The sequence below is a fragment of the Tiliqua scincoides genome, chromosome 3 (genome assembly GCF_035046505.1).
Source record: "Tiliqua scincoides isolate rTilSci1 chromosome 3, rTilSci1.hap2, whole genome shotgun sequence".
NCBI lineage: Eukaryota > Metazoa > Chordata > Lepidosauria > Squamata > Scincidae > Tiliqua > Tiliqua scincoides.
The window spans coordinates 209,632,617-209,870,114 of NC_089823.1; the positions used below are offsets into that span (position 1 = coordinate 209,632,617).

At 43.1% G+C, this 237,498-nt stretch overlaps 4 protein-coding genes and 1 pseudogene across 9 annotated transcripts; 4 read left to right on the forward strand and 1 right to left on the reverse strand.

The window, feature by feature from the left end:
- The first annotated feature begins 18,541 nt into the window (after positions 1 to 18,541).
- RNF7 (ring finger protein 7) lies at positions 18,542 to 23,771 on the forward strand. Of its 2 annotated transcripts, none has more exons than XM_066620845.1 (3): positions 18,542 to 18,802; positions 21,330 to 21,377; positions 23,266 to 23,771. In XM_066620845.1, exons 1-3 carry the CDS (start codon positions 18,632 to 18,634, stop codon positions 23,320 to 23,322), a joined length of 276 nt encoding a protein of 91 aa, XP_066476942.1. In that variant the 5' UTR covers positions 18,542 to 18,631; the 3' UTR covers positions 23,323 to 23,771. The 2 variants fall into 2 exon arrangements, with proteins under 2 accessions (XP_066476942.1, XP_066476941.1); XM_066620844.1 differs by having other exon boundaries at positions 18,552 to 18,809.
- Positions 23,772 to 28,481: 4,710 nt separating this feature from the next.
- Positions 28,482 to 68,901, forward strand: GRK7 (G protein-coupled receptor kinase 7). Its single transcript, XM_066619747.1, has 4 exons — positions 28,482 to 29,084; positions 29,680 to 30,117; positions 57,105 to 57,376; positions 68,577 to 68,901. Exons 1-4 carry the CDS (start codon positions 28,482 to 28,484, stop codon positions 68,899 to 68,901), a joined length of 1,638 nt encoding a protein of 545 aa, XP_066475844.1.
- Positions 68,902 to 105,547: 36,646 nt separating this feature from the next.
- ATP1B3 (ATPase Na+/K+ transporting subunit beta 3) lies at positions 105,548 to 137,675 on the forward strand. The gene is made up of 7 exons (XM_066622080.1): positions 105,548 to 105,794; positions 123,093 to 123,221; positions 126,032 to 126,139; positions 130,541 to 130,728; positions 132,143 to 132,193; positions 135,311 to 135,397; positions 136,586 to 137,675. Exons 1-7 carry the CDS (start codon positions 105,686 to 105,688, stop codon positions 136,754 to 136,756), a joined length of 843 nt encoding a protein of 280 aa, XP_066478177.1. The 5' UTR covers positions 105,548 to 105,685; the 3' UTR covers positions 136,757 to 137,675.
- Positions 137,676 to 158,811: 21,136 nt separating this feature from the next.
- On the reverse strand, positions 158,812 to 234,962 carry TFDP2 (transcription factor Dp-2). 5 transcript variants are annotated; one of them, XM_066621064.1, is made up of 12 exons: positions 234,890 to 234,962; positions 231,226 to 231,374; positions 223,659 to 223,753; positions 204,990 to 205,111; positions 200,857 to 200,904; positions 196,662 to 196,824; positions 194,428 to 194,574; positions 189,867 to 189,935; positions 189,245 to 189,396; positions 183,093 to 183,259; positions 165,415 to 165,520; positions 158,812 to 164,174 (listed from the first exon to the last, which is right to left on the reverse strand). In XM_066621064.1, exons 3-12 carry the CDS (start codon positions 223,659 to 223,661, stop codon positions 163,991 to 163,993), a joined length of 1,161 nt encoding a protein of 386 aa, XP_066477161.1. In that variant the 5' UTR covers positions 223,662 to 223,753; positions 231,226 to 231,374; positions 234,890 to 234,962; the 3' UTR covers positions 158,812 to 163,990. The 5 variants fall into 5 exon arrangements, with proteins under 5 accessions (XP_066477161.1, XP_066477158.1, XP_066477159.1 ...); XM_066621061.1 differs by having other exon boundaries at positions 223,659 to 223,757; XM_066621062.1 differs by lacking the exon at positions 234,890 to 234,962 and adding an exon at positions 234,577 to 234,650 and having other exon boundaries at positions 223,659 to 223,757.
- LOC136646257 (5S ribosomal RNA) lies at positions 172,778 to 172,894 on the forward strand (annotated as a pseudogene).
- Positions 234,963 to 237,498: the final 2,536 nt, after the last annotated feature.

Genomic DNA, 237,498 nt, shown 5'->3' on the forward strand with positions numbered 1-237,498 from the left:
CCCCCTTTTAATCCTGGACCAAATTACCCCCCTCTGAGGGCCCCTGACTCAAGGTAAGAAAAGGGGGTCACAAGTACTCCTCTTCCCCTCTCCTTACTCATCAGTGGGGTGTGCGCAGGTGGGGGGGGAATTGGGAGGGATTCAGGCAACAGGGAGGCACAGGCCATACCTGAGTACCTCATGGGAGGGATGCATAAGAGGGCTTTGCCCCAGAAACCACAGCAATCTGGTACCACCAGTGATTGTAATAACTTTTTAAAATATAAGGTGTTTCTGTGTATGTTTGTTTTCAGACTGAGTATTCTGTGGCAACCAAAATCTTTGGGAAAAGAAGTTATGCCAAAGCTAAAAGGGAAACAAAAAACCAGTTCAGATGTCCATGTTCTTGAAAAGTTCCTGCAAACTTATGAAAAGCATTGTATAGGATCCCGAAGTTGTGTCAGTCCAGCTATCAAACAGAGCTTACAGAAATGCATAGTAAATGAAACGTTAATTACTAAGGTAACTGTTTTTAATCCATAATTATTTGGCATATCACTGAGGAGGGCAGGGTCATAGGAGGCACATCCTATTGTTAGTTGTTCTCAAATTGTTTTTAAACATTTTATTCCTTTAGCAGGCGGCAGTCGTTCAGTCTGATGCCTGATCATATTGCCCTTCCCCTTAATGCAGAGGTGTCCAAAGTTTTTGCAGGAGGGCCACATCGTCTCTCTGACACTGTGTTGGGAGCCGGGGGGGGGGAAGAATTAATTTACATTTAAAATTTGAATAAATTTACATAAATGAATATATTAAAGATGAACTTTTATGAATGAATGAAGGTCTTGCAATAGCTCAAGGCCTATAAAAGGCCTTGCACAAAGCAAGGCTGGTCTTTCCTTTGCTGCTGCTACTGCATCACAGACATGAAATAACAAGCATTGGAGGGAGCCCTCATCCCACAGCTCACGCAGGAGGTCAAACAGTCTCCCTAATGCTGAGAGCAGTTGCATTGGGCCAGTGTGGGCTCCAACAAATCTCCAGAGGGCCAGAGGCTCATTGGAGACTGGGGACTCCCTGAGGGCCGCATTGAGAGGCTTCAAGGGCCACAAGTGGCCCCAGGACCGGGGTTTGGGCACGCCTGCCTTAATGCAAATAAACCTGGGGTTTCCTTCTCTATCCATTTGTATCTGGGGGGAAAAGCAAATGCCATTTGAACTTTGTCTATTGATCTTTAGATGACTCTTTTTATTATGAAGGAGCAACTGTAGGATGTATATAACTGTAGAAAGTGGCCATCCTGCATGGTAGTGTAGGCAGTTTGTATTTAGGGCCAATTGACGTGATCACCTTGGGATTTGCAGAGATATCTGTCTTCACGACTCCTCCTCTCACCACTTCCTCTCCCTGGATTCAAAAAGGAAGAGGGCAATGGAACAGAAGTGTGGAGGAGAGGAGAGTCAGCTACAGCATCTCTGAGTTTATATTCACCTGTTCCTTTTCAAATCCAGGGAGGAGGAGGAAGGGCAGAACTTGGCATGCCACAGGTAACAGGGAATGGTATTTGGTATACCACTTCGGTTATCAGGAAGTTTTGGGCAGCTGTTTGCCATTACAGTACAGTACTTTCTCCCAGCCTCTGCTGAAGGACAAACTAAAACTTGACTAACTTAAAGTGATTTTGCATCATTAGCGTGATGATAGCTGTATCTTCTTCTGAACATACAAATTATTTCCTTGTTGAAGTTGGTTGAAGTTGTTGAAGAATGATTTGAAGTTGGCACATGTTGCACTTAAATACAAGGAGTGTTACTAAGTTCTTTTTTCTTTAGTTTGTGCTTACAACTGTGGAGACCTCATCAAGAAACTTGCATCCAGTTTCTCTCACTCCTTTGCTAAGGACTATACGAGATGAACGGTATCGGTTGGGAAAGGAGCTCTACATTTGGGGAGTTCAGCTAAATCCTCCAGATATTGCAAACCTTGTGAGTCTAAATAAGTTAGTGTTTAGAAGTATAAGAGGTTTTCAGAGACACTGCCAATATTGAAGCTTGCTCAGTGTTGCAAACGTACAAGGAAGGTTGTTATGGCAGTTACATATAGATATAGCACTGAAGCAACATCATTTTTTTATTAGGAGTTTACGAATTGTATTTATCGTATTGGTTCTAATTGCACCTCAACAACTAAGCTACAGATTAACACAACTACCCCACTGGAAGTAATTGTAACATGTCACTCAAAGGAAAAGTAAAATTAAGTAGGTAAAATATCTTGGGCTAAAATAACTTTTAACAGGTATTCTGGGTGGTGACACCCAGCTCAGACAGGGGTGTTTTTATCAAATTTTATGTCTTTCTCTATCCTGCCAGTACAGTATGAGACCATCTTAAATGCCAACAAAGTTGAGGCCCACCTTATAATGAGTTTACCAGTATGATTAACCAACAAAATTCCCTGTCTGTAACGATGAGGGATCAGGGTGATGGGGGGAGCAGGCAACAGGGCAACACCAGAAGTAAGGGACGTTCACTAAAATTGAGTGGCAAGAGAGTTAGAACAGATAAAAGAAAACATTTCTTAATCCAGCATGTAATCTGTCCAACTCTTTGCCACTGGATGTGGTGATGGCACCTGGCCTAGATGGCTTTAAAAGGGAATTGGAACTCGACAGATTTATGAAGGAAAAGCCCATCACATGTTACATACCATGGTGAGTATATGCAGCTTCCTGGTTTTAGAGATAGGCTATCTCTAATTGCCAGATGGTGGCAACAGGATTCAGGTCTCTTGTTGTCTTGTGTGCCCCCTGAGGCATCTGGTGGGCCACTGTGGGATACAGGAAGGTGGACTATATGGGCCTTGGGCCCGATCCAGCAGAGTTCTTCTTATGTTCTAAGTTACTACATGTGGGTTGACTGGAGTGAGAAATATTGTAGTTACATGCCTGTATGACTAATCCATTAATATGCAGGTGCATGCATATACTCACATGCTGATTTAGCATAATGCAGACCTACATCCATGTAAGCAGTCAGTCTAACCCTTCCACTCATTTGTAGAGAGTGGGCTCACCATTCACCCTACATAGTGATGGAAAGATTCCCAGATTCTTGCCTCTGACGCAATGCCAAACAGTCACAGACCCTTACACTCTTAAAGCAAGCAACAAAAATTCAAACTCTTTGATAAATCCTAATCTCCATTATTTTATCCATGTGTTTAGGCAATCTTACTTGAGCTGGATGGACGTACCATCTATCCATTTTCTAAATTAGAAATAACTCACAGTGCATTAGACTCTTGGTCGACAGAGAGGCTTGGAGTTGCTTTGCCTTACAGCAGTTTGAGTTCTCTTGTTCTGGATTATTCCAAGTAAGAAAAAATTTTTTTTTTCTTCAGTTGCATTCTAAAGAGGAGCCATGATATGCTGTAGACGCATTATAACTGGAAATCCATTTCTTAATGTATTGCCACTAATTTTAGCTAGCTTCTAGGAATACAACAAAATATTCTAAGTCCAGTATATATCTAGTTCTCCACCTACTACAATTTTGACCAGATGAATGCATAAGGAACAGTCTTTTATCCTTTACAAATCTGCCTCAAATTCTTTCCAGTGTGAACAAGCATGCAATTAATGCAATTCAGTGGCAGTGACCTCTGTTACCAGATAGAGGACCAAGTTGCTGAAATGTTGCATGTTCTCAGTCTCAACCACCAAGAGAAGATAATCATGGCCCTGGCTATCCTAGAGAAAATTCTCCTGCACTGGTAGTTCTCCTATGGCTAAACAGCAAAAGGAAAGATGTCTGAATCCACGTCCTTGGCCAGAGGACCAACTGCCATTAGGGATGCTGGCTTTCAAACAGCTGAGGGCAAACAAAAGACATAGAGGACCCAGCTGAAGGCTCAGACTAGGGCTGTGTATGATATCTGAGTAGTAGCTGGATAATCAAATGTTCTAGAATAGCAGGAGGCATCCTTCTCTAAAGCTTAAGATTACCTAATGTGTTCTCTTTACAGGTGTGGAGATAATGGTGTCTATAGACTGACTTCTGGGTTAGAAGGAAACAGAAAACTTTTAACTCTGAGCCTCTGCTACTGTGATTTGGGACCTGAGAGTGGATCAGTACTGGCAACTCTTATAATCCAAACTGCCATTTGGTGAGCTTTGGTACTAAAAATAGAACATGCCAACAACCACTCATACAAAATGCCACTGCTGTATGTGCGGGGTTGGCTCCATCCACCATTAGCTCTGTTAAACTAATGGGCATTCAAATTGCTTCTATGTCCACTGGACCAATAACTAGGTGTGAGTTAAACCCAGTGGGAATCCAGGAATGTTTTGGTTAAAGCTCTTGTTCTTTGGGGAAACCTGACACTTATGAGACTCCAAAATACATTTGAGAGGGGAATGCTGTGTGTGGTACTTGACCCAGAACCTTGGACAGACTGACTCCTAGCTCAGCCTTGGTGAACAGTGAGGGCTATCATTTCAGGGATAAAGGGAGGTTTCCTCGGGGGGGGGGTGCTTGCTCATGAGACAAGTAAACATGCTTTCCTGTTTTCATCTGTGAAATGTTGGTTGATGCGTGGGAATGAAAAGTATGCATCAACCAGAGTAATCTCATGACAGCACTGCTGGTGCTAGATTTGGTCTTGTGAGAATAGTATAGTAAATACAACTTTGAATTTAAAAAAATGCTGAACACACATTTTCCCTTCTATAGCAAAGCCCGAAAGACTCATTTACAATTAAGTTCAGGTCTGATAGATAAAAACATAGGGATGTTCTGTTAGAATGGCTGTGATTATTGGTACAAAATAATTTCCATATAAGGAAAATAGAAAAATATAGTGCTAGTTGATCTTTTAAAGTGATGTCTGTGAAATATTTTCAAAATTGTTTGTCACAGCAACCTGTTCCTTAGTGGTAACAACTTACAGTGTTTGGGTGCCACAGAACTACTGAAGCCAATAGCAAACTATGCAGAAAGGACTGGACAAGAGAAGAAAGCAATGATGAAGAGCAATGATGATGCTCATGAAATCCTTGAAGGTCAGGTTGCCTTGCATTATTCACTTATGTAAACTAACACACATGTAAGTACTTACTGTATATTAAATTTTGACATCTTTGTTTGCAAACACCTGCACTGAAATAAATTTAAGTCTTTTAAGGCGCTGGAAGACTCTTTGCTGTTTAAATTGTTAATGCTGAAATTCTGTTGCATCCCTTGATTGCTCTGGGAACAAAGGATTCTGTGGGTTGTTAGTTTAACTGGAAGTTAATTTCGCTGAACATCTCATGCTTTCACAATGGTGACAAGGAAACTAGTCTTATCCAATAGGAGTTGCTTCATCTGAGATTGTTAGAAATGCTTTTAAAAAGTTGGTTGGTCTCATAAAATACAAAATTTTATCAAGACTGCATCTGACCTCCTGTTTGCAAAGATTAACGTGCATTTGGAGCTCTGCAGAAGACAAAGCAGCTGGGCCGAAAGGTTATTCTCCACTTGTCACTTCTCCTAATAGCCCCTTCCACAAATTAGCTTTTCTGATTTTATCAAATTTAGGGTCCTTCTTTCCAATTACATTTCAACATGGTTATGCAGATGAGCTGATCAAATTTTCCCTAAGTAGAGCAACAAACCTGAGAAGCTTGTACAGCAAAACACAGAGTATCTATATCTATCTGTTGCTAGGCATCTTTCAGAACTTTAGGCAATATGTCATTCAGTTATAAATAGTCCCAAAAAAGAAAATTACTGGTGGCTTTATATCATCTTTTTATTTTCAACAGAGAACAAAAATGCAAGTATTCAAGCAAAAGCTGTTAGTCTCAAAGCCGCTTCCAAAGCAGATGGCTCTCCCACAGTGGAAAGCACAGGGAGGAAAAAGAAAAGGAAAGGTATGGTTACTCAGAATATATTCAGAATATAGAAATGACTAATTCCACCTCCACATTTGCTTGACCTAAAGATATTTACTATATCCTAGTCAACCTTTGCCATTTCTTTATCAACTCATGCCCTCTTCCTTCACTATTTTATGCAAAATCTACCTAGACAGAGCCAGCTGATCCATGAGGCCAATTGAAGCAGTCCCTTGGGCAACAGGTTGGTGGGGGATGTCCGTCTCTGGCTGCCTACTTGCCTTCCCTCCTTCTCCTCCTTCTCCTGCCACTCTCAGAATTGGAAAAGGAAGAGGGGGACAGAAAAGGAGGAAATGTAGAGGGGAGGAGAGTGAGTGCTGAATTGGAATATTGGAGAACTGAGGAGCAGAGCTTGGCGCATCATTGGGTGGGGGGGTAGCATTTGCACGCTGCCTTAGGCATCAGGAAGTGTTGAGTCGGCCCTGCACCTATTGTTGGTAAACCTGTGTTTGAACATTTCAGAACTGAATAGGAGAACTGATAGCACTGGGGGACAGTAAGGACCAAGTGCAGGCAGAGAGACAGAGAATCGTGATCTAGGAAAGGTGTTTCCTGGAGGAAAGATGTGTCAGGAGGAGAAAGAGCTTAGTTAAGAATTGAGACAGTGACTGTTCCAGGTACAGAAAACAGCATGATAGAAAACACAGAAACAAATGTGGTGTAGTATTTTTTTTAAAAAAGGAATTTGATGACACATTAACTTGTGGACAATAAGGGACAATAAGGTGGGCAATAAGGGAAAAGACTGGAGAAAAGGGTTACAGGAGTTCAGCTGGCATCTTTTTCATTTTATAGAATTTCACTGGTTCACCAAACCCAAGAAGAATTCACAAGACTGTGAAATAATCTTCCAAAAATAAAAAATAAAAATTACCTGTTCCTCCTGGCCAACGAACATCAGACTTTTGTATCTAAATAATCCTTTTACACTTTTGTTGCAGGATTCAAGAAAAGAAGTACAAACCCCGATGCTGGCCCATGGGTAGTGAAACTGCACTTGGCTGATAATGCAATAGATGGAAGATTTAACCAAAAAGAAACAAGCATGTGGGAGTTTGTTGACCTTTTGACTTGGTAAGGTAATTGATAGCAAAACAGAATTGCCACTGTAGAATGCTCTAGTATTCCTATTAGGAACAGGAATTAGGAACTCTCTCTGGATTTGGTCACCTGATAGCAGCATGACATTTATTTATTTATTTATTTAAACTGTTCTTAAGTGAGAAAGTATAGAAGTGTGGGCTGACAGAGGAACTTCCATGAACATCAGTGCAGACTACAGCTTTAAAATAAATCTCCATGCTCCCAAAGTCTTTGCTGTTTTATACAGCACTGTACCAAAAGTATTTGGGAATGGTTTTGACAACACAGATTATGAAAGTGTACACAGTGTAGCAATGTAGATTGCCGAAAATGTATAGGTATGCTCCACAGAATGATGTTCTACCAGTGGCAGAGCACATATAGAATAGCAGTCCCATACGATTGTAATAGAGTTTTGTAGCCTAGGAACAATAGGCTATAACAGATTGTCCCATTAGATGGCAATGTGCACTGAGAATGTTCACACAATGACCCATTCCTCAGAACGTATTCCAGTCGTTAAGTGATGCATACCTGTATTCAGATGTGTAACTTGGGCAGAACCTGAGGGGCAAGCGCCCCAGATGATACGCGGGGGTGTGTGTGCATGACTATCCCTGGGCTCCACCCCCTCTAGATTCTCCCTCAAGGTGTGGTGCTGCTGGCTTCGTGTGCCCCCATTCTGGCTTCTGTAAAAGCTCCCATCCTCCATTGAAGCTGGAACAGGGTGTGTGAAGTCAGCAGTGCCCCTCCCTCCGGAGAGAATGTGGGGCAGTGACGTCCTGATGTTGTGATGTCACTGCCCCGGGCCCTAGGGCAATAAGTTACACCCCTGCCTGTATTGCAACAAATGGAACACATACCTAGTAAAAACAACCATCCAGAGCTGGCCTTGCCATGAAATTGTCACATGGAGTGGCAAAGTTGGAGGGGCAACAAACTGGCAACTCTCCAGCTCATTGGTCTGCTGCTGCTCTGGTGAGGCACTGATGTTCTTGTGGCTTACTAAGAGCCAGTTGGAAGAGGATTATAGCAGCAGCAGCAGCAGCAGCCTGCTTTCCCTTCAGCGATGCTGGAAGAAGAAAGGGGAAGACAACCTGCTAGTTTCAGATCACCTCTCTCCTCCCACATGGTGCTTATGTAGCACCAAGTGGATAGGGAGAAGTAATCTGGAGCCCACCTCCCTTCCCTGAACTTAACACAAGCTTGGCACACAGTATCCTTCCTCTTTGCAGCTTCTGTTGTGAATGAACAGAAGCAATGCATTCTGGATTCTGAGAAAGCACCCTGTCTGTTCATTTGAAACTAACAGCATGGAAGAGAGAGGTTGTGCACCGACCTCATGCTACATTCAGGGTAGGAAGCTGTGCCTCTCTCTTCCCATGGAGGCGTTCTTTTTCACTTACCTGTCCTCCCCATAGATACAGAGAGGATACAAGAAAGGAGCAGGTGGGTGAATGAATGGTGCCCTCCCTGCTAATTCACCCTCTCTCCCTCCTCATTCACAAGGGGAGCATATGCTGGGGCAACAAAAATGGGGGGATCCGACAGTGGGGAGGCATTGGCCACCCCGATACTTGCCCAGATACTTGGAAATACTAAGTATTTAGATACTTGGAAACCTGAAAATAAGCATGTATTTAGAGCAATTGTGTGGGAAACACAGTTAATGTTGCTGCTGGCTTTCCAATTTAGCCTTCAAGAGATTGCAGGGTTATCTTTCTATGTAGTATGACATAAAAAGAAACTTGCTTTCCCCCTCTATTTTCTTCAGGACTAAAAATTTTTAATCCAGGGATAGTATTGGTGCAGGGCTCACTCATCCATGAGGCCAACTGAGGCAATTGCCTCAGGCCACAGATTGGTAGGGGGCACCCATCTCTATTCACACACTCACGTCCACTGCTGCTTTTCCTCTGTCTGAAAAAGGAAGAGGAGGGCAGAACAGAAGAGGAGGTGAATAGGAGTGGACAGTTAGAGCCACCCACCTAGGAGAAGCAGGAGAGGCCTGCACGTCATTAGGTTTTGGGGGGGCTATATTTGGCATGGTGCCTCGGGCACTGGAAGGTCTTGAGCCAGCCATGTATTGGAGGACAGCCAGGTGGGCACTGGCTGAGGCCCCATGATCATGAGCATCCACGTAACCAGACTGACCCCAAATCCTTAGCAGCAGTGGTCATGGTAGCACACATGTGCCACTGGCGGTTAGTATGGGAGGCTCGGTGTAGGGCTTTTCTCCAGGGCTCTCCGTGAACTGTGCCAGCAGTGTTTTCATCAATTAATTGGTTAGATTAATCAACTGAAGGTGATTAATTGACTAAAAAGACGTCTCTGATCAATGAAAACTTTAAAAAAAATGCTAATTATATTTAATGTAAGTACTTCTTAAATCAGGGGTGCCCAAACCCCAGCCCAGGGCCCACTTGCAGCTCTCGGGGGCACTCAATCTGGCCCTCAGGGAGCTTCCAATCTCCAGTGAGCCTCTGGCCCTCTGGAGACTTGCTGGAGCCCATGCTGGCAACTGCTCTCAGCCTGAGAATGACTGTTTGACCTCGCACTTGAGCTGTGGGACAAGGGCTCCCTCCACTACTTGCTGTTTCATGTCTGTGATGCAGCAGTGGCAGCGAAGGAAAGCCTGACCTTGCTTTGTGCAAGGCCTTTTATAGGCCATGAGCTATTGCAAGTCCTTCATTCACTCGTATAAGTTCCATCTCTAATAAATTCATTTATGTAAATTAATTCATTTTTTCCCTGGCCCCTGACACAGTGTCAGAGAGATGATGTGGCCCTCCTGCCAAAATGTTTAGACACCCCTGTTTTAAATGGTGACTGCCATCTTCTGTTTTTAGAAAAGCTATTTATACTTTGTGGCATCATTTCCCAACGATATGGTTGCCAAATTTCACAATACAAATCTGATTAAATCTAATAACTATTAAAATAAGAATATATCACAAAAGGGAAACATTGACAGTGTAGTATTTTGAAACTATGTAACAATGAAAGTGTTTAGATTTTTCTTTACTAATATAAACATTTTGTATGTAGTAGGTTTCAATATTAACATTTTCAATTCTAGTCTAATCAGGAACTCAGATCACCTAGTGGAAGTCGATATTAATGGCAATGCTATAGGAGAACAATGTGCAGTCAAGATACTGGAAGCTCTTAAGGATCGAAAGAAAGGTGGGGTGCTTCCAACTGATACAATCCTAAACGTATCTGATAAATACATTTAGTACCTCATTTGCTTAGGCCTAGGTATATTTAATCTAGGACAGGGGTGTCAAACATAAGGCCCAGGGGCTGGATGTAGCCTGCAGAAGCTTTTAATCTCAGGCTCTCAGCTGCTGAGCAGTGCCAAGGCGTTACTGCTGAAAGGGCAGCCCACATGAAAATTTGGCTGTGCCATATCTTAAAATATGATCAAGATTTGCATTTTTTATCTTCTGCCATTTGCAGCTAATGAGTTTCTAAATGAGGAAAAGGTTCTTATTTTTTGGTTGTGACCTGTTTAATGACATCACTTCCTGCCTAATGACATCACCTCTGGCCCTCAGCAGGCATCATGAATGCTATTCAGCCCGCTGTATGAAATGAGATTGACACCCCTGGTCTAGGACTTTCTCTCTAGGGTAAGCAGCTTATGTGACTGTCTGTGATTGTTTTAATATTTGGTTTGTAAGCTACTTTGGGCATTTAATGAATAAGGCAGAAAAGCTGGGTATAAAGAATGTTTTAAATAAAGTAAGCAAGCCACAGATTCTTGTGGTAAGGCTTAGGTAAGCTGAATTTGAAAAGAAGCAAGTTTGCATAATACTGATGTAAAATGTCCAGGTCCTTTATGGTCTCACAATCTTATCTAAACATTAAGACAATGTATAACCAATGAAAGGAGTGGGGGGGAACCATGTGTGAGGACATGAGAACATAAGAGCCCTGCTGGATCAGGCCCAAAGCCCATCTAGTCCAGCTTCCTGTATCTCACAGCAGCCCACCAGATGTCTCAGGACAAGTCTTTGCATTTAACTGGTCAAGAGGTCTGGGCAGGAGGTCTGGTCTAGAGGGTTGAGCCTCCATTTGCCTGAAGATAACATCCGAAGGTCGCCAGTTTGAGGCCACCGGCACCATGCAACCTTGAAGCAGCTGACAAGCTGAGCTGAGTTATTCCATCTGCTCTGAGTGTGGGAGGATGGAGGCCAGAATGTGTGGCCAGATCAAGAAACATCTGATTGTTGTGGTTTCTTGAAAGATAGAACCTTTCAAATTGTAAAAATCCCTACGGGAATTTAAATTGCCTGCCCATGTAAACCGCCTTGAATAAAGTCCGAGGAGAAATCTGAGGACCTAGAAAGGCAGTATAGAAATACCTGTACTATTATTATTATTATTATTATTATTATTATTATTATTATTATTATTAACTCTTGTATGTTCATCTGTACATTGCTGAATGTTGCTGGGAGGTGGCGGCTGTTTAAAGCTTATTGGCATTTTCTCTTGTATAACTAGGAACCTTTGTCTCTACAGAAGCAATGCCAAGCTTAAAAATTAAAGTAACCCCCCAAATTTCATCAGCAACCTTCACAGACATTTTCAGGAGCTACTCAAAAATCAAGTCAACTAAAAAGCTAAAGAAAAAGGTACAGGAATTTGCTTCCTTTTTTTCTCCCAGTTTGGGAATGTTACTTAAAAAAAGTGGGGTGCAGACAATCGGTATCCTCTTCATGGCTATGATGATAGCATTTCTATGCGACACATTAGCATTAACCTGTAGCATTAGTCTGTTTTCAACATAGTAACAACTGTGCAAATCATTGAACAGTCAGTGCTGGCCTCACAATGAGGCAGACTGAGATAGCTGCCTCAGGCAGTTTATCAGAACCACAAGAGGAGACAACAGCTTCTGCTGCTGTTCTCTTTCAGCTTTCACCCTTCTGCTACTTTCCTTTTAGTCCATTTGACTTGGCAATAGCATGCAAAGAGCATGTGCAGAGAGCAATGCGAGTCTCTCCACTGCACTATATCTGAAGCATGGAGGAGAGTAGTTAGCTAGAGCAACTTAGCCAACCACTCTACCGTTGGCTCAGTCCATGCAGCACACCAAGATTGGAATCCTAGTAGAATCACAGAATGTTAGTTAGAAGGGTCTTGGAAGTCATCTAGTCTGTTATAGCATCCCTGACTGGTGGCTCTCCAGCCTCCACTTAAAAAGCTCCAATAAGAGCTCACTGCTGATGAGGCAGACTGTTCCTCTGCCATACAGCTCATAGACAGGAAATTCTTCCTCATGTATAGCCTAAAAATCCTGTGTCCTGTCATTTCAACCTATTGGTTCAACATTTGTTCTCAGAAGCCATAGTTAACCTTCTCCTTATTCTAGGTCAGGGGTGCCCATACCCCAGCCCGGGGGCCACTTGCAGTCCTCGGGGAGCCCCCAGTCTCCATTGAGCCTCTGGCCCTCCGGAGACTTGCTGGAGCCCATGCTGACCCAAGGCAACTGCTCTCAGCATGAAGACAACTGTTCGACCTCTCATCTGAGCTGTGGGACAAGGGCTCCCTCCACTACTTGCTGTTTCATGTCTGTGATGGAGCCGTGGTAGTGAAGGAAAGGCTGGCCTTGCTTTGTGCAAGGCCTTTCATAGGCCTTGAGCTATTCCAAGACCTTCATTCATTCATATAAGTTCCATCCCTAATATATTCATTTATGTAAATTTATTCAAATTATAAATTGTAAATTAATTCTTTCTTCCTGGCCCCTGACACAGTGTCAGAGAGATGATGTGGCCTTCCTGCCAAAATGTCTGGACACCCCTGTTCTAGGTGATAACTCTTCACATGCTGAAGGTGGCTATTGAATCTCCCCTTCGTTTTGGCTTTTATAAGCTAAACATACCAAGCCCTTTTAGCCATTCCTCATTATCTTTCTTGCTCTCCTCTGAACCTGTTGTGGCTTGTCAATGTTCTTCTAAAAATGTGGTGTCCAAAACTGGATGCAGTATTCCAAGTGAGGTCTGACTAGCACAGAATACAGCAGTGCTTTTCTTGAGCTGCTGCCAAGCCAGATGAGAGCAGAGGAGATGGCCAGCAAGAGTAGAAGTAGCCAGACAGAAGCAGCATTTAGCAGGGTGGAGACAGCACTGGTGCCTTACTGTGGCCACCTCAGGTCTTGGGTTGGCTCTGCAAATAGCAAAGAGATACCTTGTTTTTTCAATCTGATATCTCTAAATAATTGATGTAAAGCAATATTATAATAAAAGTTGAACTGTTAATAATAATTGAAGAAAACATGTTCCAGTCCAACAGAAGGATCCCAGAACAACAGCTATGAACAACTTTTTAGCTTTTCTCCATGCTGAAAAGTCAGATTCAGGAGTGAACAAAAGTGGCAGGAGGAGGGAGTGGATGGTTGGCCTCTGCTAGTTAGTCCCCCTCCTTCCTTTTGAGCAGATGTTGGGTGCTACTGTTGTAAATCTGACTGGGATTGTGCACATACAACTCCAGGTTCTTGAATGAGTTTTTCGACCAAGAGTAATGCATGCATTGAACCCATTAGATCAGGGGTGCTCACACTTTTTTGGCTCGAGAGCTACTTTGAAACCCAGCAAGGCCCGGAGATCTACCAGAGCTTTTTTTTACAATGTTTGCACCATCATAACACATAACATTTATGTGTACAATGTATGTTGGTGTACCTTGAGCCCCACTGAGTATAACAGGACTTACTCCTGAGTAGACATGCCTAGGATTAGGCTGTGAGGCTGCAATCCTAGCCACACTTACCTGGGAGTAAGCCCCATTGAGTACATTGCGTTTCCTCCCAGAGGCACCTGAAAGGGGGGGGTCGGCACTCCGCGATCTACTCATTTTGCCTCGCGATCTACTGGTAGATCGCGATCCACCTTTTGAGCACCCCTGCATTAGATGTATATTACCTCCTGTTAGACTGACATGTTGATAATCAGTTCCAGTTTACTTTATTTGTACTTATAACTTTTTGTTGTACAATTCAATTCACACAAGCAAATCACTGAGATTTACTTTTTGTTTTCCTTTTCCTTTGTTTTCACAAGAAGACCAAGTGATTGCAGAGTCTGCATTGGCTTTCTGAAGAGGCCTAGTTTGAGGAAGTTAATATCCTGTACTTTTAACTTCACAGTGTTTTATTTTTGTAAATACTACAAAGAATGTTCAACAAGTTTCTTATTTTTATTTTATATACTATTCTCTGTAAGTTTACAGCACAAAGTTGATTACCAACGAAGTTATACAAAGTTTATAGTATAAAGTTTATAGTATGAAGATTAAAGCATAAATACTATATCACCAAAATTATATTAATCTGTGAAATAGTAGAATAGATACTTTCAAGATACTTTATTTGTTGGATAAAAATATGCAGCTCCCTAAAAAGAATAAACTTCCTACCCTGTAACTTACACTTGCATCGGCTTTCTTCTGTAATGTTGACTGGCATTTAGAGTGGTATGTTTGTTTTATAGAGTGCTTGAGAGAGAATTAAAACACAGGTCTCTCCCCAAGGAACCCACAGTCTAAAAATAGATACAAAAGAGACAAAGGATGATGGGGAGGGAAGTGAAGGATGGATAACCTGGGACTCAATATGGGATTATTTTGTCTATTTACTTCGATCTTATGCATGTCTATTCAGAAGTAAGTCCAATTAAAGTCAATGGGCTTGCTCCCAGGTAAGTGTGGATAGGACTGCAGCCTAAAGCATGGGGGTTAGGGTCAAATGCTTCACAGAAATGTTGAGATGTGTATGTTAGTCACATCATGTGTCACTTATAAATGAGAGATCAGTGCATTGCAAGGTTTACACACACCCATGAGCTTTAATGTTGTTCATCTGGTATCAACATTAAGTGTTCCTTACATGTATGTTTCTTATATGTATGTTCCACACATGAGGAAAAAAATTTTAGAGGCAGTTCTCATTCCTTCTAATTCATCTTGAAAAGTTAGTACACTGTTAACATTAAAAAAGGAGAATGTATTCTTTTTATCAGATGAGGAACGAAAGTGCCTCCATCTTGCATCAATTGAATAAGGCTTGCAGGCACAAGGATCCTGGATGAATGAAGAACCAGATCAGACTGGTTGGTAGCAAAAAGCAAGAGCAAGTGCAGCCACAGAGGGGCTATAACTGAAAATTGGTACTGACCTCTGGTGATGTCCTCATGGCTTACTTGCCCAGCAACAATTTTCAAACTGTATAAAAATCTCAGACCTCTGCCAGAGGGCAGAGCAGTTACACATGAGAGCTTTGCTGCGCATATTGTTTCTCACCCTTAGAATAAAGCTTGTTAAACTTTTCAAACTATTGTGTATTGGTTTTACACACTAGGCACAAACACACACTAGGTGCTGCCCGGATTTTGGGTATCACTTTCATATAGAAAACATTTACAAGGGCAGATTTAATTCTTCCTAATATGTTACATGTAAATAGTCTAGCAGGCATAAGAACACCAATTATATTGTTTCTCTCATGGGAGAATTAAGAATGTTGAATGTTCCTACCTATACAAAAATAGGCAGGAAGAGCCTTCTTCCTCTGGCAGCTTAGGAATTTCTACAATCATTACTGTAACGAAATCTGACCAAAATGACACGTCTGCGAGATGTTTTCCTGAAAGACAGTTCTGTATTTACAGTTGAAATTAACCTGGTACTAATCATTCATGAAAGTGTCCAAATTCTTCTGCTTAACAGAAGGCATGAAACTGTGGTAAGTTTTCCACTAATGTTAAGACTCAAAGCTTTAACAATGGAGAGTCTTGGCTCCCTCTACTGGTGTGCTGTTTCTAACCTTCCTGCCATCAGCAAAAAGGACACGATTTCTTTTGTGAATGGGGAGGGGGAATTTGTACCTGGGTCCAGGGTCAGAAAGGGGAGCCCAGGAGCCAAAGGAGGGGACCCAGAAATTTCCTAGGATCTCTTATTTTCCAATCTCACCTGAACTCACTGCCTGCACTACTGCAAGCACACAGTGGTGACTACTGGGCCCAGGCATGACATACATGACACTCCTTAACACAGTGTCAAATCTGGGGGAAAACTGACTTATTATAGTAGCTTTTAGGCTTGTGGAACTGCTTACCATGAAGGAGTGTATGGGAGCTCAGGGACACAACTGCAGGATTGCAGCTGCTGCAGAAGTAAGTCTTAGTCTACATAGGATAGTTTCCATTCTAGTGTGAGCCAAAATACGTTGCTATTTTTCTACAATGATTTTCTACATTTAAAAGATTGTAGAGACTTAGGAGTATTTGCTTTTCTGTACTACTGTATCTAGCTGCTGATGTCACGGAAGTGCGTAGACCTGGGCTTTTTCTTGGATGTCCTTGGGAAGCCTGGTAGAACTGGACTCTAAGGTCTATACTGGCTGTTGCCACCATCCGCCTGCTCTATTTCACCCAGGGTGACCAGATGTCATAACTACAAAAGATGACAAGGCACCTCAAATGTAGGACATGCAAGAAAAATGTAAGATAACAAAATAAAAGCTAAAAACACTTGTATATTGATTCCAAGTTAATCTAAAAACTATTTATTAAATTTAAAACTATATTACATAATTTATTAACTACAAGGCTATGCGCTACCTGCTGACAGGGAAAAGGAGGACATTTAAGTTCTTTTCCAGGACAGGAAACTAAAAGACATGTCCAGGAAAAGAGGACATCCCAGTTTCACCCCTATTCTGCCTGCCCCTATTGCCACCTGCCTGCCACTCTGTTTCATGCCCTCCTTCCCCTTTGGGAAAGGAACCTAAAAGAAACTTTGTACCCACTGGTAAAATTCCTCTCAGAGGCCCCCCTGCATGGTGTGGTTTTGGTCCGAAAATATCTCACTGTTTGTTTTGCAGGTGCTTTCTGATTTCCTTAAAAACCTTTCCCTTGCTTTTTTCAGCTCCCAGCTTAAAAGAGGGGTGCACTAATCTGTAAACAACCATTGTGTACCTGTGACAGGCCACTATTATTATTATTATTAACATTATTATTAACACTATTAACATTATTATTAACACTATTATTATTATTATAACAACAGAAGGCATCTATCTCCGGACCAGATCAGATGGAAAGCTCTTCAACCTCTCCAGACTGAGAGCAAAATCCAAAGTCCAGCTGAAATGTCTGCGTGACTTCCTCTTTGCAGACGATGCAGCTGTCACTACCCACTCTGCCAAAGATCTCCAGCAGCTCATGGATCGTTTTAGCAAGGCCTGCCAAGATTTTGGACTGACAATCAGCCTGAAGAAAACACAGGTCATGGTTCAGGATGTGGACTCACCTCCCTGCATTACAATCTCTGAGCATGAACTGGAGGTTGTCCATGACTTTGTGTACCTTGGCTCAACGATCTCCGACACTCATTCTCTCGATGCCGAGCTAAACAGGCGCATCGGTAAAGCAGCTACCACGTTTTCCAGACTCACAAAGAGAGTCTGGTCCAACAAGAAGCTGACGGAACATACCAAGATCCAGGTCTACAGAGCTTGCGTCCTGAGTACACTTCTGTACTGCAGCGAGTCATGGACTCTTCGCCCACAACAGGAGAGGAAACTGAGCGCTTTCCACATGCGCTGCCTCCGACGCATCCTCGGCATCACCTGGCAGGACAAAGTTCCAAACAACACAGTCCTGGAACGTGCTGGAATCCCTAGCATGTATTCACTGCTGAAACAGAGACGCCTGCGTTGGCTTGGTCATGTCGTGAGAATGGATGATGGCCGGATCCCAAAGGATCTCCTCTATGGAGAACTCGTGCAAGGAAAGCGCCCTACAGGTAGACCACAGCTGCGATACAAGGACATCTGCAAGAGGGATCTGAAGGCCTTAGGGATGGACCTCAACAAGTGGGAAACCCTGGCCTCTGAGCGGCCTGCTTGGAGGCAGGCTGTGCAGCATGGCCTTTCCCAGTTTGAAGAGACACTTTGCCAACAGTCTGAGGCTAAGAGGCAAAGAAGGAAGGCCCATAGCCAGGGAGACAGACCAGGGACAGACTGCACTTGCTCCCGGTGTGGAAGGGATTGTCACTCCCGTATTGGCCTTTTCAGCCACACTAGACGCTGTGCCAGAACCACCTTTCAGAGCGCGATACCATAGTCTTTCGAGACTGAAGGTTGCCAATACTGTATTAACAACTACAATTTATATACCTTCTTTCTTGTCATTGGCTTGGTCCTCTGACTTTATTAAAGTCGGTTTACATAGGCAGGCTTTACTAAGGCTGCAATTCGATCCACCTGCACCATGGCCTCTAATGGGGCTTACTTCTGAGGAGACAGGCCTAGGATTGGGCTCAGAGGCTACAATCCTACCCACACTTACTCAGGAGTAAGCCCCATGGACTCTAACGGGACTTACTTCTGAGGAGACAGACACAGGCTCTACCCACCCTTCTGGCCCCAGCCCGCTCCTGCCGCACAGCCTGCGCGGCACTCCTGGGCGGTCCTCCAGCCCTGTCGGAAGGCCAGGCCAGGCCAGGCCAGGCCCGGTCGCCGCCTCCGCCTGCCGCCGGGGGGAGCCGCAGCGCCGGCTGTGCTCTGCGCCGGGAAGCCGGGGGCGGCCGCTGCCGCCGCCGCCTCCTCCGCCAGCCATGGCCGACGTGGAAGACGGGGACGAGCCGGGCCTGTCCGCCCCTCACGCGGGCTCCTCGGGCTCCAGGGCGGGCGGCGTGGACAAGATGTTCTCGCTGAAGAAGTGGAACGCCGTGGCCATGTGGAGCTGGGACGTCGAGTGCGACACCTGCGCCATCTGCCGCGTGCAGGTCATGGGTAAGGCGGCGGGGGGTCGCCAGCCGCGGCCACGCCGGGCGGGCTCGGGCTGCCTGGGCCGGGCCTCACCTCCTCCTCCAGGAAGCGGCCCTTCGGGGCGGGCGCGGAGCAGGCCGGCTCGGTCCCGCGTCCTCTGGGGCTTCAGGAGGGCCGTCGCTGAGGTGCCCAGCGCCCCCCCCCCGGGGCACACGTGTCAGGGACGTGTGGTGGGTGGGGAGGCAGGTGAGGCAGAGCCTCCCCTCTGGAGTCCTTCGGGAAGCACCGCGGCCGTGTGAGGTACCCAAGCAGTGCGCGTGGGTTGTGGGTGCCTCACACGGCCGCGGTGCTTCTCGAAGGACTCCAGAGGGGAGGCTGCCTCCCCACCCACCGCACATCCCTGGTGTCCATTAGTCCGCAGGGCGTTGATGGCCCTCTCAGGAGACACAGGAGCTCACTATTGCCAGGCACACCTGGAGAGGGCAGCACAGCAGCAGAGCTCCAAGTGCTCACTAAAGCCACTCAGGGTATTGCAGGACCTGTAAAGGCTGGCACATTTATTGCAGTCTTCAAGGTGTCACAAAGCTTGGGGGTTTTGCCACAGATGGGCACAGAGAACTGGCAGCTGCCTCTTCCCTTGAGTGACAATTTTTAAGACCTTGGGATCGGCTCAGATACCCTTCCAAGATTTGGAAATCTGAACCTAGGTAGAAGCACTGCTAGACCAATATATAAATGAAATATTTCATTCTGGTGCTAACCTAGACAGATAATTGACACTGTTGCGTTATCAGCTAGTCAATTTACAGTACTTAATGTATTCCCTTAAAAAAGGTTACCATATAGGAATATGGTGTGATCACTTATAACTTGCATACCCCCCAAATAAGTGAATTGGGTGAAGTGACCAAATAGTCATGATGATAAATTGCATAGATTATATATCACGAGACCAAACTTTGCACTGTATTTTTTACAAGTCTTTGGATTTTTTTCTGCCTTAAAGTATTGTCTGTGGTTTTAATATAGTTTTAAAAAAGATACTAACTATGGCTGAAGAGACCTAATGTGTATTCCCCTTAGCAGTAGTAATGCTAGACCAGAGATTTTCAAGCTTTTTTGTCTCATGGCACACTGACAGAGTAATAAATTGTTCAGGCACACCACCAGTTTTTTTGACAATTAACAAGGCACACCATGCTGTTGGTGGGGGGTTCACATCCTATTACTAATAAATTACCCTCCTCCTCCCACGGCACACCAGTGTGCCATGGCACTGATTTAAAATGGCTGTGCTAGACTCTCAGGCCTCTGATGATGAGACTCTTGAGTTACTACAAATGCACTTTGCTTTTCCTTTGCCCTTGAAGAAAAGTATTCATGCTGGAACATGTTGAGCTCACACACGCATACAATGTCATAAAATTCATAGAGTGTTAAGAGCTGGGAGGGATCTTGAAGGTCATCTATCTCAACCCCCTGTTCATTGTGGACAACTGTCACAGCAGCCCTGTCCAACCTCTCCTTGAAAGCCTTCAGTGTGGGGAGGAGCCCACTGGTGCACAAAGCAGACTGTCCTAGTGTCAGTGCTTACAGTTAGGAAATTATTCCTTTTGTCTGGCTTAAATCGCCTTCCCTGTAGTTTTAACTCATAATTTTCCCTGTAGTTTCTCTGTAGTTTTAACTCAATACAAAATAAATATTCATTTATTTGCACACTTTGAAGTTTGTTTCCCTCTCCTTTCTTTCTCCATTGAAAAGTGGAAACAATGTTTTTGACTGTGTGAACCCTGAATCTCTTGGGTTGTGCCCAATGACTATTGTTTGCTCACTTGCACATCTCCAATATCAGGGCTCCAAACCCTGGCGCACAGGCCAGACCCAGGGTTTGGAGAAAAAAAAAACACCATTCCCCCAATATGTGGCGCTTACTGTTCTGCATTCCTGTGCCCAGATCAGCTTGAAAGAAACACAGTACCAAGCAGAATGGTAAGCACCGCTCAAGATGGGGAGGGTTTTTTCGAGATACAGCAGTTTCCAATTTGGAGACCTCTGTACTATATTGTAGTAAGTCTCTCTTAATTTTACCAGCTCCCAAAGTATAATGTAGGAATTACTGCTTTTATTTTGTCTTTTGCAATGCATAAGAGTCCTGCTGGTTCATACCAAAGATCTATCTAGTCTTCTTCTTTCTACAAACTATGCTAATTTTAAAATGTTAAGTTGTGGGAGTATGGACAAACCCAAATCTTGTAGTGTATGATTTAATGAGTGAAAGAGGAGTTTGTTTCTAGTGAGTAAGATAGGATTACAGCCCAAGTCTTACTGAATATGATGGGTTTACTTCTGAGTAAAATAAATAAAACCATTTTCAAACACCTCTAATCATGTCTAAAGGGTTGGGTTGCATATGGTCCCTCTGATTACATGACACAGTATGGGTGCTCAATTAATGCTTTTCAGAGATTGTAGATGCTTTAGAAAACTAATGTTTTAGAGTTGCATCCAAAACACCAAATTTAGTCTGTTCTTGTTTACATCTAGATGCCTGTCTTAGATGTCAAGCTGAAAACAAACAAGAAGATTGTGTTGGTATGTTGTGATTTCATTCTCTTGTTATTCAACCAAAGGCTTTCTCCTAGTGGGGTGCTTCTTAAAGTTTCAAGTAAATAGCTCTTTATTTTTACACATCAATAAAACTCAGTAAAGCTTCACTAATGTACAAAGACAGACTGTTGTATAAAATATTTGACCATAGCAAATCTGCAATTAATCCTTTTATATGTGTGTATGTGGTCCTGAAGAACTAGTTACATAAGCTAGAATGCTGAATTTGGGGAGCAAGTCTTCTGTTATATCTTCAGGCAAGTATAAGAACTTTTTTAAAACCAAAAAGCTTTATTTAGGTTTACAGTTTATTTTTCTTAACTGAAGTGCTTGAGGTTTCAAGGATGATCTTGCATTTTTATGAATATGGTTTCTGTTTTAAGAGAACTTCAAAGAATTGAAGTTATCGTAGCAAGGACAGAATTTAAAATGTGGAGCATGATTTCTGCCAAAATCAAGCCCTTCAAGTCCCACTGATTTTATGCTTAGTATGTTGTACCATGCTGAAAAATTGAACAGTAAGATTTCTTGGGGATCTAGAAATATTGTGAGTGTAAAAAATTACAGAGTGATTTTATGCTATTAAACATCTGGTAGTTTTAGCAGTAGGCCAGCTGCTGTTAGCCATATCTCTGTAATAGCAATAAACAAGGTGAAGAAGTTGAAAACTGATACTTACTAGCTTGACATTGTCGTTCAGAATTCACAGTGCTGATGCTATAATGCAATATAATATGTATACTTCTCAGCTTTTTATGAGCAAATAGTGTATGCCTTGCATAGTGGGGCTGTATATGTGGTATGATGCCTTTAAACATTGGTAACTGCCCATATATGGATTGTGGCCACGAAGAATTTTCCATGGCCTCTATACATGTACTATAGCAGTTGAATTGGCTCTGAGAGGAAAATTTTGTGGGGATCCATTCTTTGGATGAGAAACAGTGTCAGTGCCAGATTGGGGTGGGAGCTGTTGGGCAAAGCCCTTTAGGGGCCCCTCACTGGTACTCCCCTGTTATTTAAAGTGTGTGTGTATGTGTGTCCTTCTTTTGGGAGGACCAGGCGAACTGGGGGGTAGCTGGGGGGTAGCTGGAGCCTCTCCCCCCCCCCCCGGGTGGACATGAGTCTCCCTTCTCACTGTGGTGTGAAGGATGACTCGTATCCATTGCTGCTACTTGCTCCCCACCATCTCCTGCCTATCAAGTCTCTAGGTTGCCTGGTTGGTGCGTTGGGTGGGAGATGCACTGTGCAGCAAGGTTGGAGACTGGAGATTTAAATCCAGGAGATTTAAATCGAGCTGTTCAAGGAAGAACAGTGTGCTGCAGCCGCTGTACCTATTACCTGGTAAACACCCCTGGCCAGGGATTCCCAAGCAGTGGAGGAGGGAGAGAGGGAAGCAACGCCAGCAGCAGATCAATCAGTGGGCTATTTCATGATTACGTTCTCAATCAGGCCCCATGTGCAAAGCTGTCCCTGATGGGAAATATCAGCTTCAGTTGCAAATCTTCTACATACTGTAAAGCCTTGAGGCAAGTTCAGAACAGTTGCTTTGACACACTTGTATTAGCCCAATGGACTTTTGATTTTCTTTCAACAGCAGACATTTCCCACCTGCTCCAGTGTCTTATCGCAGGCTCCACTAAGCAAGATGTTAGGTGGTCTGCTGTTCAAGAGACAAAAGTCTAAAGCTTTGTTGAATATACCAAACTAGTTGCATATTGCCTTGTATTCTGCTATACTTATTTAAGTAATGCATATACCATCTTTTTGCAGCAATCTTAAGGTGGTACTGAGAGGAATTGTAATATCTGAATATAGTATTTCTCATAGATCAGTTTTAACTGCAGTGTATCTTTTTCTCTTTTTCTTTCAGTTGTCTGGGGAGAGTGTAATCATTCATTCCACAATTGCTGCATGTCGTTGTGGGTGAAACAGAACAATCGCTGCCCCCTCTGCCAGCAGGATTGGGTGGTTCAGAGAATAGGCAAATAAAAGTTTGCATGACAGTTCTTCTGCTCAACCTCTGTTGGCTGAATTTGCAGGCCATGTTCTGCAATGAAAGAGGAAAATTCACGATGTGGCAGAATCCATGTTGTTTATTTAGACCTATAGAGTTTTATGAACTTGGATTTGAAGTCTGTATTTGGTTTACTGGTCTCTTGGATCCATCTTCAGAAATGATCCACAAAGGACATAAGTGCACAGTATTGAAGATTGTATCTAAATGTTTCATGTGAACTTTGTACATTTGGTTGGGAATGTTTGGTGGCTTATAAGCCTGTAGTTTACTTACGTTCAAAGCAGTTTCAGTTAAATATGCCACTCCCCCCCACCAAAAAACCTGAAAAATTCAGCTAAAATAAATCATAGTTGATTATGCATTTGTTTTGTTTGCTTTCATTAATATGAAACATTTCATTTAGGCATTTGTTTCTATTTTGCTCATAAGGTTAAATTAAATGTTCTGACCTTTGAAAACCACATACTTGTTTCCTTCAACTTGCAGTGTTAAATGGCGTGAACATTTTAATAGAGTAGAAGGTTTGATTCTTAAAACAGTATAACTTAATTGAAAATTATCAATTAAAAAAGTTTATTGTTAGAGACACACATGGTAACCAGCAATTGATAGCCTTTGCAGTTGCATGGTATTCATTTTTTCAAAGATAGGCAAATATCTCAATAGCCTTACTTGAAACTGCTCCTGCAAGCACATGGGAGATTGACCTTTCTGACTGCACTCCAAAATATCTTCTCTTTCAGAGGGAGCAGTAGAAAGGAATGAATGGAGAACCCCAGTGCATTTTCCCTCACAGTCTTTGCATCACAGTCATTATATTTGACAATGATTATTAAGCTTGTTTTTCTTTATACTTAGCTATGGTGCCCAAATCTGATCTGAATTATAATAAAAGATAAAGACAGTGTGAATATATCTTTTGGGGGTAGCTGGTGCTTTAACACAAGCACAATATGTATAGTAGATCATACCAGTTGTCCATGTAGCTTGGTGTTTCCTGCAACTAACCAACCAAATTTATTTATTTGAGTCTGCAATAAATTATTTATTTATTGAGTCTGTAAGACTCTCATTATGTGTGGTGAGAGTCAGAGAGAAAGGTGGGATACAAATGTTGTTGTTGTTAATTGTCCTTTCCCCAAAGATTCATACAGGACACATTCCAGAAAAATTTAAAACACTTTTGCTTGTTCATTCCAATAGGACTTGGAAAGATCACAACCTGTTTTGTCTTTTCATAGATTTGGGATCATTGTAGTAAAAATGAAAACATTTAAGATAAGTTGTATTTAACAGAATTTCATTGCTATTGCAGGGGATATGTTGTTCATAAAATATTTTGTCATTTCTGACAACTGGGTTCTGACTCTCCTGTAACTGAAATTCCAAACACACTTCTTAGGGCCAGCTGTACTGATAGGTGACCTTAAGTACATGTCTGGACTTATCCTTACTCTACTTAGGAAGGACTCTCCCCTCTAGTTCCTTTCTATTACATATACTTCTCCCTCTGAAAAGCAAGAAAAGGCCTGATGCTGCAGTAAAGCATGGAGGAGCTGAGGAAACGACTGCAGCATGAGTGAGAAAAGAAATCAATCTGAGCCCCTGGGCTCCAGTGAATTTATCCTTTTTGGGGATAGGAGACTATCATGTAAAATAAATATCCTTCCATTTCTGTTCTGAAGAATATTGCCATTACTATGTTCTCCTTAGATATGGTATACCACATACTTTTTTTTGTCAGCTCTTGGCTCTGATGTGATTAGCCTATTAAGCTACAACTTGTAGTTGAATTTCAGTTTCATTTCCCTACATTTAAATGCTCACCATTCTGTTTTGCTCCCGATCCAGGCTGCAAGATAGGGGAGAAGAGGACTTTGACCTGCTGTTGGTTGAAAACGTCTCTTCCCCTGCACTTATCCATACTGCACTACTGCTAATGGCAATGTTCTAGAACAGGGGTGCCCAAACCCCGGCCCTGGGGCCACTTGCGGCCCTTAAGGCCTCTCAATGTAGCCCTCAGGGAGTCCCCAGTCTCCAATGAGCCTCTGGCCCTCTGGAGATTTGTTGGAGCCCACACTGGTCTGATGCGACTGCTCTCAGTGTGAGGGCGACTGTTTGACCTCTTGCGTGAGCTGTGGGATGAAAGCTCCCTCCACTGCTTGCTGTTTCACGTCTGTGATGTAGTAGCAGCAGCAAAGGAAAGGCCAGCCTTTTTATAGGCCTTGAGCTATTGCAAGACCTTCATTCATTCATATAAGTTCATCTTTAACATATTCATTTATGTAAACTTATGTAAATTTATTCAAATTTTAAATGTAAATTAATTATTTTTTCCCTGGCCCCCAACACAATGTCACAGAGCTGATGTGGCCCTCCTGCCAAAAACTTTGGACACCCCTGTTCTAGAACACTGGTTCTCACACATTTAGCACCAGGACCCACTTTTTAGAATGAGAATCTGTCAGGACCCACCAGAAGTGGTGTCATCAAGCACGAACATTTTTAACAATCCTAGGCTGCAATCCTACCCACACTTACCCAGGAGTAAGTCCCATTGAGTATCATTGTTAAAATAATATACAAAGTAGCTTGTTAAAAGTACAGGTCTGTAACATTTCCCCAAATGCAGTCACATACTATGGTAGCATCAGGTAGCATCAGGTCTAATAAAAATAAAACATTGAAATGAATGGGGACCCACCTGAAATTGGCTCATGACCCACCTAGTAGGTCCCGACCCACAGTTTGTTTCTAGAGCAGTGTTTCTCAATGTGGTCATGTGGAAGGATTTGGCTAGGGAATGTAGGTTTGATATTTATTTAAGTATAAAAGTTTCAATTTGGGCTTCTCTGGTATTTATAATGGATTGTCTGCAGTTTTATGGAGAATGGGGGTTAGAATGTCTGCTTGGGTGTGATGACCCATCCACTGCCACCAAAATCTGTGCTCTCTTTTTTTTGTCATGAAAAACCACTTACCTCTTCCCAGCTGACCTTTAATCCTCAATTATGGCATTTTTAAACTCAGAATTTTGCCCCATTCACATATGCTCTTTACTTCTGTAATTAAATGTTTGTGGAAAAATTCAGGAAAACTTTTGCATTTTTCAAACATGATGGGACAGATTCTTTCCACAGTTATCTTTCATACAACCAGGACCATGAGGGCACAGATCAGAATACATCCAAAAGCAATGGCAGAATGAACTGACTTTCCTCCAAGTGTCTGCTATAGATTACATTGTACGTTGAAGTTGATACATATTAATGCTGCATAAAGTATACTGAACACTCTGCAATGCACAAAAGTGAATAATGCAGTCATCTGTGTACTTCAGGCACCATGTGAAAAATGTCCTTTAATATGGGCCTTTGTATTAATTTGTACATTGCAGTGTCTGCCACAATAATAGCACAAAGTGTGCCTAAGCAAAGATTGGTTTCAGGAGCTATGTGCTCACTGGCAATCCTAGTGGATATTTGGTTGTTCTGGCGACTAACAAAACTGTTGAAACTTTCTGACTGCTTAGACAAGTCATCATTGTTTGCATGATAAATGCACATGAGAAATGGAAAACTGACATTTGAAAATGTTTTCTTCAAATGACAACCAAGCAACACAAGTTCCTACGGGCATACTGGTTGTAGCAGCAATCCCTTATAATGAAGTTTTAGGACATCTAAAAATTGGTTCACTACCAGCTCCCTTTATAAAGCCCTATTAGTTTAATTAGAGTCACAAAGAGTTGAAGTAGAAACTTAGTTCAGAGTATGTCTTTAAATTTCAGGAGTCGAAAGTTATAAAACTGAAGTTTTGTTTTGGTAATGAGAATTATAAAAGCATGTAAATAATAGCTTGAACTATTTGGGTAATTTCCACCTCTGCTTTGTTGTGAAGAGAAAAAGACTTCTGATTGTACATGGGATCCTTATTTATAGAGCAGCAGTTGTTCTTTGCTTATAGTAGTAGTAACTTTATTGTCATTGTGCGAAATTTATGCACCTGTGAGATACAAGCATAAATATATACTACAATTCCAACAATCACACTCTACACGCTCACCCACACATTCTATACAACATGCATCATAATATAAAAACAGTATAACAGACCATAATGCCCAGGAGCACAGTAACAACTATATCGCCTTATTCAACGTAATTATAGCTATGGGATAAAAACTGTTCAGGAATCGTGTGGTGTGTGCTCTAAAGGGCTCTTGCCCTTGGTTAAGCCGATTTGTGTTCTGTGATGGGAGCTGTCTGTGACAGTAGCAAGCGTTTTGTGCAGTATAAAAGAGCAGCTTACAATACTGACATTTCTCTGGGTCTCAGCTGTGGAACAAGAGGTAGGCTTTTAATTCCAGGACTGATTGATGATTAGGAACAAAAAACACCTCAGTCTTGATTTTCTCCAGGTTCTCAGCCTCTGTTTCAATCATTCTAAGATGTGAGAAGATTATTTTGTTTTTGCTATTTGTTTTTGCTAAATGTTTTCTATTGCAACGTAACAAAATGCAGAAACCATCTCAAAAGACACCTCTTTCAAAGAATGTGGATGGCAAAGAACGGGCATGCTTTGACATATCTATAAGGGTTTGACACGAATGGTGTGCAGGAGATCATAAGCTATTTGAAAAGGCGAAGTATCATGCTCTCACTAAACGTGGGGTAGATGCTGAGGTCAGGGTGGTGTAAGAGAGGTGCCTACAGAAGAACCTGGTATACTTTCAATGTAGGGAGGGGGTCTGAATTAAGAAATGTATACCCAGGCAACGAGGTTTTCCCGGGATGTCATCCTTTTAGCTATAGATAGCAAACTCAAAGCTCCTTAGAGAGAAACCTCTTACCAGCCACTTTCCATGAATAGTACGTTCACCTAAAGATACTTACTGAAAATCCTTGCGAGGTATTTAATGCTAAAGCAGTCAGTCTCCCAACCATTTCTCAGAAGGCCACACCTACACCCAGGCAGTGGCGCGGGGAAAGCAATACCAGGGCAGCTGCCCCAGGGCTAGCCAGTATTTTTGCCACTGCTAGGTTTTTCTAGCCTCAGAGACCGCCAAGATGTGTGACATGGGGGGACTGGATAACCTGATCGCCAATACGGCATACCTGCAGGCCCGAAAAAGTGGAGATGCTGACCCCAAGGAGATGCAAAAAAGGCGCAGGACCCTTGCATTGCCCAAGATTGAGGAATGCGCTGAAGTCAGGCAGTCTATTGTTGTGGATTATGACAGCATTTGTGAGCAACAGCCCATTGGCAAGAGTTTTTTCCGGGATTTCCTGTACAAGGTGCCTGAATACCTGTTGGCTAGGGACTTCATGGATGAAGTAGCCAGCTGGGATGTGGCAGAGGATAACGTCAAGGAAAGCCTCCTAGAGGGTATGGTCAACATGTACCTGAAGAAAAGCAGCAACAGCTATCTGAAATTCATCAGTGAAGACCTGGCCAACAAGTGCCAGTCAGCTGCCAAGAGTGATTTTGAGAAAGTCTTACAATCAGCCAGGGAAGAGACAAATGCTTTCCTTAGAGGAAAACCCTTTGAGGACTTCCAAACTAGCCCATTCTTTGATAAGTTCTTGCAGTGGAAAGCCTTTGAGCGGCAACCTGTGAGCGAGAAACTCTTTGAAGAGTTCAGAGTGCTGGGCAAGGGAGGCTTTGGAGAGGTAAGGAGCAACTCTGCCTATACTTTATTATACCATGCAAGGAGTTGCATAGTGCAATGAATGGCCTTCAGGAGACAGCAGACATTGAGCACCTACCTAGGTCCCTGCTTATGCAAGATCTTGTAATGCAAACCTATCTTTGGTCCTTTCCACTGCTTATCAAGCCTGCATTTAAATCAGGAGCATTAGGCTGAGGCTTATTTTTTTAATTTGTCATGTTCACATTCCTTCCTCCAAGTTGCTCAGAGTGGGTTATTTCATCTCTAATGAGATTAGTAGATCCCCTACTATTGCTGCTATTTAAACATTCAACAGTGCACAGGGCATGGTAGAAAACCCAGAAGTTATTGTACATGGTCGTGACCTGGTCCTGACCATCTAAGACTGCAATCCTTAACACACTTACTAGCAAGTAAGCTCCACTGAACTCAGTGGTACTTTCTGCTGAGTAAACAGGCTTTGGTTGCACTGTAAACAAGGTATTAGGATGCAAACTGAGCAAACAGATGTTATGGTTGAAGGTGACAAGTATTCTCTCCAGTTTCCATCCCATGTTGCTTATAGACTTTTTTCCTCTTGAAACTTGTCGCTTTAGGTTTCTGCCATCCAAGTGAAAAATACTGGCAAGATGTATGCCTGTAAGAAGCTGGACAAAAAACGACTGAAGAAGAAAAATGGTGAGAAAATGGCTCTGCTGGAGAAGGAGATCCTTGAGCAAGTCAATAGCCCTTTCATAGTCACGCTGGCCTATGCTTATCAGAGCAAAACTGCCCTGTGTCTTGTCATGAGCCTGATGAATGGAGGGGATCTTAGATATCACATCTACAATGTAGGTGAAAGAGGCTTGGAAATGGACAGGGTCATCTTCTACTCAGCTCAGATCACATGTGGGATCCTGCATCTTCACTCCATCAAAATAGTCTATAGGGACATGAAGCCGGAAAATGTCCTCCTGGATGATAATGGCAACTGCAGATTGTCTGATCTTGGCTTGGCGGTACAAATCAAGGATGACAAACCCATCATGCAGAGGGTAAGTGAGAGTTCATTTGTACAGGGCTGCATGTGGGGTAGGTGAAGCTCGTTCTATTTCGAATGCACTGAGCCCGGACTTTAATTCCTTTAGGATTTGTTCCTCACTAAAGACCTTATGTGGTCATTTCATTCTAAGTGACAGGTTTCTAAGAGGATTTCGTTAATTAACCATTTCAGCGCTCTGTGTGGTGACTTGACTGGTATGCCTACTTAAAAATAAATATAGAACTCACAGAAATAGCCATGTTCTTTGCAGTATTAAGCAGATCAAATGGTTTGTCAACTAAATCATTTCAGACTATGAGGAGTGATAATAACAGAGGCCATGTTGGAAAATGGTGTTAATGTAACAAGGACTCACTCTATGTGAAAAGTAGTGTGAAGTCCATGGAGAGGTTTGGTTGTGCAAGCTGTATTTTAATGAATGGGAATTGCACAAGAACACAATTGCTTATTTCAGTGGAGCTTGCACAGGATAACTTCCTGCTTGTTGTGTCCCTGTATAAATGATTGCTCTCCTCTAAATTTTTTATTTTATTGGGTCTTATTTTATTTACCTGCTAGCCTGCCACAGATCAATTTGTGCATTCCAAGGTAAAAGGTGCAACAAGCAGGTGGGGGGGGGGGAATACTTTGCAGAGAGCTGCCCACAGACCCTAGATAATTCAGCCTTAACTTAAACCACATGCTTATACTGGAACACAAAAGCAAAACAAAAATCCTCTAATGTCACTAGGTAGTTTGACCTGGGGAAAAATTCTTTCTCAGATTCAATTCTGATGAGCATGAGAATTAATCCCTCTTTCCAGGGATGATTATTGAGCGACCTGCCAATATCAATGTCTCTAGATTTAGTAGATTTCTCCTGGTATTCCAGAAAATTTCCTGACACCAAAGCATTCCATTCTTATTTAAATGGGATGCAGTTCCAAAATCTGGGAAGCACTGGACGCAAACCTGTGGCTAGCTGCTATAATACTATGACATTCATTGCTTTGCTCTTTCAGCTATTTTCAGTTATAGCCACTTTTCAAATTTTGTCCGCATGTTTGCCATGTGTGCGGCCACATTCCTGCAACCCCACGAGGCCCCAGCAAGGCAGGGCAACTTCATGTGCTGTTTTCTTTTGAGCTGGTTTTGGCCTCAGCTACTGTACCAGCAGGAAAAAAAGGAGTGGGCTCGGCGTGCTGCTGGCCCAAGTGCTGGCAAGCACCAGCCCCAAGCCCAACTCCCTCAGTGAGGAAGAGAAATGCAGCTAAGCTGAGGCCCAGAAGCTGCATAGCTCTGCAGTAAGCAACCGACTTGCTGTAGAACCACGCAGGGGAAGCTGGGGTCTGGCAAGGTGGGTGATGCCTGTGGCAAGTAACCACCTGCCCAGAATGTGTTGTGGTGTTGAAAAAGCAGTGGCCATGGTTTGCTGTTGGAAAAAGGCACCAACAATTGCTGAACAGGCCAGGCTCCATTGCTGAGGCCCCAGAGTGCCTACTGCCCTGTGGCTGGTGGGCTGGCAACAGAACCATCACAAGCTGCAAAATAGATCCAAAGATGCTTTAATATATTCACAATGGGTCCTAAGTGTGGTCAGGGCAATGCTTTGATATTCATCCATTTTTTACCACTGTATGCTACTACTGTTGTCCATGATCTGGTCCCTAAGTAGACAAAAGTGAAAGGTATTGCTGTATCTGAAAAAAAAGATAAAAGTACCAGCTGGCCATTTTTGTTGCTGTAATTTGAATTGTCTAGTACAGTGGTTTCCAAAATGTGGGTCCAGGGCCCACCTGTGGTTTGTGACTCACTTTTTGGTGGTTCACAAAACTAACAGGCCAGATGAGGCTTTGTGCATCAAGTGTTAACCTGCTCCTTGCAGGGAGACTGCTGCTCGCCACAGAATCCTGAGCAGCTGGTAAAGTGAAACGTTTTTTAGCTGGGTCCCAATGCAAAAAGGTTTGGGAACCACTGGTCTAGTAGTACGACCATTAATAGCTTTAATATACGAGTAGTACGACTCGTATATTAAAGCTTTCTGTGATGATTAGGAATTGATTCTGATATAAAGTGCTCAACCCTTAATGGCATTGACAAGAAAGTTATAATGGATGAAGTAATCATGATAGGCGCATCTGGTATATGGTGCTGTATTTACATTCTCTAATGCACTTTATTTATGTAACTATTGAACAGTTTGAATAAAGATGAGTCCATAATCACTGCAGATAGTGTCAATATTTCACGTAGTGCAGCAGCAAAAAAATGAATAGCTGGTCCTCTTCTAGTTGGCTGATAAATGGTAGGACACATAAATGTGCCATTTGTACATTCTCCAATATTCCTTTTAAAGTATTTTTCTTGTACTACCACTATTACTATAAATAAATTACAATAAAACTATAATTAGTTTTAATCGTTATGAGCTAATCCTAACAAAACAATAGTCCTAAAATAAGCCACAAATATAAAGCCACTGAAGAATCACAAAAGGTATTTTAATTGTATTTTAATAGCATTTTGTTATTGAAATTTGGTTAGCATTTGGTTTTTGAAATTCCTAATACATCCATTAGAAGAAATCTCATTATGTTGTTCAGATCCCTCCCATCCATTAACCAGATCCCACAGAGGTCAACCTTGAGTAATTTCTACTTACACTTCTTTGTATAACTATCCCCCAAATCAGATGGATCTTCTGAATTTGTATGGTCCTATCCTATCGCTTGTGAATTTGTGGAGAGAAAAGCCTTCCTCAGACACAGAAATGACTTGTTAGATATTTGTTGACAGCAGTAATGCATAAAACATGAATGATTTAGGGCACGATCCAGGCCCAGTGGTGTTGCGAAAGTGCCATAAAGCACTTTGCCTCCACCAAGAGAACTGGGAGGCTGGCCCAAACTCATTTGGACTGGCTCAAAGGTAAGCCCGCACTACCTGAATCAGGCCGGTGGCAGAGGTCTTGGGGGGGGGGGGGTCTGGGAAGGAAGCATTTTGGGAGGATAGGGAGGGTGGTGGGCAGAAGGTGAGTGGGGTGTGGGTCCAGGATCCAGCACTTGTGCCAGATTCTAACCTCAGTCCCAGGCAGCCCAGAGCAGCTCTGAGCTGCACAAATCTGTGCCACCCCTTAAGAGGTGGTGCAGATCCAAGTAACCCTATTGGGGCTGCTGTGGCTTTACCCAGGGTAAGGGAAAGGAATTCCCCTTACCCTGGGCAAAGCCACAGGTGGCCCCAACCCTGCTCTGGATACAGGGCAGATACAGGTTAGGACTGGGCTGTTAATCAGATAAAAATCTTCCCCTAGAAATAGTAACTGATGAAAACAATCCCCCTATGTAAATATGCACTGACTCTGTATTTGAGGTTTGGAGGTTCCCCACACGGAACCAAAGTTCACAGAAGACAGACACTTGACATGGCTTTTGTATGGTTTGCAGAAGGTGGAGATTCCCAAGTGGGAAGCCAGATGTTCAGCTAGCTTTTTAATGTAAATGCGGATGCATTTATCCAGCTTGGTTAAATTAGTGCTTTTTGATTCTGGTGTGCTCAAAAGCAAGAATTAAACAGCTGACTGTTTCCAGTCTTATTTTATGACAAGACTTTATGAGTAGAGTTTTTTTTATAGTATATTTGTGGTGAAGAGAATAGGGAGAGAATATGAGAGTGTGTGCATGATTGTGTGTGTGTGTGTGTGTGTGTGTGTGTGAGAGAGAGAGAGAGAGAGAGAGAGAGAGAGAGAGAGAGAACGAGAACGTATCTGAATGAAGTCTTAATCGTTTGCCCTGCATAAGAAGCAGAAGCACAGGTAGATTATCCCTTATCTGGACTATTCTGAAATCTGCATGTTTTTGCCAAGATGTTCTGTAGTGTGGGCATTAGTTCAGGTACAGGCTGAAAGTTCTGTTCTTTGCTGCGTGGTATTTACCTGTACAGAAATAGTTGAAAAATGTCAAGAAGGCCAGCAGACATCCATATGGGTAACATGAAAAGAGCAAGAAAGCATTTCTCATTATATTTTGTAATTATTTCAAAATCCAGACAAATTCAAAATCCAAACACCTTCCTGTCCCAGGCAGTCTGGATAAGGGATATTCAACCTGTATAATGAAAGACATGAGGGAAATGAGAGACATTACGCTGTCTGATTGCTTTCAAAATAGAATCCCAATTTTTTATCCAAATCCACACTAGGTGAAATAACATCAAAAGGTGAAAGGAGGCATCTCAGCTTTTAGTGTGAGAACAGGTGCAGCTTCTAAAATAAAATGATTAAGGCAAGAACTTGAAGTGTCTCTGAGCAATCTGTATGTACTTAGTGCTGAGAAGTCACATCTGCTTTGATCAGACACCAATATGGGACAAGGTTTAATGCCTCATTTTTTGGTCAGCTTCCAGCTTTGACTACTGTTTTCTCAACTGTCTCCTCTAATGCTTGCTATGTTGTTGTAGCTAGGGAAAAGAAGTTGTTAATGGGTAGTGAATTAAATTTTGGGATTCTCTTGTCAACCTAGGAAGTGAATCAGAATTTACTGTGCCTTTGTTCAGTCCCAGCAGTGCAGTGATCAGGCCATGGCCAGATCTAAAATTCTGGGGAGGGATATATGTTAATACTTTGTTCTTGGGTACCCTGGGCCCCTTTTCCAGTATTCCCAAAAAGCTTATTGTCTCTACCACCTTCTGGTCAGGCAATGATGCCCTCCAGCATCTGACAGGAAAATCAGTGTACTTATTTTATGTGACATGAATAAGCAGTTAATAAGATGGCATTCAGCAGGAGTGAGCCATGGAGACATTTTTGTATGTTAAAAATTCAGTATCCACATTATTATCTCAGTTTCTGAATTCAGTACGTATTAGCAAAGTTGAAAAGTCTGGTATCCAACCCAAGCAAGCAATGTGGTACTCGTCAGAAAAGTACTATAGTGTAACACCAGTATCTGCAGATCTGGCATCTGCAGATTTGACTCACAGCAGATGTTGTGGATACCAGGGAAAAGCCACTTCTGGTTTGCTCATCAAACCGGAAGTGGCTTTCTGGGGTCCTCAGGATGCCTGCGGAGGCCCATGGAAGCTTCTGTGGGCCACAGAAGGCCTCCCAGAGCCCTAAAAAGCCTGTTTGTTTGCCAAACATGGGGTGTCCTGGAATGGCTCTCCCACGAATTAAAAGGGCTGACTGCATTGTGAAGTCAGCTGTACATATCAGCAAACATAGCTGCTGGAATTTTAAAGTTTAGCTCAAAACAGGTACTTTTTTACATGGGGAAATATATACTTGATATATAATCCTATGCATGTCTGCTCAGAAGTAAGTGCCACTGATTTTAGAGGGACTTACTTCCAGCTAAGTGTGTATAGGAGTGCACCCATAGAAGAATGTGTATTTAGAGTTCAATTTGACTGGCTTCTACTCTGAAGTTCTTAGCATAATGGTTAATTCAGTCCTGATTGAGGAGTACCTAATATATGCCAAAAATGCCTCAAAGAGAACAGAATATGCTTTGGATAATCAGACCTAATTGTCAACCTTCTGAGATTCAACACACAGATGCTCTCTGTCCACTTACCAGTGTGTTTTATGATAGTGTTTTCATGTCATGGTGAGCTGTGGGTTGTTCTGTTCTGCCTGGAAAGGTGTGGTACAAATGAGTTTATGAGTAAAGAAATAAAACATAATTTCCTCTGTGTTATATATTTTAATGGTTAATCCTCATGCAAAAAAGAATACTGTGCACAGATGGGAGATGTGCCTAGGAAGTTCCTTTACTTGCAATTGGAGTATTGGACTATCTAGCCTAGTATCATCTAATCTGACTAGCAGTGGTTCCCTATAGTCTCAGGCAGAGATCTTTCCCTTCATCTGCTACCTAATCCTTTTAATTGGAGATGCCAGAGATTGAACCTGAGACCTTTTGCATACAAAGCATGTTCACTTATGCTCTCCCACTGAGCTATGGCCCAAAAGTGTACGGAGGACTGCACCAACTGGAGAATACAACTAAAGATTACTTAGTGTTATCATTATGACCTTAGATATAAAAAGAAGTAGTCCATAGATTGGTTTTTATGGAACATGTGTAATTCAATGAATGTGGAACACTGAGGCAAAGTTAAGTCTTAGTTTCAATGACAGGAAGATAAACACGTGCTTAACTTTTCCACTGAAATCCATGGAACTTTAAAGTGTTTAAGTTTAGCTTGACTTAGGACCCAATCCAGTCCAATTTTCCAGCACCAGTGCAACCGCAATACAGCCCTGAGGTAAGGGAACAAATGTTCCCATACCTTGAGGAGGCCTTTGTGACTGCACCCCCAACACAGGAAGCAGTGCATACCCCTTTGGCACAACAGCTCTGGCACTGGGAAATTGGATAGGATTGGCCCATGAGCCTTTGATAGCTTAGATTATTCTTTTACGATTGGTATCTTGAACCATGGCCCTTAGTTACACACAAAGAGAAGCCCAACATGATATTGTCTTTATTTGTTGCTATGAGTTGTTTACAAGTTTCTCGACTTCTGAATTGTGAAATCATCTTATCTCTCAATACACTGATCAAACTGTTGTTTCAAACTTTATTGTAGTTAAGCTGTTGGGAACCCTGAGGTTCCTCAGAAGATTATTAAGGTTCTTCAGTGAGAATGTCTGCAACGGTGGACAAATGTCCCTGAAAAATAGCTTGCTCACTACTGCTGATATTTCTCTGCAATGTTCAGGTGCAGGAGAGTGTTGGGGGGCACTTTCAGCTCCAATGGGGAGACAGTGAGGCCAGGGCCTGACATGAGCTGAGTGTGTACCTGAAAAGATACTCAAGAGTCCTCTGCAATACTTCTAGGTTTCCATGGCAGGCATGCAGAGGTTCTTCACCTGATAGTCTATACGGAAAGATGGAAAGTCCAAAAATACAGGTTTTGGAAGATTATTTTTCCCTCAGGTGAAAAAGGCAAATAGAGAGTCCTTTGTTATCTTATTATCTGCATCATGTATGGAGCCAGATTCTGCTCAATACATTTTTGTTTGATTTTAACATATGATTTTAGCTTTGTTGACCTTGAGCTATTGTTGTGAGATTGAGATTTGGTGGTGTGAATGAGCATGACACTAGAGCCAGACCTGGAGGCACTGCTTAGCCAATTGCCTGGAATGAACAAAAGAGGGTTAACAAATGTCAATGGCCCAAAAAGCTACTTGAATGGGAGCTTCCATCTGCAATATCTCCGGATACAAGGGTTTGTTACCCTGCACATACCTGATCTTGTCTGATCTTGGAACCTAAGCATGGTCAGGCCTGGTTAGTACTTGGATGGGAGACCACCTGGGAGTATCAGGTGCTGTAGGCTTATACCATAGTCTTTCAAGACTGAAGGTTGCCAACCATCTCCATCAGAGATCTGCAATCTCACAACAACAGCTCAAGGTTAACACAGTACATCTGCTCAAGTACATCCTATCACTGGAGGGGGGGGCAAGACGTAAGGTGATTCCCCCCCCCCCCTTGGGAGTGAATGAAAACAAAGACTGTATGATAGATCCTGGAAGAGGGAAAGAGAGTTGGGATGGAATCCTAGAGAAAGGGCTGGCAGCTAACATGCTTAGATCACCAATGTAGCTGATGTTGTCTTCAGGAGTGTAATAACAAACCTCTGTAATTGTGAATAAAACAAATATTGCAAAGATATCATAAGCCTCTGAGGACTTTTAAACTCCAGGCAGTACTGCAGGTCCTAGAATGACTCTGCTCTGATAAGTGGGACATGAGCACTTAACAGTGTGCATTACGTTCAGACTTAGGGATGTCAGATATGGCCATCAATGTGGATATTTTTACTGGAAATAAGGTTTATCATACTCAGTGGTTTCATGTCATTTCTTAACATCCACTTGCACTCTAATTAGAAGAGCTCTCAATACAATCAGCCTGATTATCTGGATTCTGGATGGTTGGGCCCAGTTTCCCTGCACCAGCTTTGCAGGGGAAATTTGGGAGAGGATAAAAATGATCTTTTTGGATTTTAAGAAGCCTGTGAGAAGGAAGACAGGAATTTGTTACACTCTATGGTGGTATTAAATTTCCATTTTCAGTCCTTTTCTAACAATTCTGGAAAATAGGGGTTGTAACTCTCACATGGATAACATGGCAGTCAGCTTGCAAAAGGGGTGTTTATGCAAATGCAGATATTTCACTAGCAAAACTCTTCTCTGGCTTGAACTGTTAATTGGTAAAGGTGAATGTTATAAATATATACTTATATACAAACACAGTACTGGATAGGGTTCTGTTGACATCAGACTCTGGTATACTGGTAAAACACCTTCAGAACTCAGCACAAATGTCTTTGCAACTTTTACAGAGCTACATTTTATATGTTTTGAAGGACATCATAATATTTAAATAAGGGGGAAAAGCATGTCTTGGTTAAACTTGTGTTCAGAATGCCTTTTTAACCCCCCCCCCATACCTACCCCAAATGTTTGTTTGCCTGTGAGATTCCGTTTCCTAGGAAAATAAAAGAAAAGCTATTTTAATGTTGTAGGAACTGCTATGTCATTACAAGAGGACAATGAAGAGCTGGCTAGAGGTCACAGTTGTGAATCTTAGTATATTAGTTCTTACACAGCAGGCCATGGATCATTCGTACGTTGCATAGCCATTAACTAAGAGTCTGCATGAGTTATTTCTCAGTCCTTTGAAGCTATGATTGTACCAAAAACCATATATGCAGCACAGGTTTTTGTGTTAGCTTCTTCTGCCAGATCTATGAAGGCTATAAAGAGTGGCTGTTGTTGTTCCCTGCATTTCTCCTGCAGTTGTCTAAGGGAGAATACCATATCAGTGGTGGACCTGTTGGCTCGGAATCCGCACTGTGATTCTGGATAAACGCTCTCTGCAAGTACCTGGAGCCTCTTTAGTGCAACTCAGGCAAACAACTTTCCTACAACGCTAAGGAGAGAGATGCCACGGTAGTTGTTGCAGTCACCCCTGTCGCCTTTGTTCTTGTACAGCGTGATGATGTTTGCATCCCTCATGTCTTGAGGTACTCCACCTTCTCTCCAGCAGAGACAAAGGATTTCATGCAGCTCAGTGACGATGATCTCTTTGCAGCACTTTAGGACTTCAGCAGGGATGCTGTCTTTTCCAGGTGCCTTGCCAAAGGCAAGGGAGTCCAGGGCCATGTGAAGTTCTTCTAGGGTTGGTTCACTGTCAAGCTCCTCCAGCACAAGCAGGCACTCAATGTTGTTCAGTGCTTCTTCGGTGACTACATTTTCTCTGGAATATAGCTCAGAGTAGTGCTGCACCCAGCGTTCCATCTGCTGCGCCCGATCCTGGATGACCTCGCCTGCGGCAGACTTCAGAGGGGCAATTTTCTTCTGTGTTGGACCTAGGGCCTGCTTGATACCATCATACATCCCCTTGATGTTGCCCATGTCAGCTGCTATCTGTATCTCGGAACAGAGCTGGAGCCAGTAGTCATTAGCACATCTCCTGGCAGTCCGTTGGACTTTGCTGCGAGCAGCTCGGAGGACCTGCAGGTTGCGCTCACTGGGACAGGCCTTGTAATCTGCTTGAGCTCTCCTCGAAGGCTTTTGACCTGGTCAGCAGGGATGGCCTCTTCAAGATTCTCCCCAAGATTGGATGTCCACCCAGGCTCCTCAGCATCATCAGATCCTTCCACAAGGACATGAAGGGCACTGTTGTCTTTGATGGCTCCACATCAGACCCCTTTGACATCCGAAGCGGCGTGAAGCAGGGCTGTGTTCTTGCACCAACCTTGTTTGGGATCTTCTTCGCTGTCCTGCTGAAGCAGGCCTTTGGAACTACAACAGAAGGCATCTATCTCCGGACCAGATCAGATGGAAAGCTCTTCAACCTCTCCAGACTGAGAGCAAAGTCCAAAGTCCAGCTGAAATGTCTGCGTGACTTCCTCTTTGCCGACAATGCAGCTATCACTACCCACTCTGCCAAAGATCTCCAGCAGCTCATGGATCGTTTTAGCAAGGCCTGCCAAGATTTTGGACTGACAATCAGCCTGAAGAAAACACATGTCATGGTTCAGGATGTGGACTAACCTCCCTGCATTACAATCTCTGCACATGAACTGGAGGTTGTCCATGACTTTGTGTACCTTGGCTCAACAATCTCCGACACTCTTTCTCTCGATACCGAGCTAAACAAACGCATCGGTAAAGCAGCTACCACGTTTTCCAGACTCACAAAGAGAGCCTGGTCCAACAAGAAGCTGACGGAACATACCAAGATCCAGGTCTACAGAGCTTGCGTCCTGAGTACACTTCTGTACTGCAGCGAGTCATGGACTCTTCACTCACAACAGGAGAGGAAACTGAATGCTTTCCACATGCGCTGCCTCCAACGTATTCTCGGCATTACCTGGCAGGACAAAGTTCCAAACAACACAGTCCTGGAACGTGCTGGAATCCCTAGCATGTATTCACTACTGAAACAGAGACGCCTGCGTTGGCTCGGTCATGTCGTGAGAATGGATGATGGCCGGATTCCAAAGGATCTCCTCTATGGAGAACTTGTGCAAGGAAAGTGCCCTACAGGTAGACCACAGCTGCGATACAAGGACATCTGCAAGAGGGATCTGAAGGCCTTAGGAGTGGACCTCAACAAGTGGGAAACCCTGGCCTCTGAGCAGCCCGCTTGGAGGCAGGCTGTGCAACATGGCCTTTCCCAGTTTGAAGAGACACTTGGCCAACAGTCTGAGGCAAAGAAGGAAGGCCCATAGCCAGGGAGATAGACCAGGGACAGACTGCAATTGCTCCCAGTGTGGAAGGGATTGTCACTCCCAAATTGGCCTTTTCAGCCACACTAGACGCTGTGCCAGAACCACCTTTCAGAGCGCGATACCATAGTCTTTCGAGACTGAAGGTTGCCAACTACCAACTTCTGCTAGAGTGCATAGCATTTTTGGAGTTGCCCCTCCTCCTGTGTGACCACTCTTTTCTCTCTCTTTTTTAAAACACACTCTAGTGCTCTGCCTCCCAAACATTTTAGCCCCATGATCCACTTTTTAAAACAACAATCTATCAGGTAGTGGAAGAAGAAAAAAGAGGTCTGAATGTTATGTAAAAGGAAGCACAGGAAAAACTATTTAAGGCTGTATGCCTAATCTCATCTGATCTTGGAAGCTAAGCAGGGTCAGGCCTGGTTAGTACTTGGATGGGAGACCGCTTGAGAATACTGGGTGCTGTAGGCTTATACCACAGTCTTTCGAGACTGAAGGTTGCCAACCAACCAGAAATGGAGAATATTTTTAAAACTTCAGAAACTAAGGTTGAGTATATAAAAAGCAGCCATTTGAAAACAGGTATTTTGTCATTTTTCTAGTTCTTTTTCATCAACTCTGGAATCTCCAAGAATTGCAATATCAATTCAGCAGATGTTTTGATTTTATATTATTGTTATATTCAAGACCTCCAGCATCCAAAAATTCCCCCACAGGTTGCAGCGTAGCCTGTGCCAGGCATTTAGTCTGGATTGGGCTGTTTGTCACCAGCATAGGGAATATGAAATTGGTGGAAGTCTAATTACACAGGCCTCCAAAGACATCCTGAACCATCCACTCTAGGATAGAATTAGTAATTAGTTCTATGTATTCTGTTCTGTGTATTCTGTTATTTTGCCTTAAGAGGTTTCTTTCATCAGGTAAAGCAGCTTCAAGATTCAACAGAGAATCAGCAGGACTATGTGTTGTACCCTGTTTCTTTTCTAAAGGAGCTTCAGATTCCTTTTAGAACTTTAGAGGGAAAATTAGATTGAGAAAATGGCATGAAAGGAGAAGAATTAAATAAATTACAGTATAACAATTACAGTACAGCCTCATTATCCATGAGGGCTTCATTCATGAAAATGTCGCAAACAACAAATTCTGTGGATGCTGAAGTCAGTACCTGATGCTGCAATGACTTACTTGGAGGTTGCGCCAGGCCTGCAGTCTACTCCATGAGCCTCCCCAGCCTCCTCAGCAGGCCTCAAGAATGCAGGGGAGGCATCCATGGATGGTGGAATCCATGGGTGCCAAGTCCATGGATACCAAAGGCCCACTGTATCGCTAAAGCAGCCTAAATCAGTTCACTCCTGCAGCTGTTTTAAACTATGTTTACAAAATTTGATATCCAGATATCGATCTCTTCTCCCATCTCATGTCTGTTATGGCCCCGAGGTACTGTCCTGACCTATATTGTTCTACTGTTGATAACTGGAGAAGAGTGAGTTGTGTGAAGAGAGATGACAATAGAGATATCTCATTGTGAAATAGCTGCTTTCTGACTCTGCACATTATAAATTCATATGATGCAACTGTTCTGGTACAACAAATATTTTGTTTGTAAGTGCATGAACTATAACCAGATTCCTAAAACAACCCTGTGTCAACCATCATATGTGTTTAGCTTACTAACACTGCTGTTAAGCTAACATGCTTAAGTGGGCATAAGGGACCAGACCCAGGGCCGGATAACCTAGTAGCATATGCTATGATCCCTGCATTTTCAAGGGCCCCACTCTAAATGCTTGCAAGCTGTCTCTAGTGAAATTGGCATCTCATGATCTGGCAACTCTGTCGTTTGCATGTTGGAGATGCTGCATACTATGTAATCACTGCAGACCTAATTAATAACGGGATACAAATAAATAGTTTCATACAAATTTAATTTTACTGCAGGCACAATCCTCAGCAGGAGTGGCCAGTGCTAGCTGTCGCAAATGTGCCTGAAAGCATGTAGCAACAGTGGAAGAGTTTGAGGCACCAGTGGGAAGGCCTACACAGGACTGCTTGCACCTGCAGAAGACCAGCACATGCTGAAGCAGCTAAGCTATGCATGGGCTGGCAGAGGGGCAGGGGGAGGATAGGACAGGGACCAAGAGGGGATGTAATGGGTCGGGGGGGGAAGACCCCTTTTTAACATATGCTACAGGCCCTGCACTAGCTTAATCCAGCCCTGACCAGAGCTTTTCTGTTTTAGTAGCAAGATTTTAGAACACACCAAAACCACCTCCTGGCTGCATCTGTGTTCATCCTTCAGCTAGTTGGCAATCTTCAGTCTCAAAAGACTATGGTATCGCGCTCTGAATGGTGGTTCTGGAACAGCGTCTAGTGTGGCTGAAAAGGCCAATCTGGGAGTGACAATCCCTTCCACACTGGGAGCAAGTGCAGTCTGTCCCTGGTCTGTCTCCCTGGCTATGGGCCTTCCTTCTTTGCCTCTTTGCCTCAGACTGTTGGCCAAGTGTCTCTTCAAACTGGGAAAGGCCATGCTGCACAGCCTGCCTCCAAGCGGGCCGCTCAGAGGCCAGGGTTTCCCACTTGTTGAGGTCCATCCCTAAGGCCTTCAGATCCCTCTTGCAGATGTCCTTGTATCGCAGCTGTGGTCTACCTGTAGGGCGCTTTCCTTGCACGAGTTCTCCATAGAGGAGATCCTTTGGGATCCGGCCATCATCCATTCTCAAGACGCCATCCATTCTCTCATCCATTCTCAAGATGCCAACACAGGCGTCTGTTTCAGCAGTGCATACATGGTAGGGATTCCAGCACGTTCCAGGACTGTGTTGTTTGGAACTTTGTCCTGCCAGGTGATGCATTGAATATTTATTCCTTTGCGTGTTTGGGAGATCTTTTGCTGATTATTTATTTAAATGATTTATATCATGCCTTTAGGTTTAAAATTATGATCGAAGCAAGTTTTTAATTATTTATTGGCTGTGTTGATATTTAAAATAATTGCTTTGTATTTTTTGAAAGTTGTTAACTACTTCGAGAATTTTTTTTATTGGACAAAACTGGAAATAAGTAAGACTGACACATTTTGGTGCATAGCTCTGTCAGGGCCCAATCCTATCCAACTTTCCAGCACCAATGCAGCTGCAATACAGCACCAAGGTAAGGGAACAAATATTTCCTTACTTGAGGAGGCCTCTGTGACTGCCTTCCCACCACAGGATGCAGTGCACGCTCCATTGGCACAGCTGCACAGGCACTGGAAAATTGGATAGGATTGGGCCCTCATTCATTTACTGCATACATTTCTCACAGTTAAATTTAAAATATATTTATCTGAAACTTATGTATACTACTTTTCAGTTAGGCATTTTCCAGGTGGCCTATAAAAAAAAAATCAAAGAATACTATTAAACCAATTCCGAAAATATAAATCATAGTCCAAGCAGCTATAAAAATTAACTGCAAGAATAAATGTCATAAAAAATATCATTTTCATCTGGTGCCTGAAACTCTTATGAACAGGCACTGCGCATAGTCGTGCTACTATCAAGAAGGCCCAATCCCACATTATCACCTGCTCAGCCTCCAGGATCACCCAAAGAAGAACCTCTTGAAACCCAAAAATGAGACTCTCTAAATTATCTCAGGGCCCAATCTTATCCAAATTTCCAGCGCCGATGCAGGTGCAGTGCAGCTCTAAAGTAAGGGAACAAACATTCCCTTACCTTAAGGAGGCCTCTGTTATCCCCCACCCCATAGGATGCAGTGAATGCCCCATTGGCATGGTTGCACTAGGGCTGGAAAATTGGATAGGATTGGGCCCCCAGTCAATAGTTGGGCTCATACAGGAGAGGCTAATTCCTGAGATACACTACTACCAAGCAATCACTGACTTTATAAGGACTTAGAATTGTGCCTGGAAGTGCATAAGAAGCTAACATATCCAGCTTAAAAATTGCAAGATATGTTCCAATTCACTTATGCCAATAAACAACCCTGCTGTCTTATTTTGAAACAATTTAAATTTCCAAGTAATCTTCAAGACCTGTGCATTGCAAATAGTCTAACTGGGATATGACCAGGACATGGATAAGAGACCAGGCTTTCTTCTTCAGGAGGGATGACACTGTATGCCACCCCTACACAGTATCAAACGTGGCAAGTCATCCTGTGCTGTATCATATCTGACACTTTGTCATTCTTGACACTGAATGGCAGGGCCTAGGAGAAGGGGGGTAAATGGGGTAATTTGTACCTGGGCCCAGGGTCAGAAAGGGGGCCCAGGAACCAAAGGAAGGGGCCCAGAAAGTTCCTGGGATCTTACATTTTCCAATCTCACCCAGACTCCCAGCCTGTACGGGATGCACATGGTGGCAACTACTGCCAGAAGCTACACGCACCAGGCCCCGGAATGTATACATTCCTTAACACTGTCACATCTGGGAGGAAGCTGGCCTCCTCCAGGAGCTTTTGGCTTGTGGATCTGCTTACCGTGAAGGAGTGGATGGGAGCTCAGGGGCACAGCTGTGGGCTACAGCTGCTACAGAAGTGCTACCCACCCCCATTGTCCCCCACTCTGTTTCACCCCCTCCCTCTTTCACCCCAAAGAAACTTTGTACCCACTGATAGAATCCCTCTTGGAGGTGCTACTAAATGGTCATTGCGTCATAGTGCCACTGTTGATGCCAGCACAGTCAAACATTTCGTCATCACTGTTCAGAGTCTCTTATTGCCGCTAGAGCTTGCATCAGTGAGGAAGGAAGGAATCAGAAGAAGAATTTGCACCTTCTGTTCCTCAGGCTGCTTTTAGTATGAACAAAATCTGCCTTTGCACGTCCTTCATTTAATGGAGGTTTCTCACCTCGTGGTGAGAAACCTCTATAAAAATAATGAACAAGTAAACACGCAAGCAACAGAACTGCATCTTGCTTGCTTTTATGAGCTATATCTGGTAGGAAGCAAAGAACATCAAAGGTTTTTATCTTGGTTTTTTAAAACTACTCCCCTATTTATATAATTGTGCAGGTTCTAATTACAATGGGAGAATTTGCCAGTTACAGGAGAACAGGAAATTGTCACTACCTAAATTGCTGGTCAAAAACCAAACAAATTATTACCACATTGTTGTCACAAAAGGAAAGGCAAAGACAGACTAGATTTCTGCTACTCTCGAATACGGTCCCCGGCAAAGTAAGTCATACACAGAGGAAAGAAAACTTTGAAACCAAATGCATTGGACAGCTTCCTGTGGTCCAGTGTTACATTCCTCCAAGGTCTGTTAAGGCCACTACTGAAGGGAAAAACGAAACAGCTGGAATGGAGAACAAAGCAGTCAGCGGCACCCTGGGAAGGAAGGAAGGAAGGAGTGAACGCTACAAAACAGCTGATAGGGCTAAATTCAGCTTGTTCCCCCCCCCCCCAGTTCAACAGTTCTTGTGCCATGGCAAATAAAGGATGGATACACAGATTTCCATCTCTGTTTGGTTTACAAGACTCATTGCATTTGTTTTGTGAAGAGCTGTGGGAAAAGGTAGATATATCTAAATCACAGTTTCCCTGTGCTGATGGCACCCGGGAGAGTTGCATTGTGAACTCTCCCATTCCACCCCAGTTTTCTGTGCTTAAATAGCACGGTGCTTTAGCAATGACACTAGCAATACAAGACACTCAGCAGGGCACTTTTTTTTTTTCAACTCACAGAACAAATTTTAGTGTCTTGCCTTTCTGCAAAAACTGTACTGTGCTGAGGTGCTTCAGTTCCAGTAAATGCAGCCAACAGGACTTCGCGTAGGACTATGCTATAGAAAAACAAAATCATAGGAAAAAAGACCATGTATGTATGTTGTAAATATTTACATGCATCACTATTTTCAATTTTTAAAATTTCTGCTATATGTATGGCCAATTCTATGCTTGGGATCATTAGGAAGGGTATTGAGAACAAAACGCTAGTATTATAATACCGTTGTACAAATCTATGGTAAGGCCGCACCTGGAGTATTGTGTCCAGTTCTGGTCGCCGCATCTCAAAAAAGACATAGTGGAAATGGAAAAGGTGCAAAAGAGAGCGACTAAGATGATTACGGGGCTGGGGCAAACTTCCTTACGGCGTTTGGGCCTCTTCACCCTAGAAAAGAGACGCCTGAAGGGGGACATGATTGAGACATACAAAATTATGCAGGGGATGGACAGAGTGGATAGGGAGATGCTCTTTACACTCTCACATAATACCAGAACCAGGGGACATCCACTAAAATTGAGTGTTGGGCGGGTTAGGACAGACAAAAGAAAATATTTCTTTACTCAGCGTGTGGTCGGTCTGTGGAACTCCTTGCCACAGGATGTGGTGATGGCGTCTAGCCTAGACGCCTTTAAAAGGGGATTGGACAAGTTTCTGGAGGAAAAATTCATTATGGGGTACAAGCCATGATGTGTATGCGCAACCTCCTGATTTTAGAAATGGGTTATGTCAGAATGCCAGATGCAAGGGAGGGCACCAGGATGAGGTCTCTTGTTATCTGATGTGCTCCCTGGGGCATTTGGTGGGCGGCTGTGAGATACAGGAAGCTGGACTAGATGGCCCTATGGCCTGATCCAGTGGGGCTGTTCTTATGTTCTTATGTCCAAAGTACACTTGCTGAAAGATCCTGTCAATGGTTCAGCCATCTAACTCACTTTTGAAAAATTTTTGTAGGGAAAGAGTCAGAAAGCAGCGTCAAAACTTTCAACAGAGTGTGTCTTTGTAAGCTCAGATGTAAACACTTAAAGAAAACTAGTCATTTTGCTCAGTGCATCCATTCATGTGCATTGGATCAGACATGCAAGAGGTTCCTAGTTTCTGTCTCTTTGTCACACTTCAGTGCGTCCAAAAAACAGACCTGAGGATAGGTTTATAAAGATAGAAACTGGCTCAGTTCTTGTATATCCCACTGAGTTGTTTGGGACAACATAACTGGGTGGCAATCCAGAACACAGCTGTGGTGAGTGAAAAAGCCAATGTGCGATAGTTATTAGTACGTCAGACTAGGACCAGGGAGACAAGGATTCCAACTCCACTCAACTACATGACATACTGGATGACTAAGGGTGCAATCCTGACTGTGCCCTAGGCTGGTGCAAGTCCCTTGCACTGACCCAGGAGGATGTCGCAAACATGCCGTAAAGCATGTTTGCACCTCCTCAAGAGTCGGCTGGGATGGTGCAGGGACACGCAACAGCCCATGGAGGCTGCATCCATCTTCTGCACCAACTTGTGGAGGGTTGAGTCGGCCAAACTTGGCTGACGTAGGGGTCTGGGGAAGGTGGGGAGGAGGCGGGAGGGAGGTGTTCTGGGGCCGGGGAGGGTGGTCCCGGGGTGGGTTGGCAGGGAGCGGGAGGAGGAGCTGGAACCCACCTGTTATGCCAAATCCCAACCCTGTTCCCTGTGCAGTGCAGAGTGGCTTGAAGTCGCTCTGTTTTCCTTGAACCTGTGCCGCCTCCTGAGGTGGTGCAAATCCAAGAAGACTCACTGGGGCTGTGGTGGCTTACCCGAGTCTTCTGTCACGAAGTCTTCTGTGGAGTCTTCCTCCACCGTTGCTCAAGATGCCTACCCTGCCGCTTCATCATTCGAAGCTCTTCGGTAAACCAAGGAGCCACTTTGACTCTGCTGGGTGGGAGGCACCGCTCACAAGCAATCTCATCCACAGCCCTGGCCATCTCTGTGTTCCAGAGATCAACCAGAGCCTCAGATGAGTCACTGGCCTTAGCAGCAAGAAAATCCCCCAGAGCCCTCAGGAAACCATTCGGATCCATCAGTCTACGGGGGCAAACCAAACAATAAGGTCCTCTGCCTCTGCGGAGACAGGAGGCCGCAACAAGTCTAAACCTTACCAGGAAGTGATCTGTCCATGACAACGGAGTGATGTTGATCTCCTCCACATCCAGATCACCATCCCTTTGCCCAGACAAAAATACCAGGTCTAGCATGTGTCCAGCCTCATGGGTTGGGGTAGTCATTCCAGTCATTATCCAGTCATTCCTTCATGCTACAATGTCTATGCACATCATTTTGATGTGGGAAGGAATGTTGGTGCATCAGTTATTTTGCAGGGTGCCTGTGGCATTGAGGAGCTGGATAAAGAAAGTTGGTGACTTTCTGAAGTGGGTCACTTATCACATCATAACACCTTCCTTACCACTGAGGGGGTATCACAACACCCCAGTTTGAGAACCTCAGTCTTGAATGGGTGTATGTCACTGCCTTCACCGAGTCAGACTACTGCTCTATCATGCCCAGTATTGACTGACAGGTGGTGGTTTTCCAGCTTCTCAACTTAGGGCTCTTTCTCATCAAATGCTACTTTTTTGGTTGGGGATTGAATCTGGGGGCTTCTTATAAACATAATATATGCTTTACCACTGATCTCTGCTATGGTTTCTCCCCCAATGCTTTATCCCCTCATCTGTCACTCTCTACCTTCTACCATGTTACCATTCCACTTTTCCCTGCTGTTTCAAAACTGTTAATTCCTTATCTGCCCTCATTTTTTTAATTCAATCTATAACCTTTCTTTTCTCTTTTGACCCAGAGGGTAGAAATGTAACTGGCTTTAACTTACTCTTACTCTGGAAACAGTGGCTATGGTCTTAATACATGGTCTTGTAGCCATCCAAATCCCATTAACACTAATGAGACTTATGCAGTTTAAAGCGTATTGCCTCAACCTGTGAATGTGACCTCTCAGTGCTATCTCTGCCCCCTTAAGCTTCTACTATTTTGAGACAAAAGGTCTGTAATACGTTTGGACCATCTTTGGAATGTCAATTGGAATAGAGCTCCTGTGGTTGAATAATGGTCTTAAAATCACACAAGCAGACTATATATAAAGAATACTTTATACCTCTTTGGTATATAAAGGCAAGTCCCTACTGTTGTTTCTTCATCTGATTTTACTAGCACACTACTTCCCTTTCAAGGGAGGGCACCAGGATGAGGTCTCTTGTTATCTGGTGTGCTCCCTGGGGCATTTGGTGGGCCGCTGTGAGATACAGGAAGCTGGACTAGATGGGCCTATGGCCTGATCCAGTGGGGCCTTCTTATGTTCTTATACTTCTCTCAACTCCATAAATGTAGCTAAACTTTACCCTAAATATGTGATGCTTTGTGTTTGCTCAGATAACTGGCAGAAGGCAGAGATTTAGGCAGAGATTATGTTCTTATGTAGGCATGTAAACCCATTGGAGAAACTCTATTTTTTTGTTTCATTTGCCTTTCCTGAACTGCATTATTTTCCCTGAAAATACAGCTACTGAACTGAATATTGGTGGATTTCAGCTGCAGGTCAACTCATTCAATAGAATTTAAGTCTTCAATTTGTTAAAGATTCTAGACATGTTTGTTTTGGTCATCGTCTTGTTGCACAATATGTTTTAGCGGTTGGAGGCTCCATAAGGTTACTGTACAAGTGCGCATTACTCCAAGTTGCAATGCATCGAGGGTTTAAAATATAATGGGAATGAAGATGATATGGCACTTAAAGGGTTAAAATCTCAAGAGAGAGAGAGAGAGAGAGAGAGAGAGAGTGTGTATTGTGAGAATACATGATTCACATATTTAAATTTGACAAAAGTGTGACATATTTTGAAATGGCTACCCAAATGTTCAGAACTGAATTCAGAGGTCTTAAAACCTGCAATATTTGACCTAAATGTTTTTGAACATTTCTGTAGCAAGCCTATGGACAATAGATATTTTTCTTCTTTCTTGCTTGTACAGAATATAGAGCCTGGAAGCCCAATCTTAAAATTGTTTAGAGCAGTGTTTCTCAAACTGTGGGGTTGGGATCCACTAGGTGGGTCACAAGCCAATTTCAGGTGGGTCCCCATTCATTTCAACATTTTATTTTTGAGATATTAGACTTGATGCTACCATGGTGTGTAACTACATTTGGGGAAATGTCACAGATCTGTACTTGAAGTACATAGTACAGGCTACTATCTGTACATAGTACAGGCTACTATGAAGATGCTTTTAACAATGATAGTCCATGGGACTTTCTCCTGGGTAAGTGTGGGTAGGACTGCAGCCTCAGACAAGGCTGAGCTAGATGGACCAATGATCTGACTCAGTAGAAAACCAATTCCTATGTTTCTAAGATGCCACATGGCTTCCTGTGCTTGCTACAATAGATGGATAATTACCCCTCTGAAAGTGCAATGCAACAATATTCTTTGCAGTCTGTATTGAACCTTGAGTGAATCTGTGCTTGTACCAAAATCTCCTTCCCTTACGTTAAGGGGATTTAGTGTCTGTCAAGGGGTGTGGGTGGGGGGAAGGGCCTATCCTTTTTTTCCCCCTTTATGAATCTATGCAGTGTATAAAGTGTATGAATCTATGCATGTATAAAGAGGAGTTACAAAGTATAGTGTATGTCTCAATATGACTGACAGAACGTATATCTGATGGGATGAAATTATTTGCCTTCCCTTCTTCATTTCAGAGCGAGAGCAAAGTTTACCTTAATTCAGGGCCAGCCCATCCATGAAGCCAACTGAGGCTGTTGCCTCAGAGAGCATGTTAGTGGGGTCCATTTGCCCTATCATCTCTGCTTCTTCTTCCTAGTCTAGAAAAGGAAGAAAGAGGTTAAAAAAGGAGGTGCTCTGACACACCACTCTCCTCCAGACTTTTTCTTCCATTCCATCTCCCTCTTCCTTTTTCAATCTAGGGGGTGGGAGCAGCAAAGTCTAGTACTATGGCCTCCAGAATGCAGCCCATGGTGTGTCCAATGATTGCGCCTGGGTAAAATGGTGCTGATGCCTTACTGTTCTGAAGTGACCCATTTTCACACCATGAATCTGCAGAGCTTTGCGCCAGGGAGACGATTCTGCTGCCGATCACCTCAGAAGGCTCTGTGCCCTGATTTCCTGGAAGAATCATCTCCCTGGTGTGAGACTCTGCAAATTCACAATGTGAAAATGAGTTGCTTCATGCTGAAACTGTAAGGCTTTTGCACCACTGTGCCAGAACACGATTGTTGAGTGCACCAGATCCAGCTCACGGGCTTCAGTTTGAGGCCCATGGTCTACATGACCAGGGATAGGGGAGCAATATTTGGCATTCCACATCAGGGGTCAAAAGGTCTTGGAATGGCCCTGCTTTTGTCACATGGTTTTGATGATTTCACATTGTTAGAGATGCCTGATTGCAATCCCACATAGCCTTTTTCATCATGGTTTACTTTTCCATGATGTTGGCAGGTTTCCTTCCCTACCTTCCCCCAACACATGCTGATTTCAGTCTTTTCTGCTTGGTTCCCATAAGATTTGATCTAATATTCATATGGTAATGTGTCATGGGGTGAGGGGAGGGAAATGGACAGATATCTCCTGAGGGAACAGCCTCATTCTCTAAACTTTAGAGATAACAGGCCCTCTGCAGTACCCTCAGTGTCAACTGGCTGCCTGTTTCTTGTATGCAGAAATAATTTCTAGGGTTTTGTTCTGTCCCTGGCTTGCTGACGTGTGGCCCAGACCATCACATTACTTTATAAGAAAGTGCCATACTCATGGTGTCGACATGTTAAGGCAGAAAAGGGCAGAACTATGGACTGAAAGCTTCCATTCTGCTCCTGTTTCCCAATACCTGTCAATGCTAGGCCATGACATCACTTCTGGTGGGTCCTGACAGATTCTCATTCTAAAAAGTGGGTCCTGGTGCTAAATGTGTGAGAACCACTATTCTAGCCGATCTGAACCTTCACCTTAATATATTGCGCTAACATTCTATTAATACCATCTTTAACAGTTGGCATGTTCTTTACGTCTGTCTTCTCTCAGAGGATTGAATGTGCAGTTGTTTATTCTGGCCCATTGGCTGAGGGGGGAGGAATGTGTTCAGACCCACATGAGTGGTGTAAAGCAGATTAATATTGACAGAAAGCTGGTTAAGAACTACCTAACTGTTCTGAATAAGTTCAAGTCATCCTAATTGGGTGAACTGCATCCTAGGGATATTAAAAGGACTTGCTGAAGTATTCTCAGAACCTCTGTCAATTACACAGGCCAACACACATTTTGCTTCCTTAAACGTTACACCAATTCCTGGGTATATTTGGGGTGCTGATTCCAAAAATGGTATCTGTTTTGCCCTATCACGTCTAGTTCTGGAGATATAGTATAGCCTCATTAGTGAATGGTTCAAGCAGCTTCCTCATGGGAAAGCCTACACCATGGCTTCCTCATGGGGAAGCTACTTGAACCATTCACTAATGAGGCTATACTATATCTCCAAAACTAGATGTGAGAAGGCAAAACGGATGCCATTTTTGGAATTGGCACCCCAAATTCATATCAAACCACCATAAATTTTGGAAGAAACTTTTCTGACTCTCAATTTTGTAGGCCTGTGTTATCTTTAAGAAATACTGGAAAACAGGGTGTCACAAGATGGGTGACAGGCTCATGTTGTTCAGATCAGTGTTTCTCAAACTGTGGGTCAGGACTCACTAGGTGGGTCCCCATTCATTTCAATATTTTATTTTTAATATTTTACACTTGAGGTTACTATGGTATGTGACTGCATTTGGGGAAATGGATTGCAGCCTAGGATTATTAAAAAATTTTCCTGCTTGATGATGTCACTTCTGGTCATGACATCACTTCTGGTGAGTCCTGACAGATTCTCATTTTAAAAAGTGGGACCCGGTGCTAAAAGTTTGAGAACCACTGGTCCAGATCTTTAAAAAGGGGGGAAATGAGGAAATTACAGATGTGTCAGTCTAACCTCAGGACCAGGAAAGACATTAGAACAGATTATAAAACAATCAGTCTGTACATACCTAGACATCAATGCAGTGATTAGCAGAATCCAAAATGATTTGTCAAAAATAAATCCTGCCAACCAATTTTATCTCTTTCTGATTGGTTATTAGCCTCGTGCAGGGGTGCCCAAACCCCAGCCCTGGGGCCACTTGCGGCCCTCGTGGGCTCCCAATCCGTCCCTCAGGAAGGCCCCAGTCTCCAATGAGCCTCTGGCCCTCTGGAGATTTGCTGGAGCCCACGCTAGCCTGATGCAACTGCTCTCAGCGTGATGGCCAGCTGTTCGACTTCTTGCGTGAACTGTGGGACAAGGGCTCCCTCCACTGCTTGCTGTTTCACATCTGTGATGCAGCAGTGGCAGCAAAGGAAAGGCTAGCCTTGCTTTATGCAAGGCCTTTTATAGGCCTTGAGCTATTGCAAGACCTTCATTCATTCATATAAGTTCCATCTCTAATACGTATATTCATTTATGTAAATTTATTCAAATTTGAAATGTAAATTAATTCTTTTTTTCCCCGGCCCCCAACACAGTGACAGAGAGATGATATGACCCTCCTGCCAAAAAGTTTGGACACCCCTGGCCTAGTGGATGGAGGGAAAGCAGACACTGTAATTTATCTTGATTTCAAGACAAAGTTCTTCCCCATAACATCTTGATCAGTGAGCTAGTAAAATATGAGGTAGATAATACAGCCATCAGATGGATTCATAATTGGTTGGAAAACAGTACCTAGAGAGTGCTCATCGATGGCTCCTCATCAACCTAGAGGTAAATTTCAAGTGGAATACCCCAGAATTGTGTCTTGGACCCTGTTCTCTTCAATATCTTGGTCTGTGTCTTAGATAAAGAAGTAAAGGGAATTCACATAAAATCTGCTGATGACACAGCATTACCTAATGCTGCTGAAGATAGTAGAATTATCAGGTGGACTTTGATAGAATGAAATACCAATCTGAAGCTAACACAATGACGTTCAGCAGAGACCAATGCAAGGCTTTGCACATAAGGGGAAAAAAATTAAATGCGCAGGTATAGAATGGGTGATACCTGGCTTGGGAGTACAATGTGTGAAAGGGATCCCACCATCCCTTTCACACATTGATTAATGTGTAATCACATTTGTAATTGATTCCATTTGGTAATTGATTCCATTGCTAAACTGCTCTTATCATTAAGAAATTCTTCCTGGTATTTTACCAAAATCCCCTATCCTGCAGCATAAACCCTTAAGATCTGGGCTGCAGAGAACATGTGAAAGCCTTTCAGGTATTTGAAAAGTACTGTCATGGCCTGCCTGAGCCTTCTTCACTCCAGGGAAAACATACTGAGTTCCCTCAACCTTTCCACATAGAATTTGTTTCCCAGAGTCCTGATTGTCTTCATTGCTTTTCTCTGAACCTGTTCCAGTGTGGTTGCATCCTTCTTAAACTGAGACAGATTTCTATATGGGATCTGACCAGTGTGGAGTAAAGTGGAACCACTACTTTTTGTGATTTGGGAACTATAGTTCCATTATTGCAACTTAATATCATATTAGTCTTCTTTGCAGCTGAAGGAGTACACCAGATACCTCTGTAACCTTGTGGTACTCTAGTTCAGTGTTCAACCTTTTTTATTCCCATAAGTTGCCACAATCCCACAACTGAGGCTTCGCGACCCCATTGGGGTCCCGACCCCAGGTTGAAGAACACTGCTTTAGGAGATACACATGTACATGAATTCTGCAATATTGCTGCAAGTCAGCAAGATACAGGCCAATTGGTTTGTGACAGTAATAGCACAGCTCAAGTTAGGAGCCAAGTACTCTCTACTTGGTCACCAGAAATGAATGAAAACAAAGTAATTTAATATCCATTGCCGAGATGTGAATTGCACAGACTGGATTGTACAGTATGCTCTAAAGTATTGAGGGGGAGGGACTATGGCTTATAGCCACAGCAGTTCTCAAACTTTTCAATATCAGGAGCCCTTTATGCTCCTAAATTGAGTCTTGGGGAGCCCCACTGGTGCATGTGTGAAGTCTTGGGGAGCCCCGGAGTGCTGGCTGATGTGTGGAATAGTGCAGCACTGAGCAGATGACAGCCACTTATGGTATGCTTATGGAGCCCCAAATGGGACTTGGAAGCCCCCAGGCTCCTAGGAGCCCATTTTGAAAAACACTGGTATAGCAGTACTTCTTCATATGCAGAAAATCTCTGCATATGAATCCTTGGTGTTTCTAGGAGCCAGTGGCCTCATGCAATACAGGTGGAGCCTCCATATTTGCGGATTCTGTATTTGTGGATCTGGCTCAATGACCGGATCTATGGAGGCAACTGGAGCTGCACTCCATTTGCCTCTGGAGGACTTTCTGAAGCCTGCAGTGACTGCATGCATCTGTGTGCAGCCTCTGTGGGCTTCAGAATGGTCATTTCGTAAAAAAAATGAACTTTGGGTTTCCAGAGGGAAACTGGAAGTGATGTTCTTTGCCCATATAAGACATTCTGAGGCCCAGGGAAGTTTTCTGGTTCCCTCCAGAGGCTTCCCCGGGGCTCAGAATGCCTTATATGGGCAAAAAGTCACGATTTTGCTCTGGAAACTTTTTTTTTTGGCCAAAATGGCCATTCTGAAGCCTGCAGAGGCCACAGGCGGAAAGTTCTCCAGAGTTGACAGGAGCGCAGATCTGGTTGTCTTCTAAGAGTTTAAAGGGGCCAAAATAGTGATTTCATTATCCGCAGTTTTCAGTATCCACAGGGGGTCCAAGAATGGGCCACCCACAGATACCGAGGCTCCACCTGTATAAGGAAACCTCCTATATTCCTATGTGGTCATCATGACTACTTCCTGTCTTCAAAATTTACCACTATGCCACCTGGTCACAGCTCGCGCTGGATTAGTTATGCTGTCAGTAATATGAATCTCAATACACACAACCTGAAGCAAACCAAAGCAAACAAAAATAATCCTAGGTGGTGAAAATTGTGCTATTAGAAATGAAACAATATAAAACCAGTATTAGTTGGCTTCACCTACTGTTGGCTGCTCTAACAGCCCCGCTGGGCACCAGCTGGCACTGTTAGATTGAGAAAGTTTGAGATTTTTAAGGCTGCCCATTAAGCTCATAGCTGATGACTGAATATATAGGAATGTATTAAATCAATACATTTTTGCAGAATCTCCTGATACTATAAATATCTCATCTGTAAGAGTGACACATATATTCCCGAAATGAAAGGGATGTGTGTGTTTTTTTAACAAATAGACTCAATTTTCTGAAGCAAAAATAATACATAAACATATCCAGATTAATTTGTCAAGATTGTACTAAAATATATTTCTGTCACAGTATTGTTTGCAACTTCTCAGACTGCAGATGAAATGCAATCAAAGGATTAATTTGATAAATCAGGGAATCTACTTTTTTTTCTAATTCACTGTCATTAGGACTGTTGTGTGATTAAGCTGTTTTATGATCATTGCAGGCTGGAACAAATGGCTACATGGCTCCTGAAATCCTAACTGAAGACAGTTATACCTACCCTGTGGACTGGTTTGCTATGGGATGCAGTATTTATGAGATGATTGCTGGTCGAACGCCATTCAAGGATTTCAAAGAGAAAGTCAATAAAGATGAGGTTAAAAAAAGAACCATAGAAAATGAAGTGAAGTTTGAGCACGCTAACTTTGATGACCCCTCAAAAGAGATCTGCAAACTGTTCTTGGCTAAGAAACCACAAGATCGGTTGGGAAGCAGGTATGTATTTTACATTCCTTTAATAATGATGAAGCTCATCAACAATGCCACATTTTGTTTTTTAAAGGGCAATTGCCATGAAGCCCCAAACATGCTCACTCAGAAGTCCCTCTAATGGTATTAACTTTCCAGGAAGCTTCTTTAGGGTTACACTTTAAGTCTAAAAGTTTTACTTGGTTTTACTTTACTTTACTTGGTTACTGTGGTTTTACTTGGCAGTCAAAGAGATGTACCCTGTTGTGTGAGTGCATGTGTGACAGTGGCAAAGGCCTTATAAGGCCTCCAGAGAATGTGAAAATGTTACTTCTGGTTTCCCCAAGAAACCAGAAGTGACATTTTCATGCCCTCTCAGACAACCTCTGGAAATAGAGGCAGTGGTGGCCTGAAGGGCAGCATGACTGGGGTGGTGCTGTCATGGTCACTGCCACCACCCCAGTCATGCTATCCGGGGTCACTTGCACCTGGCCCCCCCCCCCCAGGAACACCACTGATGTATGACCATTGTTGATGTGGGCTAGAAAGTAGAAGAGCTATCTTAAATTGATTATACTATTGTCCTCTCCTCACTTTCTCAAGTGGTGAAAAGTTCTGGCAACAGTCCTATAAGGAGGGTGGCTTGTGTTGGCAGGGGAATTCCAGACTCTGGGTGCTCCTCCACTGCAAAACTGCCCTGACACTAAGAATAATGCTTAATCCACTTTTCTGAATTATGTTCATTGAGGAAACAAAAGCGGGAGTTAGATCATTGATCCTTCAACTGTAGTTCTGTCTATGCTAAATGGTGGTTGTTGGAAGGGATTGATCCTGGACTCTCTGCATGAAAAGCAGGTATTGTAGCATTGACCTATGACCCCTCCACCACAGAGTGGAGTAGGGATGTAGCATGGGTCCAGCTTAGCTCCACATTCACAATAGCTTTCCAGATATTCTAACACAATGCAATACATATTTTGGTACCTTAAAAGTTAGACGTATCCTTGGATATATTTGGGGCAGTGGTTCAAAAAATTGTATCAGTTTTGCCCTATCAGTTCTAGCCTTGGAGATATGGAATAGCCACCTTATATGCCAATACAACTGGTCCTCTGCACACCAGCATCTAAGATGGGCATGCCAAATCTCCAGAACTAGAGTTGATATGGCATTTAACTATTTTAAATCCATTTTGACTCCAAAAAACTTTCCTTTGATTGCAACGAATAATTGAAATTTAGTACAAATACCGCCATGTCAGGCAAGACCCTGTAATTATTGAAAGTCATGGTTCCACGAAATTTTTTGGTTTAATAAATTGTTGTTTTTGTCTTTTAAATTGGTTTGTGCTATAATAGCATAATACCTGTGCTTTGCAAAGGTATTCGCAAATGTAAAGGAAAACAAATTAAGAAAAAGAGTATGTAGTTTGAATAAAGGGAAGCATGTTGATGCAGAAAAACAAAGTGAAATTTGAAGAAGAAATAACAAAGAGAAGATTGCAGTAAAAATAAATCATAAAAATACCTACAACCTTTGGTTTTCTACTTAAGGACCTCTTTGTAGACCACATTGGTAGTTCTCGTCTCAGGTGCTAGGATCACCAGGCTGCTGGGTGAGCTTAACCTGGAGCAAGCCATGTAGAACTGCCCAAGTGAGAAGCAGTCCTCCCTCAAATCAATCCCTGCCACCTTCAGCGATTGCCCTGGGACTTGTTGATTGTCATAGCAAAGCAGACCTTCAGGTGGAACTGCAGCCTCTTGAACTTGAAGGGGTACTCTGATGGTATGAGTGGTATATGTGGTATGAACACCAAACCGCCACCAGCACAGCTGGTAAACACTGTAATTGAGCCAGTGCCCCTCCCTAACTCTCCTCTCACTGGAATACAGGGATAAGCTGAGCAGGGGCTGGTGATAGCACAAGTTCTCAGGAGAAAGTCTTGTCAAAATCTTGGGGTAACAGAACTTCACATTGAGCCAGAAATACACTTCATTTTACTGTTCAGAGTAAACACTAAAATGAATGTTATTTTTCTGTTACTTTACTGTTATTTTTACAATTTCACTGTTTTTTACTGTTTTTTGTTTTTACTGTTTTACTGTTTTTTGTTTACTGTTGTTACTGTTTTTTACTGTTTTTTTTTACTGTTTTACTATTTTACTGTGTTTTTTTTTTACTGTTTTACTGTTACTACCCCTTACCATACCGACTTTAAAAGTGTTAAGTTAAAGGGCTAATCTCGTCTCAGTTTAAAAGGGAATCGGACAAATTTCTGGAGGAAAAGTCCATCACAGGTTACAAGCCATGATGTGTTGTGCAATCTCCTGATTTTAGAAGTGCATTACCTCAGAATGCCAGATGCAAGGGCGGGCACCAGGATGCAGGTCTCTTGTCTTGTGTGCTCCCGGGGACATTTGGTGGGCCACTGTGAGATACAGGAAGCTGGACTAGATGGGCCTATGGCCTGATCCAGCAGGACTATTCTTATGCTCAGTTGCCTTGTAGGCCACAGGCCTTTCTCAGGTAATAGCACAGGGGGAAAGCCAGCCAGGTCTAAGTAATAGGAAGTGTTCTATAATTCACCCCCAAATTTAGATTTGCCCCTTTAGGGGTTGATAAAGGTGAAATTCTAAATTATATTTTTAAGCATTTATATGGGTAACCTTTGTAAGCCCATTTTAGAAATGGGCTACGTCAGAATGCCAGATGCAAGGGAGGGCACCAGGATGCAGGTCATGTCTTGTGTGCTCCCTGAGACATTTGGTGGGCCACTGTGAGATACAGGAAGCTGGACTAGATGGGCCTATGGCCTGATTCAGAGGGGCTGTTCTTATGTCTACACCTGCTTAAGCAGTCAGCAATGCTGCAGCCTCGGGTGATTTCCCAGACTGTTCATTGGACCCCTGTGTGGATCTGTATGCTGATCCAGTCAATATTAGCCTGATGCTGCTGCAATGAAGCTAAACTTGGGTATTCCCTCAAGGGTATGTATTATAAATACTGCATTAGTACACCATTTGCTGTTATTAGGAAGTTTAACAGAAGGGCTGGAGACTTGTTAGCACACCCTGCAGGGTATCACAAATGATTACACAGTGTGGGGGAGGGTAGTGGTTTACAACACATTTGCAAGTGATTTAATGTTTCCAAGGTTACCGCAGTGATGGGTATGTGACTTTTTGATCTCATGAATCTTTGGTCCAGTGGGAATAATGCAATAGCCTCATAGCAATTTGACAGACCGAATGTCCAAAATAGACAACCTCACACAATGATATATAGTCCCAGCTGGATCAACCTGTCCTATTTCAGTGGGGAATTCTCATATGCCCGGAGGATGTGATTCCTCCTTTTCACAGTATGAGGAAGCTCAACAGATTATAGCACTGAGTGAAAACTGTGTTTTATTAAGATGCAAAAGAGTGACGCAAGTTGTTGTTTTTTTGCCCCAGTTCTGTCAATTAAAGAGGAAGGCAAGCTTTCCAGTTTTGTTGGTTCTGGGCTGCACATTGTAGAAGCAGATAGCTGGAAATACATAATATAAATCCTTTTACCACTTCAGCTATATTGCTGATTTAACCATGTGCTGACACCATAAGTTACCACACTTGTGATGTGCTCCAGTGTGGTGACTACAAGGTAATGAAGACCACGCTCCTGAACATAGTGGCTTATTGAACTGAATTGGGCTTCCTTCTGAGTAGGACAGCTGAGAGCCTAATCACACTTACATAGGTGTAAGCTCCATTGAACATAGCAGGGCTGACTCCCAAGCAAACTATGGACTTTTAGGAGCACCTGGCTCCCCTGCTGCTTTGACTCCTGTGACATTAAAAGAATTCTAGCTACAGAAGGAAGGAAATGAAAGTGCACCATCCAGGCAACTGCCATTCCATACCTACCAACAAAAAGCATCTCAAGTAGAAGCGCATCTAACTGTGTCTTGCTTTGGCACCTGGAATATAGTTTAAATTAAATTTTCAAATGTTGTAAGCGGCTATGAGGACACTTGATTAAAAAGTGGAATATAAATCTAGCAAATAAAAGAAATAGATTTTATTTTATAGGAGAAGGTCCCATTCAGCATACTAGGACTAGCTTCTGAGTAAATACTCTGTAAATGGCTGTTTGGGGGATCTAACCCAGCTATGAATCTTACTTTCAAGATGCGCATTTACAAACACTGTGGAAACTTCCTCCTAGCACAAGGATTCAGTTTGAAAAATCAAAGCTGATTTTCATGCTTTTAACTATTATGTGCTAGGTAAATTTGCACATAGCCTAGGCTTCCCCATCCCTTTGCCTTCTGCTTGAATGACTTGTTAGACTTAAGAATGTTATAATGTTATAATGGCATAATGTTTTACAAAAAAAAGTATTACCAATATTATAAGATGTATGATGGCAGTAAGAAGTAGCACAGGTTGGGCACCCCTTAGCCTGAATTCCGAAATATGGAATATTCCAAAATGTGGAACTTTTTTGAGCACTAAAATCACTTTTTTTTTTCTTTCTTGCCTTAAAAAAGTCACAAACTATGTTTTATGCACAAAATTATTTTTAAAACTGTATAAAATTGCCTTCAGACTATGTGCATAAGGGGTGTATGAAACAAATTTTGTGTTTAGATTTGTGCTCCATCCCCAAGAGCTTTCTTTAGGTATATGCAAGAATTCTGAAATATGGAAAAATCTGATATCCAAAACACTTCTGGTCCCAAGCACTTTGGATAAGGAATGCCCAATCTGTATTGCCTATTACTGTGTTTCTAAGGACCAAACTAGACATGGGTGCAAACTTATGCTGTTGAGACAAGGTTCCAGCTGAAAGTGCCTCTTTTTTTTAAACTAATAACAGCTGCATTTGGGGGAGGGGGGAGGAGGATGGCTTCAACCAGATCAAGATGTATGGGAGGATTCACCCTTCCTGGTGCACCATTTTCAAGTGAAATATCTCCTTTCTGATACAGTAGTTTCCTCAGATCTCTGCTTTAGAAACAAATCTACATGTTCTCCGTAACCAGCATGGCAACACACTATAAACCAATCCTGCAGGCAACATCAAACAGGACACAGTTCCTTTGCTTTACCTGTTAATAACTATTGTATGCTAAAACCTTTCACCTTGTCCTTTATATCCTGTTATACAACCCTTTTCCGCCCATCCTTTGTTTTACTTATGGAAAAACTGTTCTGATGACTCAGCGGATCTACAAAGGGATGGAGAGATGTCTGAATGTGTCCCAATTACTGGTCCTGTACCATTCTGCTCTCACAGGCTGAATGTTATATTAACCTCTGAGGAATCAGTGAGTTGCCATGCAACTGTTATTTGTGCAGATGTTTTTCATGCTGCTGTTTATATTCCAAAATATGCTGCCCTTGCATTCTTTGATAGTCGTGATCCTTTCGTGCAACTGCAAAGTGGCTTCTACTCCCTGCCCCATCCCCCTTCCATCATGTAGCAACACAAATGGTGTTATCTCTCAAATGCTACAAGTGGTGTTGCAGAGACAAAGCACAAGGACACAGTGGAACAAAAAACTGGCGGCGGGGGGGGGGGGGAGATACCAGTCTAAAGCACAGATAACTAGTCTTCCCTTAGAAACCTGGAACTACTGGAAATGCAGAGGTTTGTGTCTAGTGGTATTGGTGGTTGTTTTATTACAGTTGGAAATGTATAAAATATTAGAAATATTACAAGCAAAAGTGAAGCCATCCATTGTGTACTAGATGTAGCAGAATGCTTGTTGGCGCCTATGATACTAGAGATATTATTCAAGAACAGTTCACCCTTATGTAAAGATTAGCTAAAGATTCTGCTAAGGTCATGGAGACCTTATCTCTTTAAGTATATGTTGCATAAGTTAAAAGCTTCTTCCAGGCAGCTGTAATTTGCACCACCTGATCCGTTAGAAATACTCTGCTGTTTTGTGTTCAGGAGTCAGCATTTTTTTTTTAAAAAAAAGCCCGGCTCAGAAGAGAAGTCACTACAGTATTTCATCACCTATGCCCAACCACGATTTTATGTAACCATCTTCTGCATTACTGTCATGCAAAGCCACTAAGGACAAATAAACAAGAGGAAATACAGGTGGAGCCTATTTATCCGCATTAGTTCCGTTCCATGACTCGGGCAATTAACAAAAAACTCGTTGTGCTAAATTCCATAGAATTACACAAATACACTGCAGCCTGACACTTCCGGATGGAAGGAAACTAAGGCAGCTGTTATCAATCCCCTTCCCTCCACTCCGTACTCAGCCCTCCCCGTTGCTAGCTGCCCAGCTTCTTTCACATGGGATGCTAATCTTTTAAGAGTCCAGCCCTATGTGTTTCTACTCAGAAGTAAGCCCCATTGTAGTCAATGGGGCTTACTTCTAGGAAAGTGTGGAGAGGATTGTAGGCTAAATCTCATGCTTTGCTTGGTGGGAAGGCTTGCTTGTGTCGGTGATTGCCTGCACCATCTCAATGGGTAGTGATGGGGCAGGGAAGAGGGTGGATCAGGCCCAGGAAGGGGGTGGGTTAGGTGCCAGCAGCACCAGCTGAATCCTGACCCCTTTCCTGGGCCTGATCCACCTTCAAAAGTCAACATGGACTTGCACTCCTTACCCTAAGGAGACCTCAACATGCCAAAACTCCACCACAAGATTCAGCAGTTGCCACATTGGTGCCACTACATCACTATGTGGGAAGTTACAGTGGATTGGGCTTTTTAATTCAACTGTAAAGAGCTGTACTTGCACCAGCTCTTTAGCTGGTGCACGTACAAGGAGAGAAAGGGATCGTGCTGGCTGCTATAGAGGGGATAGCATCTGATGCAAGTCACCCACACTGGATGCCACCCCCCCCTGCCTCTGCCACATCCCACCCACTCCCCATTCTGCCTTTCCTTTTCTTCTTTTGTTGCTGGGCACTCCGTTTGCTGTTGCCTTTGGCCACGCTCCACCCTCTGCTGTGGCACTCCAGAAACACACGACTCTGCATGCTTTCAGGAAGCTGTTCAGAATGGCTGTAAAGCACAACCTGCCACTGGAATGCTAATTCGGGCAGCAGGCCAGGGGTGGGGAGCTAGAATTGGGCCGAAAATGGCATAACTCCTTAATGTTTCATCTTAAACTCCTCACAGGATATTCATTGTCCTGAGTTTCAGGATACGGGGGTAAAAAAGTTAATGATGTTAGTTTTAATATACAGATTTAATATGATCAGAAGAATCACACGTTGAATGGGATATGGCTATCTAAAAGTTGGTTTTTCCTAAAGCTCCTGTTTCAGGAAGATAGTGTTCCCATGGCTTCACTGCTATAAAATAACATCAGAGTTGGAAGGAATTATGAAAAGGCTGTGATGGGAGGGAGAGAGGGTCAGAAATATTTCAAGATTCTTTTTTTTTTTAATATTCACCAAAAAAATTTTGAATAATGGTATAAGCAAGTCTTATCATTAATCTGGTACATTGTGGGTTCTGTTTGGCCTGAATTTTAATAATTGTGACACTTCTTACTAAGCAGCAACAACAAAAGAAACATCAACAGAGTTAGAACTTATGTAAGACCAGGCAGCATACAGACTATGAGCTGGGTTTATGTAAACATATTGGTGAATTCACAGACCAGATTAATCCACACCAAGAAGAACTTCTTCACTGACCCTACACTGGAGTACCCATTGTCCCAAGATCTGCTTTTTAAAATTCTGGCTATACACCCCTACTGTTTGATAAGGATGGCTTATGGCTCTGTAGCCTCTGGCGACTTTTGTCCATGCAAAAGAAAACCTGGAGGTGGTGCTAAAACGTCACTTTCTAAGCAGGGAGTAGGTTATTCATTTCAAAATTGTGTCCCCGGCCACCAGTAGCAAGCAGAGTGGAGTGTCCAAACTAGAAGGTTTGTGAAAAGTGCATGGAAGAGGCACTAAAAATGCCAAGATTACACAGGTTATGTAGTTGTTCTTATTATGGGGATGAAAACTTAATGTTTCGTGACAGAAAGCTGCATGATTTCTTATTTTAACTTTATTGTACAGGAGTATATCTCTAGAAAATCATGTTTGATATTATTGCATTGCATGCTTTGCTGTATGTTTTGTTACATTTGGTCTGAGTGAAATCTGATAGTCTTGGGTAATAAAAACAGCGACAACAACAAAAATCACTTGGCAGACATAAGTTCTACCCTTTTCCTTTTGTTGTGAGAACTTGGTCCCTAAACATTTAGTTGCCAGGGCCACTTTATTCAGTCTTGCTCTTATGAGGGGCTGGACTGGGTCAATTACAGAAAACAATACATACATTTTGTACATAACTCTAAGAGCTTTACACAATAGGAGAAAAAAATTGTAATATATGCAGCTTTCATGTCTGTTTCTCAATTCAGCAGTTGCTTTATCCAACAGGAGAAAGGTGTGTGGTGACAAGCAAGGATGGGAGGACAAAAGGAGGAGTGGGGGAGCTGCATGTAATTATAATGCCACTGGGCTTGGTGGGAAGGTCAAAGGGCCCAATTCTATCCAACTTTTCAGCACTAATGTAGCCATGTACTGGATCCTGCAGTGGCAGGGTTGGGGGTGAGGCAGTCACAGAGGCCCCCTCAAGATAAAGGAATGTTTGTTCCCTTACATCGGGGCTGCATTGTAGATGCTTTGACCCTGGACAGTTGGATAGGATTGGGCCAAAAATGTGTTGGTGAGCTCCTTTATATATATAAAGAATTCTGAGAAGAAAAATCCTATGAACAAGTTCTTCACACATTTTGATCACCTGATCTCATTACAAACTTGCCTTACAATGTCCTAATAAGGAGACAATTTGCTGCTCAGTAGCTACACTAAGCAGATCAGAGAGTCTTACAATTTAGCAATGTGGACTAAACGCTATTTGAGATCAGGGAATTATCTGACAGGACCTGCTGTAGTTCTGCCTTTAAGACTGTGGGGTCCCTGTAGGCCAACTGCGAACCCTGTAGAAATTGCTCTTCTGAGCTCCTTGAAGGAAGAGTAGGACAGAACAGATACAACAAAATAAAAGAAATGCCACTGGCATTTGGTCCTTGCATTTTGCATTCCATTGTTTAATTTTTATTTATGTTATTAAAATATTTATCCCATTTTTCTGTCCCAGAGCTCAGAACCACCAGAGCAGCTTGGAGCAGCATTAATATTCCCTGTGAATATATTGTATTGTTTTTAGGGCTGGTTACCAGACTTTTTTTCTTCCCCGTTATCTTAATAATTTTCATTCTTGTTTGAATAATGCAGCATATCTGGAGTTTGATATTAAGACTCCATTCATGCTTATATTTTCACAATTAAGTGAAACCTAGTAACTTAGGGCCCAATCCTATCCAACTTTCCAGCACTGGTGCAGCCACAATGCAGCCCCAAGATAAGAGAACAAATGTTCCAATGCCTTGAGGAGGTCTCTGTGAATCCCCACCACAGGATGTAGTGCATGCCCCCACTGGCGTTGCTAGGAGGGTGCGGGGGCATGGGCTGCACCGGGTGACGCGCCAGGGGGATGGGCTAACATCATGGGGTTAGGAGCTACCGCGTCATGCCATACACCTTTGGATGCGGAATGGCCAGAGGCCTGCAGTGCAAGAAACGGAACTGAAATAGCTCCTTTTCTTCAAAAGTTATGGCCAAAAAACCGGAAAGAAAAAATGCATGGAGCCCTATGGAAAGTGAAAGTTAGCCGTATCACGTGTTTACTTGCGAATAGGTGAACTCGCCTTAGTGCATCGGAAAGGGCAGGCTGAGAGGAATTCAAGGACACCAGAATGGTTCCGATCCAATGAAAGCAGCCCCCAAAACACCTGAGAAGGAAGTTCCTCCTGCAGTCTATTGAGCTCTATGGAAAGCAAACTCAGCCACATGGTCGCGTTTACTCTTGAGTAGGCAGACCTGCCTTGCCTTTCGGTCAGGCCAGCAAAGGGGAATGTGATGCCACCAGAAGGGTCTCGATCCGATGGAGCTGGAGCGCAACAAATGCTCCAGAAGGCTGCCCCCCCCCCCACTAAGAAGGACAAAAAAAGAGGCTTCAACTGGTAAGGGGAAGTTTTCTATTTTGCACTTGCAAAGCCAGGTGGGTCTTTATCTTGATGTGCCTGAAACAGAAGAACTTTAAACTGGGCACTGGGGAGGGCTGGAAATCTCACTGATTCTTTTTTTTTGGGGGGGGGGGTTGTTATTGCAGGCAGGCTACAGAGTAAGCTCCATTGACCACTATGGGACTTACTTCTGAGTAGATATGCATAGAATTGGGCTCACAGGTTGCAATTCTACCCACACTTTCCTGAGAGTAAGCCCCACTGACCACTGTGGGACTTACTTCTGAGTAGACATGCATAGGATTGGGCTCACAGGCTGCAATCCTACCCATACTTTCCTGAGAGTAAGCCCCATTGACTACTATGGGACTTACTTCAGAGTAGATTCACTTGGTGGAACAGGACTGGCTCCCCCTTATTTAATTATTTCTTTTGTTTTAATTTAATTATTTATAATTATTTATTTTAATTTGCTTGATGATGTCACTTCTGGCCATGACATCACTTCCAATGGGTCCTGGACAGATTGTCATTCTAAAAAGTGGGTCCTGGTGCTAAAAGTTTAGCAATAAGTGCTGCAATAAGGTGTTAGTAAGTTGACACAGGGGTGTGTGTGTGTGACTCTACAAGTTTTCAAAATCACTAAAATCAGAATTTGGAGGAATAATCCCATCATGTTATATTTCAATTAATGCATAATTTCACGCAGAATGCAATGAAGCAAACCACATTGAAATATCTGTGCTCTAACAAAAGGTACAGCCAAAAAACCAGTGGGGGTCGGGCGATGGTACATCATCACGCCCACCACCTGGGGCATTGCTCCGCCCACTGCATGGGGTGATGCGAAGGCCTCCCACACCAGGTGACGCAAATCCTAGTGACACCACTGCATGCCCCATTGGCACAGCTGCACCAGCACTGGAAAATTGGATAGCATTTGGCCCTTACTTTGGACTTACTTCCAAGTAAACATGCTTAGGAGAAATGTTTCAGCCTTGTTCATAAAGTGGAAAAGCCTCCTGTCCTCAAGGAAGACATAAAATCAAGTCCATCTGTTTGAATTGATCTCTTTAGTTCTAGAACTGAGTTTCCGTATAACAGTGTATGGTTGAATTTAGATTTGTAATTCAAGCTTGGCTTTATCTTGCTTGACAATCCCTTGTCTTGTTGCAGGAGCAATGATGATGACCCCAGGAAACACGCTTTCTTCAAGTCAATAAATTTCTGTAGGCTGGATGCAGGCCTTGTAGATCCTCCATTTGTGCCAGATCCATCTGTTGTCTATGCCAAAGACGTTGCAGACATTGCTGACTTCTCTGAAGTTCGGGGGATTGAGTTTGATGACAAAGACAAGAAATTCTTCAAGAAATTTGCAACAGGTGCTATCCCTATCCCTTGGCAGGAAGAAGTTATTGAAACAGGACTGTTTGATGAACTGAATGATCCTAACAGAGTAGTTGGAGGAGATTCAAAGTCTGGTGTGTGTTTATTATTGTAAATATTACATCAAGAACATAAAAGGTAGGAGTGTACCATTCAACCTTTCATTGTTTCAGAGACTCTAAAGTGTTTAGCAAGAACTCATTGTCACCATAAAGGCAAGTTGAATAAACTGTTCTCCTCCATGTGGGTCTTGTACTGGACACTTGTGTGAAGAACAAGAATCAGGAGTCACTGAAAATAGGAGAAGATTTAACAGTCCATTATGGGCTCAGGGTAAAATATGCAGAATGGTATTAGCCATTCCAATTTAAAATTACCTTGCTGTGGTACTGCCGCTACTGTTATTCAATTGCAATCCAACCGTGTTCTTTAGTAAAAGAAGAGTCATCATTGGAGTGAGGAATTAAAAGTGGGTCTAAAATGATTTCAGTTATGTAGGAAATGCAGAATATCTATATTGGTTAATCCTTTTCAGATTATACAATTCCATATAGCAGGGGTGTCCAAACTTTTTGGCAGGAGGGCCACATCATCTCTTTGTCACTGTGTCAGGGGCCGAGAAAAAAGGAATTAATTTGCATTTCCATTTTGAATAAATTTACTTAAATGAATATATTAGAGTTGGAACGTATATGAATGAATGAAGATCTTGCAATAGCTCAAGGCCTATAAAAGGCCTTGCACAAAGCAAGACTGACCTTTCCTTCACTGCCACTGCTGCATCACACATGTGAAAAAGCAAGCAGCGGCGGAAGCCCCTGACCCACAGCTCATGCAAGAGGTCAAACAGTTACTCTTATGCTGAGAGCAGTTGCATTGGGCCAGCATGGGCTGCAGCAAGTATCCGGAAGGCCAGAGGCTCATTGGAGATTGGGAACACCCCATGGGCTGGGTTGGGAATCACCGAGGGTCGGAAGCGGTCCCCGGGCTGGGATTTGGGTACCCCTGCCATATAGTAACCATTAATACAATTGTCAATACACATTTTTTGCTACAGATGTCCACTTGCTATCAGATTTTCTGATAGTATCTTTTCATTTTGATGAAAGCTGTAGTTTAAATTAAACTACAAATGGACTGTGCCAGTTTGTAACTGGTCTTTAAGAAGAGAAATAAAACAGATGCAATAGGGATGTTTATCCAGGAAGGAGTGTGATACAAATTATTAACAATTTTTACAAGTGCTTTTAATGTAGGAGAAACAATGTACATACATGTGAATAATTCAAAAGTACTTTTACTGATTCTTGTACAAAGCTTTGTAAACGTCTTACTTCAAGAATCTATTTTTTGACATTCTAAACCTAGTTCACTAAGGCTGCAATCCTAATTGTGTGTGCCTGGAAATAAGTCCCACTGAACACAATGGGACTTATTTCTGAGTACATGTGAATATGGTTCTGCTTTTAGGCTGACAAGTATGTGCTACAAATGTAGAGGTATTAGGGAGAGTCTTTAGTATTGTTACTGTAGAAATGAATGCTTTGCAGATTTAGCTCCTTGGAGCTCACATATGCACAGTATGATTTGCTCAGTGCTTCCCTCCCTCAGTTCTCAGATGAATTCACTTGTGTTCATCACAAAGCTGGAGAAATGAAATACACAAAGTTTTATATCTAGAGAAAATGAAGGATAACACCTTTATTAATATGCTGCAAAGAGGAACTTTTAAACAGATGTTTAAGAATTTAAATTCTTATCATATGTACTAATTCCTCTAATGAGGAGTAATATGTAGCTTCTTATGATGTTTTCAATTAAATGTAAAAAGCTCTTCTCAGATAAAAGAAAATTTTTTAATGTGCAACTTACCTCCATCCCATCCATCCCCATCAGTTGATCTGCAAACAGTTATTTGCTGTCTCACAGTGCAAGTCTAATTTGTGTCACATTCTGAATTGCATGCATTAAAAAGTCACAAAGTTCCTTATAGATACATTATATATTGTTGGAATCCACTTTTTTGCATAAAGTTGTATACATGTAAGATGAGTTGTGTCTTGCTTTTGATTTAAAAATTACTCTTTTGTCACTCATCTTTGCCCTGCCGATCTGCACATATTATACTTGGGTGTGATCCTAACCCACTTTCCAGCACTGACATAAGGACAATGCAGTTCCGAGGTAAGGGAACAAACATTCCCTTACTTTGAGGATGCCTCCGTGGGTGCCCCCAACTGCAGGATGCAGCACATGCCCCATTGGCACCGCTATACCAGTGCTGGAAAGTTGGTTATTATTTGGGCCTTAATTTGATACTTCGTAGTGAGAAAAGGCTCTCTTGAAATGGAATGACTGGACAGAAGCTTGCCCCAAAAGGGGAATCGGGGTAAGGTTTTTTGTTTCTGTCTAGCCCTCCATGGAAAGCATTGAAAATATGAGCCCGGACTGATTTCAAAATGCTTCCATTTGTGGCTGTTGGAATTACATGTCTACAGAACTGGAATTTAGGCCTGTGTTAAAACCACAGTAGACCTGCTTATTATAATATGAGAAGAGTTATTATACTAGGCCAAGTCCTGTGTTTTGTTCAGTAATGCTACACAGTTTTATTTTTGGTTATATAGTAGTCTTATATTTATCTTTGAAGTGAAGTATTACATATTTTTTGAGTAGCCCTTTCAGTCTTCCACATAAAAAACTGTCAATAGGGATGCAGGATTGGCAGAGCCAAGAAAAACCTTATTCTGTACCGATTAAGTACAGATTAAGAGTGCCAAATTTAATTCCTCGCCACTTTCTTTTCATCTTATATTTTTAATTACATTTTTAGTCTGCTACTCCTTCAGGGAACTCAGATCAACTTCTCAGACCGCTCAATAGGTTTCCCCGTCCCCAACGGCTGGCCAGCCTTGACACAACCTATTGTGGTTTGTGTCAGCAGAGAGGGCAAAGAAGTGGTGGGTTTGGGGTGACTTCACCCCAAGTCTGCTGTTGCCCACCTCTAGCCCACCATAACGTGAACTGCACTGGTCGCACACACTAAAAGCAAGCAAAAAGTGATCCACTTCCTTGGTGTGCTCCATTGCATGGTTTTCACAAACTCAGAAGTCTGGGACTTCTAGTTTTATATTACAGGAAACAAAGAGGCTCCTTTGTTTGCACAGTCCCTTTATGTAAAACTGGAATTCCTGACCTTCCAGGTTTGTGAAAACCATATCGTGGAGTTCAATAAGGAGTACTTTTCCCACTATGCCATGGTAGAGACAGCAGTGGTGGACCTGGGGTCGCGGCATTCAGCGGCATTCAGTTGCTTCACCCCTACCCCCCTTTCATCCTCACAACCACCCTGTGAAATAGATTAGGCTGAAGGACAGTTATTGATCCAATGTCATACCCAGTGAGCGTCAGGTCCAAGTGGCTATTTGAACTCTCTAACCACTACAGAACACTACCTCTGTTTCACAGAATTGGTTCATGAAACTGTGCTCCCATTAAAATAGTTCTTCTTCACCATTCTTTCTCTCCACAGGAATCTTAGCTATTTTTACATTTCAAGACAATACCAAGAGTTGGTCAGTTGTGTGATCTCACTACTTGGCTATAGTGTACCAGTTCATGCTCACCAGCAGCCTGTATTTGGTGAGTTCACCATAAAAACTTCCCTTGATGGTTTCATCTGACACAAATTTAAAACTTTTGAGAAGTGACAGCATATCTGGGTCTATTTGCTGGACACAGATAGGAGTGTCTGTGTCCAATCTTTGCAAAAAGATTACTGTCTGGTTTCTTCATCCTAGCATATCTACCTGAATAGCAGAATATTGTCCCTGCAGCAGTATTTTCATGTTATCCTGAGTGACACTGTGCAGGAGATGCAGGCTAGCACATTTACTTGTTACTGCAGGTAAACTTAGGCTCAGGTTGCCAATTAATTTGGGAGGGGAAAATAACTGGGTTGACATTTTAATTTAATGCATAAATAAAGCATCATTCATATACACAAAGATACAGTTGAAAATACTGTGTCTCCTATTTCAAAACTGATGAATAAATGAAATCATTCTTCACTGGGATTATTTGTGATGATGAAATCCCAGCTGAGTGTGTTTATGAGTACATTGTTATTGCATCTTCCAAAACAATCTCATCCATTGCACTTGGTCTTTTGTGTAAGCAGCCACTGTGGCAATCCACATTTATTATTGACCGACAATTAGATATTTGTGTTGGAGAATATGCAGGGTCACATCAGCAGATCTCCAGTAAATTATATTGTCTGTGCAACCTTCTTTCCAGCATACAGGTGTAAGATGTAGGCAGGAACAAGAAGAAAAAATAAAAAAAGTTAAATGAAACGAATTTATTTTGTTTTGTTCCATGTGGTTAGTAGAGTCTGGTAGACAACATGATTAAAATAGCCAGGATAGTCTGCATATAAAGATTGCTCTTTCATCTAAATGATGCTACTGTAAAAGCAGAAACTGATGTGGAACAGACACACAACAGTTATGGATCAATCTAGCTGTGACCCTTTTAAAAAGAGCAGTCACAAAGCCTTTGATCCAGATCAGGACTGTAGTGTAGGAGGTTAATACTAATATCCCCTCCATGCCGTGATCTCAGCAAACAGTAATACCCCCAAGCTGTATTTGCATGCCTGGCAGCTTTCCTCCTGGGGCAAATAGTAGTAGGGGAAGCATTTTCATTTGGACTGCAGCATAGGGGAGGAAGGGCTAAACCCCCCTCCCCCTGCGTTATAATCCAAGGAATATACAAAGAATGAATGACACCTTTAACATGTGTCTATTTTTACCCTAAACAACAATCTCATTCCAGGACCCAGACTCATGGCGGAAGTCAGCATGGACCTACACCAGCAAATTAGCTAGGGATTGGTCAGAGTAGTTTCCTCCATGCTAGAGGCTTACCCAGACCTTCACAACTGCCCCCCCTCCCCGCACAGGATGCAGCAATAACTATTTTGGTGTCGCTGTATCAGTGCGGAGAGAGTGAGAATAGGATTGGGCTGTTATTACCAGCACCAATGTTTCTCCTAGTCCAAGGGAGTCTGTAGCTCAGGTTGTACTTAATGGGGTGTCACCCATGCCTGGCCCCGTCAGCAGGGGCCTTCTCAGGAGCAGGGGCCTCCTCAAGAGTGGGGGCATTCTCATTTGCAGGAAGCAAGTCCTGCCTGAACCAGGCCTCCATGCTGAGGACCTCCTTGAGAATAGGGCCCAAGGTCAAGCCAGTCACATGGCCGAGTGGGGCAGGCTGGGCTGGCTGCTGGGCTCATAAGGAGCCCAGCAGCCAGAGGGAGAAGTTGTGTTTGTAGCACAGGGAGGGGACCACATAAGGTGGATACCTCACCCTTCCCTTGCTTGTACCCGACCTGAAAGGGGTCCTCAAGGCACCAGTCCTGGGCATTGGGAACTGGACCTGGGCGCTCCCAGGGACGGAACCCTATGGGGTTCTAAACAGGCAAGAGCCAGCCCAGCTGGGGAAGAAGCCCCACCTACCCGAGACCTGTTGAGACCCAGGGGGCAGCACCCAGGGGGCTAGCACCCAGGCAGCAGAGACTTCCTTGAGAGTGCCCTGGATCAGGCCACGGGTGCAACATCTGGGGTCACGAGCTACGACCCATGAACTGCTGTGGACCTGTCAGACTGACCGGCCCTGGCCTGGGCCTCAACGCATTGGACTCTTGGCAGCGGGTGGGAGCAACCAGCCCTCCTGTGAGGAGGAAGAACAGGAGGTGCTTGTGTTAGGGGCATCCTGTGACATAACAGGGGCCCCATGAGTGTAAAGGCTTTTACCAGAGTAAACCATTCCTGCCAAGCTATCCGTCCTCAGCTCTTCTGTACCCCCGGCGACCCCAACCGTCTGATACCAGGGTAAGCAACCCATGACCGGCAACCCCCCAGGGGGAGGGGCCCCTCACTGCTGCGAACATCACAGGGGGTTTGCGGGACACTGTGAAAACTGAATGTTGGACTGGATGGGCCTCTGGCCTGATCCAGCAGAATTTTTCTTGTGTTCTAACAGTGCACAATTAATTCACTGGTCTGGAATATTACTCACATGTGCAGTACACTTTTACCTCCTGCCCAGTCCCTGCCACTTCTGCCTCTGATGTGTACAGTCCCCTTCTAGATAGCACGTCAACTCCAGCCTGAGGACCACCACCTGCAATGGTAGAGGTAATCCCATTCTTCCCTTTCAAAGACCATGAGTGGTGTGCAGCCTTTATTTTGGAAAATCATTGGCACTGGTGCCTCATGCCTCCTTTCCCTGCCTCCATGGCTGGGCCTCCCCCTCAGACTTAGTGAATGTATTCACAGTGCATGCTCAGCCTACTGAGAGTAATCATTTCTAGTATGTTTTGTTTTCCGAGTCAATGCACTATCCACAATGTTGCAGCATCTGTGTTACATAACGTGGATAAAAATATTTTGCATTAATGGTATTTCAGCTTGCTCCTTATCCTCTGTCAAATGTCTTTTTTAGCCTCCATGACCCAAATTCTTAATGCTGTTCAACATGAAGTCCTCAGGTGCCTGCTCAATGCATATTTTGCCCAGAGCTTGTGGGCTTGATTAACATCACTGCAAAAGATTAATGTTTTTGCAATAAATGCCAAAGGGATGACTCTGGTCACTTGTCATAACTTGTAGACCAGTCAACAATAGCAGGCTAGCTGTTTAAAACAGCAACGACCAAAAAGGGTGGTGCAACGGTGTTCTTTCTGTGAAGCTTTGTAAAAACACACTGGGTGGATGTACTAGATGCGTCATTTGAATTATGATTCCCTACCATGAAAGCAATCCATTGGCATTCTTGCTTGCCAACTGTTGGACTGACACACACCACGAGTGAGGGAAAGCCAGCTGAACTTCCTTAAATAAGAATGTTAAGCAATACAGGAATTTCCCTCTAACAGGACTTTAGCAGCAATTAATTCTTAACATGTTTAGTTATAGTTTGCTCAACCACACAATGTTAGTTTTTGTAAATTAATTTTTGAAGGTAGAATGGTGGGAATGCCTTCAGCCTTTGCTTAATGTTGGTCTCATATAATTATGAAAAAACTGCTATACTAAGGGGAATCACTACAAGACGGAGCATTTGGACGCACAGAAGGTGGGGAATTTAAGATCATGGGAAAAAGATGAGTTGAAAATGGTGGCCATCAGAATATTAAGTTTTATTAAGTGGCATGGAGAGTAAGGGTCAAATTACAGGCATGCCCCAGTATCCAAGGGGAGTTCTGTTCCGGAACACCCCTGCCCCCGTGTATACCAACTGCATCTAAAGTAAGGGGTGGAATGCAATCTAAAATGCAAATGAAATAAGAGCCAGAATGGTGTAGTGCAGTGGTTCCCAATTTGCGAGCCGTGGCTCCCTGGGGAGCCAGGGAAACCAGCCAGGGGAACCGTGGAATCTTTGAGAAAAACTTGCCACCCTATATAAGCCCTACTGGGGAGTCACAGCCAATGGCCCAGTAGGTTAAGGGAGCTGCCTGTCAGAAAAGTTTTGGAACCACTGGTGTAATGTTTCAGAAATTGGACTTAGATCTGGAAGATCCAGGTTCAAATCCCTGGTCAGCCATGAAGCTTCCTGGGTAACCAGGGGCCAATCACTATCTCCTTACCTATTCCACAGGGTTGTTGTGAGGACAAAAGGGAGGAAGGAACCATGTATACCACCCTGAGCTCCTCAGAGGAAGGGCAGAATAAAAATGTGAATAAATTTTAAAAATGGGACACTTGTGATGACAATGTTGAACTCTGCCTAATCATTCCCACCATCCCCCAACTCTGTGGTCCCAACCAGGCTCACTTCTTGCATTGGCATGTCTAGTCCAGGGCCACTAGCCACTTGAACCTGGCTCTGAGGTGCTATCCTGTGCACCCCCCTCCCAAATGTGTTCCTTTTGTAGTCCTCGCCATGCAAAATACGCCCTGTTCCAGAGTTCACCTATCCCCCTACGGGTTCCTCTAGTGACAGTGGGGCTGTGGCTAGCTGTATGCTTTGGCTGCTCTAATGGCACTGGATATGGCTGCCACTGCTGCAGCTTTAGTGGCATGGGGTGTGGTGACAGCCACCAGGTTGCTCTGGCAGCTGCTGCAGCCACAATTATGTTTGCCAACACAGGGTGTCACGTGGCCTTCCTGACCTGCTGGGCCAAGATCGCATGCAATCTTGCGCTAGTCTTGCACGATCATGCAAGATTTCATGCGATGGTGCTGCCACAACAGTGTGCTGTGGATGAAGGGCGCCATGGCAGCGGTATATTTGGGAACTGCTGATTTAAAACTAGGAACTTACCGCTTACCCTACTGGTGGGGATGAACACAAACATACCTGTGACTACTGTTATTGCTTGCATGTTGTCACTCTTCCAACATAACCAGGGTAATGGAGGCAGCAATGCTAGGAATGGGGTGAGTGATCAGGGGACCAGCCCTGCTTTTGAGACCCATTAGGTCCCACTGATGGGCCAGCTATGGGCATTGGAGTCCTGTTGGAAGGGGGACTACCAATGAGAGAATTCAATAGTCCCCATTAATAAATTCCTTTAAATCATGCTCTGCTTTTATATGCTGGGGAGGGGGGGGGCAAAGCCACAATTATAAACCTATGATGATATTGGTTACTGTTGAGTCTGCATCAACTAGAGCAGGGGTCACCAAATCCCGGCCTGGGGGCCAGATGTGGCCCGCAGTGAGCCTCTGTCTGGCCTGCAGCCAGACTCTTGTCCTCTGAAAGCCCCTGGCCCACTTTGCTGAACATGACTGGAACTGTGCTCTGGTTGCATCTAGAGGGTGTTCTAAAGGCCAGAGAGATTGAATGAATGAGCCCATTCATTCATTTATTCAAACATCTACGTTCCATCTCTAATTTATTTATATAAATTTTATATTTAAATTTTTTCCGGCCCTCCAAACCATGCCAGATATTTGATGCAGCCCTCTGGCCAAAAAGTTTGGAGACCCCTGAACTAGAGAATAAGACGCTTGGCAAGAGCAGCAACAGTAGTACAGCCATCACCATGAGATTCAGCAGGATCATACAGGCAAAGCAGGGTGTGGTTGACTGAGTAATGTGCCACTGAGAAAAATGCACTTACCTGGAAACAAAATCTCATTGAAATAACTTGAGCTGTACCCCTGAGTAGACATGCCTAGGATTGTACTTGGGATTTAAACAGGCACAACTATCGCCACATCCAAAGCATGCATATTTACAGTCAATTCTCATTATCTGCTAGGGTTAGGTTCCTGGAAACCCTAGTGCAGAGGTTCTCAAACTGTGGGTCACGACCCACTTAGTGGGTCACAAGTCAATGTCTGGTGGGTTGCAAGAAGCTGGTGGCCGCCATTTTGAAAAAGGGCAAAGTGAAGTGGGCGGTACCATTTTGAAAATGGGCAAACAGACTCTTGGGATGCCATTTTAGGTTTCCAGGCACACAGAGTAAATAGACGGAAAGAGTGGCTTACACATGTGCAGGGAAGGCAGCGTGCCACTTTTCACTTGTGAGCATGCTGCTGCCCAGCCCCATTTGAAGCAGAGGAGAGGAGACTGTGCTTGGAGACTTTCAGGTGTGTGCTCCCACATCATTGGGGGGTGCAGGCCCCTCTGTTTGACTCCCTTTTAACCTTAGGCAGGTGAGAGGGAGTGTGGAGAGGAGCCCGTGGTGGGTGGTGGTGGAGGCTGCAGCGCCCACCTCTGCTGGCAAATGCTCAGCCAGGTGAGAGGGAGTGTGGAGAGGTGGGTGGCGGTGGAGGCTGCAGCGCCCACACCTCTCCTGGCTGAGGCTCTCTCCTCGCCTGGCTAAGCGTGTGCCAGCAGAGGTGTGGGTGCTGCAGCCTCTGCTGCCACCAAAGGGCTCCACCTCAAAGTGCCTCTCCACACTCTCTCTGGCTGAGGGTGTCGCAGGGGAGGTGTGGGTGCTGCTGCCTCCCAAGGGCTCTGTGGGTGGCGGCAGCGTCTGGATGTCTGCCTGACACAGGCAAGTGAGGGAGCCTGAAGGGGCGCTCGGTGGGGTCTGCTCCATCACCAGGTGTGCCTTGGTTCCCCTTGCCTGCTGCTGCTATTGGTGGTGGTCCTCACAGCTCCTCCCTCTCCCTCCCTCTGCAAAGCAGACCCTGCTGCCCTGCTGCAGCACAGACCCCTCCCACATGGCAGATTTGCCCCCTGCCACCTCCTCCCTCTCCTGAGCATGAAGCCCTGTGTGCTTGCATTTTGCCAACCAGGCAATCATGGAGACACCCTCAGTTGTTACACCTCATCACCTCTCTCAGCAACGACAAGCCAGTGCTCCCTTCCAATGTAGCTACCCCACTGTTTGGCTCCTTTTAGCAGCTGGGAGGAGAACAGTAGGGCATCCCTATCTTCCTAGTCTCCCTTGGTATAAAGCAGCTTCATAGGTATTTAATTCAAAAAATTTTCTGCTGTGCTTTTGTCAGGGAAAGATGTAAAACAAATACTGTATTTCCTCTCATGTTTAAAATGACATATGAAAGAAAGCACACCCAAATCGGCCAAAGCTGGTTGTTTTACGCTGTAGTTTGTCAGGAGGGCAAATGCACAGAAAAGGGAATCAAAATACGTATCTGAATGGGAAATCTGTGCATAATGGGCTGTTGTCTTACCATTTTGCTTTACTGTTGCCAGCTGACAGTTCTGGCATATGTTTAAAACTTCCTACTTCTTGGTGGTGGTTTTACAGATGTAATTTTACAGATGTTTTATTTTTATTCTTTTTGCTTGATAGCAATGGTAGCGGGGGGAGAATTGGAAGAAGTTTTTGAGCTGGAATATTTTCTCTTGTCATTTACAGTTTGAGTTCCTAGGTAAGAACAGTGATGTCATTTCCTGCTTGATGACATCACTTCTGGCACTGGCACCACAGAGACGTCACTTCCAGTTTGATGATGTCACTTCCGGCCATGACATCACTTCCAGGTTGATGACATCACTCCCGGTGGGTCCCAGACAGATTTTCATTCTCAGAAGTGGGTCCTGGGCTGAAAAAGGCAAGAACCACTGTCCTACTGGATACCAAATAAGCAGATCCCGAAACATTGAGCCTATGGGGAAAATGGGGTTAGATTCCAGGGGACCCTCTTCATCATACACTCTATAAACCTAAATCTTAATTTAAAATCTATGGCACGGGTGATAGCGAGGGCTCATTAACACCTCCAACCTCTGATGCTTCCTTCTCCGTGCTGGCTATCCCTGTGACACATTGAAGGTTGCTGGCCCAACAACGAGGCCTCAGAGTTCAGCAGTGGGAAGGGATTGCTTCATCTGTCCTCATCCTTCACCTGTCTCTTGGATCCTTCCCTTGGCTTGCTCCAACCCCAGAACATTTCTCAACTAGCCTTCCAGAGACCTCCCATCATCAGCTGCTGATCATCACCAGAGTTGTGAAGGTTCAGCTAGGGTCCCTGAGATGGTGCCCAAGATGGTGGGACAAGTCTGGAAGTGGACACATATGTGTTGAACTCTGGGTGGCGAGAGTTCAACACCACATATGTGTTAAACAGGCCAATACCAATGCCCATTTGATGCTGCAACACCATGGTACTTGCGGATAACAAGAACAGAGTCACAGATAATGAGAAGTAGGTGGCAATTCTGTCTCTTGCAGATAAGTGAATTCACATATAAAGAGAACTGACTGTATTTATCCATCTAAAACATTTATACACCTTTCCAGAAGCTCAAGGTGGCTTGCTTATAATATGTGATAAATAGATACAATATGAAATAAAATTCAAATAATTTAAACATTTAGAATCTAAATCATAATTTAAAAGCCATATAGCAAATGGTAATAAGTCTACAAACCCATAGGTGGTGGTAGATAAAAAAGCAATACACAAGGCAGCAAACATATAGGTACACAATACAGGCCAGACAAAAGCAATCAGGAATATCCCACCTGTACCTTCCCCTGAAAGCTAATGTAAATAATTTCTTTTTTGTCTTGCCAGAAACTCTCTACTGAAGGGGCAGATTTTAGATTTTCTGGCAGTGAGTTCCATAAAGGTGGGGCCACAACTGAAAAAGTCTTGTTCCTTGCCCCTGGATCCTTATCTTCTCCTGGCAGCGGAACTGTTAACAGGGCTCTCTCCAATGACCTGCCATGTAAGCATTTCACCTGCCCTCTTACACATAAATGCACTTAGTATGAATCAGACCATTCACATAATGTTGGCCTCACTAGGTGATCACTGGTATGCTAATTCTACATCTGGTAGTATGTTCACATATGGTGGATCATGGGTGGAACTTTATGCAGGCAAGTGCTTTAATTGTGGCTGCTGTCAGGTCCACTTTGCCCCAGAGTTGCTCTGAGTCAAAACTTTCAGAATGGTTAGCCCTGGAAGTCTGTGCAGCAAAGATAACAGAGTCTTATGGTACCTCAAAGAGTAACAAATATTTATTGTTTCTGCAGTCAAATGAGCTCTTATCTTTCTTTTCCCAAAAACAAAAGGGAGAAAACTGAGCCAGTTTCAGGACATTGTGGCTCCAGGAAAAGTGTTTGTTGACAGCTCAATCATCAGTGTTGTCCATATTGTTCTAGTCTGACAAGCTGTATCAGACCTCTAGAGAAATACATGGTCAGGAAAAAGAAGTATTTACAAAGAACCACCCTCATTGTCATCAGAAGCAAACAACTCTCTCAGTGTTTGATGTCTCTGTTCTCTCCAACTATATGTTGTAACCAATATGAAGGCAGGAGCCAACCACAACCAGATGCTAAGTAATGCCAATTACACAGGCCAACACACATTTTGCTTCCTTAAACGTTACACCAATTCATGGGTATATTTGGGGTGCTGATTCCAAAAATGACATCCGTTTTGCCCTATGACATCTAGTTTTGGAGACACGACATCGCCTCTTTAGTGAATGGTTCAAGCAGCTTCCTCTTGAGGAAGCCTACACCATGGCTTCCTCATGAGGAAGCTGCTTGAATCATTCACTAATGAGGCTATACTATATCTCCAGAACTAGACGTGATAGGGCAAAACAGATACCATTTTTGGAATCAGCACCCCAAATTCATATCAAACCACCATAAAGTTTGGGAAAAACTTTTCTGACCCTCAATTTTGTAGGCCTGTGTTATAATTCCAGAAGGACCCTCTGATGTCTCAAGCACCCGAATATGCCATCATTCAAGGTGAAATGAACTGAAATCCAAAACTTCAAATCTGTCACCAGAACAGGTAATATGATACAGTGGGTTTGGACTTGGGCAGTGTTTTTCTTCTCATTCTTCTCTAGAAAAAGAAGGAACTTCAGCTCACTAGAATTCAAGAACTTGAATAAAATGAAAATAATTTTTTCTTTTCCTATGGAAGTATGAGAATTTCAGCCAGTTTTGTTCTGGGCAAGGTCACATTGTGGTGCTTAAGAGGGAATCAAAAGTCTTTCTGAGGTCATCATCATCAGTCATACTTATCAGTTTTGTTCTGTTTTCTCATTTGTTGCAACATACAGTTGCAACTCAAAATGTTCTGAGAAAAAAAAAGTCATGCTTACTCAAGGCAGTCTGAACACATGACCAGCCAGGGTTTACTCACATGACCAATGGTAACAAAGTTTGTAGTTCTTAGAAGGCATGATAATTACACACATTTACTCTGAGCAAACATAGGCAGTTCAGCACACTATCCCATATCATCTCTATCTGGGATTACAGACAATATGATAAAGATATGATGTACAAATAAGAAAGCTAACTCACCAAAAGTAATGAGCCTGAATCACACACTGGATGAAAAAGCAGCTGCCACAAGCCTGGTGAATCCCAGTGTGAAACTGTCCCAAATATGAGATAAACTTTATATTTACTCTCTGGTGCCCTAGCCCACCTCTCTCCTCTCCTCCACACCTCCTCTGCTTTTCCCTCTCCTTCCTCTTTTTCCAAGCCAGAGAGAGAACATAAGAACATCCCCGCTGGATCAGGCCATAGGCCCATCTAGTCCAGCTTCCTGTATCTCACAGTGGCCCACCAAATGCCCCAGGGAGCACACCAGATAACAAGAGACCTGCATCCTGGTGCCCTCCCTTGCATTGGCATTCTGACATCGCCCATTTCTAAAATCAGGAGGTAGCACATACACATCATGGCTTTTAACCCATAACGGATTTTTCCTCCAGAAACTTGTCCAATCCCCTTTTAAAGGCATCCAGGCCAGATGCCGTCACCACATCTTGCGGCAAGGAGTTCCACAGACCGACCTCATGCTGAGTAAAGAAATATTTTCTTTTGTCTGTCCTAACCATCCCAACACTCAATTTTAGTGGATGTCCCCTGGTTCTGGTGTTATGTGAGAGTGTAAAGAGCATCTCTCTATCCACTTTATCCTTCCCATGCATAATTTTGTATGTCTCAATCATGTCCCCGCTCGGGCGAGGGGCTGGCACATTACTAGTGAACAGCATTTTATCTTTGGACCACTGTGTCTATAACACTGCTGCAAAAAACAATAATGGAGGAAAAGACAATCTCCTCTCCAGTAGTTAATGTATATACAGTACCAAGCAGGCCTCAACTGAGTACAGTAATAGGAGAGGTATTTGTGCTCTCGCTTGTTCTCTCTCATGCATGTATAAAGGCATGTATAAACACACACATAATAAAGGCCTGGGGGAATCTTCAGCAGCAACTATTCTGCCAATTTTATTATATTTATATTCCACCCATCTTCCAAGGACCTTGGGTTCTGGCTGAGGAACAGAACTAACCCAAGGTTATTGAGTGCAGTGGCCAGGTGGGAATTGGAGCCTGTCTATTCACATTCTAGGTCTAACACACTAACTGCTGTACAACAATGGAGCCAGCAAAGGAGGAGAAAAAAGAGAAGGCACAGGATATAGTGAAATCAGGAGGGTTCCCCAGGGGAAGTAGGGGCTGAAAGACTGGTTGGTTTGTGACAGAGGGAGGAAAGAGGGAATGGGTGGGGGGAAGAAGCAAGGAAATACCAAGGTTCCAGTAGGAATCAAAGAATGTGACTGAGGGCTACCCAATGGGAAGCCATGAAATCACGCATCTCACTTGCAGCAGGAGTCACTTGCCTCTCCCACCATTTGGGATGCCTCACGTTTCCAAAGTCATGAGAGAGGAAGATGCTCTCCTCCTCCTACAAACCATAATGGATTGGTTAAGAGGAATTGTTTGTTGGAGGCCTGGAGCTAATCTTTGGGGTTTCCCTTAAAACGGTTAAGAATAGACGAAGGCTGCAATCCTAAGCACACTTTCATGGGAGTAGACACCACTGAACACTTCTGAGTAAACACACATAAGTTTGTACTGTAGGGATTCTGTGCTCACTAAGGTTGCAATCCTATACACCCCTTCCTGGAAGTTATCCCCACTGAGCATTATGGGACTTGTTTCTGAGTGGAAACACACTGTAAAACACACATGCAGCATTCACACAATGAAGGAAAAGAAAGAAGTGCTAAGCATGTCATCACTTTGATTGCACACAAGACATAGAAGATAGCATGGGCTTTGTGGGTCAGTGGTCCTGGTTGCCAAAGTCCACGGTTACCTGTCCATGTCTGCTGATGCAGTTTAAAGCATTACAGAGATTGTGGAACCAGAATGCCAAAACACAGCAATCTCCAGTTGCAAAGGCAGGGAGGAAGGCAGAAAAGGGCTTGTTAAGCAAACCTGGCAGTAGCCTAGTTCTGGGGAAGGAAGGCACAGCCTCAAGTTTGCTTTCCTGAGGGAAAGGGGTTCTCTGAGATGGCCCAGAGGGTGCTGGAACAGTGGCTTACAAAAGGAAAGGCAGCTCAGTGGGCACTGAAACTGAGGCTTGGGGTAGCTCTCAGGGAAATGGTGCAGAGGAGAAAGGTTCGAAAGGAAGACAGCAGTCTGATAACTTTCCTGCATGCAGGTTGGCACAGTGGTTCTTGGGTAACTGATGTAGTGGAGGAGCTTAATGCAGCACCAGTGGGTCAATGGGTGGCAGCCAGGAGACTGAAGGGAGACAGATGAACAAAAACTCCACAAAGGATCTTTTTATATTCTAAATTGCCATAGGGAAGCATAGAGGCTGTTGTGGGGGTGAACTAATCAAGGACCTTTCTTCTATACCATGATGAAGCTTGATGGCTCATGCCCAGCTCAAGATGGGTGTCTCTATTGTTTTACACTCCGTCAGCAACAAACTCTTGACATGCAGTGGTTCCCAGACTTTTTAGCACCAGGATCCACTTTTTAAAACACCACTCCATTGGGAACCACCTAGTTTTATGAGACTAAAAAGAAAAAAATTTCACTTTACCAATCACTCATGCCTCTGTTTGCATCCTTTTTACTAGCCCTTTTACTACTTTTTACAAGCACACTTTCTGAAGTGTTTGAGCTCCACATTCATGGGATTGGATCATTCTAGTGGTCTTGTATTCCCCTTCACCTGAACTTCAGTAAGAGCCAAGGAATGGTGGCCTACATATGAATAAATATGCACGTATGACTCAGTTTGGCTTTCCATAGAGCTTAATATTGTCAGCTCAACTCAATAAACCTTTATTAGGCATAGATATTTGATAAATAACATCTCTGTGCAAATACCAAAAAGAGAATAGAGAATACAGAGAATAGAAACCAAAACAATACAGAAATATATTACACAAATATCTATCTATCTATCTATCTATCTATCTATCTATCTATCTATCTATCTATCTATCTATCTATCTGGACATGCATATACACACAAATACATACATACGTTATACATACATATATTAAAAAGGGCTTAATACATTTTTCTTGTCAGTTTGGCTTTCCCTAGCTTAATACATTTTCCTTGGACGAACGACTTCTTTCTTGAGAGTTTGTTGGGGCCTGCGTTTATCGAATCAGGACCATTCTGGTGGTGTTACATTCCCCTTGGCCTATGCTTCAAAGTGGACTGAGGCATGGTCAGCTACTTGTGAGTAAACTGGCATGTGCTGCTCTGTTTCGGTTTCCTTAGGGTTCAATGCATTTTCCTTGCCAACAGTCAGCTTGTCGGTTTTGCAACCCACCAAAAATCGGGTTGCAACGCACTAGTGGGTCCTGAACCACAGTTTGGGAACCCTAGAATCAATTCATGCAACTCCTGATTAGTTTTGGCCATGGGGCCGGTAGTAGAAATGCGGGTTGGGGACTCTTAATTTGTGTCACTAACAACTTTGCTCCATTAAGAAGCTCTATGGATGAGGATTTTATTTCTAGGTTCAAATTTGCTATGCAGTCAAGATGCAGCTGTTCATGGAATTTTCCCAAAAGAAACGACAGAAAGGTAAGGCTTCTCTTAAGCTAGCTAGCTAGAGTGGAGTGGGGTTGGGTGGGGAGTGATTGTTCTGCAGAACCAAGATGTTGGCCTTCCTTCTTTTTTTTATAGGTCCCTGAGTTCCAGAAGGAATACCTCTTACTGTTTGTTGTGATCAAACAAACATACTTCCTTATTGTAGAGCATAACAGAACTAATGCAGCAATTAAAAGGAATGAGAAAGATAAGCCCAAGGGTGGAGTCTAGCTCCATCCCATAATAAAAGTTACATGGTTTAAGTGTTTAGTGGCTTGTGGGACCTGAAGTCCCTTGCCCCCTCAGTCCAGTTCAAGTGCCATGAAACTGGCCTGGGTCATGCTGTCCTGCCCTGCACAAAGTGCAAGGCACGCAAGCAAATAAATGTGTAAAAATGTGTATGTCAGGCAACATACTTTCAGTCATATATCAAGTAACATGAATTTTGGAACCTTGCAAGTTTCATTGTGTCTTGGGATGTTAGCAAATCCATTCATTGTTTGGCATAAACAGTTTTTAATTATCTGCTATTCTCAAGATCTTCCTGTAAGGCTGAAAATAGCAAAGTATTCCATTATTTGTAATGAACAAATCTAACAATAGTAGAAAGGAAATATTACTGTAAGTGATGAAGTAATTCATATTATTCCTATTTTTCTTTAGTAAATCCTGAAAAACATTTAGACACCATTCTCTGCATTTTCTAAATAGCTGATAGTAATGAATATTGCTATTAGATTTCAGTTAAATAGGAGGGAGCAACCCATATTTCATGCTTTAGTTCACTGTAGAATTATATGATAGGAATATGACTTTAGCATTTGCAGGGTATTGCAAGCCTCTTATAATTGGCTTTAGTGAGTCTATTGCAGGATCACTGCCAAAATGTGTTTTATCATAAAACTCTGTAATTAACTAGAGAGGCCATTATCTCTGAAGGGATCAATTCATGAAAACAAATGTTGATTTGGGGGGCAGGGAGGAGTGTGATTAGAACACAGTTTGTAATCTGTTTTCCTTCCACTTAAAACATAGCTTCCAGATCAGCACTTTAGATCTTCACAAATGTTGCTTAAGGATACTCTGCACCTATGTACACTTCTGTGGAAGTAAGTGCCATTGAACATCATTTATACAAGGTTCAGATGACACCAAACTTTTCCAAGTGGTGAAGACCAGAAGTGCTTGTGAGGAGCTCCAGAAAGATCTCTCCAAACTGGCAGAACGGGCAGCAAAATGGCAGATGCGTTTCAATGTAAGTAAGTGTAAAATCATGCACATTGGGGCAAAAAATCAAAACTTCACATATAAGCTGATGGGTTCAGAGTTGTCTGTGACAGATCAAGAGAGAGATCTTGGGTGGTGGGGGTGGAAATGTTGATGAAAGTGTCGACCCAAAGTACAGTGGCAGTGAAGAAAGCCAATTCTATGCTTGGGATCATTAGAAAAGATATTGAGAACAAAACGGCTAATATTATAATGCCGTTGTACAAATTGATGGTAAGGCCACACCTGGAGTATTGCATCCAGTTCTGGTCGCCACATCTCAAAAAGGACATAGTGGAAATGGAAAATGTGCAAAAGAGAGCGACTAAGATGATTACTGGGCTGGGGCACCTTCCTTATGAGGAAAGGCTACAGCGTTTGGGCCTCTTCAGCCTAGAAAAGAAGCGCCTGAGGGGGGACATGATTGAGACATACAAAGTTATGCAGTGGAAGGATAAAGTGGATAGAGAGATGCTCTTTACACTCTCACATAACACCAGAACCAGGGGACATCCACTAAAATTGAGTGTTGGGAGAGTTAGGACTGACAAAAGAAACTATTTCTTTACTCAGCGTGTGGTCGGTCTGTGGAACTCCTTGCCACAGGATGTGGTGATGGCATCTAGCCTGGATGCCTTTAAAAGGGGATTGGACAAGTTTCTGGAGGAAAAATCCATTATGGGTTACAAGCCATGATGCGTATGTGCAACCTCCTGATTTTAGAAATGGGCTATGTCAGATGCAAGGGAGGGCGCCAGGATGAGGTCTCTTGTTATTTGGTGTGCTCCCTGGGGCATTTGGTGGGCGGCTGTGAGATACAGGAAGCTGGACTAGATGGGCCTATGGCCTGATCCAGTGGGGCTGTTCTTATGTTTTTGTACCTCCACATCCCACATACTCATGTATGTATATTTCATATATGGCATAATGTCTATACATATTCCTACAAGTACATAGGCCCATGCCATGCATGCTGTCTGCTGCCAATGGAAAAGGGATGATGCATCATGAGAGCAAAGCCTATGTGTTTACATGTATAAACATGGGGGTGTCATATTATACGTTATGTTCTACAGATGGAAACAGTAGTGTAGAGGTAAACTTTGAACTGCAGGAGCTCATCGTGACACCCCCATGTCACTCGTCACTATACAACTAAAGAATTAACTGTACATTTCTTTTTTAGACTGCTTTCTCTTCCTGCCACTATATCTACTTTGAAACACTGAGCTGTGCCTTTAAGTATATGTTTTATCCCATACTCTTGGGGTGAGTTGCAGTAGTTTTAAACAAATGCATAAAAACTGAAAAAAAGGGTAACAAAATCCCCAATAAATATAAAAGGAATATCAGAGTTCAGTCCTATCCATGGTCTCTCAGAAGATAATTCTATTTACCATTTTTGTGTCCCAGAGCCCTTCACCCAATGAAATGATGTAAGCAAGCGTCAGTCCCCTGCCTAGGGATGGAGGGGGGTGATGAACGAGGCTTAGCTTCTACCCTCATTCATCTCTCGTCTCCTCTCCTGCTTATCCATCCATCTGCACCCTCTCCCCTAGTTATCATCTATCTACATCCTTCCTGATTTAATCCTTTCATCAAACCAACTTCCCATGATATATCAACAGCTGCACATGTTGCATAATTTTGGAAAGATGCGAGGCCATCAATTATGAAAGATTGTTCAACCCAAATATGAGATATGGCGTTAATGGGAAAATTAACTTTGTGTCTTAGGAACCAGAAAATATAATAATTGGACAAACAAGTTTCTACAAGAATTGATCATTTTGAAATTTTTGGGAAACTGTGCTCATATACATAGTTTTTTTTTTAAAAAGGACTGTAATGGAGACAGCACCAAAGTTGTTTCTGTTCTGAAGTTTTGCATGCATTTTCATTTATTAAGAACATAAGAACAGCCGTGCTGGGTCAGGCCATAGGCCCATCTAGTCCAGCTTCCTGTATGTCACAGTGGCCCACCAAATGTCCCAGGGAGCACACAAGACAACAAGAGACCTGCATCCTGGTGCCCTCCCTTGCATCTGGCATTCTGAGGTAGCCCACTTCTAAAATCAGGAGGTAGCACATACACATCATGGCTTGTAGCTTGTAACCTGTGATGGAATTTCAAGGGCAGCACCTGAGCACTTCTGCTGATATTACTGTTCTTGCTTTAGGAGAAACCGGAGCACTGCACTCCAGCCTGTTTCCCCTCAGCTGTCTTCCTGGATGGGTAAGAGGGTCATGGTTGAGGGCTGAACAGGTTATCTGTGTTATAACCTTTGATGGTGTAAATTACCTTTTTGATGAGAAAGGAGACTGAATTCAAGTATAGGGAACATTGTTTTCTGCCATCCTCATATCAAGAAAGGATGGTGTATAATTTGTTGTACCCTGTTGTTATGATTGGATTAAATAAAGAGGATATTCCTAAATAATTAACAAATGCATCAGCATAGATTTGGATATTTCATGGCCCAATCCTATTAGACCTCTACACTGCCAAAATTAGCGCAACAACGGTGCAGCATGCTATATGGCTGTCGCCAAAGGTGACACGCCATTCAGCATGGCCAGGCCACTCCTTCAAGCAGCAAGCAGCCACATGCCAGTGGAGCCAGGAACACACCTGGCACTTGTAGGTTAGCAGGGGGTGCGTGGACTGGGATGGGGGGTGGGTTGAATGGGGTGAGGAAGTGGAGGAAATGAACCAGAGACTGGAGAGGGGAGGAGGCATAAGACTGAGAAAGGGGTGGTATCGGTGACAGTGGTGCTGCTGATATCTCTCTTCCTGACCTTGATCTGCCTTCCTTGGTCCACTCAGACTTTTGCCAGCAAAATTGCTGGTCGATAGAGGAACAAAGGCAACAAACTCTCCTTACACAGAAGAGAACTCTGGGACTCCCCCCTGCAGGATACCCCCAGTGGCTTGGCTGCATTGGTGGGGTGGGGGTGGGGTTTAGATAGGACTGGGCTATCACTCTTTTACTTGGTGTTCACCACCATGCTTGTTTGGCTCCCAAGTTAAGAGCTTTTACTGCAAATACTCTTTTTTGTTTCTTAGCCTATTTTCTGAGCAAACCATTTAGCAAATTAATAAAAGATGAGAACTGGATAAGACCATAGCCGCAAAGGATCCATTAGACTTACCACAGGGAAAAGTACTACCAGGAACCAATTTAGATAACACTAATACTTATAAAGATTTTTAGTTTAGCGGTCAAATGTGCTTTTTTTTTTTTTTTTGAGTGCCTGACTTTGAGGTTTGCTTTGTAGGCAATTTCATATTTGAAAGCTGGTTCCATAGGTGGGGCCTTCTGGAACAGGCAAGGGTCCTTACCCAGACCAACTAAGTCCAAAGACAGTAAGGGTCTGCTGCTGCTGTTCCTTAACACTGATCAGTAAACCAGGCCCGTAGGGACATTGTGGGCAACTGAGTGTCAGTAGCGAACCATCTTCTTCCCCCAGTGCCATTTTACAATTTCCAGATAGCCTGTCTTCTGACAGGGAGAGGCATTTGGGAAATGTTAAATAGTTAAATGTTAGAGTGCCAGGGGAAGAAAGATAGTATCTTGCTTCTGCCATCTGCTCCCTCTGCCTCCTAGTAAGATGATTTAGGTGCCCGACTGTGAAAAGAAATCAGGGATTGGGCAACAGATGGGCAAGAGTAATCCTTCAGTACCACGATGAATGAGGATTGGTATCTCTCTACTGCCCACTTCCTGAGCAAAATGAAGGGGTGGTTGGTTCACATATGATCTTTCTGAAGGAAACAGAACATGCCATTGGGGGGTACAGGGCTTTTGCCAAGAGTTTCCCAAAAGCTGAAGCTGCAACTGTCTCCCTGTATGATTCCAACCAATGTGAGAAGTCTTTATGAAGACTGTGGGAAGGCCTGGCAAGAATTCCTTGATTAGGGAAATTAGAACAGTGAGTAACAGCCTTTTAAGCCATTGCCCTGAGGCTGTGGAATGAAATTCGGTGTTTTACTTCCTTATTAACATGTTGGAACCAGTACAGGCTTCACCTTTTATCAGTGCTTTTGGAGCTAGTTGAGGAGATGCTGCTTTGTTTTCAGTGTTCCAGTTCTTTGGGGAACTGCTTTTGATGAAAACACTTATTGGTTTGGGTGGAGGGTTTAATATATTGCAGTTTTTAGCACTGTAATTTGTAAACTGCTTGAACTTATGAAGATGCAGAATAAGAACTGATAAAATAAAAATGTTTCTGTGCATGAAAGCATTCTACATGGAAGAACCAAACCTTCACATACTAATTTATTTTGATTTCACATGCAAAAAGGCCTAATTTGTTTCACTTGACTTTTGCAATGTTACCACAAAAGATCTGGTGCTTTGTGTTCTAATGTCCTTGTAAGAGAAGACAGGCCAAGGCACAATACAGGCACAACTGGTAAAACTGCAGCAGATTGTAGCAGCAATGGTTCTCCGTAGTGTAATTGGTTTTGGACTCTATGATGGGAGGAATGGCCTTGGGACCAGTGAAATGGCAGCAGGTAGAGGCAAGGATGATGAAGATGATGGTTCTATCCTCACATAGTTATATTTCTTTAAACCAGGGGTGAGTGAACTTTTGTCAGGAGAACCACATAATCTCTCTGACACTATGTTGGGGGCCGGGGGGTGGTGGTGGTGGTGGTGGTAGTGGTGGTAGATTAATTTGCATTTCAAATTTGAATAAATTAACATGAATTTAGATGAATGAATACATTAGAGACAGAACTTATATGACAGAACAAAAAAGGATTAATTTGTGTTTCAAGTTTGAATGAATTTACATGAATGAATACATTAGAGACAGAACTTTTATGAATGAATGAATTTTACTGAGCTTATTAGTAATAAGGGGAGAAATGAAACAGCAGTATTACAAAACTGACACACACCTCAAACATACAAAGTGGAAGGGGGTTATAATAAAGTTATTATGGCCCTTGCCTTGCTGCGTATTTTGTCCTTGTGCAAAAGGTGTGTGTGGTCAGGAGTTATTAGACCACACACATCTATTACACTGGGACAAAATACACAGCAAGGCAGAAACACATGGAAAAAAATAATTTCTAGGCAGCATCTCATCACAGAAAGGCAGAAGAACATGGAAACAAATTCTAGCAAGCATCTCATCACAGAAAGACTGGAGTTTCACAGATGTGAAACTTAAGGCAGCGGAAAGACAGCCATGCCCAGAGACATGCATAAAGCGAGCATGGGCACCAGTGAGTCTCCAGCGGGCAGGAGGCCCGAAGGTGGGGGGCTCCCCGAGGGCTGGATGGGGGTCCCTGAGAGCTAGAAATGGCCCACAGGCCAGGGTTTGCCCACCCCTGCTTTAAACAATCAGTATGTTCTCTTTCTTTCATGTCTTGTATACAGTCCCTTGGCGTTCAGAGTAGTCAAAAGGTTCTTACTTGTGCAGCTGTTCTGAATCTTGCATTAAATAGATTACAGTTGAACCACTGCTGGAGATCTTCTAGAAAAACCTGCCTCTCTTCTTGCTCACCTTTCCCCTTTTCCCATCCATATTTATGAAATGGCATAGTCTGGCAGAAACTCAGATGCCCCTGCAGCATGAAGCGATCAGCTACATTTTTCAGCACATTGTCTTCCAGTGGGCAGCATCTGGGCAGCTCAGCTGCAGTGAGCTGACTTGGAAAAACATAAAGCATTTTGACATTCTCATTGCAGTGTTTATTCAATGATTACATATTATTAATTACAATTTGTGGGGAAATTGCATTAACGAACATTTCAGAATCCAGCTTAGTCCAAGATGCAAGGAATCAATCTTTCCTACTAATAAACCATGATGTGCATCTTACAGTTAAATGAATAAATCTGGTAGAGAACATCTTATGGCAATGGCTTATTAACTACAGTGCTCTTCCTTCTGAGTCTACAAAAAAGCTACCTTGCACCAATTAAATCCTTGTTAGAGATTTTTGCATTCGTCCATGCAGGGACTATTAATAGCCCTTCATGACTCACAAGCAGTCGTTCAGAGTGCCACTAGATCATGTTGTAAAAACAGAGCAATGTGACAAACCAAATTTGCCCAACATACGTTGCAGATCAAATTTGGTGGAAATCCGGTAACATGCTGTTGTGGCTTTAGAACATGACATTTCATTTGCTAATTATATTCAGACCAACAAAATGATTTGTAGGACTAAGCATATTGTTTTGGAAATGCATTCACTTCCTCCTACTACTGTTTCTCATTTATGTAACACTAACAATTGCACAGTCTTTTATTTGCCTGGACCACAACCCTGTGAGGCAGGTGCCTTTCATGGACAGGGCAGCAACATTCCATAACTGTGAACGTAGATGGGGCAAATATTTCAAAGAAATATTCAGTTGAGTGTTTGAGCCTAATTTCCCCCATTCCCCCCAATGACTTGCTCACCATTGTCCTGGTGCCAGGACAGAATCTTGCTGGACTGCGTAGGGAGCGTTTATGGGAATTTATACAATGATTCCATTTAGCTGTGTACTACTCATCTGATTTATTGGCACTCTGCCAGACCTTTACAGTCACTCTGCTTTCACAGTGACACAGACATTCTCATCCTGGCTGTATAGTGGGAAGTCTTTTATTCTTTTGGATAGCTTGTGGAAGCACATGTCTCATAACGTTTTTGGTGAATTTTGTGCAGTGCAACAGAAAGTGATTTTCAGAACTTCTCTTTTGTCATAGTGATCATAACACTAGTCCTTCTTGGGCTTGCCATTGTGACTTTTTCATCCTTTTAAGCATAGAGAAGAATATAGAATACATTTTCGTTCTTACAAGGGATTAGAGAAATATGCTGACAGTGAAAACAGAAGCCCAAATATGAGGGTCACTTCATGAGACACATTTTTTAAGTGGAGAGCACTTCCATGTAGAAATTAGAATACAACCAGTATGCAGGTTGTCAGATGTGGCAATTCCACTTATGTGTTTTGCACTTTGTATAAGAGCAAAAACATGTTCAGTTTCTCATATGACAAACTACATCCGTGATTTTCAATCATTTCCATCTCATGGCACACTGACAAGGCACTAAAATTGTCAAGGCACACCATCAATTTTTTGGCAATTGACAAGGCACACCATGCTTCTGGTGGGGGTTCACATTTGCCAATGGCCCTATTAATACATGCCCCCCCCAAATTCCTGCTGCACACTTGCAGACCATTCATGGCACACCAATGTGCTACAGCACACTGGTTGAAAATGGCTGATCTATGTGTTTGAAGTACTTTATTAGAGTACATGCTTCTCATATGGAAGATCCCAGCTTCAGTTCTTAGCATCTCAAGGTAGGGCTGGGAAACGTTCCTGTTTGAAACTTGGTGAGTGCTTACCAGCAGTGCTGTCACTAGGATTTGTGTCACCTGGTGCGGGCGGCCTGCTCATCACCCCATGCAGTGGGCGGGGCAACACCCCAGATGGTGGGTGTTGTGATGGACCATCACCCCGCCCCCACTGGTTTTTTGGCTGTACCCTTTGATAGAACACAGATATTTCAATGTGGTTTATTTCATTTCATTCTGCATGAAATTACGCATTGATTGATATATAACATGATGGTCTTATTCCTCGAAACTCTGATTTTAGTGATTTTGAAAACTTGTAGAGAGACACACACACACCCCTGTGTCAACTTACTAACACCTTATTGCAGCAGTTCTCAAACTTTTAGCACCAGGACCCACTTTTTAGAATGACAATCTGTCCAGGACCCATTGGAAGTGATGTCATGGCCAGAAGTGACATCATCAAGCAAATTAAAATAAATAATTATAAATAATTAAATTAAAACAAAAGAAATAATTAAATAAGGGGGAGCCAGTCCTGTTCCACCAAGTGAATCTACTCTGAAGTAAGTCCTACTGTGATCAATGGGGCTTACTCTCAGGAAAGTGTGGGTGGGATTGCAGCCTGTGAGCCCAAGCCTATGCATGTCTACTCAGAAGTAAGTCCCATAGTGGTCAATGGAGCTGACTCTGTAGTCTGCCTGCAATAACAACCCCCCAAAAAGAATCAGTGAGATTTCCAGCCTCCCATTGCCCAGTTCAAAGTTCTTCTATTTCAGGCATATCCATATAAAGACCCACCTGGCTTCACAAGTGCAAAATAGAAAACTTTCCCCTTACCATTCAAGCCTCTTTGTCCTTTTTAGGGGGAGGAGAGGCTGCCTTCTGGAGCATTGGTTGTGCTCCAGTCCCATTGCATCGGGACCCTTCTGGTGGCCTCACATTCCCCTTTGCCTGGCCTGACAGAAAGGCAAGGCACGTCTGCCTACTCGCAAGGAAACACGGCCACGTGGCTGAATTTGCTTTCCATAGAGCTCAATAGACTGCAGGAAGGAGGGACTTCCTTCTCAGGTGTTTTTGGGGGCTGCATTCATTGGATCAGGACCATTCTGACATCCTTGGAGTCCTCTCAGCCTGCCCTTTCTGACAGATTATGGCAAGTTCGCCTACTCATGAGTAAACGTGGCCACGTGGTTTCGTTTCAGGCTCAATAGAAGCAGCTGGGAGGGAGGCAGGGACCTCCTTCTCCTGTTTTTTGGGGTTGCACTCATTGGATCGGGACCATTCTGGTTGGATTCCTCTCAGACTGTCCTTTCCGACTGACCATGGCAAGTACACCTACTCGTGAGTAAGCACGCGATACGGCTCGCTTTCACTTTTCATAGGGCTCCATGCATTTTTCTTTCTTTTTTTTAGCCATATCTTTTGAAGGAAAGGAGCGATTTCAAGTCTGTTTTTTGCATTGTGTTCTGCTGGACATTCTGCATCCAACGGTGTATGGCATGATACGGTGGCTCCTAAAGCCGCAATGTTAGCACGTCCTCCCCAGGGCGCGTCACCCCCCGGCATGTCACCCAGTGCGGCCTGCACCCCCCGCACCTTCCTAGCGATGCCAGTGCTTGCCAGCCAATGACTGGACTGAGCTAGATGGATCAGTGGTCTTTCCCAGTATAAGACAGCTTCCTATGTTCCTCCAAGGATAAGCACTCTCTAGAAATCTTACAGTATGTACAATGGCCCTTGGTAAGGATCACAAGATACTAATGATCAGTGGCAATTGGCAAATGGCAGTATAACACAGTTAGGAACAACATACAACAGCATAATTACAATGTCAACCATGCAGTATGCTTGCTTCCCCCCTCTCTTCCACCTCAGGCCTTTCAGATATTTCTGATTCTGTTCCCTGTTAAAAATGTTCAGTTGTATTTTTTTCCTTATCATGCTTCTCATCATTCTTTAATCTCAGCTTACTTATTCAATATTTAAGAAGCCCCTGGAATGCAACAACAAATTCCTACTACAACAACTGCATCTTGCTGGGTCTCTAATTAGTACTCAACTCTGTGCTTTGCCTGGTATGCATGTTTGGGGAGCGTGAGAAGGAACAGAGGGAGCACAAAGCTGATCAGAAGGCTGCAGGTTCTTGGAAAGGAAGTGTCTAAGGTGTGCAATGGATATAGCTAAACTGAATCAGGAGAGGAGATGTTTAAAGCTGTTAAAGATGTTTAAAGCAACAATTCTTGTAGTCCTTAAGTCTGAAATACAAAACTGAACCTACATTGACTTGATTGTTCATATTATCTTAAATCAGCTTGTTCTTTTGCCATAACAACATTCAGAAGTGATGCCTTCAAGAATTAAAGGTGTGGCTACTGTGCATCCCTTGTGAAAATGCATATTTTTTCCCAACAAAGAAGATGGGGGATTTTGCAGGAAGAGCAGCTTGCCAAGTGACGGAGGTGGTAGAGCTCTCTGTCTATTTTTAACTCATATTTTAACCCCTGGCAGTGTGTGTCCTCCTGCACTACATAGGGTAGGATTTGGGGTTACTGGATGATTAGATTTGCAACCCCTTTAGTTAACTGATGTGTTGAATCTTTCAGCAACAATAAAATGCAAGGAATTCTATCAGGTGACCTTGCAATAATAATTTTTTGTAAAGATGTTTTAAAAGATTTCTTGTTCTACTTTCAGATATATTTCATACTGGAGTAAAGAGAAAATGTGTGGGAGTATCTGATTTCATTTTATTGAAGTAATTATGTATTTTTAAAATTTATATGGTGTTTTCTGGTGTCAGAGTAAACACAATTGTAGCTCTCCATAGCGCTTTTCCCCTTTGACCTGAAGCTCTGAATCTCCAATACCAGGACTTCTAAATGCCTCAGCAATGAATTGGCTATAAAATATATATATAGTATATATATATATTTGTATATATAGTATATTATATATTATAATATACTATACTATTATATATTATAATAATATTATATACTATACTATTATATATATAATTATATATATAATATTATATAGTATATTATATATATAAATATATATATGGCTATAATATATATATATATAATCAAGAAGGAAGAAAGAAAAAGAAATCTGTTAATTTTTGTTTAACTATAAGAGCAGCGCAGTAGCTCTAGTAAGACATCTATTCTTTTGATTTTAGTGGCCAGGCTATTTAAAGACATCAGCATAGATTCAATTATATGCTTTCAGCACTCTAGCTTGAAACTGTCTTCTGTGTCCTCTCCAAGACTGTAATCAAAGGTCTTATTTCTCAGCTGCATTTAAGCTCTGTCTCTATACTTTTTTACTAATTGTAAATCACACAAATGGGTTTCCTTCCTTATGGCTGCACTAGAAGGAGCTTAACTGATATGGCTGTTTTCCATGTGCTTCACCTCTTTCACATGCAGACAGTCTCACACAGGGCTACTTCTCACAATGAAATCTTCACATGGAATTTCTGTTTTGCAAGTGGCAGTTGCTCCATATTGGCAGCTCTTTTGCTCTATAACAGTTTGCCCACATGGAGCTCAGTCCTTACTGTATTGTTTTCTCCACACTACTGTCAAACACCCCAGGTAAAGCTCGTGAGGACTGATCAATATGGCTAATTGGTACATTTCCCATAAGAAATCCTGGAAATTTTGTGATGATGTTAAGAATTCTCCCCTAAAGTTCTCTAGTTTCCTCATAGAAGGCTAGTTCCCATGGTCCTGTGACAGGTACACTGGCCTATGAATAGCTAGGTGTTACCTCCTTCAATGTCTGAACAGTATGGCCCAGTTCTTTTGGGCCCAGCTGCCAGTGGAACATGCATTCTGCTGCCAGTGACTGCTGCAAAGCAGCCATAAAGGGTGCTCTGGCAGCACACAGAGTAGCATGCTGCCCAAGTGCCAACAGGAAGGTCAGACCTTCCTGCATATAGTGGGGAATTGCTAGCCACCCACCAGAGTAGCTAAGACAGTGGAGGAGGTGGGAGGAGTGGGGGGGGGAGGGAGAATAGAACAGAGGCAGGGGTTGAATGGGGGGTGGGGAGGCTGCGGAGGAGGTGGCTCCTGCAGTGATGGTGTGCACTGAATTCTATCCTTTCCATGGGTAGTCTCTCCATCCCCTTTCTTTGGACCTGTGCCAGCAAAATAGCTGGTGCAGGTCCAAGGAGACACATTGTGCAATGGGAGGATTACAGAGGTGTAATAGGATGTAATTCCCCTTCAAGCCTCCTGATTTACCCCCTCCCACACTGAATACAGTTTATTTGGCTTGGCTGCTCCAGTGTGGGGGGGGGGGAGGAGGAAAGGATTGGGCTGTTATATGACCTCTCAATGAAGTGCTAGTGAAACTTCTAGCATATCATCCCCAGATAATCTGTTTTCAAGTGGAATCAATCCTGTAGCAGCAAAAGATTTTCAACCTGTGGAGCTATAATGGTGTTGCAAAGAGCTCCGCCATCACCCAGAGCAGAAACTGTTGCTCTATCTGCCATGGGAGGTTCCACATTGTCCTCAGTGATTACCAGTACTGTGTAGATCTCCTGTTAACCATTCTAAATTAGCATGTACAGAGAGAGAGAGAGAGAGAGAGAGAGAGAGAGAGAGAGATGAGGTGCCATTGTTATGATCTGGCACCCAGCACCCACAGCAGTGGGGTGACTCCAGTTCTATGTTTTAGTCAAGGCCAGGCAAAGTGAAACCTGTGAGCCAGACTCAAAGTACCCAGTACCTTTTTTCTCTCTCTGCTTCCAAGATCCTTCCTCCTCCTTTTCTTATTATGAGCAATGCCTGCATTGGGGCCAGTATACTGAGTTCCCCAAAGAGGCTGTAACATACAGTTCACATCCAGAGTGCCCGATCAACTCCTAAGATAGCTCTGTACAAGTCAGAACAGAAGGCCATTTGGTGGCACAATAAAGCAATGGACTCAGACTAATGTTCTCCAATACTAAAACCCTGAACAAGGACCAGGGAAAACCAAACAGAAGGAGGTTGCTTGGAAGAAATCTCCCTCCCAGAAGAATGGCTAGCTGCTAGCCCCTCCTCAATACCTGGGGGTCCTTTTAAAAGTCATACAGTAGCAAAAGCTGGTGGTCTGGGAATTTGGAGCAACCAACTATTTACTGAGTGAACAGAGACCATGCGGGTCAAAATAGTGGCAATCAAAATAGTTTTATTTTATTAAAAGAAGGAAGAACATCAAAACAAAAAGGTAAAGTTAAAAGACAAAAACAAGGCACTTAAAGAAGCATGGGAAAACAAAGGTGGTTTTCAGGTGAATGGATGAGGACAACAGTTGGCATGGAGATTAAAAGACAAGTCAAAAATAAAACAGTAATGCAACTTTTCTAGGAACTTTCCCAACCATATGTATTCATTCTAGACCAGGATCTTGGTCCTTGCACCCACACTTAGGCCAGTGGGTAGATGATCCCTTTCAAAGCATCAGATGCTCTACACCAGGGCTGCCCAAACCCCGGCCCGGGGACCACCTGCGGCCCTTGGGGATTCCCAGTGCGGCTTGCAAGGAGCCTCTGGCCCTCTGGAGACTTGCTGGAACCCATGCTGACCCAACACAACTGCTCTCAGCATGAGGGTGACTGTTCGACTTCTTGCGTGAGCTGTGGGACAAGGGCTCCCTCCACTGCTTACTGTTACTGCTTACTGTGTGCTGCAGTAGTGAAGGAAAGGCTGGCCATGCTTTGTGCACGGCCTTTTATAGACCCTGACAAATTGCAAGACCATTCATTCATATAAGTTCCATCTCTAATATATTCATTTATGTAAATTTATTCAAATTTGAAATGTAAATTAATTCCTTTTTCCCCCTCAACACAGTGTCAGAGAGATGATGTGGCCCTCCTGCCAAAGAGTTTGGACACTCCTGCTCTAGACCAGTGATTTTTCATCTTTTCCATCTTACGGCACACTTATAAGATACTAAAATTGTCAAGGCACACCATCAGGATTTTACAACTGACAAGGCACACTGTGCTGCATTGGGGATACTCACATCCCCAATGACCTTACTAATAAATGACCTTCCCCCAAACTCCTGCAGCACACCTGTGGACTGCTTGCAGCACACCAATGTGCTGTGGCACAATGGTTGAAAGACACTGGATCAGGGCAAATACACAAAAGTGAGCATGTGACTAACTTTTTATAATATGTGGGTGTTACGTGGGCTGTATCTGTGGAATAAGGGTGCGGAGATCACCTGAGTTCTTGACTTTTCTGCAGTTGGAAATCAAGTGGGCTTCAACTGCATCTGGATGACTCAGCAGCCCCAGAAGAATGCCAATGCACTATAGGAGATGCCTCAGATGAAAGAGAGGTCAAAATCAAGTGAAAATATGCAGAAAATTTGAGGAAAATCAGAAATTTTCACCATAGGCCCTGAAGTTCCTTCTTGCCCTGAGAAGAAATCTGCTATGGATTAAAAAAATAGAAGCTTCCCTCCAAGGGTGAATAACTATTTCTGGGGCCTGATCCACATTGAGATTACAGTGCAAGAGAAAAGATTAATGCCCTTCCTCCAAACCATGGTTCCAATCAAGATTTGGTCCCCACACCTATGCTTTAAAAATAATATACTTTAAAAACTACATCACATGTAGTTTGGTCTACTAATGTGCAGACTTCCCTGTCATCATTCAGTGTCTCTTTTGGAAAGAAATTTGCTGGAGGTATATGGGCAGCTTGGGAACAAAAGCCCAGAAAGTGCCAGTAAGATCAGAAACTTCTGGAAACAGATGGAAATTTACTGAATTATCTTGTAAAAAGTGAGGCTTGTGATTACGCCTTTTACAGTACAATCCTAGGCGTGTCTCCTCAGGAGTGTCCTATTGGATTCCATGGGATTTACTTCCAGACAAGTATGTATGGGGGAGGAGGGTAGCCAAACTTGCTTGATGTAAGAGCTACATACAATAAACTTCAGAAGTTTGAGAGCCACAATATAAGAAGCATTTAAATACTTAAATTTGTATTTACTCATCATGAACATTAAATGTATGTTTTAACTCAGTGGACACTCAGGGCCCAATCCTATCCAACTTTCCAGCTCTGGTGTAGCCACAATGCAGCCCTGTGGTAATGGAACATATGTTCCCATACCTTGAGAAGGCCCCAGTGACTACCCCTCCACCATAGGATAAGAACATAAGAACAGCCCCACTGGATCAGGCCATAGGCTCATCTAGTCCAGCTTCCTGTATCTCACAGCGGCCCACCAAATGCCCCAGGGAGCACACCAGATAACAAGAGACCTGCATCCTGGTGCCCTCCCTTGCATCTGACATAGCCCCTTTCTAAAATCAGGAGGTTGCACACTGCATACCCCACTGGCACAACTGCACCAGCACTGGAAAATTTGATAGGATTGGACTCTTAGTATATACCTGGTAAATAATTTAAAAGTTTGAAATTTTTTAATTTCCCTTTTAATTGTGATGCAAAAAGGAGCTCAGCCAACATATTTTCCTGAGCCGCACATTAAATGTCAATAATGACAAGAGAGCCACAGTTTGGTCAGTCCTGATGTATAGGATTGCAACTTTGGAATGTTGATGAGAATCCACGTGGCTGACAGAAGCATTCCATGGCAGTTAGAATCAGTTAGGAAGGGACAGCTGGAGGGAGTGAGGAGAGGCAGAGCTGGGTGAGAAAGAATAGGGGATTCCAGAAAGAAAGACCTTTCAGTTGTTTATACTCTCAGGATTTACAGTTAGTTATTACCAACATGTTGAGGAGATTATTGGCTAATGTATAATGTCTGTTGACTGTTCAGTTCTTCAGTAACTATTGATGACTGTTCAGCACTGCCTCTTCCATCTACCTGAAGTGAAGTTTCTACCTCCATTTGTAACTGGTGCTCAGAAGGAGTCTGGTGAGGGAGAGAACTTTGAAGTAAGCCTTTTGTTGGGAGAGAAAAGAGGGTGCTGGTTGGAGTAAGACTAGGATAAAAGAGGGTTCAGCATGAGCCTCGTGATCCACCTTATGGACTTTTTATTCTCTCACTGAAGATTTGTGCATGACCATTCACCATGTGGGGGTGTGTTAGCAAAAGGGATCGAAGGATGTATTTATTCCACCTTTGATTTTCCTTTGCTCAGATGTTGTAAATAGGAAGCTACCTCTCAATATTCTAATTTTGTTGGTATTTCAGTGTGCTGAATGGAAGTCTGGACTTCCAAAATTTCCAGTCTCCTTTGGTTTTATGACCTTTCTGCTGCTGAGTAATCTCCACTTGGAGAAAGCAAAGTAAAATATATCTTTAAAAGGCACCTATCTGGGAATATGGGTTTGCCAAGCCCAGTTAGACTCCCAGATACTTCATCTCCACCAAGTATATACATGGGCCAAAGACAAGATAGGCATCCAAGGGGCTAGCGTGCTCTTAAAGTAGTTTATTCTTCTAGAATAGTTTAGCCAGAGGATTCCACCTGGCCTCTAGTAGTGGCAGTGGACAAAAGTCATTAAATGTTATGAAGGAAATGCAATAGGGCCCAATCCTATCCAATTTTCCAGTGCAGTGCAGCCTTGCCAATGGGGCATGCATTGTATCCTGTGGTGGAGGGACAGTCACAGAGGCTTCCTCAAGGTAAGGGAACATTTGTTCCCTTACCTTGGGGCTGCATTTTGGCAGCACCAGTGCTGGAAAGTTGGATAGAATTGGGCCCATAATTCTCACAGAGTTCTAGTTAACTGTAGATTTTAACTTAACTGAAAGTGCAATCCTATGTGCCTGGCCTGTGCCATCCCACTGATGCTGTATCCAAAGCTCTGACTGCTGACAGAGGTAAGAAAAGCGCCAAGTGGCACAGGGGCTGGGAGAGGGCAGCGGGAAGGGCGGGAGGTGGCAGGAAGGCTGGAGGTGGGGAGGGGGTGTAACAGAGTGGGAGAGGGCGGAATGGGGGGGTTGTACCTGAGAGGTGCTCAGGACTGGTGGAGCAGGCCTCCACCATATCCTAACCCCAACCTGGGCCTGGCAGCTTTATGTGAGGTTGCCTGGATTTGCTCCAGTGATTTAGCGGGCACAGATCTGAGCAGCCATTAGGCAGGCTGGAGCTTTACTCAAGATAAGGGGAGAAATATACACCAAGGAGACCTCCAGCCTATTCCTAAGTGGTGCTGGATATAGTAGGGGCCATGTGGCCACACTGCACCAGCACAGGTTAGGATTGGGCTGTGAAATACCTCATGTGAGTGGACTAAGGTGACTATAAACTCTGTTCTATCATATACACAATGACAAGTGTTGAGACCAAATCAGGGACATGCTGTGTGGGTGTGGTAGGTGAGGCAGAACCACCCCATCGTGGTCCAGGGAAAAGCACCCCACCTGCTTACACCCAAGGAGGCTCTCCTTACACCTGAGGAGGCTCACCCTACACAAGCTTTCTCAGGTGTAAGGAGAGCTGACTCAGGTGTAAGTGTGCAGGGCAGCTGTGGTGCTTTTCCATGGACTATGACCAGGTGGTTCTGCCTAACCTGCCACACCTGCACCGCATGACCCTGGACCTGCAGTTGGGTGGCAGTCATGGAGGCCTCCTCAAGGTAAGGCAATGTTAATTCTTTTACCTCAGAACTTCATTGCCCTTATATTGGTGCTGAAAATTTGGTTAGGATTGTGCCCTGTATCCCAGATGTCTCTGGGAGCACTCAAGACAACATGAGACCTGTAACTTTTGCCACTCTTTTGCACCTGGCACCTCTAAAAACCTCTGAAGCTGGTAGGTTGCTTATAGTCATGACTTGTAACAACAACAAAGACAAGATGCTTGTATCCTGCTGCTACTCCCTTACATTGATGTCCAAATTTCTGTGACACCTGCATAGGGAGCCAAACTCTTCATGTCCTCATGAGGAAAAGATTCTGCTTTGAACTTGCTGGTGTGATGCACTCAGGAGCTTAAAGAAAGAGTTGACAACCCTACTTTTGCAAGTGTGATTTGAACCAGGGATGTGTGGTGGGTGGGGGGGGCAGGTGAGGCTGAGCCTCCCCACCGGACTCCTTTGAAAAGGAAGGACATGTGAGGCACCCAAGCACCGACAACCCATGCGCATTGTGGGTTGCTCTGCCACCAGGTCAGGCACCCGACCACCCACAACCCATGTGAATTGTGGGTTGTGGGTGTGTTATAGGTTGCAGCGTATGCGTGTTGTGGGTCATGGGCGCGTTGTGGGTTGCAGAGTATGCATGTTGTGGGTGCGTTGAGGGTTGCAGAGCAATGCATGTGGGTTGAGGGTGCTTGGGCGCCGCACACGGTGGCAACTCACAACGCACCCATGACCCACAATGCGAATGGGTTGTGGGTGCTTGGGCGCCTCACATGGCGGCAACCCACTATGCACCCATAATCCACAATGTGTGTGGGATGTGGGTGCTTCACACGGTGGCGGTGCTTTCCGAAGGACTCTGGTGGGGAGGCTCTGCCTCACCTGCCCCCCCACCGACGGCACAACCCTGATTTGAACCGTGTAGTGCTTAACGTGAGAGTACAGCGACACGAGTGTGTTCCTCCCAGGCCGTTGCTGAGCCGCAAGGACGCTTCTCAACGTCCCGCAGTGGGAGGCGAGGGCGGGCGTGTGTATTTTTAACCGCAGGGGGCCCCGCTCCAGGCCTTACAAGGTGAAGGCAAGGCCCCCTCCGACCTGCCCCACAGAGCAGCGTGGCGGGCGATTGGAGGAAGGGGCGAGCAAGGCGGCTCGGTGCCGGCAGAGGCGCGTCAGGACCGGCCTCGCCACCGCTGCCCTCCAGGGGGCAGTGCGCGGGCGCTGGTTGGCCGCGCGGGCGCTGACGCAACGGGAAGGCGGCGCGAGGGCCCGCTCGGTGCTGCCAGCGCCCAGCCCCTCTTTCCTTCGCTCTCTTCTGCTCTCCCGCCGGGCGCCTGAGGGACACTCGGTGGTGCGAAGAGCCGCTGTTGTTTCGCCGCAGCCCGCCCGCCCGCCTGCCTGCCATGGCCAAGGAGGAGAAGAAGCCCTTCAGCCAGTCCATGGCCGAGTGGCGGCGCTTCATCTACAACCCCAACAGCGGCGAGTTCCTGGGGCGCACGGCCAAGAGCTGGGGTAAGGCGGGCGCGGGACACCCGGGGAGGCGAGGGCTCGTCCCACCACAGCCCGCTGCGAGCGGGCCGGGAGCCGCTACACGCGCCGCTCGCCGAGCTAAAAATAGCCCGAGCCTGACAGCGCGAGGCGGGAGGGGGAGCGGCCGCCTCCCCGCCCCGCCCCGCGCTCCCCGGGGTCGGTGGGGGCAGGCCGCGCGACCCCGGCCCGTGGTGGGAGCTGGCGAGGGCCCTCGCGCGTGTCCCCGGCTGCCTCTCCGCGGGGGCTGCGGAGGGACCACCCCCTGCCGCCGGCAGGCTCCTCCTCCCCGGCGAGCCGCGTCAGTGCGATGGGGCAGGGTTCTGCCTGGGAGTCCCCCGCGCCGGGCACGCGGCACCGCTCCTTCGGCGGCTGCGGGAAGCCCCCGGGAGCAGGTGTTCGTCGCTCTTTCCGGACGTCCCTGCCCCGTTCCCCTTCAGCCCGCAGAAGAGCCGCCTGTCAGACCTCCTCGCCTCCTTCTCCCGGGACGGATTAGTCTCACCTCGGCCTGGAAGGAAGGCCTGAACTGCCTCCTGAGGGCGCGACCCGGACCAGTTTGTGTCTGCCGTGCATGTGGATCGCGCCCCGGGAAGGGCCGGAGCAGGGCTGCGCGCTCTGAACTGCCCGTCAGAAGGAGCTTTCTCCGTTCATAGGCAGACGCGTCCTTCCTGCTTTACTTGCAAGTTAATGACAACAGGAGAGGAAATTTCCACTCTGCTCTTGCGACCTCCGCCCAGGCAGGCACCGAGTCGCTGCAGTTCTTTCAGTGTGTGGTTGGCTAAATAGGAAAGTAGCGGAAAATGAGCACACAGGAACGTGTGTACTATTCCCGCTAATCGCAGAGGGGTTTAAGAATCCTCAGAACTCTGTTGGACAAGAACTCGTTATGGTGGGAGCTCTGCAGACGTGTGTTGGACTGAAATTTTAGTATCCTGGTAAACTGAAGCTTTGTCTGTAGTCACTTGTCTTGGAAAAATGATATTCTAAATTCATGAACTGATTCATACCTGGATTATCTAAAGTGGGGTGTTGGTAAACCCATTTTAGGATTGATGTTAAGAAATAATTACGCTAGTCATGTTGGGAGGGCTTCTGTTCTTCATGTACATGGTTTTTATATGTATTTGAGCTCGGTAAGGTGCGTAAAATTCAGATATGAAATAAAATAGTTTTACAATAGCAATTAAATGGAGTTATTTATAGATCTGTTGGTTTCTTTGTATGATGGGAGTGGAGTAGAGAGAATTGGTGAGGAAGAACAAAACAACTAGAGATTGTTAAGAAACAGTTCTTCCCGCATGAATTTTAACAATTCTTTCTTCTCCCCCTGCTCTGTTGCCTTTAGAGTAAAGCACTTCTGGGAGCTTTGCTTTACACCTGGACTTATCCAGATGTACAAAGTTGAGTCCTCAAAAGTGATTAACATTCTAGTTACTGTCTTTCAATTGATAAAATGTCCAAAATCATTTACAATTCTAAGCAGTATAAAATTTCTTGCAAATTTGTAGTGCTGTGCAGATTAGAAAATAGACTGTTGTAGCTTTGAATACACAAGTTGTGGTTGTTCTCTGAGAATTATGGAAGATAGCGTAACCTACTTTCTCTTTCTCTCCTTCTCTCTATTCCTCCTCCAGTACTTGAACTCTTGTATGGCCTTATTTGTATTCTCTTCCAGCACTGGCTACAGTGTGTTCCTACCCAGTCTTCTAATCTTGATTGTCTTATTGCGGTGGGGGTTCCCAACTTTTTAAGAGAGCAGGTTGTTGAGGGAGAATTGTATCAGAGGGGCTTTGTATTGCTCTTGGGTGGCAACAGTTCTAAAGTGAAGAATCCAAACTTCAGTTCCTTTTGTTTCCCAGTCACTTTCCATCTTGAGCAGCTGGAGTTGCAAGATCTGGGCAGAAGTGCCTTTCAGTAGGCTAAGTGGTGTGGCTTTGAAAGCAGCAAAATGAAGAGGGGCAGCACCAAAGAATAATAAAAAAGAGAGCCACAGATTAGCTCTTAAGGGGAGGATGTAATTTTGCCCCAAGAAAGGTTATGAGTTGAAATAATAAACTTGGTATATTATACATCAGAGGTTCACAAACTAAGAGTCATGACACTCAGAAGTGTTGCTGGCCAAGCCGATAGCAGTGTGAGCACTAGAGATCACAGAGCAGAAGCTGTGCTTGTTGAGGGCCGTGTGTGATGTGGTGTGGGACCATCCGCCCTCCCTGAACAGTTTTGCACTGATTTTAAGGTTCTTTCCAGGCACAACCTAGAAGTAAATGCTGATGATGTCATCTCGTCTTGTGTTGTTGCATCATCAGCACTTACTTTCACAACCAGCGGCAGCAGGAGCAGAGTGTCGCAGACCCGCTAAGTTTGGGAAGCACTGTTATACACTAAGTTCTACATTTTGAGTGTCTGAGGCTTTTTTCTCTGTTGGGTGAACGGACAGACACTGAGTAGACTACATTGTAAGAAGCTAAAATATGACTTGAGATTTTCTCCTATGTGTGTTCGTGCACGTTTTTCCAGTTGTGTTGCTCTGATCATGCTGTAGGGTATGTGTGTCATGCATCCCCATTTCAGCAGTGCTGTAGGAGAGAATATGGTTGAGAATCCCCCAAGAAATAAGATTAAATCCTGTTGGGAAGGTTATCCTTGCAAGTGATATTCTTTAGAAATATTAGACTGCGTGAGTCCTGCTTCTGAACTAGTGCCTAGCACCCAGAAAAAGATCCAAGATTGTATCATTTGAAAGATAAAATAGGTGATTCCCCTGTAGCCACTTGCCAGCTGTTATCAGTGGAGATTTGGGAGCCTGCAAATCCCAGCAACAGCAAATTTCAGGACAAATCAATCAATTTATAAACTCAGTCTAAAAAGCTAAACAATACTTGTGACTTCAGTTAAAATGTTTTAAAATGGTTTCTCTGAAACAAAATTTAGTTTATACAAACAAAGCAAAATCTATTTTTACCTTAATTATGTATTTTATGTAAATAAGTACACTGAGAAAATATTTTCCTTTCTAGATCAAATATGGCACACCAGGATGGCTCATTTTACTATGTACCTAATACTAGGAGCCAAGGGACTTGCATGTTATCATCAGCTTTGGGATCCAGGCCCTACCTCCTTGAAGCATCTGTTCATATATATCACTGGGATCATTTACTGAGCCTGTGTGGTTAATCTTGTACTTCTGTTTTATCTTCACTTACTACTTGAGGTGTGCATTGCGTTCAGTTTTCAAATTATATAAACCAACCAACAGCATCACTAATTTCAAAGTGGAGTGTCCCTTTTTGAGCCACTGGACCTGTAAGGGGAGAGGGTTTCTAGATTTCCTATCCTTGCAGAAAAATTGCAAGGGGCTACAATTTCCCATTTTCCTCCCTCCCTCCCTCCCTGCACAATGGAGAAAGCTGATTGCTGTGTAGTAAGCAGATCGGAGCCCTCAGCTGCCAAGGATTGGGAACTGCTGAAACTTGGGCTGAAGGAAAATAAGCAGGGAGGGATGCAGAGTGGTGGGAAGGGAATTGGGCTCAGAGTATGTATGAACTGTGCCTGTCCTCTGTGTCCTGAACTTCCCCACTCCCCAAGGGAACTATCCATTTTTAACTGAAGTGATCATGGGCTAAAGGGGAAGAGGATTGACCCCAAACTGTAAGCAACAGAAATGCTGGCAAGTAATAACCTGCAAATAATTACATGAGGCTTACTGCCAATACAACCTTTCAAATTATTCAATTTCTGTGACTGTTCTGGGAACAGGGAAAACTGGAGCGTAATGTGTGTTAACTGTCTACCTGCAACACTGATTATGGCACTAAATGCCAATCTTCTGAGAACCATTCATGAATTCAGGATATGTGTAGTATGTAGTCATTCTGTTTGTGCATTTCATGCCTGACTGTTAATGTGCAATGAAATTTCCACAATTTAATGGGGTTCCATATCAGGAAAATAACTTGAAATGTTGCATCATTGTTTCTGCATTGACTAAGATGAGAAAGTCAAATGTCTTTCTGAAATAAGAGTTTTAAGCAAAGGTTCTAGCTTCTAGATTTAGAAACTGGTTTGAATGAGTGGAGCATGTGGTGTATCTCCAAATTTTTACGTTTAAGGTACAAATGTAGGTATTTCAAAAAGCTTAAGGCTTTTTATGTAGTGTTCAGAATGAATTTTTTACAGACATAGCAAATGTGTAAAATTAACTCTGACTTAGAAATTGGTAATTAACCCAGTTGTCTGTTGAAAGAAAAAAAACTTCCAAATGACTATGTACCTCTTTGCTATATCATTCTGAGCAGCACTGCTCTGTGTTTATATCAAATAGTACTGTTATGGCTGCATGTGTAGATTGCATGATATAGTTGAACACTTAAACAGAGAGCTCCTTGTTCTTCATACCTGTCTCTAAGAGGGGTTTCCTAAGGAGATTGTGCATTGCAATTGCTGGATCTGCAGTGCAATCTTATATATGTCTACTTGGATATAAGCCCCATTGAATTTAGTGGGACTTACTCCTGGGTAAGTGTGAATAGGCTAGCCACTTGAAACAGGCACTTGGGATAACTTATGGAAGGGAGAGCAGAGCTAGTCATTAGTGGCTGTATAATGAATTCCTGAAAACTAAATTTCCTTTTCATAGATAGATTTGTTTGTACAATTGGGAAAAGTTGAGTGAACTCTTGAGTTATGTTCAATATACTGTACTGAGATTTTTTGCATAAATCAAGGTTCAGAATTCTGATTTGGGGATACAATCCAGAGACTAAGTATGCCAAATAAATGGAAGAGAATGTCCCATATCTTGACTAGTGCTGTCCTTGGTGCACAGTGAATTCAGAGCGCAAGAATGTGTGTGAATGCTGCAGTTTTGCTGCTTATTTCTCAGTGTAGTTACACCCCAATTTAATTGGGCAGGAAGACATGGCATAACCCTCTTCAAATTCCAATCACTATCTTGGCTTGGGGGACTGCTGCTGTTACTTTTGCATATGCCAGCTCATGCTTCGCATTTGTGTTTGGAGTTGCTGCTGGAAGGCAATTCCTGTAGAGGAAAAGCCTTCAAAAGCCCTCTGACAGTATCTTGTTTGTTCCAAGATTGGGACAAATGCAGTGCAGGTAGGGTGGGGGTGAAGGCATTCTGGGGCAGGGGGAGGTGGAGGGAGGACGGGGGTGTGTGCTGGGGAGGGAGCAGGGTGGGAGGAAGATACCTCCATGTTGGGCCCCCTTAACCCATTGTGGGGCTACTCGGAAGGGGACGAAAGTCCCGTTTTCCCAAAGAGGAGGTGGCGGCTGCCTGGAGTGTTCTGGATAGAGTGGCAGTCATTTTTGGTGCCACTGCAGCTCCGCGTGCCGGGCAGCTCAGGATTGGGCTGTTGTGTACAGTATTTGAGTGGGGCAAGTCACTCTAAATGGGGTTTTCTTCAAACTGCAGCTAGTGCAATATCCCTTTTGTAAGGAGTTGGCCATAGAGACTATAAGAGGTATCTGGTTTTCTACCAGGCATACCTTATACTATAAGGCAGTGATTCTCACACATTTAGCATCAGTACCCGTTTTTTAAAATGAGAATCTGTCATGATCCACCAGAAGTGATGTCATGACCAGAAATGACATCATCAAGCAGGAAAATTTTTAACAATCCTAGGCTGCACTCCTACCCGCACTTACCCAGGAGTAAGTCCCATTTACTATCATTGTTAAAAGAATAAACATTGTAGCTTGTTAAAAGTACAGGCCTGTAACATTTCCTTAAATACAGTCACATACCATGGTAGCATTAAATCTAATGTATTAAAAATAAAATATTTTAATGAATGGGGACCCACCTGAAATTGGCCCGCGGCCCATCTGGTGGGCCCCAACCTATAGTTTAAGAAACACTGTTGAAGGTGTTTATAGTATTACCAATGCAGTGTTTCTCAAACTGCGTGTAGGGACCAACTAGGTGGGTCATGAGCCAATTTCAGGTGAGTCTTCATTAATTTTATTTTTAATATATTAGACTTGATGCCACCATGGGATGTGATTGCATTTGGGAAATTTGCACTTTTTGATACAATGTATATTCTTTTAACAATAGATAAAATAGTCAGTGGGTCTTACTTCTGGTCAGGGTAGGATTGTTAAAAATCTTCCTGCTTGATGATGTCATTTCTAGTCATGATATCCATTCCGGTGGGTCCTGACAGATTCTTATTCTGAAAAGTGGATCCCAGTACTAAAAGTTTGAGAACCACTGCCTTTCAGCAGTAGTTTTGACCCCTAAAGCCAGTGTAACCATGAGATATTACATTAAGCAGGAATAAATGTCTTACTTACGGATTTCATTCAAGACAAGTAGTAAACCATGTCAGTTGTCACTGTTTAAGAAGTTATGAGAACAGGCTTCACCTGTTATAAACTTTGTATATAATCAGTGTCTGAAATGAAATGAGGCAACACATACAGAATTAAAACCTTTGTAAACTAGAGTAATGGTTTTAAAACAAAAGCCCTGAGGGAATCTTGGACCTTGTGGAATTCTGAAGGCATAGTGATAAGAAAATACCATTTCTCACCTCACTGTCTGGAAAGAAATGACTCCTATTTATTGTTTGGAAGGGGAAGGGAACACACTGTTTCCCAGTCACAGCTATGGTAAAATTCTGGATTTCTCCATTGCTTTCTTCAGGAAGCTCTAATTTCTGCCCTAGAGGAGAAGGGAACCCGAAATCAGGTGGGCTTTATGATTTAGGGCCAGATCCTGAACAGTGTGCGCTCATTTACCACTGGTGCGCTCTGTCGCAGATGTGCTTTAAGGCATGTTTGTGAGCCCTTACCTCAGGCCCTGCTCTGGTGCTGGGCCTGCGTTCCGCTGCCCACCGGGCAGCAGAGAGGCAAGTAAGGTTGTGGAGGGCTGATGGGTTGATAGGCTGATGGGTTCTGAGCTGTCTGTGACAGATCAGGAGAGAGATCTTGGGGTGGTGGTGGACAGGTCGATGAAAGTGTCGACCCAATGTGCGGCGGCAGTGAAGAAGGCCAATTCTATGCTTGGGATCATTAGGAAGGGTATTGAGAACAAAACGGTTAGTATTATAATGCCGTTGTACAAATCGATGGTAAGGCCACACCTGGAGTATTGTGTCCAGTTCTGGTCGCCGCATCTCAAAAAAGACATAGTGGAAATGGAAAAGGTGCAAAAGAGAGCGACTAAGATGATTACGGGGCTGGGGCACCTTCCTTATGAGGAAAGGCTACGGCGTTTGGGCCTCTTCAGCCTAGAAAAGAGACGCTTGAGGGGGGACATGATTGAGACATACAAAATTATGCAGGGGATGGACAGAGTGGATAGGGAGATGCTCTTTACACTCTCACATAATACCAGAACCAGGGGACATCCACTAAAATTGAGTGTTGGGCGGGTTAGGACAGACAAAAGAAAATATTTCTTTACTCAGCGCGTGGTCGGTCTGTGGAACTCCTTGCCACAGGATGTGGTGCTGGCGTCTAGCCTAGACGCCTTTAAAAGGGGATTGGACGAGTTTCTGGAGGAAAAATCCATTATGGGGTACAAGCCATGATGTGTATGCGCAACCTCCTGATTTTAGGAATGGGTTAAGTCAGAATGCCAGATGTAGGGGAGAGCACCAGGATGAGGTCTCTTGTTATCTGGTGTGCTCCCTGGGGCATTTGGTGGGCCGCTGTGAGATACAGGAAGCTGGACTAGATGGGCCTATGGCCTGATCCAGTGGGGCTGTTCTTATGTTCTTATGTTCTTATGAGGGGGAGATGAGGAGTTGTTCCAGGGTGGGGGGAAAATGGGAGGAGGGTGGGGAGAGGAGGGAGACCTGGGGGGGGGAGGGAGCAGGGCGGGAGAAGGGTGGAATTGGTGGAGCTTGGTTCGAGAGCCACCGCAGAATCAAGTAGCCCCATTCTGGGGCTACTTTCCTTACTTAGCAGAAGGGGACAGAAGTCCCCTTCTCCTGAGGTGGTGCTGTAGGCTGCCCAATTGCACACTGGATACCGTAGTAGCCAGGATACCGTGGTAGCCCCGTGCTCTAGGCAGGTCAGGATTGGGCTGTTGTTCAGCTAAGTATGTGATTGAGGTAGAATATTGAATGCCATCTGTTGAAAGAAAATTACAACCACCAGGAAAATTGGGGGGGGGGAATTGGCTTTAAAAGCTTATCGGCCCTGGAGGTGTAGGGCAGGTTGGGGGTGTGTGTACCAGAAGTTTTAAAAAATGCTTCCCCTTGCTTCACTATGCAAAGATATCAGAAAGAGGGAAAGGGAAAAAGGACATCACCTTGTTTTTCTACTCTTCAGAATTACTCTACTATACAGATAAAGGCTTAGTTTTGGGGTGGTAGCCGACCTCAATCTTGACCCTCTTTTTCTATATAACACAGGAGGGGAAGGCCTTAAGAGAATAGGAAACAGAAAAAGAATCCTTTCTCCCATCGCAGACCACCATCCAGTAAGGCCTGGCCAGTTCCTGTTCTAGGCTGACTGAAACTCTGAATTGTAGCATTTCATTTATTGCCTGCTTTACTTGCTCATTCTAAATATAAAATTTGATTATTCAGTGGTTATCAGGTGGGCAGTGAACCAGGCCACCCACAAACAAGGTAAGGTTTTTGTATTCTCAGAGGACTCACTGGGTATTCCTAAAAATTTTAGTTAGTAAATTGGGAAAAAGAGGTCTGATGAGGACTGTATGTGCTAATTGTTGTCATTCATGACACATAGAAAACTGAAGGCAGTTGCTAGAGTTGGGGAAGAAAAATGGGAGAGGAATTGGCCTGCTTGATCCCATTTATTGTACTGTAACAGTGGTTCCCAAACTGTGGGTCACAGCCTGATTTTTGGTGGGTCCCAAAGCTGCTGAGCAGAACCTCCAATGGAAACACTGGTGATAATAAGGATCACATAACTAATTTCTTCAAGCCCTCAGGCTTTTCAAAAATCAGAATTGCCCTACAAGATGCTCCTACAGTTTGAAAGCAGGTGTAAATGTAGGGAGATAAATGTTGGAGCATCTTTTTTCTGGTTATTATGTGTAAAAATATTTCTTTCTAGATTTTTTAAAAGACTTGTAAACCTAGGTCAGCGGTTCTCAAACTCTCTGGGGGAGTTGGAACAGCAGTAAGTCCTTGTGGGAGCGGCGGGCGGCAGAGTGATCCCCAGGTTTGTGTTGCTAAGGGGGCTGCAGGGACTGGCATGGAAATGCAGAGCAGTTCTATCGATTGTTGTGAAAAAGGGGGCAAGCAAGTGAGCCGACCACTCAGGATCACATTTTAAGAGTTCAGGTGGTATTTGATCCAGTCCGGCAGCTTTCCCTGATTTCAGTTGATCTATTATCTGTATAATCTCCATGGACATCACAGGGGGCCAGATAGGTAGATCAGAAGAAGTAAAGTCGGGTCAGGTATCTGGGGATTTGCTCTTATAAACAATAATAATGAAAAATGTTTAATCCATATAGAAGAAGAGATTACAACTAGGTCATACATTTTGGAGCTAAGAGAGCCTGATACCATGGCCCAAAATTGTTTGTTATTTTTTTGCTGTATCACTTGCAACAACTTGATCCATTGAGCATGGGTATACTTCTGCTTTTTATCTAACAGTAAGGTGTTAAATATTTTTTCTACAAAAACACAATTTAACTGCCTCACATGGAGCGTTAGACTTTTTGAAGGCTAAATAAGTTGCTCTGATCAATGCCTTGAGGTCTCTGCATTCTTTATCAAACCAATCCTTTTTATCAGACACACCATGTATAATACACTTAGGGTTGGAACCCAGGGTCCTAAGGATGTGATCAATTAGGCTTTCAAATGATTGGATTTGGGCAAAGGGATCAGGCTCCTTCAAAATGGCCGATAATAAATCTATACTTGTTGACTCCCTAATTAACTGATGGAAATTTAAAGAAAGGGTATTATTCACCATGATTTTGCCACTACTCTGTGTTTACTTCAACCGCTGGGTGTGCTGGCGTTCTCCCTGAGTGTAGAACAAGTACCAGGATTAGAGGGAAGTGATCACTAATGGTAAGAACCCTGATGTCAAACCCTTTCACATGTGGTTTCAAAGACATGCACACTAGAGCATAGTCTACGATGCTTGACCCACGAGGGGGCATTTGCCAGCATTGGGGTACTTCTTTAACCCATTAAACCAGAGCAGATTAGAAATAATGGAAAATCTTGCAAGGGCCAAGCCATTAGCATTGTAATGAGAATCCTTTGACTAACACACAAAATGAGGGGAAAGAATCTTCTTCATCCACCACCCATGCTCTAGAATAGAGTTTTGAACCCTGGAATTCAGGTCACCCAGCAAAACAACTTCAGCTAAAGGATGGTTCCTTTCGAGGTCATCTATGCCAGTCAAGAGGTCACTCAAGAGCTGGGATCTCTGAGAACTGTTAAGTAAAGGGGGATATAGACATTAATACATAATAAATCAGTAGCTTCACAGGATATCATTAAAGCTTGCATCTTACAGCACCCTGTAGATGTCGCTAGGGAGCAGGATTCAAGATGCTCTGCCACCAGTATGGCTAAGCCTGCTGATGGGTGCCCGCTAGAATTAGGTTTAATAGCAGGGAGCAAAAAATCTTTATATCCATTAAGATGCAATTGGCCCTAATTATGTTGCAAGACACCCATAATATAAACCAGGGGTGTCCAGAGTTTTTGGCAGGAGGGCCACATCATCTCTCTTACACTGGGTGGGGGGCTGGGGGAAAAAGAATTAATTTATATTTAAAATTTGAATTTACATATGTTTACATAAATGTATATATTAAAGATGAACTTATATGAATGAATGAAGGTCTTGCAATAGCTCAAGGCCTTGCACAAAGCAAGACTGGCCTTTCCTTCGCTGCTGCTAGCGCATCACAAATGTGAAACAGCAAGCAGTGGAGGGAGCCCTCATCCCACAGCTCATGCAAGAGGTCAAACTGTCTCCCTCACACTGAGAGCAGTTGCGTCCGGCCAGTGTGGGCTTCAGCACATCTTCGAAGGGCCAGAGGCTCATTGGAGACTGGGGGCTCCCTGAGGGCCTCAAGTGGCCCCAAGGCTGGGGTTTGGGCAACCCTGATATAAACCAAAACAAAAATAAAAAGTTAAAATATTGGACTTGGAGTCCAATCCTATGCATTCCTACTTGAAAGTAATTCCCATTGTAGTCAGTGGGGCTTACTTCCTGATAAGGATTGATGGGATTGCAACCTTAGGCATTTTGACAAGTATTTGTGCATGAATGCTGTTTGTTTGAGATTTAAATATCCTTAAGTAAGCAGAAATGTGTTTACTTGGAGTCAGGAGTACATCAATGTGGCACCAGGTATAGAGAGCTAGGGAAGGCATTTCATAATGATAGAGGAGCAAACTCTCAATGAAATATGGGCACTGCAGTAAAAGAAAACAGGGAAGAACTAATTCCAGGGGCTTTCCGGGTTCTTTAGTTCTGTTCTTTGTAGGATTGGTGTTGGATACTGTTTTCATTCACTTATTCAGTTTATACTCTGCTTTTCTCTCGAGCAGGCACCCAAAATGTATTTGTTTTTCTTCATAGTTGTTTACTGTGTTGGCTCCTTTCAGAATTGGTGCTGTCTTCTGGTTATTTAAATCATCTGTTAGTAATGTTAATCACTAATCCTTTTAATCCTGTTTTATGAAATCCATAATATATTTTAAATGAAAAATATCATTGAGGAAGTTTGGGGACTTCTTAATATTACTAGGCTTATGAAGCTCCTTGTGGAATGAGAAGTTATATTTGCTATCTGTTCTTGCAGGTGATACAAATAGAATGGAACAGTGGTTCTCACGCTTTTAGCACTGGGACCTACTTTTTAGAATGACAATTTGTCAGGATCCACCAGAAGTGATGTCATGGCCAGAAGTGACATCAAGCAGGAAAATTTTTAACAATCCTGGGCTGTAATTCTACCCACACTTACCCAGGAGTAAGTCCCATTGACTGTTAAAAGCATATACGTAGTAGTCTGTTCAAAGTACAGATCTGTAACATTTCCCCAAATGCAGTCACATATCATGGCAGCATAAGGTACTATATGAAAAAAATGACTAGAGACCCACCTGAAATTGGCTCGTGACCCACCTAGTGGGTCCCGACCCACAGTTTGAAAAACACTGGAATGGAGTATAGTTTAGGCAATATTCAGAGGTTGCTTTTCCTCTGAATATCTTCCCCCGAACCTTGGAAAACAGCTGATTGAGCTGAGTGAGTGTATATCCATCCTAGGATCTGCCCTCCCCACTTGGGGCTCTACCTATGATCTGGACAGGACTCGAGCGGAGGTGGGCTTACCTTGTCTTGCTATGGACCACAATGAGTGCCGATTACTTTGAACGATGCTGTTTATTCTTGCCAGACATTTAACATTCATCTTCGTGGCTTACACCAGGAAGCCAGAGTCATTGCCCCGTCTCTCTAAGAATCCATGAGTCCTAGTCCTTGCCAGGCTTCTCTAGTTGCTAGGCAGCACACCCCAAGTTCCACAAGTCTCCATTAGCATGAGCTCTGGAGTTGCCTTCCAGGATGTGGATGATCTTTCAAGGTCTGTGAGGGGAGCCAGCTGTTGGTGGATGGGCTTCAGGAGACCCCAGTACCTGCTTGTCCTTCACCAGCCCATCAGGCAGGTGGTTCCTGGGGTGCCCTTTGGATTTCCCCCACTGAGGCTAATCTCCCTTCAGCAAGAGGGTGCCCCCACTCCCAGGGCTGCTCTTCCTCTTCTCCAGTCCTTGCCTCAAGCCACTGAGTGGCTTGGTATGACTGGGTCTCCTCACCAGTAACTGGAGCCCCTCTGCCTGCTGGGCTCCTTCTGAACCCAGCAGCCAGACTCAGGGGCCCCACCCTTTCTGGCCATGTGATCCTCCTCAGATCTTGAGGGTTAGCTGGCCCTACTCCCAGGGTGACCCCTGGCCTGGGGGCTGGATCCTGAAGGTACTTACCCACTTCCCTGACTGCTGAGGGGTCCTCCCCTTCTGGGGAGTCCCTAATTTCCATGGGCACCTGAGGTGTCAGAGCTGGGCCCTGGTGACAGTGAGTCAGACCTTTCTCAGAAGGGTAATTATGAGGATAAGATGGACAGTAGTATACAGTACATTGACATCTTAGGGTGCAATCCTGACCCCATGTGTCAGGATTGCACCAGTGCTGGAAAGCACTGACAAGGGCAGTGCAGCTCTGAGGTAAGGGAACAAACTTTCCCTTACTTTGAGGAGGCCTCTGTGAGTGATACCCAACAGCAGGATGCAGCACATATCCCATTGGTACTGCTATGCCAGTGCTGGAAAGCACTGACATAAGGGGTTAGGATTGCACCTTTAATGAATATCAATTGGTCAACTGGATTTTTGGCACAATTAAGTACATACTGTATGTAGAATTTATTTGATTTGGTTAAAAGAAAAACTTATAACATTGGATAATAGGGAGTCTGCTTGAGATACCTTAAACTCTCTCCTAAAGTCAGCTAACTAAGCTGAAAGATTTTGAGGTGAAGATTCCAAAGCTAAACAATAGGCATTCAGTTTAAGGAGAACTCAAAGCAAACAAAGGCTTGTAAATAAACACTGGAACTGTTTGTTTGCAATGGTAGCTTGGTGCCTTGTGGGAGCAGTATTCTTATCAATGTACAGTACTGTGTGGCCATCTGAAGTAAGAATATTCATAGGTTGTATGTGAGAGAATAGTGCCTGAAATAATTTCTTACCCCATCTGTGCATGTGAGCAAATGTGGTGAAGATTGACACCTTTGTTTTCATTTAAGGTGTTTGCCCCCTTACACTTTTGACCTCCAGCTTCCTTTAATTTTTTGTTGTCCTGCAGATTGTACAGTGGAAATTGTCCCATCAGAGCCTCTGTTTTCCCCACCCCAGGAATTTAGAGTCTCTGATGAAAGCAGCAGTCCAGCCAGAAATAGGTTCTATCCTCCACTAACCATCAACACCATATCTGTGTTGGAGCCTTAAAGTGATAATAGCCCTTCAAGGCTTCAAGAAAGAAATGGCTGCATGGGTAACTTGTTTTACTTTATTGATATTTTTGTATTGGGTTATCAAGGATACTGAATTTCTAACCTACATGCAAAGGTCTTCTTACTACATTAAACTTAGGGCACAATTCTAACCAGGTCTACTCAGAAGTAGGACCTATTTTGTTCAATGGGGCTTACTCTCAGGAAAGTATGGTTAGAATTTGAACCTTAGTTATTAAAAAATGAAAACAAAATTATAAATTGTAAAAGATGGGGGGGGAAATATATTTGAGGAATTTCAAGCTACTTTAAGAACATAAGAACAGCCCCACTGGATCAGGCCATAGGCCTATCTAGTCCAGCTTCCTGTATCTCACAGCAGCCCCACCAAATGTCCCAGGGAGCACACCTGATAACAAGAGACCTGCATCCTGGTGCCCTCCCTTGCATTGGAATTCTGACATAGCCCATTTCTAAAATTAGGAGGTTGCACGTGCAAAAGAGAGCGACTAAGATGATTACGGGGCTGGGGCACCTTCCTTATGAGGAAAGGCTACTGCGTTTGGGCCTGTTCAGCCTAGAAAAGAGACGCCTGAGGGGGGACATGATTGAGACATACAAAATTATGCAGGGGATGGACAGAGTGGATAGGGAGATGCTCTTTACACTCTCACATAACACCAGAACCAGGGGACATCCACTAAAATTGAGTGTTGGGCGGGTTAGGACAGACAAAAGAAAATATTTCTTTACTCAGCGTGTGGTTGGTCTGTGGAACTCTTTGCCACGGTGATGGCGACTGGCCTGGACGCCTTTAAAAGGGGATTGGACAAGTTTCTGGAGGAAAAATCCATTATGGGGTACAAGCCATGATGTGTATGCACAATGTCCTGATTTTAGAAATGGGTTATGTCAGAATGCCAGATGCAAGGGAGGGCACCAGGATGCAGGTCTCTTGTTATCTGGTGTGCTCCTTGGGGCATTTGGTGGGCCGCTATGAGATACAGGAACCTGGACTAGATGGGCCTATGGCCTGATCCAGTGGGGCTGTTCTTATGTTTTTATGCTTGTAACCTGTAATGGATTTTTCCTCCAGAAACTTGTCCAATCCCCTTTTAAAGGCATCCAGGCCAGATGCCGTCACCACATCCTGTGGCAAGGAGTTCCACAGACCAACCACACACTGAGTAAAGAAATATTTTCTTTTGTCTGTCCTAATCCTCCCAACACTCAGTTTTAGTGGATGTCCCCTGGTTCTGGTATGTGAGAGTGTAAAGAGCATCTCTGTATCCACTTTATCCTTCCCATGCATAATTTTGTATGTCTCAATCATGTCCCCCCTCAGGCGCCTCTTTTCTAGGCTGAAGAGGCCCAAACGCCGTAGCCTTTCCTCATAAGGAAGGTGCCCCAGCCCCGTAATCATCTTAGTCGCTCTCTTTTGCACCTTTTCCATTTCCACAATATCCTTTTTGAGATGCGGCAACCAGAACTGGACACAATACTCCAGGTGTGACCTTACCAGGCCTCAATTTGTACGACGGCATTATATTAGCTGTTTTGTTCTCAATACCTTTTCTAATGATCCCAAGCATAGAATTGGCCTTCTTTACTGCCACCGCACATTGGGTTGACACTTTCATCAACCTGTCCACCCCCCCAAGAGCTCTCTCCTGATCTGTCACAGACAGCTCAGAACCCATTAACCTATATGTGAAGTTTTGACTTTTTGCCCCAGTGTACATGACTTTATACTGACTGACATTGAAACGCATCTGCCATTTTGCTGCCCATTCTGCCAGTTTGGAGCGATCCTTCTGGAGCTCCTCACAATCACTTCTGGTCTTCACCGCTCGGAAAAGCTTGGTGTTGTCTGCAAACTTAGCCACCTCACTGCTCAACCCTGTCTCCAGGTCATTTATGAAGTGGTTGAAGAGCACCAGTCCCAGGACAGTTCCTTGGGGCACACAGCTTTTCACCTCTCTCCACTGTGAAAATTGCCCATTGACACCCACTCTCTGTTTCCTGGTCTTCAACCAGGTCTCAGTCCAGGAGAGGACCTGCCCTCTAATTCCCTGACTATGGAGTTTTTTCAGTAGCCTTTGGTGAGGGACCGTGTCGAATGCCTTCTGAAAGTCCTGATATATAATGTCCACAGGTTCTCCCACATCCACATGCCTGTTGACTGTTTCAAAGAATTCTAAAAGGTTTGTGAGGCAAGACTTACCTTTACAGAAGCCATGCTGACTCTCCCTCAGCAAGTTTTGTTCGTCTATGTGTTTTGAGATTCTATCTTTGATGAGGCATTCCACCATCTTACCCGGTATAGATGTTAGGCTGACCGGCCTATAGTTTCCCGGGTCCCCCCCCCTTTCCCTTTTTAAAGATTGGCGTGACATTTACTATCCTCCAATCCTCTGGCACTGTTGCTGCTTTGAGGGACAAGTTGCATATTTTAGTCAAGAAATCAGCAACTTCATTTTTCAATTGCTTAATAACTCTAGGGTGGATGCTATCAGGGCCTGTGGCCTGATCCAGCGGGGCTCTTTTTATGTTCTTATGGTGACGCAAACACTAGTGATGCCTCTGGGGTAGAGTGATATATCAAGAAGCACAGCACAGTCATATCTGAGCTGTATCCCCATGCTGGTGTTCATGTACAGTCGCTGTGTTATGATTGGCTTCTGAATTGGGATTCCAATCTTCTGTGTGGGGGCTGAGAGAGGGAATGGCAAGAGCTCCAAAGGAATGTGTAATGTTATGTTACACTAGCACAGAAGGTGGGAGCAACTCCTGAGGGACCATAGGATTCGAGTTAGGAGCTACTCCTTTCTCTGCCCCTCAGTGTACCCATTTTTTTTCTAACATTGTGCTGCTGGTGCAGATCAGCATATCTTATTGGTAGCACAACTGTATCATTATACCAGTTTTGCTGTTACAAGGAGATTTCACTGCATTCCTTTTCCCACTTACTGAGTTTGCACTGGGGCATGCATTGATACTGTCAAACATGTTCATTACTTTATTACTGCTGCAGCAGACTAGAAAATGATTTTACTTTTCTGATAACAATAAAATGTTACAATTAGGAACACATTCTGGGATTGGATTAGGGAAATATACTAGAAGCATGGAGTTAGTTGGCTTGTATACTGTCTGTCTTTTCTGTTTTTAGTGTGGTCGGGTTCAAATTAGCTGATTTTTGGCTTCCACATATAGTTATAACTATAGCCATTGGTTTACCCGATGATTGTGTTTCTAACTAAGCTTTTTTTGTGTTTTAGGTTTAATTTTACTGTTTTATCTCGTATTCTATGGATTCTTAGCTGCACTCTTCTCATTCACAATGTGGGTTATGCTTCAGACACTGAGTAGTGATGTACCCAAGTATCGTGATAGGATTTCTAGTCCAGGTAAGTGTGTGTGTGCTTGTGCTTTTTAGCTAAAATACAAATTTCAATTGTTATTTGTATTTGGAATAATAGACAGTTTTCATAGCAGTATATACCATCATAACACTGAGCTTCTAGACTTCCTGCATCTGTGACAAAAGTGAGTGGGTCAAAATAAACTTTTTTTGCTTTCCACAATGCTTTCCACAACTTTTTACATGATAAAAGATACGCAGATTAACAAGTCAGCAGTTTTCTTGTAATATGATCCATTTCAGTTCAACTCAAAAGATCTTATCAGTAAATATGTGACATTAGAAACAGTGAAACAAGCCCTACTATATATTTTTATAATGCAGGTTTCATGAGAAGTTTTCAGCCCAATCCTATTGGGCTTTTAGTGCTGAAAACATGCCCCAGGAAACCTCCCAGTAGAGTGCTGCCGGGATGTCAGAGCCTTCCTGTGTGGTGGTGGCGGCTCCCCTGCCTGCCAGAGCAGGAATGCTTCTTTACTTTCTCCCCACCCCCTTTCTCTCCTCAGACTTGCACTAGTGTCATCACTAGTGCAGGTACAAGGAAACCCATTGTGGAGCAGGAGACTGCTTAAATCCCCTTTTGCCTCTGAAGCCTCCCAGTCTGCCTTGTCCCATTGGATACAGTGTATCTGTTTTTGGTGTGGCTTCTTCACCAGCTGGGCGGGTGGGGTTCGGATGAGAACTGGTTTCTTTTATTTATTAGACCATTTTGCAAAACAAAATTTCAAACACAGTAAGGAGAAACCAAACATAAAAATTACATAATATAAGAGGTGATCAAAGAAAAGAGGTCATCAAAAAGGATGACCCCAAATCTGGCAGAAAGATTTACCAATTACTTTATCCAATTGGATCCTGACTTAATCCAGATTTGCCATCAAGCAAATTTCATCAGTTTTCATAAAGAGGAAAAGAGAGTCTGATTTTTAGATTGAGCCAAAAATGAACCAGTTTGTACCTGTTGTGGTGTGTTGCTTTGCATATAACTTTTGCATATAATCAGAGCATCAGGAATGGGTCTTCTTGCATTTTGCCTCTCCCACATCCCATGTTGGGCTGAGAATCCGTGAGTTGCTTCCTGGTTCCCATTACACCAAAACCAGCAAACTATGGTTTGCATTTGCCCTCTGAGGCAGGATTGGGTACCAACTTCAAACTATGATTTCTGGTTGTCCAAAAGTCATTCTCATGTGTCCTTGTTTCTTGGTGTGACCTCAGAGCACTTAGTGCCATTGGAGGAAGAAGACAGGACTCATAACTATCTTTTACACAGTACAATGTGAACAGTATGGAAGTGAGCGAGACAGTGCCTGTGCTTGGGTATAGATTTCATGGGCATTTGACCTGTATTAAAAGGTAAACTACTTTAGAATAACTTAAATTTGTGGCTAATTCTTAATGTGACCAAATCTATAACATGTGGGTCTATTTGATGCTAACATTAGACTCATTACTTTGCAACTTCTGGATTACCCACAGCACCAGCTTAGAGGGATTCTAGTTTGCTGTTACTTCTATCAACACAGAAGTGCTTCTTTCATTTCATATTGGATCAGTATCTTGGGCAAAAGAGGAGAGCACTATGGAATTGCTGGGCTGTTTGGATGTCTGTGTCTAGGTTCCCCCCTGCCCACACACACACCCCAGACTACCTGGAAAAATGGGTTAGAAAGCTGCCAGAGGGGAGATGATTCTGGCTGAATATCAGGAAAAATGTTGTAATGGTAAGAGGTTCAACAGTGGAACTAATTACTGAGGGAAGTGGTGGGCTCTCCTTCATTAGCGGTGTTCAAGCAGATCTTTGATAGGCACTTCAGGAGAGGATTTTTCTGCTTTAAGCAAGGAATTGGACTAGATGGCCTTGACTCATTCCAACTCATTCTGTATGCAATTGAAAGTGAGAGGACCACTTGGTGACACTTTTCTCTTACTCAGAAACAATTCATACAACAAGGAGTGTAACAGAATAGATCTCTTTGTCTTGCTTCCTGTGTCTCTACTGAGGTGCACTGGAAGATAAACTGTTAACTTAAATGACTTTTGTCAGACAGCAGACTCTGAATATTGCAAAGCAGTGGAGAATCATGGAGAGAAATCACTGCTTAGCAACAGTACCATCTCAAAAGTTTATCCTCCTTCCCATTGACAGTGTCAACCCTGGACCATCTTTCAGTTGCTATTTTTGTTGTGTTAAAGGGAATGAAATTGCTGTTTCATAAAATGTGTTTTAGTTATGGGAAACAGTCATATTTCAAAATACAACAATTGCATTACTATGTTCTCCTTGCTGCCCTTGAAGATAGCCTTGTTGTTGACATTTGAAGCTGCCATGTTTCTTAAAATGATTTCAAGTGGGAAATAATTTCATCCCTCCTAGTGGGGCCTGGTGGTGCTGAAGTCTTATAATTGGAACAAGGATCGCACCCAGTAGTCAGACTCTACAGGATTGAAGAGCCATGCATGCTAGCAGAATGAAAGTGTCCACTGGGTGGTTCTGGTATCACTCCTCTATAAAATAAAATTAAAAGGTACAGCTTAAATGTGGAAAGCAAAACATCATTTGAAATCAATAAACACTAATTTGCCATTTAAATTGTTTGGAAGTTGATGATTACGTGATCTGATATCTGGTGATGTATTTTAATATGCATTATAAATTGCTAGTTAATTTCCATATGATTATATTTAGTTCAGTCAATGCTGAAATCTCATTCCAGAAGTTCCTCTATGTAATTGGAATAAGTGTTCCTGAGAAATGCTGTGGGCTATCTGCCTAACTTTTTGTTTTTGTGGTAGGGCTTATGATTTCACCAAAGCCAGAAAATGCACTCGAGTTTTCACTAAACAAAAGCAACTCTAAAAGTTATGAAGGATATGTCACTGCCCTTCATGAATTTCTAGGAGGTATGTACAAATACTTTGTTGTGCAAGTAGCTTATTTAAACTAAATCAGAGTTTCTCAAAGTGTGGGTCTCGAACCAATTTCAGGTGGATCGCCATTCATTTAAATATTTTATTTTTAATATTAATATATTAGACTTGATGCTACTATGGTATGTGGCTGCATTTGGGGAAATGTTACAGATCTGTACTTTTAACAAGCTACTGTTAATATTCTTTTAACAATGATAGTAAATGGGACTTACTCCTGGGTAAGTGCGGGTAGGATTGCAGACTAGGCTTGTTAAAAATTTTCCTGCTTACTGACATCACTTCTGGTCATGATATCGTTTCTGGTGGGTCCTGACAGATTCTCATTTTAAAGAGAACCACTGAACTAAATAAACTAAAACTGGAAATACAAGTCACTTCCTTCCATATGTAAGGGGTAGTACTTGGGAGATAGTAGAATGTTTTCAGGTTTGTACAAAGGAGGACTTGTTTTCTGAGAGGATTAGGTAGCTAATACTAATCTGAACAGCAAATATTTTATGAGTCAGTGAACATTCCTCTTAACACTACTAGATCATTAGAGCTGTATATCCTAAAATCAAATTCTGTATCATGACAATGCACAATCTGCATCAAGAGTTCTGTTCTGAAGTTCCTGGACCATGTCTTGCTTCTAGAAGAACTTCTTATAATAATGTTCAAGAGTGTCATTGCTTACATCAGATATACTGATTGACCTTTGTTTGGGAATAGGTTTCCAGCTTTGTAAATTCAAGGATCATCCAGTATTTATTATTACTAACACTAGGAGCTAACCTTAAGAATGATTTGCAAGTTTTAGTTGATACAAAATGCCCCTGCCTTCCTCCTAAACCTGTAGGAAGATGAAAATTTATTCAGCATCAAGACCAGTAGTCATAGTTTCTGGTTCTTCTGTGATGGACATACACTTCCCAGGTTGCCTTTTTTTGCACTGTTGAGAGATGGGTTGGGCTTGATTCTGAAATCATGCTACCTTTGGTGTAGCAGGAACTCCCCCTAGGTGGGGGGTGTGGGTCAGTGGCAACCAACAGTATTTATATACTCCTTTTCAACAAAAAGTTCACAAAGCGGTTTACAGTGAAAATCAAATAACTAATGGATCCCTGTCCCCAAAGGGCTCACAATCTAAAAAGATGCAAAAGAACACCAGCAGACAGCCACTAGGAAAGACACTGCTGGGATGAGGAGGGCCATTTACTCTGCCCCTGCAAATAAAAGAGGAGCACCCATTTGAAAGTGCCTCTTACCCAGTTAGTAGGGACAATTGTGGGTTAGACTTGCCAGTCAACCAGAATGTGTAAATTCGTCTTGCTTGTGTTTGGTCCATAAGCTGACCTGAAAAGAGTTGGTTTGTAATATGACTTGTCAGAAAGGTTCTTACGTAGCTACATACAGCATTAGTGAGCCATTGCAGATTCTGTAGTATAAAGTTACTTGCATTGAGTGCTAGAATGTATTGGTTCAGACTGCAATTGGGAACACTTTACAAGTGGCTTTCAAATAGTAGAGCTCAGCACCTTCGGGGGCAGGGTTAGCTGTAGCATGCTGGCTCCTGCCCACCTGCACCTCTGGTACAGCACCACTTGCTATTCTAGCCTGTTCATTTATCACAAGTCTTTCTCATCTTCCTCTGTCATCTTTTTCACTGAGTTTGCTTTTGACATGTAAGCGTCTGCGTGTTCAGACACCTACACCTTTGAAAGAAACCTGCTCATACCTTTTAAGATGCAGTTTTTTCTAGTTATTGGATTGATGCTACACTTTGCCAGTCTTGGGGACCATAATGCACAATTATATGTTCAAAAAATAGATGGCCTTGTAAATGCAACCATTGTATTTTGACCTAGGAAAATAGTGCTTTTGCTGTATCAGTTGCCACTGAGAAAAGGCTGCTTATCCACTGCAGTTCAATCCTTGTTAACTTTTACAGTCAACTAAATAAGCAAGTGAAATTCAAAACAGATGTTTCCCTTTAGACTTGTTGTTCATGTAAATATTTATAATAGGGGGAAAAAATAGACTGTACAATTTTGGGGGTGTTCTCACTAATTGGCTGGGTTGCTATTCAAATGTCGGTCTTGTATGGTGCCAGCTTCTACTACTGCCCACTCCCTAAAATCTCTCCTGGTTACTTCATAACTGAGATTGGCTTTCCTGTACTTTGCAATACTGTACATCAGGTTCCAGATTGCAAATAGTTTGGTATCAGATACATGTGATGTTTCCTTTACAGCAAGAATCCCGAACAGAAAGCTATGTAGTGCTACGCTGGCTGCATGCATTAAAGGGATACTGGACCTTTTAATGAGGACAATTAGATGTGCAGCTGATGTGCATTATTTTTGAACAGGAAACTGTAGGGTAGAGCGGTTCACACTGCCAGTTGCAGCTATTAAACGGGCATTTGGAATAGCTGTAGTGACATAATTGGATAGGGAAGGGAGATACAGAGTCAACAGTACAGTTGCAATTTGTCATTCATCTGTTCACCAACAAACTGAAGCAGATTCTCCAGGAATGGGCAGCCCAATCCTGAGCTGCCTGGAGCTGTGGGACCCGGAAGCTCCACGGAGGGCTCCCACCAAATCCAGCACCTCCTGCGCTACCGTGGGAGGCTCCTCGGGAGAAGGGGATGTTCGTCCCTTTCCCCCGAGTAAGAGAAGCAGCCCCGCAATGGGGCTACTCACTTTAGTGGCGACTAATTAGCGGCGACTATTTACTTGATTTTTCTCTGTAAACCACTTTGTGAACTTTTGTTGATAAGTGGTATATAAATACTACTACTACTACTACTAATAATAATTAATAAAGGCGCTCGTGTAGGGCGAGCAGCCCTGCCTGAGCGCCTTGGATCCTGCAAAGCTTGGCTCCGTGGATCCGCCTCTCCCCCTCGCCCTGCCTCCCCCATGCCCCCGGCCACGCCTCCCTCCCCGGAACACCTCCTCATGCCCCTGACCACGCCCCCATCTCCCATTCCACAGCCCGTCGGTCACGGAGACCGCCAAACCACAGAACCCGGGTGCTTAGTGCCAGCTGGAGCTGGGCTAGCTCTGACGGGAGCCCGGTGGTAAGCCCGGTGGTAAGCCCGGTGGTAAGCGAAGGCGTGGCACGAACCACAGGGTCGGGCTCTGAGTTGTACATTGCATGGCTGAATAACATGTTTTTCTTAAGAATATTTAACTGATGTCAGGTGTCCTGAAATTCTACCTTGGACTGCTAGATCTATTGCACAGAACTGAAGCTCCACCAGAGTGCTACACTTAGTGAACCCATTTTAGAATGTTAAGCTGTACAGAACTTTGTTTCTGGCAAAATGCTTGATTTGGTAGAGGGGAAATTCATATGATGTCTTGTTTCTCACCCAAGCCCCTTTTTTGGTGAGAGTGAAATATTTGGTACATTTACTCACATGATAATGGCTCCAAATAAAGAAGAAAAGAAGTACAGATGACTGTGATTTGCATTTTTGTTGGCAGGTTCCAGAGCAGCAACCTAAGGGAATATGTTTTTAGAAGTGATTTTAAAATTTCTACCCTTGGGGCTGGGTGAGCAATGCAGGCTGAATCTGTGGTGGCAGAATAAAACCTTCAAGGGTCTTTGGGGGTGGGTGCGCTCTGGTTAGTTCCTTGTGCCCCTCACCATATGACTGACAGAAGAAATAGTGCAAAATGAACAAATGCTGATTTTGCATAAAATACAGGTGAGCGCTGCTTTATGTACAATGCTGCCGTTGGTCCCTGCGCGCTCCCCCAAGGCTCTAAAGCCATTGCCTTTGGAGGCTTTTCTGAGCTTCGCAGAGGCAGCGCATGGTTGCGGGCTGTCTCTGTGAGGCTCAGAAAATCCTCCAGAGGCAAGGGGAGTACGGCTTCCCTTCATCTTCAGAGACTTCATAAAGTGTCAAACCTTGCTTGATGATGGGGGTGCTGGTCAGCATCCCTGTCGCTAAGCGACACATGACTGTATACAGATGACATAATTCAGTTTGTCTTGGGACAGAATATTGACATTTTACCAGAGTACAACCTAGTTTAACTTTTGTTGATTACAATGGGATGTAGATGTGATTCTACATAAAGGGGTGGGATTTTCTGTGTTTAATCTGCTATGCTAAATTGTTGGTATCTTCCCTCATACTTCTACAGTGGTGTTGAAAGTATTTCCTTTTTTCTATTTTCTTCAGTTGACATTGCTGAAGGAATTTTTCCCAGTAAATAGTCCATATACTTGATAGATGACTTATCTCATAATTTGGGGGGGGGGGGGGATTGACATTCTTGGAAGCCATTGTGGTTCTTTACTTGAGAGGTAATTCTATAGTTGGGTATTTACTGCTTGAGTATATAATCTGATGCATTGAATTGTTTTTCCTAGCTTATAATGAATCCAAGCAATCCAAAAACATTCCGTGTACTCCAGGAAAACTCTTTGAGCAGAAAACCGAAAATGAAAGTTTGGCATGCCGGTTTAATCGTACTCTCCTGGGACCGTGCTCTGGACTAGAAGATAAATCTTTTGGTTATGCCAAGCGAACTCCATGTGTTATTATAAAAATGAATAGAGTAAGTGCTTTGGCCTTCTGGCTTCCCAGTACTTCCAAATTCTTTGCTACTAACTTTTTTAGTGAATTGTAGTTTGAAATGACTGGTAGCTTTTGTGATCTATTGGTGGCTCCAAATCAAAACTCTGTGGAAGCTCCCATGCATGCATGGAACTTCTGTATTCCTTTCCATATTGGGAGTTCTCTGCAGATGCAGTGGGGTATACATGTGGAGCATTTTGTCATGCAAGAGTATTTCTAGTGGTGTTATAACTGAGTGCGACTATGTTGCATAAAGGGAAACAAGTATATTAATGTTATTGCATAGGGCTGTATTTTGCCTTTGTATTTTCCACTTTGATTTTTCTACTTACATGATTTCCTAACTTGTGTACTTAAACCTCATTTAAAATGTTAGCGGTGTGTTTCTGGGCTGAATGCCAGCACTACGTCATAAGAGATTATCTGTTGGTTGACCAAAAATGTTCTTCACAAAGTTTGCAGGAGAGTTTTAATGTGCCTTATGACAAAGATGTCTGATCTGACTTCTTGAAACTATGCTTCAGATCTATTTTGAAGCCAGAATGTCATTATTTAGCAGTTGATTACATGTTATGTGGCATGTTGCCTGCATATGCCATCTGGATTCGGCCATTAATGTTGCATGTCTAATTTGAAGTAACGCCGCTGTCAAAATGTCATGTGAAAGTGGGTGTTTCTGTGTTTGTAGTTTAGGACAGTATTAATGTATTTGAAGCTATAGGCTTCTTATTGAAAAAACTTCTTAGTGATAACTCTTTTCCATTCAGCAATTACTGTAGAGATAACATAGCAAATGAGTATGGAGCAGATTTGTTAAGCTGGAGTTGGTTACCTGGATTAAACTCCACAAAGGTTTTAACTTCTTTGTTACTCTGCACATGCCGGATCTCATCTGATCTCGGAAGCTAAGCAGGGTCAGGCCTGGTTAGTACTTGGATGGGAGACTGCCCAGGAATACCGGGTGCTGTAGGCTTATACCATAGTCTTTCGAGACTGAAATTTGCCAAAAAGATTTGGCAAGGTACTGTGAAGAAAACTTAGGTGTTCATTGTGTGTTCCACTGTCAGAGATGCTTGCCTTCAGTAGGTGTATTAGTAAATATGATGTGCATATCCTCATGTATATACTAATGTGTCTACTGAAAAAAGGAACTTTGGTATGGTTGCATGTGCAGTGTTGGTTCTCACTGCTATACTCAAAAGTCTGAATATACAAGCTTAAGGTAGAAGCAGCAGTGTTTTGCGTACATTAAAAGTGAATAATAAAAATAGCTAGCATTGAACACAGAAGACATTGCTAGAATATTCCACTTTGTAAGTTCAGTTCTAAATATGTACAGTTTTGTCCCATTCACCCAGATATCAAGTCTCACAGAGATTTATTTTCTGTTTCAGATAATTGGATTAAAGCCTGAGGGAGAGCCATATATAGAATGTAACTTTAAGGTGAGCATTTTAAAATAAGCTGGAGCATATACCTGTTGGTTTAACTTTAAAAGAAAGGGGAAAGCAAGCATTACAAATTAATCTGTTTTGTGATTTTTATCAATACTTATTTTTTTTGTCTTTTAAATCCAGTGTTTTTTTATTCAGTTCATTAACTTTAAAGTTGTGTTATGGTTTTTCATTTTAGAATATTATGTTCTGCTTAAGCTTTTGTTTTATTTCCATTTCATAATCAACATTTTGTTTTTCTCTTCATGCGGCAAATGCACCTTAAACAATGTATATGATGGGTAAGATCATATGATCATTGAATTAGTTTAGAATATAAAGCTGCAGTATTTGCAATATGAAACTATTTGATCCTAAACACATTCTAGTATCTTGAAAATCCATTTGTTCATTGTAAACTAGTACATATGCAGGAAATATATTTTGTTCAAATACCATTTAGATTTGGGGAAGTATTTATATTTTTCTTTTTTTGCATTCTTTTAAAATGTTTGTAACTTATAGCAGTTAACTCTAAAATCTGATTCAGATTTAACTGAACCCTGGTTGGGTGTTGGGTCATGTGATCATATTCACACTACTCTCACTTCCTTCTTCCAGTTTTGGTGTTATGTGACCATTGCCAGCTTGGGTTCAAATGCCAGTGGGTAGATAAACTTTATCTGAGAACTGAGCTAGAGATTCTCTAGATACTGCAAGTGACCTGTTTACTGACCCAGCAGAAAATCAAAAAGGTATTAAACAAACTTTCTTCCTAGCACAGTGGTTCCCAAACTTCTTTTTGGAAGTTGGGAACCAAGTAAATATTTGTGAGGGCAGGGCTGGCAGTGCTAGCACTGCAGCAGTTATGCTACCACTGTGACCAAGGAGCTTCATAACTTACCTGGGGGATAGCTTGGCCATCTGGAAGGTACAGGGGGCTTGCAGCCCCCTCTGTGGGCCTCCCTGCTGCTCAGAAAGGCTCCTTGATCCAAAGTGGGTCACTGGGATTTCTGCATGGTCAGTGCGTCTTGATTACTGTGGATGGATCTTGCATCCGTGTCTTGAGAATGGCTCTGCACTAATTACTTTGAAGCCACCGTAGTATAACACTCATACCAACTTATGGATGTACTTTCAAGCATCCTATTTTACTTTTGGCTTCAGTCATGGATTGGGCTGCCTGTTTGCTCAGTGTTCACTGTTTCTGGGTTGCCCATATCTTTTGGTACTCATCCAGTGATTCTTAGGCATATTAAAGGGTTGGGCGTGTGAAGGTCTTTCCCCACCAAACACGATTTAATGCACATTCAGCTTCTTCCCCCACCCTCCAACTTGGCAATCATATGTGCATTATCTGTGCAATACTAGCAGCCGTATCTTATGAGCATTTATTAAAGAATAATCCACAATAAATAATTATTTGCAAACAGACTACAGAAGTGTTTTGAGAGTTTGTATAATACCCTTTGGGGAGAGGAGAATAAAATAAAGGTTATAACAGTAGTTTCTAATTGGATTGGCAGCAATTATTTCTAACCTTAAGGCAAACATGCAAAATAGTCTTGTTTCATGAAACCATAGATCAGTGGTTCTCAAAACGCATCTGGGAGAGTTTGAGAGCCACTAAGTCTTTGCGGAGGGAGTGGGGAAGGCAGTGGGTGGATTCCGCAAAACCGGAAGTAGAGCGCAATCGCTGCATTGTCACTTTTGAAGACATGGGGAACCCTGCAGACACTCGCACAGGGCTCCCCAACCCCCAGGACGCTGCTGCAGGGACTGGTAAGTGCGTGCCAGTCCCTACACCCCTTAGCGACATGATCCTGGGGATTGTGTCACTACCTTCTCCTTGCCCCCACCCCTTAAGGGGGCAGAGTTTATGGCCCTCAGGCTGGGGTGCCGCAATGCCCTAGTTTGAGAACCCCTGCCATAGATGATTAGCAGAACATACCTTTATTAATTTTTGTATGACAACTAAGTCATTATCCTTAATGGTATTAAGCAGGGATCTCCAAACATTTCGGCCAGAGGGCTGTATCAAATATCTGGCACAGTGTTGAGGGCTGGGAAAAAATTAAATTTTAAATATAAAATTTAAATACATTAGAAATGGAACTTGTATGAATGAATAACAGCCCAATCCTATTCATACTTTCCTGGAAGTAAGCCCCATTGAATCTAATGGGACTTACTTCTGAGTAGACATACATAGGTTTGGGCTGTGAATCTGCTCAAATTTCCAGGATTTCTCCAAGCACCAGCACACACCACAGAAATAAAGCACGCTCAAATGAACCCCCATTTCTCCACCTCCAAGTAGCTTACTTAAATATACAAGAGTAAATATCTCAGAACCAGCACATCACAGGAAACACCCTGAGCATGTTCTGATAGGTGGAAAGGCCTCCCCGACTCTCAGAAAGCTTTCTAAGACTTTCAGAGGGCACAGTTACTTCCATTTTTTGGTGAAAACCAAGAAGTGATGTTTCTAGGCAGGGGTCTCTAAACCCCAGGCCGGGGGCCAGATGCGGCCCGCAGCAAGCCTCTATTTGGCACGCAGTCATCCTCTTGTCCCCTGAAAACCTCTGGCCCACTTGGCCAAACATGAGTGGAACTATGCTCTGGTTGCGTCTGGAGGGTGTTCTAAGGGCCAGAGAGTTTGGAGGAATGAGCCCATTCATTCATTCATTCATCTCATCTAAGTTCCATCTCTAATGTATTTATATAAATTTTATATTAAATTTTTTTTCCGGCCCCCAACACTGTGCCAGATATTTGATGCGGCCCTCTGGCCAAAATATTTGGAGACACTTGTTCTAGGCCTTTAGAAGGTGCTCTAAATTTCATGTACATGCAGCCTCCCTGACCCTCAGAACACCATCCAGACACAATCGGAACATAGCTCCAAGCATGTTTGTTTGAGTGGCCCAGAGGCTGGTCACGGGCTGGATAGAGGCTCACCATGGGCCGCATCTGGCCCCTGGGCCGGGTTTGGGGACCCCTTATATGAAGTACACTGAGCTTGTATATTGGAATTAATTCTGGTGGTATTCCCAGTTCTTTGACCCTATACTAAATACTATCATGTAGTGTTGATGCAAGCTAATTTGTACTTTCATTCATCTGTAGGAAGAAGGGAAGGCTGAGATAGCATACTTTCCTTCTGGGGGAAGAATTGATTTAATGTATTTTCCATACTATGGGAAGCGCTTACATGTGAGTATATCTTTATTGTGCAAAATTTGCTATATTTCAGATAGTTAGCAAATCTTGGACCCCTACCTAAGTATCAGTTTAAAAATTGCAACAAAGTGAGTTATCTAGATCTTATAAGTGAACCAGACTGTGCCTGATTGTTGGGAATCTGCAACAGGATTTCTCTGTTCTTTGAAGTATATAAAGAACATAAGAATAGTCATAATGGATCAATCCAATTTCTGAAATAGCATAAACTTTGATCTTGACGATGGCAAGTGAGGATGCCACTGAGATCACAAGAAGATTGGTATGGTAGTATTCATCTACTGTTCTGTATCAATTTCTGTTCATGTGTAGACTACCTCAAAACATAGACCTGTGTGGCTAGAAATACAGTTCTTTATTTGTATTTCTCATCTTTTAAAAAAGACAAAATTCATGTTAGTGTCAAATAGCATCTTGTGGTAATGAATTGCTAGAAAGTTGTTGAAGAAATTGGCTAGACTTCTCTTCCAGTTTGATTCTGCTATAGCCCACTATTGGAAATTATGGTCCCACTGCAAACACTCTGTGTCATACTGATGCAAGCCTTCCCACTGCCCTCCTGGAACTGGTTAAAGCAGTTACAACAGCTCCTGGCCAGGCTTCAAGGCACCACAGACTTGCTCCTCCTTGTAGAATGTTGATTGCTTAATTGGTAGTAATACAGTAGTATTGGCAGTTTGCTCCTTGTCAGAGAGGACCCACTGACCCCAGATGTGCCTGGTGTTGGTGACCATTGAGTCCCAGCTCAGTCTTCTTTGGCATGGCGTGATTGTAAATCGGGCCTTATATTTTTAAGTTTAAATCTTTGATTCAATTGCAAATTAAAATAGTAAAGGAGGTATTCATATTTTCTGTTTTTCAATAAGACTTGAGCCTAAGGCTGGAATCCTGTTTACTGGACTTTAGAGTAGGCTGTATTGAACACAGTGGGATTTACAGCTCAATATATGTGTCTTTGTTCAGAAGTAGGTCCCACCAGCCCCTTACAGATGCTGTTGTCTTTTCATACATTAGTCCAAGTAAGCATATAACATAATTAAGAAACATGCTTGATATTGCACTGGTGCTCTTAATTGAGCTGGGGCTATTGATTGCTTTCACTAGTGATGACTCTGCTTTTGTTAAAACAAATATTAAAACTCTTTTTTTTTTTAATATTAGCCTCACTACTTGCAGCCACTAGTGGCTGTTCAACTAGCATTTAATGCAACTGTCGTCAAAGAAGATGTAACAGTTGATTGCAAGATCATGGGATCAAAAAATTTAAAAAATCAAGATGAACGTGACAAGTTTCTGGGACGTGTTTCCTTCAAGTTTCTGATATCTGAATAGAAGTCATCCATATCATCACAAAGTAAACCTTGTGTTTGTTTTGTATCGACGGGACCTGCCATTCTGGGAGACGAGACCACCTTTGAGGAGCTTAGGGTGGAACTTGGAATTCAGGGTAGCATCATAATGTGCTTCCAAATCATGATTTAAGCCCTGACAAAGTAACTGTCTGTCATGCATTTGCCTGCCCTTGTTGGACCAGTGTACAGACATAGTTTATCATTTTAGGGACTTGTAAATAGCTTCCAAACTTGTAATAATGGTGGTCTTGTCTTGTACCAAAATGTGGGCTTTTATCCCCAAGTGAGTGTCTCAAATATAATGTGCTGTGCTATGTAAATATTGTATTGGTTTAACACTGGTTTAACTGTCAGTTCCAACACAGTTTTAGAGAGATATATGAGAATTTAAAACTACCTGACCCAACATAGTGAGTTGTGTTTGTGCTGAGATGCCTTAAGTCCTGAATTGGGTGGGAGGTAGTAGGGAAATTTACAGTGGATTTTAAATGTTACTATTGATTTTTGACATTATTTAAGTGCTGAACTAGTCTGTTGTGCTCGTCATCGTGTAGGTATTGTGTGAACGTGTAATGGTTGGTCTAGATTTGATATTTTAGTTGAGAAATTGTCATCTTATTGTTAATTGCTTGCTGTATGTGGAGCACAGATAAAACCAATACAATGTCACTTTTAAAACTTTTTAGTTGAAAATTATCAGTATGAAACAATTTCTTTAAGATGTTTTATGGTTTAGAAATTACATAACAATTGTACTACAAAGCTGCTTGAAAGAAAAGACCTCACAATGTGGGAGTAGACTTACACTTTCCAATAAAAATTCCCTGAATGGAGAAATGCCTGTTAAAATTTTAAAGTTCATTGAGGACTCTTTATTAAACATTCCTTTGTTTAACTTATATAGTTTCAGGTGGGTTTTGTTCCATAACTGGCATAGGCTAATAAGTGTAATAAGTAATAATAAGCAACACTTGTTTATCCTTTAGGCAGCGTGCTTACCAATTTTTTTCTTTAAAATGTTTTTGTTAATCTAGTATACAGTTCATGTTATGCCATCCATAAATCAAAACCACACATATAAATTCAAAGTTTAAATAGTAATTATCAAAATATTTAATCTACAACATATTCAGATTATCCATAGCAAATAGATAACATTCATGTGGTATGTTCAAATGATTACACAGGCCTACAAAATTGAGGGTCAGAAACATTTACCATTAGTGAATGGTTCAAGCAGCTTCCTCATGAGGAAGCTGCTTGAACCATTCACTAAAGAAGCTATACTATATCTCCAAAACTAGACATGATAGGGCAAAATGGATGCCATTTTTGGAATTGCCAACCCCAAATATACCCAGGAATTGGTGTAATGTTTAAGGAAGCAAAATGTGTGTTGGCCTGTGTTATTGGTGTTTCTGTGGTCCCTCTCAATAAAATCAACTACCCTGACCCCATGCTGAACAAGTCCCTCAAAATATATCTTCTGACCTGAGTTTAGCCACCACTTGTACTTTCCTAAATTATAATTTTTTTTTTGTTAAAGACTGCCAATGGCAAATTATAATCTTGCAGCAGTTAACAAGTAAAATTATACTCCTTGAATCTGGTTAGGGGCTATTCTTTTTTTTTTTGTACATTTTTTTTTATTAACTAACATAAATAATACTACCTGTAATTCAAAGGGGTAAGAAAAGGGTATTGCATCTCAATATGCAAAGATTCCCTTTTTAAAAAAGGAAATTCAAAAGGCATTCACAGTGGATATTAAAACATAAAACTAAGATTAATCTACAGCAGTGTTTCTCAAACTGTGGGTCACTAGGTGGGTCGCGAAACAATTTCAGGTGGGTCCCTATTCATTTCAATATCTTATTTTGAATATATTAGACTTGATGCTACCATGATATGTGACTGCATTTGGGGAAATGTTATAGACCTGTGCTTTTAACTACTATGTATATTCTTTTAACAATGATAGTAAGGGAAACTTACTCTTGGGTAAGTGTGGGTTGGATTGCAGCCTAGGATAGGTAAAAATTTTCCTGCTTGATGATGTCACTTTCGGTCATGACATCACATCCGGTGGGTCCCGACAGATTTTCATTCTGTCCTAGTGGGTCCCAGCGCTAAATGTGTGAGAACCACTGATCTACAGAATTTGGAGCGGGGGATTGAACCAGAAGTACTACTGAGAAAATGTTTTCAGTTGTCTTATTGACTGACATATCTATCATGTTGGACAAAGCCAATCTCCCTGTGAAGGAAGTTTTAAAAAGAACAGGGCATTGCAAGAAAAGGTCTGCTTTGCTCCCTGCTGAGCATGCTGTATTGGAATCGCGGAAGATCTGGCGAGGAGGTAGATGTGGTATCAGCAGTGGCCCCTTTAAGGGTAAGGCCTGGGCATCCAGCAGAGTGTGCTGCACAGCTGCAGCCACTTGAAGGCCTCAGGAATAAAAGCACCTGATGAAGGGAGAGTTTGGTGTGGGTAGCAGGAAAGCTTGAGTACAGACTGGAGACATGGACTCCAGGAATTGATGGCTAATGGACTGGGAATCTGGCAGAACAAATTGGTACCAGGAGTGGGTTCAAGCCCAAGGCAATTAGTATCCCCTTGTGTAACAAGGGAGCAAAGCAAATGGATCTCTGGCAGATCTGGGAGGCCCTGGACCTTGCTATATGGAAAGCAAATGCTCCTGCCCTATCATGGAATGTCTGGGCTACTTTGAGCATTCTTTGGACCATATTCCAGATGGTGCAGTATATGGGAGGACTTATTAAATATGGCATCCTTTCCCTGAAAAGGCTCAGAGGGTCAGGTGGGGAGGATGTGGAGAAGAGAACTTTGAGAGAGGAAGTTGCCAAGTTAAAAGGGCTAATTCGCATAGAAAGAGAGAAAAATCTCACATATGTGGAGGCCCTGGCAAATGCCCACAAAGATATAAAGGCAGCAGAAAGCCTTAATAATGCACAGGCAGGACGCCTGGTTGCACTGAAGTGCTGGTCTGGACTAGAAATAAAGGGGTGGGGTAGCAGCAAAGAGGGCCTCTGACTCTTCAGGCTTGCAGATTGGAAGCACTGTGTTTGTTGCCAATTTGAATTATAAAGTTGGCTGGAAGAAACTGAAGGATGTGTTCAGCATGTCCCGTGTGGTTGTCTGTGCAGACATTCTTAAAGACAAAAATGGCAGAAGTTGAGGGATTGAGGGTTCAAAAAATGACTTTTGAACAAGTGATTGAAGCTGTTCAGGCCATCTCCATGTTCAATGGGCAGTTGCTGTTTGATAGACAGATGTATGTGAAGATGGATGAAAAGCCTTACCTAAAGGAGACTGCTTCACTCTAGAGTGGCCCCAGCAGCTTCCTCATGGACTTGGGGGCATCGGAATGGGGCTGGGACCAGGACGGGTACCTATTGACACAAACAACTTGACCAAGGGCCTGGGGATAGGCAGCTTGGGACCTGGAGGAATGGGTATAGAAGGCTTGGACTAAGATGAACACAATGGGAGGCATGGAAAGCTTGGGTTGTTTCCCTCCCAGAATGGGGCTTGGCAGGATGAATGAAATGGACTGTGTAGTTGGAGGTGGGTTTGAAAGAGATTCCCCAAGAAATGAAGTGGGAATGCCTCATAGTTTGGGGGATGCCCTGAAGAGGGGAACAGGTGGAGGTGGAGCAACCAGCATGCCTGCAATTAATAGGATGGCCTCTGAACTGCAGGACCACTGGGACTGATAGGCTGCGCTCTGGGATGGGGCATGACATAGACCAAATGGGCACCAGAATGGATGGGATGGGACTGTGTGGGAGCTTCAGCAACCAGTATGGAAAAGATGAGGCAGACCAAGGGGTGGATGGCCCAAGAAAGAAAACAGGCCAAGGGGTTGATAGCACAAGAAAGAAAACAATGGACAATTGATCAAGGGGACCACTGTGACACCAAGGAGTGTAATGTATTGGAATCATGGAAGATCTGGCGAGGAGGTAGATGTGGTATCAGCAGTGGCCCCTTTAAGGGTAAGGCCTGGGCATCCAGCAGAGTGTGCTGCACAGCTGCAGGCACTTGAAGGCAATAGGGCCATCTGGCATAAAAGCAGCTGATGAAGGGAGAGTTGGATGTGGGTAGTTGAAGGAGGAAAGCTTGAGGAAGGACAGACTGGATTCATGGACTAAGGAATTGATGGCTAATGGACTGCTGGAACTGCTGATGGACTGATGTGTGAATGAACTTTAGAAGCTGCTCCAGAAACTACTGGAGCCACGAAGACTGATGTTTGGCTGCTGTGCCCAAGACCTGCTGAGGACCAAGGGGCTGCTGTGGTGGCAGGAGGCTGCTGGCAGGAAGGAGGACCTCTGTAGGTTAAACAGGCAAGTTACTCTGGTGGTGGGGTCCAGCAGTACTGCAGGGCAGAACCAGGGTCATTTTTTGAGGACAGAAGGGGAGCTAATTAGCTAAAAGTGGGCATAATTCTCCAGGCTTGGACTGGAAATCTGGCAGAGCACATGCTTCTGTAGTTAAGGGGGGGGGGGTACAGCATGACCTTAGTTGAACTTATATGACGGAGTTCACAGACAGGGAGGCATTCCTTAAGGCAGGTGGATGTAGGCCTGGCAGGTCAGAAATAGTATGTTAGACCAGGAAGATAGTTGGCAATAGTTGTATTCTTGGCTAAATTAGTTTGGAAAATTCCTCATCCCCCTCCCTGTCCTTTCCCCTCCTAAAGCTGGGCTGCTACACTATACTGCAGCAGGGACTCTCTTCATGTGCCTTGTCTATAATTGAATATCTTATATAATTATATCTTATAATAATAATAATTATTATTATTATTAACAGTATTTATATACCACTTTTCAACTAAAAGTTCACAAAGCGGTTTACAGAGAAAAATCAAATAACTAAATGGCTCCCTGTCCCAAAAGGGCTCACAATCTAAAAAGATACAAATGAATATCAGCAGACAGCCACTAGAACAGACACTGGGGTGAGATGGGCCAGTTACTCTCCCCCTGCCAAAAAAAGGAGTATCCACTTGAAAAAGTGCCTCTTGTCTAATTAACATGGAGGATTGCTAGGAGTATGAATCTGGATTTCATACTCATTTCAGCTACATTTTCATATTGAGTTTGACCTTAAGTCAGAATTTTGTAGTCCTGCTTGTAAAAGTTGTATAGAATGCTAGAATTCCATTCAAGCATGCCAGGTCCGTTGTCTGTTTAAATTTTGCTTTTGAGATTATATTAAGGGGACAAGATTTTCATCTGTTGGAGAGTTGTCATTTTAGTTGTTCTTGCAAATACTCTCAAGATGCTGCTGGTGGGATTAATGTAAGAACCTAAGTTCTTGCACTGATTGTTAAACTGTGATAATTTGATCAACAAAGTATCTGTACACTTTTTCTTAACAAAATGTGCACAATGAAGTTGTGAGTTGTTTGAAACATCTTTTGGGCCTAGCAGTAGAAAGAGTTGCCAGCATCCTGGCTACTCAAATCCTCACCAATTTTGCTGCCTCCACAAATGGTTCACGTGCACATGAAACCCACCCCCACAGCAGTGGCGTTGCTAGGGGGTGCGGGGGTGTGTGTGCGAGCTGTACCAGGTGATGCGCCGGGGGGTGATGCGTTAAAATCGCGGAATTAGGAGCTACCCTGTCATGCCATACACTGTTGGATGCTGAATGTCCAGTGGAATGCAACCAGAATGAAAAACCAGAGTGAAATCACTCCTTTCCCTCAAAAGTTATGACCAAAAAATGGAAAGAAAAAATGAATGGATCCCTATGGAAAGTGAAGTGAGCCATATAGCGCTTTTACTAGTGAGTAGGCGTACTTGCCACAGTCCATTGGAAAGGGCAGGCTGAGAGGAATCCAAGGACACCAGAATGGTCCCAATCCAATGAATGCAGCCCCCCAAAAACACCTGAGAAGGTACCTCCCTCCCAGCTGCGAGTCTATTGAGCCCAAAATGAAGCCATGTGGCTGTGTTTATTCACGAGTAGGTGAACTTGCCTTAGTCCGTTGGAAAGGGCAGGGAGACAGACAGACAGACAAAGTCAGAATGGTCCTGATCCAATGAATACAGCCCCCAAAAACACCAGAGAAGGTCTCTCCCTCCCTCCCCAGCTGTGGGTCTGTCGAGCCCTATGGAAAGCAAAGCAGCCTCACAGTTGCGTTTACTTGCAAGTAGGCAGAGTACCTTGGCTGGTGGTCAGGCCAGGCAAAGGGGAATGTGAGGACACCAGAATGGTCCTGATCCCATGGAACTGGAGCACAACAAATGCTCCAGAAGACAGTCTCTCTCCCCCCCCCCCCGCCCACTAGAAAGGGCAAAAAAAGAGACTTGAACTGGTAAGGTGCATGTTGTCTATTTTGCACCTGCAAAGCCGGGTGGGTCTTTATCTTGATATGCCTGAAATAGAAGAACTTTAAATTGGGCACTGGGAGGGCAGAAATCTCACTGATTCTTTTTGGGGGGTTGTTATTGCAGGCAGACTACAGAGTAAGCTCCATTGACTACTATGGGACTTACTTCAGAGTAGACATGAATAGGATTGGGCTCACAGGCTGCAATCCTACCCACTCTTTCCTGCGAGTAAGCCCCATTGCCTACTGTGGGACTTACTTCAGTGTAAATTCATTTGGTGGAACAGGACTGGCTCCCCCTTATTTAATTATTTCTTTTGTTTTAATTTAATTATTTATAATTAATTTGCTTGATGATGTCACTTCTGGCCATGCCATCACTTCCAATGGGTCCTGGACAGATTATTATTCTAAAAAGTGGGTCCTAGTGCTAAAAGTTTGAGAACTGCTGCAATAAGTTGTTAGTAAGTTGGGGTTTGTGTGTGTGTGTGTGTGAGAGAGAGAGAGAGAGAGAGAGAGAGAGAGAGACTACAAGTTTTCAAAATCACTAAATTCAGAGTTTGGCAGAATAATCCCATCATGTTATATATCATTCAGTGTGTAATTTCATGCAGAATGCAATGAAACAAACCACATTGAAATATCTGTGTTCTAACAGTTTACCGGTTATAAGTCTTCGCTTGATTGGTGTAGGCAAAGAAGGAAGGCCCATAGCCAGGGAGACAGACCAGGGACAGACTGCACTTGCTCCCAGTGTGGAAGGGATTGTCACTCCCGGATTGGCCTTTTCAGCCACACTAGACGCTGTGCCAGAACCACCTTTTAGAGCGTGATACCATAGTCTTTCGAGACTGAAGGTTGCCAATACAATACCAATACAACAAAAGGTACAGCCAAAAAACCTGTGGGGGTGGGGCGATGGTACATCACCACGCCCACCACCTGGGGCATTGCCCCTGCCCACTGCATGGGGTGACACGCAGGCCTCCCACACCGGGTGATGTAAATCCTAGTGACGCCACTGCCTCAGAGGATAAGAAGAGGGGGAGAGTGGCACAGTTGCAGCTACCTCTTCATCCCCTTCCCTTTGTTTCTCTTACCCTGAGATTCTCTGTCCTCTGCGCTGTGCCTGTTTTAACAGGAATGAAGAATGCTGGGAACTCCCAAAGTGGCACAGGAGGTTGTGTGCTAAGAGAAGCCTGAGGGAAGGGAAATGGAACCAAGGAAGGTGCTTATAGGTGGGCTCCAGATAGCCTCTCCTTGCCAACTTCCTGCTTTTGTAAATAGCTGGGCGGAAGGTGAAGATAGTCTGCAGTACTGGAGGGAGAAGGGGGCTGCCACCGCCATGATTTGAGTGGAGAGGGTTGGCAGACAGATGGAAAGGATGCGCCTCCAACTTTGCCACTTCATCCAATGCTTTCATGTCACTTCATAGAAAGGCTGGCCCTAACAGACAAAAGACTAATTTTGCTGCAACAGAAATCAACTAACTTTTGAAAAACAGATCTTTAATGCCATAAGATTTTGTTTTTCAGTTGAGTGCAGAATGTTTCTTGCATTTAGTCTCTGGCCTTTTCACTGTCTAGCTTTTACTCTCTTCCCCTGCCCCTTTTCCCTTGGCACCTGTAGTTTGGTGGTCAAACACACGCTTTGCATGAAGAAGGTCCTAGATTCAATTTCTAGCATCTTCTGTTAGTGGAAAGATCTGTCTGAAACCCTGAAGAGCTGCTGCCAGTCAGTGAGCGTGATAAATTAATGGTGTGACTTGGTATGACGCAGCTCCATATGCACATTTTTCTTCTGCTGCTTTGCTTAATATCTAGCTTGAAGAAGAGTTCTGGAGATCTTGAAAGCTCATTCACTACTTGGTGATGTTTGTTAAAGAAATTGCCTTTGTATTGTTTTTGTTGGATCTCTGGCTACTTATGACCTGGCCTGGCTTCTGTCACATAAAGCAAAGCTAGCAATTTATCAGCTAGTAAAGCTGATAAATAACAAAGCTGCTCTGTTTATCAGCTTTGGACCTGGTTTTAGTGCAGGACAAGTGACTATTTGTCCTGCTACTCTCCAGTAACTAGATTACCCTTGTGAAGATGGTAGCTTAGTTACTGCTTCTTGAGGTATGATTTGATATAAAAAATGAGTTTTGATTTATAAGACTATAAGGTTTGTGGCATTGTTATGCTGCTTCTTTAAATGCCTCCATTTCATTTGTATGGAAACAAGTGCTTTTGATCTTGCCTAATTCCAGGTTGCTGGAATGCCTGAAACAAAGTGCAAGCAATCAAACTTGTGGTACTGCAATCCTTCTACTCCACTGAGGCAAAGTACTTGGACTATATCAGCCATTTTCAATGTTTTTCAGCTCATGGCACATTGACAAGGCACTAAAATGGTCAAGGCACACTACCAGTTTTTTACGTACATTAAATTACTACATTGCAATTAATTTTTAATTAATACAATTAAATCATTACATGACAAAGGGCACAATCCTAACCACGTCTCCTCAGAAGTACTATTTTGTTCAGTGGGGCTTACTCTCAGAGAAGTGTGGTTAGGATTGCAGCCAAAGACTCACAAGAAGTTTGGAGAGTATGAAGTTTGGAGTACAGGTTGAGTTCCATTCCAAGCACTCCTGGGGATAAAAAAATGCACTGTAGCAAATCAATTTAAAAAACAAAGTTTCTTTGCTCCAGTGATTGAAAAACAGCCTTGCTGACCTTTTGACTCTAAGATAAGAGTCATTAAGAAGACAATCCATCAGCACTTCACTCAGGCCCTCTGTTCACCAATGCAAAATGATCATGTTTCTTTCACATGCTGGGGGAAGGGCCCCCCCAAGGGGAGAGAAGGATTGATGGATTGTTAGCCTGCTTCTCTCTCTCTCATTAAGGAGGCTGTTGTTAAAAGACTGTTCAGTTTTTAAAACTGATTTTAAAGGGATGCATTTTTTCCCTTCTCCAGGGATCAGCGCATTCCTTCTCATTTGCAGGGGCCATTCGTGTTGAGTCAAATCCGTGTATAAAAAATATGTGTATAAATAGGCTGGACCTGTATATGTGATTCTGGAAAGGAGGAAAAATGTTATTAAAGTGTAATGCCAGAAAGTGCTGGCAAAAAGAGGTCAGACTGAGCACATAGTGAAAGAGATGTGGGGTGAGTGGCAATGAAGACACATGATTGAAAGAAGTGCAGGATTCCGCTGGAGTGGGGGGGGGAGAATGTGAGGAAAGTGATTCTGGACCTTTGAAAGATGCGGAGGAGTGAAGGGAGGGAGAGTAAGAGAGGTGCTAACTTCGATTATGAGATTTGGGGGGGGGGATGTGCCTGTGGGAGGGAGTGGGGTGGGGAGAAGTGCTCCTGTATTGAAGAAAAAAAGAGTGCGACCAAAAGCCTGATTCTAGGCATGTCTACTCAGAAGTAAGCCCCACTATAGTCAACAGGGCTTACTCCCAGGTAAGTGTGGATAGGATTGTGGCCCAATGCCCTTCCCCTAAAAGGCAAAAGGCAAGGCAGGGAGGGTTGCTTTGGGGAGTTGCAGGCAACTGGGGCACCAGGACCCTTTTAGCCAGCAGGTTCTTGGGGTGGTGGCCTCAGCAGACTTGCTAGCTTCCTATCTGATCCTGCCTCCCTTGTTCTCACTCCGGACCTCGCTGCCTGGACTTAATACCCAATCCTAGGTGTGTCTACTCAGAAGTAAGCCCCATAATAGTCAACGGGGCTTACTCCCAGGTAAATGAGTATAGGGTTGCAGCCTTCCTCTCTCTCAGCCCCAGCTGCTCCTGAGAGGCAAAGCAGCTGCTTCTCCCATACGTGCGGCTGCTGCTGCCTGTCTCCTCTGGCCCCGTGGCACACCTGAGGCTGCCACTGATGTGCTGCAGCACAGAGGTTGAAAACTGCTAGTCTATATAGTCACTGTAAGCCTACAAGCTTATAGCAATGTTCAGCCTCCTGTTTGGCAGCCTGGATGCTTGAAAAACAAAACTGGGTTATGGTTAGCAAAAGTGGTACAATTGAACAGGTCCAATACTTAAATTCTCCCTGCCCCTCATTGTTGCCTTACTTACTAAAATCACAACAGGGAAGAACATGCTCATTGGCAGATTCCTGATAATTACCCTATCTGTATTTGAATCTTTTGTATTGTTTGCTATCAGTGCCACATGAGCACAGACCTTTTTACTCTAGTTCTGTATTCTAAGGTTCTTTAAGAACATCACATTAAATAAAAGGGTCTGCTCCTGGTTTATAGGTTGTGTTGCAGAAGCAGTAATAGTTTAAAGCAGTTTAACATTGCATTGCTTCTCCACTGGCTCTTCTGGAGGTTATATGTGTATCTTTACACAGTATTTGAAATTGGCAAAACTGCTTTCTTAAACAGAAGTTATGGAAACAGCTGTAACGCAGCAATCAAACCCAGGTTCAATTAGACGATGCACCACTGCTTCAGGTGTGGGCTTCTTTTATGGATGTGGCTATTGTAGTTTGGCAAACAGATGCAGTCACAGCGACAGCAGAATGAAACGCATTTTGACACCTCCCCAGGACACAAGTTGTACCGACCGTAACATTTTCTGCTCTAGACCCTGGTCTGCCTTATGTGAGTAGGACACAATTTAGCATTGGCATTCGTCCTATTTATAAAGGAGACTGTAAGCCATCTCTTCTGCACTGGCTTGCACAAAGCACTTGTTTAGGTCACACAAACATACTGCATAAGCAGGTTTCTTCCCCCTCCCCCTTCTTGCACAGATATGGCAAATATCACATAAAATGTGATTAACTGAAGTGAGGAAGGGCTGGCTCCAATTTCACAGGCATCTACTTTTTTTTAGGGGCAGGATGTTAACCCTTAATATTACAGTATGAAATGTATGAATCAACAGCAGTATAAAACTGCCCTCAACTCATTTTGGATGTTGAGTCTTCTCATTAAGAGCTGAAGGGGAGGCTCTGCTTATGCAGTGAAAATCAAATAGTGCACACAGCAGAGCCTACCCTTGTCTCCCAAAAGCCAGCATATCATCAGGGCAAGTGTTTGAGTCTTTGTTAATACAATCTACGGAGCACATGGTAAATCACAAAGTCAATTGAGAACATGTGACAATTTAAGTATAATACTAACCTATCAGAAAGCAGTCAGTCATAGGACAGCAGTACAGCATGCAGAAGGTCCTTGGTTCAATCCCTGCTATTGCCAAGTAGGGCAGAGAAAAATTCCTGTCTGAAACCCCACAGAGCTGCACTCAGCAAGTTTCAACAATTCTTAACTAGAAGTCTAATGGTCGCCTCCCAATACTATATAAGGTAGCTTCCTATGCAAAGCCATCACTCTGGGAGCACCCACCTTATATTATCTAGGTCTTCTGCCTCACTTAAAATACATTCTTTAAAAACACTTTAAATTGCTTCTCTATTACTAAGTTTTTGCCCCAACACTTTAATATAGTTTGTAGAGTAAAAATGAGTATCAATCTAAATTTAATTTTTAAGTTATTTGTTGTGCATTTCTGAGTTTCTGACACTGCTCTGAATGAACACTGAAAAGAGTTGGGCAAGTTTAAGAGGACAGTATTCAGATGATAACATCTGAATATGTTTTTACACATTTGAGTGAAAGGTAGAATTTACCAAGGGAAAGAATGTCAATAAATAGATGGTTGGAAAGAGCTTCAGTATGACTTACTGCCTGAGCATAAGATGCTGAAATGTTTTCTTAGTATTTTAGACCCCAATATTATAAACTACTCATAGATTCCTTTTCTTTGAAAACACTCAAGCATTAAAAGCAGGACATCATGTGAAACGTGGTATGTAGCTGCCCAAATGACTAAACTATATTTTTAAAATCTGTTCCTCGGTGCTGTGAAGGTAACCTTCACACCATGAACCATATTGTAGCTGACACAGTACTGAATGCTTGTAGCTGTGCAGATGTTGCTGTATCATCTGAAAAAGGGCCAAACTAGACAACTTGAACAGCCTAATTGGCCCAGGCATGCTTATTTATAAATAGCACATGTGGGGGTGAGCATCTGGATCAGAAATATACAAGAGTAGTATGAGGACTTTAAGTCTATGATGCTACAGCAATCTCAGTCCAGAAGCAACTCCCTTCCCCAATGCATGCTATGTGCTCTGGGGAAAAACATCCATCCATCCAGTGACTTATCTGAAAAGGGAGCACAGTGGGCAGTAGGCATAAAGTTCCTCCCCATAGTTCAGTGCGCTATTTACACAAATGCTCTACTGCTGGCTCAAGACTAATATTCTTTGACAAAAGAGCTTCAGAAGGAAACTCTGGCATGAAATTGCAGAACTAGAGCCGACAAGCAGTGGCGGCATTAGGATTTGCGTCACCCGGTGCAGGAGGCCTGTGTGTCACCCCATGTAGTGGGCGGGGCAATGCCCCGGGTGGGCGTGGTGATGTGCCATCACCCTGCCCCCACAGGTTTTTTGGCTGCACATTTTAACACAGATATTTCAATGTGGTTTGTTTCATTGCATGCTGCATGAAATTACGCATTGATTGATATATAACATGATGGTCTTATTCCTCCAAATTCTGATTTCAGTGATTTTGAAAACTTGTTGTGTCTCTCTCTCACACACACACCTCTGTCAACCTACTAACACCTTATTGCAGCAGTTCTCAAACTTTTAGAAACCCCCCAAAAAGAATCAGTGAGCTCTTCAAAGCAGGAACATTTTTAACAATCCTAGGCTGCAATCCTACTCACACTTACCCAGGAGTAAGTCCCATTGACTATCATTGTTTAAAGAATATACATAATAGCTTGTTCAAAGTACAGGTCTGTAACATTTCCCCAAATGCAGTCACATGCCATGGTAGCATCAAGTCTCATATAATAAAAATAAAATATTGAAATAAATGGGGACCCACCTGAAATTGACCCAGTTTGAGAAACACTGATCTAGACAATGGTTTCTTCAACTACAAGTGTTAATTATGGATTATTGAGTTACTGTGTCTGTGGTGCTTTATCTTGTATACATTTAGGCTTTACATAGAATTGTCAGGAATGTTACCTCTAGCATTCCATAGCCATTTCAGTTCCTCACCTTTGTGTGTATGTGAGTGCATTCCTAGTAGCTGAAGATAAACACTTCGTGCAGCTAGAGAAGGGAGGTACAGGTCATGAAAGCTTATGTCACAACACACCTGTTAGTCTTTCAGGTGCCACAAGGCACTCTGGATTGCTTCCAAATAAAGTTAGTCATGGCCAAGTCCCACTGAAATAAATAGGACTAACGGCGCAATGCAAGGCATGTGTACACAGAAGTGAGTCCCATTGTTTTCTTTTTGGTCTAAATTTCATTTATTTATCATAATAAAGGGAAAAGGAAACAGTAATATGTAGAAAAACAGACATTAAAGATACATAAAAAACTGTAAGAAATACAAAGAGTTCCGCTAATAATGTAACACGGCCAAAGTAGAATGTTCTAATTACTTGTAGCTTTATATCTTAATCTAAACTTCTCCCATAATATACATCATATCACCAACAGCCCTCCTATCTTCTCATTATAAGTATTCCATTTCAAATTAGATTGAAAGGAATAGAGAACATTAATCTTCAAATCCACAACTCATTCACTCATTATTCTCTCATGCAGAAAGTCAATAGAAGTCCAGTTCTTCATAAAATTGTCTGTTGATTTTTCTTTAAGTAAGGTCATACCTTACTTACGCAAGTCCCAAGTAAGATCCCATTATTTTCAATGGGTTGTTCTCCAGGAGGAACATGTGTATGTAGAGGATTGTAGGCAGTTGTGCCTAGTTAATTTTAATCCAGCACTTGTCTCTATTGAGACAGTTTGAACTATGAAAACCTACAGCTGTTACTACATACATATGTGTATTTGCTTCAGTGCACTGGGTCTCCTGACTAACCATGGAATCACAACGGTATGACACTGTGACAAATCCTAGCTTCATGATGTTTGCCCTTGCTCACTGTATGGGTCACAATATTCTACACGAGTGCAATACTGTAGTAGCAGGCAGTTGCTGTAACAGACTGATCTATTTGGGATCAAATCTATACATTCTTGTTCTGTCTGCAGGTCTGATGCACTTCTTTCAATGCAGCTATGAAATTCAGTTAGCATTCTTTTCTTAACAATTGATTCTGCAATACAGAGAACCACTCAGCCAAGTATTGTTAAAAAAAAAAAGCACACTACAACCTGAACCTTAAAATACCACATTTAAGGCAGCCGTTTTCAACCACTGCTGTGGCATACTGATGTGCTGCAAGTGGGCCACAGGTGTGCCACTGGAATTTGGAGGAAGGTCATATTAGTAGGGCCAATGGGGATATGAGCCCTCTACTGGCTGCATGGTGTGCCTTGTCAATTTTAGTGCCTTGTCAATGTGCCATGAGATGAGAAGGGTTGAAAATTGCTGCATTTAAGGTGATGCTAGACTCTGACACTGCCTGACTACTGATTCTAGTTCAATTTCCCCACTCAAAAACCCCAATGTAACCTCCAATAAGGTATTTCTCTCATCCAACTATTCCACAAGTCAACACATTCAGGAATCCTGGCTCCATGAAAGAAAGCTGGCCTGAAATAGGACGAGAGTTATAATTATAAAAAGTTAGTTATAAAAAGTTACTAGTTATAAAAAGAATGAAGCCACACTACTCTTTAACGTACATCCAGATTTTCAGTTCAAATCATTTGAGTCCAGGTTTACAGTGACTCATCATCACTCCTGTAAACATTAATATCAAAGCAGTTCTGTGAAGGAGAAAATACATTTATTCTGTTTCCCAACCTCTGGCAATGACATGACAATTTAGTAAGACAGCAAATTTCAGCACAAATACAAAACACTTTTCCAGACATATACCCTATTTCTAAACTTCTCCCTTCACATTTTATTTATGAAGGGACTGAACATACAATTTTTGAGAGTGCTAACTTCAAACCTGATCCAGTGGTCTTGACGATGGAGGGCTTAAAAGCCCTGGCTGGAATGAGCTCAGTACAGATTTCCACTTTTCTCATTCAACTACAAACTTTATAATAGGTCATCCTGTTCCTACAGCTTACCATTCATCCTGTCCTCAAGCCTTACCATGGTATGTGGCCCCCTCTTCTCCAGTCTGAACCACTGAACCTAACCTGAATTAGCTATGTACTCCCATAAAATGATTAGCTTAGAAAATCCTCAGTACCAGCAAGAATTGGGAGCATATCCAACAATGGCTACAAAAGCCTAAAATAACTGTGGACTTGTTTTGAAAGTTTTCTTTAAAAGCAAAAGTGATGAAAATTATATGCATCCCAAAAGTGCAGATTTTTCTTGTAACAAAGCTCTAACATGCAATTTCTACATCCTGCAAATGACCACAATAATAAAATTCCATTCTCTCAAACCAGTAATTTTACTTCTCAATTAGAGTACTTTTTTTTACTAATTGTGGCGTACCCAAAATCCTGCAGGTTGGGACACTGCTCGTTGGCATCAACAGTTAAAACAAGTCTTAGAATGATACCAGTTTCAGAATGTTCCAGGAAGTACACACCCTGAATGTAACTACTTCTTGATCCTTATAATTATCTTGTTCATACCAGAGGCTATCATAACTGTTCTAACCTGCCTCTGCCTGTGGCATTGTGCACTGTTGAGTGGTTGTATTCAAATGAATTTAGAACGATTTCAACAGCACAAATGGTTTATAAGCTAGAGCTAGATCTTATGGCACAGGAAGTGCCACTTCACTTATACATAGTAACCTTTTTACAAAATTCAGACTTACAAAAAAGTAATACAACCAGCAAAAAATACAAAATTGATTTAATGTTGCTTGGTTTAGCATTCTCTTACAGGAGAGGTCAACATGGCCTAGCCATTGTCCACAACATGGAAGTGTATTTAGCCACAAAAAAATAAGAGTTTAATGGATGGACAGTCTCTATAATAAAGTTATCGAATAACAAATAAAGTTACTTCCTAGTAATGGAACACATGCATTCAAGTATAGCTTGCAACCCTTTGTATTTTGTATACAAAGGTATGAACTCTCAAGTTAGACATATCTGATCTAAGAAACAATTGACAATTTAACTATTTCTTGATTTTAAAAAATTGATAGCACCACAGGCTGGATGAGAAAATTTGGGGAGCTAGATTTGATGTATGAGATGCCACTTGGTCGTTTCTGCATTAAGATACTTTGGAATATAAACAACCTGAATTTTTTTTAAATTGCAGTTTTAGTAGTGTGGTTTTATGTTTTTCTAGGCTCAGTCAGGTTGAGCTGAAAACACTGATGATAGCTGGTGTTTGTGGCTACCAGTGCTGATCACTGATCTCTTAGCAGGTTCTCTCATGTAGATTGTTAGAGAGAGAAAAAAAAAACACATCCATTAGGCAGAGTTGTGCTTGTGATCCACAAACAGCCAACATCTCTCACTTAATGCTGTCTTTTTAAGAAAAGAAAAATCTGTCCAGGTTGATTTTTGTAGTGTCAGCTTTCCATTTTCAAATGAGTAGCAGCAGAAACAGGATACAATACTTTGAAAACAATTTAATAGATCTCAGCATGCATACTGATGATTAGCAAAAGTTTTTCTCTGTACAAATAGTCCTAGAACATCTCATCATTGAGGGAAGACCGTGTGCTACCGTGTCTTCTCTGCAGGGACTAATTCGACTGCATTTTGCAAATTGTGAGTCAACATCAGAAGATCTCAATTTGAAATGTGACTTTATATACTGCATACACTTGCCTATAAGTCGACCACACAGATAAGCTGAGGGCAGCTTTTGAGCCAGCAATCATGGAATTTTCTATGACCCTCGGATAAGTTGGGGGTTAAACCTAGGGGGGTGTCCGACTATAGTTTTGTCTGATTTTACCAGAGGCCAGATCCTGAAAAATAACCTACCACTAATTGTTATCTAAGAACTGTAGTCTCTAATTTATTAAAAACATAGTAAAAGATCATAAGATAATTTTTATTCTGGTCTTCACCACCTTCTTGCAAACACTATCAGAGTAAGTGCACTGTAAACTACATACCAGTAAAACAGTGGTTCCCAACCTGGTGTTCATGTACTCCCAGGGACACTCAACAGGACCTTTAGGGGTACTTGAAAAAGAATGGCAGAAAAAGGCAGGCCATGCTCCAGAATGCCTTGCAAGGCAGGAAGGGAGGTAGCTGGTTGGCTGTGAAAGCCCCACCAATAGCTAGTTTTTGGTCATCAATTCATCTATGAACCAGTGATTGAAAACCAGCACAGTAAAAAAGCTGAAACATAATATGGAAAGTGATCAAACACCCAGAATTTCTCAGCACACTTCTGGTGCAAAACAGTGCAAAGGCAGAGTCTTCTGTTCCTCAAACAGATAAAAAGAGAAAACACTGTGATGAATACATGAAGTCTGGGTTTTCATAGAGAGGAGATGAAGGCTTGTATTATTACAAACACTTTGCTAATATGAAGGGTGCAATTTATTGAAATGGGCTGCCAAGGGATATGCAAGTGAAAGGTTGGGAACCACTGCAGGAGATCCAGTAATCAAATCCACTTTTAAGGTGGACTTGAGGAGAACTATTAATCAAAGACATCTTTAAGGTGTCTGGTGTGTTAAGCCAGAAGCTCTACATACAACATACAACCCATAACACATAACTGAGTGTGCAATTCAATTCACAGCAGCGAGATGATGCATTTGCAACCCTTTTTACTCAGAAGTAGACCCACTGCTTTCCATGGGTGTTATTCTTAAGTAATGGTGCACTGAACTGAAGCCTGGGAAGGAGGGTCCCATCCTGGTGTTTCAAAAAACAGACCTGCTTTGCAAGCATTTGCAAAGCAGAACCAGGCTGCAGCAGAAGGAAGAACAAAAGGTTAACTTTGGCTTGAATGTCTCTGGAAAGTAACTATAGCAACTAAGGAGGTGCCTGCCTGAGCTGAGCAACAGCTCAGCTGAGAAACAAAACTATTCAGAGTTGAAAGGCTCTGCCCTCTGATTGACCTGGAGATAAGGTGAAGTGATAATTGGAGCTTGATTACTTGGCAAAAATTTCAGGTACTATACTTGAGTATCTATGGTATATTTTAAGTTTTGGCCATGTGCTTTTCAGGTTCACCTACAAGACCTTCAAATATGTTGGGCTACAAAAGCAACAAATTGTGAAAACACAAAATAGAGTGTTTTAGACTTCAATCAACACCCTTTGTTGGACCCCCTGATAAAATTGCCACTAATTATAGCCTTGTGCAGTCCATACTACCCAACTCACACACTCTTCTTGGAATGAAACTCTCCTAATCTATTTGGCTACAACACAAATTGGGGGAAGGTAGATGGGGCTATATTAGATCTAGCCTGCAATGTGCCCCCACAGAAAAAGCAGCATAGCCTCAGAGAAAAACAGAACTAGCTTGATCACTTATCTATGTGAGCTTGATAACAGGGTATGAAGACCAAGACTGTAAACTCCATCCCCCCCCCCCATTGCAACCACTCTGTAGCAGTGTCACATTCACTTAACTGATCCTAGAACTTTTTGCCCCAGAAAGAGGGAAGAACACCACATATGTCTGGCGGCAGAAAGTTCAGGTGTTCTTGATGCAATGAGCTCCTTGCTCTTACAGAATACATTTGTTCTCTTGAGGCCTGAGAAGCCAAGTCCTTAAGGGACATGGCAAACCTCACCCAGGCTGACTGCTCCTCTTGTCACAGAGAAAGTTTTGAGTTGAGAAGGCAGCATTCTTCAGGAGAGACAAATGTTGCTTTAAAGGGTACCCACTCCTGTCTTCAGGAACATGCATTCCAGGATCAGTGGTTTTTAGTAACAAATGATTCAGTCATAAGGACTGTAGAGAATTGAGTTTGTGAACATGGTGGTTGCATGGTACCTTGTTTGCCTGGCGTGAAGGGCATTATGTGCTGTGTTGACAGTGTGCAAAACAGGTAACCAAGATGCACAGTAACACCAGAAACATTGAAAATATGCAGGATCTCCAGCTTCAAACACTACAAATGCACAAAATCTACTAGCCCTGTTTGAGACCCCAGGTAGTGCAGCAAAATTAACATTACATAGTGTTCCATTAAACTGGTAGTAGACAAATTGATTTTTTTTAAAACAATAACATGAGAACATCTTTCAGAAGAACACGAATACAATGTCTTTTGCCCTGCATGGACACTGGTTAGAGTACGTCCTGTTTCAAAGGAGTCACCAACACACATCATACTTGCTATGTAGGTGGTTGAAGAAACACCCTGAAGTTTTTAATTAACATGATCTCTTACAACACTGGACTGCTACAATACTGACAAAGAGGGCATTGTTAAAACCTGGACTTTTATCCTACACATGGGGTGGAAGCAGAATTTAATGAATAATAAACGAATACAACAACTATTCTATCTGTTTCTCTTACCATTTTTTCACTCACTCTTCTACGGCTTTCCTGTGAATCACAAAAGCAACCCCTGCTCCCTTTGCAAGATTAAACTTCTTTAACTAGTGATATGACCTGAGAAGAACATGGTGCTGAGGCATAAATAGTTCTATTACCAAGGCCACAAATAGCAGGCAATGTATCTGAACTGAAATATTACACATAAACAGTTTCAAATCAGTCCAAGGTTCAAAGTTTCAGACTTTCGAATATGAGCGGAACTCTTCTGGTGCAGTCTGCTAGTCCTTCAGCAATGGTCAACTGAAGATCAGTGTTTACGCATTCCCCACATGGTCAACCAGTTATGTTGCACTATCTATGACAAGTTTCCTCAAATCTTCCATTGCTGTATTGGTATCATATAGCCTACTGAGTGCCCAATCCTAGGCTCAGCACACCGGCTCAATGCTGGCATGCACTGTCACAAATGTACCTTAAGGCACATTTGCAGGTCATACTGCTGGATGAGTGCTGGTGGCAGCCCAGCGCTGGCCGGCACTAGGGTACTGCCAGGTGGGCACCCGACCTCTGCCACTTGGCAGTCGCGCAGACCACCAAGCAGTGGAGAGCTAAGCGGGGGAGACGGGGAGGAGGCATTCTGGGGAGTGGGGAAGCAAGCAGAGGGGGGAGAGGCAAGCTGGGGAAGGGAGCGGGGAGGGAGGGAGGCGGGACTGGTGGAACTTTGTTCCACTGGATTCAAAGCCTTTGTGTAGGGCTCGTTGCTTTACACGGAGACTCTTGATTCACCATCCACCTTTGAGTTGGCGGTGAATCAAATAGCCCCATTGTGGGGCTACTGCGCTTACCCGGGGGAAGGGGACAAAAGTCCCCTTCTCCAGAGGTGCTGGCAGCAGCAGCCTTGGGTGTGCAGGATATGGTGGCAGCCATTTTCAGCGCTGCCACTAACCATGAGCAGCTCAGGATTGGGCTGCCCAACAGCTACTGAAACAACTGTGGATAATCCTGAGAAAGAAGCCTATACAAAATAAAAGCATCTGTAATCTCTAATGCTAGCAATACAAGAATTAAAGTAAGTATGAAAACAGAGAAATAACATATTCAGCACAGACAGTGTCTTAACAACCTCAATCATTACTAGTAGAGTTCAGATGGTTTAAGGTCTCAGTTATGATAAGGATATCTTGGAGAAAGCACCTGTCACCAGCCCCAATATGGCAACAGCTATTGTTCTTGTAAATAGTCTTAGGGACTTTGTGAAGGCCAAATAGTACAGTATTTATAAGATTTTATTGTATATCTTTTTTTTCTTGGTTTCAGAAGTTCATGATGATAATTTGGAGTAGGCTGTCCACAAGAAGACAAAATGGTGGTTGGATGATTTTTTTTAAAAACACATTCCACTTTGATGAGTCAGGTTGAGGCATTTGCTTGTGGAAACCAATGTATGTAAAGTTCTGCCCTTAGGCAGACTGAGAAGGCAATTTCCTGCTATCATATTTAGTACTTCCAATTAAGTACAGTATTCATTTTAAAATTAAAGAATACTGTACTCCTTCTAATCAGAAAGGTGAAAGAAAAATAAAACATGCAGCCAGGAGTTTCAAAAGGTGCTACCTGCCTAATGCATTTTAGCATACAATGCAAATATGTTCTAAAACAGCCAAGGTTGCAAAAGGAATTTACATATGTTGCAATTTGCTAAGTACTAATACTTTGCCATTAAAGCCAGGGAGACAAGTTTTAAAAAAATTCTCAGATGGCCTCTTACTGTACCCTGCATCAGCCAATTTTTACACACTACACTTGGACTGGAATATCACTTGCTGAAAATATAACTATTTTATTATAACAATGCCCTCCTATAAACACTTATTTGGGAGCAAATTCCACTGATCTCAGTGGGACAGCTTCCAAATAATCATCATGAGGATGTGGAAGTTAGAAGAGCTCCATTTTTCCTATTTTATTTGAATTACCAGAAACATATACAGTCTGGGGAGGGAACCCCACAACATATTTAAGAGCCAAGACAATCAGCAGGATGTCATGCTAGAACCTACCAAGCATTGAAATTAGTGATGTTTTATATTTATTTTGAAAACAGCAGTTTGACTTGACCTCATTTCCCGTACAGTTTACTCTGCAAGATGTATTTTTTGAAATGGAGAACACCTGCTATGAACACTAACCTTTGACAGCTTTCCTGTGTCACAGTGTTTTGCTCAAAAACAAGAGCAACCCCAGTTGTCTTTAAATTATTTTATTCTGCTCTACAGTTTAGCTTTACTTCTCAGGTCACAAACAGCTGGATGTTGTTATTCTTCAGAATATGCATACTTTTCATTTCAATCAGATGTAAATTCCTGCTCTGGTCTGCACAATTCTTACTTGCAACATTTTCATAAAATACAGAATCACTTGAAATATACAGAAATAGATTCTTATATAAAATTTCCATAAAAAAATAACAGGTATTTTTTTATAAAGTGTGATACTACAAATTAACATTTTCCTATTAGATTGCAAACTTTACATTTCTAATAGCAATTATTTCAAAGTATGTGTTTCTATTTGTCTGACTTCCATCTCTTAAAACATATACAATTATATCATATTTGTTCTCAACTAGACACACAAACTTAATATATTATGCAGAAGTAAGTTATTTTTAAAACAAAAACATCAGTAGCTGCTCTATACAAAGGCATAGCAATAAAGTATGACAGAGTTAAGAATATTTGGTAAAGAATTCATGGAACATTAAATCTACTGCAAGTTAGTTTAAACTCCACTCAATTTGCTGAGTCTGGTTTACACAGTCTGATCACTAGAGGCTGCTTGGCACATGAATGTGCCAGGCTGCTCCGCATGAAGAATGGCTGGCCATCATGTCAAGAATTTTCATGTTGATACAGTTCCAAGAGGTCTGTGTGGTGAGAGTAGAACGTTAATAGGTTTTCAGACCACATAGTTCAGAGAAACCAGAATAACAAGGTTTTGGGAAATATTAACATCATGTATTTGTACAACAGAGAGATTCTGACAGGAAAATAGGATGATTTATATCAGAACTGATTGACAGACAAGAAAAACCTACTGTGGGAGTGTATCAGGTTAGTAATTGCGAAGTCTCATTGATTTCAAAAGGACAGCATCATGACTAGCTAAAGTTAGGAAACAACTTGTAGCACTAGGATATAACTAGGTTGTAAATAGTTCAAAGAACTTAGTCAATTTTGCTCAGATAAACTTATAGCACAGAAAATAATTTTGGTGCATTTTACAGCATTGCTAGCAAGAAGCTCTCCTAGTGCAAAACAAAGCTTTCATTCATATGTTATGTTTTTAGAGCCAGCTGTGTTAAGGTCACTGTTGTCGTCAACATGGTGGGAAACCCTAGTGCTTATAAGTGAAGATTTAATTACGCTATTTTTGCAAGAAAGAAAAATGCACTCGATATTTTCCTCAGAGCAAACATATGATCCACCACATCCAGTTATGGCTTCCCTTTAAAAGCACATCAGAAATTTGTTAGATTTGTGCTCCTCTTCTACACTTAATGAAATTCCATACTGAACGTAACTGTAACAGAAAATAATTTGTAAATATTCCATATTTTTTTCTTTTATTGTCCTATATTCCAGCCAGTTTCCTTGTATTATCCCTCATTCCATCATTGTGAGAGAAAGAGATCAGTTTTTCTCCATCTGTCATAACGCTTCAACCAGGGGCCATCCAATGATACTGATTAGCAGAAGATTTAAAATAGATAAAAGGCAATACTACTTCACAGAGAATGTTTGTTTTTGTGCCATGTCAAAAGCCTTTTTGGTTAGTGCAAAATTTTCAATTCCCCCCAGTCAGGACTGACAATTTATTAAATACAGTATGTAATTGTTAAGGGTTCACTTCATTCCTACCATAAGCACAGGGCTTGCATATAAAGAATCTGTGTTGGGCATAACAGAATCTTGCCCTTCCCAAAGGAGTTTAGGAGTGGGAAGTCTGTGTACATGTCCCATATGACTGTCCAGCCCAATCCTCTCTGTTGGATCAAGGAATACATTCCCTATGACTGCTTCATTTATAGTGCTCATACACAGACATCAAACCAGGAGGGGGAGAACAAAGTTATGTTATGCCTATTGGTAATCCTCGGAACACAAGATACATCTGCAGGAGAATTAACTTGAATCTTATCTTGAATAGCACTGTCTTCCCTCCAAATAGGAATAATTTTCTTCAACAAATATAGTTTGGATTGCCTGTAGGCTGTAATTTCACAAAAGATAAAAAAAGAAAACACAAAATTTGGTATGGGGTACAGAATTCAGCTTGTCAAGGATCTTTCATTTATTTTTTCTTTTAAAAAGCAAGGTGCTAGTCCTCTTGGCTCATGAAAGTATGTGGACAATACCTACTGAAACCTCAAAAGCAAGGCATTAGTGCTCTGCCACTATATATGCTCTATGCCAGATGCTCTATGCCACTATCTAGCAAGGCCAGATAATACAAAACAGTAAACAACTGCAAAAGAATATAGGCAAGAGAACTGATGGAATTTATAAAACTTTTCTTGGCACCAAATTATACACTTGCCAAGGTTTGTTTCAGGTGATGAGGAACAAAAGAGAAACAAATGGAAATGTGAGAAGGTCAATAGAGGCTGACTTGACAAAGCTGTCAATTTTTTTCAGTGGGATCACAAATAGTAATTTGTGTAATTACAATAGTAATTGAAGTATTGCTTCAAATTTACAGTCCACTTTTCCACTTGAGACACAAACTGTGAGCCTAAATCAGTAGTTTAATTTAATCTCTCACTTCTCTTCTTTCACTTCCAAAGACCTTTTTGGTCTTGGTGTAAAATATATCCATTTGGGCATCTGACAGAATCTACTTTAGTTTTTACTTGCTAAAGGGCACAAATCACAAAGTGAAGGCAGACCTGTGTCACACATGCAACAAGTCCATGTTTAAATGTGAGGGATGATGTGAACTCTAAAGGGGTGCATGGATGAGTGTGTACTGAATTGCCTTCTCAGTTGCTCCCCAGAGGTGCTTTTCTTTCAGCTAAGCTCAATTCTGACACCAAAAACTGGCGGAAAGAAAAGTATCTAGAAAGACAAACAGTAGAAGGAAACAGCAGCAGGTAGTGGTAAGCAATGGTCCTTTAAAAGGAATCCCAAATATTTGCTTTACATGTGAATGGTACAGATCCATTATTGAAAATTTACATTTGCAACTCTAATGTATATTTTGAACCAAAGTCCCACAATCAGGCTAAACAAAGATAAGAAAACTGAAGATGTAAATGACTTCAGTTTTATCCCACTTTATCTTGATATTTCTAATTAAAGAGGTGGAGGACTTCCTCCCTCATTTGACTAGCATTCTGAGTCAGTCTTAGTAAGACCAGTAAAAACAGATTATGAAAAGTTACCTAATATTTGTAAAATCTCTCAGAGTAAACAGTTAAAAAATTGGAATGCTGTTAGCTCCTGAGTTGCAACATAACCCTCAAACTAACAATGTTTGACTAGATTTTAACATTTGGCTTTTAGTACCACCTGTAAAAATTCAATCTGGGATGAAACTAGTACATAAAAATCTCCAACGGAAATATATTCCCTTTATTTTCCCAGACCACAATAGTTTTGGTTCACGCTGCTTCGCTTAAAAACAAGGACATTTTTTTTGTCCAACTGAGATTGTAAGTAAAATACTCATTAGGCTATGAATGTTAAGAATCAAGTGAGTTGTGATCTCTTTTCATGTTGTTACTTCCAAGCCACTGGAGTTTTTCTTCTATTAGCACTACACAATTTGCAGAGGCAAACATAGATTGTTATGATTATATAGATAATTTTTTTTTTAAATTTGAGATTAGCAACATTTTCACAAATGTTCCTTCTTTTAGTACTTTGAAAACAGTTTTATTTAAGTATGCAAAACTTCATGGGTCTAGCATATAATATTTGGAAACTGAACTTGCTATTTTAGAACAAATTCCTTAGCTGTTGATTAAAACTGCTTGGATTTGATAAGCACATCCTTAATCTAAAATTCTATGAAATAGAAGGTTATAGCCTTGCTACAATTTAAATTCCCATTATTGACTCACTTTTTTAAGCTTGCAAAAACTAAAACAATTCCACAGGCCAGTTAAAAACCTTAATGTTTAGTATTGGTTACTTTTGAGAACTCTTTCAATATACTTCCTTCATTTCTATCTTCAGAGATACAGAGAGCTGTACAGAGATTATGAACATTTAATAATGAAGAAGGGAAAAATGCTGTCAACACACAAAATTTAGAATAGCTAAAATGGAAGACTGCAAGAACGTTTGCCTCTATGAATTTATACTAATTACTTCCATACATAGCAAATAATTAGAAAAAAACATATATCTCAATAGCCTCCCTCCATTTGCAACAGTTACTTTAAATATACCTTCTTTTGTAGAAAAAAAGAATAGAAAACTGCCCAAAGGAAAAACAAGCATCTTATGTGATAAAAGGGATGACAGAGAATAAAGGCGGAGGCAATATCCATGATACAGAAAACCAAACTGAGCACACAGGAACTGTGTTTTCCTTAGTTATACTTGGAAAGCACATTGGGCCAATCCAACCATTCTGAATACAGACTCAAAAGGACAAGAATTCAGTTGCATGCTGGCCGTGTACTACTTGAAGCCCATTAAAAGGAGCATCTAAAAATAGTGGGTCATAGCCCTTACCTGTGACCGGATTTGCTGATCACAGAAGTTGTTGATGGAGTTGGCTAACCTGGCTCAAGTGGCCACCTTGGGCCCAACAAGTATGCACCTGCATGGTCCAGGAGGCCCCTGTGCATCTAGTCTATCCAGGCTGCCTTCCAACAATTTCTTCAATTGGCAACTCCTAAAGGATAACTATTATAGTTAATTAATTATATATAGCAACTACAATAGACACATAGTTGCTGCATGACTTTGGTTAAACTGTCCATGCAACTCAAGAAAGTGCAATTCATGCACAAGGACTGGGCCAGGTTTAATGGATGTCCTGCTGGAAAGTATAGAGGGCTTGCCATTGCTGCATCTCCACCTGCTGTGCAGGAATGAGCTTAGTACACTGGGTGGGGTGGGCTAGAAGGAAAACTCTGTTTTCTGCCCTTGGGGCCTAGATGCAGGTACCAGCAACACTGACAGCTGTCTGTGTAGAATCCTCTCACATTCCGATCATACCATTTGCTTGTTCTATAGGAAACAATGCCCTGCACTTATTAGCAGCATTCAATCTCTCTCACACTGGGCAACTCTTTTCCAAATTTCCCCAAATACATAGGGCAAAAAGTGGAAGAAAACTACATACAGATCATAAGCTCACAGCAATAGTGCTCAAGAACAGCGTTTTGCATGGCTGGTGCATCTTTCAGCTACTCTGGTGAAGAGGAGTCATCTTCATCCTCATCCTCATCTTCATCATTGAACGAACAGGGGGTTTCACCACGCGATTCTGAGTAGTGTGATGTTGCACTGCTGGACTGTTGACTGCTGGGGGCCAGCAGTTGCCCTGTTGCTAAGGCCACTTCAGTATCTAGACATAGACCTAGATTTCCACTATCAAAAAGCATAAGAAACACCTTACTGGTGAGAAGCATTTTCCATTTAACAACTTTTCAGCCTTGTCTAGTGCTTTTCAGTTTTTAACTAAAATTAACACAAATGCATCACCACAAATGCATCACCTAACAAAGTACAGCAATACCTTACACTTCTGTCCACTTATGGACCAGAGCACTAACCAAAGTAAAAAATGGATGAATGTCAGCCTTCTTTAGGTTGCAAATTTATTTTGGTCACTGAAAATGTAAATAGCTAACTATATAACACACATGAATGCCTGCAAAACCTAAACCAACAGAAATAAAAGGAAAATAAACACAAGAGCACTGACATTGTGGAAGGTTGGATGAAATTGAACAAAAGACGAAAGCATGTAGACAAAGTGCGAAATGTGATTATAATTGAAAAGGGCTGAAAGAGCAAAGCAGTGTACAAGAGTCAAGGTATTGCTGTATGCATTTTTCTTCTTCAGTATCATGCAATTCTGACCACATTATTAAAACAGAACAATCAACTAAGGGCGAAGCAACCTATGATGAATGTGGTCCTATGTTTCCTGGGGTTTTGTCTGTGAATAGCACACAGAAGAACCATGTAACAGGGCAAAACTGTAGCAGAGAATGGGAGGCTTTAGCATGCTGTGCCCCCTCCACTCTTTTTTTAAATTGGAAAAACTGACTTTCAACAAAAGTTTTATTCCAATAAAAACAGCCTTGAAAGGGGATGTTATTGGGTCTGGCAGGGCAAAGCACTACAATTCCCCTACGCCTTCTCAGTTTCAAACTGTTTCATGGTTATGGCAGACTCACTTTATGAGTCTGCCATAAAGTGTCATAAAGTCTGCCATAAAGTCTGCCATTAATGAGTCAACATTAATCATAACATGTTGTCTGGCCATCCATTTTCTTTAATGACTTGGGGCCCAATCCTATCCAACTTTCCTGTGCTGATGCAGCTGCAGTGTAATGCTGAGAAGGCCTCCTTGACTTCCACCCCATTGCAGGATACACTGCACGCCCGTTTCCTACAGCTGCAACACTGTTAGGAAATTAGATTGGACTGGGCCCTTTGCTGCTCTAAATCAACATGAGAATCTGTTGCCTTGTATAGGATCAACTCAATTCCCAATTGTGAAAATTTAGTATGAAATCAAGGCCCTGGGCTGACTTGTCAGGCAGGGCAATATGAGCTTGTAAACCACATAAAACCAAATAATCAATTAGCATTGCTTCACCTTGATTTAAAGATAGCAGTGCTCCCAGATGTGTCCAAAGCTGAATCTGCTTGAGCGGAATGTAAAACCAGCCCCTGGTTCACCCAAGAAACTCCTGTAGACATATCTAAAAGCAAGCACAAAGTCAATTATAATCCTATACACAGCACTTGTCAGTTAACATAGCTATGAAATACATGCAACAAGTGATGATTAATACTTTTCCTGACCACTCCAGACTATATTCAGAGCTGTGTACTCTTCCAGGCAATAGTCCATACACCAAGCTACTGAAATCCCAGCTTTGTTTTATTCAGTTTTACCTTAATCTTTTCCCCTAGTTCCCCCCTCTATTTTACAGGTTGTGTACAAAGTATATAGAAGCTTAGAGCAGTGTTTCTCAAAGTTTGTCTTCTGTCGTACCACTTTGCATAGTCCAGCTATTGGAAGTACCACCAGATGTAACTTGCAATGATATGATTGCCATTACTTGAAATGATTGCGTGGGAGGATGGAGGCCAGAATGTGAAGCCAGATCGGAACAAAACACCTTGAATGTAGTGGTTCTTGAAAGAAAGAACCTTCTTTCAAATTGTAAAAATCCCTATTTAATAAGGGATTTAAATAAAAGCCTGCCTATGTAAACTGCCTTGAATAAAGTCTTGAATAAAGACCAAGAAAGGCGGTATATAAATATCTGTTGTTACTACTACTACTACTACTACTACTACTACTACTACTACTACTACTACTTCTGGGAGGGAGACCAGATGTTGGGAGACCAGATGTAACAGCCCTCAGGGTGGACGAGAGGGCTTTCGAGTGCAGAAAAGCATACTTCGGAGCTCTGCCTGCCAAGCCTCCTACCACACTTTGTCATGATTGTCACATTCTTAGTCTTGATGCCAGGCAGCAGGTGTCCAGGGGTCCCATGTGTACCAACAGACACCACTTCAAGTACCATGGCAGATGTGTTTCAATGTAATTAAGTGTAAAGTTATGCACATTGGGGCGCAGAATCAAAACTTCACATATAGGCTAATGGGTTCTGAGCTGTTTGTAACAGATCAGGAGAGAGAGATCTTGGAGTGGTGGTGGACAGGTTGATGAAAGTGTCGACCCAATGCGCGGCAGCAGTGAAGAAGGCCAGTTCTATGCTTGGGATCATTAGAAAAGGTATTGAGAACAAAACGGCTAATATTATAATGCCGTTGAACAAATTGATGGTAAGGCCACACCTGGAGTATTGTGTCCAGTTCTGGTCGCCACATCTCAAAAAGGACATAGTGGAAATGGAAAAGGTGCAAAAGAGAGCGACTAAAATGATTACTGGGCTGTGGCACTTTGTTTATGAAGAGAGGCTACAGCATTTAGGCCTCTTCAGCCTAGAAAAGAGGCGCTTGAGGGGGGGCATGATTGAGACATACAAAATTATGCAGGGGAAGGATAAAGTGGATTGAGAGATGCTCTTTACACTCTCACATAACACCAGAACCAGGGGACATCCACTAAAATTGAGTGTTGGGAGAATTAGGACAGACAAAAGAAAATATTTCTTTACTCAGTGTGTGGTTGGTCTGTGGAACTCCTTGCCACAGCATGTGATGATGGCATCTGGCCTGGACGCCTTTAAAAGGGGGTTGGACAAGTTTCTGGAGGAAAAATCCATTACGGGTTACAAGCCATGATACGTATATGCAACCTCCTGATTTTAGAAATGGGATATGTCAGAATGCCAGATGCAAGGGAGGGCACCAGGATACAGGTCTCTTGTTGTCTGGTGTGCTCCCTAGGGCATTTGGTGGGCCTCTGTGAGATACAGGAAGCTGAACTAGATGGGCCTATGGCGTGATTCAGTGGGGCTGTTCTTATGTACCACTGGTGGTACCCGATTCACTAGTTGAGAAACACTGGCTAAGAGCCTTATTATCAGCAGGGTATCCATCTCTAGATTCTGTACAGAACCCAATACATTTATTTCATGCTGATGGTGTATGTCCACAACACCATATTTATATAATTATGTCACAGAAACTTAAAACTTTTCAGTGAGTGGAAAAACAATAATTAGCTTTTTAGACAATGCAAAGCTATTTCCAACAGGCCTTACAGCAGTCTCTCCACTGCAACTGGAGAACGGGAATACCTGCACTCAATATTTGAATTTATGCTCACCTTTTTTCTATCTTTGTTGGCTTTCCATTCCTGTCTGCTTAATATTATGCTTAATAATAATAATAGCATGTCACAGAACATAGGCAAAGCTTTGGAGTTTGACAATACCTTAAACAATCTATGTAAATATCAATTACATTAAAAGCTGATTTGTGGAAACAATTTCAAGTCCAAACATGAGCAAAGTTAACATTTTCAGTAGCTAGTCTTTGTTGCTCAATTGCATTATTCATCCATTCATTCCACCTTTATTGGCATCCAACAAGAAAACAAAATTAAAACATTCAAGGCAATTGCATTATACAATGGTAACAGGGCTCAATCTTTTAAATGGCCAAGGACTCAATTATCCAGACTAGAGCATCTTCAAGAACAAACGTTTTGACTTTTTTGTTTTGTGTGCCCAACTTTTCAGAGACATCAAAAGCTGGGTGAACCTTTCAGTCAAAACCACCCCATCACAGAATGATCTAACTTATCAAGAGAAATCTGGAGTCTTTTGAAGTGTCAGAACAATGAAACATTGCGTAGGTCAAATGCACTTTGACTGTTCTCAAAAGGGGATAAATTATCTTTGTGAGATCTCACTAGTACAGTCAATTAGATGTGCTAGTTTTATCGCATATGTTCAAGAACCTGAACAGGCCTCCCCTGCCCCCATATTACGTGGATTGGTCAGCTGGCTTGTTAACATTTTATAAATACTAAAATAAAGATGGTAGAAATTTGTATACACAAACATGCCTGCGTCATATGTCACATTCATTCAACATTCTGAATCTCAAATTATTCAGTATATCTGCAAAGCATTCCTTGAAAAAAAAAAAGAATGAATTATGCCAAGGACAAGAAGAAAAGCTAGAACTTGTTGAGAAAGCAGCAAAAATCTGACTCCTATCCTTTTTCTGAAAATTTTACAAAACATTGAAGTCAACAGTTTTGTTTGTACAGGCCTTTAATTTCAGTAACCATGCAGATTAGACGGATCCTACCACAACTTCACACAGTGCAATTATGTGTCGATGATAAGTCTTTGAACTAGAAGTTTGCAGAAAGATAGATTAAAACTCACCCATACCTTCTCAAAAAACCTTCTCTTAACAATGCCAAAAAAACAAAAAAGTGCGACTCATGAAAACACTCTTAATGCCTAAACAGCATAGAATGTAGAACTGAATGCCTTGAATAAAGGCAAGTCAGTACAGGATTTGCCACTGGCAGTCAAGTGCCTGTTGGGAAATATTCCTGTGTTTCTAGACAAATCTACACATAAACTGCCTGTGAGGGCAGAAGTATGGCAAGAGGGCGTGTTTTTACAGCAGTTACCATAATTAATCAGGAAAGTTGTTCCATGTGGGATTATACAAATAAATGCAGCACTGCCTATTTGATAATCTAAAAAGATGGATAAAACAAGATGTCACTTATTATTCAAAATGACATTTTGAAATAGAAGTTGCAAAATCACTTCTGGCAAAGTAACCTTCCCGCATGTGTCAGGGGATCACTGGTCACCAGCCAAGACAAATAAGTCAGCAGAGGAGATGAGACAGGGGTGGGGAAGGAACTAAACTGGCCTGGAAGGGGGAACAGGGAGGCTGCAGGAGGGGTAGATCCAGCGGGGATGGCACACACTGGATCCTAGCTCTTCCGTGAGCAGCCTCTCCACCCCATTTCTCTCCTTGGACTTGTGCCACAAAAATAACTGGTGCTGGTAGAAGGAGACCCACTGTGGAGCAGGAAGCTTATAGAGCAGGGGTGTCAAACATAAGGCCTGGGGGCCGAATGCGGCCCCCAGAAGCTTTTTATCTGGCCCTCAAACTCTCAGCTGCTGAGCAGTGCTGAGGTGTTACTGCTGAAAGGGCAGCCTGCCCAAAAATTGGGCTCTCCCATATCTTAAAATATGATAAAGATTTATGTGTTTTCTCTTCTGTCATTTTGCAGCTAACAAATTCCTAAATGAGAAAAAGTGCTTATTTTTGGTTATGACCTGTTTAATGACAATACTTTCTGTCTAAAGACATCACTTCCGGCCCTCAGCAGGCATCATGAATGCCATTCGGCCCTCAGTATGAAATGAATTTGACACCCCTGTTATAGAGGATTTAAATCCACTTTCCCCTCCTAATCCATCCCCCCCCCCACTGGATACAGAACACTCCTTTTTGGCATGGCCTCATCAGCAGTGCGGGGGGCAGGATAGGACTGGGCTCTTATTACCATTAGGACTGACTGCAACTGCTAATAGTATCTGAATAGTGGATCTAACTTAGTTCACCTAAGTCAATAGTTTTCACATTGTGTGTTGCGAACCACTATGGGATCATGGTCCAACCATGGTCAGTTAGAAATGCTCCAGGTAACATGATTTTTCCTTTTTTAAGCATCCTGGTCTCATGTTTCAAAGGCTGCTAGAGTGGAAGGGGAAGTACAAGTATTTTTTATGAGCCAGCTTATATTTCTGGAGCCATGTGCCTGGTCTTTAGGTTCTTCAGCTGGGTGACCCAACAGTGCTAAGGCACTTGGTGGATGCAATTTTGAAGCTACTAAGCTTAGCCAGCTGAGATGCTAAAAACAGAAGAGCAGCCCCGCTGGATCAGGCCATAGGCCCATCTAGTTCAGCTTCCTGTATCTCACAGTGGCCCACCAAATGCCTCAGGGAGCACACAAGACAAGAGACCTGCATCCTGGTGCCCTCCCTTGCACCTGGCATTCTGACATTTCTAAAATCAGGAAGTTGCACATACACATCATGGCTTGTAACCCACAATGGATTTTTCCTCCAGAAACTTGTCCAATCCCCTTTTAATGGCATCTAGGCCAGATATCATCACCACATGCTGTGGCAAGGAGTTCCACAGACCAACTACACGTTGAGTAAAGAAATATTCTAACTCTCCCAACACTCAATTTTAGTGGATGTTCCCTGATTCTGGTGTTGTTTGAGAGTGTAAAGAGCATCTCTTTATCCACTCTGTCCATCCCCTGCATAATTTTGTATGTCTCAATCATGTCCCCCCTCAGGTGCCTCTTTTCTAGGCTGAAGAGGCCTAAATGCTGTAGCCTCTCTTCATAAACAAAGTGCCACAGCCCAGTAATCATTTTAGTCGCTCTCTTTTGCACCTTTTCCATTTCCACTATGTCCTTTTTGAGATGTGGCGACCAGAACTGGACACAATACTCCAGGTGTGGCCTTACCATCAATTTGTTCAACGGCATTATAATATTAGCCGTTTTGTTCTCAATAACTTTTCTAATGATCCCAAGCATAGAATTGGCCTTCTTTACTGCCACTGCACATTGGGTTGACACTTTTATCGACCTGTCCACCACCACCCCAAGATCCCTCAGAACCCATTATCCTATATATGAAGTTTTGATTTTTTGCCCCAGTGTGCATGACTTTACGCTTCCTTACATTGAAACGCATCTGCCATTTTGCTGCCCGTTCTGCCAGTTTGGAGAGATCCTTCTGGAGCTCCTTATAAACCCTTAAATGTCTCCAGCCCGCAAATCCTTAAATGACTGAGGGGAGGCAAAAGCCTGAAAGTGCACACTTCAGTAGAGAGCACAATCTAGAAAAGAGCCTCCACTGCTTTCTCTTTGAGTGAATGAAGATTTTTGGCATTATTACTTCTACTACTACCACCACCCCCATCTTATTCATATATCACTTTTCAACAAAAAATTTATAAAGAGATGTACACCACAAAAATAATTAAATAAATAAGAACAAGAACTGATGGAGGAAGGGAATTAGACCCTCAGGGTTTAATTTCTGTTTTGGAATTTGAAAGGGTAACTTAAAAGCTGTTCCTCTAAAAAGTGCACAAGTATCTGGTTATTTTGTCATCTGCCCAAAGAAGCCACTTCCCCAGTTCCAAGGAAACATGCATGAATGCAAGTGCTTGAGAAAGTTGGCAGTTGTTACTTCAAGGGCTAAGTGATGCTTGAAGGCACTTAGTTTTGCACTAATTGCAGTGCTAAGGTCTAATTAAATTAAATTTGTCTTGCTTCATACGGCAGTGAGGAAGAACCAAAGCAAGAGCCAATGGATGGGTATCTTTCCTGAACCTACCACGAAGCATGCTTTTTGGGTGGGTTCTGGGTTATCCCAATCAAATGTTCTCCCTTCAGAACAGAGCTCTGCTGTTCCCTCTTCTGAGTGCCCTCAGGAAAACAGGTTACCTTCCCCTTATGATGCAATGATTTGGTTAGACACCACATACATACTGATGCCCTTTCTCTTCCATCTACCCCATTCATATTCTATAACTGTATAACTGTATTGCATATCTGCTTGTAGCAAAGTATTGTAATTTTAATTATAATGGGTTCTTTTTTTGTGAATGCTTCCTCCTAGCTTTTAGGACTTAGGATTTTTAGTTTTAGCCAAGGCCAGAAACTGCTTACATCTATGGAAGACTCTGAATGAGGTCATACCTATTGTTTATTGCCTTACTGAACTCTTCTCTGTAGCTGGCTATACTGATGGAAATATTTGCCGTTTTTTTTTTAATTTTTCAGGTTTATCAGTAATGGTAATCTATTTACCCAGATCATCTATATATTCTCATATCCTATTTACCCAGATCAACTATCTAATACTTTGGTTCGCAAAATGAAAAATAGCTATATCCATGCACACCAAGTCACACATTCTTGAACATGTTAGATAGGAATACAAAATAGCTATTAAAGCAGACAGGACAGAACTCACTCAAGATGCCTCTAAAAGGCACTCATAAGCACATAGCAGTCTGATAATTTCAATACAGGAGTTATGATTCCAGTCTACAGCTATTTCTGAGCTTTGTACTGCCATGTAGATGTATCTTTGGCAATGTGATGAAATTGGAGTTTTGTGAACATTGCTGTGTTGGATGAACCTATCACCATTATGAGTCAATACAGGTTGAGTCTCATTATGGCAAAATGGATGGCAAAAAAAGTGCACTAAAGTAAATCAATTTAAAAAACAAAGTCCCTTTGTTGATTTAAAGACAGCCTTGCTGACCTTTGTGATGTTAAGACAGAGTCATTAGGCACACAATCCATCAATCAGTCTCTCTCCAGGCCAGCCCAAGTGATCTTTCTTTCAAGAGATCAAGGGAGGAGTTGCTTTGCCTTGGAGAAAGAATCAGCAGCTGCCCTCTCTCCTATTAAGGAGGCTATTGTTAAACGACTTCCTTTAATTTAAAGGGCCCTTCTCATCAACTGTTACCCTGCACATGCCTGATCTCGTCTGATCTCAGAAGCTAAGCAGGGTCAGGCCTGGTTAGTACTTGGATGGGAGACCGCTTGGGAATACTGGGTGCTGTAGGCTTATACCATAGTCTTTTGAGACTGAAGGTTGCCAACCATTCTCATCAAGTTAGAAAAATCTGAGATAGAAAAATCTGTGGAATCTGTGAATAGTTATGTTATACCTGCAATCCCTTGCATGACTCTCTGTACAATAGTAAGAAAAGCAGTTTTTAAAACTGTGATTTTAAAGGGATGCATTTTTCCCCTTTTCGAGGGATCAGTACATTCCTTCTCATTTGCTGTGGCCATTAGGGCTGAGTCAAGTCTGTGTATTAAAAAATCTGTTTATAACAAGGTTGCACCTGTACTGCCCTAACAGGGTTTTTCAACTAGAAGCATTGCAAGACAAGATCTATTCTGCCTCAACAACCATCAATACATCATATATACTGGGACTGAAAGCCAACCAGTGGCTCTCAAACTTTTAGCACTGGACCCACTTTTTAGAATGAGAAACTGTCAGGACCTGCCAGAAATGATGTCATGACTGGAAGTGACATCATCAAGCAGGAAAATTTTTAACAATCATAGGCTTCAATCCTACCCACACTCACCCAGGAGTAAATCCCATTTACTATCATTGTTAAAAGCATATACATAGTAGCCTGTTAAAAATACAGATGTGCAACATTTCCCCAAATGCAGTCACATACCACGGTAGCATCAAGTCTAATATAATAAAAATAAAATATTGAAATGAATGGCGACCCACCTGAAATTGGCTCACAATCCACCTAGTGGGTTCCGGCCCAGTTTGAGAAACTGAACTAGACTGAAGAAAGTGTACTGAAAATCAAAACTTATACTCACAGACTGTCATGTTTGGAAATTATACACAAATATACAGGGTGACTCAAAATTTTTGTAGGAGTTTCTGTGGTTTATAAATCTCAAACTACAAACAGAACAAAACTGCTTACAGTAAGTGAAAAATTAACTGAAACTCAAGAAGTTTTATTGGGTAAATGGGCAATGGGGCAGATGCTGTACTTACAAGAGTGAGATCTGGGAGATGTACATCATAAATCAAAATGGCATCTGTGCACAAGAAGGTGATGTGCATTCTGTGGTTTTTCAAATCAAAGTTCATTATCGCAATGCAGCACTGTTGCCAAATTCAGTATCGCTGCTTGACTTCTTCCTACTACGGAAATTGTGTACCAGATCCCTGTGACCTTCGGACCAGAATTGTTGCCACGATACAAACAGTTACGCTGCAAATGTGGAGAACATGTGGAGGGAAACTGAGTATCGCTTGGACAAGATGTCCCACAAGTGTGCATGTTGAAGTTGTTTAGTATTCTACAGGAAATTAAAAAAACTTTTTGAGTTACTCTTTCACATTCTGTAAGCAATTTCATTCAGTTGTTTCTAGTTTGAGATTTATACTACAGAAAACCCTACAATAAGTTTGAATCATCTAGTATAAATCATATGAACTAATGTAACTGATCCTACTCATGTAATCTTGCTTTGAAAACATGGAGAATGGCTGGACAAAAAAAAAAGGAGCACAACTCTTTAGAAGCTTTCTTGAAACACAGAACACATGAGAAAAACATGACACACAGATGGGGTCATGCAACATGTATATAAATGAGTGGACTACTTGCAAAACAACGTCAAAACTGGCTATCTTGCCAAGCGCCTACTCCTTTTACAAGGAGCAACTGTTGACTCAAATACAGAAGAACTATACAAGGACCAGCTAGGGCCAGCTAGGCAGGCGGAGATCAGGGGTCTCAATGCGTGGATGAGACGGTGGTGTAGGGAGGAGGGGTTTAGATTCGTTAGGCACTGGGGAACGTTTTGGGACAAGCGGGGCCTGTACAAGAGGGACGGGCTCCATTTGAACCAGAATGGAACCAGACTGCTGGCGCATAACATTAAAAAGGTGGCAGAGCAGCTTTTAAACTGATCCCTGGGGGAAGGCCGACAGGAGCCGAGGGGCATCCGGTTCGGGACTCCTCATCCCTATGGGATGAGGATGGGGAGGTTAGAGAACAACAAGACAAAGGCAGGGTAGGAGAAGAAATTGGGAAAGGTAGGGTGATGGGATGTGATAGACGGTTTGGCACAATGAGAGGATGCGGGGACAAAGGAGCGAATAAGCAGCCCATCCTGGGGCATTCCGTGTATAAATGCTTTTATGCGAATGCCCGAAGTCTACGAGCAAAGGTGGGAGAACTGGAATGACTGGTGACAAGGGAAAATATTGACATAGTGGGCATAACGGAAACCTGGTGGAATGCGGAGAATCAGTGGGATACCGCAATCCCGGGCTATAAACTCTACAGGAGGGACAGGCAGGGGCGTGTTGGAGGTGGGGTGGCCCTTTATGTTAAGGAAGGGATAGAATCCAGCACAGTAGAGATTGAAGGTGGGTCTGACTCCACCGTAGAATCTCTGTGGGTTAAATTACCAGGCTTGTGCAGCAATGTAATACTGGGGGCGTGCTATCGTCCTCCAGACCAGAAATCTGATGGGGACCTTGAAATGAGGAAACAGATCAGGGAGGTGACAAGGAGGGACAGGGTTGTAATCATGGGGGACTTCAATTATCCTCATATTGACTGGGTCAATTTGTGTTCTGGTCACGATAAGGAAACCGGATTTCTTGACGTGCTAAATGACTGTGGCTTAGATCAGCTAGTCAAGGAGCCCACCAGAGGACAGGTGACTCTGGATTTAATTTTGTGCGGTACGCAGGACCTGGTTAGAGATGTAAACGTTACTGAGCCATTGGGGAACAGTGATCATGCTGCGATCCGTTTTGACGTGCACGTTGGGGGAAGAATACCAGGCAAATCTCTAACAAAAACCCTTGACTTCCGACGGGCGGACTTCCCTCAAATGAGGAGGCTGGTTAGGAGGAGGTTGAAAGGGAGGGTAAAAAGAGTCCAGTCTCTCCAGAGTGCATGGAGGCTGCTTAAAACAACAGTAATAGAGGCCCAGCAGAGGTGTATACCGCAAAGAAAGAAGGGTTCCACTAAATCCAGGAGAGTGCCCGCATGGCTAACCAGCCAAGTTAGAGAGGCTGTGAAGGGCAAGGAAGCTTCCTTCCGTAAATGGAAGTCTTGCCCTAATGAAGAGAATAAAAAGGAACATAAACTGTGGCAAAAGAAATGTAAGAAGGTGATAGGGGAGGCCAAGCGAGACTATGAGGAACGCATGGCCAGCAACATTAAGGGGAATAATAAAAGCTTCTTCAAATATGTTAGAAGCAGGAAACCCGCCAGAGAAGCGGTTGGCCCTCTGGATGGTGAGGGAGGGAAAGGGGAGATAAAAGGAGACTTAGAGATGGCAGAGAAATTAAATGAGTTCTTTGCATCTGTCTTCACGGCAGAAGACCTCGGGCAGATACCGCTGCCCGAACGGCCCCTCCTGACCGAGGAGTTAAGTCAGATAGAGGTTAAAAGAGAAGATGTTTCAGACCTCATTGATAAATTAAAGATCAATAAGTCACTGGGCCCTGATGGCATACACCCAAGGGTTATTAAGGAATTGAAGAATGAAGTTGCAGATCTCTTGACTAAGGTATGCAACTTGTCCCTCAAAACAGCCACGGTACCAGAAGATTGGAGGATAGCAAATGTCACGCCTATTTTTAAAAAGGGAAAGAGGGGGGACCCGGGAAACTATAGGCCGGTCAGCCTAACATCCATACCGGGTAAGATGGTGGAATGCCTCATCAAAGATAGGATCTCAAAACACATAGACGAACAGGCCTTGCTGAGGGAGAGTCAGCATGGCTTCTGTAAGGGTAAGTCTTGCCTCACGAACCTTATAGAATTCTTTGAAAAGGTCAACAGGCATGTGGATGCGGGAGAACCCGTGGACATTATATATCTGGACTTTCAGAAGGCATTTGACACGGTCCCTCACCAAAGGCTACTGAAAAAACTCCACAGTCAGGGAATTAGAGGACAGGTCCTCTCGTGGATTGAGAACTGGTTGGAGGCCAGGAAGCAGAGAGTGGGTGTCAATGGGCAATTTTCACAATGGAGAGAGGTGAAAAGCGGTGTGCCCCAAGGATCTGTCCTGGGACCGGTGCTTTTCAACCTCTTCATAAATGACCTGGAGACAGGGTTGAGCAGTGAAGTGGCTAAGTTTGCAGACGACACCAAACTTTTCCGAGTGGTAAAGACCAGAAGTGATTGTGAGGAGCTCCAGAAGGATCTCTCCAGACTGGCAGAATGGGCAGCAAAATGGCAGATGCGCTTCAATGTCAGTAAGTGTAAAGTCATGCACATTGGGGCAAAAAATCAAAACTTTAGATATAGGCTGATGGGTTCTGAGCTGTCTGTGACAGATCAGGAGAGAGATCTTGGGGTGGTGGTGGACAGGTCGATGAAAGTGTCGACCCAATGTGCGGCGGCAGTGAAGAAGGCCAATTCTATGCTTGGGATCATTAGGAAGGGTATTGAGAACAAAACGGCTAGTATTATAATGCCGTTGTACAAATCTATGGTAAGGCCACACCTGGAGTATTGTGTCCAGTTCTGGTCGCCGCATCTCAAAAAAGACATAGTGGAAATGGAAAAGGTGCAAAAGAGAGCGACTAAGCTGATTACGGGGCTGGGGCACCTTCCTTATGAGGAAAGGCTACGGCGTTTGGGCCTCTTCAGCCTAGAAAAGAGACGCTTGAGGGGGGACATGATTGAGACATACAAAATTATGCAGGGGATGGACAGAGTGGATAGGGAGATGCTCTTTACACTCTCACATAATACCAGAACCAGGGGACATCCACTAAAATTGAGTGTTGGGCGGGTTAGGACAGACAAAAGAAAATATTTCTTTACTCAGCGCGTGGTCAGTCTGTGGAACTCCTTGCCACAGGATGTGGTGCTGGCGTCTAGCCTAGACGCCTTTAAAAGGGGATTGGACAAGTTTCTGGAGGAAAAATCCATTATGGGGTACAAGCCATGATGTGTATGCGCAACCTCCTGATTTTAGGAATGGGTTAAGTCAGAATGCCAGATGTAGGGGAGAGCACCAGGACGAGGTCTCTTGTTATCTGGTGTGCTCCCTGGGGCATTTGGTGGGCCGCTGTGAGATACAGGAAGCTGGACTAGATGGGCCTATGGCCTGATCCAGTGGGGCTGTTCTTATGTTCTTATGTTCTTAGGACCTGGTGCCCAAGTAGGTTTGTGCAGTACCCTATTTATAATTGAATCTGCTCTTTCCATGTCATGGCTTGCTTAGCAGCAAAGGTGATTCTTTAGTGACATGGTGTTGCACTTCACTCTAGCCAGCATAGGCAGAACAGGTTCCACTTATTTCAGTTAAATTAAGTTTGGTTCCACCAGAATGGGCATGGCAGCCAGTGTGCCTCCGCTACTGAATTGATCCAAATGTTGCTTACTGCTGGTTGCTTTGTTTTATATTGTCTGTTTTTATTGTCTTTTAACTGTAATTAATTAATTGTTCCTTTCCTGGTTCTGCTGGTCCCTCCGCTTTCAATGCTATTATCATGTAATTTAAGAGTCCAATCCTGAGCTCGCAGCACTAGTTCTCTGCTGGTTGTGCTGCAAATTTGCCATAAAGCATGTTCGCAGCCCTCAGCGCTGACTGGTGCTGGACTAGCACCAGTAGATCACCAGTGCTCCACAACTTGGCAGTCACGTGGACTGCCAGGCAATGGAGAGGTAGATGGAGGTGTGGGGAGAGGCGGGGAGGAGGCATTCCGGGGCAGGGGGAGGCATGATGAGGGAGGTGGGATTGGAGGAGCTCCGCTCTTCCACATCCAGAGTCTCTGTGTCGGGCCACTGGCTAGCAGCCCAAGGGCTGCCACAGAATGAAGTAGCCCCATTGTGGAACTGCTTGCCTTACCTGGGGGAAAGGGATGAAAGTCGCCGTCCCTTGATGAGCCACTGGTGGCTGCCCTGATGGATGCAAGATGCCGCAACAGTTCGGTGCAATGGGTAAGCTCAGGATTGGGCTGCCCAACCGCAACACAGGCATATTAAGATATTTTTAATAATTCTTTTTTCTGGATTATCCTACTGAAAAATATTTTGTTCACCTCATTACAGATCTTAAAAATATAGACACATCCTTAGTCTTAAGTAGCAGATTGGTAGCAGCTGCTAGTAAAGGTAACTACTTTACATAGTTTACATGTAAACTATGTTAACTTTACATAGTTTACTACTTTACATCCTTTTCTCTACACCATGAACGAAACTCTTCCACCTGGTTCTATAAACCCTTCTTGTGGAAGAACGTCTAGAAGATAACCTGGTGGAGATTACCCTCTCAGAGAGACCTAAGTGTTGAAGCTCTAACTTTTCCACACAGACAGATGGAGTTTGTATGACCGTGGGTGATTTAGCAGACCCTGGGACAGAAGATCTGCACGATGAGGAATTTCCCAAGGGGGCAGAACTGACAACTGCAGTAGCTCTGGCTATCTGGGCCTTCTTGGGACGACTAGGACCACTGGCGCCTTGTATACTGGCGCCTCTATTAGACTGAGTATTTGTGTCAGAAGGGGAACAGGAGGGAAGGCATAAAGAAGACCCTTGGGTCAAGGGTTTGATAATGCATCAACTGCCTCTGCCTTCAGGTCCTCCAACCTGGAAAGAATCTCGCCACTTGGGTGTTTTCGCCTATAGCAAATGGATCCAGTACTGGTAGACCGAAGTGGACTGTGATTTTTGAGAAGGTCTGAGGATGCAGACATCATTCTGCCTCCGCAAGCCTGCTATGACTTAGCCAATCCACCTCTACATTCGGTTCCCCCCAGATGTTGTGTGCCTAGAGACATTAGATTTCTTTCTGCCCACTGAGCTAACCAGTTCTCAGTCAATCACTCTTAATTCCAGCAGTTGATGTTGAGAGATGATTCCAGGGGGGACCATCATCCCTGAATTGATCTCCAGTTCAGGTGAGCCCCCCATCCTATTAAGCTGGCATCTATGGCTAGGACTATTTTGGGATGAGCATGAAGACTGACCCCTAGAGCTAACCAGTTCTCAGTCAGCCACCACCACAGGTCCTTCTTCAATGACAGAGGAACGTGAATCCTGAGCTGAGACCTCCTCTGTGTTAGATTTGTATAAGGGGACAGAAACTGCTGAAGTTTCCGAGTATGAAAAGATGTGCCCAGTTCACTAGCTGAAGACACAAAATCAGCATCTCCCGAAACCTGGCAAGTGTGCGTAACAATTGTGTGATCTTCTGTTGTCTGTTACTGAAGAGGAAAGCTCGAAAAACTCTGGGTATCGAACTAAACCCCCCAGGCGATCCAATACTTGTGAGGGTGTCAGCACGCTTTTGGTTTTGTTGATGACAAACCTATACTGTTTGAGACACTGTACTGTAAGGGTGGTGTGCACCTGAGCTAACTCCCTGGATGACACTTTGATCATGAACAAATTTATCCACTTTAAATCTAGGATTCCCCGCATCTCTCCGTTTCAGAGATTAAGTAGACCCCAGAGTTCCTTTCTGGCAGAGGAACCTCTTCTACCGCCCCTATTGAGAGAAGATGATTTAAGGCATCTAACATAGTAGAGAGTTTTGCTGGTACCCTGGAGAAAAGCACCTGCCAGAACCTGTCTTGAGGCTTCCTGAGGAACTCCAGGGAGTAACCTCTGCTGACAGTTTCCAGGACCCAGGCATCTGAGGTGATTTGATGCCATAGGAGGGCAAATTGAAGAAGCCTGGCTTCCACTGGAACTGAGGGAGGGAGGGAGACTTGGCGTCATGCCGACTTATCCTTGGAAGATCTGGAGTTTGAACTGGCCCACTGAGAAGAGTGGAGTTTTCTCCATTTCTGGGGAAATCTGCCTATGTTCCACCTAGGCTTAAATCTGTTTGTTCTCTAGATATACCGGAAGAATGAAAGGAGCGAAAAGGCAGGTTTAGTTTAAACTTGGCCTGACTTTTGGGTGCAGAAGGCAAAACCTTCAGTTGTCCTTGTTTTCTACCAGGTCAGGCTCAAGAGACTGTCCAAAAGGTTTGCCCCCTACAAGGGGGTGCCTACCAGTCTGCTTTGCGAATGAGAATCAGCCTCCCAAGGGCAAAGCCCCAGGTTACGTCTAGCAACTACATTGGATGCCATGGCCCTGGATGAGGAGTACATCCAAAGAATTGGTCGCAAATGCTACTGTCAGGGAGATCTTTTTGAGGGGACCCTGATGACCTTGGGGAAAGAAGGGCTAGAGTTAGACTGCTCATCAACCCAAAGAAAGGTAAGTCTAGCAAAGACAGAAGTTGCAGCCACAGCACGCAGGGCAAGAGGAAGCCTTGAAAGCACTCTTGAGAGCAGACTTGATTCTCTTATCGGAGGGATCCTGAGGTCTGCCATCCGCTTTGGATACAATGATAGTATTGGTGGCCAAGGCTGCTACTGGGGCATTAATGGAAGGTGTCTTAAGTTTCTCAAGAACTTCCTTGGGGAGGGAGTAGAACTTGTTGACTAATCTAGCATCCCTCCTGCCATGTAAAGGTATTGCCCACTCAGATTCCATGATCTTAAGAGAAGCCTCAGGAAAGGGTATCTCTGCCTGGCAGAGAGGCCCTTGGGGAAAAGAAAGGTCTTCCAGATGCAGAGGACAGAGCTAGGCTCACCATCTGCTGATGCTTTGAGGCTTAATGCTTTAATTACTTTCTCCAACACCTTGGGGAGGAATACTGCTGGGAAAAGGCGATTCACGTTCGAGTCAGCACTCCCCTGGTCTTCCCTTGAGAAACTCCCTTTCTTCTTTGGAAGAGTGAGGAACTAAGTTCAGAGCCCCCATAACCCATAGCTGTTAGGAGCTTGGGCTTTTGCCAGCATGTGTGGCTCCCCATGATTTAGGGGATTTGAGATTTTTCTTGCGCCAGGAGGCATGGGAGTCTGAGGCAGCTGAAAAATCAGACCCCTGCGGAGCCAGGGGGGAGATAGGGGGCCTGGGGCATTTAGCTTTGCCCTTATTTACCCTTGGTGCTGGAGGGATACTGTGGCTGAAAGGCAGAGCCATGTACAGCCAATCTGGAGTCTATAAGCCCCTCTAGCCATAGTACAATATGCTCTCTGTCTGCGTTCCCTAGAGGTGAGGGGGCAGCAGGAGTCTTGGTGTCTTGTGAGTAGGTGCAGCTCTGCCCAGTGATTTGGCTAATCTGGATATGCGTACCCAGGTCAGGAAGGCTGGATTAAGAATTTGCGTCAGAGGACATTGTGAGTTCAGAAGAAACTAACAAATAATTTCTATGAATGCAAATAGATATTATTTTTATTTTTTTTGAGAGGGGGCAAAGGAAATTACCAGCAAAAGAGCAACTAACAATTTAACAGCCTTAGCCGAGCCAACCAGGCAAATCCTAAATAGAAAATTTTCACCAGCCAGAGCCAAGACACTGAGGCTGCAATCCTAACCACACTTTCCTGAGAGTAAGCCCCATTGAACCAGATAGGGCTTACTTCTGAGTAGACCCGCTTCAGAATGTGCCCTAAATCACTGTAAAAAGGCTTCCCAGCTCCTTGCAACTCACGGTTTAGGCGGGAAGCATGAGAGCAGACACCAGAAAGGAGCCCTGAAATGGCGCCCATGCCTCCGTGGAGGCGCCTGCAGCTGGGATGCGCAGGGCAGACCTGGGCGCCCAGAACTTGTGGAGTGGTCTGCCTATTCTGAACCCAGGTACTGCGTTAGCGCCAGGCAGACCTGGGGGGAGAAGGCAGTTGCTCCCCCCTCCCTGCCACCACCTCCGAGAGGCGCAGACCAGGCGTGCCAAAATCCTGCTGCTGCTGCTTCCCTGGGAGCGGGCACGTGGCTGCGACGCTGCAGGGAACTCGGAGCGGCAAGGCAAGGAGGCAGGCTGTGAGTGCTGCGGGGAGGAACGTGCTTGCCTGCTCCGGAGGGCTTCCCACCGCCCCTGCCTTTGAGCCCCAGGAGGGGGGAAGGAGAAGAGGAAAGAAGTGCTGTGCAGGAGAGCTCCAGGAGGGCGACCAGCTTCTGCGCGAGGCAGGAAAGATTGGGTCCTGCTCCCTGCGCACAGGGAGTTCCACCCTCCTTTGGGTTTGACCTGCCTATATGAAGCGACCAGGGACATTCCCATCTGTCAGGAACGCCCCCGTCTCCACCAGGGAAGTTATCATTTAGTTGTGCAACCTTGATGACTTTCATAAATCATTCCACATTAACCTCACTTAGTCTGACATCATTAGAAATACTTCACTAAGGCGAGGCTGGGATTTAATCAGCAATATGCAAAAGCCACAATCTTACCTATGACATAGCTTTCTAAAGCTTTAGGCACCAGTGATTTAGCAGTTCTTAGGTCTTCTGATGAGCATTTGCCTGCCTCTAGGCCAAGTGACATTCCCATTCGCTTCAATACTTCAGCATCATCATGGATTTCAAAAGTATTATCAAAATTAAAAAGGTATTCAAATCTGGAGGGAAAGAAAAAACAAAAGTGAGACTATTTCCTATAAGTGCCTCTTTTAAATTATAAGTTAATAAGTGTTCAAATACAATAACATTCACAGGATTCCTTCACAAGTCAAAGATGCATTTAAAATGCAGCTAGGTACGCCAAGCACTCTGATTGCATTTGTACAACTGCCATCTCAGCAGGGTTCAAATTATTATATTTCCCAATTAAACACATTTTTTCCAGGTAGTCAATAGGAGTCCATAAACTTTTCTCCCTCATTAAACAGATTTAAAGTTTAGGAAAAAATCTTGCTTAAGCCAGAACTTTTTCTTGTAAAAGACCCGATGGATTTTAAAGGTCATCTACAGCCTTGTCCCCAAACAATATTTTTCCTGAGTTCTCATATTGTTCAGTGTGCATAATCCCTTCCATCTGGCCTTCATAAATTAGTAAAAATTAAGACTAGTCATCAATTGAAACAATTATCCTTTTAAAACCTTGCTTACCTGGTTCAACTGGTCATCTGAAGATTCAACAGTTTAGTTAATTTTTTTTAATTGCGTGTTAAAAAACATGAGCTCAAATATTTAGCATTTTACAAAGTTTAATCAGGAAGGGATGTTCTCAGTGATTTGTAAGCAGTGCTAGTTGTGTCAGTAACTGTCCTCTCTTTCCAGTGATAGCCACAAACTGTTTTTATACCAACTTTAAAAAGTGGAACATGCATTTTTGGTATTCAGCATGCAAAAGCAAAGTCTACAAAGTATGTCACCTCTACTTAGTCCTTAGCTTCCCACACTTTCCAGTGCAATCTATCTCCTACCCTCCCATCTAAGAGCACACAAAATGTTGGCTTGCAACATTTTCAGTTTGACTATTAAGATGCAGCCATTCGTGGAACCATCAAATAAGGCCTGGTCCAAGATGATAGAGCATCCAAGACAACACGTGAAATGTCCACCCTTCATTTTTCTTGTGCACGCAGTTCAACCCACTGATACCTCCTTGCTTATCCAGCCTGCTTTAGAGAAGAAGCCAGGCGGGCAATGAGTGTGATGAAATAATCCCAAAGCACCTCATTTCCCTCACCATGACTTTGCTGCTGCCACCTTCTTCCCTGCCCAGTTGCTTCTTCAAGACAGGCTGTACAGGGCACATTGGGAAGAGGTGCTGGTGCAGGAGTGATTCTGTTTCAATTGCTCCCCTGGAAGGGGTGTGATTGGAGTAAGAACGCAGCACTCCTGCTTTGCTCCAGTCCTGGCAGTCACAATTGAATGAGTCACTGCTGCTGCTTTAATTCTCCTATTGCTTGCTTCTATTTAACAAAAAGATGATTGGAACCCAGAGTAAAACAGCTAAGTGGGTAGCAGGTTTGGGACAATGGTGTTGAGACACATTACCGTTCACCAATTCACAGCTTTCTCTAGCCCACCACTCAAAAGAGCTACCTCACCAGGCCAAATGGCTAGGCCAACCCTGGATGTCATGTAAGCACATGGCCAAGAAGACATAAAGTAAGGATTTCCTTGTTTTGATCTCATCCACAAATGCAAATGACCAGGAAGAGCACTTCCTAACAAATGGCAAACACATTTGAAAATCAGATCTAAAAACCTTTATATACTGACACAACCATTTGCAGTTATTGAACCTATTGAACTGCGACCACTTCACTCCAGTAGTTCTTATACCAGATCATCATAGAGAACAAGTGTATTTGGAAAAAAAATGCACACTATGCCCAAAAGAATACAAGAAACTAAAGTTGGGCAGAATGTGCATGTTGATGATAGTTCTCATTGCACCAGTAAATAATTTTGCTCTTTAATAAATTATTTAGGGATGCAATGAGAACTATAATCAATATGCAAACATGTTAAAAATGATCAGGTGCTAACACATTGATGTAAAATTTCATTGGCAAAAGTAAGCAACCATTGCCACAGAGTGTACCAGAAGGAAACAAAAGCAACTTCTCCAACAGGTAGGAAGAATTTCACAGTAAATAAAGTTGGGTCTGAAGTCATATGAGCTTCTGCTGAACAGTCCATGATAAACAAGGAAGTGTTTTAACATACACACACACACACACACACACACACACACACACTCTTTGCAGTTTAGAATCCATAGATGTGCTTTCAAAGATTCAGCATGCATTTATAATTCAGGACCTTCAGAAAAAGCTACTATACACATTTGGAAAAGAAGCCAAAGGATGCAAAGAGGAAGAAATACCTTCAAGGAGAAGCATGAAACTGGCAACTATAACATCATTCAAAGAAAAGTACATTAAAGCATCATTTCATATAGCATTTGTTCTTAGTCATAATATTTTAAAACCTGCCTAGACATCTTTATCAAACCAAAATGGAAAAAAAGTAAGACTTCCTGAACTTTTACTTGAATTAATCAAATACCCAGATTGAGGGTTTCATAATTTTCTCAAAATGTTGCCTATATGCTGCAAGAAATGGCTATCTGAAGGCATCAAACATTATTGCAAGAAAAATATGACCAGCAACAGGAAAACCTTTCATATTCTCAATTGCCTAATTTAATGCAGAAGTGGGCAAACCCTGTCCTGGGGGCCATTTGTAGCCCTTGTGGTCCCCCAATTTACCTTCAAACACAGCGGTGGGCTGAGTTATAGTTCTCATGTGTATTATAAATAAGCTCAGTAAAATTCATTCATCCTTCTAAGTTCTGTCTCTAATGTATTCGTTTATGTCAATTTGTAAATTTATTCAAATTTGAAATGCCCACTGACATTAAAAAAAATAGAATACAGTCTCTGCTAGCTGCAGCTACAGAAGTCTTACACTTCAGAGAACAATGGCAATTACTCACTGGAAGAGTTGAATAATGTCAGAAAGGAAAATATTACTGAATATTTCAAAAGATATACAGAATTGTCAAGAAAAACAGTCAGGAGAGCAAAGGAAAATGGAACACAACTGGTCGTCCTTACTTCATATACAATATATTAGCAATTCGGAGATTAGTTAAAATATTAAACGAAATTCATTCATGCAGCAAAAGAGTAATGCTTTGACTTTTTGTCATACAATTTGCAGGGAACTGACCAGAAGTAGTCAGTTTCAAACCACAGTATCTAGTGGTTAGTGCTCAGCGCACCACTTCCTGCTTCTCAGATTTACTGGGACAGCAGTTAAATTCATGATGAACTAGTAGAATTATCAACTATCAGGTTTCCAGGTGAAGAAAACCAGATGGGGGGGGAGGGGGCTGTCTGGCTTAGTCACACCTCTCAGCAGCTCACAGAACCCTGTAGTTTTGTTTCAAATCAAATTGCAATAGTGTCTGCAAGCAAACAGGTAAGACAACCCACTGAACAACCCACCCGTGAACACAGAGAAGGCAGTTAATGAGTCAAATCTGTATTAAACTCTGCAGATTAAAATCAAGTGTGAAGGGGTAGAGGGGAGTACAAAAGGCAGCTGGTGGAAAATGCATGAACTTGGCTGAATGAACACAAAAACATAGCTTGACCAAACTGGACACAGCAACTAGTAATGTCCAGCAGAGAAAACCAGATAGCTACTTGAACAAGAATACAAGACCACCAAGTCCTCTGCAGACTAGCTTGGAACAAACAAAATAAATTCCCTAAATACTTCTAGCTAGAAATACAATCCTTATTGCCAGCTACATATATCCCAAGAATCCTGGCCTACTGCACTTACCAGAGAGTAAGTGGATATGCCTTTCATGAGTTAGCAACTGGTTCCAATGACAGACTCAAGCATCCTTGTGCCTGATCTTAAAAAGACTAGTTTGATGACATCATGGGATTACCCAACTGGAAGAGGAAGCCACCTGGTCTCTTCCTTCCACCTCTTTATCTACACAGACTGCTGAATCAGAGGCTTGGTTATAAACTAATGTCTCTAGGGGAAGCCAAGACACACTGAAGAACCAATACACATCTAGCAACATGGGTGTTTGAAAATGACAATTTCAAAAAAAAAAACACAACAAGGTTAATATAGGAGCATGTCCCAGGAGGATTTAGAATGCTGAGCCATGACAGAAGTGCCCAAAGTGACAGGAAAATGGGCACAAATAAGGGGGGGAAGGGCATTCACCACACTTTTACAAGAGTGGCTCATAACTTCTGGAATGATGTGCATGTTTCCAAGCTAAACAATGTACAGATATGCAGATCTCATTGTTGGTCCCTTTCGACTGTGTTTAAAGGAGTCAGATAGTATTTAAGCCCCAGCTTGACTGGACAATTACATACATAATTTAGCAACACAATTTGTTTCATCTATGTATCTTATGTATTACCATTAGGAAAACACCAGACTCTGCAGGGGTACAAGTGCTGCTGCCCCCTAACACTCTAGCAATCCATCATAAGACTGGCAATTTTGAATAAAATATTTACATATAGCCTATCATCTATATTGTATGACAATTATCTAGATACCACCTTTTAGACTATTTTAATGAGTACTATGGAGTATGCATGTACTTTTCAAAAGAACATCCAATTCAGTAATAGCAAAGTTGAAAAAGTAGAATCCCTTCAGACTGATTCAGAACTGGGCTTAGCTTGTATAAATTGCTTATTGTGTCCATTAAAAAAAAAAAAAGAGTTCCTGACAACCAATTCCAAAATTTAGAAACACTTCACATTCCTGATAGCATCAGATACATGACATATCTGGATGGACTCTTTTCCATAACTCAATATCTTACTTGCAGTGGTAGCCATTCTAGGAAGTCTCTATTCCTCTCTGGTGTCTGGAATACTAAAAATGACAGTACGGCACCAGGAGACAAACAGGGTGAGAAATGTGTTTTCTGAACTGCAAGAATAAGAATATCAGCAAAATCATTAAACATATAGATGCCAATGACACTTTTTAAGTATTAACCTTGCACAGGGCTGAATAAGTACTTTGATGCCTAGTATTTCAAATTACTTATTCAGCCCTTAATGCCTTATTTAAGTATTAAGTAAGGCTAATGCTTAAAAAGTGACATTGGTACCTGCACGATTAAAGAAATGTAATTTTTAGGCTCCAAGTTCATCTAACATTTCCCTGGAATCCAAACCCGCTATTCCGAGTGGACTCATTCCAAAACAAAAACCAGTCAAGTCACTGAAGAAATAGGAACAAACATTTCAATTGGCAGATATTTTTTCTCCATAACTTGAACCAGGATGGCATAGTGCCACGATATGTCAAAGAACACCTTCTCCCATATAATCCTGCACATCCTCTACAATCTTCACACAGGGTCCTACTTAGGATATTACTGCCATTTGAAGCCAAGGGGGTGGTGGAAAGATGCAGAGCCATTGTGGTTGTGGCGTCATGTCTCTGGAACCAACTGCTGTCAAGACTGAGGATAGACGCCACTTTGCATGGTTTCGGGTGAGGTGTAAAACGCTTACCTAATTCCCCTGGGCATTTGAGGAGGGAGAGAACTCTTAGGGAATCCTTCTTAAACTAATATCCACAGGTCTTTTGTTGCTTTTTAAAATGCTTTTGTATTGGTGCTGTTTTCTCATTTTCAACTGCATCTGCATTAATTGCTTAAAATGATTATTTAAATATTTTATTATTAAACTATTACATTTTATTATATTTTATGTTATGAACTGCTTTGAGCACCGGAAAAGCAGTACAGAAATCTTTTAAATGAATTAATACCTTATCAACACTGTACACCTACCGAGTGAAAAAGAGAACTGAGAAAAAGCAGCAAACGTAACTAGTTCACTCATGTGAATATCAACATTAGTGAGAACTGTAGCTATAGCAAGAAATAGGACACTGGGTAACAGACCCATTTGGACTCATGCATTTCTTCTTTCCGAAAGAAGATCTAGGTGCTTCATATTCCAACCGTCTCCTAAAATTAATATGGTAGCAAAACTGACTTTTAAAAATTCTTATTAAATACAGGTTTCCCAGGCTCACTAGACTCATTACGTCAGCATATGCATCCACATCACACTCACTTGTCAGGAGAGATGCTGCAATCGATAACTGTTCTTTTGCTTGTGTTTATTATTAGAAAAGGCAGTTGTACTGTAGAATTCAAAGCAGGAGGGCCCTGATCTTGCTGTTCGTTTTGTTGATTTCTTTGTACCAAGTTTTTGAAAGCAATTTGCTGTAGAAAGAAAATAAAATGCTCAAATTTAAACCAAAAACAAAGTGCTTCCTAGGTTAATGACTCAGAATTTGGTCACAGAGAAAGCACTTCATACTAGGAAAGTTGAAACTTTAGTACCTCCAGCAACAGCAGGTGTTATACAGTATTATGGTATACCAACTAAGCAACACAAGTCAGTTTACAAAATGTCATCTTTCAGGACACTGATAAAGAGTATGATCTGTGGCTTGCTTCTATGCTCATAGAAATCAGAGACAAAACACACATGAATGCTTATATACCCTATAAGTCAAAAGATGAGGTGATCATTGTTTTTTGAAATATAGTTTGAAGCAAACTCATTTTAGCATACAACTAAAGTGGAATTTCATGCCTTCATTCATTCATAAACCTTTGCTAGGTTAGGCATATTTTAGGTCACTTAAATACAAATCTACTCTTTTTAACAAATTTTGAAACAAATGTACCTGCAACAGAAGCTCTTGAAGCTGAGCTCTCTTCTGTTTTATTCGTTCTATACGTCGCTGTTTCTCTATCTTCAGAACAAATGTGAAATTAAAGATAGACAAAAATAGATATAATTGATGCACAACTTCCTCTGAGTAAATAGGAAATCTTTTGTAAAGGAATCAATTGTTCTAGGAAATCTGAGTCAAAGCACAAAGCACATACAGAACCCCAATATAAAAATGCTTGCTAGCATTTGAAAATTTTACGTGGAGTTAATAAAGAATGAGGGAAGAGTCAAAGTTAAATGGTATTTTAACATAAAGTGGGGTATGCTACTGGCAACCTGCATAGTAATTTTATGCGGCTCCGGATAGCTGTATAAATTTTAGTCAAGATATAGCACACATTATATTTCAAAGAAACAAAAATACAAAGGTAGCGTTCTCTGAAGTGCTACCTGTTCCACGCGCAGGGCCAGCTAGGCAGGTGGAGATCAGGGGTCTCAATGCGTGGATGAGACGGTGGCGTAGGGAGGAGGGGTTTAGATTCGTTAGGTACTGGGGAACTTTTTGGGACAAGCGGGGCCTGTACAAGAGGGACGGGCTCCATTTGAACCAGAATGGAACCAGACTGCTGGCGCATAACATTAAAAAGGTGGCAGAGCAGCTTTTAAACTGATCCCTGGGGGAAGGCCGACAGGAGCCAAGGGGCATCCGGTTCGGGACTCCTCATCCCTATGGGATGAGGATGGGGAGGTTAGAGAACAACAAGACAAAGGCAGAGTAGGAGAAGAAATTGGGAAAGGTAGGGTGATGGGATGTGATAGACGGTTTGGCACAATGAGAGGATGCGGGGACAAAGGAGCTAATAAGCAGCGCATCCTGGGGCATTCCATGTATAAATGCTTTTATGCGAATGCCCGAAGTCTACGAGCAAAGGTGGGAGAACTGGAATGTCTGGTGACAAGGGAAAATATTGACATAGTGGGCATAACGGAAACCTGGTGGAATGCGGAGAATCAGTGGGATACCGCAATCCAGGGATATAAACTCTACAGGAGGGACAGGCAGGAGCGTGTTGGAGATGGGGTGGCTGTTTATGTTAAGGAAGGGATAGAATCCAGCAAAGTAGAGATTGAAGGTGGGTCCGACTCCACCGTAGAATCTCTGTGGGTTAAATTACCAGGCTTGTGCAGCGATGTAATACTGGGGGCGTGCTATCGTCCTCCAGACCAGAAATCGGATGGGGACCTTGAAATGAGGAAACAGATCAGGGAGGTGACAAGGAGGGACAGGGTTGTAATCATGGGGGACTTCAATTATCCTCATATTGACTGGGTCAATTTGTGTTCTGGTCACGATAAGGAAACCGGATTTCTTGACGTGCTAAATGACTGTGGCTTAGATCAGCTAGTCACGGAGCCCACCAGAGGACAGGTGACTCTGGATTTAATATTGTGCGGTACGCAGGACCTGGTTAGAGATGTAAACGTTACTGAGCCATTGGGGAACAGTGACCATGCTGCGATCCGTTTTGATGTGCACGTTGGGGGAAGAATACCAGGCAAATCTCTAACAAAAACCCTTGACTTCCGACGGGCGGACTTCCCTCAAATGAGGAGGCTGGTTAGAAGGAGGTTGAAAGGGAGGGTAAAAAGAGTCCAGTCTCTCCAGAGTGCATGGAGGCTGCTTAAAACAACAGTAATAGAGGCCCAGCAGAGGTGTATACCGCAAAGAAAGAAGGGTTCCACTAAATCCAGGAGGGTGCCCGCATGGCTAACCAGCCAAGTTAGAGAGGCTGTGAAGGGCAAGGAAGCTTCCTTCCGTAAATGGAAGTCTTGCCCTAATGAGGAGAATAAAAAGGAACATAAACTGTGGCAAAAGAAATGTAAGAAGGTGATACTGGAGGCCAAGCGAGACTATGAGGAACGCATGGCCGGCAACATTAAGGGGAATAATAAAGGCTTCTTCAAATATGTTAGAAGCAGGAAACCCGCCAGAGAAGCGGTTGGCCCTCTGGATGGTGAGGGAGGGAAAGGGGAGATAAAAGGAGACTTAGAGATGGCAGAAAAATTAAATGAGTTCTTTGCATCTGTCTTCACAGCAGAAGACCTCGGGCAGATACCGCTGCTCGAACGGCCCCTCCTGACCGAGGAGTTTAGTCAGATAGAGGTTAAAAGAGAAGATGTTTCAGACCTCATTGATAAATTAAAGATCAATAAGTCACCGGGCCCTGATGGCATCCACCCAAGGGTTATTAAGGAATTGAAGAATGAAGTTGCAGATCTCTTGACTAAGGTATGCAACTTGTCCCTCAAAACGGCCATGGTGCCAGAGGATTGGAGGATAGCAAATGTCACGCCTATTTTTAAAAAGGGAAAGAGGGGGGACCCGGGAAACTATAGGCCGGTCAGCCTAACATCCATACCGGGTAAGATGGTGGAATGCCTCATCAAAGATAGGATCTCAAAACACATAGACGAACAGGCCTTGCTGAGGGAGAGTCAGCATGGCTTCTGTAAGGGTAAGTCTTGCCTCACGAACCTTTTAGAATTCTTTGAAAAGGTCAACAGGCATGTGGATGCAGGAGAACCCGTGGACATTATATATCTGGACTTTCAGAAGGCGTTTGACACGGTCCCTCACCAAAGGCTACTGAAAAAACTCCACAGTCAGGGAATTAGAGGACAGGTCCTCTCATGGATTGAGAACTGGTTGGAGGCCAGGAAGCAGAGAGTGGGTGTCAATGGGCAATTTTCACAATGGAGAGAGGTGAAAAGCGGTGTGCCCCAAGGATCTGTCCTGGGACCGGTGCTTTTCAACCTCTTCATAAATGACCTGGAGACAGGGTTGAGCAGTGAAGTGGCTAAGTTTGCAGACGACACCAACTTTTTCCGAGTGGTAAAGACCAGAAGTGATTGTGAGGAGCTCCAGAAGGATCTCTCCAGACTGGCAGAATGGGCAGCAAAATGGCAGATGCGCTTCAATGTCAGTCAGTGTAAAGTCATGCACAATGGGGCAAAAAATCAAAACTTTAGATATAGGCTGATGGGTTCTGAGCTGTGTGTGACAGATCAGGAGAGAGATCTTGGGGTGGTGGTGGACAGGTCGATGAAAGTGTCGACCCAATGTGCGGCGGCAGTGAAGAAGGCCAATTCTATGCTTGGGATCATTAGGAAGGGTATTGAGAACAAAACGGCTAGTATTATAATGCCGTTGTACAAATCGATGGTAAGGCCACACCTGGAGTACTGTGTCCAGTTCTGGTCGCCGCATCTCAAAAAAGACACAGTGGAAATGGAAAAGGTGCAAAAGAGAGCGACTAAGATGATTACGGGGCTGGGGCAACTTCCTTATGAGGAAAGGCTACGAAGTTTGGGCCTCTTCAGCCTAGAAAAGAGACGCTTGAGGGGGGACATGATTGAGACATACAAAATTATGCAGGGAATGGACAGAGTGGATAGGGAGATGCTCTTTACACTCTCACATAATACCAGAACCAGGGGACATCCACTAAAATTGAGTGTTGGGCGGGTTAGGACAGACAAAAGAAAATATTTCTTTACTCAGCGTGTGGTCGGTCTGTGGAACTCCTTGCCACAGGATGTGGTGCTGGCGTCTAGCCTAGACGCCTTTAAAAGGGGATTGGACGAGTTTCTGGAGGAAAAATCAATTATGGGGTACAAGCCATGATGTGTATGCATTGATTGAGACATACAAAATTATGCATGGGAAGGATAAAGTGGATACAGAGATGCTCTTTACACTCTCACATACCAGAACCAGGGGACATCCACTAAAATTGAGTGTTGGGCGGGTTAGGACAGACAAAAGAAAATATTTCTTTACTCAGCGTGTGGTCGGTCTGTGGAACTCCTTGCCACAGGATGTGGTGCTGGCGTCTAGCCTAGACGCCTTTAAAAGGGGATTGGACAAGTTTCTGGAGGAAAAATCCATTATGGGGTACAAGCCATGATGTGTATGCGCAACCTCCTGATTTTAGAAATGGGTTATGTCAGAATGCCAGATGCAGGGGAGGGCACCAGGATGAGGTCTCTTGTTATCTGGTGTGCTCCCTGGGGCATTTGGTGGGCCACTGTGAGATACAGGAAGCTGGACTAGATGGGCCTATGGCCTGATCCAGTGGGACTGTTCTTATGTTCTTACAGGCATGCCCCAGTATCTATGGGGGGCTCCATTCCGGAACTCCCCCCTCCATAATTAAGTGAAACCGCGGACACCAGAGAATGCCCCACTCTCCAGAGGTGAGGGTAACTCGGCTCCCCTCGCCTCCAGAGTGTCTTCTGAGCCCAGCAGAGGCCGTGCAAGCCCACCCACAGTCTCTGCCAGACTCAGAATGAAGATTAGAACGGAAAGTGACTTCTGGTTTTATGACTAAACCGGAAGTTGTGCTTTTTCGTTCTAATCTTCATTCTAAGTCTGGCAGAACTGTGCTCCCCTCTCCTCTGGAGGTCACCCTGATTCGTGGATACACAACCCCCATATAAATCAAACTTGAAGAACTCAAATTCAGATAAGTCCCACCCCCCAAAATGCACAAATTTTATCCTTCACTCACCTCTAGATTTTGACATTCTTGAGCTGAATTTGTAGGAAGACCTATCCACTTGATTTCTTTTTTCTCCTTTGAAATAATGTTCATCGCCATTAACACATTGAGGGCATCATAAACTCTTCGTCTAATATTCTTCTGATCATAAGCCTGCTTAAAACGCAGTACTGTTAAAATATATCAACTGACTAGCAATGTCAAATACAAATATAAAAGAGGTAGTTAGATTACACCATATGCCACAAGTTATTTTAAATTTGTCTTTGAACATGAATGGTTGCATCCTAACATTTCCTTCCACATGCGAAAGCTACCTCTGGCAGAAGAAAAGAAACCTTCGGCTATAACTGTAGAACCATATGATCAGGCTTATAGAAAATGAACACACAATGGCAAAACAACAGCCTCTCTCATTTGTTACCATACTATCAGGGGTCTGGTAAATACCCCTAAAAGAAATAGGCCTTGTATACATTAAATGAATCTAATTTTTTTGTGTGTCTTTTGAACTCCACAATATACAATTGCTAATTAATGGCATTCCATTTTTGCAAACAATGCCTTGAAGGCATTTACGTTAGCAAATATTTCACTCCACTCTGGCAGTGGAGACAGCTGGTCCACTTCAATTCCGAAATTTTCCTCATAAATGCCATGAACACAGTCATATGTGACACATCATGTCTTATCTGCCATGAGTACATATTTGGATGCCACATAGTGTACATATTTTGACCCTTTTTAAAAAACAACTGGATAGGAAAATATCATGTGTGAAGAGACCTTGATTCTATCCAAATTCTGACAAGGGTGACAGTGGTGCATCTAGAACCTTATTACCCCAGACATTTGCAAATCTCTTGACTATAGAACTGTTAGAGCACTGATTTTCAACCAGTGTGCCATGGCATATTGGTGTGCTGTGAATGGTCTGCAGGTTTGTCATGGTAATTTGGGGGAGAGTCATTTATTAGTAGGGCCAATGGGGGTGTGAGCCCACCACCATCAGAATGGTGTGCCTTGTTAATTGTCAAAAAACTGATGGCATGCATTTGTGAATTTTAGCACCTTATGTTAGAAGGTTGAAGTCTTAGAATATGTTCATACACAGAAACACAGAATTTTCGTATCTTTTTTATTAAAAATACAAAAGGCAACATGTGAACAGACTGAAACAAATAGTATATGCTTTATTCAACAGATAGCTTGGAAAGAACCCTAAGTGGAGATAAGTCACAGTTACTTTTATTAAGCAATACAGTGGCTTAACACTGTATATTAAAGACAAAGCTAAACCAAATCAAATGGGGCAGAGGTTAGCTAGGTTGGGCATGGACAGAAGGCCACCTGACTGCCTAGGGGGCGGGCCCAACTGGCTAACCCTTAAAGTTCCCCAAAGCAGGAAATGGCAGCATGAGCTGCTCAACTGAACAATTCATGTCATCGTTGCCTTGTCCTACCCTCCCTAACTGCAACTGGACATCTTCAGAGGCCTCTGAAATGACACGGGGGCTTCTGAGGAAGCTGATCTGTGAATGGGTAGGTGGGAGAGGAGGCTGCCTAAGTGCCCCTACAACACACCACCAGAGCACTGAGCACTGCTCTTTTTCCCAACCCGGTTAGAAATTATGAGGAGCAATGTTGGAGGGCACCTCCCACTTACTCCTCTCATCATCAGCTATCTTCAATTCCCCATCATCAAAGTTTCTCACTGAAGTTGTTGCCACTCTTGACAGTGGAAGACTTCCACTCATCTTAGCTATCCCTTGAAGCTGCTACTAATATCTTCCCTAAGCAGAAGTAAGGCAGGCCCCATCTACCTTCCACTACTTCCATCCTTGCAAAAACATTAAATATGTTTCCAATTAAAACCTGACAGACCAATTCTATTTGCCAGAATGCTACGTTATAAGCACTCAAGAAAGGGTGCTGGGACAGCCGTGCTTACATCAGATCACCACCTGTGTGGTTGCACCAACACTACAACCCAAGACATCATGGTGGTACTACAGCACACGTTTGTGACAGTTTCAGCAACAGTCACTGCTGATATATGCAACTTACCCAAAGAATTACTGATCTATTTAGAATTTGGAAGATATGAACAAGACATCAAATGCCTCTACCACTCTTCCAGTTCCCTATTAACACTGTCAGCACGCATTGCTGCCTATTTGTATGATCCTATTGCCAGTATATTTTTGTCCATGTGCCGAGAATATTTGTTAATTTTTACTTACTGAATCTGAAGCTAAATGGCTATTTGAATTTGTAAATTCTGAAACCAGCTCATCTGCAACTTCATTATAAGATGTTGTTCCTTTACGCTGGACCTTTTCACATACTTTCATTGAAAAATGCCTTAGACCCTTTCCATTCTTATCGCCTTTTTTGTTTCTTTTACTGCGGAGAAGAAAAAAAAGTCAGACCTGGGGTTAACTGTACATTATGAGTGCTGCCTTTGCTGGAAACTGTAATATTTACAGTTGTTTATTGGGAGGGAGGAGAAGGGGGAGAAGTGGTAAATGGAAAAGTAAAGCCAGAATTAGCCATGTGGCTTCAATATTGGTCACCCTAAAAATATTTTTTCTGTTTAGTGCTTCTACTATGAGTATTGCTTTGCATCTGGCTGAATTTTTCTAGAATTCTGAAAGTTTAAAAAGATTTTGGAATTGTATTGGTTGACATTAAGAGGCTCAAAATGTTTTCAAAGAAAAACAAGTGGCAACCCCCCCCCCCCAGTAATAGCAAATTGACTACTATTCCTTCAATTAAGGGATCTCTGATACCTATGCTGACAAAGATTATGCCTGAGTCCTTGGAGAGCTGCCACCAGTCAAGTTGCTATTACTGACAACTTGTCAATTACTTGACTAGTAAGAGAATTTGATATTCTCTTACTAGTCAAGTTGCATTTACTGACTTAAATGACCTAATTTAGACTGTGTAAGTAAGTCTCTTACTTACACAGTCTCATTTAAGTCAGTAATAGCAACTTGACTGGTGGCAGCTCTCCAAGGACTCAGGCATAATCTTTGTCAGCATAGGTATCAGAGATCCCTTAATTGAAGATGTGAGATATTGTAGGACATGCAAAAGCATGTGCTCTAGCATTAAGCTGCAGCTCCCCTCACCAAAATAACCAGTGGTGCTATCCTAACCTGCGACAGTACAGCTCGCCCACATGGCCTGTGCTATATCCTACACAGGCTAGCAAGGGTACTACCCTTGGGGTAAGGGGATATACAGGGGGCTCCCCATATCTGCCCACCCCACATCCACTGATTCAGTTATCTGCAGATTGGGTCCAGGCCCATCCGAATGTGCACCACCCGCGTGCACTCTCTCTGGAGGCGATGGGAGTCTGAACTCAGCAGAGGCCAAGGATGTCCATTCCTGGCTTTGCCGGGCTCAGACTGAGATTTAGAGCTCAAAACACCTGGTTTCATGGAGAAACTAGAAGTGATGTTTTTAATGCCTTATAAGGCATTAGGAGGCCTAGGGAAGCACTGGGTCTCCTAATGTCTTATAAAGGCATCAAAAACATCACTTCCGGTTTCTCCATAAAACTGGAAGTCATGTGTTTTGAGCTCTAAAGCTTAATCTGAACCTGGCAGAGGCCAGGGACAGACATCCTCAGCTCTGCTGAGCTCAGACCCCTCTGGAGGTGACGGTGGCCTCCAGACTGCGGGGACTGGCGTTCGCCCTTATCCGCAGTTTCCGCTATTTGCACCTATATGTGCCTTTGTACCAGTATCAAGTAAGCACAAACATGCTTTATGGCACTATTGCAGTACTCAGAGTTGGCATAGGGAGGCCTGCACCGCCTCAACGACACATTAGGATTGAGTTGCCCACTGTATTACTACTGATATTATTATTATTATTATTATTATTATTATTATTATTATTATTAACAGTATTTATATACCGCTTTTCAACTAAAAGTTCACAAAGCGGTTTACAGAGAAAAATCAAACAACTAATGACATATATGACTAATGACATAATAATATACAACAAGCACATTAAATTCTTTGAAATTTTAACTATTTTCTTCTTAATCATTTGCTGCTTTGCCACATACTACTTATGACTAATTTATCCTACACAACAAATAGGACACATTCCATTCAGAATATGAGTTGTAGGCTTATTATTACTTTACTTATCTTATGGGCTAGTATTTGGGTATTAATTGTGTTGTGTTAAACAATAAACAGATCTCACCCAACTATACTTTATTACCTCCCAGTCCAAGACTGGAAACTCAGCTAGTAAAAATATTTTTATTTGACAAGTGCGGCAGAGAGTGGCAGATTGTTCTTCCTTCCAAGGATGGTTGAATTACACATCAAATTTTGTTAATACAGTCCACCTTCCCCAACACAGAACTCAAGATCCATTGTTAAGCCTGCTTCTTCCTAGTTCTATTTCTTATTACATTCTTGGTCAAACTAGGGTGTCATAGACACAGCTAAAGCATTTGACTGCTATTGGTAATTCAATTCATCTACGTAGCCTATGGTTCAAACCATACAAAATTTAAAGTAGTGTAAGGCTACATGAGGAAGACAGATATGAGCAAAATTCATCTGAAGCCAAAGGTACAGAACCATTCAGACAGCAGAGCATCTACAGAGATAAAGATTAAATGTTTAGTACAAAGATTTCAATACATGATCTTCACTTCTCAAATTAAAAACTTAGTGATGACAAGAATAGTTTAATAGCACTGTGTATATCTTTTAAAAGCAAGTTCCATCAACAGAGGGTTTTTTATCCTTCTTCAATTAATGCTGGTTTGGATAATCTTGGCAAATTCTTGACTAATGTTTGAGTACATTTTGGAAAAAAAAAATCATTATGTTATGCTACATACAGGGTTACCCAAAAAAAAACCAGAACCCACAAATCTTTGAATAAAACTCTTAATTTTAATTTTTCTTCTTTTTTCTTTCACGGTATACAAGTCGACTTTGTGCATGAAATATTGGAACAATAATCTTCCCCAATAAGTCTTGGTCAACCAAGGAAAAGACATTTTGGACATTACTGGACCTTTGTAGGATTTAATAAAATTTTTATGGGTTCTGGTTTTTTTGGGGTCACCCTGTAATTATTGAATGGTCCCCTCGCCTGCGGAGGGTGAGGGAGGGCATTTGCCCATATCTGCGGTTTCACTTAACCATGGGGGGGGGGTCCTGGAATTTACCTTTGCAAAAGGAGAACACCAAAACCCTTAAAGGCCTAAAAAGTCTGCTATTTTATATCCCTAGAACAGTGGTTCCCAAACTTTTTTGGTTGGCATATCCCTTAACCCAGGGGTGCCCAAACCCCGGCCCTGGGGCCACTTGCGGCCCTCAAGGACTTTCAATGCGGCCTTCAGGGAGCCCCCAGTCTCCAATGAGGGCCCTCTGGAGATTTGTTGGAGCCCACACTGGCCCCACGCAACTGCTTTCAGTGTGAGAGTGACTGACTTCTCACGTGAGCTGTGGGATGAGGACTCCCTGCACAGCTTGCTGTTTCACGTCTGTGATGCAGTAGCGGCAGCAAAGGAAAGGCCAGCCTTGCTTTGTGCAAGGCCTTTTATAGGTCTTGAGCTATTGCAAGACCTTCATTCATTATATAAGTTCATCTTTAATATATTCATTTATGTAAACTTATATAAATTTATTCAAATTTTAAATGTAAATAAATTCTTTTCCCCCCCGGCCCCCCCTCACACAGTGCCAGAGAGATGATGTGGCCCTCCTGCCAAAAACTTTGGACATCCCTGCCTTAACCTACTGGGCCATTGGCCATGGCTCCCCATCAGGACTACAATCCTATACACTGTGTACGGCTGTGGGTTTTCACAAGGATTCTGTGGCTCCCCTGGCTGGTTTTCGTAGCTCCCCTGACTGGTTTCTGCAGCTCCCAGGGGAGCCACAGCTCACAGTTTGGGAACTACAGCTCTACACAGATGAATGAACTCAATTCAGTGCAACTAAAGTGCAGATAGTGGAAATTATTCAATTATATAATTGCACAGTTGATTCCCAAAACTCATGGTGATACACTGTGGGTTGTAGTAAGATAACCACCACTGAGTCTTAGGAAAGTGGTTACTGATTCAACCAGATTTACTTTTCCCTCATAAGAAAGCCTTGAAAACCTCTTAAAGCTAGTAACTATCTTCACAGATTTTGAAAAAAAAGAAGTTTCATGCTAGACATACAATCTAGAATATATTGCTAGAATTTATCTACTGCCTATCTGTAACAGAGAGCACCATTTTTTTTTCTGATGCAAAAGCCCTTCTCTTTCTGAGAAGAAATCATTTAAAAAATGGTTTTAAAATCATTTAAAAATGGAACACCATGACCAGATTCAAAGAAGTTAGTATGTTTTGTCTGCAAATTTAAGTTGAATAAAAGTCAATATCACACACACCTTTCTGAAAAATCTGATTCCATAAAGTCTCGGGTTCGTTTTCTTTCTCTGTGAATATATTAAAAAGAAGTCAGATAACAAAATACGTATTACATGGTACATACATATTCTGTAGCTCAAGGCATACCCATGCTGAATATTTTAAAAAGTAATTTCTTTATGTATCTTTATACATAATACATGTATCCTAATACACACACACACACACACACACACACACACACAGAGCACAATATGCTTAAGGTTGCAATCCTATTCACACTTGGAGCTTACTTCTGAGTATACATGCACAGAACTGGACCCTAAAACAAATTGTGATTGGGCTTGAAAGAAAAGGAATAGATCTTCATCTGAACTAAACTAAAATTTCATTCAAATTAATGGAATTCAGCTTCATGCAACCTTTACTGAACTCTACCACTATGAGAGCTATAATGATAAAAATAATGGAAGAAATCCATAAGACAAAAATATACTGAAATGCCAAAGACATCATGGCATTATCTTCTTTTCATCTTAAAGAAGTCATTTAGGTTATTAATACAAAAGACATTACTCAGTCTCATATGTGAATTTAATTACTACCTTGAGTCCAAACAAGGCCAAGGTTAAAATATGTCAAGAGATGCAAGAACAAAAAAGAATTAAAGGTGATCTCTCTATGAGCTTTGATTTATGTTACACACATAATTTGGCCCTGAGGTTTTTTATTTGCTTGCTTTACTCAAACAGCACTGTGGAGGGCCAGACCAGGATTAGGATCACAGCATGCAGGGAAGAAGTGCAATCTTTTACTGCAGCAGTGCAGTTTTGATGAAAACCATGCCTCCAAAGCTGTTTATTGGACCCAAAGGGAAGCATTCATTGGCATCAAAATGCAGTTAACATAAACACATCACTAGGCCCTAAAAACTCAGTGTCCAGTCACTAAGCAGGGAGTAACTAGGAACCTCTACTTTTGGAAAACTGATCCTGCCTCCTAGTAGGATGGAAGGGATTGACTCAACACATAAAAGGTCTCCCTGTGTATCACAGGTCTGCAAAAAAAATTTTTGGGACAGCTGTTTTGGTTTTGTTGACTGATTCTTATGTTTTTTTGGTGAGCTGAATCCAAAAACGATAGCAGTTTTGTCCTGGGACGTCAGGTTTTCGAACAAACGGGTGGTCATCGTTTTAAAAAATCTCTTAAAGCAAATATTTTATTTACATGAAAAATATTAACTCATTTGCACAGGTGACAACAAAATTAACACCACACTCAAGTAGACTGCTTGTGAAATCGTCTTTTTTTAAACTCTAAACTTCTTTTTGAGCTTTTCCTCTTGTAGGTGGCTTCCGGAAGATCCCTATACAACATCCAGCAGTAGTCAGCCATCATCGTTACACTCCATTTCCCTTGATACCTTCTTTCCATTTCTTTTATATCTTGATGGAAACGTTCTCCCTGTTCTTCACTCACTGCTCCCAAATTTTCAGGAAAATAGTCAAGGTGTGAGTTGAGAAAAAGGACTTTTAAGCTCATGGAGCAACCAAGCTTGTGGAACGCTTTCAACATTGTTTCCACCATTTCCTTGTAATTTGGGTCCTTTTGGTTTCCCAAAAAGTTATTTATGACCACAGTAAAGGCAACCCATGCTTCTTTTTGAGTTGGAGTCATTGAACTGATGAAGTCTTTGTCAGATATGAGTTTTCTAATATCCGGGCCAACAAAAAACCCCTCTTTCAGTTTTGCCTCCGTTAAACCTGGAAACTTGGATCCCAAGTACTTGAAGCATTCGCTATCTTTGGGAAGTGCCTTAACAAATTGCTTCATTAATCCTAATTTTATATGGAGTGGTGGTAATAAAACCTTGTCAGGGGGTACCAATGTATCTCTGAGAACATTCTTTTCACCAACAACTAGACTTCTTGGTGGCCAATTTTTTTGCTTCCAGTGATTTTGTCGGTCTCTACTGTCCCATAAACGTAGAAAACAAGGATATTTGGTGTACCCAGCCTGTTATCCCAGCAGCATACACAATACTTTCCAGCTACCTGTTTGACCAAGGCACATTTCGATTGTGAAAAAACCTGACGTCCCAGGAAAAAAAGGTGGTCATTTTCGAATTCAGTGCACCAAAAAACATAAGAATCAGATAAAATTATGAAAACAGCTTTTTGGTTGCAGACCTGTGTTATGAATGATTTTTTTCACTTCTGTATCCCAGATTCTTAGAATGAGAGTTATTATAGACAGTCACTGTCTTTGGCACCATGTATGCCATGCTGCTTAATTCAAAAGGTTCATCCTTCCTTTTTTTTTTTAAATTAACATGAAATCAAAATAGAAGCATTCAGAAGTGCATAGTATTTTCAAAATGTTTTAAATGGCAATACTTCAAACTTGCTCAAAACAGCTGCATGATAGACGCCAACAGGACTAATTCAAACTTAGAACCTCAGAGTCTGTGCAATAGTAGCTAACTGCATTGTTTCCTAAGGAACTATATATTTGCATAATTGGCTGTGTTATACTATGACACGAACACTTCCCACTCTTATTGGATCTCTGCCCCTTGCTTCTCTCTCTTTTCAAAATGCCCCTGTGATGAAATAGTTGTGGTTCACTGTGGAGGATTTTCCCTCCAGTTCTGAGGTGCTTCAGGTTCCAAGGCAGGCAGCCAATCAGAGCTGGTATGTAGTGCTAAAGAAAAGGTTACCAGGCCTGAAGAGACTCGCTCTCTTTCCTGTGCACTTCTGGTTGAGCAAGACAAGGAGAGCCACTCTCTGGGGGTCAGAGTGAAAGGTTGCTAGGGTGAGCCCCCAGGTACACAGAAAGGGACCAAGTAGTAGCCAGTGACTGTTAGGTTATGTTTATATTTGTCCCTCCAGGAGCTCTTGCTTACCCTCAGCTCAGGCTAGGCTGAGTTGTGATTAAGGTTCTCGGTCTAGATTAAGGTTCAGGGCCTACACATGTTGGCTTTCCTGCAGAATCAGCAACATTTAGGGGAAGTTTATCTGTGAGTGAACAAGCCTGTTAGCATTGTTTTTCCCTTCTGTTGATCAATTTGTTAATAAAACCTCTTTGTTAAAGCCTCTGCTATGTTCTGGGATCAGTGGACTTGTCAGACTCCCTGCTCTGTAGGTACTACTGTCAGAGTGAAAGCAATTACAACCCTGAATACTATTCATGGGGAGGGGTTTTGCCCAGGGAATCCCTCTGGGAACCAGATCTCTTGGGCTGCTGACTAAAACTACTGAGTCATACCCCATTAAGAGCGCAATCCAGACGCATTCTTGGGCCGGCACAAGTCCTTTGCACTGGCTCAGATATGTCGCTGGCCCAGAGATGTTGGGCCACCTCAGGAGTTAGGAGGCCAAATCTGTTGCCACTGCCTCGGCAGACTGGTGAGTTCGTGCTGTCCAAGTCAGGGCAGCATGGGAGTTTGGGGAGGGCAGGCAGTGGGCAAGCTGGTGGGAGGACTAAGCCTGGGAGGAGTTGAAGCCAGTATCTGGCACTTACTCTGGATTCTAAACCCCCTCCTGGGTGGCCCGGACTTACACAGGGCTACATGGATCTGCGCCACCTCTTTAGGTGGTGCAGATCCAAATAGCCCCATAAGGACAGCTGCTACATGACATGGGGTGAGGGGAATGCATCCAGCCGGCCTGCCTGCTCCAGGGCATGTTAGGATTGGTCTGTAAACTGTGCATCCAAACCAAGTGTAAGAGTGGGGAATGGGAAGTCAGTGAGTGCCTGGCACTAGGTGCTTCTGCCCTAGATCAGCTGGTGGTCGCTGGAAGCCCCCCTTGCTCTTTATGACAGCCCCAATTTCTCCCCTCTCCTAGATGCTGTTTTCTCGCTCACTCTTGCGCACTGGCACATCTTTTTTCTGATAAATATACAGCATCTTCTTTGTACAGCAGAAAGAGTAAGCAGTAAGAACTTGTTTCAATTGCGCAAATAATTATCCCACATCATCCTGTAAACAAATTAAGTAACTCCATTAACTTTGACTGAAGTTATGCAGCAACAGGTTTATGCCTGAGTCAAAACATGCATTCTCATACAATAAGCAGGCTCACTGAGTTATGGAAGAACACAGAACAAAAATAAGCATGCAAAAATGTGGAAAAGGAAATAGATTATTTACCCTGGGACCCAGCTAGTGGCTTCTGTTATATGTGTTTGAGTGACCATGGCTGGTGCTGTGGTATGTGGACTCCCAATCAGAACACTTCCTGAATTGGTCAGTCTTTGTGGTGTACTTATAATCTAGGGAAAAAAATCAGATGCAACACAAGTTAAACTCAGCTATGTAATCCCAACACAGAAAAGATAATCAAATCTGCGAGTTCAAGCAAGAATAAGAAGACCAGAATATCATTCAATTTATTCAGAAGACAACATGCTGCGTAAAATATGAGTCAGCCCATAGCAGACATCCAAGAGGAACAAGGGTAAATACAATTATACTAGGGCAAGGTAAACATTGCCTCGAATGTCAAATAGAGGTATACAGTGCAACTGATATTTAAATTATTGTAATAAACCAGGTACAGTCATATCTTGGCATGGGGGGTTCCTTTCCCGGGAATCGAACCCCATGGTTCTAAAACCCACAAATAATGAAATCTATGGGTCAGGCTCCTTGTAATCCTCCAAATGCAACTGGAATGGGTTGGAGTTGAAAACTGTAACTGCCAGTTTCCTTCAGGATGCCTTCGAAGGCCTTCTGAGGGTTGGCAAGCCTGTTCTTGGGTTTCCCAGCTCTCAGAAAGCTCTCTGGATGCAACTGAAGCAGAACTCTGGTTGTATTAAGAAGGACCAGGTCCAGCAGAACCCATGGGTTTGGATCCCGCAGTTAGATAAAACTTCAGGTCCTGTAACTGCTGATAAACCATCTGGACCTATAATGCATTTTTTTTCCTAAAGTAGGAATATTGACAGAGGAATTTGTTAGGGAACAGCCATCATCCCTGTATTTAGCATCCCCAAGCCATAAAGCCCACACAACTTGTGGAGTTGGCCAATTCAGTGTCTTCCTTTCAATCATGTTATGAGTCAAATTAACCTATTTCAAATAATTCTAGTAACTGATCGCATCTTCCAGAAGAGTAACCATGGAAATAACCAATCTTGAGCTACCCGATGCGTGGGGTTACAGAGGTGCTGAAAATGGCTGCTGCCTCATCAGGCGTAATCCAGGTAACCACCGCCTCCTCCTCAGGAGAAGGGGACTTCTGTCCCCTTCCCCCTGGGTAAAGTGAGTAACCTGCAATGTGGCTACTTGATTCTACATTGACCTAAAGGTCAAAGCCTCTGTGTTGGGCGGCCAGTCCAAAATGAAGGCTCTGGATCTGGTGGAGCTTCGCCCTCCTACCCCGCTCTCTCCCCTGGCACACCTGCTCCCCGCCCTCCCTCTGCATGACCACTGAGTGGCAGAGCTCCAGTGCTCCTCCGGCACTAGGGGCCACAAATGTGCCTTAAGGCACGTTTCTGACAGCACAAAGCTTAGGATTGGGCTCTTAAGTCTGCTGCAGTAAAGGTGCTACCTAATGCTGTAGCACAGTGGTTCCCAAACTTTTCAGCACCAGGACCCACTTTTCAAAACAACACTATCACAGCGATTTTATACTTTTTCATCTCACGACACTCTGACAAGGCACTATAATTGTCAAGGCACATCATTAGGTTTTGGACAATTGACAAGGCACATCATGCTGCCAGGGGATCACATCCCCCATTGGCCCTACTAATAAATGATCCTCCCTTAAATTCCTGGAGCACGACTGTGGACCAGTCCCGACACACCCATGTACAGTTGTTGAAAATGGTTGCTCTATCAGGACCCACCTAGATTTACAAGGTTTTTTAAAAAATGGGTTCGCTTTACTAGCAGCTCAAACCTGTGGTTTTATCTTTTTTACTGTGGTAGGGAGCTGCCTTCTGGAGTGTTTGTTGAGCTCCATGTTCATTGGATTGGGACCATTCTGATGTCCTTGCATTCCCCATCACCTGGCCTTCAATAAGAGCTGAGGCATGTTTGCCTACTCGTGAGTAAACACAAACATGCGTGCATCAGTTTTGCTTCTCATAGGGCTCAATACATTACCTTGTCAGCTTGGAGCAGCAGACTTCCTTCTCGAAAGCTTGTTAGGGCCTGCATTCATCAAATTGGGACTGTTCTGGTGATGCTGCATGTCCCTTGACCTACCCATCAAAGTGGACTAAGGCATGTTTGCCTACTTGTGTGTAAATGTACATGGATTGCTCCATTTTGGTTTCCATAGGGCTCTATACATTTTCCTTGTCAGCCATCAGTTTTGCAACCTATACCAAAAATCAGGTCCTGACCCACAGTTTGGAAATCGCTGCTGCAGCATTTTAAGAGATTAGCCAATTTATTTCAGCTTAAATTTTTGTGAACTATTCACTTAACGCATTGTTTCTCAAACTGTAGGTTGGGACCCACTAGGTGGGTTGCGAACCAATTTCAGGTAAGTTCCCACTCATTTCAATATTTTAATTTGAATATATTAGACTTGATGCTATTATGGTATGTGACTGCATTGGGGAAATGTTGCACATCTGTACTTTTAACAGGCTATATATACGCTTTTAACAATGATAGTCAATGGGACTTACTCTTGGGTAAGGGTGGGTAGAATTGCAGCCTAGGATTGTTAAAAATTTCCTGCTTGATGATGTCACTTCCAGTCATGACATCACTTCCTGAAAGATTCTCATTCTAAAAAGTGGGTCCCAGTGCTAAAAGTTTGAGAACCACTGACTTAATGCATCTGAAGTAAAATCCTAAGCAGGTAGACACACATACACTCAAAACTCAATCCTAACTAAATCCCCCTCCCCCGCTGATGCAGCTGTGCCACTAGAGCATGTCCTCTGGATAAGAGATCATGCGTTCTGTGCCCGAGCAAAAGCCTCCACTACTCAAATGGGCGTACTCGGACCTTTGCCAGCAGTTTAGTTGGAACATGTGTAAGTGTGCCTGGGAAGGCAATTTGAAGCTGGGAAGGGGTGGAGGACCTTGGTGGCGCAGCTGCCAGATAATGCCACAAACACACAGGTCAACAAAAAGTTATCTATTTTTCTGATGACTTAAAACACTTTCTTTGCAGTCACACAAAAAGCACATTTTTTCACTATGAAAAGGACAGTTTCCCTTAAAGCATGAAGTGAAAGATTTTCATCTCTCTTCAATGCTAGCACTTTTTTAAAAGGAAGAAAGGGCACAGCAATAGGGCTTTCTCCTCTGTAACAATGTGTGTCTCTCATACATCCCCCATCTCGGCCTAAAATGTAATTGATTTTACCATCATAGGAGTAATCCTTTAACAGAAATTCTACATTTTCATTGTAGATCTATTCAGACTCAAAAGGTCTACAAAACAGCATGACTGTGCAACATTGGCTACAACCCTGAGTATCTGTCTTTCGCAAGAGGTCAGCATGATGCAATCATGATGTCAGCCAGATGCTGTTCTACTAAGAGGCCACCTTCTTTTTGTGAAACTGCCAATCAAAACACAAACACACCCTTGATATCAAAAGCTGTTTTCTGACCTACTGGTTCAGAAAATGGTATTCACCATAACATGAATTGTAACAAAATCCTACTTCAATAATGAATATTTAAATTGCCATTTACATTACTTTCAGTCAAAGGGGGGGGGGACTTTAGACAACTGGCAGGATAGAGTAGGGAGGATGGGATCAGAGCATGAAGCTCTATTTACAGCCTAAGTGTATCCCTTTGAAGGTCTATAGAGTCTTCATAAATGGGTCTCTCGGCAGTTGGGATCCCTTGCTTTTCAAGGTTTCAGTCTGTAAGTCCCCTGTGTACCAGTTCTGTTCCAGAGGTCTGTATGGAATTTAGAATGTGCATAGATCAAAACAGCTTGCTTTTGCAGGCCCACACTATGCCACCTGCACAAAAGCACCAACATACGTAGATATCCATAACTCAGGGAGCCAATGTACAGATCTTAGATGGACACAAAAGAGAAGGAGCTGCCATCATGAGCCCACCCCTCTCTTCTGAAAGACATGCTCATTCTACCCTGCATGTCATGCGACAGGAATAAAATATATTAGGAATGGTTTGTCCAGTCCTTTCTGGACATTTTTATTAGCATTTCAAGCAGTCTTATAACAACTTACAATCTTCCCATGTGCATTCAAAGATCAAGTTCCTTCATTATTCACAGAAAAACATGCCCTGAAACAATGCTGGATTGGATGAGATAGCGTAATCATCTTGCATGTTTTCTTAATGATACAGCAAAATTGTGCACGATTCAGACTTTTCTCAGTGAGCCTTATCAGAGAATGGTGATAGTTTGGGTTATATCCTACATAGTTTCTGTTTGTGCAAGGGATGTGTGTGTGTGAGATGCAATTTTTGCCAATCTCCTCCTCTTGCTGCAATCCCAACTACTGCATGTTATCCTGCTCCAGAAGGTCCTCTCAACTTCAAGAGCCAATTTTCAGAGGAAAGACAAAAAAAACTATCCTTTTAGCAAACAGAATGCCTTTCACTTGCAAAAAAGAATACATTGGAACCATTAGACAAGTTTAGAATATGAAATTATTTCATATGATTGCCATTCACAAAAAGAAGTTTAGTCATTTTGCTTAGAAACATCCTTTTCACATCAGTCAGGAGAGAATGTAAACCAATTCCAAGTATATATAAGAACAGGTACAGATGTTGCTTTACCCATTAGCAGCTTTATGACCCCGGATGCAGAATTGGTATTCCAAGGCCAGGATTTAGTAGCAATTTGTATAGCAGACATTATGAAGGCCACCACTAGCACAAACGTATTTCCTTATAATCATACAACCTTGTTTAGATCAGTGTAGAAATTCTAAGATTAAAAAAATCCCCTTCTGTTTAAGAGAGCTGTTAAAGCTGTTATAAATGTAGTTGCCCAAGAACCAGAGATGCAAAGAGAGGCATACTCTGCATTAGGGTGCAATCCTATCCTGCGCTGGAACAGGCAAGCCAGGAAGCTTGTGCTGTATTCAGCGTAGGATTGTGGCCATAAGCAGCTCAGTCAGAGGCAAGGGGAAACACTGCCCCTTACCTCTGGGTAAGGACTGCTGGCCCCAATGGGTCTCCTTGGACTTGGACCACCTCTGGAGGTGGCACAAGCCTGAGGAGAGTGGAGCAGCTTGAAGCCACTCCGTTCTCTCTGGGAACGGGGGTTGGGATCCGGCATAAATGCTGGATCCCAGCCCTGCCTCTCACTCCCTGCCCACCCTTCCCCGGGCTGCCTACCGCCCGCGCTCCCCCTGCCCAGGAACGCCTCCCTCCCACCTCCCTTTCTTCGTTGCAACTTCCAAGGAGGAAGCCAGCGCGGAGGCTTGTGTTGGCCTCCGCAGGCCAGCGCTTCTTTGAGTGCCAGCCTGGCTTCCTCCTGAGGAGGTGCAAACATGCTTTATGGCATGTTTGCAACCCTCCCAGGCTGGCGAAAGGGACTTGCACCAGCCAAAGTGCACCAGCCAAAGTGGATCGCGCCCTTAGTCAGAAAACTAAACGCCCTTGAGTAGTTGCAGCCCTTGAGGTGCTGCAGTTTTCACATCTAGGATGACCATCACAGCAGAGGGGAGATCGGACTGGCCTCCACCATCAGCGAAGGGGCTGCTAGATTGTTTTGCATTGTTATTGAAAGCCACCCTGGGGATTATTTTAATCAAAAGATGGGGTATACACTTCATAACATATAAGTGTTACTCATGTACCAAAAAACCATGAAAACTCTTCAGTTATTATGCCAGCCCTAACTTCAGGTAAGTGGCGTAGCTAATAACCTTCCCTCTTTGCCCCAGCACAGTGTTTCTAACCAATAAGGGACATACTTTTTATTTATTTACTGAATTAACTGCATTTGAGTCACTTCTATTGTAACCTCACTTCCGAGGCATCATTTTGAGCTCAGCACCAGACTACATAATCATTCTCCCCCTGCTAAACAGAAGAGGAGCATCACTTGAAAAAGTGCCTCTTCACCGAATCAGCAGGGGTAACTGTATTATGATACACGGAAATGAGAGCTGACTCATATTAACACCTTATTGATTCCATGCTGTATCAGAAAAACATCTCATTGGCTCTCAGAACAATCAGTCTCACAGGTTAGTTTTGAGTTAAGAAAATCCACATTTTTGTTCCTTAAGGCAGTTGTGTTTTCATGTTCTGGTTAACTGGCCATAACTTTTGATAGAATACAGATATTCCAGTGCAATTTGTTTCATTGCAGTCTGCATTAAATTACCTTCCCAATGATATATTGCATGGTGGTATTATTAATACATACCAAGGTTTTCACAATTTTGGCCACTAGTGTCAAGTTTAGTTTGTTGCCCCCCTAAAACTTGTTGCCTGGTGCATTTGCTATTCCTGGCACCCACTTAGCTACACCACTGCCTCAGGTCAGTAAACATGTTTGGCAGACTTGCACATTGTGACCCTCAAAGTAAATTCCTACAGGCAGATTTTCTTAAATTTGAGTAAATTGTTCCACTTATCAAGTAGATTTACTATGTCAATGGACAACAGACAACGGAAGGAGATCATAGTGAGAGGCCTGCATCCCTCTAAATCCCAGCTACCCCCAATTTCACCCTCTCTGTGTTTCCCAAAGTAGTCCTCTTCCACCTGCAGTCCCTACTAGGCCTCAGAGTTTGGTGCACAGGGAGGGTTGGTCATCACCCTTGATCATCCTCTGCTGCCTTGGGGTAGTCTTGTCTCCTTGAGAGTGACTGGGTCTTCAACAGCCACTTACTCCCTCAGTGTTGATTCAGCCAACCTCATCCTTGACCTACAGAAAGCTTTCTTTAAATTGGGCAAAGGACCTGTTGGTTCCCCTCCACCCTCTCTAGCACTTCTCAAACCCCTAGCTAGGTCCACCCGCTGGGAGTGTTGCTCCTCCCTCTTCAGAATGTGAGTATGGCATTATGGAGCTTCAGGAGTACAAGGGCAGGGCACACACTTTCCTGTGGCGCAAAACAGAAACTCCCTTCTCCCACAAGCTCCAGGGGCTCCTGAGGTTTGAACAATGCCTGTGCCATACTGCATCCCCTGCCCATGCTCTCCTGTGGTTCTGCAAGGGGTGAGTCCAGATCCAGGCAGCCAAATTTCATTCTGATATACTAACAACCTGGATTTTATGATGTGATTTTCATGGTGGTAAAATACCAAAAAAATAAATACACCTTGTACTCCTGAACCTCCATAATGCCATACTCACATTTATAAGCATGTCTGTGTAATGCCAAACATATCAGTTAACATGTTCAATATCAGACATGATAATCTCCTTATATTGGTGTCTTGCACAATCGGTTTCATAAATCATGTCCCTTTTCACAGCAGGAGACATATGGCGATTAACACATTGCCTAATTAGAACTGCTAGCATTATTTAGACGAGAATCCTTTATTGGAATACAAAACAAACAAATCTGCAACTATATACATTTGGTCAGCCAGGAAGCAAATCAACTTCTCAATTGCGTAGCTCAATGAGCTGATAAGGAAAGTTGCCACAGTATCGGTTATTTCCACAGAGGAATCAGAGCCCAATCCTGGGCTCGATGCCACAGCTTCGTGCCACCGTGCACTGCCGGCCGGTGCTGGGCTAGCGCAGGGTGGGCACCCAGCCTCCGCTGCTCGGAGGTCTCACGGACTGCGAAGCCGCAGCACGGTAAGTGGGGGCGGGGAGGAGGCATTCCGGGGAGGGGGAGGCTGGTGGGGGGCGGAGAGAGGGCAGGGGAGGCATGACTGGGGGAAGGAGTGGGGAGGGAGGGAGATGGGTTCATGGGGCTTCGCTCCACCGGATCCAAGGCGTTCGTGCAGGGCTTGGCGCCCTACACAAATGCCTTTACTTTACCACCGACCACTGCGGGGCTTTCCAGCACTGACATAAGGGCAATGCAGCTTTGAGGTAAGGGAACAGACATTCCCTTACTTTGAGGAGGCTTCCAGGAGTGAAACCCAACTGCAGGATGCAGCACACGTCCCATTGGCACTGCTATGCCAGTGCTGGAAAGCCCTGACACAAGGGATTAGGATTGCGTCCTAAATCTAGCAAGGGAGAAGGCTCACCTTTTTTGATAACTGTGCAGCGAGTATAGATATGAGGCTACATGACCGTACAATATAGGATCCAGACTTAGCGGGGAACATGCTCTATTTGCCATGCTGTAAAGATCCTGCCTTTCAATGTCAAAATATCTGTGTTTGATGTACTAAAATGCCTCTTGATAAGAAAGCGAGCCTAAACATTCAAAAGACAACCTGATCGAGTTAATTTTCTTTTCCAAAACGGTTAAAACAAGGGGCTGATTAGATTCAAGGAACATCATATAGAGCAAGCTTTGAGGATCATAGTTGTAATACATTTGCAGCCAAAATTTAATAGCTATCAGTCAGGCCTGGTTTCTAACAAAGATTGGTCCGTTTCTAGGCACAAGGCTGCAAGCTACACAATTCAGAATACCCAAGATTTTTCCCAGAAATTTACCTTGGGCAGACTCCAGCTAGCATTATTAAAAAATTTTCTACTGTCTGCTTTTGATAAATAAAGCTTTTATCATTCTAGGCCTTACAAACATGACTTTTCTGGAGTAGATATTTTCTATTAAAGAGTTTGAGAGAACTCTGTTCTTATCTCTACATTTAGTTTTGTCTACCTGATATTTGGATCAAGAACACCACCTTTAATGTTTATTTGAATAAGCGACAGAAATAGAGTTTACTTCAACTGTACTGCCATCTACTGTAAAGAGGAAACAAAGCAGATTAGAGAATGCATTCTTCAAAATGTTTTTGCCTAAAAAAACCAATTAGACAAAACCAACTAGAACTCTTCATCTTTGAGTTGATTGACAGCTATTGTAGTCAATGAGAGGAGCATATTCCAGTCAGTCTCCTATACTGCCATTTCAAACAGCGAGCTTTCCAGGGTATGGATACAGGGGATACAGGGGATGAATAGATCCCCTGCATTAATAGAGCTTCTACTGTAGTAGGAATGCAACATCTACAATACTGTGAATTAGAGAATCTTATAATTTTTCTTTAAGTACAGATGAGCACATTCAGAACCTGTGGGTTCCAAACCAGCACAGGGCCTCACCTGACCTCCTGGACTCGACCAGAAGCACTGTCTGGTTGCACTTTGGGATGCTTTCTGAGGCCCAGGGAAGTAGCATGCAACTTATCCAAGCCTCAGAACACCTCCTGTCAGAAAGTGCCTTTCTGACACCTCTGGGTGGCTTTCTGAAGCCCAGAAAGGTCCTGCACAGCATCTCTGGCCCTCAGAACACCTGAGAGGAGAGATGACAGTCAAGTATGCCTTTCTATCTTGCCTCTGAGCTTCCTAGACAGAGGTGGTGGGCCACTATAGGACAGAGGATACCGAACTACAGGCACCTTTGGTTTTTCTTGTTTTTTAGTTAACTAGGTGACCAATGACAGTTAACTAGGCTGCCAATCAAAGTCTGGTAGGCCACTGGCTATTAGTCTGAGGGGTGGGAAACCAAGCATGTGCTCTCAAATGCTGTGTATGAGTTATCAAATTAAAGTTTTTATCACTCTCAAACTGCTTTTCAAAATACTTGTACCCTACACCTTACATTAATGCTCAAACATGCAATAATCTGAATTTTTTAAATAGTCTCAACGTTAGTATGGTGCTTTGAAACTGTGCAAAGGGTTTCATATGCATTATTTTGATGTCCTTATGACAACCCTGTAAGTATTATCTCCATATTGCAGATGGAATGCAGAGGCCAAGAAGCAGCAGCTAGCTTAAGGTCATGTTATCAAAATAGCCAGCCCCAGCAACTACTTTGATCATAGGCCCTCAGTGAACTGAGAATGACGACAATCAACACCAATGTCAGTTAAGATAATTTACTTAAGTTAAAGTAGACCATAAGAAAAGACATTACATTACATATGCAGGGAAGTGAACATTGACACTGCAAGAAATAACCATTCCTCCCATTCAACCTTCCCTTTTTAAGCTGCTTTCTAACCCCCAGAGACCAGGCATTAACTCCTTCTCTGATGGTTATGAAGGAATCTGGAACCCTAGGTTGTAAGCTGAAGACAGATCTTGAGCTGAGAAGACCTCACTGACTTACAGCCCAATCCTATGCATGTATACTCAGAAGTAAATCCCATCAGAGTCAATGGGGCTTACTCGCAGGACAGTGTGGGCAGGATTGAGCTGTCTGGCTGCAATCCTAATAACACTTTCCTGAGAGTAAGCCCCACTGAACAAACTAGAACTTACTTCTGAATAGACCTGGTTAGGATTGTGCCCTCAGAGAATCCTGAGAGCAGTGTGCAGCCTCCTTTTATAGCTGAGTTTGCACAAGGCTCCCTGGTTTTGCACACTGCATGCTAGCCTTTTTGTACCCAGCACTAAAGAGTGAGCTGAGGAGGACCTGAAAAGAGCTATTTTCAATCAGGTCCTTCTCTCACTCCTTAAGCTTCCCTAGGGTACCAACAGAAGGTCAACCAATCAGGAGTTTAGTCTATGCTAGGCCTAACAAGTAATCTTTACTAAATCAGAGGCCTAAATTAACTCAGGGCCTGATAAGTAACACGGAATAAATTTTCTTCGAACAGCCTGTTCACCAGTTCACAACAGAGATGAAATTGACAATAGACTGCTTCTCAATTTAAAAATAGCAAAAAAAAATCAGTCTAACTTACAAAAGACCAAAGGTGCAATCCTAACCCACTTTCCAGCACCAACATAATGGCAATGCAGCTCTGAGGTAAGGGAACAAATATTCCCTTACTTTGAGGAGGCCTCCCTGAGTGCCACCCAACTGCAGGATGCAGCACATGTCCCACTGGCACCGCTATGCAGGTGCTGGAAAGTTGGTTAGGATTTGGGCCCAAAATAGTCACACTGAGAAAATTCTTGTCTGCAGTAATGTCAGTTACTCTGTCACGGCTCTGTCACTTTATCTGAATAAAACCCATAATATAAAAAATTAATCAGTGTAAAATATTTTTATATACCATTTAACAAAAAAATTGACAAAGCTATTTATTTTTATAACATTTCTAGGTCATCATTCAGTTCCACTAAGGAAACTTATAAACAATATCTAAAAATTTTTAATTTTTAATCAGTCTCAGGTTCTTTCCACTGTGTAAAAACACAATACTAGAATGTACAGAGAAGCCACTGAAATTCAAAAACACAAAAACTTTATCAACAAAAAAGAGACTCAGTATAAGTAATGCCTGGCTTCCAGCACCTAATACACTAGAACAGGGTGCCCAAACCCCGGCCCTGGGGCCACTTGCAGCCCTCAAGGCCTCTCAATGCGGCCCTCAGGGAGCCCCTAGTCTCCAATGAGCCTCTGGCCCTCCGGAGATTTGTTGGAGCCCACACTGGCCCGATGCAACTGCTCTCAGCATGAGGGTGACTGTTTGACCTCTTGTGTGAGCTGTGGGATGAGGGCTCCCTCCAATGCTTGTTGTTTCATATCTGTGATGCAGTAGCAGCAGCAAAGGAAAGGCCAGCCTTGCTTTGTGCAAGACCTTTTATAGGCCTTGAGCTTTTGCAAGATCTTCATTCATTCATATAAGTTTATCTTTAATATATTCATTTATGTAAACTTATGCAAATTTATTCAAATTTAAAATGTAAATTAATTCTCCCCCCCGGCCCCCGACACAGTGTCAGAGAGACGATGTGGCCCTCCTGCCAAAAACTTTGGACACCCCTGCACTAGAATAAAAAACTTTGAAGTGAATCCTACATAGCAATGATGAACAGGCAAAGAGTATTAGTATTCCTTTAATAATTCAAGCAGAAACTGGCAGTTGAGCTGGTGGCCAGCTAACAGTTGAAAGGACACAAATTTGTTGAAATCCCTGATGATACTTTCCATAGCTGAAAGCGAAACTTTGGGACTAGATCCTACAATGTGCTTTAATCTGTGGCTTAAAGACTCAAGAAACATTTCAAATTATGTTTTGAACTCATCCAGTCAAGAAAGCTTTAGTATGTTTTTAACATCTAAAAAGTTCAACATGATTACAACACTACAAAAATCAAGCATACAATATAACCAATAAGAGCCGTTACAATGAAACATTCAGGAAAAAACTAAAACAGAAGTTATTTCCTGCCTACTTAAAAGCAGATAGCACAGGGGCAAGCTGAGCCTCTTGGGGAATTCCACAGCAGGATGCTGCCATTGAGAAGGGCGTGCCTTGCATGTCCCCTCCTAGAGGATCTGTTCGCAATTGGTTATTTCCAATGGTTAACTCAGAGCATAGACCAAGTTCACATGGGAGCAGACTGTTCTTCAGGTAACTAAGACTCAAATCATGTAGGGATTTACTGTATAGATTTAATAACCTGCATCTTGAATTGTGTCAGAAGCATACTGGAAGCCAATGCAAATCTGAAAACACTAATATGTTCATCCAAAAGCTGCCTATAAGCAACCTGGCCGTTGCCTTCCACAAATCAATGCACAACTGTAGGGAAGACCTGCCTTCATCAGCCTATTATATATGTTCAGTCCCACTCCATCACTTCAGAGGTCTTTAGTGGAAGCAGCTGCCAAAGGACATCACCATGAAATGTAAAGGGAAAAGCATGAATAATTCTAGCATTATGTGGACACTATATTTCCTACAACTTAGCCTTTGTAAGCTGTTTTGTAAGTTTCTTGGGGCTATGCAGTATTCAAAATAAACTAAATAAATAGGATGTCCTCAGAAATGTCCTTCTACAAGTGTATTTTTCTCTATTAGGTCACACATGCATACACATATGATGCAGAAATCAATATACAGTGATGCCTCGCAAGACGAAATTAATTCGTTCCGCGAGTCGTTTCGTATTGCGAAAATTTCGTCTTGCGAGGCATCACTGCAAATTGCAAACAAACCAAAAAAAAAATTCATCTTGTGAAGCACGGCCATAGAAAAATTAGTCTTGCGAGTCACCAAAAAAATTGCAAAACGCTTTCGTCTTGCGAGTTTTTTGTTGCGCGAGGCATTCGTCTTGCGAGGCACCACTGTAATGGCTGCAACTGAGACGTCTTCTTTGCTACTGAATGTGGAAACCACGTAGGGGATTCTGGATCAGAGACCTAGGCCCAGATCACAAGCCTTTGACGACTGGGAAAGAAAATGATCTCCTCACATCACCTTTTTTTGTGTTTTCAGAAACATATGCTGCTCATCATCCTTAAATCACTGATCACCAGACCTATCCCTTCCCCCTTGTGTAGTGCCTAACTGTGCACTGATGGGACATCTGGAAGATTAGCAGGTATTGTGTCAGCATCAAGCTTGTGAGTGGGACTGAAAATGGGATTGTGAGTAGGTGCTGTGGAGGTGTGATGTGAATGAGTTCTGTTTGTGACAGGGGAATGTTTAATCTTGGTCTTATAAAAGGGAAACCAAGGAGAAGGTGCTGACCTCTGTCTCGGTGAGAGGGGGATGGGGTGTGTGCAGTAACCCCAGTTACAGTGAGAACAGTATAAGGGTTGCTGCCTGAGGTGGATTGAACATAGAAAAACTTCCTGGTGAGGAGCCAATACAAAGTGAAAAGGACTGAGTGCTGAGTGGAGTATGTGTGGTTTAAGTTGCGTGGTTTGTGGGTCCACCCTGCTGAAGGGCAATGTGTGTGACACCTCAAGAGAGTCCGGGCAAGGGGAGTGCAGCCACCATTAGTAGAGTGATGGGTTATGAATGATATGGTGGTGGGGGTCAGGCAGGCTGTTACAGGAGAACAAGGGTCAGTCAAAGACAGACTGTCCCTCTTTCTGGCCCTTTTCCATCCCTCTGTCCTTTGGCACACTAGGCAGTGATCACCTGTGTCTGAAACTGCTGCTCTTGAATGCCAGGTCAGTGAATAATAAGACCTGTCCAGGATCTAATCCAGGATGAGAGTACTGACCTGGTGTGCATCATGTAGACCTTGTTGGTTGAGTCAGTTGGTGTAAACTTCTCCCTGATTTGCCCATCAGGTTTCTGGGTACTATAGCAGCCATGACTACAGGGGCAAGGTGGTGGAGTTGTGATGGTCCATCACTATACCATCCGTCTTACCACATACTCAAACCTTGTGGACCACTAGACAAGATACTTTCGTGTCAGGTTGGAAGGGCGAGACAAAAGGGATTCTGTTGGTATACCAAGCACCATGCTGCCCAACAGTCTCCTGCCTGAGCTGGCCAAGGTCATCTTGAGCATGATCTTCCAGACCAGGAGAACCTTGTCTTATCAGGATTTAATTTCAGGTTCTTCACCCACATCCAGCTCCCAAATGCCTCCAGACAACGATTAGGGGTATCTAGTGATGTCCCTGGGGCATCTGTCTATCCTACCTTCTGGGATATTTTTCAGGTTGTGGAACCTGAAGTTTCGGACAGGATTCTCTAGAGTGTGAGGCCATCTTCTTGCCTACTTGACTCTTATCCAGCATGACTAATTAGATCCATCCAGAGAGGGCTGTTCGAGGAGACAGTGAGGGTGGTGAATTAATCTCTGAGGGAGGGAGTGCTGCCGCTTACCTTGAAGCAGGCAGTGGTTCACCCCTTCCTGAAGAAACCCTCCCTGGATCCAACTAATTTGAACAAGTTTTGGCCAGACTTGAACATTCCGTTTTTGTGCAAGGTGAACGAGCGGGTGGTGGCATGCCAGCTTCAGAAGGTCCTGGAGAAAGTTGATAATCAGCATCCATTCCAGTCTGACTTCAGGCTGGGGTTTGGGACAGAGATGGCCTTTGTTGCCTTGGTGGATGACTTGTGCAGGCGAATGGACAGGGGGAGAGTGTTCCTGTTAGTCCTGCTGGACCTCACAGTGGCCAGTACCATCAACCATGGTGTCCTTCTGAGTTGGCTGGCTGAGTTGGGGATTGGAGGCACCGTTTTGTGGTGGTTCTACTCCTTCCTGGCTGACAGATCCCAAAAGGTGGTGTTTGGGGATACTTATTCAGCATCCTGACCTCTTAGGTGTAAGATGCAACAAGACTCCATTCTATCCCACATGCTGGGATAGCATGTGGGAATATCTACATGAAGCCACTGGGAGAGGTCATCCAGAGGTTTGGGGTAGGGTGCAGTCAGTATTCTGATGACACCAAGCTCTCTCTCGTCTTTCCTCCTGATTCCGAGGAGACAAAGCCCTGGATCATTGTCTGGAGACAGTCAGGAGCTAGATGTGAGCGAATAAGCTGAAATTAAATCCTGATAAGAAAGAGGTTCTCCTGGTCCAGAAGTTCAAGAATCAGGTATTGGACTATTATCCTGCTCTGAACAGGGTTGCACTCCCTCTGAAGGAGCAGATCCGCAGCTTGGGGGTGCTCCTGGATCCATAGCTGCACCTGGATTCCCAGGTGGTGGCTGTGGCCAGGGGAGCCTTTGCTCAGCTTTGGCTGACTGGCCAGCTGTGACCACATTTGGTCGCTCAGACCTAGCCATGGTGACCTATGCCCTAGTGACATCTAGATGAGATTACTACAACACGCTCTATGTGGGGCTCCCTCTGAAGACGGTCCCGAAACTGCAATTAGTGCAGAACGTGGCTGCCCATGTGGTTTACAGGGCTCATCAGTGCAACTCATCGGTCCACTGCTTCAGCGACTACGCTGGCTGCCAGTTCATTTCCAGGCTCAATTCAAAGTGCAAGTTTTGACTTTTAAAAGCCTATACAGTTCGGGTCCATGGCATTTGAGGAACTGCTTCTTTCCATACAATCCAACCTTGTCCTCTCAGGTTATCAGAGGGGGCCCATCTAACTGTGCTGCCACCAGCAGAGTTGAGGGAGATAGTGACACCACTTTCTTGGTGGTGGCAATCCATCTGTGGAATTTCCTTCCCCTGCAATTGAGAACAGCTCCTTCTTTAGATTCCTTTTGGCGGAGTCTTAAGACCTTTTCATTCAGGAAAGCTTTTTTATGCTAACACAGGGAGGGTGTCTGCTGCTTTTTTATGAATGTATTTTAATCGTGATTCAAGTTTATTGTGTTTTAATTCTATCTCAATGTTTTCAGTATTGTTTTATCATTCATTTGTAAGCCACCTTGAGTGGCCTTAGTGGGGAAGAATGGCGGTAAATAAATAAATAAACAACATACACTAAGAAATTCTGCTAATGCCATGTTATTTCCGTTATTCTAAGAAATATTTTAATAGCAGAATGAAAAGTGTGTGTAAAGATAGAGTTAGCTCTCTTCTGCACTATCAAAAGACATGCAGAAAATGAGTGTTGGGAGAGTTAGGACAAAAGAAAATATTTCTTTACTCAGCGTGTAGTTGGTCTGTGGAACCCCTTGCCACAGAATGTGATGATGGCATCTGGCCAAGATGCCTTCAAAAGGGGATTGGACAAATTTCTGGAGGAAAAATCCATTATGGGTTACAAGCCATGATGTGTATGTGCAACCTCCTGATTTTAGAAATGGACTATGTCAGAATGCTAGATGCAAGGGAGGGCACCAGGATGCAAGTTTCTTGTTATTTGCTATGCTCCCTGGGGCATTTGGTGGGCCGCTGTGGGATACAGGAAGTTGGACTAGATGGGCCTGTGGCCTGATCCATTGGGGCTATTCTTATGTAAGTGTTTAGTGGGTCACAGAGGTAAGATAAAAATTCTTAAAAGTCATATGTATAGAGTTGATTTTACTTGTTCCTACCAGTGAAGTTAAACCACTGACCTCCACTTGTTATAAGCTCAATTTTTGCCAAGAATCAAGCATGCAATGCTTGTGCAACTGCATTATATAGGAAACTATTTCAGTAGTAGCAGGAAACATTGTGTAACTGTTTCTCAGTTTTTAATCAGCCCCACAAATCAATTCTTGATGGTACCATTCTACATAATAGTTGCACTGTTATTTTCAAATAGATCTTCAGAGCATGAGTGGGAAATTCTGGTGTTTTCTACAGAACCCCAGAAGTACCATCCAAGCTACTAAGGCTTGCACATACTTTTTCTCCATTCACATCATTAGCAAATAGTGCAATAATAAGAACATAAGAACAGCCCCAATGGATCAGGCCATAGGCTTATCTAGTCCAGCTTCCTGTATCTCACAGCGGCCCACCAAATGCCCCAGGGAGCACACCAGATAACAAGAGACCTGTATCCTGGTGCCTTCCCTTGCATCTGGCCTTCTGACATAGCCCCTTTCTAAAATCAGGAGGTTGCACATACACATCATGGCTTGTAACCCATAATGGATTTTTCATCCAGAAACTTGTCTAATCCCCTTTTAAAGGCATCCAGGCCAGACGCCGTCACCAAATCCTGCGGCAAGGAATTCCACAGACCGACCACACGCTGAGTAAAGAAATATTTTCTTTTGTCTGCCCTAACCATCCCAACACTCAATTTTAGTGGATGTCCTGGTGTTCTGTGAGAGTGTAAAGAGCATCTCTCTATCCACTTTATCCTTCCCATGCATAATTTTGTATGTCTCAATCATGTCCCCCCCTCAGGCGTCTCTTTTCTAGGCTGAAGAGGCCCAAAAGCTGTAGCCTTTCCTCATAAGGAAGGTGCCCCAGCCCAGTAATCATCTTAGTTGCTCTCTTTTGAACCTTTTCCATTTCCACTATGTCCTTTTTAAGATGTGGTGACCAGAACTGGATGCAATCCTCCAGGTGCGGCCTTACCATTGATTTGTACAAAGGCATTATAATATTAGCCGTTTTGTTCTCAATACCTTTTCTAATGATCCCAAGCATAGAATTGACCTTCTTTACTGCCGCTGCACATTGGCTCGACACTTTCATCGACCTGTCCACCCCCCCCCCCCAAGATCTCTCTCCTGATCTGTCACAGACAGCTCAGAACCCATCAGCCTATATGTGTGAAGTTTTGATTCTTTGCCCCAATGTGCATGACTTTACACTGACTGACATTGAAATGCATCTGCCATTTTGCTGCCCATTCTGCCAGTTTGGAGAGATCCTTCTGGAGCTCCTCACAATCACTTCTGTTCTTCACCACTCGGAAAAGTTTGGCATTGTCTGCAAACCTAGCCATCTCACTGCTCACCCCTGTCTCCAGGTCATTTATGAAGTGGTTGATGAGCACCGGTCCCAGGACAGATCCTTGGGGAACACTGCTTTTCACCTCTCTCCATTGTGAAAACTGCCTATTGACACCCACTCTCTGTTTCCTGGTCTTCAACCAGGTCTCAATCCAGGAGAGGACCTGCCCTCTAATTCCCTGACTGTGGAGTTTTTTCAGTAGCCTTTGGTGAGGGATCGTGTCCAACGCCTTCTGAAAGTCCAGATACATAATGTTCATGGGTTCTCCTGCATCCACATGCCTGTTGACCTTATCAAAGAATTCTATAAGGTTCGTGAGGCAAGACTTACCCTTACATAAGCCATGCTGATTCTCCCTCAGCAAGTCCTGTTCATCTATGTGTTTTGAGATTCTATCACATACACAAGATCACCAGCATCTTGTCTCTGCCAAGTAACACATCTAAAAATACACTAAGTCCCCAATACACAAACAGGTTGGGTTCCAGAGGTCTTATACAAAAGTCGAGACATAAGCAAGTCAGAACAGCCAGTTCTTGCAGGCCCAGCACTACTGCACCTGCGTGAAAGCACCAGAGGATGCATTGCACCTGCCTGAAGAGCCAAGACAGCTGTAAGTAACTCATGGAGTCAGTGTAAGGTCAGTAATGGTCCATTGTATTGACAGTCTCTTTACTAATTCTCAAATAACCTGAGAATTCCCCTTATTTTTACAATCCAATTCTTTTAAAAGGCAACTTACCATTTGGGGCCCAACATTCACATTTATTGATGGTAACGTTTTCAGCAAATCTTGGTTAATTGATGTAAAATGCTGGTAGCACAATTTCGGAAATACTTCCTAAAAAGAAACATTAACATTATTTTCTCCACATAAAGTACACATCTACTGAAACAATTTTGGTGGTAGGGAAGCCAAAAGCAATACAACTGCAACATATGCAAAGGAACAAATGAAAACAGTTTAATTTAATTTAAATCCTGGCATTCCTTCCTGGGCATGAAGGCTTATTCACACAACTCCTCTGAGGTAGGTTTGACAGATCAATGGCGATCCAGTAAGATCAAACATGGAATAGGATTTGAACATCTGAACCCAAAACTAGCTACTATATAGGAACACTGCTTTATGTAGCCCCACTACACTTGAACTGAGGTGGAGGAAGTAGACTCATATATTGATATTCCTCGAAAGCTTTACTAATGCAATTGTGCATTAGTATCTATTCTGGCAGCCCCTACTGCTTGATAAAGCAAGGCAATTAGATTTCAGACAAGTGTTGCGTTGGCCTGTTAATTGCTTTCTGAAAGCTATAGGGGCATGATTTGTTTAAAATTGGGGGGATAGGGCTTGTGGGTTCCCTTGGGGGCCCCTCTAATTTTTCATCCACACTTTGAGCACTGTCATATTCACATGAATATATACAAAATTTCCATCCAATGTATTGTAGCAGAAGCACAAGAGAGCGCTAAAGCTTACAAGCACTAATAAAATATCTGGTTCTAAGATATTTTCTTAGATCTTAGAAAATATTTTCTAAGATCACACTCATAACAATTACTGCATAATTCACCTTTCTAATTAAACTCTCAAGAATAAAAGCATACCCTTTCTCAATAAGTGTCAATTTCCAAAGTTTCCACTACATCAAGGCACATGTCATCATGCACATTTGAATTAATGGGACTAGTTAAATTTTAATATGCAACCCATTGTTTTGCTGCCACAGATAAAACTGCTAAAGCCTCCAATATAGTTCATGAACATGTAGCAGCCCCAATCTGATTATGGCCCAAATCCTAAACAACTTTCCAGCACTGGCATAGCGGTGCCAATGGGACGTGTGCTGCATCCTGCAGTTGGGTGGCACTCATGGAGGCCTCCTCAAACGTAGGGAATGCTTGTTCCCTTATCTCAGAGCTGCATTGGCCTTATGTTGGTGGTAGAAAGTAGGTTAGGATTGCACCCTAAGATAATCATAATCAATGACAGCTAGTTGTTTGAAAGGACTGAATCTAGTTTCCACATCCTTCTTTTCAACAGGAATCATTCTGATCAAGTGATTACCTGATAAGGGCTATGAGCATTCAGCATTAGCAGTTGGACTGGAGAAAGATACAGTAATAGTCGTTTAGTATAGTAATAGTTCCTATGTATAGTAATGGTTCCTATGTGCATGCTGTTCCTCAGTGAGTTAGAAATTCATGCATATATATCCCCCCCAGCATGTCTGGTGAAAGCAATTTAAAATTGTCTGTAAAATGGCCTAACACAGCGTTTTCCACAACTGTGGGTCACAACCTGATTTCTGGTGGGTCTCAAAGCACTGAGCAAAGCTTCCAATGTAAACATAGGTGATGGCAAGAGCAGATAACTACCGCAGACACTTGCCTATAAGTCGATCTCACAGATAAGTCGAGGGCAGGTTTTGAGCAAAAAATCATGGAATTTTCTATGACCATTTGATAAGTCGGGGGTTGAACTTAGGGCGGTGTCTGACTATAGTTTTGACTGATTTTACCCGAGGCCAGATTCTGAAAAATAACCTACCAACCTAATAACCTAATAACTGTAGTCTCTAACTTATTAAAAACATAGTAAATTATCATAAGCTACATTTTTATTCTTTTTAAATTCTGGTCTTCACCACCTTTTTGTAAACACTATCCGTGCACTGTAAACAACATACCAGTAAAACAGTGGATCCCAACCTGGGATTCATGTACTCCCAGGGGCACTCAACAGGACCTTTAGGGGTACTTGAAAAAGAATGGCACAATGGCAGAAAAAGGCAGGTCGTGCTCTAGAATGCTTTGCAGGGCCAGTAAGGCAGGAAGGGAGGTAGCTGGTTGGCTGTGAAAGCCCCACCAATAGCTAGTTTTTGGTCATCAATTCATCTGTGAACCAGTGATTGAAAACCAGCACAGTAAAAAAGCTGAAACATAATATGGAAAGTGATCAATCACCCAGAATTTCTCAGCACACTTCTGGTGCAAAACTGTGATAAATACATGAAGTCTGGGCTTTCATATAGAGGAGATGAGGGCTTCTATTATCAATTAAAACATTTTGCTACTATGAAGGGTACAATTTATGGAAATGGGCTGCCAAGGGATACAAAAGTGAAAAAGGTTGGGAACCACTGCAGGAGATCCATGAATCAAATCCACCTTTAAGGTGTCTGGTGTGTTAAGCCAGAAGCTCTACATACAAAACACAACCCATAGCACATAACTGAGAGTGTGCAATTCAATTCACAGCAGAGAGATGCAGCTGCATATATTTGCAACCCTTTTTACTTGGAAGTAAACCCACTGCTTTCCATGGGTGTTATTCTTTACTAATGGTACACTGAATTGTAGCCTGGGACTTTGCTTCAAATGGAAAGGAGGATCCCATTCTGGTGTTGAAAAAAACAGATCTGTACTAAAGGCTTGCATTTAGCAAAACAGAACCAGGCTGCAAAAGCATTTGCAAAGTGGAACAGAGGAGAATAAAAGGTTAACTTTGGCTGGAATTTCCCAGCAAAGTTACTATAGAAACTAATCTCTGCATTGCTTCTAAAGAAGGGATAAGGTTTTCAGAGTTGAAAGGCTCTGCCCTCTGATAGCTATCTCTGATAGTGGAGATAAGGCGAAGTGATAATTGGAGCTTGATTACTTGACAAAAATTTTACTACTAGTAACTGCTTCAAACTCTGAGGCCAGTGGTTCCCAAACTGTGAGCTGTGGCTCCCCAGGAAGCGACAGAATCCTTCCAAAAAAACTACCAAACTATACAAAATATAGGGTTGTAGCCCTAATGGGAACTCATAACCAATGGCCCAGTAGGTCAAGGGAGCCACCAGTTGAAAAAAAAGTGGGAATTATTGCCCAAGGCAATTCAGACATCAGATAATTGCTGATTATCTTGCAAACAGCTCAGCTTCTGGAGTTTACAAGATAGTTGTTAATTGTCCTACAAAAGAGCTCAGCAGCTATTTTGCAAGCTGCAGGAGCTAACTGCCCTGCAAAGCATGTGCAATTTGCAAGCATGTGTAAATATACAGATAAATGTGTCTTAGGGCTCAGTCCAACAGTCCATAGCACAGGTGCTAGGTGTCATAAATGTGCTGTAAAGCATGTTTATGGCACCTCCACTGCGGGAGGAGGAGCACCGGGCCCAGGGCCAGGAGGAGGATGCTGCACAGCTGCCAGAGGAAGGTAAGAATGTCAGGTGGCAGCGTGACTGTTGGGGGCAGGGAGAGGCTGGAATGGGGAAAGGGGATGGAATGGGGAAAGGGGCAGAAGGGAGGTGAGACCAGGGGAGGCTTCCTCTGCCTGATCCTATCCTCCAGTGGCTTCCTGGCACCCACAGAATAAAGCTGTCACCATTTTGGTGCCGCTGCTCCTCCAGGTGCTGGGAAGCATAGGATTAGGCTGCCTGGGCCCAATCCTGTCCAATTTTCCAGGACTAGTGCAGCCTTGCCAATGAGGCATGGGCTGTATCCTGTGGTGGCAGGGCAGTCATGGAGATCTCCTCAAGGTAAGGCAACATTTGTTTCCTTACCTTGGAGCTGCATTGTGGCTCCATTGGTGTTGGAAAGTTGGATACGACTGGGCCCTTAGTTGATGGCCCCCAATAAAGGATTCAAAATAATCCAGAAGAGTTTATGCTTTCTATTTTTCTGGAGAAAAATGGGAAAAGGAAAGCATTCATTAAAGTTAATTAAGGTTGCCTCATTAAGAGAAATGGATCAAATACTTGTAAACTAATAAAAAATATTAATACCTGTAAGTAAACCACTTCTTCCTAGATCTTTTTTTTCAAGTCTTGTAAACCTAGGTGGGTCCTGATAATTTGCCGTTTTAAAAAGGGGTTCCTGGTGCTAAAACGTTTGGGAACCAGTTGCCTAACATACTGTGCAGTTATTAACTCTGACTCACATACAAAGATCTCAAGATCTAGCCAATCGCACGCATAGTCAAATATTGGATTGGCAGACCTTTTTCTTAACTTCGGTTCTGCACATTGCTGCTTGGGGAAAGACTGCAGTAGAGGGGTAAAGCAAATATTTTGCATGCAGGAGGTCCTACTTAAAACGCTGGAATTGCCAGTTAGGGCTAGGAAAGGACTCTATCTGAGGTCATGGAAAGCAACTAAAGTTTCTGGGGGGGAAATCCATTACGGGGTACAAGCCATGATGTGCATGCGCAACCTCCTGATTTTAGAAATGGGCTATGTCAGATGCAAGGGAGGGCACCAGGATGAGGTCTCTTGTTATCTGGTGTGCTCCCTGGGGCATTTGGTGGGCCGCTGTGAGATACAGGAAGATGGACTAGATGGGCATATGGCCTGATCCAGTGGGGCTGTTCTTATGTTCTTATGTAGACAGTAGATGAACTAGTGGTGTAACTCAGTAGCTTCATACGTTTCTGGTTATAGCACTTTGTTTCCATGTTATTAGTCTTATTTTAATAGGTTTTTATTAGAAGCAAACTAAATGTTTATGGGAAATGCAGTGGCATTGCCAGGAGGGTATGAGCCGCACTACGTGACACCACTACTGCCAAAATTGTGAAAATCTTGGTGTTTTTGAAAATACCATCCTGTTATAGATCATTTGATGTGGAATCTCATGAAGAATGCAATGAAACAAACCTCATTGAAATACATCTGTTCTATCAAAAGCGATAGCCAAACATCAGAAAAGGAAAACATAACTGGCTTATGTAACAAAAAGTGGATTTTCTCAACTCAAAACTGACCAGAGACAGACTGTTCCAAGAGCCAATGAGATGTTGTTCTGATATAGCATGGAACCAATAAGGTGTTAATATGAGTCAGCTCTCATTTCCATGTATCATAATACAGTTACCCCTGCTGATTGGGTGAAGAGGCACTTTTTCAAGTGATGCTCCTCTTCTATTTAGCAGGGGGAGAATGATAATGTAGTCTGGTGCTGAGCTCAAAATGATGCCCCGGAAGTGATGTCAGTGGTGTTATGGCAAAGCAGGGAACCACTAAGGTGTTAGTATGAGTCAGTTCCTATTTCCATGTATCAGAGGTAACACTAGAACTTTTGTTCAACTGTATCATCAAGTTGGCCAATGGCTTTTATTAGTTAGTGATTTATTGGGTTACCTGTACTATTACATATTAAAATACATAAAATTAATGGAGGGAGGGGAGGGAACAATAATTGCTTAAGTGATAAAGCTTTGACACTTAGCTGTAATCCCACCTTGTGCCTAGTTTAGTAAGTTTAAAAAAAAGTCAGCTGGCTTTCAATTGAAGCTTTATTCCTAATTAAGACAGCATGCAGGAGGTACAATTGGGACTGGAATGAAGACACAGGTAAAGTGCTAAACCCCGCCTCCCACTACCACACATTTGTCTCATTTTATGCCACCAACCCAAGCATACTTTTTTAAAAGAACACCACAACACTTTTAAACACAAAACTGGTGTTTAAAAGAACACCAGTAAACAAATTTACTTTGTGTAGTTTGATCTTAAGTTCTCATAATTTACATTATCCTTGACAGTGTAAGAACCATATTTAAAGACAATTCTAGAAGTTTCTAGAAGAAATTGAATCCATCCACCTTTCTCAGGTTTCTTATGCTTTCCTTGCTTCACTGCTAATTAACAAGTATGTAATCCATTCTAGAAGGTTGTTTTTCCAGTGTTTCACTGCTCACTTGATTCTCATGTGAGGCAAATTCTTTATTTAGAATATAAACCTTTTGCCATGAAACTGCAGGAAGGCCATAAACTCAATATATCATGAGTCCAGGGTAGGATCAAGAAGTAGCTAGACTGAGAGAGATGAACTTTATTTGTGAAAACAAATGTCTTAATTTCTCTTCTTGCTGTCTTGCCCTGCAGCTATTAAGGCCACACCTGCTTGGGCTGCTACTTCACAGGGTTGTTGTGAAGACAGAAGAGGCAAGAGGAAATAGGGCAGGCAGGGATGGGTGTGGGTGGTAATGAGGGCAGAGGGTGGTTGGTTTAGGTTCCAGGAAGGGGCAGGATCAGTAGTGGGTCCCCAGTCTCATACTTTATTGGGGTCATGGCATGACTATATCAAGAACTCAGTTTTGATAAGGCAGTACCATTATTGGATTGGATCCAAATCCTCTCTTGCACAAGCTTTGAAAGGTTGACGCCACCCCCTAAATGAGGCTTCATGACTTCCTTGGAGTCATGACCCACAGACTGAAGAACAACAATGTAAACAACAAAATTGTTGCAATCACCACAAAGCTCAAACATTGCAGCATTACAACTATTGTGGGGTTGAAGGGTTGTAGTACCCAGAAATAATTTTGATAAATTACTATTTTTAACATATGAAACTAATGATTGAACTGTTAACTTCGCCCAGCTAACTGCGCAAAGAGAACCTCTGAAAAACAGCAACCTGTTATATGGGGGGGGGGGAGCAACTGTCCCTCTTCACTCCAGGATGGTGTCTTTTTCACTGGCTGTTCCTGGGGTCTCTTTTGCATCTCTGGTATTGTGAGCCCTTTGAGAACAGGGCAGCAATTATTTAGCTGTATAAACTGCTTTGTGAACTACTTGAAAAGCGGTAAATAAATATTCTTAATACCACCACCACCTCATTCAGGTCTTTCTGCTTTGACAAGTGGAACATTCATCATGTTGAAAACTTACCTTATTCTCACACCATAACTATTATTAAATTACCCAAGTTTAAACAAGACTATTTCATCTTGTAATTCTTTCAGCGACAACTATCAGCTCACTTTCTTTTCACATGAATATATAGTTATTGATGTTATAGGTTTCTAAAATTATATTTTCATTGTTCAGCCTTATGTACACAAATACACACACACAATGCAGTCAATGAATCTGGTGTATGTACTGAACCATGTTAAGTTTGTAAATGGAGTAATTAAGCTATTCAAGTATTTTTAATTCTTTCCTGAAAACAGGAAACATCTGAAATAAAACTATTTGCAAAAAGAAACTGCACATAAGACTGCAAATTTTAGAGGTTGTTTGAAGTTACAAAGTGAATTTCAGAAACAAGTCTACATTTTAAAAGTCATAATGTGTTTATTTAACACATGGTGCTATGCAAACAAGAAAAAAAAAGTTCTCAGAATGCAAACACAGAGGAAGTATGCATTTATCAAGTACATATATTAAGAACAATAGAAACTTTGCTCCTCCCCTAGCATGCTGCAGTTTTCCTGTATCCAACTTCAAGAATGTTTTATTTAACATGCTGTGGTGTTCAATTTTTAAGCTACTGCTGAAAGTAAAGGGTATCTGATATATTTTGTAGAATACTTACACAGCAGAGAGAAACCCAAATACTCTCTCTTCACTGAACTAAGGAAGCATGCTTCTTACTGCAGTACCAACAATTCACAGTCTTTGTTACCATTCAAAGGAAACTTGATATGATGCCAGACATGAGCAATCAAACGCAGAACCAATACACTACAAGAAAATGGGATAAGAATACCAGAAAAAATTGTTATTACAAAAGCAGGAGTTCATATAATAAATAAAAAACATCTTCAATATACTCTTTAAAAAGCTCTCATTTTCCAACGAACTTTCACATTCTATTAAATTTTAGAAAAGCTAAAAGGAAACTCCTTGAAAAACAAATACAGGTTCCTCTCACTTCATGTGGGTGTTATGTTCTCAAAATCAAAGCCTATTGTAAAAATGCATAAACTAAAACTATTTACCATAAGAACATATGCAAATAGTACAGGTTAGGGAAAGCCATATAACACTTAGGTTGACAACCTGTGGCTTCTACTTGCCCAAGATGGCTTAGGCAGAGAGTTGAGGAGGGAAGCTACTAGCAGTGGGAGAGGGAGGTTACAGATGTTGATGAGTGAGGGCCCAAACCTCTTTCCAGCATCAGTGCAGCTGCAATGCAGCCATACCTTGGCTGTTCTCATACCTTGTTCCCATACCTTGAGGAGGTCTCTGTGACTGCCTCTCCAACACAGGAAGCAGTGCATACCCCAATGCACTGTGCATTGTGCACTGTGCAATGCACTACGCATACCCCAATGCATAAGCAGTGAATAGCAGCACCAGCACTGGAAAACTGGATAGGATTGGGCCCTGAGAAAGCAATGATAAAAGCACAGATGCCATGTAAGGAAACTGAGAAAGTGGTAAATTCACAGCTTTGCGAATGCCATTACACATATGGCACATGAATACACTGTAGGAGTGCACAAGAAGACTGAGCACATTATTTCAAAAATTTGCCTGCATAAATTAAGTTCTGATATTTATTAAACGTGTTACTTCAAAAACATGTAACTCAAACCTGAGTAAAATGAGAGGTGCCTATACTTTTGACCACAGTAGTACAGGCACCTGTAGTGATATGAACATGAGAACTGAGAAAAGACCACTATGTGCGCAGTAGGAGCTTACCTTGCTATTTCTGCTATAGCAGTAAAAAAAAATTTTTAGATCTAAAGTACAGAAAAATAAACAAGATATTTCCAAAATTATCCTATGAACTTAACTGTTAACACTAATTTGAAAATATACACATTGATCCTTGAATCTATTTAATTCAAAATGATGCTAGGATACCATCTGCCTAGGCCCAGACTTGCTAGGGCAGGCTGACAATGGGGAGGTCATGGAGGACATGGCACAGCTCAGACCAAAGATCCAAAGCATCTCCAGCTCCTGCTAAGCCATGGGTGGTCATAGGGAGGCATTCTGATTGGCGAGGGGAGTGGGAGCATTTCCAAGAAGGAAGGCATAGGAAAGCTGGCAGATACCTGAGAGAGGACCCTTTAAGACCTAGCAAAGATGGATTAGAAAGGGAATGGGTAGAATAAGAAGTGGACAATGGGTGGAGCCAAACAGCCTTCAAAAGTAGCTCAAGAGACCAAGGATGAGGGCAATACACTGGAGGCTGAGGAGAGCAAGCCCCTGAAGAGAAAGTAGCTGATCCAGACCTGAGGAAGAGATCCCCCAACCATGCCTGACCTAGAGGAGGAAAGAGATGCCAACCTAACCACCTCCCTGAAGGTTGTTCTGAGGCTCAATGTGTGAAGAGAAGGAACAAAAGGCAGATCATGGCTCCAACCCCAGCTGCCTTGGAGAGACCAAGGCAACCCCTCTGTAAGTCTGGTCCCATGGCCCCTTCCCTCACCACCAGGGCAAGGCAATCTGAGAGGGAACTCATACTGTCTACCGCTGTCCAGCATGTTCAGAACTTACAAAGGGACTATGTAAGATACAGTTTGCCAGATCACATGCACAAGTGGCTTGATCCAGCCCAAGAGAAGTATATGAGAAAACCTAAGAATGCAATAGGCAATAGAAAAGGCATCATGGAGATTTCATTAAAACTCACACTCAGAGTTCAATTAGTCTTCTATACATTTACAAAATGCAAGATGAAAGATGCTCTATGCTTATAGTCCTCCTGGACTCATCCTCAACGAACACTGAGTAAAGACGAAGAAAATAGAAGTTGCCTTATGACTATTCTAACAGCACTCAATCCAATCTCCCACTTAGGTTTGCATATAGCTGCATGTGAACTGGAGAAAATAAGTCTTATCTATTGTTAAACTAGACAAGCCTCTCCCTTTCATGGCTGATTTTAGCCACAAAATTCTGGAGATTCCACCCCTCCCCCCTGAACTAATAACATGAGCCCTGCTGAATCAGGCCATAGGCCCATCTAGTCCAGCTTCCTGTAACTCACAGTGGCCCACCAAATACTGTACCTCAGGGAGCACCCAAGACAACCAGAGACCTCATCCTGGTGTCCTCCCTTGCACCTGGCATTCTGAGGTAGCTTGCTTCTAACACCAGGAGGCTGCACGCACCCATCACGGCTTGTAACCTGTGATGGGGTTTTCCTCCAGAAATCTGTCCAGTCCCATTTTAAAGGTGTCCTGGCTAGAGGACATCACCACATCCTTCACAGACTAATTATAAGCTGGGTAAAGAAATACTTTCTTTTGCCTGTCCTAGCCCTCCCAACACTCAATTTCATTCCTATAAGAACATAACAAGAGCCCTGCTAGCTCAAGCACATCTAGTCCAGCCTCCTGCATCTCACACTGGCCCACCAGGTGCTTCAGGGAGTACACAAGAGGGACAAGAGACCTGCATCCTGGTGCCCTCCCTTGCACCTGGCATCCTGAGGGCAGCCTGCTTCTGAAACCAGGAGGTGGCACATACCCATCATGGCTTGTAACCTGCAATGGACTTTTCCTCCAGAAATTTGTCAAGCCCCCTTTTAAAGGCATTCAGGCCAGACCTGTGGCAAGGAGTTCCACAGTCACACGCTGGGTAAAGGAATACTCTTATCTGTCCTAACTCTCCCCACACTCCCCAGGCGTTGTGTGAGAGAGAAAGAACATCCCTCTGTCCAGCGTATCCATCTTCTGCATAACATCTCCGCCATATCAAGTGGCAAGGAGTTTCACCGATTAATTCTTCTGTCCGTCCTCTCAACACTCCATTTCAGTGGCTGCCCGGTCCTGGCGCAGAAGAGCCTCCCTGCACCCACCCCCCGCAGTGTTGCACCAACCACCCAGCCGAGGCGCAGACGCGAGTGCGCACTTCCCCGCCGGCGGCCACAGCGGTGCCCGGGGCGCGCTGTGGTCGGGCCCTGTCGCTACAGCCAGACACGCACCAGTCCGCTGAAGGAGAAGGGGCACGACGACGGGAGGCGGACGGAGCCCCTCTTGGCCAGCACGGAGAGGCGCCTCCACCAGGCTGGAGGAGGAAGGGAGGCGGAAGCAGACGAGGCGGACCTGCCCTCGCGCGCCGGCACCTCAGCACGTACCCGAGCGGCGCGCGGAGGAGCGCTCTGCTCGGCGGCGGCCGCGTCCAGCCCAACCGCCCCCACAGAGGACCCAGAGAGGGGGCGGGGCCTGCCTGCCGGCCTGCCCAGAACCGCGCGAAGGGAGACGCCCCCTTGCGAGCCCCCCGGCGCTTCCACCCACCTCAGCGCCTCTCCGCCGGCCCTCCCAACAGCCGCCGCTGTCAGAGCCGCTCGCGCTCTCTCCCCCGCACAAGCTTGGCGGCGTCTGACAGCCGCAGCCACCCATTGGCCGACAGCTCAGGTTGCCCCCGGCCTCCCATTGGCCGCCTCGTCTGTGTGTGCACAAACCGCTCGACGTGGATAGGCGGAAGCGAGGGGAAAGGGGTGGGGCGACAGCTCGAGCGTACCTGTAAGGGCTAGTAGGGGGTGGGGCGGCCGTGAATCCATCAACGGGCACCGCCTCCTTCGGACTTAGCCCCGCCCTTCCCAAGCCTGGCTGAGGCAACGGGGTGTGTCGCCTCAGGCGCAGCAAAGGTGGAGGGGCGGGAGTCGGGAATAGTTTAACCCCTTCCTGCCCAGCCCAGAGCAGTACATACCAGGGATGGAGTGGATGGGTCCTTTGAAAAGCACCTCCACCGTGGGAGCACCCACAACCCACGCACAACATGGGTGGGCGCCAAGCTCCTTTGGCTTAGGACAGTGTTTCTCAGCCAGGGGGACGGGTGCCACCAGTGGTGCTTGAGGTGGGGTTTGGTCATACTCAAGGGGCCCTGGACAACTGCCATGCAGCAGCAAGTCCCCTCAGTGTTTCTCAAGTACAGGTACCACCAGTGGTACTTGAGGTGGTGGCTGGTGGTACTCGTGGGAGCCCTGGACACCTGCCTGCCAGCAGTGAGACCAGGAATGTGACACAACAAACAGCAGTCGGTGGCTCCAAAAGCATGCTTGAAAAAGTAGTCTGAGCACCTCCCTTATGAGGGAAGCCTTCAATATTTGGGACTGTTCAATTTAGAAAGAAGGTGCCTGAGGGAGGACACGATTGAGACACTTATGATTATGCATTGGATGGACAGAGGGAAGTTCTTCTTCCTCTAGCACAGTGTTCTGAACCAGTGGTACATGAAGTACTTGAGGTGATGCCTGGTGGTACTTGTGGGACCCCTGGACACTGCTGCCCAGCAGCAAGACCAGGAATGTGACACAATAAACAGCGGGAGGAGCCTTGGCTCAGCAGGTCAAGCTCCAAAGCATATTTTTCCATGCTCGAAAAAGCCTTCCCGTGCACCCTGAGCCTCTTACTGGTGTTTGTCTTGTCACATCTGGCCTCCCAACAGAGATGTAATGGTGATGATATCATCGCAAGTTACTTCTGGTGGTACTTCCAATAGGTGGAACCACTGGAAGTGATACGGCAGAAGACAAAATGTTGAGTAACACTGGCTTAGGAGGTTTTAGCGCCACCACTCCAAGGGAAAGTCCCTTTTCTTCAGTATTTGTTCTTTAAAAGTACACTGGCCACAGGTGGCAGGGACCAATAGACTTATGATGTGCTGGAGTTCCTGTTCGGTAGAGCTTCCACAACAGGGGCACCCCCACTGTAACCAAGACAGTCAGAGATTCTTGGCCTGGAGCAGCTGACTAAGGGCCAAATCCTATCCAATTTTCCAGTGCTGGTGCTGCTGTGCCAATAGGGTGTGTGCTGCATCCTGTGATGGGGAGGCAATCACAGAGGCCTCCTAAGGTAAGGAAACATTTGTTTCCTTACCTTGGGACTGCATTGCAGCTACACCAGTGCAGGAAAGTTGGATAGGATTGGGCCCTGAGGACCCAATTCTACCCAACTTTCCTGCATCAATGCAGCTGCATTGCATCCCTGAGGTAAGAGAACAAATATTCGCTTACCTCGAGGATGCCTCTATGACTGCATCCCCACCGCAGGCTGCAGCACATACCCTACTAACATGGCTGCACCAGTGCTAGAAAGGTGGTTAGGATTGAGCTCTAAGCGTAAGATCAATACCAAAGCAAAACAACTAATCTGCTTTAGTAGGACTCCTCCTATATTTATGTAACTTTGAGTATAAGATTTCTTTGTAAAAAAAAAAAAATTACAGTGTTGGGATACTACAAGCCTGCCTTGAATAAAACTCTTTGGTTTTCAGCACCAAAAATTTCCCACTGTTATCTGATGCATCATCCATGGTTGTCATTTTTGAGTAATAATTTATTTACTCCTAAGTTGATGCAACTCTGTCTGCTGTCCAGAGGGGGCAGGATGCTGTCCAGAAGGGGTCAAGCTATGGCCCAGTGACTCTGACCTTTCTACCTGTTCTCTCTGTGATCCTTGTGGGGTGTGGCCCTAACCCTTTATCCTTCCCTTCTCCTCTGAACATTTCCTCTTATCCTCAGACCACTGACCTGTTAAGATGCACACACCAGGGCTCTGATGCCCAGGCCATCTTGAGCACAAGGCATGCAGGGAGAGGCAGCTCCAGGGCCATGCTATTTCTAAGTGTTAGCTGAACCTCTGATCCTAATCAGATGCTGTAAATATACACTCATAAGAACATAAACATAAGAACAGCCCCACTGGATCAGGCCATAGGCCCATCTAGTCCAGCTTCCTGTATCTCACAGCGGCCCACCAAATGGAACTGTAAGTAAATAAGTTAATTTTTGCAACTTTAACAAGCCATTGCCTCTTTTTCTTTTTTTTCATTGATTAGCAGTCAGCCGGGTGAGGGAGGTTCCCTGGGGTGATACCCAAAGGGGGAGTCCGCTGCTTAAGCT

Bases quoted from the DNA above. Each gene is read 5' to 3' on its own strand.
- ATP1B3 (XM_066622080.1), top strand. From the start codon at position 105,686: ATGGCCAAGGAGGAGAAGAAGCCCTTCAGCCAGTCCATGGCCGAGTGG. The intron at 123,222-126,031 runs GTAAGTGTGTGT...TTTTTGTGGTAG, and splicing joins TGATAGGATTTCTAGTCCAG to GGCTTATGATTTCACCAAAG. The intron at 130,729-132,142 runs GTAAGTGCTTTG...TTTCTGTTTCAG, and splicing joins TTATTATAAAAATGAATAGA to ATAATTGGATTAAAGCCTGA.
- RNF7 (XM_066620844.1), top strand. From the start codon at position 18,632: ATGGCCGACGTGGAAGACGGGGACGAGCCGGGCCTGTCCGCCCCTCAC. The intron at 18,810-21,329 runs GTAAGGCGGCGG...GTTTACATCTAG, and splicing joins CTGCCGCGTGCAGGTCATGG to ATGCCTGTCTTAGATGTCAA. The intron at 21,378-23,265 runs GTATGTTGTGAT...TTTTTCTTTCAG, and splicing joins CAAACAAGAAGATTGTGTTG to TTGTCTGGGGAGAGTGTAAT.
- TFDP2 (XM_066621059.1), bottom strand. From the start codon at position 227,489: ATGGAGCCACAATGCAGCTCCAAG. The intron at 189,936-194,427 runs GTGAGTGAAGGA...TTTGTTCTGAAG, and splicing joins AAGAATGTCAAAATCTAGAG to ATAGAGAAACAGCGACGTAT. The intron at 165,521-183,092 runs GTAAGATTGTGG...GCTTGCTTTTAG, and splicing joins TTTAGAAAGCTATGTCATAG to ATATGTCTACAGGAGTTTCT.
- GRK7 (XM_066619747.1), top strand. From the start codon at position 28,482: ATGTGTGACATGGGGGGACTGGATAACCTGATCGCCAATACGGCATAC. The intron at 29,085-29,679 runs GTAAGGAGCAAC...TTGTCGCTTTAG, and splicing joins GCAAGGGAGGCTTTGGAGAG to GTTTCTGCCATCCAAGTGAA. The intron at 30,118-57,104 runs GTAAGTGAGAGT...TGATCATTGCAG, and splicing joins ACAAACCCATCATGCAGAGG to GCTGGAACAAATGGCTACAT.